General features: G+C 39.2%; 1 protein-coding gene across 2 annotated transcripts; it reads left to right on the top strand.

Annotated features, from left to right (window-relative positions):
* The first annotated feature begins 122,101 nt into the window (after window positions 1–122,101).
* LOC101603782 (cytosolic beta-glucosidase) lies at window positions 122,102–273,916 on the top strand. Of its 2 annotated transcripts, XM_045130097.1 has the most exons (6): window positions 122,102–122,251; window positions 161,572–161,799; window positions 176,326–177,122; window positions 178,350–178,473; window positions 269,707–269,736; window positions 272,617–273,916. In XM_045130097.1, exons 1-6 carry the CDS (start codon window positions 122,173–122,175, stop codon window positions 272,817–272,819), a joined length of 1,461 nt encoding a protein of 486 aa, XP_044986032.1. In that variant the 5' UTR covers window positions 122,102–122,172; the 3' UTR covers window positions 272,820–273,916. The 2 variants fall into 2 exon arrangements, with proteins under 2 accessions (XP_044986032.1, XP_044986033.1); XM_045130098.1 differs by lacking the exon at window positions 269,707–269,736 and having other exon boundaries at window positions 272,617–273,914.
* The last annotated feature ends 14,442 nt before the right edge of the window (window positions 273,917–288,358 follow it).

The following is a 288,358-nucleotide window of genomic DNA, read 5'->3' as shown; positions in this document are numbered from 1 at the left end:
ACCCAAAAGCAACCATCTCAGATTCTTCTTACCTGACTGCATTCCTACACAGACATAATCTGCTTTCTGTCTTTATGCATAAACTATCCCAAACATTTCATATAAATGAAACCAGACAATATGTGGCCTTGTCTGATTAGTTTCTTTCATTTAACTTATGTGTGATGGTTATATTATAATATAGTTGTCAACTTGGTCAGATTAGGACTCAAGTAGAAAACACAACCCTAAGCCGAGCGTGGTGGCGCATGCCTTTAATTCCAGCACTCGGGAGGCAGAGGTAGGAGGATCACCGTGAGTTCAAGGCCACCCTTAGACTCCATAGTGAATTCCAGGTTAGGCGGGGCTAGAGTGATACCCTACCTTGAAAAACAAAACAAAACAAAAAACAGAAAACACATCCCTGGGGAAGATTTATGAGTGTTTCCAGAACAGATGGAGGAGAGAAGGGGGTGGGAGGAGGGTTAATCACAATCAAAGATATTATGAATAAGCCATAAGGAAGCTTACTTCTTTCTTCATTAGCTCCCAAAAATAAAAGTTAATAAATGAAGGAATTTGGGCTAGAAGTACCCTGTGGGGATGGATAATGTTGTACCCCAAAGCCATAGGTTATTATAAGAAAATTTCAGTGCAAAGGGTGGGATATATTCCAATGAGTTACTGGTTACAGATGCGACCAAACAATACAGGCTATTGTCAAAGCAGTTGGTTACCCATAAGATGGTAAGACTTTGTTGCTGAAGACACCACAGGCTTGAGCAGCAGGGTGCCAAGTAATCAAGCTATAGCTCAGTTTCTCCCTCTTGACAAGATATCATGGTGCTGAAAAGAGACTTGTAGCCTATTGTGGGAGAAAAGTCATCAAAAGTGATCCTGCAAGCTATATGGTTGTCCAGCTAGGCAAAATGTGCCAACTGGAACAATGATGGCATGTTTGTTGTGGGAGTAGCCAACTGTTCTCTCATTGGATTTGAGGCCCACTCCATGGAAGGGAATTCATATGAGCTTGATACTGAAAATCTAATCAAAAGCCTACTGTTAAGTCCTTTAGGGGTGGTGGCTACTAATCTTATTTGGCTAAATGGATATGGTATGCCCACTAAATTGCCCTCTACTTTATGTCCATGCACGAATTCTAGTCTCACTTTTGGCTAGAGAAGCTTATCTTTTCAGGTGATGGTGACAGCTGGGAAGATTCAAAACTCATCAAAGTGCTGAGAAGAAGTGAATGGAATGTTCATCACTAGAGTGAGACATCTCTACCACTCCCTCCAAGGTTCAGGGACCATTGCAGAAAATGGCAGAAAGACTGTAAGCACCACAGGAAGGGGAGGAGTATTTTGCAATAATGTCTTTCAGAAACTAAGCAGCTATTGCATTTGTGGCCTTATAATGGCTGATGTTACCTACTTAAAACCACATGACAGGCAGGGAAAATAAATGATTATATCAAAATAGAAGAGAGACTAATTGGAAAGAATAAGGGGTTCAGTTGAGGGACTATAAGAGAGGAAGAATAAAGGAGTGTGATAGGAAGGTATTGGGATGAGGGGACATTGTTGTACATGAATGGAGGTTGTCAATAAAATATTTTAAAAACACAAACAAAATGCATTTAATTTATGCATGAAAATTATCAATTAAAAATGTTTAAAAACTGACCCTCTTAAGAAGAAGAGCAAATTCTGTGCCTCACTGAACAGGGACAATGGTATATTGCTGCCTTTGGACTAGAATCAAAACATCCACTGCTCCTGAGCCTCAAGTCTATGGCTAATTGGTGTATTTCTTTTCTGTTTAAAAGATTTTTATTTTATTTTATTTGACAGAGAGGGAGAGAAAGAAGAGGTGTGAGAGAGACACACACACAGAGAGAGAAGGAAAGAGATAAGGAAAGAAAAACAGAAAGAAAGAAGGAGAGTAAGAATGGGTATATCAGGGCCTGCAGCCACTACAAATGAACTCCAGATGCATGTACCACCTTGTGCATCTGGCTTATGTGGGTACTGTGGAATTGAACCTGGGTCCTTAGACCTCACAGCAAACTCCTTAACTGTTAATCCATCTCTCTAACTAATATATTTTATTTACTTGAGAGAGAAAGAGGGAGAGAGGAGGGAGGGAGGGAGGGAGGGAGGGAGGGAGGGAGAGAGAGAGAGAGAGAGAGAGAGAGAGAGAGAGAGAGAGAGAGAGAGAGAGACAGAGAGAGAGAGAGAGAGAGAGAGAGAGAGAGAGAGCATGCCAGGGCCTCCAGTGACTGCAAATGAACTCCAGGTTCATGGGCCCCCTTATGCATCTGGCTTACATGGGTCCTGGAGAATTGAACTGGGATCCTTTGGCTTTGCAGGCAAACACCTTAACTGCTAAACAATATTTCCAGCCCCACTAACTGATATATTTCTAACTCTAGCTCGCCTCAGTCTCTGGCTTGCTGTCTGCAGATTTTGGAGACTCTACAATCACTATAATTATGTGATCCAGTTTGTTGTAATCAATATCTTTTTCTCTTTCTATATACACCATTGATTTTTTCTCTGGAGAACTCTGATTAATATAGCATAATTTAATTATTTCTTTTATTACTGATGATTTTGGTGTCAGTTCTAAGGAATCTTTGCCTGTCAGGATCATTAACATTTACTCATATTTTCTTCTAAACACTTCATAGTTTCAGCTCTTAAATTTAAGACTATGATCCATGTTGGATTAATTACTGTGTATAGTGTGAAAGCATGGCTCCGATGTCATTCTTATTTGTTGATGGGTATTATGCTAGCATCATTTGTTCATAAGACTGTCTATTCATTACCCATTCAATTACCTTGACACATTTGTTAAAAATCAATTAACTACAAACATAAGAGCTTATTTCTGGACACTATCCTTCTCGAACAACATGTCTGTCTATTGTTACAATGCTATGCTTCCTTGATCATCATAGCCTTGGAGTAAGTTTTGACTTCAGAAGCATGACTGTGAGCATTCAATCTTCCACCATGAATTATGATATTAGCTGTTTATATGCATGACAAAAGTTGTTGAACTTGTGAAGTTTTTCCTCATCTGTGGGTGATAATATTATAGTTTTCCCATTTATTTTGTTTATGTGGTTGGCATATTATGTTAATTGATTTTTGGATATTATGCTAACCTTGCATGTAGAGGCAAGTCTTGTTTTAAAATTTGAGCTCTACTGACATAGTAATGGTAAAAATATCAATAATATTAGATATTGCATTAGAATGTCGTAGGACCACTTCTGTGATACCTGGATTCTTTGGTACTTTTTCCAAGCTGAAATCAGGATATACTTTGATAATCCAACTTTGAATTGAGATTCGTTTTCTTGTTTTTGTCCTGATTCTAACTTTTTGCCACAATATCAACGGATTTTAAACCCAAATGCAAACATGTTCGGAATCACAATCCCTCAAATTAAAAATTGAAATTAAAGCTGAGCAGAATGTGGTACACCTAGCGCACAGAAGGTGGATGGAGAAAGATCAGGAGTTCGAGTATAGCTTTGGTTCCATAGTCTGAGTCCATCCTGGGCTACATGAAACCTTGTATCAAAGCAAAAATTGCAATGACTACATTAGTTTGCTAGGGCTGTTGTAGCAAAGTGGACAAGCTAAGCAGCTTACACAAAACTAGTTTACTGTCTCAGTGTTCTGCAGGCCAGAGTCCCAGCTCGGGAAGTTGGCAATATTGGCTTCTTCCATGGGCTGTAAGAAAGGATTTATGTGATGCTTCTCTTCAAGCTTCTGGGTTTTTTTTTTTTTTTTAAATGGCTATCTTCTGTATTCCTTGGCTTATAAAAGTACCACCTCAACATCTCCCTCTATTTTTACATGCATCCTAGAGAGCATGCCTGCCTCTGTGTCTATGTTTCTACTTTTCTTTTCTTTTCTTTTTTTTTTGAGGTAGGGTTTCACTCTAGCCTAGGATGATCTGGAATTTACTCTGTATTCATTCTCAAGGTGGCCTCAAACTCACCATAGTGATCCTTCTACCTTTGCCTCCCAAGTGCTGGGATTAAAGACATGTGTCACCACACTGGCTCTTTCTACTTTTCAAAAGGACTCCAGTTCACTTGGACTAGAGTTCACAGGAATGACTTGATTTTAGCTTGACTACTTCTGGAAGATTTAACTCGAGGAAAGCTCATATTCTGTGATCCCAGGGCTGGGGCTTAACATGCATCTGATCCCCTGTGACTCACACTATTTTCTAAGGCTCTCAGGCAAAGTCTTCAAGAGGCCTTAAAAATAAACTTGAAAATGGTTCCTTTAGCCTGGTGATAGAGGTTAGTAGCAAGGTAAACTTAACAAAAACTATATTTTTATTTATTTATTAGAGAGAGAGAGAGAGAAAGACTGAGACTGAATGAGAGTATGGGAGCAGCAGGGCCTCTTGCCACCGAAAATAAACTCCAGATGCATGTGCTAGTTTGTGTATCTGGCTTTATGTGGGCACTGGGGAATATAGTCTAGGCTACCAGGCTTTGAAAGCAAGGGCCTTTAGCTGCTGATCAATCTCTCCATCCCAATGTAAACTTCTTTTGTAGTCAGTTAGAGGCCCTGGCCCAAAAGAATATGAATGCCGGCATGCCCTACTGAGACTAGAACTCCAGTCTGATTAAGTTTGAATCAAGGTGGTGATAAAGAGCAGCTTTCTGGGCTGGAGAGATTGCTTAGTGGTTAAGTACTTGCCTGTGAAGCCTAAGGATCCTGGTTCAAGGCTCAATTCCCCAGGACCCACATTAGCCAGATGCACCAGGGGTGCACGCATCTGGAGTTTGCTTGCAGTGGCTAGAGACCCTAATGCGCCCATTCTCTTTCTCTCTACCCCTCTATCTCTCTATCTGCCTCCTTCTCTCTTTATCACTCTCAAAGAAATAAAAAATGAACAAAAATTTTAAAAAAAGAGCAGTTTTCTGGTTCTTCCTGAACTTCCCAGGCTGCTGCTGCTTCTTAAGTAGAAAGTTGTATGGGTACATTGTATGTTAGTACCACCATTTCCCTCTTCCCTGCCCCCATTCTGCTGAGGACCCTCCTCAGTAGGATTACTGATATTCCCCGTAGGTTTGCTGGCTGTGAGAAGTGAGAGCAACAGTCAGTCAGTCATTCTAAGGGGATGGGGTGAGGATTGACTCAGTCTGTGACTCTTACAGTCTTTCCTCCTCCTCTTCTACAAAATTCCCTGAGCCATGGTGGGTATGTTTTAATTTATTTTACTCTTGTGCTCTTAGCAAGTTCTGTTTCTGATTTGGTGCATGTTGAACATGCTCAGTGTCTGTCTCCATGACCTTGGCACTGCATGACTGGCTCACTATTGAAGTGGCACTCTTGCTCATCTGGCCAAGTCCTCTGTGATTTCACATGTGCCCTGGCTGTTTTATGAAGGGTGCTTTATCTCCTTGTTCAAGCTGCCTTCTGAAAAAGAAAAACAGGTTCTCCAAAGGTGACTGAGGTCAGACGAGGTGCAATGGGATAAGCTAAAGGTGAGTGGGAGCTTCTTATTGGAGTTCATGATTTTGGTCTCCATATAATTCTGACTGGGTTCCCAGTTCCAGCTAAGGGTTCCTTTTCACTGAACAGATCTCTTAGACAATCAGAGAGCCATTGATTACCTACCTAGGCTGGGTGCCACTATTGCACAGGCATGTCCATCTTGTCTGGCTGGTTGCTTTTATATAGCAATAACCCCTGTTAGAATTCAAGGTTGTTGGCCATTATCTCCTACCAGTTCATGTAGTGCTTTCCAGCATTATAAAGGCAGACCATCTGGGGACTAGCTTCCTTCCAGATTCCATCCAGATCTTTCAGTATTCTGTTTTGGCAGCATGTGGTGTTTTTAGCCATAAGGTCTTACTTTTCACCCAAGTGCTTTGACAGACACCTGTCTTTTTTGAGGACTTCATTGGCCACTCAGATCAACAACTCAATATGGGTTGTAACTGATTTCTAGTACTGGGAGTTACAAGCCAGAGCCAAGTGTTTTAGGCTTAGGCTTCATCCCACCCTCTCTAGGGCCCTTCTTACTGGAGAGTCCCTGCGTACTCTACTAGAGGGTTGTATAATTTAGTCTGCTATCCAGGAGAAAGATTTCTATGGAATGAATTCATTTTGGATTTAGTTTTGCATTTATTTCCCCTACCCTCCCATCCCTTTTCCCCAACAAATTTCTTTTCCTATTATCTGGCCCTTGAGTTGCCTGTCAGGTCTGCTACAACTCAAGGCATTCCGAGTTTCAGGGTAGTAACCATAGATGAGGGAGACAGATATGGTGCCTCTCTTCTGTACTTGTGTGAGTTTGCTTAGCCAGTTGTTCTAAGCTAGTCTATTTTTCTACAAATTTCATTATTTCATTTTTCTTTATGCTGCTTTTTAAACTTTTCTTATTTCATTCTAGAAAGATTAGATTTTAGAAATAACTTCCAACAGTTCTAATACTCTTTTCATCTTCTACCATAAAGTATATTTTTGTTTCCCTCCTATAACAAGAAGTTGTTAAATTTAAGAAATGCTTACCCTGAGTCTATGGGATATCATCTTATAATTTTGCCATGACCAGGAAAGATAGTTCTATGACAGAAAAGCCAAAGATCCTGCATTTCGAGTATATCAAAAAGAAGCAATTGTAGGTTAATTAAGTAAACCTTGTAACATTGAAAGAGGAAGAACGATATGGAGGAAAGGGTAGTGGGAAGGAAGGAAAGAAAGAGTAACAGCAGTAGACAAAATAGAGAAACCAGAGGAAGCCACAGAATTCTGAGAGATTAATTCTTCACTGGTGATATGACCACCAGAGATAAATGACATAGAATTCCCATGGATTTTGAAGTCAGAGACAAAAAAAAAAAAAAAAAAAACAACTAATAACTTTGTGTTCTATAATGCTTTTAAGATGACAGTGTTTGGGCTGGAAAGATAGCTCAGTGATTAAGGTGTTTGCCTACAAAGCCTAAAGACCCAGGTTCAATTCCCCAGTACCCACATAAAGCCTGATGCACAAGGTGGCACATGCATCTGGAGTTCATTCACATTGGCTGGAAGCTCTGATGTGCCCATTCTTTTACTCTACGTACCTCTTTCTTTCTCTCTCTCTCAAGTAAATAATAAATAAATAAATAAATAAATAAATAAATAAAATGACAGGTCTGGAGAGATATTTAGCAATTAAGATGCTTGCCTGTGAAGCCTAAGGACCCATGTTTGACTCTCCAGGTCCAACATAAGCCAGAGACACAAGGTGATGCAAATGCGCAAGGTCACACATGCACACAAGGTGGCACGCATGTCCAGAGTTAGATTACAGTAGCTGGATGCCCTGGTCTGCTCATTCTCTCTCTCTCACACACATTAAAAAAAAGGCAAGTCTCAGCGCTAGAGGGGTTGCTTTGTGGTAAAAGCATTTGCCTGCAAAGCTAAAGGACCCAGGTTAGATTCCCTAGGACCCATGTGAGCCAGATGCATAAGGGGGTGCACACGTCTGGAGTTCATTTGCAGTGGCTGGAGGCCCTGGTGCACCCATTCCCTCTTTCTCTCTCTCTCTCCTCCTCTCTCTCTGTGTCAAATAAATAAGTAAATGAAATATTTAAAATAAATATTGAAAATGCAAGTTTGTTGTGCTTGTGTCAAAACAAAAACAACAACAACAACCAAAAAAAAAAAAAAAAACAGAGCTGGAGAGATGGCTTAGTGGTTAAGCACTTGCCTGTGAAGCCTAAGGACCCAGTTTGAGGCTTGATTCTCCAGGACCCAGGTTATCCAGATGCACAAGGGGGCACATACATCTGGAGTTTGTTTGCAGTGGCCTGAAGCCCTGGTGTGCCCATTCTCTCTCTCTGTCAGTGGCTTTCAAATAAATAAAGAAAAATTAAAAAAAAACAAAAAAACAATTGACAGTGTTGTTGTTGTTTTCCAGGCAGGGTCTCACTGTAGTCCCAGGCTGTCCTGGGATGTTGTCTCAGTATGGCCTCGAACTCATATTGATCTCCTACCTTGGCCTCTTGAGTGCTTAAATTAAATTAAAGGTGTATGACACTATACCCAGTGACAGTATTTTTTTCTGCTTTAGATTTTAGAACACTGAAAGAATGGATTCAGATCATTTGTTTTTATTTTCAAAATTACATATTTAACTCTGTTGACATTCACTTGCATGCTTTATTTCTTTCCCACTTTGAGCTTTGTAAGTGATGATCCAAGTTTAAAGACTAAAACATAAACTAGATAAATATAAAATAATTATTGAGTAATTGTTTGGAAACTTAAGAAAAACTAGAGCAGTAACTTAATATTCTAATTATGAACAATTACATAACTGAGAGCATTTTATTGTTCCAATCATGTGTATGTAAACTAATTAGATGAACTAATTTTCTAAATAAGATTAATTGTGATTTATGGAACATTAATTTAAGTGACTGTCTAAAGCCTGACATTTTCCAACAAGTCAATGTCTTTATATGACTGTTTTAAGAAATGAAAATGTGTGTTAGATTATATAAAGTTATTTAATACTAGAATTGTAGTTTCATACTAGTTAAAATAAAGTTTTCCCAGGGTTTTCATGTATTGGATAAATTATAAATTGTTCTTTCCATCATTTTTGGGTAATTGGCATTACATCAAGATAAGAAATCAGATATTTATTTAAAGGAAAAAATGCTATTGAAAATGCCTGTTTCAGAGTTTCACAAAGGTCAGACAGCTGAACTCATCCTACAGAGAATTCACATTTGAGGAATACATAAATGACTAATTTTCAAAATCATGATAAATCTAATACATGTAATAATGAAAATTGTTCCTGAGAATATCTCTTACTCCTCAAAGATTTTTCAGAAAAAAAAAAAGTCTGACTGAATAACATAAAGGCTCACAATTTCAGAGGGTTCTATGCTTGTCTCCCTTACACCCTTGGGCAGAACATAGTGGCTGATAGGAGAGTGTGGAGGAGGAAAATATTCTCTTCATGGAAGATATAAAGCAGAGAGAGACAGAGAGAGAGAAGAAGAAGAAAAAGGAGGAGGAAGAGAAGGAGGAAGAAGAGTAAGAGAAGAAGAATTAGAGAGGAGAGGAGAGGAACACAGAACAAATGACAGGTCCCATGGACATGTCTCCAGTGACCTACATCCTTCAGTAGGCTACACCTAGTAAATTTTCTACTACCCCCCAAAATGGCAGCACTAGTTGGAGGAAAAGCATACAACACATGATCCTTTGTGTGTGTGGGGGTGTGCATTTCATATTCAAATATTTATATTGTGATGCTTAATTTCAACTGACAACTTGACTGAATCCAGACCCCCTTGGAGGCAAATATCTAGGCATCTCTATGAAGGAGTTTCTAGATTAGCTTAATGGAGGTGGGAAGACCCACCCTAGTTGTGTGTGGCATCATTATATGTCTGAGCGGTCTCAGATTGAATAAACAGGACAAACCAAGCTATGTAACAGTATTCACTGTTCTCTACTTCCTGACTGGATCGAATGTGATCAGCTGCTTCCTGCTCCTGTCATCATTCCTTCCTTTCCACTGTGTCTTCTCAACTTTAATCTGGAATGAATCCTTCTTGCCCAGCACTTTGTCAAGACAGCAAGAAAAGTAATACACACACACACACTGAAAGTGTCTCAAATGTAAATATAATATTTATACATAACCCAGAAATTTTACCCTTTGGTGTTATTTTGTCAAAAATGAAAAATCTATATCCTTAAATTCATTCATGAATGATCATAGTTGCTTACTTACAGTAGCTAAAACTAGAAAAAACAATCCAAATATGAATATATATAATTGGTCAAAACATTTTCAGTATACCCACAAAATAGAAAACATTCAAAAACATTTATTTTTTCTATTTTTGTCATTTCATACATGTATATCATGTATTTTGATCATATTCCCCTCATTCTGCCCTTTTGTCTCCCTCCCATTAACACTCTTCTTCCTCATTAACACCCACCTTACTTTCATGGTTTTTTTTTTTTTTAATTTATTGAGTTAAATTAGGTGAATGGTTATTTACTGTAGAATGGACAACCTACCAGCTTCCCAGTGGCTACACCCCTGATACGCCTGACTGTTCTGCAGCAACCATTAGCTGCCACTAGTGACTGGGAGGTTGCACGCTCATCACATGTACACAGCTGATTACTAATTTTCAGTTCCTCTTCTCTTCTAGAGCTAAAAGGTCTAGTTTTATCATTACACTTGGTTCTCTCTTGGTCTTCCTTGCCATGTCACCAACGGTTTTCTCTTTAGACCAAAGACATCCTGATCACAAAATTCCCAGAGACGCAGGAGCTCTGTGTCAGGAGCTGGTGTTGAAGACTGAATCTATATATTTTATTTTTTATCATATCACAACATCACCCTAAGATGGTCATTATATTAACATGTATAGTTTTTTATAATGATATATTTTATAAAAGACAAAAATACCCAAGAACAAAATACCATGACACAGTAACAGAGGCTGTCTTAACTCATTTTCTATGGTGTAAAATTCCTTTTAAAAAACATGGCACTGCAGGCTTGCAGCAGGTGGAAATATTGCAGAATTGAAAATTTCCTTATATGTCAGCTGATAGTATGTATACTATAAATAAAGATTTTCAAGTCCTTTAATCCTATTGTTTCCTTTATCTGAAATTAAATTTAAAAACATTAAGAATATTTTTATTGATTATTTATTTGCAAGTAGCTAATACAGAAACACACACACACACACACACACACACACACACACACACACACACAGAGTGTGTGAGGGGAGACTGGAACACCAAGTCCTCCTGCAAACAAACTCCAAACAAATGTGCCACTTTGAGTATCTGCCAGGTTTTGCAAGCAAGTGCCTTTAACCACTGAGCCACGCCTCAAACCCTGATCTTGAATTATTTTCCTATCTAATTCTTATGATATTTTATTTTGATCATGTTTATTTTTTCCTGATCAGATTCTCCCTATATATCCTCACTGTTGTTTTAGCATGCGTATATTATGTTTGCATGTGTGCATGCATGTGGATTCATGTGCACATATGAGTGGACATGTGTGGGGAGGCCAGAGGCCAATTTTGAGTGCCTTCCTCAGTTCCATTCCACCTTATTTTTTGAGATAGGGTCTCTCACTAAAACTTGGAGGTCATAAATTTAGGTAGACTAGCTAGTCAGAAAGCCATAGGGACTCTCCTACCTCCGCCTCTGCAGTGTTGGAATTATAGGAATCTGAGGAGATTGATGAAATATGGGTGCTTGGGATCCAAACTCAAGCCCTCATGCTTGCCTGGCAAGCAGTTCAAGGGCTGAGCCATCTCTCCAGCCCCTCTCATTTTAGATTCCCTCTCAGATAATTCAATCACATGAAGCCTTTAGAGGGCTAACAAGGCTCATTTGACTTTGCTAACTTTTACTTTTTCATTGCTGAAAACTGAATCCAAAGCCTCACAAAAACACTAAGCAAGCATTCTAGCACTGAGCTAACAGCAAGCTATCACGTATGTATTGAAAGAACTTTTGTTCTAAGAGATTGAATCCCATTGAAAAGAGACCAATTTATGGTGTTTCCTGACTTCTGTGGCATAAATGTTCCCATAATAGCCAATTTCAATATGCCAGTTTGACACCAACGTGAAGTTGTAAAGACATGTGGACCATTACTGTCTCCTATAAGCAAGTCTGCACAACCCAGTTCCAGCTCATCTCTATCTTTCCCAATGGGAATCCTACTAGACTCAGATTGAGAGTCCCTCCTTTAGAAGGAGTTTGTCTTGATTGTGCTGAATTCCTGAAACTATTCCCAAGATCAGGCCACTTTTCATTAACTATTTAGTTTTTTGTTTTAGTTTTTTTACATTCAGATAGTGTTGAATTGGAATTTCAAATCCATTTGTGGATGATTTCTTTCTGTTGTTATTGCTGTTTTTATTTTTAAAAATTGACGAATAATACTCACATATACCTATGGAGTGCATTGTGGTGTTTTGATGAAGGTATACATGTGGGAGGTTAGCTTCTGTTAACATTCTCAGAAGAGATCTCCCTTTTATTTTTTCCTTCATTCAAGGTCAAAAATAGTTCCACAGTTCTACTCTTGCACAGGACTGATATTTTTCTAACTGCTCTCTCCTACAGGGAACAACCCTGTGGGATCTTGGCTTTAATAGGCATCTTCATTTCAACTCCTTATTCTGAAAAGGCAGGGTTTCTCTCAGCCATTAAAACTGAAGACTCTTGCGTTTTGGAGGTCAGCCAGTGCCCTTGGGGCAGCTTCCAGCTTTAGTGCCTGTTTACTACTAGTCTAGATTCATTGTGAGATCCTTCTCTTCTAAATACTTTCTTAATCTCTGGCGAGCTTAGCTATGCATTTAAAATAATTTTGAAAGAAATGTTTAACCAGGATGTTACAGAGTTTATTTTTATTTTTATTTTAGTACATGAAAGCTATAATATTGCTGGACAAAGAATTGCTGTTTCAAATACTTATAACTCTAGTTTTTCTGATAATCTGTCTCTCTGTAACAAATACTCAAATCTAAGGCTTATCAACAATCAGTTTAAGCATTTGGACAGGGCTGGGCAGGCGGTTCTTCTGCTCTGTGTAGTATCAACTGGGTTTACTGAGTGTTTTTCAGGCTGACTTGGTTTGGAGAGTGTCAAATGTGTTCATTCAGGTATCTGGTATTTACATGGGGACAGCTGTAAATGTGGACAGAGTTTTTTTTTTTTTTTTTTAATCTCTCTGTATTGTCTCAGCATCTATCTCCATGATTTCTCATCAGAGTGAACAGTCATCTTATAGCTTAGTGCTCCTTGAATGAATATTCCAAAAAATAGGAAATGGGAAGTGCCAATTTCTCTGTCTTGGTTCATTGTCACTTTCATGATGTTCTGATAGTTAAAACAGTTCTGGAGCAAAATTTAAGAGGAGGAGAGAGTTTAGACATCATTCAGGACTACCTTTTTTCCTTGAAAGATGAAGAAACCAGGGTCTTGACTGAGAAAATTACCATTTTTATATTTTTTTAAACCACATAATGGCCTGTATCATGATTTTGGATCCAGTGGGGCCTAGGTCTGTTTCTGAAAATGAAATTTTCCAACTGGATAGGCTCTGAAAATCACTGCTACAGATGTTGGTGGGAAATCTAGAAGATGAAAAAGAAATGGTACCCAGACATTATGACAACAGATAAATAGGTGGTGGTTTTACAAAGCAGTTTGTTGACAAAATGGCGATACTTTGAAGGGCAAGAAGCAATAAAATGAACAGATATTTGTGTTATCCCATATGTCAGGAACTAAGGCACTGGTGAGACCAGGAAAAGCTCAACACAGTTCATGGCCTTATAGAGCTCGAGATCAGGCAGGAAACATTCTTAACCAGAAACCTGTCAACAGGGAGGAAGGTCAGTTACTGTCAAGTTATCCAAAGCAACCAAAGATTTATTCCTGAAAAATCTGAAGTATTGTGATGTTTTTCTAGGTGAAAACTTGAATGTAAGGACCAAGGTTGTGGTCTCATTCTTCATACAACATAATGATGCGTGAATACAAAGCATGAATCCATCATAAGAACGGGATATGTGGGAAAAAAGATGAAGATGCTGAGGGCTACAGTTAGTGGTCAAAGGATTGGAGATGGTTAGTCTCTATTGTCAACTTGACTGGATCTAGAATCATATAGGAGACAAAGAAATCTCTAGGCACATTTGAGAGGGAGTTTCTAGATTAGGTTATTTGAAGTGGGAATGCTGACCTTAACTGTGGGTTCCACCATTCTGTAGGTAACACCCCAGGGTCTAATACTGAACAAAAAAGAGAGAGTGGGCCAGACATGGTGGCACATGCTTTTAATCCCAGCACTTGGGAGGCAAAGGTAGTAGGATTGCCGTGAGTTCAAGGCCACCCTGAGACTCCAAAGTGAATTCCAGGTCAGCTTGAGCTAGAGTGAGACTTTACCTTAAAAAAAAAAAAAAAAAAGTGTGGAACACTGTAGATACTAAGCTAATTGGCAAAAGGCTTATCTTTGCACAGGCTAATCCTGTGGACATGGAAGATTATGCTTTGGGTGAATTGCCTAGAACACAAGGAACTCAAAGCTTCTCCAAAGATTTTTCTGATAAGCATAAACAAACAACTCATGATCTGTCTGATACTTTGACTCTCTGTATCTATGGCTCCCTGAAACTGTATAAAAGCTGTGGGTACAGGCAGTTGGGGAGCACCCCAGTGCATCCTTCTGCCCCTCCTTTAAATCATACTTTCCATGTTGCATGTTCATTTCACATCCTCCCAGGCACAGCTGGACAGTGATGACAAAACACCAACATTCTTCACTCTCTGCTTCCTGACTGCGAGTTAATGTTAACAGCTTCTTTCTGCTGCCATGATTACCCTGCTATGATGAGTTTGTTGAACTATAACCCAGAATAAACTCTTCTTTTAAGTTGCTTTTGTCAGGTATTTTGTTATATCGAGGAAAGTAACTAATACAGGACCTCCATCTTTAAGATAGTTTTCTAGGCACACCTAGGTAGAAATGAAGGGACTGGGAACTTAACAACTAGTTTGTTCTTGGAAAGATAGAAGATAACTAGATGAAAGATACTCATAGGTACTAGTGAGCAACAACAATGGTTGAAGATAGAAATTGACAGACAACGGAATTGAGATGATGTAGCTGGCATTGGTTTCTAAGTTTAATAGTTATAATAACATAAAGAGTGAAATTGCCCTTTGTATTTTGGAGGGTAAACAGTTGGAAGCTCACACAAGGTAAAGAGCTAATGCAAATGAGTGTGTTGAGTGCTATAGACTGAATCACCCTTTATATCCACATGTTGAAGCTCTGGAGTGACTTACATGGAAACAGGATCTATAAGAAGTAATAAGCAGTAAAAGTAGTCATAAAGTGGGGGCTGTTGTGACAGGGATGTTGGCTTTAGAAGAAGAGGAAGATGCTTTCTCTGCACAGACACAGAAAAAAGGGGTCATGTGAGCACACAGTGAGGAGATGGCAGTCCACAAGTCAGGAGCATCCACACTTGTCAGCACCTTCCTCATGGACTTCTACGTAGGCATGGGGGTAGAATGATGTCTGAATTACCTCCTTTTGAAAATCAGCCCCCAAACTATTTTGAGTAATAGAATATTATAGAGGGATGGTGGACCAATTTCCAGATCAAGAAAATGGCAGCTCCCACCTTCCTGTCTCAGAAATAACAAGTGATTGTGAGGCTATAGTGACATTGGAACTTTGATTTCATGTTGGTGGTAATGAAAAATGGTGAAACTTTTATGAAAAACAGTAATTGTGAAACATACAGCAATACAGATGAACCTTGCTAAGTGAAAATGAACTGGTCACAAAAAACACTGTATGATTTATCAAATAGAGTTAAATCTACAAAGATACAAAGTAGAATGGGCCTGTATCTGCATATCTTTTCTGGAAGCTAGTGCAACCATCACATACTGATGAGGGTGGTGGTGACTTGTGGAGAGATCCAAGACTCATCAAGGTGCTGAGAAAGAGTGACAGTTAAGTGCTCTACACTGTACGAGGCATCTCTATTACACCTGCCAAATCTCAGAATCACTATGAAGGAGATGATGGAAAGAACACTAAGTGCTGCTCTCATTGTTGGCTAGTGAATATTCTTTTTGCAGATGACTCTGAATATTGTGAAGACTCAAAACTCATCATAGTGCTGAGAATAAGAGGCTATTGAGAGCTCAGTGCTAAATGAGACATTTCTATCATGGTCTTCAAGGCTTAGAGAGCATAACAGAAGAAGGGATAGAAAGAATGTAAGATCCAGGGAGGAGGGAAGAGTACTTTGGGACATGACATGAAGTACATTCATGACCTCATAAGGAGTTGTCAACTGCCATTATCACCACAAGCTCATCAATATTTTGACACAAGTGATGGAAGAGGGCTACAAGAAAGAGACATCAAAATAGGAGAAGCAATAATTGGAAAGAGGAAAGCATTTAATGGGACAGGGATGGGGAACAAAAGATGGCAATGGGAGGGAATTCTGATCAAATTACAGTACATTCACATATGAACATTATCGGTTAAAAAAATAAAGTAGTGCAGTGGTTTCCAGGATGAGTGATGTGGTGGGGGATGAAGAATTGCTTGATGAGTACAGAATTTCAGTTTTTCAAGATAAGAAGTATTCTGAACATCAATGGTGGGGATGGTTGTACAATATATGAACTTAGTGTCAGGGAACTGGACACTTAGAATGGTGGAAATGATGAATTGCATGCAATGTGCATTTTATTATGATAAAAATATATAAAGGGGATTAACCCACATGACACAAATACTTTATTCAGCTGGAGGACCCCAAGAACTTCCAATTTAAAGCCATAAGTATTTAGTAATAATCTCAATTACCATTTTGGGACCAAATCATAATAAATATATTCAGAACTATGATCTTAGCAGTCATGAATAACTTCAGTACTTTGATTCTGACATTTTTTTTTTTTTTTGCTATTACTCTAGCAGGAAAATAGTTATAATCATTTCCCACTGAGGTTCAGTTTTGCAATTTTATTTGAATTTATATGTAGTAAACTTTCATATAACTACTGAAAGAATGACTTATTAAATTTGTAAAGGAAAGTATACATTATATCATAGAACAAAGAAGAGCTTGTTATTAAGAAAAAGGGAGCAAAATAAATTTTAAACTTTAGGAGCAAGGAGGGAATTTATAGTGTTAGCAAAATTGGATTGAATATGTGAAAATATGTAGGTTTCTATGGTGGTTTGAATAAGATGTCTCCCAAAAACTCTTGTGCTTTGAATGCTTGGTCCTTAGCTGATGGCAATTTGGGAAGTACAGCCTTGATGAAGGAGGTAGTGTTGCTGGGGTGGGTTTAGGGGTGTCCTAGCCAGTTTCCATTTGCCAGAGTTGGGTTCACTCTCTTACTGCTGTTTTCCACCTGCTGTGGCAGAGGTGATACCTTCCCCTGCCATCATCAAGCTTCCCCTCTGGACGGAAAGCCAAAATAAACTCTTTCCTCCTACCAGATGCCTTAGGTCTAGTGTTTTGTCCCAACAACAGGAAGGTAAGTGTAATAGTGCCTGTATCTGAAAACTGAAAATATAGAAGAAATAATTATTTATTCACCTTGTCATTATATATAAATATATTTGTTTATTTGTATTTGTATCTCATTTATATCTTCAACTTACATAGATTATTATAGATTATACCATAGGATATTCCACTTTATAGATTATACCATATGGTTTCTCTTTCTCTCTCTTTTTCCTTTTGGTGTTTTGAGGTAGGGTCTCACTCAAGCTGACCTAAAACTCACTATGTAGTCTCAGGGTGGCCTTGAACTCATGGTGATCCTCCTACCTCTGCCTGCCAAGTGCTGGGGTCAAAGGCATACGTCACCACACCCAGCTGGTCTTTTTCTTTTTAAGTAAAGCACAGGAGATTTATTGAGAAAACAGAATGTTCAGAGTTCTTATGGTCCTTTTTATTCACTATTAATAGAAAACTTTGTGGTGAAATATTATTGTACTGGAGAAGTATGGAGACTGAGTTGAGATCTCATTGTGGACTACCAGAATGGAACAACTCTTTTCTTTTTAGCAGCAATCTCCAAGAAAGGGGGAATACTTAAAAGCCTCTACTTACACAATTTTCCAGTATAGCTATTCAAGTGCCAATGCCCTCAATGTGTCAGTGAAGTAAAATAGCCGCACACAAACTCCATCTGATGAGTATGCACAGAATAGCTGCATAAACTGATGGCCAGGGTAAGATAAGAAAACCCAGAATAAATTAACTTGGCTACAAATGCTTATTAGAATGCATTCTGAAAACAAAAGAAACAGACAACATTTGAACTTCAGTAGCTTTTTAAACTTGTGTTTATTTTGGATTAAATTTGAAATTGCTATTACAGAACTACATTCCTATGTTGTTGGTAAAAAATAAAAACTTCTAATTAATTTATTTCATTCTCAAGTTATGATTTAGAGTGAAAGAACAAACAAGATATAATTCTGGAATTAATAGTTTAGTTAGAAATGCTACAACATTTGAAGTAATCTGGAAAGTCTAACAGAAATTCACAGCATATCATGGGGTTTGGATTGAGGTCTTGGGGCATGAGGGGGATTTCATTTTTAGCCCTGTACACTCTCATGGCCCAGGAATGACGTTATTCTGTGATAAGCTTTAGTGGCTGATTCCGTGTGTGCCCTGCAAGGTCAATGTGAAGCTGGAACATTGAGGGCCAGGGAATATGGAAGCTCTCTGAGATTAATGGTGCTATGTCAAAAGATCACAGGAACCAATTTAAGGGGTGCTTGAGATATTCTGAGCACCAAAAGGAAGATAATAGCTCTGGTAAATGAACAATGTAAATCTGAAAAAACTATTAGTTTATAATGATGTACAAAGAAGAAAAGCTTCACTAACTACTGTTTTGTTTATCATGTGTTATTGACTAATTTATTGTATCGTTAAAGTGTATAGTGATGTATAAAGTACGTAGTGATTCTGCTTTCTCCATTCTCCCCTTCTCTGAAGACCTCTCATTTGATTATCCCCTCTTCTAGGTCTCCTTTGACTGGGATATGTTGGGGTAGGGTGAGGTATATTGAGAAAGAGGTTGGAGTAAAGTTCCAAGAGTGAACTTAACAATGTGTTAGAGTGGGAGGGGGGTTCCCTGCATGGAATACAACACTAAAATTCAGCCTTCAATCATAGCCCCAAAGTTCTCCTGAAACATAGTTCCTTGTCTATTTCTTTAGCAATATTTACAGTAGTGTTAGTGAATTATAGGGACATTGAAATTGTCCCCTCAGCTTTGTTTTATTCTTTATTCATTTCCAAAGGGAGAGAGGAGAGAGAAGGCTTCCAATTGATGCAAACAAGCTCCAGATGCATACACTACTTTGTGCCTCTGGCTTTTACATAGGTACTGGGGAATTGAACCTAGGTCGTAAGGCCTTGCAAGCACATGCATTAACTGCTGAGCCATCTCTCCTCCCTCAGTTTTGCTTTATGTCAATTTCATATTGTCTGGGTTATAATTCACACTTTTAATCCCACTTCTGATGGGTAAAATTGGTTGTTTTGTAAGTATCTTATAAATAGTCAACTATAAATAAACCATTTTGGCCATTAAAAAGTATATAGGAGGAAATGTATCAATTCTTCAGCTTAACATTTTCTGAATCAAGGTGAGCATAAAGGGCTATGGAGACAGCTTGGTGATTAAAAGCACTTTCTTGCAAAGATAGATTCTATGATTCCATTCCTTACCACCCACATAAAGCTGAACACATATGTAAAGTGTCACATGCATCTAGTGTTTGTATGTAGCAACAAAAGACTGCCACGTCCATACATACACCCTAGGAGCAACATTCAGTACCAGGCATGAATTCCTTCCTGTAGAGTGGACCAAAAATATAATCATAAAGCTGCTGGTTACTTCTATACTAGTTATGCCATTATTGTATCACAGAATATGTCTTGCCAGGTGAGGCAGTACTGTAGAACACAGGATTCAACACTGGGTGGCATTGTGGTTGACTTTTCTGTACCAGCAGCCTGTAGAGAATCTTCCAATGTTATGAAAGCTAGCCATCAGGATGGAAATGTCAGCCTCATCTCCAAGTTAATTTCTCAATGTCCTCCATGGGTGTGATACCTTCAACATTACGGTCTTACCTTTTAGTTCTATTGGGTAGCCAAGAGCTGTGACAGTAGTCTTATTTGTTTTAGGGGCTTCTGAGGCTTCACTAATCAATAACTCATTAGAAGGTATTTCACATCTGATACTGATTGTTTGATAAAGTGTAGTTTTTTTTTTTTCCAGTGCTGGAGATTGTACCAGGAGTGTCTTGTATAGTAAGCAAATAATCAACCACTGAGCCACATCTTCAGCCCCAAACATGGCTGTTTAGAAGCAGCATAACCCATCTATGTAGGGGACCACAGTTCATCCAATTATTATTTTTTAATTTTTACTTATTTTTATTTATTTATTAGAGAGTGACAGACAATGAGAACACATCATACCAAAACTTATGGGACACAATGAAGGCAGTCCTTAGGGGAAAACTCATAGCACTAAATGCCTTCATAACAAAGAGAGATACCAAATCAATAACCTAATCATCCATCTAAAGGCATTGGAAAATCAAGAAGAATCCAACCAAAAACTACAGATAGAAAAAAAGAACCAAGATCAGAGCAGAAAATAATGAATTGGAAAGTAAGAAAACTGATGAAACACAGAGCTGGTTCTTGGAAAAAATAACAACCTTGATAAACCCTGGCCAATTTGATCAAGTGAAAAAAAGAGTCACTTCAAATCTAAAACAATCAGAAATGAAAAAGGACATAAGTGAAATTGGAAGAACCATCAGGATGTACTTTCAAAACCTCTATCCCCCATAACTGGATAATCTGAAAGAAATGGATAAATTCCTGGACACATACCAACTGCCAAAGCTAAACTGAGACCAGATTAATCTCCTGAACAGACCTATCACACTCATCAAGATTGAAAAGGAAATCAAAAGCCTCCCACAAAAGAAGAGTCTAGGACCAGGTAGCTTCTCAACCAAATTCTATCAAACCTTCACGGAATAGAAGAACTGAAACTAATTTTTCTCAAAATGTTCCCCATAATTGGAGAGGGTAAGCTCCCCAACTCCTTTTATGAAGCTAGTATCATCCTAATATCAAAACCAGGTAGAGACACAACAAGAAAACTATAGGCCTATATCCCTGATCAACTTAGAAGCAAAAATTCTGAACAAAATCCTCACAGACTGAATTCACCAATACATCAAAAGCACCTTCCAACTTCATCAAGTAGGCTTTATCCCAGGGAGTCAGATTTGGTTCAACATATGGAAATATGTCAATGTATTACACCATATAAATAAGCTTAATCAGTAAACTCATATGATCATTTCAATAGATGCAGAAAAGGCCTTTGACAAAGCACAACATCACTTCATGATCAAAACATTGGAGAGCCTAGACCTGGAAAGTTTATATCTCAACATAATAAATGCTATATATAAAAAACCTAAAATCCAAATAATACTTAATGGGAAAAGACTCAAGGAATTCCCATTGAGATCAGGAACAAGGCAAGGGTGCCCACTCTCACCTCTGCTCTTCAACATAGTACTGGAAGTCCTAGCTCAAGCAATAAGACAGGAGAAAGAAATAAAAGGGGTACAAATTGGAAAAGAAGAAATCAAGTTAGCCCTGTTTGCAGATGACTTGATCCTATACGTAAGTGACCTGAAAGCCTCCATCTCAAAACTCTTAAAGGTGATTAATTCCTTCATCAAATTAGCAGGATACAAAATCAACACACAGAAATCAATAGCCTTTCTGTATGCAAAGGACAAAGATACAGAGAAATAAATTAGTGACACTGTCCCATTTTCAATAGCAATAGCAACAAAAATATAAAATACCTTGGAATAACACTAACAAAGGATGTGAAAGACATATATAAAATGAAAACATAAAAAACACTCAAGAAAGAAAGTGAGGAGGACTTGAGAAGATGGAAACACCTCCCATGCTTCTGCATAGGCAGAATTAACATTGTGAAAATGGTAATCATACCAAAATCCATATACAGATTTAATACAATACCAATAAAAATCCCAGCATCATTCTTCACAGAGATAGAAAGAATGAGCTCAAAATTCATATGGAATGGTAGCAAGCCTCGGATGTCCAAGCATATCCTCAGCAAAAGAAACACCTCTGGAGGCATCTCCATACCTGACCTAAAGCTATACCACAAGCCATAGTAGCAAAAACAGCATGGTAATATTATCAAAACAAGAATATAGACCAATGTAATAGAATTGAGAACACAGACTTTAGGTCAGATAACTACAGCTACTTGATCTTTGACAAAGGCCCTAATAATGTTGACTGGAGAAAAGACAGAATCTTCAGGAAATGGTGCTGGACACACTGGATAACCATATGCAGAAAAATGAAACTAGACCCACACATCTTGCCATGCACAAAAATCAAGTCCAAGTGGATCAAAGACCTCAATATAAAACCTGAAACTCTTCTACATCTGGAAGAAAAAAAATAGGAGGAACTTTCTATGATATAGGAATGGGGAAAGACTTCCTTAACAAAACCCCAGTAGCTCAGGACCTTAAACAGTTATTCAACTATTGAGATCTCATGAAGCTGAAAAGTTTTTTTCACCAACAAACATACCATAAACAGAGCCAAGAGATTACCCAGAGAATGGGAGGAAATTTTTTCCAGCTTTACAACTGACAGAGGCCTAATTTCTAGAATCTACAAATAACTCAAAAAGTTAAGCAATAATAAATAAAAAAAAAAACAATTAAACAACACACTCACAAAGTGGGGCAGAGAACTAAATAGGGAGTTCTCAGAGGAAGAAATACAAATGGCAAACACACACTGAAGAAAATGTTCAACATCCCTAACCATCAGGGAAATACAAATTAAAAGAATCATGAGATTCCACCTTACCCTAGTAAGGATAGAAAACACTAAAAAATCAAATGAAAACAAATGTTGGTGAGAATTGAAGAAATATGAACCTTCATTCACTGTTGGTGGGAATGTAAGTTGGAACAACCACTTTGGAAAGCAGTATGGAGACTTCTAAACTGTTGCAGTCAGGTTCTCATTGCTGGAAGAAATCACCAGACCAAGAGAACTTTTGAGAAAAATAAAAGGAGTTGTTTTGCCTTACAGACTCGAGGGGAAGCTCTATGATGGCAGGAGAAAATGAGGGCATGAGCAGAGGGTGGACATCAACCCCTGGCCCACAAAAAGGTGGACAATAGAAACAGGAAAGTGTATGAAACACTGGCATGGGGAAACTGGCTATAATACCCATAAGCCCACGCTCCAAAATACACCACCTCCAGGAGGCTTTAATTTCCAATTGCCAACAGCTGGGAGACTAGCATTCAGAACACCTAAATTTATGGGAGACAACTGAATCAAACCACCACATTATGCCTCTGGATCCCATAAACTGATATCCACACATGACATATAATACAATGAATTCAGTATGATTTTAAGAGTCCCCATAGATTTTATCAATCTAATGATGTTCAAAGGACATACCTGTAATCCAAAGTCTTTTAACTGAGCCACAGTACAAAAAAAAAAAAAAAAAAATCCCTCCAAACCTATAATGGCAAACAATAAACTCTCACACTGGAAAATATGGCATTAGGCATAGCAAAGAAATATTCAGCCAAGACAAGATTTAAACAAACATCAAACTCTGTATCTCTAAGTCAAACAACTCTAGTCAGTGACAGATCTCCAAGTCTGATAATTCTAACCAGCAACAAGTCTCTGGGGTTCCAATTTCATCCCTTGAGCCAGGCAACTCAGTCTTGGAAAACTTCATCTGGGGCTGACAGCTCTCTTTAGCAGCCATCTTGTGGCCCTGGCATTCAACTGGGTCTCCATTGCAACCCATGGTTCATCCTCACAATTCCATTGGGTCTCCATGCATACAAACCAGCAAACCTGATTCACACTGCCCATGGCCATTTCCAAAACACAAGACTGTGTTGCAAATTTAATGACCTCCCCCTTTGCTGCATTTCTTTTTTTTTTTTAATTTTTTTAAAGATATTTTTTGTTTATTTATTTATTTGAGAGCGACAGACACAGAGAGAAAGACAGATAGAGGGAGAGAGAGAGAATGGGTGCTCCAGGGCTTCCAGCCTCTGCAAACGAACTCCAGACATGTGCGCCCCCTTGTGCATCTGGCTAACGTGGGACCTGGGGAACCGAGCCTCAAACCGGGGTCCTTAGGCTTCACAGGCAAGCGCTTAACCACTAAGCCATCTCTCCAGCCCCCTTTGCTGCATTTCTTATACTCCATAATACCAGGTAGAATGCCAGTTCATTAACCCAGTGGGGAATAAAGCAGGCTTTGAAGAACACGATACTTCTTGAGCACTCAGGCTCCTTCAAAAAACTGAATCTTTCTGTTGTCCCAATGCAGGTCAGCAGGCCCAATCTCAGTGGTTGTAATCTCATAAAATTATAGCTAAAAGGGTAGGGGTTTTGCCCTAAAGATTTCTTTCTGTGCCATATTCCTCTGCACAAACCAGTCCATTTCTACACAATATAACCCTGCACAAGTTCTCAGGAAACAGGCATAACAGCAAGCCTTACACACAAACTGCTTCTATCCCAGTCCAGACAAAGCAGTTTCTCATCTTCACAAGCCAAACCTCACAGTCCATACTTCTTACTGCATTCAGTTCTTTCAATTATGACCACAATAGTCCATCAAGCTGTACTTACAGCACTTCAAGGTGTCTGTCTCTTAGGTCAAAGTTTCAAATCCTTCCACATTCTTCTTGAAAATCGGTCCAAAAGGCCAAAGTCACACAGTCAGTTGTCTAGCAGCAATCCCACTCCTTGCTACCAACATTATTGTTGCAGTCAGGTTCACATTACTTGCAGAAATCACCAGACCAAGACAGCTTTTGGTAAAAAAAGAAAAGGTTTATTTTGCCTTATAGACTTGATGGGAAGCTCTATCATGGTAGGGGAAAATGATAGCATGAGCAGAGGGTGGACATTAACCCCTGACCAACATATGGTAGACAATAGTAACAGGAGAGTATGCCAAACACTGGCATGGGGAAACTGGCTGTAACACCCATAAACCTACCCCTAACAATAAACCACCTTCAGGAGGCTTTAATTTCTAATTGTCATCAGCTGGGGGACTAGCAATCAGAATACCTAAGTTTATGGGGGACACCTGAATCAAACCACCACACCAACAGACCCAGTTATTCATTTACTCTAAAAGCCTTATGCCTCATTTTCTCAACCATGCTTATAGCTGCTCAGTTCATAATAGCTAAGAAGTGGAATTGACGCAGGTGCCCATTACTGGATGAATGGATAAACAAGATGTGTTATATCTACATGATGGAATTCTACTCAGCATTTAGAAAAATGACACAATGAAATTTGTAGAAAAATGGTTGAACTTGTAACAGATCATACATAGCAAACTTACACAATCACAGAAAGACAATCTTTGCATGTTCTCACTCAATTTCAGCTCCTAACCTGTATCCTCCCAAAATTCTGACACACCTAATAAACATCTTGAGGCCTGGGTAATAGGAAGGGTAGGGCTTGAGGGCAGGGTAAGGGTGGGAGGGGCACAAAACTGAGGCAAAGTGGAATTGGTACCATAGAATCCTATATCCTGGCAGACAGACTAAAAGATTGAACCCTCAACAGGACCTTAGAGGAAGCACCTGAATTGAAGGGCTCTGGAGAAGGTGAGATGAAGCCTTACCTTAAATTTCTCCTGTTTCTTTTCTCTATATTCTTTATTTTTCTTCTTTTCTTTTGGCACTGGCCTGTAACTCCCAGTACCAGAATGTGGTTAACACTCACAATGAGCTGTTGATCAGAGAGACATACAAGGCTTCCCAAAACAAGACAGACGTCTGTCAGAGCACTTGGTTATCCACCAGAGGTTAATGGTAAGACCCTACTGCTTAAGACACCATATACTGTTGGTACAGAACATGGAGAGACCTGGATGGAATCTGTAAGAGAGCCAGTCCCCAGACAGTTGAAGTTCATCAAGTGCTAGAAGGTGCTACATGAGCTATTGTAGGTGGCCAATATCTGTCTGAGAAACTCAAGACCTAAGCTACTCAGAAGCAAACAACTGACATGATGCTCACACAACTGCAGTAGTGGCACACAGCCATGGTGGCTAACCAACAGCTCTTGGATTGGCTAACAGATCCACTCAGTGGAAAGGAACCCATATCTGGAATGGGAAACCAGTCAGAATCACATCCAGATAATGAATTTGCTTTCCAGCATCAAGCTTCCACTAATCTTGGGCTACAAGGGAATCTATACCCTTCAAGTTCTCTCTAAAGTAATAATTGATATCTCATTTAACCTGTGATGACTTCACTCTCTATTGGAGAATCTGCTTCTTTTTTTGAGACAGAAGTGGGACCTGAGGAGAGAAATGACCCATCAACTTTCACTAGGGACCCAGCTAAAAACACAGAGGAATTGGGAAATGAGCAAGAGTGCTGCTTTCTCCGTGAAACTGATATAAGCACAAGGGGAAAAGAGATAGACACTGAGGACATTCAGTACCTACCAAAGCAAAGATACAGAGACACCTAAGAACCCATCACTGAAGTACATTTAAAATGAACCCAACATGGCTCAGGGAATTTCACAGAAGAGGGAGTAAAAAGATTGTTAGAGCCACAAGTTGGGACAAATATGCACAGAGACATTGCTTCCTTCCCATAATTGATGGATGCCCCCATAATGCATGACCCACAATACACATGGGTATGACAGGTATCTACAATGAGGAGGGTATCAACATGAGCTGCTTATGTACTGAGTATGTCCATAACTAATTGCTATGGTTTGGTTAAGAAATGTTTGTCAAAGGCTCAGTTATTGGATGCTTGGATCTCAGCTCATATCACAATTTTGGGAGGTGGTGGTAACTTTAGGAGGTGAATTATACCTAGAGAGAGTGGGTCAATTGAGTTAGATCTTTGAAGGTTATATTTGATTCCAGGTCCATCCTCCATGAGAGGAATAGCTCAGAATCAACAGAGACAAGGACTATAGCTTGAATTCCCCGAAACCATAAGCTGAAATACATCTTCTCACCCCTTAGATTCCTTATGTCAGTTTTTTTTTTTTTTGTCACAGTTACACAGAGTATGCCTAAACAAGTAGCCTTTTCTAAAACATTTGGAGGTACAAATATTTTGGTGTGAATGTGCTCCCCCTATCCCTGATGTTCATGTGCTGGAAACAACTATGTATTAGTGGTATCTGAGGGTAGTATCTTTGGGAGGTAAGTAGGATTAGATCAGGCTGTGAATGTGGAGCTCCCATGATAGTATTAGTGGCTTTATAAGTAGAGGAAGAGTGACCCAAGTATATAAGATTGTTTTTTATAGTCATGTGATATCATTCAACATATGAGGATACAACTTTAATGACTCCACAGGAACCAATCAGATATCAACACCAGGCTCTTAGACTTCCCAGCCTCTAGGTAGTTATCTAATAAATAAATCTCTATTTTCTCTAAATTACCCAGTCTATGTTTTGCAAGAGGACCAAGATAATCATCTTTCCTTTTCCTGTTGAACATTAATGTATCTCATCTTCTGTATCTGGTTGACAAGAAGCCCCGGTTCTCTGTGAAGGCCACAAGACAGTCTCAAGGAGGCTTAACACTTATTCAGATCAAAATGAAAACCTTCATTTTAATATGTCAAGCTGCTGATATGTGCTTGATATAGGAACTTTGGGGTATCTTTCAGAGTGACAGAGCCTTTCTCAGCTCTTGGATGGGTACTAAATCAGGAGGTAGGGTGCTTGACACTCATGGTCACACAAAACTTCCAGAATCAGTGGTCTTCAGGTTCTTCTCTTATGAATTATAAGAATTGCATTTGTGGACCATAGAGGGTTAAGTTTATATTTTATTCTAGAGCTTAAGAGAAGGAAAAATACAGAGCTCTGATTATAGATAGAATTTATTATAGAGATTATAGCTATCACTGAATGGAGAAATGAGCCCAGAAAGTATAGTCTTATACATAGAATTTAAGAGACAGAAGGAATGCAGATATCTTGTCTAAGAGGAGGCAAGAAGTAGCTTTGGAAAATGGAAAAGGCCATCTACAGACACAGATTAGGGTCTTTTATGAGCAAGGTAGTGGGTCAGATATTTCTAGGAAAGGGGGAAATCTTTGTAGGAATCTTAATCACAAAGAAATGGAGTTGTTAAAGGAAAGAAGAACTTCTTTATGGAAGATGTGATCTAGGCAGGGACCTGGGTTTAAAGAAAAAGAGGTCTAAGATGGCAATGCCTTTAGGCACAAAGGGATCTCTTACAGGATCAAGGACGTTTCTTACCTTCAGCCACTTTTAATTTACTTCTGGGAGCCTGTCAACTCTAAATTGTGTCATGCTGGTCCTCAGCACCTGTTTAGGAGGGAACTTTTCCTTCTTTCTATGAATACAATTCTTTTTTATTAAAAGTTTAAACCATTAAACAAAACAATGAGGCTTGTTATGGCAGTTTCATATGCAACATTGTACTCTGCTCGTAGTTGCTCACCCCCTTCTCCAGAGTCATGTTGACAGTGATTAGGATGTGTATTTCTACAGTCACTGTGAATAATTTTTTGGCGTAATTCTTATGTGTGTGTGTGTGTGTGTGTGTGTGTGTGAATCTGTTTTCCTATGAAATATTAATGACTTTAAATTGGGGAGACCACTTTGAATTAAAACATTAATGAAAGTAGCTATCACCTCATATCACACCAAAAAGGAGACTTTAATAGTCTCCAAAATGAAGTGTATTTCAGATGTTCACTGGATTCTGTTACTCTCATGAGTAATAGACAAATTTATCTTAATTTTTCCTTTAAATCTTGTGGAAAACCCCAATACCTCTTAGATTTCTTTGAATTCTCAGACAGCTTATACTATCATAGCTTATTTGATTCTGTACTTTCCCAGAAGCCTCAGCAACAGCAACAGCAATTGCTGTTGTAGAAGGTGTGGCAAAGCTGAAAGATGTGACTAGTGTGTAGGATGCAGGAGGAAACAGTGATTAGATGGATGGGAGAGACTTAGAGACCAAAACTTGAGCTAAGCAAGTACTTCCCTGCCTTCTCTCCTTCTTTTCTTTATGTTAGAATCTTCTGTCTTCCTGAACACCTTCTTTTCCCTTATATTTTCCCTCATTTTACTTTGTGTTCCTGTTTTCACTTAAATAATCACAAATTTCTCCTCTTTTATCAAATGTACTTTAACAGTCAGTCAAAGTTTGAGCATGTTCTAATAATACATCCTTCTGGTTTTTATCTTGTCAGTAAACACTACTCTGGGGGCTGGAGGGATTGCTTAATGGTTAAGGCACTTGCCTGCAAAGCCAAAGAACTCAGGTTCCATTCTCCAGGACCCATGTAAGCCAGATGCACAAGGTGGCACGTGTGTTTGGAGTTCATTTGCAGTGGCTGGCATGCCCATTTTCTCTCTCTGACTCTTTCTCTCAAATGAATAAAATAAATTTAAAAAAGAGAAAATATTACCCTGAAAACGGTTGATTTCTTAAGGTGTTCTGAAATGAATGTTTAGGACAGCCACTCCATTTTCTCCTCATTATGGAATAATATCCCCAAGAATGTGATTACTTGGCATTCTGTGTTTAATTTTTGAGGAGCTGCCATCCTGTTTTCTATCCCAGCTGTGCCATTTTACATTTTTGTCAACAGCTCCTATGAGCTCTCCTGTATTCTCACCAACACTTTGGTAGTAGTCACCCCTTTTGTATAAAGTGATACTACCCCATCCATATAAGGTGATATCATGACATCTGTATGAGGTGATGTTTCACTGTATCTCAATTTGCCCACCAACAAGATGCACTTGTATATATTAGCTAGTGGAAAAAATTAAGTTGAAATTATAATTTTTTAAACCTGGAAGATTAGTATAGGTTACCAACAACATATAAAATACCTAACTGAGTTTGAATTTTATAAAAGCAGACATATTTTTAGTAGCTGGGCATGGTGGCGCACACCTTTAATCCCAGCACTTGGGAGGCAGAGGAAAGATCATCATGAGTTCAAGGCTACTCTGAGACTACATAGTTAATTCCAGGTCAAGCTGGACCAGAGTGAGACCCTACCTCATAAAACCAAATATAAAACAGGCGTGGTGGCACATGCCTTTAAACCCAGCACTTGGGAGGCAGAGGCAGGGGGATCACAGTGAGTTCGAGGCCACTCTGAGACTACATTGCAAATTGCAGGTCAGCCTGGGCCAGAGTGAGACCCTACCTCAATATATATAGACATATATATGTATATATATATACACACACACAAACACACACACACACACATACATATACATATACATATACATATGCACACACACACATATATACACACATACATACATACACACACACACACACACACACACACACACATACATATAGTTGGAATGTGGCCACATACTGATAAAATTCCTGTGTGCAAGTTTTGGGACATAGTTAATACTATTCTTTAAAATTTATTAGAGAGAAATAGAAGGGGGAAAGGGAGAGAGGGAGAGAGAGAGACACACAGAGAGGGAATATGGGCAGGCCAGGGCTCCAGCCTTTACATATGAACTCCAGATGCATGTGCTACCTCTCTGGCTTTTGTGGGTACTGGGGAATTGAACTAGGGTCCTTTGGTTTTTCCAGTAAGCACCTTAACAGTTAAGCCAGCTCTCCAGGCCATAAAACTATTTATCTGAAGGCCGAACTGAACTGATTACTTGATTTGCTAAATATGGCAACACTGAGTACAGGGGACCAGGAGCAGATATCCTCACTGCAGTGTACAAGTGGCTTACCATTTGCCACAGGAAAGCTGGATCTGCTGCATCTTTAGCAACAGCATTGTCCTTCAGTTTCTCTAATTCCTGGACTAGGATATTACTGGCTCTGTAATGGAGGGAACATGTTAACACCAAATAAGTCATCCCTATGATAAATGCTCGAGGCTTGGGGATAGTGGAAGACCTATGTGAGTTCCAGAGCATTCTCATGTTTCCTATCAGCCTTATGAATTCCAGGTTACCCTTCATGTCATGTCTGTCTTTCTTCCAGGCTATTAGTTTATCTGGCATTGAGTGGCTATAAAATAGTAGCCTCACAGTGACCTAGTGAATTATTACATCTGTAAAAGATCAAATAACCTGCAATAAATCACACATGCACAAGCACAAATATATCCTTTTCTTCTCTCACTAATAGAGAGATAAATAGATAGATAAATAGAAAGATGCAGGTAGAGAGAGAATGGGTGTGCCACTACTGAAAAAGAACTCTGGATGCATGTTCCACCTTATGCATTGGCTTTTGTGGGTCCTGGAGAACTGAACCTGCATCCCTTGGCATTTCAGGCAAATGTCTTAACCACTACACCATCTCTCCAGCTCTGCAACCATTTTTGTATTGGACACAAAATCTCAATGATGTTCAATAAGGTATCCAAGGTTACATAAAGAACAAGTTACAGAAAGAAGTAATATTTGATCCTTGCCTATCTACTTTCATAAGGTATGGTCAGATTAATCTGTTTCAGGGAATGCAATACAGAAATTATACCTATGTAGAATATTAATTGATTGATGCGTGTCACATTGAAAACAAGCAAGGTAATTAATCTAATTCAGTACTAGCCATTAGGTTTCATTAATGCTATATTTAGTAAGTGAACATCTAATTTCTTTTAAAAGACATAGATAAATTGGAGGAATTTTTAGAAGACCCACTGAGCAGGGAGGGATTTAGGCAAAGGGAATGTTAATGAAATAATGCAAGTAATGAAGCATTTGGGAGAAAACAGGAGCTCCAGTTAGAGTACAAGGAATATAGCAATTTACAAAATTGTAAAGAAGCTGGGTGTGGTGGCACATGCCTTTAATCCTAGCACTAGGGAGGCAGAGGTAGGTAAATCACCATGAGTTTGAGGCCACCCTGAGACTACATAGTGAATTCCAAGTCAGCCTGTTAGAGTGAGACCCTACTTTGGAAGAAAAAAATATATATATTGTGAAGAGAAAAAAAAATTAAACTTAGGTTTCTATAGCAGACAGCTTCAGGTTCACTGAGATGAACTTCCAGACAAGGCACAGTTTTGGAGGAAGGGATATTTATTAAAGCTTCCCAATCTAGGGGAAGGTCCATAATGGCAGAAGAAGCTGGTCTGCTCTTAAAGGACCAGGCAGAGAGAGAGAGAACACAAGCCAAAACACCAAAAACCAAAAGCAACACAGCATAGAACACTTTAGGAATTCCAGCTAGGTCCAGTTCATATACCTTTACAATGGAATCTCAAACCCATCACCACACCTTAGGGCTAGACCCTAAGATCCACCTAGTAACACTGCCTCCAGCCAGGTGGCTGTAGATACAAACTACAAACCAATAAAACTCTGAATATATTGGGGGCTACCTATTCAAACTACCATATTCCCCCCCTGACCCACAATAGATTTATTACCATCACACATTGTAAATTGTGAGAACTGTAAAATCAAACAACTTAAACTTTTAACATGTAAATGCACAGAGTAAACATTTTCAAGTGGTATAAGGCATAGCAAGGAGAGACTAAAACAATGCAAATTCAACCACCACCAAACAAACATCAAACTTTTGCAGTGTAAGTCCAATGTAACCAGAGATGGACAGTCTCCAGATTATTCATTCGCCCCTCCAGCTGAGCAGAGTAGCTAGGGCAAACTTCCATCCTAGGCCAGTAGTGCACTCCATGGTAGCCCTTGCACAGTTGTGGCATATCCAAAACATCTTTGGGTCTCCATGTAAACCATGGTTTATCTTTTAAAGGCTCTTTGGCCTATCAGGGTTATCATGCCCTGCCTCATTCCACATCTCAGCAATGGCTCCTCAAAATGTGTGTGCAGGGATGGAGAGATGGCTTAGTGGTTAAGCTCTTGCCTGTGAAGCCTAAGGACCCCGGTTTGAGGCTCGGTTCCCCAGGTCCCAGGTTAGCCAGATGCACAAGGGGGCGCACACGTCTGGAGTTCGTTTGCAGTGGCTAGAAGCCCTGGCGCGCCCATTCTCTCTCTTTCCCTTTATGTGTCTTTCTCTCTATGTCTGTCGCTCTCAAATAAATAAATAAAAAATGAACCAAAAAAAAATTTTTTAAAAATGTGTATGCACTTTTGACTCATTCCATGCATTTTTAATATTTTCAAAACTAATACTAGGTGTGAAGGACACAGTCATATGCTTCATTAGGCGACAAAATAAATCTTAACCTTGAAAAGCAAGTTCCTTCTCCAGTAAACTCTTTCCAAAAGAGTTTTCATTTCTATCATAATCTTTCTTTTTTTTTATGTTTTTTAAATTTATTTATTTGAGAGCGACAGACACAGAAAGACAGATAGAGGGAGAGAGAGAGAATGGGCGCGCCAGGGCTTCCAGCCTCTGCAAACAAACTCCAGATGCGTGCGCCCCCTTGTGCATCTGGCTAACGTGGGACCTGGGGAACCGACCATCGAACTGGGGTCCTTAGGCTTCACAGGCAAGCGCTTAACTGCTAAGCCATCTCTCCAGCCCACTATCATAATCTTTCTTGAGGCATCATCTCCATTGTTTTATTTTTATTTTTTTAAACATTTTGTTTTACTACCTCAACAACAATTTGTTCTTTTTGTTTGTTTGTTTGTTTTTATTTATTTGAAAGTGACAGAAAGAGAGAGAAATAGGGAGAGAGAGAGAGAGAGAATGGGCACGCCAGGGCCTCCAGCCACTGCAAATGAACTCCAGAAGCCTGCACCCCCTTTTTCATCTGGATAACATGGGTCCTGGGGAATCGAACCTCGAACCAGGGTCCTTAGGCTTCACAGGCAAGCGCTTAACCGCTAAGCCATCTCTCCAGCCCTCCATTCTTTTAATGTAAAGACGTTGGGCCATCTTCCTTAAGATTACTAATGTGTTGACAATAGCAGCTTCAATAGCCTAAAACCAGTCTCAGTATCTATAATTTTAACTTACTTGCAGTTTTCCAACTTAAAATCTTAAATCTTTCAGTACAAAATCTTTAGCCAAGCACACCAGACGATTACAAAATTCAACCTTGATCAAACTCTCTAGGCCTTGGCAGCAGAATGCATCTAGCCCTTATGTCAGTAGCCCAGTTCCAATAAAGTCCTCTGCAGTCTTTCCTTTTAAAGCTCATAAGCCAAGCATTGAAGTTCAATACTGTCTGCACTTAGCACTTGCAAACTCTCATCAGAATAGTCCATAATCCTTGGCTTACTGCTCCAGAAATCATGTTCAACTGTATCAAGTCCATGCCCATTCCTCTAAAACAAAAGTTCCAAAAGACCAAAATCCACATGGTCAGGTTCATCTCAACCCACTCCTGGTACCAACTTCTGTAGCAGAAAGATTCAGGTTCACTGAGATGAACTTCCAGACCAGGCACAGTTATGGAGGAAAGGATGTTTATTGAGGTTACAGTTCCAGGGAAGTTCCATAATGGCATAAGAAACTGGCTTGCTCTTATAGGACCTGGCAGAAAGAGAGTGAAAGAGAGTGAGAGAGGTTTCTAAACTATGTCTTTTAGGAAAAGAAAAACACATATACCATTTTGAAAAAGTATAAAAGGTGCATACAACTCCCAAACTATCAATGAAATATAGATATCAAATGGATTAAAACATAAATATGTTCACTTTTAGAGCTTCCCCCCCCCACATCTCAGGAATCAGGGCAAAAAAGGAAGAAAAGTCCATCCCTGGTTCCCAGGAAACCTAATGCCACCTTGGTCATAGCCTTAGGTCCTATCTAAGAGCAGAGTGGAAGCCTACAGGCCTTCTTCCTTATTTACTCTCTCTTTCATTGCTTCCTCACTTCTTTCACATGGCTTGAGCCCAGACATAACCCCAGAAATTCTTGAAACAGGCCACCTTACTTTGTTATACAGATTTCTGATGCCCCCCCCCCCCGTCTCTTTTCATTTCAGATGCCATAATGCTATCTTGGCACAGTGCTTCAACTCTCCTAATAACAGCTTTACTTCTAAAAGGGCATTGCTTCAGCTCCTATGTCTTGGACCAGGCTGCTTTCCCTCACATTATCAAAATAACTTCAACTAAATGAAAGCACCCAATCCAGTGGCCTAGTCTCTGTTTTAACTCCCACAGTTTATCAACTCTTAAGATGCATTTCTTGTTTATGTTTTAACATCTTCAAAATTAGTATGCATTCTTTTTAAAAATATTTTAATTTATTTATAAGCAGAGAGAGAGACAGATACATATAGAGACAGAGAGAATGTGTGTGCCAAGGCCTACTGTCACTGTAGATAAATTCCAGATGCATGCACTATTTTATGCATTTGGCTTGATCTGGGTCATGGGCACTTGAACTTGGGTTGTTAGGTTTTGCAGAAAAGTGTCTTGACCACTGGAGCCATTTCTTCAGCCCAGGATGTATTCTTGTTTAGGTCTTGCTGATTTTTCATTTTTATGGCATATATAATCATGGTATATATTTATGGTGCTTTGATTCAGGTGTCCTCCATAAACTTAGGTGTTCTAAATGCTAGGTTCCCAGATGATGGAGGCAGTGTATTATTGGGGGCCTCCTTGTGGGTGTTATACCCAATTTCCCCATGCCAGTTTTTGGCACACTCTCCTGTTGCTATTGTCTACCTTATGTTGGCCAGGGGGTGATGTCCACCCTTTTCCAATGCCATTGTTTTCCCTGCCATCATGGACCTTCCCCCAGAAACCTGTAAGCCAACATAAACCTCTTTTTTCCCACAAGCTGCTCTTGGTTGTACGATTTCTACCAGCAGTGCAAACCCAACTGCCACAATATTATAATCACTGGTGTTTTGCCACATGTAAGACATAACTTTGTACTCTTGGACAAGTTTACTAATCTCTCTGTATCTCAGTTTCCTCATCTCTAAAAGGGAATAAACCAGTATATTTCATAAAAGCCTGTTTCAAGTAGTAAATTAGAAAAGTCTGGGGTGTTCTTAGAGGAAGGGGGCAGTCAATAATTGGTAAAATGGTGCTGCAGAACAGATTACATCAGAATGTGTTAACTTAAAGAAAAAAAACAATTTATAGTTTCAGCTCAGCACATCTACGGTAGCAGGCTCACCAGGGCTCATGTCTGCGTTTCTGATCAGCTGCAGGTCAGTGAGGAGGCTATACTTTGGGATGGACTCTTTCACTTGTCCAGAAAAATGTATAGAGAAGCTGTATGCTTCTGGTGTTCTTTATCTTCTAGATGGTAACCTGGACTCATATCCATGGCAATGGCAGGATTCTGAGGGCAAGCTTGGGGGCCCAGGCTCTAAGCTAAGCTGGCATGTGGCTATTCTTATTGCATCCTATTATCTATATAATACCTCAAGGCCAGCCCAGGTGGTAAAGGATATACTCTGTCTCTTAATAGAAAGTGCTTCCGGGGCATGGGGATGATAAAGGGATCAAATTGGGTTAGCACTACTGGGCTGAGAGGAAGGGCCTGGGCTTCCCATGGGATGAGGTGGAGGAATGCAATCAGGGTGTAGTTATCAAAGAGTTTCAGAAATGTTCAGTCTTGGAATGTAAGAGATCAAAAGACATGCATACCCAGCCATTCTCACTTTCTCACCTTGTGACAGAATAAAACGAGTCCAAGGGAGGTGAACTGACTTATTTAATGTCATCTAGCAAAAAAAATGCTTCGGTGCTCAATTCCCTTGGCAATGCTCTCTCTGTGTATGCATACGTGTGCTCATGCACACATGTGCCGCATGCCCGTGGTGGCCAGAGGACAACTTTGGGTATTGTTATTTTGGCACTGTTTACATTTTTTTTTTTTTTTTTTTGAGAGAAGATCTCTCAGTGGCTAGAAACCTCCCAAGTAGGCTAAATTGGCTGCCTCTCTGTTTCCCCACTGCTGGGATTACTGGCACATGCCTGGTTATTTCCCTGCTTACAATTCTCCTTTTGTCTTAAAATTTTGTTTCTTTTCCAAAAATGGCTGGAAGGGGGAAAAATGCACTATTTATTTTAAATAAATAGTACAATAAAACCTCAGATGAATTCAACATAATAAAATAAGTTCTTAACTTACAATCATAAATGTATATTTTTTCATTGTGCCACTTTGTGTTGGAATTTATGAGTTCTTTCAATGTTGTCTAAAAATCGTAGAGTATCAAAAATAGTTCCCTATTTTCATGACAGCCATTTATTTTCTATTTCACATACATGAACCATAAATAGATTTATTAGATTTCAGTAACAATGGACAACATGTGGAATTCAGATATCCTTTTTAAGGAGCAAGCAGGCGTACATTTCTGTTGGTTTAGAATTGGAGACAATGAAAATGAATGACTTAGTACTTAAATATTTAGTAAACCTGATATATTATCTCAAAGCACAGATAATATATGTAGGCTTTGTGGAGTTATTGGAAATCAGATGCTGAAATATTTCTTATTTTAAATGTTTAAAGTTCACAAGTACAATATTTATCACAAAATCAGCATTAAAATGCTTAATAGGGTTCATTTATTATTTTGTGTCCTTATAAGCCCCGTTCATACCATATTTTGAATTTGTATTGGGATGTCTGTTGGTGTGGTATTTGTTCACAAATATTCAGGTGTACATGTATTAAAGAGTTAGGGTAAGACTCTAAAGAACTGAATGGGAATCTGGGAGTGCAATAGCCTTGAGTAGTCACATGTGTTCCTTGAGTTATAGTATCATAGTTTCTGTGAAGGAACCATGTACATAGGAAATAAACAGAAAGTTCTTTATTCTAGTAAGATCTTATGATTTTTAAAAATTTTTTGTTTATTTATGTGCAAGTAGGGAGAAAGAAAGAGAATGGGCATGCCTGGTCCTCTTGCAACTGTGAATGAACTCCATATTCATATGCTACTTTGCGTATCTGGCTTTATGTGGATACTGGGAAATTGAACTTAGATCATCACGCTTTGCCAGTAAGAACCTTCAACCACTGAGAAATCTCTCCAGTCCTGTCATTATTTCTAAAATCATGATATAATGCATATAATTCAATGTATCATTCAACAAATCAATGGACATTCATGTTATTATCAGGGAAAGATAGGTCTCTTCCATCCATACCTTGGTTTCATGTGGGTCCATTGGCTGGATGTGAAGTACAATTAATACAAAAGCCAATTAACAAGAAAGCACACAAGTTTTGCTGATTTTACATGCATATGGGGGCTGGAGAGATAGTTCAGTGGCTAAGGTGTTGGCCTGCAAAGTCTAATGACCTGGGTTCAATTCCCCAATGCCCATGTAAAGCCAGATGCACAAAGAGGTGCATGTATCTGGAGTTTATTTGCAGCAGCTAGAGGCCATGGCACACTCATTCTGTCTGTATATCCTCTCTCTCTCTCTCTCTCTCTCTCTCTCTCTCTGCCTGCAAATAAATAAATATGTAATCACATGCATGTGGAAGTCATAACAAGATGAAGAAATGACGGAAGCATGATCCTCATCTACTTTCAGAGCAGAACAATACATTTGTGAAGAAGTAGTAGGAATAATGGATGTCTGGACTAAGGTGATTCTAGGGATGGATGTTAGTAGAAGATACAGAGTGGGTGTAGAGGATAGTGGAAGGTAAGTGGTACTTCAGAGTTTGTGGTGGTTTGATTCAAGTGTTCCCCATCAACTGAGATGTTCTAAATGCTAGGTTCCCAGCTGATGGAGATTTGGGAATTATTACCTTCTGGGGGAAGTGGATTGTTGGGAGCAGGCTTATGGGTATTATTGCCAGTTTACCCTTGCCAGTATTTCACTCACTTTCCTGCTGATATTGTCCACTTGATATTGGTCAGGAGTTGACGTACACCCTCTGCTCATGCTGTCATTTCCTCCTGCCATCATGGATCTCATTCCTCTCGAGTCTGTAAGACAAAATAAACTTTTATTCACCACAAGCTTCTCTTGGTCAAATGATTTCTGCTAGCAATGTGAACCTGACAGAAATAGGTTCTTTGCTCATCCACAACCAGCCTCTGGTGACCAGGTTACCAAGGCCATTTTCTAGTCTTACATGTAAAGAATACCTGTACAAGAGGAATCTTTGTGGTAGGTGCTGTGGGTCCCTGGTTCCTCAGGGGCTGTTGCACACCAGCTCCACTGAAGCATCCAGACAATTGTAGAGCAGGGTCTTGTGTGGCTTGCTACCTGCTGTGGCACGGAGGTGATGTCCAGCCTCTGCTCCACCATCTTTTCTCAGCATCATGAAGCTGTAAGCAAAAAACGAAAGAAAGAAAGAAAGAAAGAAAGAAAGAAAGAAAGAAAGAAAGAAAGAAAGAAAGAAGGAAAGAAAGAAACTTTCATCTCATGAGCTTCTTTTGGTCAAGTGCTTATGTCAGCAACAAGAAGGTAATGACAACTGAAAATTGGTACCAGAAGAGCGGGTCTATTGTTGCTCAAAACCTGACTGTAGGGCTTTTGGCCTTTTGGGATTGATTTTGGGGGGGATATGCAGAACGAATTGAAACATTGGACTAAAAGAAGCTTTGTAGTGCTGTAAGTGGAGTTTGACATGCGATTCTAGTCAGAGTTGAAAGATTGAAATGCATAAAGAACTATAGGAATGGAAGAAAGAGCATTGTCCAGACTGGGTTAGAGGCATTTTGTGTGAGAGGCTATGTGCTTTCTTCTCATGTCCTGAGACTTGCTATTTAGCTGGAAATGACCATAAACTTCTGGCCCTCCTTCCTCTATGTCTGGAATGTCTGAGTTCTAGGCATGCACCCGGTGCTGGGGTTTATGCTTGCATTCTACTAGCTGAGCTGAATCAAATTTCCACTTAATCAGAATTTCTTTATTAGTACATGGCATTTAACACATAGTATCTAATACATGTACTATTAATAAATAAAACAAAAGATATTTTAAGGATAGGTTTTAATATTGTATTTTCACTTTTTGATTGACAACTTCCACAATTATAGACAATGAACCATGATAATTCCCTCCCCTCCCCCACTTTCCCCTTCACAAATCCACTCTCCACCATATATCCTCCCACTCTCAATCAGTCTCTTTTATTTTGATATCATCATCTTTTCTTCCTATTATGAGGGTCCTGTGGTAGTTAGTACCAGGCATTGTGAAGTCATGGATATCCAGGCCATTTTGTAACTGGAAGAGTGTATTATAGACATTCTTTCCCTTCCTTTGGCTCTTACATTTTTTCTGCCACCTCTTTTGCAATGGACCCTGATTCTTAGAGGGTGTGATAGAGATGTTTCAGTGCTGAACAGTCTTCTGTCACTTCTTCCCAGCACTATGGTACCTTTTGAGTTATCCCACAGGTTATTGCCATCTGAAAAGAGAAGCTTCTGTATTCCAAAAGTGAGAGTAGTATTAATATGTGAGTATGAACATTAAGAGAAATGCTTACTGGGCAGTTGGTGAGCATAATGTATGCATTTTTTTTCAGACATAAGCAGGCATTACACACCTAGAACTCATGAGCTCCCCTGTTGTAGGTTTTCAGTACCAGGCATCTGTTGCCTCCCATGGAGTGGGCTTCCAGGCCCTTTAGTGGATGGTTGGTTTCCTCCCTAACATACATGCCACTATTGCACCTGTTGGCTCATTTGGCCTAGCTGGCCAAACATAAGGCTTGGAGCGTCCACTGCTGTTTATGTCCACTGATGACTTCTCTCTCCCATAGGGCTGCATGCAGCATAGATGTTTCTAAATTTCTGTCAGCTTGTCTACAGGGAGGAGATTTTCAACTCAGCTCCAGCAGGGTTTCTCAGTGAGCATGCAGCCCAAACATGTGGTGTCTTCAGCAACATGGTCTTGCCATCTATTTCTGGTGGGTAACCAAGAGCCTTGACAATGTCCTGTAATGCTTTGGGGGCATTACAGCTGACAACTCACTGGAAGGTATCTCATCCCTGTCACTGAAAATTTTCTAGTAACAATCTATGGCTTCTGGGTGTGCCATTGTCCACAAAAGTAGGTTTCCATAAGGCTTATTCATAGCACCTTAAATTTTGATTAACCTACCTCCACTCTTCCTTTACTCAGTCTCTTTCCCTGACCTCATTTAGGCCATTACACACCTAGTAATCTGTTCATCTATTTACATATATGCAAAACCATCCTCTTAAGTCTTCCCTTTTCCTCCCTCGCTTATAACCCTTTTCTAGTTTACTGGCCTTTGCTACTGATTTTTACTCCAATTCATACACAAGTCTGAACATTTGTAGGAAGAATCCAAATATGAAAGATAACATGTAGCATTTGGCTTTGTGGGCCTGGGTTATTTCACTTAGCATAATGCTTTCCAGATCTGTCCATTTGCCTACAAATTTCATAACTTTGTTTTTCTTTACCACTCAATAGAACTTCATTGTATAAATGTACCACATCTTCATTATTCATTCATCAGTTGAGGGACATTTAGGTTGGTTATGATTCCATTTCATAGCTATTGTGAATAGAGTGGCAATAAATATGGATGTGCAAGTATCTCTAAGGTAATGAGATGAGTCCTTGGATATATGCCTAGGAGTGGTATAGCTGGGTCATATGGTAAATCTATTTTTAGCTGTCTCAGGAACCTCCACACTGACTTCCACAATGGCTGTACCAGTTTAAATTCTCACCAGCAGTACAGAAGGGTTCCTTTTCCCACATACTTGCCAGCATTTACTGTCATTTGATTTCTTGATAATAGTCATTCTGACAAGAATGAAATGGGATCACAAAATAGTTTTAATTTACATTTCCCCAATGGCTAAGGATGTATTTTTAGATGTTTGTAGGCCATCTTCATTTCTTCCTTTGAGAATTCTATTTAGTTCCATACCACATTTTTTTTGATTGGGTTGTTTGATTTCTTATCATTTAGTATTTTTATTATTAGATATGGACGTGTTTTGTATGTAAACATCACATGGTAGCACCATCCTTTCACTCCTTCCTTTCTCTTTTCTTAATAGGCCTTCCTCATTGGGGATACATGTTGACTCCATGGGGATCGTAGGTAATGCATTATGGGAGCAGCAGTCAGTTATGGGAGAGAGACAATGCTTCTGTGCAAAGTGTTCCAACTTGTGGCTCTAACAATCTTTCCACCCCCTCTTCCACAAAATTCCCTGAGCCATGCTGGGAACATGTTACCTCTACTTCAGTGATGGGGACTTAAGAGCATCTAGATGTCTGGTTTGGTAGGTGCTGAGTGTCCTCAGTATCTTTCTCCATAATCCTTGTGCTGATATCAATTTAACTAAGAGAGAAGCATTCTTGCTCATTTTCCCAATTCCTCTATGGTTTCAGCTGGGGCCAGGGTTGAGTGCACTGGGTCGTTTATCTCCTCAAGTCCAGTTCCCATCTGAAAAAGACAAGCAGATTCTCCAAGGGACAGTAAAGTCAGTGACAGTTAAATGGGATAACCATTAGTAATTTAGAGAGAATTACAAGGGTTTAGATACTTTTGTAGCCTAAGGCTAGTGGAAACTTGACAATGGAAAGTAGAATCATTATCTGGATACAATTATGACTTGTATCCCAGTTCCAGATATGGTTTCTTTTCCACTAAGCCAATCCAAGAGCAGTTGGTTACCCATCATGCCTGTGTGCTAATATTGCACTTCAGGTGTTTGCTTCTGAGTCTGTTAGACTTTGAGTTACTTGAACAGATAGTGGCTACTTTCCCCAGGTAGCTTATGTAGCACCTTCCAGCACTAGATGGGCTAATTATCTGAGGAATGGATCTCCTCTGGATTCCAACCAGATCTCTCCATGGCCCATGATGACATTGATTGGTGGCTTCAGCAGTAGGGTCTTATCATTAACCTCTGGTAGGTAATCAAGTGCTCTGACAGAAGTCTGTCTTGTTTGTTTTGGGGATCTACAAGGTCTCTCAAATCAACAGCTTATTGTGGATGTAGTTCACATCCTGGTACGAGGAATTACAGGTCAGCATCAAGGAAAAGAATAAAGAAAAAGCCAGAGAATAAAGAGAAACAGGAGAAATTTCAGGTTAGGTTTCATCTCACTCTCTCCAGGTCCCTTCACTTCAGGTGCTCCCTGTATGGTTTGCTTGAGGGTTCCACCTTTTAGTTGGATTTTCAGGACATAAGGTTCTATAGTACCAGTTCAAATTGGGTTCAAATTTTGTGTCTCCCTGAACTTTTCCCTTCCCCAAGCCCTGCCCTCCCTACTGTCCAATCCTCAAGATGCTATTCAGTTATGTCAGCAACTTGGGCTGATCCAGGTTAAGAACTGTAGATGAGTGAGATCATGAGATGATTGTCTGTATGTGATTGTGTGAATTCACTTAAAGTGATCTATTACAGGTTTGAGCATTTTTCAACAAATTTCACTGTGTCACTTTTTCTGACTGCTGAGTAGAATTCCATTGTGTAGATATACCACATCTTGGTTATCCATTCATTCAATGATGGATACCTGGGTTCATTCCAGTTTTTAGCTATTATGAATTGAGCAGCTCTAAATATAATTGAACAAATATTTCTGAACTAACATGTAGAGCTTTTAGGGTAAATGCCCAGTAAGGGAGTAACAGGGTCTTCTGGTAACTATTCATCCTTTTTATGAGTCTCCAAATTAATTTGCACAACAGTTGTAGCAGCTTACATTCCCACCAACAATGAATGAGTGTTCCTATTTCTCCACATCCTCACCAACATGTGTTTTAACTTGATTTTTTTTTTTTTAAGGTTTGTTATCCTTACTGGGGTAAAGTGGAATCTCATAGTTGTTTTAATTTGTATTTCCTTAATGGTTAGGGATGTTGGACCTTGCTTTAAGTGTGTGTTAGATATTTGTAATTCTTCCTCTGAGAACTCCTTATTTAGTTCCCTGTCCCACTTATGGAGTAGGTTGCTTGATTTTTTTATTGCTTAGTATTTTGAGTTTTTTGCAGATTATAGATATGTCAGTGTTTTAGCTGGCAAAGATTTTCCCCATGCAGTGGGTAATATTGGCTCTGCTTATGGTATATTTGTCTGTGCAAAAGTGTTTTAGCTTCATGAGATCCCATTGGTTGAGTGATTATTTAATTTCCTTGGCTACTGGGATTTTGTTCAGGAAGTCTTTTCCCAGTCCAATATTTTGGAGTGTGGTTCCTATTTTTTCTTCCAGTAGCTAAAGAGTTTCAGGTCTTATATTTAGGTATTTAATCCATTTGGACTTAATTTTTGTGTATGGTGAAGTGAGTGGTTTTAATTTCAGTTTACAACAAATGGTAATCCAATTTTTCCAAAACAATTTGTTGAAGATGCTGTCTTTTCTCTAGTCTACATTATTGGCAACTTTGTCAAAGATCAAGCAGCTATAGTTGCTTGCCCTAAAGTCTGGTTCTTCAATTCTGTTCCATTTGTCTGTTTCTGCTTTTATTCCAGGACCATTCCATTTTTGTCACTATGAATTTGTAATATAGCTTCAGACCAGGCATGGTGATACCACAAGAGGTGTTATTTTTGCTGATGATATGTTTGGATATCCAAGACCTTCTGTCATTCCATATGAATTTTGAGATCATTTTTTTCAGTGAACAATAATGCTGGTTTTTTATTGATATTGTGTTAAATCTGTATATTGCTTTTGGTAGAATTGCCATTTTCACAATATTAATTCAACCTATCAAAAAACATGAAAAGTTCTTCCAAATTCTTAAGTCCTCCTCTATTTCTTTCTTGAGTGTTTTCATTATACAGTTCCTTCACATCATTTGTTAGTGTTATTCCATGGTATTTAATTTTTTTTGTTGCTACTGAAAATGGAACAGCCTCACTGATATCTTTTTCTGTATATTTGTCCTTTGCATATAGAAAAGCTACTAACTTTTGTGCATTGTTTTTGTATCCTGCCACTTTGTTGAAGGAATGTATCACCTTTAGAAGTTTTGGAATGGAGACTTTTGGGTAACTTATATAGAGGATCATGTCATCTGCAAATAGGGCTAACTTGATTTCTTCTTTTCCAATTTGAATCCCTTTTATTTCTTTCTCCTGTCTTATTGCTTGGGTTAGTACAGCTAGTACTATGTTGAAGAACAGTGGTGAGAGGGGGCACCCCTGTCTTGTTCCCATTTACAGTGGGAACTCTTTGAATTTTTTCCCCATTAAGAATTATCTGGCTACGTCACTAGTCATCAGGGAAATGCAGATTAAAACTACATTGAGATTCCATCTCACTCCTGTCAGATTGGCCACCATCATGAAACCAAATGATCATAAATGTTGGTGGGGATGTGGAAAAAGAGGAACCCTTCTACACTGCTGGTGGGAATGCAATCTGGTCCAGCCATTGTGGAAAACAGTGTGGAGGTTCCTAAAACAGCTAAAGATTGACCTACCATATGACCCAGCTATAGCACTCCTAGGCATATATCCTAAGGACTCATCTCACTTCCTTAGAAGTACATGCTCTACCATGTTTATTGCTGCTCAATTTATAATAGCCGGGAAATGGAACCAGCCTAGATGTCCCTCAACTGATGAGTGGATAATGAAGATGTGGCACATTTATACAATGGAGTTCTACTCAGCGGTAAAGAAAAATGAAGTTATGAAATTTGCAGAAAAATGGATGGACCTGGAAAGGATTATACTAAGTGAGGTAACTGAGGCCCAGAAAGCCAAGCGCCACATGTTCTCTCTCATATGTGGATCCTAGCTACAGATGATTGGGCTTCTGCCTGAGAAGGAAAATACTTGGTAGCAGAGGCCAGTAAGTTAAAAAGGAGACATAAAGGAAAGAGAAAGGAAGGGAGGAGGGTACTTAATAGGTTGATATTGTATATATGTAAGTACAATGATTGTAATGGGGAGGTAATATGATGGAGAATGGAATTTCAAAGGGGAAAGTATGGGGGTGGGGAGGGAGGGAATTACCATGGGATATTTTTTTATAATCATGGAAAATGTTAATGAAAATTTAAAAATTCAAAAAAAAGTGAGAGAGAGAATTGACATACCAGGGCCTCCAGCCACTACAGTCGAACTCCAGAGGCATGCACCCCCTTGTACACATGTATGACCTTGTGTGCTTGAGTCACTGTGCGTCTGGCTTATGTGGGACCTGGAGAGTCGAACATGAGTCTTTAGGCTTTGCAGGCAAATGCCTTAACCGCTAAGCCATCTCTCCAGCCCAAGCAAGTATTTTTTAACAGCTGAATCATCTTTTCAGGCAGATTTATTTCTATTTAAAAATCCATGAACAGCTTTTTAAAATTAAAGAGTTATTATTATTTTTAAAGAATTATCTGGGCCTTAGGAGCTTTAATATAGCCTTTATTGTGTTGACATATAAACCCTGCATGCCTATTCTTTCCAGTCTTTTGATCATGAAGTGGCGTTGTATTTTTTCAAAGGCCTTCTCTGCATCAGTTGAGATGATCATGTAGTTCTTATGATTAGTTTATTTATGTTGTGTATTATGTTGACTGATTTCTGTATGTTAAACCACCCCAGCATCCCTGGGATGTAGCCTACTTGATCAAGGTGGATAATGCTTTTGATGTGTTGTTGAATTTGGTTTGTAAGGATTTTGTTCAGAAACTTTGCATTTAAGTTCATTAGGGATATAGGCCTATAATTTTCTTTTCTTGTTGCATCTCTCTCTGGTTTGGGTATTAGGGTGATGCCTCATAAAAGGATTCAGGGAGGATTCCCTGGTCTCTATGTGGAATACTTTGAGAAATATTGGTTTTAGTTCTTCTATGAAGGTTTGATAGAATTCAGCTGAGAAGCCATCGGGTCCTGGGTTTTTCCTTTTGGGGAGGTTTTTGATTACCTTTTAAATCTCCATGGATGTGATGGATTTGTTTAGATTAATCTGATGTGAGTTTAGATTTGGTAGGTGGTATGTGTCTGGGAATTCATCCATTTATTCCAGATTATTTAATTTTGTGGAGTAGAGATTTTGGAAGTATGGCCTGATGATTTTTTTTTTAAGTTATGTACACAGTGTATACAGTCATGTTGGTACCAATATTAGCCTCCTCCTCTGCAGGGACCCTCATCATTAGAGAATATGGGTCATGCATTTTGGGGTTAACCATCACTTATGAGTAAGAGGCAATGTCTTTGTATTATGACCCAATGTGTGGCTATAACCTTCTTTCCACCCCCTCTTCTGCAAATTTCCCTGAGCCATGTTGGGTTCATTTTAGGTCTGTTTGAGTGATGAGGTCTAGGGAGTGTCTGTGTCTCTGGATATCTAATTTGGTAGGAGTTGAGTATTCTCTGTGTCTATATCCTTCACCTTTGTGCTGGTATAAAGTTCACCAAAGAAGCAGCACTCTTGCTTATTTCCCCAAACACTCTGTTTCAGTTGGGGCCCTCTTGAGGTGTGTGGGGCCTCTCCTTAGTGTCTGCATCCTTCTGAAAAAGAGAAGCAAATTCTCCAATGGAGAGTGAAGTTAGTGCCAGATAAATGGAATAACCTAACCTTTTTTTTTTTTTTTTAAGAGAGAATCTAATAGGTTTCAGCCCTCTTGAGCCCATGTTTGGTGGGGGCTTGATTATGGAGAGTGGGCTCATTTTTGGATATGGTTCTGACTTGATTCCCAGCTCCAGCTATGGGATCCATTCCACTGAGCAGATAAGTTAGCTAAATCAAGAGTAGTTGTTTTCCCACCATTGCTGTGCACCACTATTGCACTTGAGTGAACATCACATCAGGTTGTTTGCTGCTGAGTAGCTTAGAGTACGTGTTGCTTGGACAGATGTTGGTCATTTCCTCCCAGTCGCTCATGTAGCACATTCTGGTACTAGATGAGCTAACTGGGGACTGACTCTCTTTCAGATTCCAGCCAGGTCACTCCATGTTCCATACCAATAGCAAAAGCTGTCTTCAGCAGTAGGTTCTTACCACTAACCTTAATGGGTCATCGTGTACTCTGACAGAAATCTGTCTTATTTTGGGAAACCTTGTAGTGCTCTCTGATCAACAGCTTATTGTGGATGTTAGCCACATGCTGGTACTGGGAGATACAGGTCTGCACCCAAGAAGAGAAGGAATAAATAGATAAGTAATGTAAAAGAGATAGAGAGAAGAAGGAGGAGGAGGAGGAGGAGGAGGAGGAGGAGAGGAAGAAGAAAGAGAGAGAGAGAGAGAAAAAACAGGAGATTAAAGTCAATCTTCAGTCAGTCTTTATTATATTCTCTCCAGGGCCTTGTGATTCACATGTTCCCTCTAAGGGCCTAATAAATGTCCATTAATTCTAATTGTTCTATGGTTTTGTTGAGCTTTCTCATTTCCCTGTTGATTTTCTGTTTGGATGATCTATCTATTGCTGATAATGGAGTATTGAAGTCCCCAAGTATGATGGTATTGGTGGTTATTTCTGTTTTATTGTCAAGTAGGTTTTGTTTTATGAACTGTGTTGCCCATGTTTTTGGTGCATAAAGATTTATGATTGTGATATCCTCTTGCTGGATCATTCCCTTGATAAGTAGGAGGTGTTCTTCTTTGTCTTTTTTTTTTATTACATTTGGTTTGAAGTTTATTTTATCTGATATGAGTATACCTATGCCTGCTTGTTTCTTATTTCCATCTGATTGGAATATCATTTTCCACAGATTCTTAGACTTTGTAGTGTTCCATTCTGGCCCTTCTGGCTTTCAAGATTTCCATTGAGAAGTCTGAAGTAATTCTTATGGGGTATCTTTAAATGTAATTTCTTGTTTTACCCTAGCTACTTTTAGGATTTTCTCTTTGGTATCAATATTTAGAGTCTTATTGACAATATGTCTTGGAGATTTTCTCCTTTGGTCCAGTCTGTTTGGAGTTCTGTTAGTTTCTTGTAATTTGATGGGCCTTTCTTTTGAGAGTGGGAAAATTTTCTTTGATAATTTTGTTGGATAAGTTCTCCATGCCTTTGGTGTAATTTTTTTCCCCTTCTGGTATATCCATGATCCAAATCATAGACATTTAAGGGTATCCCACAGTTCCCTCATGTTCTGTTCACAGATATTTTTGAACTTATGAAACTTTTGGACTCTCAAACTGTTTCTTATGTTTTGTCTTCCAGATGTGAGTTTCTATCCTCCACATGGCTGAGTCTATTTTTGAGTACTTCTGTAGAGTTTTGGGCTTGTTAAATTTGATTTGAATTTTCTACTACTATTCTATGTATAGTTTCCATCCCTCTGTCAAGTTCCCCTTTCATGTCATTTTCTGATTTTCTTGATGTGTCTTGAAATTCATCCTTGCATTTATTTATGTCTTCATTGAATATATCCAGCTGACTATTGAGGTCCTCTTATTTTTTTCTCTCCTTCAGATCATTTATCTATTTTTGGACCCCTTCCAGGTTCTTATCTATTAGGTCTAGTCGAGCAATGATAGCATTCAAATGATTATCATCCCTTTGTTGCTTTTCTGCATATTCTGCCATTTTCTTGGTCAGGGTTGTATAGCTTATAACTTAATTTTGGGGTACTGATTTGAATGTCTCTTCTGTGTTTTGATTATATGCATCCATTGTAGGACTAGGCAAGATTATTAGATTTACCTGCATTTGATTTTTCATATTATTCTTTTCTGCTTTATGGTTTGCCCATCACAGTATATGAGCCTTATTTAATTTAGGAGGAAGCTATAGTCTATCCTTGATGTGTGTCCAGTGTTTTATGTTTGCTTCCACTATTTTTCTGGTGGTAACTGGGCCTTTCTGCTCAGAGGCAAGGAGCCTATGAAACTCTATTGGGGTCCCAATGACTTGATGTAGATGCTTATTGTTCTGTGATTTGAGGCATGTGAGTCTGTGGTCAAGTGGCCCAAAGTGGACAGGGAAATGGGAGATGGTGGCCAATGGGTTGGTGTTTTGGATACTCGAAGTGTGGGTGGAACTAATCTGGTTTTGCTAGGTTCCCTAAGGGATGGTGGGCACTGTCATGTGGGATGGCTTTCATGGGATGGAGTTTGTGCAAGGTGGGGGGTGTGGGGCAATAGTCATGGGGGCGCAGAGGGAGTGGGATGGCAGTTTCAGGGGGCATGAGGAGTGGGGCAGCAGTCATGAGAGGCAGGTGTAGTTGGAAAGTGGTGGTGTGGGGCTGTAGGAGTGCGACAGCAGTCAGGTAGGTTCGAGCAGTGGGATGGTTGCCCTTTTACCAGCATGGGTGGAGGTATGCTGGTCTGGGTTCCCTGGACTGCAGTTAGTGCAGGAGGAATTTGTGCCTGGGACTATGGCTAGGAAGGTTGCTTGACAGTATTGAGAACTGGTGTGCTCCCTAAGAGTGAGGGAATTAGCCAATTCCCTTTTTTGCCCCCCCGTGCACTCCCACTGAAGGTCTATTAGAGACTGCTCCCCATAGAAGACCCAATGAACCCTTAATGTATTGCCTTTCCTTGGCCGGGAGGTGAGGCATGGTTAGGCAGAAGCCATCTTGACTGGAACTCCTGATTCTTCAATTTCATTGATGTCTGTAGTGATCTCTCCTTTTTCATTTTTGATTTTGTTAATTTTAGACTTTTTTGTGCTTGATAACTTTGTCCAGGGGGTTGTCAATCTTCTTTATTTGTTCAAAGAACCAGCTCTTCATTTCATCAGTTTTTAAAATTGTTTATCTAGTTTCCAATTCATTAATTTCTGCTGTAATGTTGCTTATTTCTTTCTGTCTGAAGCTCTTTGGGTTGGATACTTCTTGTTTTTCCAGCACCTTTAGGTGGAAAGTCAGGTTATTGATTTGGGATCTCTCTGTCTTTGTAATGAAGGCATTTGGGGCTATGAATTTTCCCCTTATGAGTGCCTTCATTGAGTCCCATAAGTTTTGGTATGTTGTGTTTTCATTATCATTCAATTCTATGAATTTTATAATTTCTTTTTTGATTTCTTCCATGACCCATTCATTGTTTAAAAGTGTGTTGTTTAGTCTTCAGGAGTTGGTGGCATTCTTGATGTGTCTCTTGTTAATTTCTAGCTTTAAAGATTTGTGATCTGACATGGTGCAGGAAGTTACTTCAATTTACCTGACTTTATGAAGGCATGATTTATGGTATAATATATGGTCAATTTTGGAGAAGGTTCCATGGGCTGTTGAGAAGAATCTGTATTCTGCAGTGTTGGGGTAGAACATTCTGTAGTTATGCTTTAGGTCTAGTTGACATAAGATGTTTTGAGCTCTATTATTTCCCTTTTGATTTTCTGATGATCTGTCTATTGATTGTAGTGGAGTGTTGAAGTTTCCAAGTATGATGGTGTTTATTTCTGTTTTATTGTTGCGTAGATTCTGTTTTATAAACTGTAGTACCCCTGTGTTTGGAGCATATATATTTAGGATTGTGATGTGCTCATGTTGGAAATTCCCTTGAGGAGTTTTAAGTGGCTTTCTTTATCCTTTTTGATTACTTTTGGTTTGAAGTTTAGTTTGTCAGATATTAATATAGCAACACCTGCTTCTTTTTTATTTTCATTTGCTTGTAATATCATTTTCCACCTTTTCACCCTGAAGAGGTGTCTATCATTAGTGGTGATGTGTGTTTCTTGAGGACAGAAGATAGGAGGGTCCAGTTATTTTTTTTCTCAATTTTTATTAACATTTTCCATTATAAAAAGTATCCCATGGTAACACCCTCCCTTCCTCCCCCCACTTTTCCCTTTGAAATTCCATTCTCCATCATATCCCCTCCCCATTTCAACCAGTCTCTTTTTTATTTTGATGTCATGGTCTTTTCCTCCTCTTATGATGGTCTTGTGTAGGTAGTGTCAGGCACTATGAGGTCATGGATATCCAGGACATTTTATGTCTGGAGGGAGCACGTTGTAAGGAGTCCTACCCTTCCTTTGGCTCTTAGATTCTTTCTGTCACCTCTTCCGCATTAGACCCTGAGCCTTGGAAGGTGTGATCTAGATGTTACTCAGTACTCCAGTCACTTCTTTCCAGCACTATGATACCTTCTGTGTCATCCCAAAGTCACTGCCATCTGAAAAGAGAAGATCCTCTACCAAAAGTGAGAGTAGCGTTAATATAAGTGTATAAATATTAAGAGAAGTGCCTAGTGGGCAGTTTGATAAGCACAGTATATACATTTTTCCAGACATCAGCAGATGTTACACCCCTAGGGCTCATGACTACCCCTGTTTTAAGTTTTCAGTATCAGGGATGTGTTTCCCCCCATGAAGTAGGCCTCCAGTCCAATTGGAGGGCAGTTGGTTTCCACCGTGACAGATGTGCCACTATTGCACCCATTGGCTCATTGGGCTGGCTGGCCAATTATAAGGATTGCAGTGTCCACTGTTGAGTATCTTCACTGGTGGTATCTCTATCTCCCATTGAACTACATGTAGAATGGCTTCTTCCAGCTTTCTGTCAGCTGGTCTACATGGAGGAGGTTATCAGCTCAGTTCCAGCAGGATTTCTCAGTGGCCTTGTAGCCCAAGTATGTGGAGTCTTCAGCAATAAGGTCTTACCATCAATTCCTGGTGGGAAAACAGGGTCCTCAGCAATGGCCTATAATGTTTTGGGGGCATCGGGGACCTCCCTGGCCAACAACTCACTGGCACTGAAAATTTTCTAAAAATGATCTATGACTCCTGAGTGTTCCATTGTCTGAAACTAGAGGATTCCATATGATTTATTTGTATCCTCTTAGATTTTGATTAGTCCTCCCTCCACCTTTCCTTTACTCAATGTCTTCCCCTGACCTCACTATGGGGGATCCAGTTTTTTGATCCATTTTGAAAAACTGTCTATTGATGAGTGAGTTAAGACCATTAATATTTAAGGTTATTACTGTGAGGTGTGACTTAATTTCTGTCATGATGAGGTGTTTGATGTGGTTTTGTGCTTTCTTGTGTTATTTACTATTTTGAGCCTGGTTTATTTTGGTTATTGTGATCTTTTACCTGTTGGCTCTTAAGATTGGTTGTTTGACTGTTCTGTATAGAGTATTCTCTCAAGTATTCTTTGTAGGTTTGGCTTTGTGGTCATATAATCATAGAGTTGACTTTTTTCATGGGAAGTGTTTCTTTCACCATCTATTATGAGGGATAATTTTGCTAGGTAAAGTAGCTTAGGTTGGAAGCCATATTTTATCAGACTTTGAAGTGTTTCAATCCAGGCCTTTCTGGCTTTCAGGGTTTCCATTGAGAAACGTGATTTTTTTTTTTTTTTTTTTTTTTGGTTTTTTAAGGTAGGGTCTCACTCTGGCTCAGGCTGACCTGGAATTCACTATGTAGTCTCAGGGTGGCCTCGAACTCTCAGCGATCCTCCTACCTCTGCCTCCGAGTGCTGGGATTAAAGGCGTGCACCACCACGCCTGGCAAGAAATGTGATTTTATTCTAATGGGATTTCCTTTTTATATTGTGAATTGCTTATCTCTTGCTGCTTTTAATACTCTCTCTTTGTTTTTATTGTTAAGGGTTTTAACTATGATGTGTCGTAGAGTATTTCTTCTTTAATCCTGTCTGTTTGGTGTTCTGTGGGCTTCTTGTATCTGGATGGGCCTCTGTTTTACAAGATTTGGAAAATTTTCTTCAATAGTTTTGTTGAGTGTTTTCTATGCCTCTCATCTGGATTTCCTCTCCTTCTGGTATACCCATGATCTGGATGTTTGGTTGTTTTAGAGTGTCCCACAGTTTTCTCATATTCTGTTCACTTAATTTTTTTTTGAACTTAACCATGTTTTTGGTCTTCCAGTCAATTTCTTCTGTCCCATTTTCCAGGTTAGAGGTTTTGTCTTCTATATAAGTAACTGTTAGTGAGTGGTTCTAGAGATGTTTTCATAAATTCTATTTGATTTTTGTTTTCTGTTGTGTTGTTTTGTATAATGTCCATCTCTTTTTTTGAGGTGTGATTTCAATTTAAATTCTGCGTTTCTTGATGATTCTTATAAATCATTCTTGCATTTGATCAAGTCTTCATTAAGCTTAATCCATAGGTTGTTGAAGTCTTTCATTTCTTGACTTGCCTTCAGTTTATTCATATCACTTTGGAGGGTTCTAATATTTTCTTCCATCAGGGTAAGCCTACTGTCAAAAGCTGAACACTCTAGGAGATGATTCTGTTCAATATCCTTGATATGATTGTTGGTTATTTGATAGCTTGCTTCAAGTTCAGCGATGTTTTTTTTAGCAGTCTCAGAAGTTGTTTTGTTTTCATTTTGGGAATGAATTTCTATTGATAGCTCTATGATTTCATTGGAGGCTTCTATTATAGAACTAGGCATCCTTGGTGGATGTCTGTCAGTTTTCTGACTTTTGTTGGCTTTTTTGCATTGTTGTCTATCCATTTTAGGAAGACTGTTTATTTTATCGAGGAGGAAGCAAGTTTGTATCTTTTTGCCTGTTCACCCTCTGACTCAAGTGAACAGGGATGTTGGTACTTAGTGGACAGTCAAGATACCAGAGCAAAAGGCTTGGTTCTACAGCTCACACAGGGGCCAGTCCTCCCCAAGCAAGGCACAATGGGACCTACCAGGACCAGGGGACTAGGAGGAGTAAGGGAACAATGATCTGGCCTACTTCATGCTGAGCCCTCCAGGACATAAACTAGTGCAGGCAACCTAGACTGTAGGGGTGGGAGGAACCCAGATACAGGGATCTGGTCTACTCACTCCAGAGGGCCATGGCCTCCCACACACTGACATACAAGAAACTCAGACCCAGGAAGTTGGAGGGGACCAGAAATGCATCTGGCCTACTCACTCCAGATCACTGCCCCCGCCCACACACTGACCATTTAAGGAACTCAGACCTGGGAGGAGGTGGGAGGAGCCCACTCACTTTGTTTTTTGAGTTCCTTGTATGTATTGGATATTAATCCTCTGTCAGATGTATAGCTGGCAATTATTTTCTCCCATTCTGTAGGTTGCCTCTTTGCTCTATTCATAGTGTCCTTTGTTTTCCAAAAGCTTTTTCTTATTCTGAAGTAGGATCTTGCTGTAGCCCAGGCTGACCTGGAGTTCACTCTGTAGACTCAGGCTGGCCTCAAACTCACAGGGATCCTCCTACCTCTGCCTCCTGAGTTCTGGGATTAAAGGTGTACACCACCATGCTTGAATGTACAAAAGCTTTTTAATTTCATGAGGTCCTAGTGGTTGATTAATGGTTTTATTTCCTGAGCAATTGGGGTTATATCCAGAAAGTTGTTGCCTAGGCCCAGATTTGGATGGGTTTCCCATACTTTTTCCTCTAGCAGTTTCAGAGTTTCAACTCTGATATTAAGGTCTTTGAGCCATTTGGACTTGATTGTTGTGCATGGGGAGAGGTAAGGATCTCTTTTCATCCTTCTACATATAATTATCCAGTTTTCCCAGTACCATTTATTAAAGAGGTTGTCTTTTCTCTAATGAATATTGTGGTGGTTTGAATAGAATAGATGGCCCCCAATATATTCAGTTGTTTATTTGTTTGTAGTTTGCATTCTGCAGCCACCTGGCTGGAGGCAATGTCAGTGGTGGATCTTTAGGTGTGGTGGTGGGTTTCATATTTCAATCTAAAGAATGCAAAGTATGCCTAGCTGGAGTTCGTGAAGTGTGTTGTGTGGCTTTTGGCTTTTAGGCTTTTGCTTCTTTCTCTCTGCATGGGCCTGTGAAGGCAGGCCAGCTTCTTTTGCCATTATGGAACTTCCCCTGGATCTGTAAGCTTCAATAAATCCCTTCCTCCATAACTGTGCCTGCTGTGGAAGTTTGTCTCAGCGAACCTGAATCTGATACAAGTATTTTCACATTTTTGTCAAAAAGGCCAATACTCAACACCAAAATACAGCTTATTTGGGATGGCTTCCAATCTCACCAATACTGAGTACTCACCTCAACCCCTCTCTGTTGCACTATGGGCTCAATTAGACTGATCTGGTGTTCTGATCAACTGTACTGGATGCTATGGGGCTGGGGGATATATAAGCTCTCTGTTGATTCCTGACACTGGCAGCTGGGGTATGGGAGGCTGTGCTGGATGCCTGGAGTTGTATCAGAGCTGCTCAGCTGGTCCCATTTGTGATCTTCAGCAGCTGTACAGCTGGTCCCTGCTGTCTTCTCTTTCAGGTTTCTCGACTTTGTGAGGAGGCTGTTGTAGATGGAAAATCCCTTCACCTACTTTCTGCTCCTGCAGCTTTGTGCCATCTGGGCAGAGCTGGATTGGGGCCTCTGGCACCTCAGCAGGATTCTGGCAAGTTTTCTGCTTGCTAGAAGATCTGAGTCTCCCCTGCTTTTCTGCTGTGGTGGATAATTCCTTATACACCTTCACTTTTTTGGTAGACAAGTGTATTTTACTGTTTTTCTGCTTATTTCCATCACTTGGCTGCTTTGGCATGACTACTATGCCACTATCTTACCATAAAGTGAAACAAGAGATCTTATGTAAAGTTAGCAAAGGCACATAGTTTGGTATTAGATGATGTGATCTTTTGTTATAATGGTACAAATGAAACCAAGCCTCATTATCAAAAGCTTAAATAGGCTGAGTTCATCCTGTTGTGACCATCTTAGGGGAAACATTTAGAAATGATCAGTCTATAGCAGAGTTGAGCAGAGCCCAACTTGAATGGAGCAGACAAGATGTCTAGGCTTTTGTTTTTCCACACCAGATAGCTATAGGTCAGGTTATGTGTCTGAGTACACAGAAAAACAGCCTAAAAATTTTGCAGTGAAACCCAAGTAATTGTTTATGTGACTCCCATGTCATTGGTGTTATTTCAAGTGAAACTAGTGAGAAAGTTATACAGTGCCTTACTGTGTGCACTCCAAAACTATTAACTTTTAAGGCAGCAAAGAGAAAGTGTTGTGTGCTTGTGCTGGTGAACATCTGAGCTGATTTTGAGGGCTTACCAAAGACATTTTGGGGGCCAAGATTTTCCTTGACAACAGTTCCCTCCCTCTTTGTCATTTGTGTGGCTGTCTTGAACCCACTAATAATGTTTATTTGGTTTAATTATTAGGGATTCCTAGTCTGCAAACAGTCTGGTCTAATCTGATGTTATTCCGACAAGCTGTTAAATACATATTTTCAACACGTGATGGATTAAGGGCCTGAATTTTTGTTTTTGCCTTTTGTTCTGTTATCATGGCCCCTACCTGTCTCCATTTGATAAGGGACAGTGTAGAGGTTAGGGCATGGACTTTTTAGTTATTTTGTATGGATTTAATTTCTGAACATGCTGTTTACTAGCTGGAGAAACACTTAACTTCTCATTGAACCTGTAAAGGTAACTTAGTTATTCTACATAACATGCTTAGCAATGTGGTTATACATAGCAGGTGCCCAGAAACTGTTATCTATGAATATGCATGCCCTTTACTGGTCTTTTTGGGATATTTTTTAGTACTTTTAATCTCTGTTATATTTTCTAAATAATGCTTATTAAACTCCATTACAGGAAAGGTACTTAACTTTCCCTATACAATGAAAATAAAGGATTAGGGAACAAAAAACAATTAAATGACATTTAGCATTCTAATGTTCATTTCTGTTTATTTAGATTATTACCTTCAATTAAAAGGATTTTAATCACAAGTTTCTCATTCCCAAACTTGTGCTTTTGCACTTGGTAGATGACTACTGTTTCTGGTAGATCTTTTCAGCATGTCATTGTTTTTCCTATCTAATACATTTGTCTTCTTCCTAATGTTACTTAATCCCCAAAAGCATTCTCCAGAGGTTTTCTTTTCTTTTCTTTTCTCTTCTCTTCTCTTCTCTTCTTTCTTTCTTTCTTTTTTTTTTTTTTTTTTGTGGTGTGGGATGTTACTCTAGCTCAGGCTGATCTGGAATTCACTCTGTAGTCTCAGGGTAGCCTCGAATTCATGGCGATCCTCCTATCTCTGCATCCTCGTGCTAGAATTAAAGGTGTGTGCCACCATGCCTGGCTCTGACTGCAGAGTTTTATCAGTTACTCATTTCTTTGTTTTTGGTAGTTGGTCTTTCATCCTTGGAAAAAATTTCCTACACTATTAATGGGAGTCTAAATTGATCTTCTAACCTTCCTAGATGTCTAGCAACAAGCTTTCTGTAGAAGGATAGTGATTATAGAACCATTCCAAATTTTGCCAGTCAGACACCTTGAAGAAATCAATTAGTAGGCAAATTATTAACTAATTGAGCATTTAGAGTGTTCTTACTTTTGAAAAATCAATTAGGCCTTTGCCCTTAGTTTTCTAGCACAAGTTCATTATTAATTGTTTTAAGCAGCAGTTCATCAGCAACTGGTGGAGATCAGCTGACAGGTTTTTTCTTTGTTTATATTTTGTGCTTAATTGATTAATACAATGAGCTGAAAACCTTTAACATCATTGATCATGTCGCAGAATGCTGCATAATTGGCTGGCAAAATGTGAATTTTGAAAAATTAATGATTCAATGGTTCAAAGGTTCAGTTCCCTGGCAGATTGCAGTCAGCATAAAGAGGATTTTCCATATTTTTTTCAACATGGATGAACTTACTGATAGGCCTATCTCATTCTCAGAACCAATTCTATATTTTTTCAGTCTTCATTAGTGATAACTTCTTATTCTATATAAATCACAGACAGTCCCTTTTATTATTTCAATGTCATTGTGTTATTACCACTGAATAAATGTGGATTCCAATTCCAATTTTGAAGAGATTGCTACTGTTGTCAGACTCTTATCAGAGCTGCAAATCAACAGCTTATCGTATGCAGTTGTACACTCTGTAAGATCATTCCATGGATATGGTGGTGGGAGGGGCTGCAGTAAAGGGGCTGGGGGGTCTCAGCTCAGCAACTTGGTTTACCTGAAACAAATCTTTGCAAGCTTTGGGTCTCTTTCCTTCCTGTCTTTCTAAGACATAGATCTGTCCTTGCTGTGATCATGCTGCTGTGTTTATTTGCTTGGCAGCCTAGGCAATGTGATTAAGCTCATAGAGCTAATGGGTGAAATCTAAATGCTCTTTTTCTTTGTAAGTGTGTGTGGGAGGGCATGTGTGTACCATGGTACATATGTGATCAGGAAACAACTTCAGGTTCGTTGCTCACCCTATATTGTGCCTGAAGCAGGCTCTCGTATTGTTCATCATTGCATCTGCCACGCTAGTTGGTTCTTTGAGCTTCTAGGTGATTCTCTTGTCTCAAACTTCCTTCTCATCCTAGTCATGGTGATATTCCAGATGCCTGTACTAATAGCATCTGGCTTTACATGGCTCTGAAGATCTAAACTCAGGTCATCATACTTGTGAGGCAGATGCTTTATCCATTGAGTCACTTCTTCAGCCCCTATAGTGCTTTTATATTTTTAGGATTATAGCTGATTTTAGAATAAAATTTATGCTGAATGAATATTGATTGACCCAGTGAAAAAAATGTACACATGGACACACAGATACTTTCATCAGTCAGGTGATATATATGCATACACATATATATGATTGTTATTATGATAATATCTACATATCAGTATATCTATATATGCTTGTTTGTTATCTATCTGCCTAACATGTCTATTTATCTATCTATTTATCAGCCCATCCATCATCTACCTATCTCCTTCCATCCTCTCTCTTTCTTCTTTCTTCCCATCTTTCTTTCTTTCTCCTTTTCTTTCTTTCTCTCTCTCTCTCATTTATTTAACATTTAAAAATAAAGTTTCTCAGTTTTCAAGATATCTGGTAATTATTAGAAAATATCTTGTTTTTTTTTTTTTTCCCTGTTGGCAAGGCCTTATAAGTTATCCAGGGTCTTAGGCCATCATCTGAAAATTGTTTGAATTCATGTCATTTCTGTATCTTTTTTTTTTTAATTTAATTTATTTATTTGAGAGCGACAGACACAGAGAGAAAGACAGATAGAGGGAGAGAGAGAGAGAATGGGCACACCAGGGCTTCCAGCCTCTGCAAACGAACTCCAGACGTGTGCGCCCCCTTGTGCATCTGGCTAACGTGGGACCTGGGGAACCAAGCCTCAAACCGGGGTCCTTAGGCTTCACAGGCAAGCGCTTAACCGCTAAGCCATCTCTCCAGCCCATCATTTCTGTATCTTAAAACACTTCCTGAGCTAAAAGTTTAAGTGACTGATCTCTAAAATATTTGGATAAAGAAAGAACCCTCTGAAAACATTATTAATAAAAATGGGACTTATGGTCAAATAAATTTGTGAAACAGCAAATTCACACCTTTGGAGAAGGTCAAATGTGTGTTAAAATAGTAAAGACACACATCTTATCACAACCTGTGCAGAGCCATAATTTCTGGATCTGGGAGCTCTTTTATATGGATTTATTTTACTTCTTTTTTAAAAATTTATTTTTGTAGAGAGAGAGAGAGAGCGAGAAAGAAAGAGAAGAGAGACATACAGACAGAATGTGTGCACTGGGGCCTCTAACCACTGCAAATGAACTCCAGATGCATGCACCACTTTGTGCATCTGGCTTTATGTGGGTAGTGAGGAATCAAACCCAGGTCATTAGGCTTTGTGGTCAAGCATCTTAACTGCTGAGCTATCTCTCCATCCCTAAGATAGATTTCTATTTATTTATCAAAATAGAGGAAGAAGGAGAAATAGAGGAAGGGAGAGAGGGAGGGAGAGAGAACAGGCACACCAGGATCTCATGCCACTACAAACAAATTCCAGATGCATACATTGCTTTGTGCATCTGGATTTATGTGGTTACTGGGGAATCAAACCCAGGTAATTAGGCTTTGCAGGTAAGCCCCTTAACTGCTGAGCTAGTTCTCCCTCCCTAAAATAGATTTTTTATTTATTTTCCAACAGGGAAGGAGAGGGAGAGGGAGGGAGAGAGAGGGAGGGAGAGAGAGAGCGAGAGAGAAAGGGGGGGGGGATGGGCACACTTGGGTCTCTTGACACTGAAAATAAATTTCAGATGCATGTGCCACTTTGTGCATCCAGCTTTATGTGGATGTTGGAAAACTAAACTCAGACTGTTAGGCTTTGCAAGCAAGTGCTGCTAACCACTTAACAATCTCTCCAGCCCCTGGAAGCTCTTTTTCATGGATTTTTTTTGCTAATACCACTGGGAACTGGTGGTCTGTAGCACATACTTTGACAAATGCTGCTGCTGTAGTTGATGGAAGTCTGTGGAGTGGGATCCTGAGTGTGCTACATATATGGGACAGAGTGATGTCAAAAAAAGCAGGATCTCATAGACTCCCACAGACAATCCATTAGTGGAATAAATGTGATTGTTTCATTGTCTGGTCATTTGTTGCTTTCTTTTCTAGCAGTAGTGGTTCATTGCATAAAATAAGTACTTTTATAGAGTCTTCATGAATGATTATTAGGGTTCCATTTCTAAATAAATTTGAGGAGTATCATGAAACAGACTCATTCTTCTCACTATATACAATCTGAGTTTGCAGTGGGGTCACAGTAGACAGATTGTCCAGCTATTTACGGACAGATCCCTCTTGTTTTTAAACATTCTGTGGGCTAGCATCTGCTGGAATTTACCAAGGATAATGAGGAAATCTTTGGAAGGCCTCAGAAATTACTGGCCAGCATCCCTCCATGCATGGCCTGGGCACACACCCAGTATTATCAAGGTCTCCTAGGGTTCTAGTCTGAGGCACTTGAAGCCCATTTTTTCCTACAATTTGTCATGGCTGTCTTCCTGCAAGAACTGGGCTATGGTGCAGTAGCACAAGCACCCAAGTGGAGCAGAGCTAAAAATAACAAAAAATTAAAATTAATATGCAATTGGGAAACAATTGCTCAGGCAAGCCAATATACACATAATGGATTCTGTCTTAAGCTTCATTTTCCAAACTGAAGAACAATAATGTGCGTATTAACCCAGGTGACTGTCTAAACAGATTCTTGGCAGCCTGTGATTAGATGAAAGAGCTCATGTGTCCTGAATACAATATACACAGTTAAATGTAAGTGCCATCACAAAAGAACAAAGATGAGATGCATTCAAGTTCAACACATCATCAATTCAACTTTCTTGCTTTTTAAATTCTAAATAATTTTGAAGTTTCAACATGATTTCTTTCCAAAATGATTAAATTTGAGTTTAATTTAATTTAATTTCTAAGTGTTCAGGAGGGTATGGCAGTTGAAGTCATTACTTTTTAGAAATGAAATTCAAGAATCTATAGATCCTTCACATATAGAAATTTAAAGTACTTATAACCTTCTTATGTCCTAATTAATTCATGGTTAAGGAAAAAATGGTAGTTTAATACTGCTCTTGTTTGTAGATACAGTAGCTGATGGTTAAATAATGCAGAGATATTCCTTAAGCAGAAAAAAATTGCAAGACAAGAATATCTCATGTTTAAAGTAGAACAACATGTTTTTAATTTAAAACTACATTTAGTGCATAAAAATTGGAATGAACAATTTCTGAATAATAGGAGTGGTTTTTACCTTTTTTTTTTTTTTTTTTTTTTTTTTTGAGGTAGGGTTTCACTCTACCTCAGGCTGACCTGGAATTCACTAAGCAGTCTCAGGGTAGCCTCGAACTCATGGTGATCCTCCTACCTCTTCCTCCCGAGTGCTGGGATTAAAGGTGTGCGCCATCACACCCGGCTTGCCTTATTTTTATACTTACTATTTGGAGTGTTTTGGGCACTTGCACGTATATACGCCCTTGCTTCATGTGCCCGCCTGTGGCAGGAGGCCCTCGCCTGTATCCACCCGAGCAGAATGCCGGAGCTCCCATTCCATTGCTCCTGTACCTGCTCTGCTCTTATTTGAGCGCGAGGCTCTCGGTGATACCTCAGCTTGTTGTTTTTCAGGAGCAAGGAAAATTCTCTGATCTCTGTTCTGTTTTGCGGGACTGGGGTCACATATGGCCATGTTTAGCTGTTTATGTGGGATCTGAAGATTCAAACTTAGGCAGTTTCGGGGTCCCTCAGGCCCTCATGCCTGCACAGGAAGCATATTTAACCAGTGAGCCATCTCTCCAGCCTGAGGGTATTTTTTATGATTATTAATTTAAAAGAACACAACTAACTAGAGAGCTAGAGTTAAATGAATTATGGAAAAATAATGAAAATATTTTTAATAATATAATATTTTTGGTAGAAGGATTTCTATGAGTTCAAGGCCAACCAGAGACTATATAGTGAATTCCAGGTCAGCCTGGGCTAGAACAAGACCCTACCTCAAAAACAACAAAAAAGTAAAAGATAATGATCTTACTTGTTTAAGGTATACAAGTGTGGTATGTTTTGAAATTTGTATTACTTTTGTTGTAAAAACATAATTGTATATATTTGTGGGTTGCACTGCAATACTCTGGCATATAATATATGTCATATATATGAAATAAGGAATGATTAAATCACACAGATTAACATATCTATCAATTTGCTTATGTTGCTCTAGTGAAATGATTAAAACTTTTCTTAGTTACTTTGAAATGTGCAATATATTGTTTTACTACAGTCATCCTGCTGTGTGATAGATTTCAAAATATTTTATTTATTTAATTATCTGAGACAGAGCGAAAGAAAGAGGGAGAGAGAGAGAGAATGGGTGCAACAGGGCCTCTGGCCACTGCAAACAAACTCCAGGTGCATGCACCACCTGATGCATTTGTGGGACCTGGGAAATGGAACTTGGATTCTTTGGCTTTGCAGGCAAGCACCTGGACCACTAAGCAATCACTCCAGCCCTGTGTGATAGATTACAAAGATATCCAAATTATTCCTCTTTCCATCTAAGTTTCTCCTATTCTTCCTGGCAATCTGAAACTTCGACTCTTTGATCAACTGTTCCTTAGTCCACTAAACTCCAGCTTCTGGTAGTGACATCCTTCTGTCTACTTCTATAAACTCAATTTTTAGACTCCATATTAAGTGAGATTATATTGCATTTTCTTTCTTTGTCTAGCTTGTCTCACTAAAACATGTTATAGTCTCATGTATGTTACTGCAAATGAAAGGACTTTCTTCTTTTTAAAGTCATAACTGTGTTTCATTGTGTATATGTAATCTTCAATCCATTCATCTGTTGACATACATGTATTCATTTCATTTTATTGATTTTATTTATTTACTGTGTGTGTGTGTGCATGCACGTGCATGTGCTATGCATGTGTTATAGTGTGTGTATGGACGTCAGAGAACACCTTGGGTGTTTGTTCTTCCTTCTACTGTGTTTAAGGCAGGATTTCTCATTGTTTACTGCTGCGTTTGTGAGCTTCTGGGAGATTCTTTTATATCTACTGCCCATCTCAACATAGGCACATGGAGGCTATAGATGCTACTGCATTAATCCTTATGTGGTGTTTTAGTAAGCTTCTTATTGCTGGAACAAAATTCCCAACCAGAAACATACTATAAGAGGAGAAAGTTTATTTCAGCCTTACAGTATTTTTGTAAAAAAGATGTTTAATTTAATTTGTTTATTTTCAAGGAGAAAGAGAAGGTGGGCACATCAGGGACTCTAGGATGCCCTCTAGCAATGGGGTGGATGCTGGGGAATTGAACTCCAGTTGTCAGGCTTTGCAGACAAGCACCTTAACTCCTGAGCCATCTCCCAGCCCCTGTCTTATAGTTTTGAGAGGAAGCTTCTTCATGGCAGAGGCAGCTGGCTCACTTCATCACACATCCACAGCAGAGAGAGAATAAGCCCTGGGTGGCCCTGAGCACACACAGTAGGGTAGACTCCTCAACCCCAAGGTCTACCCCAGAAACACCTCCTCCAGCCCTCATTTACTCTACCAGCTAGGGACTGTGTGAGAATCTTAATCAAAATCACCAGAGACTATGGGAATATTTGTATTCAAACCACCACTTATGGGCTGTGGGGATCTGAGCTCAGGTACTCAAGTTTGTGCAGCCATCTTCCCAGCCTGTTGTGAGATGTTTGCACTGATTCCACATCTTGGCTATCATGACTAATAGCAGTGAACATGGTAGTGCAGTTAACCTTTAAAGACCTTTATTTTTCATTATTTTATTTCTGAAAGACAGAGAAAGTGAGAAAGAGGGAGAGAGAGAGAGAATGGGCACACCAGGGCCTTTCAGCTGCTGTGAATGAAATCCAGACACATGGAGCCCCTTCTGGTGCATGTGCAACATTGCATGCTTGTGTCATTGTGCACCTGGCTATGTGGGACATGGAGATTCGAACTTGCATTCTTAGGCTTCACAGGCAAGTGCTTTAACTGCTAAGGCCTCTCTCTAGCCCTGAATACGTTTATTTGAATATCTATGGATATGTAGGGAGAAGTGGGACTGCTAGGTCACACAGTAGTTCTACTTGTAGCTTTGTGAGGAACCTCGATTAAGTTTCCCATACTTCACTAATTTACATTCCCACCAGCATTCTCCCCATCCTTGCTAAGCTTGTTTTTCATCTTTTTGATCTAAACCATCCTAACAGGTCTGAGGTGATACCTCATTATGGTTTTAGTGTCATTTCTCTAAGGTTCCTGATGCTGGGCATTTTTCATGTGCCTACCACTGGAGTTGTGTATGTCTTCTTTTGAGAAATTTCTGTTTAGGTCCTCTGCTTATTTTTTAAATTGTAATATTCATTTTCTTGCTATTGAGTTGAGTTGTTATAGATAAGCTCTTTATATATCTTGGATATCAAGTCCAAGTTAGATATAAATTTTGCAAATATTTTCTCAATTCTGTGAAAAACCTTTGCACTTAGATACTAAGGTGTGAATTTGAAAGAGTATATAGTTTTGTTAAATTTGGTTTTGATATAAACTTCCATTTACTGAGAATCCACTGCACATCAGGCACTAACTAAATATTTTATATAAATTATTTCCTTGAGGTCTGTCATCACCAATAAAGGAGTATATTTTCCTCATTTCACTTTAAATCCAAAACATGAGAGGAAGGCTGCATTGTACAGTAAAGAGATTAAAATATAACACTTAACCACTGGTTCTCATCCGTTTTGTGATAACAAGATCCTGGTACTCTTATATTGCATCGTATTTCCCTTTCTGTCAGTGAAGAGTGAATCAGGATGCTGCATTTGATGCTCTAAATGGAAGAATTTTTCTTGACACTAATGCCATTCAAAAGCTTTATTTTTTACATCTTCTTTAGAAGCTATACTCCATCACTTAGAATCCTTCTCCATCATCAATAAGAGCTGGATAAGCTGAGGGTATTTTATCATGTGAAATTATTGTAATTTGTAATCATAGTGATTCTTTCAATCTCTTACTTCATGCATCCTGGGTAAGTGAAGCTGAAAAGCATTTTGTGTATAAAAGCCCTGCCCAGAATGTGAGCTTCCATGAGCATCAATGGATACTTGGGGTGGGGGGTAGAATGAGCCAGGTGCAGCACCTTCAGCTGAGATGGTGGTGGGCATAGAGGGGAACAGTAGGGATAATTTTATTTCTTTTTTCAATTTTAACCAAGGAAATATTTAAAAAGGAAAATTAGCATGGGGATAAAAGCAAGACTCCTTTCTGTTTGTTAAATATATTATGTACTAAGATTTTTCCAGGGCTTTTTCTTCATAGAAAAGAAACCAAAAGTGTGTGTGTGTGTGTTTGTGTGTGTGTGTGTACAGGTATGAAACTAACTGCATAAGAAATCTAGGATATAATTACAGATGTCCTTCTCTTTAAGAAGTGCATTTTATTTTCATGTTTATTCAAGTGAGGTTTTAAAACACAAGAACATTCAATTCAGAATTATGGTTTTCACAAAAATCACAACATAATTCTATCTCACAATGATTCATATTTTATGAAACATAAAGCCACTTCTAAAACCTCTGGGTTTGATAACATATTTTAAAACACTAGCACAATTACCAGGCTGAAAAAGAGCACTAGGTAGGCATTTTTCCCCAAGAAAACCATTTCATACATCTCCTCAAAATTATATATTAAGCCAGGAATTTAATATTTCAAATATCTAAAAGAATAGGCTATCCTTTCTTTGGGCGCTATAACTTTGGATTCTTATACTTCTGTCTATTTAATATTTCAAACATACCACTGCATTTATGTAATTTTGAGGTGGCTGTTGAATATATAAACTCTGATAATAAACTGGCTTCCCTTCATTTCCTTGAAGCCAACGCAGAATTGCATACCTATTTTAATATGTGTTAGCTTTTCTGCATACGAATGAACCATCACTAAACAATTCCAACTGTGCATTTTAAAAAATCAGCACAGTTCAATGTTTTCCTAACTCTCTGACTATTGGGAACATAAATAATCATTTTAATTCTATGGTAGGCACTGAGTTACATAGTAAATTATATCAAGCTTTGGAATACCCCATTTAAAAAATATGCATTCCTTTTCTATGAAGCATCTGAGTTATGAATTAACTCAAAATTATATTTTAAGTTTGACTAAAATTAAGTGTACCACTTGAAATAATTCTTACTATTTTAAGGAAAAAACTCTTGAGGCCATTTGGGGGAAAAAGGATTATACTGAAGAAAAGAAAGGCAGAGAGATAATTAATAGAATATACAAGAGATGAATAACTAAATGAAAATATACAGATCTGCCAGAGCCCAAAGCAGTCAGAATAATATTAATCAAATCTTACTGACTCTTAATTGGAATAATGAGAAAACATTCTTAGCCTGCTTGATCATGTTGGCATTTTAATTAAACTTTCTTGAATCCCAGAGAAAACAATAGTTTTTTGTTGGAACTCTTTTTTGTTCAACTGTTACCAAAAATACTTTTGAAGGCAGTAACCAAGTAGCATAATTGGGGTCTTTATGTATAGTAACAAGGCAGAACATGTTGCCATAGCTTCAAAACTTTGGCTTTTAAAAAGTTGACTATAAATCTGCAGCTACAAGAAGCTGGAACAATGAAATGTGGATTTAATTAGAACAAACTTCCCACATTTTCAGAGATAATGCTATGGTTATTCTTCTATTACATGTACCTAATAGAACAGTTCTGGTCTAGTGGAATAAAGATTTTCAATAAATAAATAGCTGACAATTTAATATATACTTATATAACATACTAGGTACTAAAGGCAATGTTCTTGGTGCTAGAGAAATATTAGCTCATTTACTCTCTATAAGCACTACCTAATATAAGTATCATTTTGACTCCCGTTTTAATGATTAGGGTGCAGTGGCAAAGAGGTTAAAAATTTGTACCAGATAGTACAGCTAACTAGCCACAAAGCCAAGATTTAAACTAGGTAATCTGATTTCAGTGTATTTGTTCAACCCTACATCAGGACTCATAACACTTCGTATGTGCCTTTTCATGCTCAGCAATCTATATCATGGCATATATCATGTCATTACATTTTTAGAATAATTTTGCATAGTAAATATTATTGTTATTATTATGTTGTTTTTTATTTTCTAGGCAGGGCTTTGCTCTATCCCAGACTGACCTGGAATTTGCTATATAGTCTCAGGGTAGCCTCGAACTCATGGCAGTCCTCCTATGTCTGTCTCCCACATGCTGGGATTAAATGTATGTGCCACCACGCCTGGCTCAAATATTATTTCTTAATTTAAAAAAATTGGGGTGCTGGAGATATGGTTCATGGTTTTAAGGCACTTGCTTGCAAGCCAGCTGGTCTAAATTTGAGTCCCCAGCAAGCACAGAAGAGTGAGAAGCAAAGTGGTGTATGCATCTGTGATCCCAGTGGGCCTAACATCTCCGCATGTGTGCCATGGTGCATGCACTCACATGCGCGCATGCACACACACACACACACACACACACAACACACACACACTTCATGTACATTCACGCACACATGTACATCATTAACTATCCACACATATGTACACACAAAGGCACATATACACACTCATAAAAATATTTTTATTGAGCTGTGCATGGTAGTTTATGCCTTAATTCCAGCACTCAGAAGGCAGAGGTAGGAGGATCACTGTGAGTTTGGCTCTTACATTCTTTGTACCACTGCTTCTGAAATGGGCCCTGAGGCTTGAAGAGTGTGATAGAGGTGTCTCACTTGGTGCTGAACACTCCATTTCACTTCTCAGAGCTATGGCAAGTTTTTTTTTTAAAATTTTATTATTTATTTGAAAGAGAGAGAGAGAGAGAAGCAGATAAATATAGATAGAGAGAGAATGGGTGTGTGAGAGCCTTCATCCACTGCAAACAAACTCTAGAAACACGCACCACCTTATGCATCTGGTTTATGTGGGTACTGGGGAATTGAACCTGGGTCCTTTGGCATTGCAGACAAACACCTTAACCACTAAGCAATCCCTCCAGCCCACTATGGTGAGTTTCGAGTCACTCCATTTGAAAAGAGAAACTTCCCTAATGAAAAGTGATAGTGTCATAAATATGTTGGTATAAAGTCAGGCATTGTGGGGCACATCTTTAATTCTATCACTTGGGAGGCCAAGGTAGGAAGATGGCTGTGAGTTCGAGGGCAGCATGAGACTACATAGTGAATTCTATGTTAGCCTGGTCTAGAGTGAGATCCCATATACATACATACATATATATATATGTATGTGTGTGTGTGTGTGTGTGTGTATGTGTATATATATATATATATATATATATACACATACATATATATATCATACATACATATATATATGTATGAATGTATGTATGTATAAACAAATATTTAAAAGGTATTTTGGTGAGCACATTATACCCATTTAGTCAGAAAACTATAGTCATTACTCCACTAGGGCTTATGTTCTCCCTGGCAATAGGATTTTGACTAGGTTTTCAGTACCAGGTATGAGTTATCTCACTCAAGTGCAATCAGAGAGCATCTATTTCCCCCTCAACAGAAATGTCACTATTGCCTCAGTTGGCACATTTGGCCTTACTGGCCAGTCAGAAGGCTTGCAGGACCCACTCACTGGTTAACACCATTGGTGACTTCTCTTTCCAAAAAGGTTGCATCCTGTATAGCAATTTTCAGTATTCTGACAGCTAGTCAACAGGTGGAGTTTTCTAGCAAGATTGCTTTTTTATAGGCAGTCAGCCATGGACAGAGGACTAAAGAGAATGTGAATGTCACCTTGCCTGTTCTGGCAGGACTAGAACCCACATATAACCCAGTCTCACCCAAGAAGGCTGCAAGTAACACTACCCAGCAACAACTGCCTACTTCTTCCTAAGTTTAGCGCAGCTACGTGGCCTGGTCTCTCCCTAGTCAGTCTCCTGGATCCACTAATCAATCAGGTCTTTCCTTTACACACCTGAGTCTGATGGCAAGGCTTATCCTAACTGGCCTATATAATGGAGCCTAACCACACATGTAAAATGCTCTTGGTGCTCTGCTTTATTCTTCTGAGCTCTGTATCCTGACCCCTGTTTCTTTCACAGCCTGCCTGGGAGGGAGGAGGATTTCCTTTTGCCTGGGTATTTTTCTGCCTGCTTTCAAAGTGTGTTTGTTGTGGATGCTTTCTTCCTTTATGGTGTGTGGGACCTCTCTTTAAGCTCTTTACTTTCTCTTTAGATTTTCTCTGACCTTCAATGACAATTTAAAAGTGATGGGGATCTTCTGGCTTGAGCTCACGTGTTCTGCCTTTTGTGCGTGCATGTATAGACACATGCCCTTGTGTGTGACTGCCTGACTTCTCCTGAGGTATTTCCTCAGAGACTTCTCTGGGAATGCAATTTGCTTTCTACTTGTCTTCCCCCTTTCCAGTGGGGCAAGAGGGAGAATTCCCTTCTAGCTTGAGTCTTTTCTCTTTATTTATTTGTTTATTTGATTTTTCAAGGTAGGGTCTTGATCTAGCCCAGGTTGATGGGGAATTCACTATGTAGTCTCAGGGTGGCCTTGAACTCATGGAAATCCTCCTACCGAGTGTTGGAACTAAAGGCCTTCGCCACCATGCTTGGCTTTGGCTTGAGTCTTTCAGCTAGCCTTCCCCTTGAATCCTAATTCTCCATAAAATAAACCTTATAATTCATAATTTTCCCTTCTTGGAGTCTGTGTTTTTCAATTCTTTATTGATTTGGATAAGAATCCAAAAGTTGGGGTCCATGAGCTTGGGATCTCCTACATCTTTACAGAATTTAATCCGTCCCTAGACCCAAAATCCTACAACAGGAGTCCCTAGACAAATAGCTATTTTCTTTCACTTGTATGATATCCCAGTATGCTAGAAAGGGTAGCTCACCTCCTGTTGCTTCTTCCCTGAGAGCAAAAGACAAGATGCATGGGTAAATTTTCCCACTGGTGGCTTCACATGGCTAGCTTGCATCCTGAGCATCCAGTACAAGACGGATCCTGGTTCAATCAACCCTCTGATCTTTGTTTGAGATGACCAACCAGGACACTGCAATGAAGAGTCCCTCCATCAATAAAGGTTCAGCTCTCACTGAGGTGGGGGATTCCACTTTGGATCCCTTCCTCTCAGGTGGAGTCTGTGTTTCTCTACCTTTTACTTTCACTGTAAATAACTCTGATTTGTTTTATCTTCAGACTTTTCATGCTTATGAGTTCCTCAATAGGCAGAGAAAATGAATCTGATCCACAGACAGTAACACTTTGTCCAACCATTTCTCAGAATTCTAAGGCTAAGTTTTTTGTTTTTTTTTTTTCTTTTAGGATCAGACATTTAATTTATTACTCCACATGCTAGGCAATGTTTCAGTGGATCTTATGTTTTTAATAAGATTATGATTCACTCCTGTGCCTAAAAATATATCTGTGTATTATGAAGCTGAAACCTTACATAAGCTGGGGGCTCATCGTTAGGATAAGCACTATAAACATGTACATAAACTCTGATATATAATTTAACAAACAACAGTTATGACATGTTCATACCTCAATGCAGTCTATAGCTCTGGTCTTTGCATTCTCAGTGTATAGGGTTGTACAAAAGGTGGTTATTCTTTCATTGGAGAGTTAGCCACAGCTCAATTGCACATGGAAGTGATGCATGGCCAGCTGCAAAGGAATGCTAAGATTTTGGCATGGCCCCAGTCAGGTGAGTGGTTGTGAAATCAGCTTCATTAGCTATTCAGCCGGACTTGCAGCCAATCTGTCAGACACTCACTCTCTTAAAGGCAATGCTTGCCCCTCACAAATAGTGAACTTTCCAGCTTGAATGAAACAATCTAAGGCTTACAGTGCATACATGAGGGACAAAACCCCATTTTTCCTACTTAGTCAGATTGTGTCAAGCTGGAAAATCTGAAAAGGACCCTTGATATTTATCTTCAAAGTTAGAGAATAAATCTTGGTGTTTTCTTTTTTTCCTATGGTTAGGAAAAAACAAAGATAGTAGAAATTTGAATTTCATGGAAGACCAAGACAGAAGGAAAAACAAATTTCCAAGGATTTTTTGAGTTTTCTAGAATTATGATGAGCAGTGGTAGATGGAAAATTGTTGTAAAGGACTCAGGTTTCTATGCTTGGAAAAAGCTGGCCCTTGTGCAGGAGAAGGAAGAAATATACAGCAAATGTGTGCAGAATGATGGACAATGTCTCCATTCTAAGCCGGGAAGCCTTCCTAGAGCCACATATTGGTAAATCTTTTTTTTTTAATTTTTTTTTGTTGTTCATTTTTATTTATTGAGAGTGACAGAAAGAGAGAGAAGAGAGAGAGGGAGAGAGGTAGATAGATAGAGAAAGAGAGAGAATGGGCACACCAGGGCTTCTAGCCACTGCAAACGAACTCCAGATGTGTGCTCCCCCTTGTGCATCTGGCTAACGTGGATCCTGGGGAAATTGAGCCTTGAACCGGAGTCCTTAGGCTTCACAGGCAAGCGCTTAACTGCTAAGCCATCTCTCCAGCCCATATTGGTAAATCTTGACCGTAATATGCAATGCTTATTTTTTTCCTGCTTTATGTGATGTAGAAAGTCAAAATGGGGCTGAAGAAATGGCTTAGTAGTTAAGGCACTTGCCTGCAAAGCCAAAGGACCTGGGGTTTGATTCCCCAGGACCCATGTAAGCCAGATGCACCTGGAGGTGCCTGCATCTGAAGTTGGTTTGTAGTGGCTGAAGACCCTGGCACACTCATTCTCTCTTCCTCTTTCTCTCCCAAATAAGGAAATAAAAACAAAATAATTTTTTAAAAAGCAAAGAAAGAAAGTGAAAATGAATAAAAGCATAAAACCATCCTTCTCCCTGGCTTGTTTCTATCTCCTTTCAGCAAGGATCCCACAACCATATGAGGCAGAAAGCCATAGGCAAAATGGAGAGGTTTTCTCTTGCTGCAAGCTGTCTGAAATGCAGACAAGGAAGGCTTGTCCTGACAAAGTGAGCACCAGACTGTTCCACAAGTTCCTCACCAGGAATTCTTACACTGGGAAGTAGGTCTCTGGGTTATAAGCATATGGGAACTCTTTTGTCAACCCCTCTATGTAAAGACCCTGGGGCAGAAGCATAGAGTCCTCAATGCCATTTGTATAATTATTTTCAAGTTATAAGTCAAAGAATTAATCATTAACTAAGATATGTAGTTTCTTCCTACCTTGAAAAAATATACCTTCATAATGACAAAATGGAAAAATATGCATTAAAGCCATAAATTTCACCTGACTGAAAGTTGGCAAAATGTATGAAAGATGATTGATTTTACTATCTTCACAAATGGCTGGATGTTCTGCTGATAGGTCAAAGATTTATGGATAGAAATAAAGACATTAATAATTTATAAATTATATATTTCAGAGTCTTTACTTCCCCTGCATTTCTCAAGAATAAATTCTAATTATTGTAATCAAAGTTTTACATGACTTGTGTTCACCTGACAGTAGTAATCTACAGATTTTTAAGTGTTTCCAGCTATCAGTTCTGTCACAACCACTCAACTTTGCCATTATAGTGTTAAAATAGCCACAAAAATGTAAACAAATGAGTATGACTATGAGCCAATAAAGCTTCATTTACAAATGTCATCATGTGTTGGCCAAAAAATTACAAACAGAATAATTTTTTGAGTATAAATTTCCTACATTTTCATCAGAAATGCAAAATGAAACATATACTAAAAGAAACTTGGTAGGTTTTCTACATAGTTATCTTCTAGAATGTAAAAATAACTAAAAGTTAAAAGGAAAAATAGATTGTATTCATTTAATCATAATCAATGGCTCTTCATTTATAAAAAATGTTAAAATGAAGCTACAGTATTCATTTAATGTTGGAAAGTATGTTTATGCTTATTTGGATACGTGTTTTATTTAAATTCTTCCCAAAGTAAAGAACATGTATGAATGTAACATCTAGGCTTGTCCCTGTATAAATTTAGACGTATCATGCTTGTTTAATATTGCAAAATGATCTGTACTCACTATGTACAAAACTGTTGCAAAAATTGAGTTAGTTCACAAGTACCAGGGAAGTTTTAATGAATCACAGAGGAAACAGGTAAACAATGGAGAATGCTAGAATCTATTACATTCAGACTATGGGAAAGAAAGAATTTTGAAGTTAATTAATTCATAGTTAATCCTGCTCACTTTCTTCTCTTGCTCAAATGATCTGCCTATTCTGGTCTTGCCTTCTGTTGGCAGTGTATGATATTTGAACACAATTGCTTTTTATTTAGCTGTGCAGGTCAAGAAAGAACAAACACGCTCCTCTGAGACCTGGACAGTGTTGGCTGCAAAGGTGATGTTTAGTGACAGAATGCCTAGTTAGTTCTGAGCATTTGTTCCTGAACCAGAGACAGACAGTCATTGTTTTCGGATAGAACAAACACAGCTTGTAATAAAGTAGAATGTAGTTTGGTATAATTTCTCCTTGTAAAACAACACTTCTTTAAATTCTAAAACTAAACTTTTAAGTTTAAAAAAAAAAGTATTGTTGGGCTGGATAGATGGGCTTAGTGATTAAGGCACTTGCATGAGAAGCCTAAGGACCAGGTTCGAGTCCCCAGTACCGACATAAGCCAGAGGCACAAGGTGGTGTGTGCGTGTGGAGTGCATTTGCAGTGGCTGGAGGCCATTCTCTCTATGTGTGTGTCTTTCTCTCTCTCTCTTTCTCAAGTAAACAAATATTGTCTACAAAAAATATGATGAAATATGAGGGATATTTATCTCTTTCAAGTTTGGGGCCATCATCTACAAAATTACTATAGCCATGTTCATGCAGTTCCTTATATAGACACGTGTTTTATTTCCCTTTGATACCAAGCAGGGAAATGATATAAGGTAGGGCTATGTTTGACTCAGTTCAGACAAGTCACACAATTTTACCAAGTGGGTATCCCATTTCTATTGCTCCTGTGTGTGTTAGCTCTTGGAATTTCAATCTTCCTGCTTGGCCTTTCTCTTGAGTACAAAGCATTGTATTTAACTTGGGCTTGAAGGTTCACTTCTATGATTGCAGCTGATATGGAGCACCTTGATGATTCATAGCTCTGCTGTTATTCTTTTATTTTAAAATTGAATTAATTTATTTGAGAGAGAAAGAGAGAGGGAGAGAGGAAGCGGGAGAGAGGGTCCACCAGGGACTATAGCCACTGCACACAAAATCCAGATGCATGTGCTACCTTGTGCATCTGGCTTATGTGGGTACTAGGAAATCAAACCTGAATCATAAGGCTTCCTAGCCAAATGCCTTAACTGCTAAACCAGACTCCCAATTTTGTTTTGTTTTTCATGGTAGGATTTCACTCTAGTCCAGGCTGACATGGAATTTACTATGTAGTCTCAGGGTGGCCTTGAACTCATGGCTATCCTTTATCTCTACCTCCTAAATGCTGAGATTAAAGGCGTGCACCACTACGTCCTGCCACTTTAAACAAACTCCAGACACATGCGCCACCTTGTGCATCTGGCTAGCATGGGCCCCAGGGAATCAAACCGGGACCTTTGGCTTTTCCAGAAAGTACCTTAACTGCTAAGCCATCTCTCCAGCCCATCTCCATCTTCCCTTTCTTTCTTGCCTGCCTGCCTCCTTCCTTCCTTCCTTCCTTCCTTCCTTCCTTCCTTCCTTCCTTCCTTCCTTCCTTCCTTCCTTCCTTCTCTCTCTCTCTCTCTCTCTCTCTCTCTCTCTCTCTCTCTCTCTCTTTCTTTCTTTCTTTCTTTCTTTCTTTCTTTCTTTCTTTCTTTCTGTTGTTGTTGAGTGCTGTGGCCCAAACCTGGAAGCTAGGCAAGCATACTACCACTGAGCTCTACTCCAACCCCAATATATCTTCTTTATGAAGTATTTGTTCATGTATCTGCCCATTTAAAAGCAACTAGATTATTTGTGTATCATAATTGCTTTGTAAGGACATGTTACTTGTTTGTATAGAATACATATTCTTTGTCTGTTCCATGTGTTGTTCATATTCTTTCCCAGTTGGTGATTTGCTTTTTCATTGTCCTGATAGTATATTATGATATAGTGAACTTCTAAATGTTGATGACCTGTATATTCCTTGAAATACTGCTAGATGAGAGTGAACCACTGGGTCCTCTTAGAGATTCTGCTTATGCTAAGCCTGGACTGGCTCCTTTATTGATGGCTCTCAAAAATGACAAACACTCTTGGAGCTTTTCCCTTGCTCCCATTAACATGTGGATGAGAAAGAAGACAGAGGCTCATGCTGGGATGTTACCTGACAGACATCATGCATATGGGTGAGACGGGTTATTTCAGACCTCATGTGAAGAGTATCTTTTCTTCACCGAGAACCTGGATTAGTGTGAGTCCCATAACCATGTGGTTTCTTAGCTTTCTCCAAACTGCTTCTTCACAACACTCAGGTGTAGCTCTGCATGATGTGCCAGAATCATCTGAGCTGGTTATTTTAGGGGCTTCTGCAATGCCATTTATGGTGAGCACATGGGTCAAATCCTCTGCTATGTTCTTAACTCAAAAATGTTGAAGACGGAACCTAGTCCCTTGGAACAGTGGTAAGAGTGTTTCTCTAGCATATGTGAGGCCTTGTGTTTGATCCCAAACATTGTAAAAATATAGCTGATTCCCAGACGCATCACTTTACTCTCTAACCAACAGTGAATCAGGTTCCTCTTTCCTCACATCCTCGCCTGAATTTGCTATTTGTTTTCTTGTTGATGGCCATTCTGACTAGGGTGACATGAAATCTCAAAACGGTTTTATTTGCATTCTTTGGGTGGATGGCAAAGACTCACAAATATTTTTAAAAATACATTCAACATCCTTAGCCATCTGGGAAATGCAAATTAAAGATGTCAATCTGGAAATGCGGTAAAGTGAGATTTTCAGTCTCATCTTTTCTTCTTTTTTCTTTTCTTTCTTTTTTTTTTTTTTTTTTTAAGGTAGGGGCTCACTCTAGCTCAGCCTGACCTGGAATTCACCATGTAGTCTCAGAATGGCCTTGAACTCATAGTGATCCTCCTCCTACCTCTGCCTCTCCAGTGCTGTGATTAAAGGCATGTGCCACCACGCTCAGTTTCACTTTCCTCTTTCTAAGGGTGCTAGAATATTCTATTTTCTTTTTCTTTTTTAAATTAAGAACATACTTTGTATGGATAAATACATCTTTTCCCTCATCCACGCCCTTACTCTCTGGAGGACCTCCTCAGTGGGGTTGCTAGTATTCCCCATGGGGTTGTAGGTTATGCATTGTGGAAGCAGCAGTCAGTTATTGGGGGCATGCAATGCCTCTGGACATGATGTCCCAACCTTTGCCTCTTATAGTCTTTCTTCCCCTTCTTCTGAAAAATTCTTCTGAGCCTTGGTGGGTATATTTTAAGTCTACTTCAGTGATGAGCTCTCTCTGGATTTCTGCTTTGGTAGGTGTTGAGTATCCAGGTCTCCTTCACCTTGGTGCTGCTTGGCAGGCTCACTACAGCATTCTTACTTGTCTTCCCAATTCCTCTATGGTTTCAGCTGGGCCTTGGCTGAAATGTGAGGGGTGGTTTATCTCCCAGGCTCTCAATACCTTCTAAAAAAGAAAAAATAGATTCTCTAACAGAGAGTGAAGCCAGCATAGGTTAAATTGGATAAGCGTTATTAATTTAGGGAGATTTTGATGGATGCAGCTCCTCTTTTAGCCTAAGGCTAGTGGGAGCTTGACAATGGAGAGCATATTTGTCTACATAGGATTCTGACCTGGTTCCCAGTTTCACATGTGGGTTCATTTCCACTAAGCAGATCTCTTAGGCTATCAGAAAGTCATTGGTTACCCACCAGGGGTATGTACCACCATTGCACTGATGTGTGCTTAACTCTGATTCACTGTTGGTGAGAATGTAAAATGATGCATTTGGGAATCAGTGTGAAGGTTTATTTTGTTAAAAAAAGCCAAACAAATTTAAATTATAAAAAGAGGCCTTTATTACAAAGAAATGATCAAGTGTCTACTCCTTATAAATACATGGTGCAGTGGTAACATAGTTAAACTCAGGTCCATTTCTAACAGCACCAGAGCTTTAAAATAGCTGCATATGAAAAATTTTCAGGATAGAGAGGTTTTTATTAGTCATTTTTTTATTTTATAAGTTCCTATTTGTTTTGGATAATGCTGCTAGCATGAACTGAAGAAGACAATAAATTACACAGAAATATATAAAAATATATATCTGAGCCTATTCCTGGTAAGGGCATTTTACCCAGACTTCATCACATTACCCAGTAAAACAAGTCTCTTTCTTTGTCTAGTTCCTCTGAGAAACTCCTTCAGCTCAAATCTGTTTGTTTGCAAATAAACCTTAGTGTGTAGCCCCCATATCCTAAAGCCCTAAAATAAGCTTCTACCATGACGGTGGCACCTGCAGCCAGAAGACCCTGTCCCTGCAGTATGTGATCTCCCTGCTTGGCTGGAGTGTCCACCTTTTCATGTACATTAATACCCAGCATGGGACTGAGGCTCTAAATCAAAACTTCCTTCCTTCTCCCAGAAGGCCTTCAAGTCACATATATATTTTGAATTCTCTAAGGATTTAGGATCCTGTTACTTTGAGGGTGACTAGTTGATAGTTGAACAAGATATTTAAACTGTCCATTTTTAATCTACTGTTGAGAATAGGGCAAGGGACAGTGATATAGAGCCTATAGTACTATCACCACCATCTAGGAGTTTACATAGCTTGAATCATTCATGATAACTGACAGGATATTAAGTTGATGCCAAGGAAGAGAGTACAGTAGTATAAGCAGATGCATTCTGCAGCCAGAAGGTTGGATGGAGTTGGACCTTTTGCCTCCCAACATAAGAGCTGTGTGATCATAAGCCTGTCTGCTAAAAGTCAATCTTTCAGCATCTCATCTACAAATTGTGGGCAACAATTAGTCTTTTTTTGTTGTTACAGATACCACAAGTACTATAGAGTAGCATTTATAATATAGATATATAAATACTATACAGTTTATGGTTTATTAGTAACTGAAATTTATTCCTCACCATTCTGGAAGCTGAGAAGTCCAAGATAAGGCCCAGGTAGATTCAGTATCTTGTCAGGTCGTCCCTTTCTGATTCATAGACAGCACCTTCTCACTGTGTCTTCCATGTGGTAGAAGAGGACAGAGAAGTCCCTTCTCCAGAGTTCTTGAAGATTCTTTATTCCCGATTTCATCACTCTCTTTAATTTTTTTGTTTATTTATTTATTTTTATTTATTTATTTGAGAGCAACAGACAGAGCAAGAAAGAGGCAGAGAGTGACACAGAGAGAATGGGTGCACCAGGGCCTCCAGCCACTGCAAACGAACTCCAGATGCGTGTGCCCCCTTGTGCATCTTGCTAACATGAGTGCTGGGAATTTGAGCCTCGAACTGGGGTCCTTAGGCTTCACAGGCAAGTGCTTAACCACTAAGCTGTCTCTCCAGCCCTCATCCCTTTCTTAAAGTCTCCCACCACTTAATACCTTCACTTTGGGAGTTAGCATTTTGAACCAATGATTGGGGCAGTGAGCCCAAACATCCAGGTTATATCTATAATGTTGTTGGGTGATGTGTGATTTAAAGGGGTGGTGGGTACTAAGAATAGTGCCCGATGCACAGTAACTATTGAGCAAACATTGGCTACTATTACAATAATTGATACTGAAGTTTGTATTCAGTATAAGACCTGTGGATTTTAAGGTTCCAAAACTGAGATGAAAAATGTAAAGGAGAATGGGAAATGTAAGGAACGTTATAGTTGTATATCTCTCATGCTGTCCATATTGTGAGGGTTGAGGGGAGTTGAAGAGGGTGCAGAACAAAGGGGAACTAAAGGTTGAGGAAAGGAAAGGCAGAGTGCATAAAGTATTGCTTCTCTCATTTTCACTTCTTTGACTTCTACTCCCTTTGAAGGAAGTTTATTAGGCAAAGATTCAGAAATCAGTAATCAGGAAGGATGACTCATGTCTATATTTCTGTTCCAAATTCCTGTGCTTTTCCAGCAGACCACTGCCCCATCAGTCTGCACTCTCTTCATCCACCCCACCCCACTTTTCCTCAGGTATGATTATTCTACTAAAAGGTCCCATGCATTGTACTTGAGTCAAGTTAACCCTGTGGAACTACCTAGGCATGCTGCCAGCAGAAAAAAATATACATATTCATTCTTTATGCTTGTTGCTTATGTCCATACATTGCCAGCCAGTTCACATGTATGTAGGGAAGGGAGTATGTCACCCTTCTATATCCTCAGTCTGAAGAGCAGAATTACAACATCATGTCAGAAGGAAAAGGAAACATCTTGTCTCATAGCACAAAACCTGCTAGGTCAGGATGGGCTCCCAAGATGGTGTCATCAAGGTCAGCAGAATGGTGACAGAGGAATAGGAAAGTGTATTATCCACATTCTTCAAGAAACAACCCAGTGATTATCTCCTCCTTGCCTAACTGTGCCCCAGCTCATGGTTTCCTGCCCCCTTATCTCATAAGTTACATGGTCACTGTTCTGGTGCCACACCATAGCTGTTTTAAGTGGTTAATGGAATGATCTCCCCTAAAGGAAGTTCTCTGTTCAACTTAACAGACAAGATTCCCCCCCCCCATGTCCTCACCTTCCCCCATATAAAAAAGGCCTATAAAGCTTACCTGAAAACTCAGGTTGCCTGTGCTCCTCTCTTGAGAGTCAGCCTGGCAACTAGTGCTTTTCCAGAATAAAAGTTTTCATCTTTGCCTCAGAGTGGTTTGCATGGTCTTGGTCACTCCCAAACCTTACAAAACCCAGAAGAGGCAAAGGTTATCATGTGCCTGCTCGCAGCATGTCATTGCTTATCTCAGTATTCTGCGATATTTGGAGGAAATGAGCATGTGTACACAAGCTCCCACATGCATAAAAGGAAATTCCAACCTCCATTAGCTATGTTTTGTAGCTTTAATCTCTCATTGCATTCCAGATTCCTTTTATTCTCATGACTGTACTTTTTACAACCCATTCATATTTCCTCTGATAAATGTTCCTTCTTTAAGGGTAATCTATCTTTGATGCTAAACTCAACATTTTTTCTTATAACTTCTAAGAGAATAGGAGATGCATTAAAGCAAGATACTGATACCTCCCTGCAATCTGAACTACCAGCTCCAGCTAGCAGAGTTATGTACTTGTAATTTCTCTATCTTATTCATAGCAGCACTCTCGTAAAGTCAGTCATGATTTAATGTTTATTCGTAGAGGGTAACACAGAAGTGACAAAATTTGGAATCTACATTCATACGTGGTTTTATCTAGAGAGAGATAAACTTGGAGCTATGCTCAGTTGTTCTCCAAGGATATTTAAATAACAAATACAAAAAGAGATTGGGGAGGACACACAGTGGTCTTGTGTTGTACTGATTAAAATTAGAGCAGTCTGCAGGAAAAACAGTGGGACACAACAGACATGGAATTTCAAATAACTCATGGTTTTGTTAATTTTTGGAGACTGAGCTTGACATTATATTTCAGTTTCTAATTCAGAAATGAATTGTTAAAATAATTTCCAAACCAACTGGGAAATTTTCTTTTCTCTCTGCAAGTATACTCATTGCTTGGTTTGGTTTCCCCTGCAAAGCACAAACTGGTGGCTCTTCCATGGTTGTGTATTGAAGGTGTTGTACAAGATGCAAACTTGCTTCTGTGGGGTTCATTATGAGAATTGTACTGAATTTCATCATTAGAGTCAATAACAATTCTTCCTAGCTTGTGATGTTATAGATAGTAGAACACAGTGGCATTTATTACTTCATTTAATGATATGTTGCTGAAATCATAAGTACTATGTTTGACCTATACTCTTTCTTGCTTTCATTAGTACACTTAGAGAACTGTTTTAGTTTTCATATAGGTCTGGACTTAGAAAAATCATAACATGTCCAGATGAGTTCAGTTCTTCCAGAATACATAGTTTATTAAAAAAAAAATTCTCCTTTACTCTGGATGAGGAGCATTGAACCCAGGCACGATCGCATACATTTTATCAAAGACATCTGATACATACAAGCGTTCTCACAGGACCTAGTATAAAATTCCTACAGTACTGATTTGAGCAATGTGAGTCTTACGTGTGATCTAGCAGCTGTGAGGGCTCTTGCACCCTTTAAAAATTGGGCCTAAGCATATTTATATTTTCAAGCTTAAAAAGGAAACTTCTAGACCACCTTTTCTTTTCTTTTATTCCTCTAACTTTCCATTCTGTGGGCCCAAACAAAATTCTGTTTTTACACCTTTAATGATACAAGCACTCAGGGCACAGTGAGAAATAAAGGCCTTATTACTTCATAATACATTTGGAATTGTACATAATTATGTTTAGTTGATTAGTTGACTGTAGTAATTGCAGGACCATAGAATGACTGAAATTAGAAATGAAAAAGACCCATTGGGTATCATTACCTTTTTCCCTGTCAAGGCAAGAGTATGGAGTATGGTCTGAATTGCTGTGTGTGTGTGTGTGTGTGTGTGTGTGTGTGTGTGTGTGTGTTAGAATTCTCTGTTAGCTACATAACTGTACCATTCAATCAACTGATTTTACATAGTCACAGTGCAGTATTGAGGGAGAAGATGGACAAGCAGCCACAGTAATAATGGCAGAAGTAACAGGTTTTTGTGTGTTCTGTTGTTGTTCTTGTTTTTCAGAGCAGAAAATTGAACATGCCAGGTAAGCATACATGCCAGGTAAGCTCTCCAGTACTGAGCTCAGCCTGCAGCAATAGGTTTTACAGACCCTCAACTCTTTGCCAGGTCTAATACTTACACTATCTCCAATGCAAGCACAGTAATCACGAACTATCATTCTCATTTTGTATACAAGGGAATGGATGGAGTTGATACAAAGAAAAAATGATTGACACAATAGCTTACACATCTAAGTCATGAAGCCCTGCTTCATAATCTGGTCTCCTCACCACCAAGAGTTGTGATTTCTGGCCTAGTGACAGAGGAAAGGAATGGATTGCTCTTGGCTGAGTATTGCACAGTTGCACCCAGAACTGAGGGTGACAAGTGATAGTGAAGCCTTCTGAACAAAGACAGGTACTCTAACTGAACTTGAGCCAATCTTCTGAGTCCTCTTTCTACATTTAGACTTTGGACTGTTCTCAATCCGTTCAGTCTAGTTTTAGCAAGAATCTTGTTGGGTCAGTCGAACAAGAATCTCCTTATTTTACCTTGGTGTTTCCTCTTGGTAATTTTCAGTTCCCTAGTTTGACCTTCACTATAAATATCGCATTGTCCTTGCTGTGTCCAGAGCTGAGCTCAATCTCTCTCTGTAGCTGCTTCTAGCACTGAAATCATACCTCTTGAGTCAAAATCTCCTTATGGTCCAGGTCTGACCAAGTTCTTTAACATATTTGTTATCCCATAGAAGTTGGGGACAGATTCCAAAACTGCACCCAGAAAAACTAATAAAACAGTTTTATGAGAGAAGCAAGTCCAATCTGTAGGAACAGGGTCATAAAAGGAGGTGGTGGAGCACATTTGTGAAACCATCAAGGACTTGGTTCTTCCCTCCTCCCACAAGGTTTGGCATGTTCTAGAGAGGCAGTACCACTGCAGCAGTAGGGGGCGAGGAGCACACTCTACTCACCCACTGGACCCAGCTGTCTCTGGCACCAAGGGAACTGCATGGAAGTATGGTCCAGGCTCACAACCAATTGGTACTGACAGGATTCTCTAGTCAAAGGAAGTGATAGTTTTGAAACTACCACAAAAATCTTGATGGATTCCATAGAATTTCCCTGGAATTTTGTAAAAGCTTAACTATTACTATGGTCTTTATGTTAATCTAGTTTTCACTCTGGTGTCCATCCCTCTGGTCTCATGAAAAACCCAGTCTCCTACTTCAAAAAGACCTAGGGAAGAGCTACTGTTGTGTTCCTGGGTCTTAGAAAGACCCATTTTGATGCCGTGTGTCAGATCTGAATGACAAGGGTCCAAAATATGATTCAGCATGAGGAATCTGGAGGTAGCTTGATGGAGAGCTTTAGGCTGAGGTGGTGTTTCCTCTGAGTCCCATATTTTTGCTTTTTAGACCTTAGAGATATTTGTAGTGCTTCCAGGGCTTAGTAGGTCTCCTGCACCTCACACTCCTTGAGGGAGGGAAGAAGGGCTGTGTGCATGGTGGCAATAGAGACTGACTGTGTGAGAAAAGCCAAAGTGATTCAGTCAGAGCTGTGGCCACAAAGAGGCCAGCCCCTAGCACTTGCCTTTTGGCATAGACTCAAAGGCCAGAGAGGAGCTGGGGAACTGCATAGTAGGAGGCAACTACAGGCAGGCTGACTAGCCAAAAGTGAGGCCTTTCAGGAGAGTGGCTAGGGGTACCGACTTGGCTTTCTCTTATTGGTCCCAAATTGAGATTGAAGACCAAAATGAGAAGCCGTAAGACCTTCTGGGGTGCTTGTTATTGGAGATATTCAGTTTTCTGGGTTGTCTAGAGACAGTGTAGTAGACTGCCTTCTGCATGTCTCATAGAAGATATCTGGGGCCCCTTGTTACGTATTACAGGTAAGGGATTTGGTTTCCTGGGCAGGTTGTGAACAAAACTCTACTGTTATGTATGGGTGCAGCCAGGGTCTGTAGAGTCAGTCTGTCTGTGTTTAATGTACAATGAAGGCTAGAGTCAGCTGGTGGGTGTAGCTGGAATTTACTATCAGTGTGATGTCTGCACATATAAGTATGAGGCCCTTTTGAGGCAGGATGAAGCAAGAGGTAGAAAAGGAAAATGGTAGCATGTCATAGCTAAAGAATCAAGAATAGCCAGGCATGGTGGCGCATGCCTTTAATCCCAGCACTTGGGAGGCAGAGGTAGGAGGATCGCCATGAGTTCGAGGTCACCCTGAGACTACCAAGTGAATTCCAGGTCAGTCTGGACTACAACGAGACCCTACCTTGAAAAACCACACACACACACAAAAAAAAGACTCAAGAATAAGATGATGGCTCCACATTTATAGTTCCTGAAACAGAATCCTGTCTGAGGCTTCTCAATTTGCATCTGTTCTTCCAAATAAAATGTTTCTGGTTGTTACAAAGGAACGTTTTTCTTTTTTTAATATTTTATTTTATTTATTTGAGAGAGTAAGAGACAGACAGAAAGACAGTAAGCATGGGTATTCCAGGGTCTCCTGTCACTGCACATGAACACAGGTGCCATTTTGTGTGTCTGGCTTTATGTGGGTACTAGAGAATCATACTGGAGTCATTGGGCTTTTCGGTTTGTCACATAAGCACCTTCAACAGTTAAGTCATCTCTCCAGTTCAGAACTTTTTTTTTTTTTTGAGGTAGGGTGTCACTCCAGCCCAAGCTGACCTGGAGTTCACTATGTAAGCTTAGGGTAGCCTTGAACTCACAGCAATCCTCCTACCTCTCCCTCCCAAGTTCTGGAATTACAGGCATGTGCCACCATGCCCAGCATGAATATGGTTTTTAAGGTTTATGCATAACATACGTTAAAGTAGTTGTTAATCTCTTTATAGCTTGCAAAATTTAACCACACCCTAGGTTATCCTCTCTGCCCTACTGTGCTGCACTTTGCCAATGTAGGAAACAGATCAGTGAGATGTCCCAGGGTCCTAGGGAAGAACCCTGATAATAGAATGGCTTCTTTATCAATATCTGTTCTAGTCATAATGATTTCTTCAAGTCAGGGTTAGTTACAAACATGGGCTCCATTGCAAAATAAAAACATAAACCTCCACCCCATTTTGAAAGATTTGGGGAAAAGATGTTAAAATATTTAAATATAAGTTTGTTTTTTTTTTCTGTTTTTTTGAGATAGGGTATCACTCTCACCCAGGCTGACCTGGGAATTCACTATGTAGTATCAGGGTGGCCTTGAACTCACAGTGATCCTCCTATCTCTGCCTCCAGAGTGCTAGGATTAAAGGCATGCACCACCATGCCCAGCTTTTTTTTTTTTTTAATTCTACAGGCTTCCTGTTAAAACCTTGTAGTGGTTGTGATTTACCATTTCATGGTATTCTTAGTAAAAATAAAAACAAAATTTAAACCATTAGCATACATTTTCCTATATTTCTTTATACTGCTCAATGTTGATTTGTGATACAAGTATAAGAACACAGACTTCATACGTGGAATCACCAAAATGATACCATTTTTATTTTATAGCTCATGAATTTATTTTCCAGACAAAGTTGGTGAGGGAGAAGAAGAACACAGTTGAGCCCATGAAGTAACTCTGGTGAAAGTTCAGCTTATAAGACCAGTGAAACACCCACATGGGCTTCTAGAATTAACTATGAGAGTTTTCACAGGAAGCTGGAAATCCCACAGGAACAAATCTAAAATTAGGAAATGCAGGCCATCTGTTAGCACGGTATCTGGTATCTTCTTAACCCACAAGATAATGTACATTAACGTAATTTGGAATAAATATAAAATGAAAAAAATGGACAATAATTACTTCCTTCTATTTCATTTTAGATTTATCACCACAATGTGTATGCTAGCTTTCACAGTTTAGTTCTCCTTACTTTGTAAATACGTCTAGTGAAACTTTGTTGAAACAGGTTTATTGAGGTACAATTTACATGTCATAAAATGTGCACATTATAACTGTACAGCTCCATGACTTTTAGCAAAGCCACAGAAATGAGCAACCAGCACCATTGTAGTGTAGCGAGTGAGCATCTCTTTCAACCCAAATAGTTCTCTCGTGTCTATTTACAAGCTGTTATCACTCCAACCCCAGCCCAACCAACTACTGATCTACTATCTATGAGTTTGCTTTTCTGGAAATTCTATGATATAATACAATGTTCCTAGTCATTTGTGAGTGGGTTCTTTCATTAAATACAATGCTTTTCAGGGCTCATGCATGTTGTACTATACAGAAGTAATCTGTTTCTTTTTGTTACTGACTAGTATTCCATTGTGGAAAAGTCACATTTTGCTTATCTGTTCACTGCTTGATAGATGTTTGGGTTGTTTCTAGCTTTTGTTATTTTGAATGAGGCTATTTGTGGTCATTCACCTGTTTAAGCAGACATGGTTTTCATTATTCTCAAGTAAATACTTAGGAATGGAATTGTTGTCTTGTAAGGTTCATTTAAATTTGTTAAAATATTTTATATATTATTTAAGAGGGAGAGAGAGAGAGAGAGGGAGAGAGAGAGAGAGAGAGAGAGAGAGAGAGAGAGAGAGAGAGAGAGAATGGACTTACCAGGGCCTTTAGCCACTGCAAACAAATTCTAGATGCATGTGCCATCTTGTGCATCTGGCTTATGTGGGTACTGGGGAATTGAAGCTGGGTCCTTATGCTTCACAGGCAAGTGCCTTAACCACTAAGCCATCTCTCTAGCCCCCATTTAAAATGTGTTTGAGGAAGGAGTTGAGACAAGGTTTTACTCTGTAGTCCTTGAATTCACTGTGTACTGCACACTGACTTCAAACTCACTGCAATACTCTTGTCTCAGCCTTACAGATGTGAGTTCATGAAATAATTCTGGTTGAGAGCTCAGTTTTTTAAGCTCAGTGGTTTGGTTTAAATTTTAAAGAAATTGCTATATTAGTTTCTCCAAATTCAAACTGTTCTCCCATCAGCAAAGATGAACCCTTTTTCAATATCCCAACTAATAATTGATGTTGTCAGGCTTTTGGTTAGAGTTGCCAATCCAGCAGTTTGTTATGACAAGTGGGAAGCTTTTGTGTCACGGTAGTACAATGTGCTTGCTCAGTTTTTATGAAACTTATTTGCAACAGAGAGCAATGTTTTTCTCAATTTACACATGAAACATGAACTCGAAAGTGGTGAGAGTTCCCAATTGCTACTTCCTACCCAGATCTTTGTAAACATATTCTACTTTTAGAACCCCCAAAGAGTATATATGATTGAAAAATGAGGGGATATACAAGAAACACAGCATGCCTTGGAATTAGACAACAGAATTAGGTTAGATTTTAATATTACCTCTGCCTGTCTCAGTAAATTTCCAAGAATTATGGAAGTATTTGGTCTTGAAACTTTGGGGGTTCTTTTGAATGTGTGGGTATTCAGTGTACAGGTACCTAAGTTTTAATCAATTTAAAGGAATGTATCCTTCTTATAACATAAGAATAATTATTGTAGGTACATTAAGTAGACTAGAGAGGCAAAATTAAGGAAATATGTTTCCCACTCCTAGAGGAAGTTATTTTCACATTTTGGAGAATATTGTCAGTCAGTATGTTATGTTTTCATTTTTTAAAACATTTTGAATAACAACTTTCAAATTCTGCAGGAATTCTAAAACAGATAGGGCTTGTAGAGATCCAGGGATGTGAATCCATCTGCTAGCTCTCTAGGAGGTCCGTCTCTGAGATCCCTCAAAGGGTCTGTGGCTGATCCTGTCATGGCCACACTCCTTAGGCCAAACATCACCCCATCCACTAACAGGACGCACTGAAAGGGCATTTCAAAGGATCTTATGCATATGGTAATATCCTTGGTTGAAGGTACAACATCTCTTACTTAAGTAAGAAATGCTTGGAATGGTGTATTATATAGTTTTCTAGTTGTTGTGACAAAATACCTGACAATAGCAGCCTAACAAGGGCAGGATTTATTTTACTCACAATTGGAGGGAATGCCCAGTGTGGTGGCACAGCGTGAGGAGGCCGCTCATGCTGTGTCTGCAGTGGGCATCCAGAGAGCGATGAATGCTGGGGCTTCACTTGCTCTCCACTTGTTACTTGGTCCAGGACCCCAGGACACCAGTTGCTGTTGCTCCCATTCAGAGGGGGGTATTTCCACGTCAGTTAAATGTGGCTGGAAATGCAGCAGCAGACACACCCAGAAGGTTTGTTTTCTAGATGATTCCTGATCCTGTTAAGTTGACAATCATGATTCACCACCGTAGATGATTACTTTAACCTCAGTAAACTTCTAGGAGACAAAAACCAATTCCCAGAATTCCAAGGGGCAGGACTACTCTACACTTCACGTGTTAAGATTAGAATTAGCCCAGCAAGAGAAGGCATAAAACTTCTGTGATTATGCAGAGGATTCGAGGCTCTGAACTGAAACATGAAGCTTATTAGTATCGTAGTTAACAAAGGTGTGCATGGCCTTGAACAGGCTGACAATATGCACTTGTTGCGATTGCAATCACAAAAAACCTTGTTGATGGAAAGGCTTTGAGCTGCTCCAAGAAGCAGATGTCTGCTGCCATTTTTATATCCGAGGGTCCCTTAACAGCTTCCAATCTTAATCTTTTCATATTTCCTTCAAGCTTCTAATATTTTCTCAAAAGTCAGTCTTTATCGAACTTCTTAATCAGGCTAGCTTCCCTTCTTTGAAATTACCTCGCTTTGACAATATCTTAATAGTAACTAAGGCATCCATGCAGAAAATTAGAAATACACTGTCGCTCACCTTCCTCCTCACCTCCCACTGGGAGCTGGAGCAGTGAGAAGGTGCTTTTGGTTACAACCAAGTTTCCCTGAGAATCTGGGGGTGCCTTTCAGAAAGAAGCCCGATTCCCTCTGTGCCAGTCCCAGAATCCATCTCCATCTTCTCTTTGTTTGCTTGTTCCTTCTTCTCTCTTACCTCTCCTCCCTCCTTCCCTCTTTCTCTTCATTTACTCATTTACAGGGTTGAACGCCTTGTCCCAGATTAAAATGAATGATGGGTAAGGACAGTTGAAGGGAAAGCAAGCCAAGTTTTTTTTTTTATTGAAAGCAAAAAGAAGACTCTTCTTCACTATGATGGAGAAAGGTCCCAGAAAAATTGGTGGCAGGCTAGCATTGTAGAACAGGGATCTTATGTACTGAGAAAGAGTGTAACTGCTCTGTGCTTATATACAAATAAGGCACTGAATTGGCATGAGCTTTATGGGTTAAGTTTAAATGCATCTAGGGATATTGATTGATTTGTGAATCAAGGAAAGAAGTGCGCACTCAGGAAGAGCCCACTGGCCAGGGAAAGACCCACCAAAAATTCGGAGAAGGAGGAAGAATCAGGAAGTGAAGCAAACAGAGGGCTGCCTCTGGTTACCATCTTGTGAGTTACATTTAAGTTCGAAATGGAATTGCTTTCTCATCTTGCCTGGACAGGTTTTGATGTTTACATTCTTTTGGCTTTGTGGCTACCTACAAAAGAAGACTAACTTGCTTTTAATCTCTATCATCCTTCCCTCCTTTCCTCCCTCCCTTTCTTCTTTCCTTTACCAGTTTTGAGAGTGACAAAGCCCTTTGGATCTCTGGACACATGTAGTTTAGGGGTGAGAGCTCCAGACATGCCCTGGGCCAAGCTCTTGAGTGCTTTTCTTGCAACAGCCAAAAACTGGCAAGTATAGACACACAAAAGGGTATGGTATGAAAGACTTGTTTTAGGAAAATAAGCAGAAGGTAAAGTAGAAATCTCCTACACTGGGAGAGGTCCCAAGCAAGAAAGACACATGGCAACTTGGATTGAATTTTCTTACAACCTTGGAGGTGTAAACTAGGCAACCATCTAGAAAGAACTTCCCTGGTTAAATCTAAATGTATGTGGAGAGCCTTGATTGGATTGGTGGGTTAGGGAGAAGAGTGCAGACTCAGAAAGAATCTGTAGGTGGGATAAAAAGCCTGGGGAAAATGCACAGGAGGAAGAACCAAATAGCTGGGTGCCTGCCTGACTGCCATCTTTAGTCTCACTAGGGTAGGTTGATGTCTGTGTTCTTTTGGGTCTGTATTCCTAACTACCTGCAAAAGATTGCCCTGTTCCTAATCTATCTTTCCTCCCTCCCTCCCTTTCTCCCTCCTTCCCTCCCTCCCTCCCTCCCTCTCTCCTCCCCTTCCTCCCTCCCTTCCTTTCTTTTTTCCCTGACTTCTTACTTCTGCCTCCTCTTGAAATATTTAGCAAGAAGCTTCTGGGCAAGAAATTTTGTGCTTAATTTAAAAGGGAGACATACATATTTGAGCAGTACACTGTTTCTATTTGGAAAAACAAAACAAAGCAAAAAAACCCAGCCAAAGTTGATGGGAATGCTGAGATGTAGGAGTCAGGATTTAGTGTTGGAAAAACTGTGTTCTAATCCTGAGTTTCTATTTCTTGGCTGAAAGACCTTGTGCAAAGTATATACTTTGACCAAACTGTTTTCTCATTTGTAAGATGGTTAATAACAGTAATTCATCTCTTCTATGGTTGTTTTTCAAAAATTAAATGACATAGAATAGTGACTGATACCTATTAAGCACTTTAAAATGTTGCCAGTTTTTAGGGGGCAAAAGGATAAGTATACATATTTTTGAATAGATAACATAAAATTAGAATTTTACCAATGATAATTATTAAGAATGTAATGGCTGCAAAGAATCAGGAACTTTTTAAAAAATATATTTATTTTGGGGGGGAGAGAGAGGGAGAGAGAGAATGGACATGACAGGGCCACTAGCCACTGCAAATGAACTCCAGATGTATGTGCCACTGTGTGCCTATGGCTTATATGTGCACTGGAGAATCAAACCTGGGTCTGTAGGCTTTGCAAGCAAGCACTTTAACTGCTAATCCATCTCTCCAGCCCAAGAATCATGAAACTTAAGGAAGGCATGTAGCCGCCTAAGTCATAGGAAATTAATTCATAAAATTCAGCACTAAATGAATCTTGAAAGCTCTTCAAGTGAGTCAAACCTGGTAACATGATGCTTCCTTTCCCTGTCACTGCCATCAACACTCATTGCCATCTTGAATGCTTCCACATTTGCGGTGAGTGCATGGACAAGTATTCAAGACAAAGGAGATGCCGGGAGAGACATGAGAACCTGCAAAAAGTGTAACATCTCACAAAGGAGCTGTGTCTATGCAGTCTGGAACACAGAAGAGATAAGCAAGAAGCAGAATGTTCTTCTCGGAAACTGAGTGTTGAAGCTCTATCCTGGATCTTGGGATGTGATATCCAGAAAACACTGGAAGCAATCAGAAGATTCAGGTCACAGTGAAAAAACAAGAACCAAGGTAAGAATGCCTGAGCAGAGAACTAACAGGCTGACTACTCTTGCTTTTCTTTCTTCCTTATTGATTTCAAAACAACTTCTCTGAGTTGGGTGTGGTGGCACACGCCTTTAATCCCAACACTGAGCAGGCAGAGGTAGGAGGATCATGGTGAGTTTGAGGCAACCCTGAGACCACATAGTGAATTTCAGGTTACCTATCTCAAAAGTGAGTGAAACCCTATCTCAAAAACCAAAACAAAACAAACAAACAAACAACAAAAACAACAAAAAACAACTTCTCTGCATATCATTTGCTCCTGAAGGAAGGAAAAGCACCTTGTACTGTGTTTTCCCTTTGTGGGACCAAGAAAGTACTCAGTACCTCAGAGTCTAAAAGAATATGAGAATCCAAAGCTCTTCGTGCTTTACTAATACCATCATCAAACCCTCAGCTAGTGTCTGTTGGATGATCATAGGAAATGAGATGAAAATTAGGAAAAAGAATCTCAAGAAGAATGACAGCTCCTGCATTCTTTGTTCTTCCCCAGAAGCCTGTTGTATTGATGTAATGGAGTTCCGAGCTGATGATGCCTCTGTGGGCTCTGGATGGGCTGAGAACTCTGCAAGCCAGTGGCTCTCAAGTTGGCAGCTATGATTAATAAAGAATTGGAAAGTGTGGTCACAAAGAAGAGTACATTATGAAAGAGTTTTATTTTACTTGTTTCTATATACTTTTAAAACAGCACATTTTAATTTAATTTATTTATTAGAGAGAGTGAAAGGCAGATAGAGAGAGAATGGGCACACCTGGGCTTCTAGCCATAGCAAATGAACTCAGATGCTTGTACCACTATGTGCATCACCTTATGTGGGCACTGGGGAATTGAGCCTTGGTCCTTTGGCTTTACAGGCAAGTGCCTTAAATGCTAAGCCATCTCTCCAGCCCTACCTAATTGTTTTGTTAAATATTTTATTTATTAATTTGATAGCAGAGAATGAGAATGGGCATGCCAGGGCCTCTAGCCCTTGCAAATGAACTCCAGATGGAGCACCACCATGTGCATCTGGCATTATGTGGGTACTGGGGGATTGAAACCAGATTGTCATGGTTTCAAGCAGCACCTTTAACTCCTGAGCTATCTCTTCAGACCCAGAAATGGCATTTTTAGTACCACAAAATTATTTTTGTGCTTAACTAGAAGCCCACAACAATAGCATGCAAATAGCAATCTTCATGCCCGTCTACACAGCGATCTGTTTGAAAGTAACCATTCAAGCTTTCTGGGTGGTTGTCAAGATGATTTTTGTCACATCTTAATCCTCTCTCTCACGGGCACCCTCCATCCTACCCCGGATTGGACACAGTTAGAGCAAGTAGAAGGCAGTGAATTCCAAGACAGCCTCCCACCGTGTCTTCAGTTCTTCATCTATAACGTCTGGCAAACAGCAGACATCTTTAAGAAATTCTTGTGTGAGAACAGCTGGTGATCTCGCTTTCCTTGGCTTCTCTGCACATGTCATATCCAAGGGAGTTTCTGTCCGCTGATGTGAGACTGACTCTGGCTGTCATATCTAGCTTGCTGAATCACTTTTCTGGAGTGATTATTAATAACAAACAGATCATGAGTCTTGCAGTCTTAGGGTCTGGGCTTGTCCACTTTCTGTCTAAGTACCTTTGAGCCACATGTGATTTACTGTCTATAGAATTACAAGTTTCAAGTGGCGAAGTGAAGCCACACAATGAGAAGCAGCATGACAGAGGCAGTTCACGTAAACAGGCTAGAAAAGTTGGGGCCTCCAGCCAGGGAAAGCTGGGAAAAGTAACAGCTTGTCACACCAAGCCCCCAATCCACATACCCTCTCTCATCTTTCCTCTCTAGGAAGCTAACTGAGAGTCACAGGAATGCAAAATTCGGGTTCTTCGTGGGTTAAGACAGAAGCCAGGCACTCAAGGAGCTTCAAGTTTACCTGTGGAAAGAAACTGCAAGCCTCAGTTATTCAAAGGAAGCAGTCAGCAGGAGGTGACACTTGCTAATTGAAGGTGTCGATAAACCCAGAATTTCAAAGTCAGAGCTGCAGACAAAGGGGACTCCTGCTGCTGTGGGGTTTTAAGAAGAGGCACCTGGGCCTTGGGATTCTATCATCAGTGTGGCTCACTGAAATCTTACTTATTTCTATTTTTCCTTCCACCTACTAACATGCATACATGCACGCACACACACATGTATCCTAGCCACTATTTTTTTTTGAAAGGTTTGGACTTTGTATGAATTAAAAATGATTTTCCTTTATTTTAGGAAACCAGTTTCACTGGAAGCCAGGAAAATCTTATTTGTCCCCTTTTAGAAGAGTGAAGAGTGCAGTCTTTACACATAGAGTTTAGAGGAGTTAGCAGTTTAAGGAAGGGTCATTATTTGGGATAAGTTAATAGTAACTCTGAATTTTGGGTCCAGTGAAGGATTAAATTTCATAAAGATGCCGGAGTTCCCAGGTCTGTGGACCTCAACTTTTGGATTCTTACATGAATTTGCAAAGAAGTGAAAACATGTTCTCTGAAAATGGTAAATTATGAAACTTATTTTAGGGAGAGTTAGGATCCAGAGGAAGGCCTACCAGGAGCCCAAGCCTAAGGGGAGACCGAGAGAGTCTCCCTCACATAGGGGGAAAAGTATAGGCACACACAAACACACACATTTTAAAATGAAACAGGAATTTTGGATTTCTTATACACCGATGCACCAGTAATTTGGGGTGTTCCTGGATCCTTGTCTTCTGAATTCAAAGAATAAAGTCCACAGACCAGAGGATAATGTTCAGAAAGATTTTATTACAGTTTAAAGCTTTAGGAGGACAAAGAGAAGAGGTCTAGAACATAAGAGAATGAAGCAAGGGGCACTCTTGCACAGGAGAGGCAAGAGGGGGGTGAAAAGCCCACCTCGAGACTCAGGTCTGTTTTTTTTTAAATGTTTTTATTTATTTATTTGAGAGAAAAAGGGAGAGAGAGAGAAAGAGAGAGAGAGAGAGAGAGGGAGGAAGGGAGGGAATGGACATGCCTGGGCCTCTAGCCATTGCAACCAAACTCCAAACGCAGATGCTTGTGTCATCTTGTGCATCAGTCTTATGTGGGTCCTGAGGAATTGAACCAAGGTCCTTTGGCTTTGCAGGCAAGTCCCTTAACCGCTAAGCCATCTCTCTAGCCCATTTTTTTTTTTTTTTTAATAAGAGTGGCTACATAAAGAAGGCTAGGTCTAGGTCGACAGGTTACTATAGACAAAGACCAGATTTTATAGCTTTGCCAATAAGGATCAGTTTTTGTCTTCTAGGAAGGGTGCAAGCTTAATCTACATATTTTTCCTGGAGGGTATAACATCTTATTTACTGCATGTTTGGTGACATTTCTTGCTTTCAGTCAAGTAATAAAAACCATTCACTTTTGAGGTTCTGTTACCCTGACTGGCTAGCCAGTTTCTGTCTCTTAGCAAAAAGATACCCCTCACATAAGAAATCAGAGATCATACATGTAGCAAAACAAAAAATCATCCATAAACAAAATAGGTATAGAAAGCAAGCAGGAAAATGCCCAGACAAAAACAAATTCTTTCCCTTCTCAGTCTGATTTTGAAGGGAGAGAGCTTACCAAAGCAAAGACAAGGAGAGTCAGGTGCTAAGAGAAATGTGAGGGTCCATGTGATTTACACACACATAGTGCACCCATTTATGGATTAAGCATCCTGTTAGTGTAAGCCTTGTCATCAGGTTCAGGTGTGTAAGAAAGAGACCTGATTACTTGGTGGACTCAAGAGACTGACTCTGGAGGGGCCAGCCCACAGGTGTGCCAGGCCTGGGAAAACTTAAAGAAGCAGGAAGTCCTGAGGAATTGTTGCTTGTTGCCATCTTGCAAGAGACTGGGTCAGATGAAGGTTTTAGTCGTGCCAGGGCAGGCAAGGTGACATTGATGTTCTCCTTGAGCTTCAGTTCTGGGCTGGCTGCCTATAGGGAAAAAAAAAAAAAAAAAAGAAAAAAAAGAAAAAAGAAAACACTGTCTGGCTCCTGACCTTCTTCAATAGGTTTTATTGCCAAATAAATCCCCATTCTACTCCAGGTTTGGCTTGAGAGAGATGTTTAATCCTGATGTCCCTCCTGATAAAAAGAGACTCAAACTTGTTGTAAGGAGGTTTTATACTACTTTTGCATAAAGGCTTAGGAGAATCTACTACTTGGTTTGCTGCCTCGTGCATACCTAGTTTCTAATGGAGGAGAAAAGCTTCAGATGAACTAAAACTTTTAAGCCTGCTCTGGGCTAAGCATTGTGAACACAAGCCTCATATGTAAAGTCAGTGTTATTTCAAAAAGGGCATAAGGGGGCTGGAAAGATGGCTTAGCAGCTAAGGCATTTGCCTGTGAAACCTAAGGACCCAGGTTCGATTCCCCAGTATTCACTTAAGCCAGATGTACAAAGTGGTGCATGCATCTGGAGTTTGTATGCAGTGGTTGGAGGCCCTGGTTCACCCATTCTCTAACTGTCTGCCTCTCTCTCTCTCTCTCTTTCTTAAATAAATAAATAAATAAATAAATAAATAAATACTATTTTAAAAATAGAAGGGCATGGCTATATGTTTGGTTTTCTGACATTTCTCATTTCATTGAATAAGCCATAGTTTAGTTTATTTACATTATTTTTCAGCTCATGTGTTTATGTGTGTGAGTGTGTCTACATGTGTGCCACAGCATACGTGTACAGGTCAGAGTACAGTTTTCTAGGGTCAGTCTTTGCCTTCTACCTCATTTAAGGGTCTCTTGCAATTCTGCATTCATAGCTGTGTTTGTCCACCAGTCTATGTAGACTTGGAGTTTCTGGGAAATTTTCTCTCTTCCTTCTTCCATGTTGTCATTCTAGGATTATAGATATCTGCCACAGGAATTTAGGCTCTTGTGGCAAGCATTTTATCCACTGAACCACTTCCAGCCCCGCAGCTTATTTATGAACAAGTTGCTTGTGAAGACAGAGAGTGTGCAAATGGTTGTTTGTTGGCTTGTAAACACATCGTCCTCTTACTTAGATGTAACCATGTAGGTCACTGGATGAGGAGATGCCCCAGACTGCAAGTCCAAGCTGAAGTACGAAACTCCAGTGTCACAAGTAATGCAACTTCATTTAGAGAAGCATAACTTTTCCCGCCCTCTTGTGGCTCAAACTCAGTACACCAAAGTATGGCGCTATGGTATGCTATATACTTTGAACTGAAGGGGGTTGGAAGGGTCTTGGAAACAATGTCTTTCTGATCTCTGGATCAGCAGGTGTTGAGTGTCCTCAGTATCTTTCTCCATCATCCTTCTGCTGATATCAGATTCACTGAGAAAGCAGCACTCTCGCTCATTTCCCCAATTTCTCTGTGGTTTCAGCTCGGGCAGAGGTAGAGGGCACATTGTTGTTTATCTCTTCAGGTCCAGCTCCTGAAAAAGAGAAGCAGATTCTCTAGCAGAGAATGAAGTCAGCACCGGTTAAATGGGATAACCCTTATTAGTTTAGAGAGGGTTTAGACCCTCTTCTAGTGTACGATTAGTGGGAGCTTGACAATTGAAAGCAGAATTGTCATCTGGATATGTTTCCCAGTTCCAGATATGTTTTCCTTTCCATTGAGTGTATCTGTTAGCCAATCTAAGAGCAGTTACCCACCATGGCTGAATGCCACTATTGCACTGGTGTGAGCATCATGTCAGGTTGTTTGCTTTGAGTCACTTAGACTTTAAATTGCTTGGACAGATGTTGGCCGTACCTGGGGACTGGCTCTCCTCTGGATTCCAGCCAGGTCTCTCCATGGTCTGTGCCAGCAGCATTTGGTGTCTTCAGCAGTAGGGTCTTACCTCTGGTGGGTAACCAAGTGCTCAGATGGAAGTATGTCTTGTTTGTTTTGGAAGATCTACTAGGTCTCTCTGATCAATAGCTCATTGTGGATGTAAATCACATCCTGGTACTGGAAATTATAGGCCAGTGCCAAAGAGAAAAAGAAAAAAAAAAAACAGAGAAAATAGAGAAACAGGAGAAATTTGAGGTTAGGTTGTGTCTCTCTTTCTCCAAGACCCTTGGATTCAAGTGATCCATCTAAGGTCCACTTGAGGATTCCACCTTATAGTCTGATTTCCAGGATATAGGATTCTATGGAAACAGTTCAATGTGGGTTCAGTTTTGAACCCCCTACCCCACTCTTTTCCTTCCCCGAGCCCTACCCTCCCTACTGGCAAAGCTACTGTTATATCAGCAACTCAGGCTGATCCAGGTTAGGAACAGCAGATGAGTGAGATCATGTGACAGTTGCCTTTCTGTGATTGTGTGAGTTCACTTAGAATGTTGTGTTTCAAGTTTGACCATTTTTCACCAAATTACAATATGTCATATTTTCTTACTGCTGAAGAGAATTCCATCATGTAGATATAACACAACTTGCTTATCCACTCACCCAGTGATGGGTACCTGGGTTGATTCAAGTTTTTATCTATTATGAATTGAGCAGCTATAAACATGATTGAGCAAATATCTCTGAACTGAGATGTGGAGCTTTTAGGGTAAATGCCCAGTAAGGGAATAACAGAGTCTTGGCAACTCTATATTCATCCTTTTCAGGAGTCTCCATAATATTGGTTTCCACAGTGGTTGTACCAGCTTATATTATTACCAACAGTGAATGAGTGTTCCTATTTCTCCACAGCCTCAAAACATTTGTTCTCATTTGAGTTTTCAATGTTTGCTATCCTTACTGGTGTGGAATCTCATAGTTGTTTCAATTTGCATTTCCCAAATGGTTAGGGACATTGAACATTTTCTTAAGTGAATGTTAGCCATTGGTAATTTTTCCTCTGAGAACTCCCTATTTAGTTCTCTGCCCCACTTCTGGAGTGGGTTGTTTGATTTTTTTTTTTTTTTATTGCTTAGTTTTTTTGATTTCTTTGTAGATTCTAGATATTAGGCTCTGTCAGTGGTATAGCTGACAAAGACTTTCTCCCATTCAGTGGGTAATCTACTGCCTCTGCTTAAGATATGTCTGTCTGTGCAGAAGCTTTTCAGCTTCATGAGATTGCATTGGTTGAGTGCCTGTTTAATGTCCTTGGCTACTGGGGTTTTGTTCAGGAATTCTTTTCCCAGTCCTATATTTTGGAGGGTGCCTCCTATTTTCCACCCAGTATTTGAAGTGTCTCAAGGTCTTATGTTGAGATCTTTAATCCATTTGGAATTTATTTTTGTGTATGGTGAAATGAGTGCATCTAATTTCATTTTTGCTTGCCCTAATGTCTGTTTCTTCAATTCTGTTCTATTGATCTATGCTTCTGTTTTCATTCCATTACCATGCTGTTTTAGTCACTATGGCTTTGTAATATAGCTTTAGATCAGGTATGGTGATACCACCAGAGGTGTTTCTTTTGCTGAGGATATGTTTGGATATCTGAAGCCATCAGCCATTCCATATGAATTTCAAGCTCATTTTTTCAATCTTTGTGAAGAATGATGCTTGTATTTTTATTGGCATTGCATTAAATCTGTACATTGCTTTTGGTAGAATTGCCATTTTCACAATATTAATTCTACCTATCCAGGAGCATGGGAGGTCTTTATACCTTCTCAAGTCCTCATCTATTTCTTTCTTGAGTGTTTTTATGTTTTCATTATATGGTTCTTTCACATCTTTTGTTATTGTTATTACAAGCTATCTAATGTTTTTGTTGCTATTGAAAATGGGACAGCCTCACTGATTACTTTCTCTGTATATTTGTCCTTCACATATAGAGATGCTATTGATTTACGTCCATTGATTTTGTATCCTGCCATATTGATGATGGAATTTACCACCTTTAGAAGTTTTGAGATGGAGACTTTTGGGTCACTTATATATAAGATCATTTCATCTGCAAATAGAGCTAACTTGACTTCTTCCTTTCCAATTTGAATCCCTTTTATTTCTTTCTCCTGCCTTATTGCTTGGGCTAGTACTTCTAGTACTATGTTGAAGAGCAGTGGTAAGAGTGGGCACCCCTGTCTTATTCCTGATCTCAGTGGGAACTCCTTGAATTTTTCCCCATTAAGTATTATTTGGGTTTAGAAACTTTATATATAGCCTTTATTGTGTTGAGATATAAACTCTCCATGCCTAGTCTTTCCAGGGTTTTGATCATGAAGTGGTGTTGTATTTTGTCAAAGGCCTTCTCTGCATCAATTGAGATGATCATATGGTTCTTATGGTTAAGTTTATTTATGTGGTATACAACATTGACCAATTTCCATATGTTAAAACATCCTTGAATTTCTGGGATGAAGCCTACTTGATCAAGGTGGATAATGTTTTGATCTGTTGTTGAATATGGTTTGCAAGGAGTTTGTTCAGGATCTTTGCATCTAAGTTCATTTAGGGATATAGGCCTATAATTTTCTTTCCTTGTTGCATTTCTCTCTGGTTTGGGCTTGATAAAAGGATTCAGGGAGGATCCCTGGTCTCCAATTACGCATAATAACTTGAGAAAAATTGGTTTCACTTCTTCTATGAAGGCTGGATAGAATTCAGCTGAAAACCATCTGGTCTTGGACTTTTCTTTTTGAGGAGGTTTTTGATTACTTTTTTATTCTCCATGGATGTGATAGGTTTGTTTAGGAGATTAATCTGCTCTGAGTTTAGTTTTGGTAGGTGGTATATGTCTAGGAATTCATTCATGTCTTCCAGATTATTTAATCTTGTGGAGTAGAGGTTTTGGAAGTATGCCCTGGTGATTCTTCCACTTTTATTGATGTCTGTGGTGTCTCTCCTTTTTAATATCTGATTTCATTAATTTGAGACTTCTCTTTTTTGCTTGATCAGCTTGGCCAGGGGTTTGTCAATCTTATTTATTTTTTCAAAGCACCAGCCCTTTGTTTTCATCAATTTTTTCAAATTGTTTTCTTAATTTCCAATTAATTAAATTCTGCTCTAATCTTGGATATTTCTGTCCTTCTGCAGCTCTCTGTATTGGATTCTTCATGTTTTTCCAGTGCCTTCAGATGGACAGTCAGATTATTGATTTGGGATCTCTCTGTCTTTGTAATGAAGACATTTAGGACTATCAATTTTCCCCTTATGGCTGCCTTCATTGAGTCCCATAAGTTTTGGTAGGTTGTGTTTTCATTATCATTCAATTCTACGAATTTTATAATTTCTCTTTTGACTTCTTTCATGACCATTGTTTGTTTAAAAGTATGTTGTTTAGTCTTGAGGAGTAGTGGAATTCTTGATGTGTCTCTTTTTGTTAATTTCTAACTTTCAAGGATTGTGATCTGATGTGATACAGGAAGCTACTTCAATCAAGTTAAGCCTACTCTCAGAAGATGAACACTCTAGGAGACAATTCTGTTCAATTTCATTGATACAATTGTTGGTTCTTTGATAGTTTGGTTGAAGTTCAGTGATTTTTTTTTTTTTTTAAATCAGGGCCTCATTGGTTGTTGTGTTTTCATTTTGGGAATGAACTTCTGTTGAATTGTCTGTGATTTCATTGGAGGCTTCCATAGCAGGACTAGGCATCCTTGGTGGAGATCTCTCAGTTTTCTGACTTTCATTGGCTTTTTTGCATTGTTGTCTACCCATTTTAGGGAGACTCTATTTTATTGAGGAGGAAGTAAGTTGCTGTCCTTTGACCCATTCACCCTCTGATTTAGGTGAACAGGCATGTTGACACTTGGTGGCCAGTCAGGATACCAGAGCAAAAGGCCTAATTGCACAACTCACAGAGACCAAACCTCCCCAGGCAAGGTACAATAGGACCTTTCAGGACCAGGGGCTGAGAGGAGCAAAGGAACAGGGATCTGGCCTACTTAGTGTTGCACCCTCCAGGACACAGACCAGTGTAGGCAACCCAGACTGGGGAGGTGGAAGGTCTGGTCTACTCACTCCAGACCACTGAGCCTGCCCACACCCTATCCAAGCAAGGAACTCAGACCCAGGAGCTGAGAGGAGCCCAGAAATCGGTGAGGCCTACTCACTCCAGACCACTGTACCCGCTCCTCTTTCTGACTTTTTTTCATCCTCCCATTTTTTTCATCTTCTTCAACCCTCCACCCCCCATCAAAGTGATTCATAAAGACTAGAATCCTATTCCCCAAGGCAGATGATGGAAACTGCAACCCTTTCCCAAACAAAGCCACAAAACCTAGAAGGGACATCCTTTCCTTTTTCCTGTAAAAGTCCTCATTGCAGAGGTATCTGGCCCTATTTATAAGAGGCAGGAAGGCTGAAGCCAAGATGAAGCAGAGCTGACAGGCTTTGCTAGGTTATCTTAGCTGTTAGCACCAGCTCCTACCCATTTTGTTCAATCCCATTTGGCAATCATAAGCATTAAACAGACTATTTAACTTAGGTCTTTGTGTTTTCATTTCTGAAGGTTCTTAATTGTTTTCCCACAAGGATGTGGGGCTGGACTATGAAACTGCATCACCTCCCTCCCCAGTGACCTACTTCTTCCAGAAAGGCTCCACCTCCTAAGATTCCATAATTTCAAATAGTGCTGTCAACTGGGGACCAAGTGTTCAAACACATATGCCTGAGTGTGTATGGCAAGGAATGGGGCATGTTGCACTCAAACCACAACAGAACCCAGGGCCTTATGAATGCACTGTACCACTGAGCTACATTTGTAGCCCCTTCACTTCACAAATTTTAAGCAAAGGTCTTGCTAAATTGTGCACGTGAATCATAAACTTAATATCCTCCTGCCTCAGTCTCCCAAGTAGCTGGCATTATAGGGGTCACCACTGCCTAACTGCTTGGTTGCTATTGTAGCAGATCATGTAAATCATGGGAACATTTTTAATAAATCATTTTGGTAGGTTTTTTCCCCTTAAATATATTGTTGACCCAACAAAATGGAGTGCCAGGATTCTGGTAATATGTTGACCCTGGCAAGAATTTTTGACCCAAATATGCTGATTATTTATAATTTCCCTCTTGGTTTGAGATCTGACTTCTTGCTAATGTGTTCTCAACGCATCATGGGTGTGCCACAATATCATGGGCTTAATTTATCCCAGAGTTTATTAATTCCGGTGCCAAGAACATGTCAGCACAAAGTTCCAGATCTGTTTCTTTCTGTGCCATGTTGCTTCTATATTGGAAAGAGAAGGAAAGAGTAAAGAAACTGATTTTTTTTTAAGCATGTAGAGAAGATTTTGGCCAGGAGTGCAATATTACAGATCATTTTGGTGACTGCTGTATATACAAACATTGAAAGAACTACCAAGTGAAGCTAAGTGTGTCTAGAAAAAGGAAAACAGATCTCTGATGCCCTGGCAAGTTCAGTATCAGAGGAAATTTGGGAAAACTCTTGATATATGGGCTATAAAGAAGAAATGTGTTGCGTCTTCTGGATTAGTAATCAATTCTGTAGAATTGAAAGTAGAATGAAAGTACTGAGAAGAAAGTCGGACTTGCAGTGGAGAGACTTGGGCTTGAGTGCTGGCTTTGCTGACTTGGGACAGTGCTTCTGAAGGCAGTGCCCTGGCTCCCTTCTTCCATTATAAATGTTGCACCTTCCTAAATGACCCAATATCACTTCTCTCTGAAAAGATGCTCTGACCCTAACCAAGGATTCCTCTCAAGGCTCCATGAATATGGCCTTTCAGTTTGATTTATGATTCTCAATGCAGGGCTTGATTCCACTTGACCACTATAGTATGGGGGGGTGAGTTCTGGGAGGGACTGTTAATTGCAATACCGCATGGCACAGAGAACAGCTGTGCCACAAGCATTTCTGCTTCCTCTAGTAAATAAATAAGATATGTTGAAGTGGACAAGGAAAGACTGAAGAGAAGGGCAAGAGGCTCTGGAATGTTGGCTTTATTTAGCTTCCAGTGATTGACAGACAGCTGTGACATTTTTTACTCAATGCACTTATGCTGCCATTCAAAACGGTTGTTGTAAGTGTTCAAGCACGAACAGTAGGCCTGTGTAGCTCTGTTTTTCTCTCTTTTAGCTGGATAGAGAGGCATGCATACACAGTATTAGCGGTAAGAGTCAGGGTCTGCTGGCAGTCCATAGAATTTATATAATCCTCCAGTGGTTTCATTTTAGAGATACTTTTCCCCTTTTGATATATAATGTATTCTTAAGGTGGAACATTTGCAAAAAACAAATATAAATGAGATAAATACCATAACCTCAACACCAAGACATAACCACATCGGGAAATAGATCTTGCAAGAAATATGCCAGTAAGTAAGGAACTGCCACCACATGGCCAAGGAGATATGGAAAAGGACCTCTGGTACCTCTAGATACTTTTATATTGTCTCAGGATTCATTAGGGTCTTGCCGACACATTTCAGAAAAGTGAAAGCATTGTTGTCCAAAGGTTAGGAACACACTTGGGATAAAGCAATTTTGCTCTCTGATACAAGCAAATAATATTAGTGCACACCAGGAAAATAATTTTGGAAACTCAGTTAATTGTGAGGGCAGGGCTGAGCCAGCTTGTGGTTAGAGATACAAAGGAAATATTGTTCACTTCCCATAAATGATTTCCCATATGGAAAGTGGGGCCAACCCCAGCAGGTGACTTCAGAGACATGGAAACATTTAACCACATACGAATAAATCTTGCAAACACATTTGAAAAAATGCAAAGTATAACCTTTAAAAGTAAAATACGTGGCTGTCATATTTAAAGATGGAAAGCTCAAAAAGCAAGGCTTGTTTATACCAACTATGGAGGCTGGGACCTGTGGTTTTATTGGATTTCTCATCCCAAGAAAATATTTACACATGGAGGAGATGATGTATTTTTAAGTATAAAAGCCATTTATAGTGTATTTGTGCAGACTATGGAAAATAATGTTTTCCTCACTTAGCCAGAGAAAATTGACAATTCTGCTTAAGATGTCAAGAAATAGTTGAAGTAAGTAATCATAGTATTTTTTTAAATGTGTGAATCCTTTTGTTCTTAATAGAGATGCATATGGGTGACTATAATGAAAGGGAAAGATCCTTGATGTATAATACTGTTTTCTCCTGCTTCAAAATCTTACCCACTTAAGTTTTGAGAAGGGTAGATCTACATACATTGAGAGAAGGAGGAAAAAAAAAACACAGGGGAAAGTGAAAAAAAAAAAAAAAACTTCATTAGTATGGCCATAGTGCAGTGGACCAGAAGCAAAATGAAATAAATTTACATTGTAGGGAATTAGAAATAATTTGGGGAAACAGTGTTTCTGATATAGATATTGGTAATCTAGTATTATAAAACAATTATTGATTTAGGGATATATTTGTTTGAAAGAAAGATAAAAGCTACCGACCCAAACTAAATATTAGCCATATGTGTTAGTTACTATGCTGAAAAGCAAAGTTCCTGTTTTTAGTTAAACTCTTGAGGCTTCTAAAGAAGAGACAGAAGTAGAAGCAGCTGCAAACAAGCCAGAGAAGGAGATCTGAAAATGGAAGTTCCAACACTGGCTGGTATTTTGTCTTCCCCAAAGGGACATGTGAACACAGTAACATAGAAGGGGCCAAGCAATGTCCTTAACAGTCCTTCTCCCTTCTCTCATCTTTACTGCTTCTGGTTGTGTCAGAAAGCCCCATGAAGAACTCTTCAGGTTGTGATGTGAGCCTGGAATTTCACTGCAAGGGAGGGGAGGCAAAACTGTGATTCAAATGTGTTCCCAGAGTTCACGTTGATGGAACCTCCAACCCTGGTCCCCAGTGCAACAGTGTTGACAGGTGGACCTGTAAGAGGTGGCTGGATCACAAGGGCTCTGTATCATGAATGGTCTGATGCTATTATTCTGAGAGGAGGTGGTTATCTTGGGGTGCATTCTGGTAAAGAGTTAAGTTATGCACCCTATTCATCTTGCTTTGTGCTCACCCTTGCCCTCTCTTACCACGTGCCTGGACTGTACTTGTGGGCTTCCCAAATTCCAGTAACATGAACCAAATACATTTCTTTGGCATATGAACTAGCCAGTTTTAGATGTTCTGTTATACCAGAGAAAATGGACTAAGATACTTATCCTCCTAGAACTCTGAGGGGGATTGAAAATTAAATTGACATAAACTAGAACAACGAGAAAAGAATACAGATTTTTACATGCATATGCAAGACTCTATAGGAAAACAAACACCCAAAGAGGAAAAACTCAAGACTTATATACAGCAGGTTGGACAAGAGTGACAATGAAGGGGAAAACCACTTGAACATGTGGGAGGTCAAGGAAGGTCAGAGTGAATAAGGAGGTTTGTACAGAATTTTCTGAGCTTTTGTGATGAGAAATGTCCTTTTCTTATAGTTTAGGCACCTTCTACACAGACTTCTCCCTATTCATGAGAATGTCTCTTTCCTCCTTGGTACAGGGTGGGTAGAACATCTTTCTATTTATGCTGTTTGTGAAGAAATGCCTTAACAAAATAATCCTTATGCCGAAGTGGACTATTTAACCTGCTTCTGTTCCCTGTACTAGCAAATACTTCATGGAATGTGGAAATGAATGAGTGACTTCAATTCCCTCCCTCCTTTCCTTCCTTCCTTCCTTCCCTCCTTCCTTCCTTCCTTTCTTCATCCCTTTCCTTCTACCTCTCTCTTTTTGTTCATGATGGAGTTCAGGACATACTGCCTTCAAATCTGACACCTTGGCATTACACAAAATATCAGAGGCAAGAAGTTTACTCTCATCTCCTTCCCCAAATCCTTCTCTCCTTATGTAATTCATCAAACCAATATGGTCTTTCTCACCCTCTGCCCTTTTCCTCAAAGTGAGCTACAAAATCCTCATTAGAGTGATACCTTTCCTGAACCTAGGGGGAAAAATGGCCTTATCTTTGAAGCACAGAGAAAAAAAATATTAAAAAAAAATATATGGTAAGTGACCCCTGGTTTCTTACCATCAGATCATATCCTGTTACAAAGTGGCTTATTTTAGATGCTATGTGCTAAAGGAAAGAACCACTGCCTGAACCAGGTTGTACTCTCTGTAGAGTCCTCTACAGAGTGCAGCTTCTGCATTGAATAAACAGCCATGTCTAACCCGGAGTGGTTGCTAATGAATTGCCTACCACCAGCCTGTCATCATTCTCTGTCCTTGGTATGTGTGATGTCACTTAAGCCTCCTCCCAGCCATGGCAACTAGGATAGAGACTGGTCGGTCACTATTTTGTAGATGAACACACTTTCATTGAGTTTGTAAAAAAATAGATGCAAGCTCACATCTTAGGGCAATCAAGCTGAGCCTCATGTCTGGCTAGAGCATTTCAGGATTCCCTTTGGGTTAGGGTTGCTAGGGATATGCCCTCATGGTGTAATTCTTGCCTCCCATGTTCCATGGCCTAAGGTTAAATCCCTAGTTCTGCCAAAACAAAACAAAACAAAACAAAACAAAACAAAACAAAACAAAACAAAACAACAACAACAACAACAACAACAACAACAACAACAACATAAAACCCTTGGACTGCAGAGATTGTTCAGTGGTTAAAGGCACTTGCTAGCAAAAGACTGATGGTCTGGGTTTAATTAATTCCCCAGCACCCATGTAAAGCCAGATGCAGAAAGTGGCACATGCAACTAGAATCTGTCTTTGGTGGCAGGAGGCCCTAGTGGGCCTATACTCATTATCTTGCTATCTCTCTCTCTCTCAATTTTTTTTTTTTTTTTTTTTTTTGGTTTTTCAAGGCAGTGTCTCACTCTGGTCCAGGCTGACCTGGAATTAACTCTGTCATCTCAGGGTGGCCTTGAACTCATGGCAGTCCTCCTACCTCTGCCTCCCGAGTGCTGGGATTAAAGGTGTGCACCACCACGCCGGGCTTACTATCTCTTTTTTCAAATAAATAATCAATAAAACTTAAGGGCTAGAGAGATTGCTTAGTGGTTAAGGCTGTAGCCTGTGAAGCCTAATGACCCAGGCTTGATTCTCCAGAACCCATATAAGACAGATGCACATGGTGGCATATGCATCTGCAGTTTGTTTGCAGTGGCTAGGTTCTCTGGCATGCCTGTTTTCTCTCTCTCTCTAATAAATAAATAAATAAAATATTAAAAGAAAACTGAAAAAGTACCCTCAAAAAACTACTTAGCAATTGGCCTAGGGCTGGCACTAAAATGAATGCCCTTGCCTTCATCCCTTCCAGAAAAGAGTTCCACTTGTAATTTGAAAAGTTATTCAATATTCCAGTTGCCTTCTCAATAAAAATGGCCAAAAACAAACCTTACCAGACACTTTTCATTTTCTGCACATGCATGTGTACCTGTCTAGCAGCTGCATCATGCAAAAGTCCACCTCCACACAGGTAATGACTCATGAAAGCTGTATGTCTGGAGTCACTGCATAGTTTACCTGTGGCTCCACTCTTCTAGTCTCTTCTCTCCAGCAATTGTGTATTGCTTCTATGCTCTGGGGAGGGGACTTGTGACTCCTGTAAGTCTCAGGAGTTTCCAAGACTCCTTGGTTGTTTACTTCCTGAGTGCTCTGAGCCTCCTTCCTTGCTCCAAGAGGGAATGTGTCAATATAGAGGAGCTTGCTCTACAGGAGTTTACAATGGAAGTTATCAAAGGATAGATCTGTCCTCAGAATGCCCCTTTGCCATTATTTAGGCATCTCTCTCTGTCTTTCTGGTCTCTCTGTCTCTCTCTCTTTTTCTGTCCATGCAGTTGTGATCATATATTGTGGTTTTTATTTGTCTGTCTTCAGTCACAGGTAGCAAATGTCATACAACTAAGTTTTCAGGACAATCTCCATTTGTCACATGCTCCCTCCCACTGATTCTGACTGCCATTGCATATTTTATAGCACCGTCTTAATTCCAGTAAGGATACTAACATACTGTTCACACTACATGAATTTGATACTGCATATGAAGACTATAATTCAAGAAATCATTAATCAGCATATAACCTCGTAAAGCTCACATGTCAAATGAAGACATCACAATCTTTCATAATTACTTCAAGTGGACAGGTTATATTGTGGCTGTAAGTGTTATGAATAGGAATTTTAAGTTGGGGGCTGGTGGTGTGCCTTGCGTCATTATGACTTCACCGCTGGGGCTTGCTGATAATGGATGTGAGTCATGCACAGCACTACCTTATGGAAGATGGGGAGGAGGGCTACCTGTGTGACAGGTGGATCCCATCAGTGTGGCATCAGCCTACATAACCGGCTTTTACAGCAGCTATGTAAAGACTGAGAAGCTTCAGTTTTTCTAATGGAGTCTGGTATGGAGCCTGGTTATTGAAACCCATTCTACTTTATCTAGTGACCATAGCTAAGTCCTTTCCCTGTGGATACCCCAGGGGCACCAAGGAGCAAGATGGTGTCCCATACCTTTCGTTTTCTCTCTCTCTCTCTCTCTCTTTTGAGGTAAGGTCTCTCTTTAGCCCAGGCTGACCTGTAATTTACTACGTAGTCTCAGGGTGGCCTCAAACACATGGTGATCCTTCTACCTCTGCCTCCGAGTGCTGGCGTTACAGGTGTGTGTCACATGCCTGGCTCACTCTTCCTCTTTACCCTCTGCTTTCTCTAGTCTGGATTTGTAAGGTGTGGGGAGGAGGAGTGACTACAAAACGTGTAGGAAATCTAGGTAATGCTATATCTACTCTCGCATTCTTCCCTGAGGACTCTAGGGAGTCCATAAAAGTAAAGGTGGTATATTATTCTCTTTTCTGTTGCTATAATGAAATCCCTAAGGCTGAGTAATGTATAAAAGCAGGTTTATTTGGTTCTTTTTTTTCTGAGGATTAAATGCATGATCTGGTGGACCTGTTACAGTTTCAGCCCCATGGTGAATGTCGTTGCAGTGGGATAAGGGTGTGAAGAAGAGATCACACAGAGTAAGATGTGATTCACAGAGATTGAACAGCCAGGCAGGTTCATTGCATAATAGCCTACTCTTGTGGGAATTTACTGGGGTCCCTCAAAGAGTGCACTAATCCCTTCTGAGGTTGGTGTCACTTTCCTTTAGCCTGTACCATTTATTTATTTTCTTTGCAGTTCTGTAACTTGACAGACCCCCTCCCCTAATTTTCAAACTTTCCATTTTTTTTTTTTTTCTCAACTCTGCTGCACAGGAGAACCAAGCATCAAGCACGTGAGCCATTGGAGGACAAATCACCTTGGACTTAGCATTTAGGGCATTGGTTAGTAGATTAGAAACTTTGAACTCAGACTCCATGTTTAGGGACAAAGTGGTTCTGCTTGGCTCACGGTAATGTTTATTTATTTATTAAGTTTAAATATTTATTAATTTGTAAGAGGAAAGAGAGAGAGAATGAGCAAGAAAGGGAGAGAGACAGAGACAGAGATAGAATGGGTATGCCAGAGCCTCTTGACCCATAAGTAAACTACAAATGCATGTACCACTTTGTACATCAGGCATTACATAAGTACTGGGAAATCAAACCCAGGCCATCAGGCTTTCAAGCAAGCACCTTTAACCACTGAGAAACCTCTCCAGCCCTCACTATTATTTTGTCAGCATTTCTCTTGTTACAGTTTCCATATAAATTTGGTGAATGAGCTAATGAATTTAGGGAGGAAAAAGTAAAAGACATCTTACACATGCATACATGCACACATATATACACATTCACTTATGGAAATAAATAATGTCTATAAAAGTAAGATGAGGGCTAGAAATATGGCTTAGTGGTGAAAGGCACTTGCTTGCAAAGCCTGATGGCCTAGGTTGGATTCTTCAGTACCCACATTAAGCCAGATGCACAAAGTGGTGCATACCTCTGGAGTTCATTTGCAGCGGCAAGGAGTCCCTGACATGCCCTTCCACTTCCCTCTCTCTCTCTTTCTGTCTCTCGCTCTCACTCTCTCTTGCAATGAATAAATAAAATATTTAAATATTTAAAATAAGCATATATATATGTGTGTGTGTGTGTGTGTGTGTGTGTGTGTGTGTGTGTGTTATATATGTTGTTGTTGTTGTTTTGAGATAGGGTCTCACTCTAGCTCAGGCTGACATGGAATTCAGTATGTATCCTCAGGGTGGCCTTGAACTTATTGTGATCCTCTTCCCTCTGCCTCCTGAGTGCTGAGAATAAAGGCATGTGCCACCATGCCCAGCTAAATATTTTTTATAAAGCAAGATGAAGCTAGTTAATGGAAGAAAGTAAGCATTAGCCACACTAAGCAAGAAACAAATTCAAGGCAGAGAAATCATCATGAAACTCAGTGCTGAGAAACAGCATGGAGGATGAGAGATTTGAAAGGATTGAAAAAGTATTGGAAGAGCTTATGAGAAGAACTGTGTTGTGGTTGTGAATAGAGAGATTTAGGAACCAGAGCATGCCAGCTTTGCTGATGTCAAGAGGTTTGAACTTCAAGGGTGGGGACCATCAGGGAACAATTTGTGGTTTGGGCACATGGATCAGGCATGTTGGACGGGAACAAATCTGGAAGAAAGGAGTCCATCTGGAGCTTTTCAGGTCTCAATGTGTTTCTATAGAATGTGAGTGGACAAGAGGGCACTGGAATGAAGGTCAACTGACATCTATAAGACATATAAGGAACTACAGTCAGCAGGGTTTAGAGCTGGACTGCGTAGGAGGGAGAAGAGTTTGAATCATGTTTGGTCTTTGGCTCAGCCCTTGATTATGGATCTGAGAGGAAAAAGTCTGAGCTAGTTCTCCTTGATCTTTACATGCTCAAAGCAATAGGTCCTTTTCAATTTAGTTTTTCTAAAATTGCTTTACTGGGCTGTGAGTATAGCTCAGTAGAGTACTTGCCTGGTGTGCATGACACCCTGGGTTCAGTCTTTAGCACTGCATAAAACTGGTGTGCTAACACATGCTTGCAATCTTACCACTGAGGCTGAGGGGCCAGCAGCAGGAAGATCAGAAGTTTAAGGTCATTCTTCGCTATACAGAGAGTTTGAGGCCACCTTGTCACAAAGCAAATAAATCAATACATTAAAAACAATTGCATTCTGAGCTGAAGAGATGGCTTAGTGGTTAAGACACTTGCCTGTGAAGCTTGAGAACCCAGGTTTGATTCTCCAGGTTCTACATAAACCAGATTCACAAGGTGGTACATTATCTAGAGTTCGTTTGCAGTGGCTAGAGGCCCTAGAATGCCCATTCTCTCTCTCTCTCCCTTTCTCTCTGTCTCAAATAAAAATTAATTAATTAATTAATTTAAAAAATTGCATTATCTGTGAAACCTTTGTTTTAAATTTTGGTTTTGTATTGTATCTGTCCCAGTTTTACTCTTTTGTGCTTCCTTACAGGCTAAGATCTTCTACACACCACTTCATTTAATGTGGGAAGAAAAAGCTTTTGAAGTTTTTAACACAAACTCTCTGTGAGATTACTAATCAAAGATACTTGCAATGTGTAAACACGTGTGGGACTTAGACAGATTATCTGCAGTCTAGTCCTGAGGCATATGACACACTTGCTCATCGCCACAAACACTTTGGAAATAAAACCAGTTTGTTTACTGCAATGCCTTTGAACTTGAGCATTCATTCACCTGGTATTCAACACCAGGGTTGGAACCTAGAGCTGTACCTCCTTAAATCTTGCCCCCTAGGCAACTGCTTGCCTCACCCTTATCTCAGCTCACTTTCACACTTCTTCAAAGTCTCTGTGAGAATACTGGAGCTGACCTGTATTGGATGAAGGGTATTCTTACTTGAATTTCCAACACCAAGTTTCTGGGAATTTTGTATCTAATGAATCTGAGTCACATTGATAAGGTGGACCAAGTCCCTGGCAGCTGCATTGCAGACAATGTCATGCAATGTGCTACTGCTGGAACTTGATACCACAGCTGAGGGTGTTGTTGGAAGGGCCCCAGAAGGATTGCAGGGCTCTGCTTCCACTCACCACCTTTTATGATGAGAGTCCTGTGCTCAGCAGCCAGCACTGTGTGGTTCCGGTGATTCCTTCTATGGCATTGTTAGAAGCAGTCTGCCAACGCCTTGAAGAGCTGAGCATTTTTATTTTAATTTTGAAAATCACTCCACAGTAAATATTTAGTCATAGAGCAGTATAGTGTTTTGTTTTTGTCTCTTTGAAATGTTGATGATGTACTGCCATTGTTTTGTATTTCCTCCCTGTTAAATCTTGGGGGATGTATAGCTTCAACAAATAAATGAACACAAAGGGTATAATTGAATTCCACTTGAGCCTGCCATTAATTATCAGACATATATCTTCATTTCCAGCATGATGATCTGGATAAGCATTTACAAAGGCTGTATACATTTTTGAAGTTCCTTTATTTGGAGAAAATTTATGATCTCCTCCCACACAAACCATATGCACATACATATGTATATTCACACTTTACTTTTATGTGTCCATGCTCACTTATCTACTTCTCTATCTGACCTCATGCTTGGGCAGTTATAACACAAACACTTAAGTATGCCACACATGTTCAGGAGACCCTGGCCTAAAGTAAGGGTTAGGGAAGCTGAACCCCTAAGTCCACTTTTCATTTTAGACTCCATGGAACTTGACTGATAGACTAATGTTTACTGGAAGATTTTCTGAGTGAAAATGATCAAACAGTCAGGGCTGGAGAGATGGCTTAGTGGTTAAGGTGCTTGCCTACAAAGCCTAAGAATTCATGTTTGAATCTCCAGGTCCCACGTAATCCACATGCACAGTGATGCAAGCATGCAGTGCCAAACATGCACACAAAGGGGCACATGTGTCTGGTGTTTGTTTGTAGTGGCTGAAGGCGCTGGTGCACCCATCCTCATTCTCTCTCTCTCTCTGCCTTTTTGTCTATCTCTTTCAAATTTAAAAAAATATCAGTCAGTGGACAGATATTTTGCATATGTGTCACACATACTGAAAACAATGCAAAAATTGTGAGAAATCACTTTTTGATGTGATGTACAGATTCTAGGAAGAGGAACAGCTCATAGGGAGATGGTGATTGTCACAGGGTACTTCCAGCAGATACCTGATATTACTGCAGCACCAATAGAAAGTGACTGTGAGGCTATTGCAATATATTTTATCTTAATTTTATGCAGCTAGGATTTAATACAGCATGAATTTACTTTTATTTATATTTCTTTTAATTGTGAACGATGGCATGCAAATATTTCCCTAGGTGAGTTTTGATATTTTAAACTTTGTTTTGTTTGTTTGTTTTGTTTTTCGAGGTAGGGTCTCACTCTGGTCCAGGCTGACCTGGAATTAACTCTGTCATCTCAGGGTGTCCTTGAACTCACGGCGATTCTCCTACCTGTGCCTCCCGAGTGCTGGGATTAAAGGCATGTGCCACCACGCCCGGCTTGATATTTTTAACTTTTTATAATAGTTTGGCATATATTTTATGATAATAAGTTTTTTTTTTTAATTTTTGCTTTTTATTTATTTTTTTTTTGATAATAAGTTTTAAGTAGGCTATCTACATAAACTTGCTGCATTCATGATATTTCTTTTTTTAATATTTTATTTTTATTTGGTTATTTATTTGACAGAGAAAAAGAGGGAGAGAGGAGAGAGAAAAAAAATGGGCACACCAGGGCCTCCAGCTACTGCAAATGACCTCCAGACACGTGCACCCCCTTGTGCATCTGGCTAACGTGGGTCCTGGGAAATCAAACCTGGGTCCTTTAGCTTTGCAGCCAAACGCCTTAACTGCTAAGCCATCCCTCCAGTCCTCATGATACTTCTTTTTCTTAATATTTGTAGTATTTATAGGCTTTGGAGTTCATCTGTGCATTTTTTTCAAATTGCAGGATATCTCCAAAACAAAACAACACTCTCCTCAAACAAAAATATCCATTCTACGTGGAGCTGTGCTACTCAAATCTATGTTGTACAGGACCAACAATATAACTCTATATGTGAACTACATATATGCAAATACACATCCACACACACCACACACAGAGTTACAGAATTTGTATTTTTTTGATTGCAAAAAACAGAAAACCTAACTCAAAAAGGGTCTAAACCAGGCTGGAGAGATGGCTTAGCAGTTAAGCGCTTGCCTGTGAAGCCTAAGGACCCAGGTTCAAGGCCCCATCCCCCAGGATCCATGTTAGTCAGATGCAGAAGGGGGTGTATGCATCTGGAGTTCGTTTGCAGTGGCTGGAAGCCCTGACACACCCATTCTCTCTCTCTCTCTGGCTCTTTCTCTCTGTGTCCGTCTGGTGTTCTCAAATAAATAAATAAACTATTGTTTTTTTAAAAAAGGTCTAAACCATAGAGAGGATTCACAGGGTTTTCATAGCTTTTTCCTGCCATCTGTCCTATATATCCCAATGCTGCACCTCTCTATATTCATGACATGCTTGTCCAGAACTTTCTTACTGAAGCATGACTGGAAGAGAATACCTTTTTAAGTAGCTTCAGTGGAAGAGAAACCTTCCCTTGCAGCAACAAATGGGGTTTCTCTCACATTTCTTTGTTTGAAGTGGTGTCAAGACCATGTCTAATCTAATCTCTGTAACCAATAAGATGAGATATGAATATGGTTTGAAATGAGTCCCTGGAGCCAATGAACTAATGGGCGGGCCCCCATGTCAGCTTTTGTGGAAGCATTTAGGCTTGCAAAGGGCAAAAGAAAATCAGAATCTATTACCATGAGGCAAGCTAACTGAATCCTGGGTATTAATGTCTCTATCCTCTGTTCCTACAGATGAACACACAGACATCATTCAAAACTGTAACCCAAAGTTCCCTCTGCTATTCACTTCTTCCCTGCCCCCTGCATTCAGACAGGTTCTATCTGCTGAGAAACTGAGGACGTTGTGTAACTAATTCAGTTTTGCATTGCTGTGCATTAGAATCTGGTATTAGCACAGGGCATTTATATGTTCCAGCTTAAAGCAGTGAAATTGATGCTTTAGATAGCCTGGAAAACATTTGGGGAAATAATCATAGAATTTCAGTTAGAATTATTGAAAAAAATAAAAATAGCACATGAATTACAGGAGTGAGGTTCCTCTTCAGAAAGCACTTTTGTAAAAATATGTCTTTTTAGATCACATGTTAATCAGATCTCTTCCTGACAAGTGCAGGAAACCAAGCCTGATAATCCTAATCACAAACAACTTTGTGTAGAGTAGCCTTTGGGGTGCCTTACTTCCGGTGGTTCTCCTCTTAAGGACCTTACTTCCGGTGGTCCTCTTTCACCTTTTAGACTTGCTTTCACTCTCCAGAGACTTGACTTCATTACAGAGGCCCCACTACTGGAGGAGAGCACTTTGATTCTATTAAGATGCTTTCCTTGCTTTAAAAAAATCTTATTACTCAAGACATTTATCAACAACCCCCAAGTCACAATGTTTGGCAATGTAATAATTTATGTCCTAGTAGCCAGCATGGAGCCTTGTTCCTTCTGTCTAGGCATTTGACGAGCCTTGCCATTTTCCACTGGGGCTTGTATCTGTCTCCCACTAGAGGACGAAGGAAGAATGGTGAGTGATGGGTGTAGTCAGGCTTTGCTGAACCAGCCTGGAAGCTGCACACTCTGCCCAAATGCTCTGGCTGGGACACATCAAGGGGCCACCCTTGTGTGCTCTCCCAGGGACATGAAAAAGGTTAAGAGTGGGTCCATGTGGAAACAGAAACAAGATTGGCTATGATATTCAGGCACCTTTGCTTCAAACAGAGAAATATTGTCTGAGAAGCTAATGTTCAAGCTACTACAAATACTCAAGAACAGTCAGTTTCTGAAGATCAGCAATTCTGTTAGGAGGTCAAGATAACAGGGGCCACATCCTTATTTTAAAGACAGTTTTTTGTTGTTGTTGTTTTTTTTTTTTGCCAAGACAGATTTCTTCATTTTTTTTAAACCTTAGTGGGTAATTATAGTTTTGTTATGGTCTCAGTGTAAAATATTCCCCCACAGGCTCATATGTTTGAAAACTTGGTGTCCAGTTGGTGGTGCTGTTTTGAGCAGTTGTGGAACCTTTATATGGGACCTAGCTGGCAGACACAGGGCTACAGGGTGTGGAGTTTAGGGGATATCTATCTATCTATCTATCTATCTATCTATCTATCTATCTATCTATCCATCCACCCACCCACCCACCCACCCACCTACCTACGTATCTATCTATCAATCATCCATCTATCCATCCATCCATCCATCCATCCATCCATCCATCCATCCATCCATCTATATTGCCAAAGAAGACCATGTTCCAGCCCAAGCTCTTTATGCTTCCTGTTGTATGCAGAGGCGAGGAAACCTGGTTGAATGCTCCTGCTTCTCAGACCAGGCTTTGTCCCAGCTCTCATTCTTTGGATAAAGGCGTGCTTTGCAGTCCCTTAAGCAATGAGCCAAAACAAATCCTTCCTCCCTTAAGCTGCTGCTGTCAGGTACTTAGTTACAGCAAGGAGAAAGGTAACTTACAAGCTTTTAGCAGTCTAAAGACTTCTACAAAGAGAACAGATTCACAATACAGATGATTTATGTTGCCTTCACCTTAGGAACTAGACAAGGTAGGGGGCCCTGTCAGGAACAACAGGGAAGATAGCAGGTTCTCAGGGGGATGACTGTGAGATAGACCCCATTGGAGAAGGATTCTAGCCCATGGTTAGGGTGGAAGCCCACTGGTAGAACATGTGTCAGGCCCTGGTTTTGATACCACCCACCAATGTGCTACTTATCAGCAGACTTGAAAGAATAATGGTAGGCTCAGAATAGCATCATGACATTAACTAGGGATCAAAAGTGGGAAGTGGGAAATAAGGTGATGAGATATTTTAAAATTTAGTCATCATAAGGTCTAAAATTTCTATTTATTTGAGAGAGAGAGAATGGGCATGCTGGGGCTTCTAGCCACTGCCAATGAACTCCAGATGCATGCACCACCTTGTGGATCTGGCTTACATGGGTACTGGAGAATCAAACCTGGGTCTTTAGGCTTCACAAGCAAGCACCTTAATTGCTAAGCCATCTCTCCACCCCATAAATTTTCTTGTATGGTCCTAAGAGACAGAGGGGACCCAAATTTTTAAAAAAGTTAAATTCAACCAACTTTCTAGTTAAAGCCATGAAGTGAGATGTCTTTTTGGTAAAGAAAGTAGAGGAATAGAGCAAATCTCTGTGGCTGCAAATTCACAGCTTGAAGTTACTGAAGCCTTAAGAATGAGGTAAAGAAGAATGAACCAATATGGTACGTAGCAGTAGATGGTGCTGGCAGCGGGGCAGGGGCAGAGAAAGAGGACTGGAAGCCTGTACTCCTTAAAATGTGCTCCACTGACTTCTTGATCTATTTGGCGAGTCCATACATTAAGATTTTTATAATTATATTATAAATCATATTTGTATGTAGTATGTGGTGTGTGTGTATGTGTGATATATACACATGCATGCAGATGTGCCCCATACGCATGTGAAATACCTTCCTCTTTTGCTTATCTGTCTTATTTCCTCTCATAGAATGTGGAGATCACCATTTTTCCAGTTAGACTGGCTAACCAGTGAATCCCAATGCTCTTTTTGTCTCTACTCCCCTAAGTGCTGGGCTTATGGGCATGTCTGGCTTTTTATGTGAGCACCGAGGTTGAACTCAAGTGCTCATGCTTGCATAGCTTTTACCCACATACTGTTTTTTTTTTTTTTTTTTACCCACAGAGCCATCTCCCCAAGTGCTCTTTGTGCACTCTCACCCCTAATTCTTCTATGAGTGAGCTGTGCTCTTTTCCAGGGCAACACATTGAATAACAAGAAAATAAGAACATCACCTAAATTCTGATACAGGCGCAACAGAAAGTTGGAAAAATAAAATATAGTCTCTTTGCTAAATAGGTGTGTTGTTTTTGAGTATATGATTATTTCTCCTAAAGTATGTTCTTTTATATTTAGCATAATTTTTAATGCTATATTATTTCATTTTTTAAAATTTATTTTTGAGACAGGGGTTAACAATGTAGCCCAGGATGCTCTGGAACCCACTATGTAGCTCACACTATCCTGGAATTCTCTATCTTCCTGCTTCAGCCTCCCAAATGCTTGAATTATGGCCATGTGCCATATACATAGCTTCCATTAGGATTTTAAATGATGTCAACAATAAACATTTTGAGAAACAATTTCAGGTTGAAAAAAATTGTATAAACATATCTATCATATATACCACATTATAAAGTCTTGGGGTTGGGGAAATGGCTTAGCAGTTATGGTGCTTCCTTGCAAAGCCTAAGGACCCATGTTCGATTCCCCAGTACCCATATAAGCCAGATGCACAAGGTGGCACTTGCATTTGGAGTTCATTTGGGGTGGCTGAAGGCCCTGATGAGCCTATTCTCTCTGTCTGCCTTTTTCTATCTCCATCTCAAATAAAAAATAAAATATTTTTTAAAATAGTCTTTAGCAATTTCAATTTTTTAAAAATATATTTTATTTATTTATTTGAGAGATAGAAAGAGAGAGGGAAGGAAGGAAGGAGAGAGAGAGATTGAGATAGAGAGGGGGGTGGAAGGAAGGACACAGAGAGAGATTGAGATAGAGATAGAGAGAGAGAGAGAGAGAGAATATGAATGGGTGCTTCAGGGCCTCCAGCCACTGAAAATGAACTCCAGATGCGTGTGCCTTCTTGTGCATCTGACTTATGTTGGTCCTGGAGAGTTGAACTGGAATACTTTGGCTTTGCAAGCAAATTCCTTAACTGCTAAGCCATCTTTCCAGCCTCAATTTTTTTGAAATTTGACTTAATAAAATTTTAGGTTTTCAAATGTACAATTGGTTCAACTGCTCGTGCACATCCCGATAGGATACTTTGATCAGAGCTGAGAAAGGGACATTCTGCTGTTAGACAAATGGCTTCTGTACATGCAGAGCACCAAGGAGGCAGGTGTTCTCTCTGGAGAAGAGCTTTTGTAAAGGGCTGCTGGAATCAGTGAGGAACTCTGGACATGGTGAGGTGATCATACTAAATCTTAATACCATGCCTATACCCAGTTGTGAGCCTAAAAAATTGCAATACTGCCATCTAGTGCTTCTTAATGAAAATATTTAGTTTTTTTTCAATCCCTTTACGGATTGTCTCAGAATCATACTAGGGGTAAATTGAATAGTTTAACCTGCATTTTTTAATGTTATTGTCACCAAACATGTAATTTTAAATGACTTTGACATCTTTCCTTCTTTCCTTTTACAGTCAAACTCTTCTCTTCGGGTTAGGATGACGGGAGAGTGTAGGGTTTTGACTATGTCTCCTTCCAAATTTTATGTTCCTGTCACTGCAGTGTATGATGACTTAGTCCATACTTGTGAAAAATGAACAGGTAACTTTTCTCACTCCTATTTCCACAAGCTTACTTTTAAAACTTGGTCTTCTATTTTGGAGATTCTTTGGTGGAGAAGGAAGTTGCACCGGGAGTGCAGCACATCCCCATGGACCTTTATCCCCCACCCCCATTCCCTCAGTTTTGAGCATTTCACATCATTATGGAGGACTGCAGTTGAAGAAGAGCCACGTGGATCATTATATGGTCTCAGAAATAGAAGCCTGAGGAGGCATGAAGGAGGGCTGGAGGAACAAACCTGGTTATGAAAACAATTAGGACCTGGTTTGTCATTAAGCATCTCAACAGCCACACGGGAAGCTGGAAAACTGTAAACTAAGCCTTCAGAATTCCAGTGGAAATTATTCCCATTATAAAACCCAGCAGCGGCCAGACGTGGTGGCGTACTCAGAAGGCAGAGGTAGGAGGATCATCATGAGTTCAAGGCTACTCTGAGACTACATAGCAAAATCCAGGTCAGCCTGAGCTAGAGTGAGACATTACCTTGAAAAACAAAAACAAACAAAACAAAACAAGACAAGACAAAAAAAAAAAAACAACCCAGCACCAAACAAGTATGATATGGGACTAAAGATGGTTATAGGATCACAGGGCTTGCAAGTATCCATCTCTTTATACCCCTTTATCAGAAAGTTACCAGAGGAATTGTTTCTTTGAAATGGGGGAAAAAACAAGGAAAGTGAAAGAGAAGGAGTAAGGTGGTGGGACTTGTCTCCTCATGGTTTGTAGCTCTGTGATGGCTTGAACCACAAGCAGGGCAGAAGGGAGCACAGCTCGGAAGTTTATAGTTCTGTCAGAGTGCTTGGGAATGAATTAATGAATGGAAAAGATATAGAGAAAATTAAGGAAAATTCAACAGCACACAGTTGATTAATTCCAGAGAGAACAAAAACTTGCAAGTGAATGTGACAGACCTACGTGGACCACAGTCTTAGTAAGGTAAATATTGACTTTATTTAACTAGAAAAGGTAATTTTTTTTGTTGGATAGATGAGGAAAAGAAGAAGAGGAGAAGGGGAGGGAGAAGAAGAAAGAAGGAGGGAGGGAGAGAGAATATTCTATATCTTTGGCTTCCATAGCCAGAAGTGAAATGGTATTTAATTTAAAGGCGTAATTAAGGGGCCTGGGGAGGTGGCTTAGTCAGTAAAGTGCTTGCTATGTAAGCATGCAGTCGTGAGTTTAGATTCGCAGTAGCCACAACAAAGGCCAGGCATGATGTTGAGCAACTGTAGTTCTAGTGTTTGGGAGGTGGAGATAAGCAGATTCCCAGGGCTTGCTGGCTAGTGAACCTAGTGAAGTCGGTGAGCTCTAGGTTCAGAAAGAGACCCTGTCTCAAAAAATTAATGTGGAGAGTGACTGAGGAAGATACTAGATGTCAGCCTCTGGCCTTCACAAGCATGTGAGCACACACGCACATGCATTTGCACACATACACATAATCCCATCATATACAAAAAAGTCAAAGAAAAAAGAGAACAGATTACGAAGTAACATCAGGGATGAGGGGTAGAAAGAATTGTAAGAGCCACCATTGGACATCATGCCCAGAGGCATTGCCTCTTCCCCACAAAATTGTCTGCTGCTCCCATAACACACAACCCCTTGGGAATATCTGTAACCTCACAGAGGAGGGTCCCCAGTGAAATGGGGACAGAGATGCAGGAAAGAATGGTACCAACTCATGATGTATCCACAGAAAATATGTTGTTAACAACAATAAATAAATGGAAAAGAAGCAGCATCAGTCTATTAATTATACCACCTATGAGTAAATACCATAAGTGGTTGAACGCTGCTATCTTTAGGGTGTGGGGATCGTGAATTAATTGGGAGAAATTGACTAAGGGAAAATTCTTAGATAATTATGTGACTTAAAAACAATGCCCATGCACTATATTCCAAGGGGAAAGATTAACTTGGTCAAAACCTACGCTGATCAAAGTCTGTTAAGGACCAGAGAAAGCCTGGAGAAGAAAGTAAATAACTCATCTTGTACAGAATGACCTGAATTCTTGTCAAGTGTGTGGCCATTGAAGTGGGATCCTTCATTCTGAATCCCTCATTTACATTCTGAGACTCTAGTCTGGGGCAAGAGTTCACAGCACTTTGCACAGTGGCTTGACTCTCCTGGTGGAAGGCTGTGGAACTCCTCCTGTTAGCTGTGGGTGATGCAGACAACTTCTTCGTTCATGGCTTTCCCCGCAGGGTTTGGCTGGGGAGCTGCCACTGCAGCCTACCAAGTCGAAGGTAGGAGAAGCCACCTGTCCTCCCTAAGGCTGAGCAGGGGCTTCTGGTGGGTGTTGCATGCCTAAGGAAGAGGATACACAAGGCAGGCAAAAAGAGAAGGAAGGAGTGGAACAGTCTAGAGTACTAAAAATGAAACCATGTCCTTTTCAGAGAGAAGAGGCCGCATCCTTTTGGCTCTCTCCAGAGGCACAAGGGGCAGTAGAGTGAGGAGTGGTGGGTGAGAGGGGTGGTGGGGTAACAAGGGCAGCTGTGTTTTCCCTCAACCCAAGCTTTTTGGAGATGTCAGTTTACATCAGATCATCTGCTTTTCATGACTGGTTTCTTGAACATATTGACCTAGCCCCCTTAAAAAAAAATAAAAGTTTCTTCCATTGGCTGGAAAAAACACTGTGTCAATGCCTCCCTAAGGACTGTCATTAATTGGGAAGAATGTCCTGTTCTGTTTCAAGGGCTCAAAAGCAAAGTGTCGTCTTGAAGATAACACCTTATTTTCTGGGGTAGCTAACAGGCAAAGGACACAAGGAACTATGTGATGTCTGAATGGACTCGCAATCTGAGCTCCTGTCTCTCTTCCACCAAACATGAGCACGTGAATCTATCACCCTCCCTAATGCTTGATTTGTCTGACTGATAAATAAGAAGATGAGATTTGCCTTTCTAAAACACATACCCCCCATGAAGAATTGTTACCAGTGAAATTATTTATTTGGTTGTAAAAGTGTATAGTGAAACTCTGGGTTAAACACAGGCAAGAGAGTTACTTTTAATAATGTTCTAGGGCTGCTGTAACAAATTTCTACAAACTGTGTGGCTTAAGCAGCCTAAATCTGTTCTCTTCCATTTCTTTAGGCTAGCAGTAGCTATTTGAAGATTCAGTTAGCTGGGGAATACTGGGGAAGGGCAGGGCTGTAATCCATGGTGATGGATGTCCTTACAAGGAGAAGGAAATTTGGACACTGACAGACATACAAGAACACCAGGTGACAACAGAAGCAGAGATTGGAGTGATGTAGCTACAAACTAAGAAACTCCAAGGATCAATGGCCACCACCAGAAACTAAGAACAGGCTCTAGTAAATTCCCAGTAACATGCCTCTGCGGACACCTTCAGTTTGAAATTCAAGTCTTTAAAATGGAGAGGTGAAATTTCTGTTAGTTAAGCCATTTGTTTTGTGAAGCTTTGATACCGAAAACTAAAACATGAATGAAAATGGGTCAATCCATGAAGGTATTACTGCTCTGTAAGGGCTATGGTAACAATGATGTACTGTGGTGGAGGTCATGTGCAAGAGACCGGTGAGGGTTTCTGAGAATCAGTGGCATTTCACCTAAGAGTGAAAAGATTCGAGAAGGGGCCCATTTGAATGGGGCAGGTATCTAGGCAGAGTGACAGAGGACGGGTCCATGTCTGCCCAAGCCATATTGCTTATTATCTCCTGCTTTTATTGCTGCCTTCCACTTTTCTTTTTCTTTTCCTTCTTTTTTTTGGTGGTAGGGTCTTACTTACCTGGAATTCACTATGTAATTTCAGGTTGGCCTCAAATTTAAGGCTATCCTCCTATCTCTGCCTCCAAAGTGCTGGGATTAAAGGCATGTACCACCATGCCTGGCTCTTACCACTGCTTTCCAGGCCTGCAGAAAGGGAATGAGAAACCTCTGCTGCAATTTCCATGACTACTGAGTGCCAAGACATCTCCCAGGGAGAATGCATGCTTTATACATGCCTGCAGCACGATGCGAAGTGCTTTTAAAAGAATGTCTGAAAATTCTGGTTTGCAGGGGTCAGCAGAGATACCACACCACTTTTCTGACTATGTGGAATGTTTTCTTGTCTTCTTCCAGGTAATTTCCATATGTGTGTGGTTAAACCCTGGCTTAAACAAAGCTAAGATGTAGCTTTCTAAGGCTGCTCTAACAAATTTTCCCAATCTATTAGTGGATTCTGTGGCAGGGCAGGTGGGTTATAGAATGGGGTGGCCCACTGGGGAAGAAAGCCAAAGAGGTGTTTCCTTCTAAGAAGGAGGCCAGATGGGTCAGAGAGGAAGTGGCAGAGAATCGAAATGGAGTGAATAGAACGAGGATCTAGAAGCACCTGAACATGGTGTCTGTAAATATGGGCTCCAATGCAAGTCTCCTTAGATGTGGGATCCATGGAGGTTTTACTTGCTTAGTGACTCTCCAAGTTACTTATCTGGGCCTCCTGTTAAAATGAGAAAAAATGAAACACTTTAGACAAATTAAAGTCAGTAGACTTAACCTTAGACAGGAAAGAATTTATGAACTGGGAAGCACCTGGAGCTAGTACAGATTGAGAAAGCTCCACCAGCAATGTGAGCAGGCAGTATTCACAGGTGAGGAGAAAGACAGATAGAAACACCTGATTGCTTACAGCTCAACTCATGTCTTATTTAGACACAATCAGGGAATCTGATTGGCTTGGTTATTTGTTACAAGAATGTTTTAGGTAAAATTAACTAATTTCAGCTCTTCTGTCTTGGCCAGTCTGTCAGTTGTGGGAGATGACTAAAACCTTAGGCATAGATATTGCTTTCTGTTTTCCACATTACGGACTTGGGTCTTAATATAGATTTCAGAACTCAAGCGTCAAATTAGTTGGGTGATACTTCACCCTCTATTCATGTTTTTGCTATTTTGTCGACAATGTGACCCCTTGATAGACAAAGGATCTGATAGCTTTAAGTCTCTTGAGGACATACAGCCTATCAGGGAAAATGTTTTAATGGCTATCCCAAGAATATACCAAGGAACTAAGGTACTCTCCTTAATAGAAGTCTCCATAAAAACACTTTTCAAACTCAAACAACTCAAAATTCAGGCAATAAAGATAGCTCATCAATATTAAAGTCTGTCTGGTCTTGATCTTAGGGCCATGATGGCAATTGTGATGGTCAATTTTGGTTGTCAACTTGATAGATTCAAAGTCGCCATGGAAACAAATCTTTGGGCATGTATGTGATTTTCTCAATTAGGCTAATTAAGGTGGGAGGACTCTTCCCTAATGTGAGTAGACCAGTTCATTGGCTAGGGTCCTGGAATGGATAAAAAAGAATGAACTAGCTGAGTGCCAGCATCCATCATTCTCTACTTCCTGGTTGCAGACACAATGGAACCAGCTCTGCTTCATTTCCCTGTCACCATGACTTCTGTGTCATGATGAACTGACACTTAGAAATGTAAGCTGAAATGCACCCTTCCTTCCTTACATTGCTTCTGGTCACATGTTTTCCCCCAGCAACAAGAAGGTAACTAACACAACAGTCATAGTGAAAGGAACATAGTCACTATAAAACCATATGGTTTGATGAAGCCTCTATTTCTGTATCTTGCCTTGGTCACAGAAGTCAAGCACCTAGAGCCCTCATAACAATGGAATCCTAGATTCCTAGAGTCTCCAGCTTTTAGATATGGAGAAACTGATTCTTCAAAAGTTTTTCAAAATATAGGTGGGGGCTGGAGGGATGGCTTAGCAGTTAAGGTGCTTGCCTGCAAAGCCAAAAGAACCCATGTTGGAATCCCTAGGGCCCACGGAAGCCAGATCCACAAGGTGGCACATGCATCTGGACTGTTGGCAGCAGCTGGAGGCCTTGGCAAGCCCATTCTCTCCCATCCCCCCATCACTGTCTCTCAAATAAATAAAAATAAAAATAAAACAGGTATATACTTGTGGATTCTCACTGGATCCAACTCAGTTGTTTTATCTAGTCTAATCCTAGACTCTGGCTGTCTGTTGGTTAAAAATTCATAAGATGCAGTCAAAGGTCTCAAAACAGAACTCTGTGGTATTCAAATATAATAGAGAACTCACCCATGATCCTACCCTCTTCCAGAGATCAATGAACATAATGGGTTTTGTGGAGTTTTTGCTTGGTCATTTGTGCTCCTAGGGCTTTCTCAATACATACCTCAGATCTCAATATTGATGCTAGTCTGTTGAGTGGAAAACTTTATTTTTCTTCTTTTTCTTTTTTCATTGAAAAATTCCATAATTGTAAACAATATCCCCTGGTAATTCCCTCCCTCCCCCACTTTCTCCTTTGAAACTAAACTCTCCATTATATTCCCTACCCCTCTCAATCAGACTTTCTTTTATTTTGATGTCATGATCTTTTCCTCCTATTATGATGGTCTTGTGTACATAATGTCAGGCACTGTGAGGTCATGGATATCCAGGCAATTTTGTGTCTGGAGCAGCACATTATAAGGAGTCCTATCCTTTGTTTGGCTCTTACATTCTTTCCACCACCTCTTCCACAATGGACCCTGAGCCATGGAGGGTGTGATTGAGATATTTCAGTGGTGAGCACCCCGCTATCACTTCTCAGCACCATAGTGCCTTCTGAGTCATCCCAAAGTCACTGCCATCTAAAAAGAGAAGGTTCTCTAGCCAAAAGTGAGAGTAGCATTAATATATGGGTATGAACATTAAGAGAATTGCTTATTGGGCAGTTTGGTGAGCATAATATATACATTTAGCTGGATAGCAGCAGATGTTACACCCCTAGGGCTGATGACTACCTCTGTTGTAAGTTTTCAGTATCAGGGATGTATTTCCTCCCATGGAGCGGACCTCCAGTCAAATTAGAGGGTGGTTGGTTTTCCCCATGGCAGACATGCCACTGTTGCACCCATTGGCTCATTTGGCCTGGCTGGCCAAATATAAAGCTTTCAGTGTCCATTGTTGAGTATATTCACTGGTGATTTCTCTCTCTCCCATGGAACTGAATGCAGCATGGCTTTTTCCAGCTTTCTGTCAACTGGTCTACATGGAGGAGGTTATCAGCTAAGTTCCAGCAGGATTTCTCAGTGACCTTGTAGCCCAAGTATGTGGAGTCTTCAGTAATAGTGTCTTACTATCTATTCCTGGTGGGAAACCAAGGGCCTTGACAATGGCCTGTAATGTTTTGGGGACATCAAGGACCTCTCCAGAAAATTTTATACAAATAGAATTTAGTAGAGTTTATTTGAGCAAAGAAACAATTAGTGAATTGAGCACGTCCCTGAACCAGTAATGATTCAAAGTGCTGTACCTAGCAATATGTGCAGGCAAGAATTAAACAGCAAAAGGAAGTGACATGCAGAAAAATATCTGCTCACAACCCAACTTGGTCTAGTTTGGACATACCTGAGTAGTTTGCAACCATAATTGACCAAGTTCTTGGCTGCTATGATTGGCCAAGATTCAGTTATTTTCAAAAGTATCTATTTGTAAGTTAAGTTAAATCTTTTTACATATCAAGTTAAGTTACCTTCTTATTTCTGAAACAAAATACCCAGCCAAAGTGGCACATGGAAAGGAAAGGGTTTATTTGGACTTACAGTCTGGAAGGGGAAATATCATCATGGCAGGAAAAGGAAGGGAAGGCAGAGGCTGGGCATCACATGGCATAGCAGCTGGCAGGAAGCTGCAAGAATGAACTAGCTAGCACTGTCAAGCTGGGCTAATAAACCTCATGGTCTGCTACCAGTGACACACCTCTTCCAGCAATGCTCCATCTACCAACCAGATAACTACAAACTGGGAATTGAGTATGTGGCTTATTTACAAACACCTGAGGCTATGGGGGACATTTCACACCTAAGCACTGCAGGTTTCAACTCTCTATGTATGGAAACAGTTTCATATCTCATTTAACATTCTTCCACTGTCAGATGGGGATACTTATGTAGCTGTACAGATGGTGTATGTTAAGTGCCTTGTGCTTAGTATGTACTCAGAGATTGTTACTCATTTAGGAGAATTACAAAAATAAATTACTGAGAATGACTTACTCTACAACTCTGTAGTTAACTTGGCAGGAGCATTCAATTACTTATACAAGACAGAACAATGCATTTCAGCCACCAACTTCCAGTTTTTGCTCATGGAGGATCTAGGTCCACCTTAGTTGGTTGATACTGACCCCTACTGTCTGTCTGGAGGTCGCCTGTCCCATGTTACTCTGCACTGGGCTTGCTTCTGCCTTATGTTAGTCTTTATCATCTGTAACTGGCTTTGAGCAGTTAACTCTCTACCAACAGCTCCTAGGCTCAGTGCACGCTGTCAAGAGTCCTCACCATGCCATCCTTGTTGAGTCAGGGAATAAATTTCCAAGGCCTACTTGTTTTCTACCTTAGGAGTGCTGGGCTGAAATCCCAGTTCAAACATTTAGCAAAACAAGGGTGGATAAGTCATTTAGCCATTTTATTTATTTATTTATTTATTTTTTAGAACAGGAAAGTTTCAGTGTTAGGGCTGGGGTCTAGAGTGTACATGGTAGTACTAAACACTAATGTGGACACTCAGGTTAATACCAATACCACTGTTTCTCTTTCTTTGTGGGGCTATACCCCTCTCTCATCTGTAGTGATAGACACATAGCCTGTTCCCTTTAATGAGAATGCTCTTTCTTGCTTTGACTGTATATTACACTCCTTTCTCACTCTTAACTTGTTCTACTAGCAGCTTCTGGGAGAGTGAGTGTTTAGCCATCTTTTCCACCACTGCCTGGATTATTGACACAGGAAGTCAACATGTAGCCTTGTCAGACTCAATGACCTGAGATTTAAAGCTGAAGTCAGCTGTCTTTTCTTCATTGGGTAATCTTTGAACTCTTATGATCCTGTAGCATATAACATCTTTGGTAGATATGGGCATTCAGAAGAAATAAATGAGGGCTGAGCCTGAATTGTATTTATGCATGCTTTTTCTTTTTTTAAATTCAGAAACTTGCTATGAAACATCACCATCTCTCCATCAATTTTCAAAACATGATTTGTTTGTGTAGATATATTTGTTTCCAGATATTCTCTTTTTTAATTTTTATTTATTTATTTGAGAACAACAGACGCAGAGAGAAAGAGGCAGAGAGAGAGAATGGGCGCACCAGGGCCTCCAGCCACTGCCAACGAACTCCAGACACATGTGCCCCCTTGTGCATCTGGCTAATGTGGGTCCTGGGAAATTGAGCCTGGAACTGGGGTCCTTAGGCTTCATAGGCAAGCGCTTAACTGCTAAGCCATTTCTCCAGCCCTCCAGATATTCTCTTAGGGGTTTTCAGAGATCTATTCACTCTTACACAAAAACTGAGATATTTTGGCTCTTCTATTTAGAATTGAAAGCAGTGCCAGCATCTTTGCAAGTGTGGCTGAGCGAGCAGGACCACATATTCTGGTTACCATCATGCCTGCCTCTCAACATATAGATGACTTGGTTGAACATTTCACTAATCCATGGCCTTTATTTCCTCCTGTGCTCATCCATATTCCTTCCATCTCACCTCTGGACACTCTACTGTTTATAGTTTTGAAGAAGAGTTTCATGTTTATTATATAGCAGTTGGCTATGTGGTACCTTGAGCCTTTTTGAGGAAAGCACATTATAAATCTCTTAAATAAATAATAAATAAGTGTTATAAGCAGGATGAAAATTATGTGTTTTAGATGAATTGTAAAGAGCGCTATAAAACCTATAAAGTGTATTTGTTGGCTAAAGGGGCAGGAAAGAAAATGCAGACAATCATTTTACATATGAGTCTTACAATCAATTTTAACACAGAGAAATCCTCTTGATTTTTAACCCTTTGTGAAGCTGACTGTCTCCTACTTTTGGATATATGGATAGATGTGAAGCTCAAAAATAGGAGGTAGCTCAATGATATTTTGCTCACTGCTTCTGTAGGCCACAGAGGAACTATGAAAATGACATTTAGAGCCCAATTCTATGGCTCTTATGAGCTTATAACTCTCAATGATTTCAGAGAAATCTCAAAGAAGGCTATTAAGGGGTGAATATGTTCTGCCAAACCCCACTTGTCCTATGTTGAGACCTAACTACTTCAGTAATGCTTCCTTGTGGAAGGAGACAAAGGGCTCTGGTTTATGGATGTCATTATGACCCTTTGGTGCTGCACTGGGTATCCATATAGAGTCTGCTCTGGATTTCACTGTGACTTTGGTGTTTTGTTGGCAGAAACTAGAGCTCCCCTTTAGCCAACTGTGGCCTTGATATATCAAAGGTGGAATACTACTGTTAAGAGATTTGAAATTATGTTTATTTTAACAACCAGGGGCAATTGTATAAGCTGATTTTTGGTCAAGTTTACAATGATTCTGTGCTATTTCTTCTCTGGTCCTTGTAACATCTCAATGGGTCTACATAGACTGTAGCTAAAGGCACAGCTCATCTGCCTCTGCAAAGGTCAACACAAGCCCTTTCCCTGCATCTTGCTTCCTGATTGCTTTTTCTTCTCATCCAAATTCAGCTGAGTGTCTTGCTATTGATTTTCTTCTTTTAAATTTATTTGTATCTATTTATTTGAGAAATAGAGTAAGAGAGAAATATGTATATGTATGTATGTATGTATATATATATATATATATATATATATATATATATATATATATGAGAAAGAATGGGCACACTAGAGCTTCCAGCCACTGCAAATGAACTGCAGATACATGTGCCACCATGTGTACTGGGGAACTGAACCCAGGTCCTTAGGCTTCGCAGACAAGTGCCTCAACTGTGAAATCATCTCTACAGCCCTTGTTCCCTATTTTCTACTAAACTCTTTGAATTTAATATCCTATTTGGGAACAGATGGACTGATGGCCCTTGTTATTCTCCTAGAACAAGTCTTACTAGCTATAGCTGTTCCTTTTCTAGATCACCTACAAAAGAGAAAAGAAAAATTGATTTAAAACATAGTCATTTATTTTTTTTGTGTTAGGTACAAGAAGAAAAGCAAGAATTTATTTATGAAATATATCGTAGTTTAAACTTGGTATGATAGAAACAAACTATATTAGTTACTTTCTCTTTACTGTGACAAAATATTTGATAGAAACTTAAAGAGAAAAGCCTTATTTTGGCTAATGCCTTTTTGAGAAGTTTCAGTCCAGCATGGTGGGGAAGGCATAGCAGCAGGAGTGACACCATCCTTGGAGGCCAGAGCATGAAGAACAGGCTTGTTCACATAGCAGCTGACCAGCAAGCAGAGAAAGTGAGACAGGAACCAGGGACAAGTATAGCCTTCAAAGTCCCACCCCTACTGATATACTTCCACCAGCTAGGTCCCACCTCCAAAATACTTCAAATCATCAAAATAGCACCATAAACTGGGGACTAGTTCTGACCAACCCAGAGATTATCCAGCAGAACCCTTTTTTGGTTTCTACCAGCCATCTCCAGAGTTTACATTGGAATGGTTTGTCTTGGTTTCTCAGACATATTGCTCCTATTTTATTTCTACTTTCCTTGAGTACTTGATCTATTGGGACCTTTTTAATGTCTTCAGCTTAGTTGTGGATTTCTTCTTTTATTTACTGTCATTTCAGTGGAGTGTGTGAGGGAAAATAATGAAATATGTATGCTTCATTCCCCATCTAGAATTGGAAGTCTTTATTAACATAAATAAAGACCTTAATATAATATTAATTTATGTATAAGTCTTTGTTAACATGCATTAATATATGGAAGCTCTCATAAACTATGAGATATTATTCAAAGTTAATGAATGAGTCCCTCTTCTTACCATTATCATTCTCCTTGTCAGCACTAAGACACTCAATGTCAGGGAAATGTTCCAGTCTACTGTTAGGAAGGGGATGAGTGCTGGAGACTAAATGGTTTTGTCCCTGAAATTTCTCCACCAAATTTGTGCTTTGATGCCCTCATCCCCAGCATGAGGGTATTTGGAAGATCAGCTTTTGGAATGTGATAATTCATGAGGGTGAGACTTTCATGAATGGGCATCTTTACTTATAAAAGTCATAGAAATCTAACTACCTTCTCCTGCCATGTGAAAGCCTTCTATGAACCAGGAAGAGGCCCTCACCTAAACCAGATCAAGCTGGAACTCAGACACCCAGCTTCAAGAACTGTGAGAAACAAACTTCGATTGCATTTAAGCCACCCAAACTATGGTGTTTTTTGCCTAGTAGTCTGAACTATCTAAGAAAATGAGATAATATGAAATTGGTGGAATTTCAGCCTAATAAGAAAAAAAAATCAGATAATGTGGGAAAACCCAAATGGAAGGAGGCTGCTATGTCCAAGAAAGACCACCTATTTATGCTTTTATTTTCTTCTTGAACAGCTCTTCTAAATCACTTGCATTTTTCCTAATTTCTTATCTCCCTCTATTTCTCAATGCTTAGGGGTCATCATGTTCAACATTTTCTTTTACATTAATTTGTTTCATGGGTGGAGCTAAGACATAACTATTGTTTTCACCACTAGTACAAGTAGACTACTCATTGCTAAGGGTCTGTTTTTGTATATTGACAGGTCCTGACTAGAGTACATACTTATCATATATGTTTAGAGGAAATTAATGTACTTTAAAAGCAATATAATTGCAGATCATTAAAAAAATAGAAAAGGACTAAATAAAATGTTAACTAGACAAGACAGTGTTTTTTAAAGCTTGAGTGTGCATTTTTATTCTTCACAGGCTTACAAACATGCATTTACTTTTTTCATCATGATAGAAATATTTTAAAGATAGAGTGAATTTTCTTAAGACATTTATGAATATCTTGATAAGGCATATCATTGTTGTGGATAACATGCAACGTTTTCTGCATTTCTGCCCTTCCTGTGCCCTTTTTCCCTTGTTTATTTTTCTATAGTTGTGCCATGGATGTTACACAGAAAGCTAATTGTGAGTCAATACATGTAACCTTGAGAAACAAACAAAAAAAATCACACCATTGCAATACTTTATTTGAAGTGTAAGATCTACATATTGGCCCATGTATCTGCTCATGTATTCTTTCTCACCAGTAAAGCTATCAGTTAAAAGTGGATGTTTGCTGTGTTGGATGACTACCTGTTAGTGTTGACTATAATGTCTCCTCCTGAACCTACCCACTGGGCAGAAGTTGCTCTTCAGCTAAGCTCCCTGGGACACATGATGAAGTGATTCCTTAAAAATTATTAAAGCCAGAAATGTGGCCATCATGCCACACCTTTCCTCTTACTTAACTTAAATTTATTTTCATTATATCTCATGTAAATCTCTTGATTAAATTCATTATTTCTAGTTTTTCTTTAGGTCCAGAATGTATCATCTCTCTCTTGACTTCTGTTTTTTTCTTTTTAAAATATATTTTATTTATGTATTTGAGAGAGAAAGAAAGAGAGAGAGAATGTATGAATGGGTACACCAGGACCTTTAGCCACTGCAAACGAACTTCATATGCATGTGCCCCTTTGTGCATCTGGCTTACATGGGTACTGGGAAATTGAACCTGAGTTCTTTGGCTTCTCCAACAAGTGCCTTAATTGCTAAGCCATCTCTCTAGCCCTCTCTTGTCTTCTTAAAGTCTCCTTTCTTCCTCTTTATTCATCTCTAATCTCTTCTGCACAATGCTTCTAGCATGTTCTCTCATAATTATTCCCACTTTATTATTTCTGAAAGGAGATCAGGAGATGTGGAGTCACACATGTTAAATTTCCACCCAGACTTCTCCACTTACCAGTTGCGTGACCATGGGCAATATGTTAAATTTTGTAGGCCTCACTTTCTTTAGCTATAGACTGAGACTAGTAAGAGTGCCATCTCTGAGAATCAGGTGTTGCCATCAGTGCTTGGCAACAGTTCAATACATTTTAATGATTATGACAAAATTTTAATATATTTTTATCTTCTGTAAGATCTTAACTTGCATAGCAGGAAAAAAAAAACACTTTGCCTTGCCTTCCTTTTTCTTAGATTATTCCCCCAGTTTCCTCTCTTGCTTATTCTCTATTAGTATTTTATTCATTAACCAAAATGAAGCATGTGTAACTTTGAAATATGCCATGACCTTCATGCCTCTGTGCCTTCGCACATGCTGTTCTCTTTGCTTGAATGCACAGCTGACTACTGGCATGAATGGATGGGCATGGAAGACAAAGGTACAGGCATCCTCATTTCCAAGCATGAGATGTTCCTACTCTGGCACACTGCCTCTTTCTCTTTTATCTTTTGTGCTACTCTTTCTTTTTTTTTAAAAAAATGATTTTTTTTTTCTGTATTTTTATTTATTTGAGAGTGTCAGAGCGAGAGAAAGAGGCACACAAGGAGAGAGAATGGGCGCGCCAGGGCCTCCAGCCACTGCAAACAAACTCCAGACGCGTGCGCCCCCTTGTGCATCTGGCTAACGTGGGTCCTGGGGAATCGAGCCTCGAACCGGGGTCCTTAGGCTTCACAGGCAAGCGCTTAACTGCTAAGCCATCTCTCCAGCCCTTGTGCTATTCTTTCATGTGAGGACCTTGATGCATGTGCAAAGCAAACCCTGCAAAGAGGTGTCTGTTTGTATTTTTTAAGTACACATGACTTATTTATTCTTAAACTATTTGAGTGAACATGACTACTATGACCATTGTTTGAGCACAACTCTATGCTTCTAAAGACAACTAATTCAATGGTATGTATTCACATGGATGTGGCATAGTTGGTTGTGATGGCTATTCTTTGGTTGTCAATTTGTCAGAATTTAGAATCACCATGGAAACAAAGGATTTTCTGGATTAGACTAATTGTGGGTGGTACTATCCCATGGGATGGGGCCCCTAGACTGTACACAAAGGAGAAAGATAGCTCAGCACCAGCACTCATGGCTCTCTGCTTCCTCTATACTGTTGTGAAGATGTGCCAGCTTCCTGCCCCTGCCACGCTTTCCCTGCCATGATGCACTCTACCCTCCACAACTGTAGGCTGAAAGCAAAGCCTTTCCTTCCATAAGTGACTTCTGGTAGGGCATTTTGTCTCAGCAATGAGAAAGTAATTAATACAGTGGTCGCTGTTGGTTATAACTCATGCCCTCTTGTTTTTGTCCACTGCACATCATGAACCTCTTCTTGTGGTAACTGAAACTAGAAGATCTATCTTTGCTTTGGATCTGTCCCAAGGTATCTGCTCTTCTTTTTATGAGTGTGGATAAACAATTGATTGTAAAGTATGCTTGAGCCAAAGACAAGGGCTTTTAAAATTATCTGCTGCTTTAGATCATCCAGGCCATTGATACTTCTTCCTTAGCATGGGTAATTGATAGTGGACTAAGCTGAAGAAAGTTAAGCAGAACCAAGTGACAAAATAAATGAGACTTAAAATGCATTTTACATTAGTAGTAAAAAAGTTGTTTTGTTATTTGAAAGGATTTATTTTATATTACAAAACTGTAAACATAATTGATTTTAAATTTCTTTGACATTATTTCTTGTGATACACACATATAAATTTAAAATATGCGAATTATAATACACATTTCCAGGTATCATGGGAAGAATTTAAAATAAAACAAGACATCAGACAACTTCAGATTCAATGTCACCTCTTCTTTTTAAAAAGATATTTTATTTATTTAGGAAAGGCAGAGGCAGATACATGATAGATAGATAGATGATAGATAGATAGATAGATAGATAGATAGATAGATAGATAGAAAGAATGGGCACATCAGGGCATTGTAGACTCTGCAAACAAACTGCAGACATATGTGTCTCTGGCTTTATGTGGGTACCAGGGAATCAAATCTGGGACTTTTGGCTTTGCCAGCAATCATCTTAACCACTAAGCCATCTCTCCAGCCCTCACCTCTTCTAATAACCATGCTTATGTTACATCTAGGTAACAGAGTGGGTATGAGCCACTTCAAATTCTGAAAATCTCTCTCAATAGTACAGTTGTTTGTCCTTAATGAGAAATAGTCATTTAGAGAAGGGCATTTCTGTGTGTAGGTTTAGGAATAAAATGATTCTGATTCTTGGGGCCATCTGATTTCATTTGTTTCTCATTCTCATCTTCACATCATGCCTCATGCACTGTTGAATGCAAGTGGGAATGCATTTACATGCCATTTTGCTGGGAATGTAGAGGACAATTTCCCTTAGGAACAATGCTGTAAGAGAGAGTCAGTGTCACAGTGTAACCTTCAGGTGTATGACGAGATAAATAGATTTGGGAGGTTGGCCAGGGAATTAGGAACAAAGAAGCAATGATGAGTTTCTGAGCAGGTGACACATAAACAAGGTTTGTGAAACATTACCCATTTACATTGGGACTTGCAAGCTAAAGCATAAAGCCTCCCATAACACCCATGAATAATCATTTAAATATAGGCTTTGAGACTTGGGGAAAAAGTGTATTATTTACTCTAAAGACAATAATCTTTCTTGGAAATATTGCAGTCCATCACATGGATGTATGCTTGGGGATCTTTGAAAATGTAACATTTTTTCTCTTGATGGTCCATAAGTTTGTGTATCTCATGAATTATTATGCAGGACTAGGGGAAGGCACACTAGCTGCTCAGTAGCAGTGTGGGGCCTAAGAGCTCTCTCACAGGGCAAGATGCTTCAAAGGGGCTTTGCTTATTGCTTATGGAATTAGTGTAAAGAACAGGTATTGGTGTTGGAACTGATGAAAAGTACTATATATCCTTTGGTTCCACGTAGTGTCAAGAACTTAATAAATAAAGACCCAAAGAAACTCTTGTTGTTCAATGGCTTGGCTAAAGGGAGAACTGAGTGGTCATTAGTATAGACACCATATAGTTTAGGTTAAGCATCTTTGCAAGATATTCCTTCTGCATTCTCCATCACTAAAATAAAGACCAGATGTAGCCACACTTAAGATCTGCTATTGTTGCTTTGTTGTTGGGGAATAACTTTTATCTCAGTTGGAAAAAAATACTATAAAATGTTACAAAAAATGTTGTCTCCATGTTTTATTGAGACCTGGTTTCTTTGGAAAGAAATGAATAATTAAATTATGATTATTGGGCTGAAGAGATGGTTTAGCAGTTGGGCACTTGCCTGTGAAGCCCAAGGACCCTGGTTCGAGGCTTGATTCCTCAGGACCCACATAAGCCAGATGCATAAGGTGGCGTATGTATCTGGAGTTCATTTACAGTGGCTGGAGGCCCTGGCACACCCATTCTCTCTCTGTCTATCTATCTGCCTCCTTCTCTCTCTGTTTGTCTGTCACTCTCAAATAAATAAATAAACAAAAATTATGATTATTTAATTGAATTACTGTTACATAGTTATTATATCATCCTAATTGGACATATTCTGTGTGAGTGAGAGCCTGGTTATATAATGGAGGATAAAATGATCATTTGAATGAAAAGTCTAGAGTGGGGAGAGATGCATACAACCATGAGATGATATGACAACTCTAAAAGTTTAACAAAGAGCAAAGATGAGAGGAGTGACAATTCAGGAAAAGAGTATGTGAGAGATTGGTTGTAGAATCTAGGGCTTTAAGGAGAAATGCATTTAGCTTAGTTTTCAGTGACGGACCCAAGGAAGTGAATATTAGTAAATGAAGCATGTTAAGGCAAGGCACAAAAGTCTGAGTACTTGTGCTGCATTTGGGAAATGATGTCGTCATGTAAGTAAGCCAATGATTTTGAAGTTAAATACTTTAGAATGTGTAAAAGTTCCTCTTACCATCTAAAGTATTATGAATTATATAAAAAAGTATGAGGGCTGGAGAGATGGATCCTCAGTTAAGGTGCTTGCCTGTAGAGTCTAACGACCTGAGCTGGATTCCCCAGGACCCATGTAAAAGCAGATGCACAAGGCGGTGCATGTGTCTAGAGTTCATTTTCAGTGGCTAGAGGTCCTGGTGCACTCATATACTTTCTCTCTTGAATATATAAACAACTAAGTAGAAACTGTATGAGAACACTATTTACAAAGGGCCTCCAGGTATTAACATGATTTACAAAGTGACCTATATGGTTTTCTGAGATGACTTTTACTTTGGTAATGTGTAAATGGCAGGACCTGAAACTGAGAAGGTAGATTCATGTGGTGATGGACATAAAGCCCTGGGTGAGTGAGTCAGTGTGAGGCTTGTGTACACTAGGAATTTGGCAGTCATAAAGACTCTTATGTGAAGGAAGTAAAAGGAACAAGTCTATATAGTAGGATGATGCTTGGAAAGAGTTATCAGGATATTACAATAGTTGGGATATATGGTAAAGAAGAAGGCCCAAACTTAGATGGATGGGACAGGAAGGAGAAAAAACAGAATAAAGACACGACATTGATAGAGAAGAGAAGGACATGGTCATGATGCCAGGTAGGGGCATAAAGGAAACAGAAGAAGACTAATACATCTCGTGGGATGAGTGTTAAACATCTGGCTAGCTGACGAGGTTATGTACAGAAGAAAACACACTAGGGCTGTTGCAAGTTTACAGGTTGTATGGTAAAAGTATAACAGGTTGAACTTGGCTTTGAGATTTCCAGGAAATGACTAGGATGAACTGAAGACTCCTATCTCCATTTCAGGTTGGGTTTGATCCCCATCACTGGTGTAATCAGGTGAATGAGGTCATAACTGAGAGACAAGCTTGAAATGAGGTTGTGAAAGGAAGCAGGAAGAGCAAAGCTGAAATGTCTGCATTAAGTTCTGTAGGAAAATTAGAGAAACAGAAAGCCTGAATGAGTGGACATCTTTATGAAATATTAGACTGACTAGAAATAACCTTGGACATATCCAAGGGCTTTTGATGCAGCAGAAACTGATTTCCAAGAATTAAGTCAGAGCTCTCCTATCTGAAGGACTCAGAAGGAGCTTTTCTGGTTCAGGACTGACATGGGAGAACCTGTGCCTATTCACTTTGAAATCTCATGTTGCTGTCTCCTTGTACACATGGTAACTAGTGACTCCTCCTCAGAAAACGGGTTTAAAAATGTTGGGCAAACTTTCATTGTTTTTTAGATACAGGGGTGAATAGTTTGACATCAGTGTTGCACAAGGCACAACACAGTGGTGGCATGAGCTGCATAAGCAACAAAAGTCAACGTGGAGCAAGATTTTCAGTGTAGACAACACAAGTCCTCATGGGACAGAGGAACTCTTGAAATCATACTGTTTAGGACAGGAGTCCCAGACATGATAGGTAGATTTTGAGAAGCTAAGAAAACATGTAGAGATTCAGTTTCTGGCCTATTTAAGGCTTAGAGCTAGAAGCTCATTTGGATACTATAGTGGGATGGGCTGGTGTGTCAGAGTACAGAACAACAGTGGTAGCTTTCTATTCCATGTAGAGTGCTCTGGGATAACAACTTGCTAATGTATCTTTGCTTTGCCGCCTTCATGTGTTGAGTATATGCTTTTTTTTCACACATGTGTACACCTGTGGAGCCAGAGGTTGATGCTAGGTGTCTTGCTTGATCACATTCCACCTTATTTGTTGAGACAGGCTCTCTCACTTGAGCTCAATGCTCATTGATTTGGCTAGTCTAATTAGCCAGCCTGCCCTGAGGATCTTGCTTCAACCTCCCAAGTGCTGGATTTCAGGCAGTAGCCACACCCACCTTGCATTTACATGGGTGCTGTGGGTTAGTGCGCAAGTCCTTACGCATGTACGAGGAATGCTTTAGGATTGAGCCATCTCTCTAGTGCGGGTCATGTGTCTTAAATTCTTCTCTATGGAAGCAAGCATAGATTAGAATGCATACTTACCTAAAAAGAGGTTCTTAAAAGTTCTGATAGAACACCTTTATATGTTGCTAGTTGGCATATAGTAGAAATGATCTATCATTACAACAATCAATGTTGAGTATGTAAAATTCCAGAAAATTCTGCATTCAGGACACTTGTAGAGATCTGCCAAAACTGAGTACTGACCTAGTGATTTCTTGAGACCTTGAGGAAAGTCAATTAGCTTATGAATCAAAGGACTCTCAAATTATTCTAAATGGCACTGCTTCCATCAGGCCATTCTGTTCTTGAATTAGCAAGCTGCTGCAAGTTCCAAGCCAATGTTCTTTCTTAGAAAGATGCTTATGGGATGTAAATCTTTTAAAGTGCATTTTATTGTACCAATTGTTTCATTTAGAAAAAGCCCATTGGTTTGTTATTAAGTGGTCTATTTAATAGTGTCAATAAATTCTAAAATTGAAGACTGAGTATTGTAATTTTGGATGTTTTAATGGTCCCAATTATCTAAGTTACTTGGCCTTGACTCAGTCTCTTGACCTTTGCTTATTTGAATAGCCTAGACCCACCTCCCACCCACATAGAGTTGACCTATTGGCTCTTGACATGTGTGGACCAAATCTGAAAGATAGTTTATTAGAATAAGTTGAACTATATTTGAGTGAATCCTTTAGGATGACACAGCAAAAATGAAGCAAAGTTACAAATTTGGGTGTGGGAACTATTAAGTAAATTTTTAATTTCATAAGAAGGCCTAACATAGTACATTTATTATTTTAAGTTAACCATAACCATATCTAGAAAGAGAATAAAAAGATTATACTGCAAACTATTGATCTGGAGCAAAAATGTAAAGCTGTGGTTACTGGTACTGAGGCTTCTACTTTACTGGCACAGGAAAATAAAAAGTCAAAGTCGATTTCTTACACTTACGAACAGCTAGTCTCCCTTTTGTTATGTGATCTCTTTAGACTTCTCTAAGATAAGTAACTCAAATCTTTGGAAGCCTATTAGAAATGCAGTATACGAAATAATCAAGTAAATTTTTAGTATAATACTTGGAATTAAAAACAATAACCAGGGCTGGAGAGGTAGCTTAGTACTTAAAACACTTGCATGGAAAATCTAAGGACTTATGTTTGAATCTCTAGCTCCCACACAGCCAGATGCACAGTGACCCAAGTGTGCAAATGTAGCACATGTGCACAAGGGGATGCACACATCTAGAGTTCATTCACAGCAGCTGAAGGCCCTGGCATGCCCATTTTCTGTCTTTCCTCATCTGCCTCTTTCTCAAAAATAAGTAGTAAAAATTCTTAAAAACAATAACCCAATAGATGTTAATCTCATCATAATTTTCATTCCCACCATGATCACCATCATTGTCACCCTCCTCACCACATCTGTCACTGACATCGCTAGCCCCATTACCATCTTCACTTTTATCATCACCATCACTCTCATTGCTGCCGTCACCTTCTCTATCACCCCATCCACATCCCATCACCATCATCATGATCATCATTACCATCATCACTGTCTGTATCAACATCTCTCCTACCAGCATTTCCATTAGCTCCATCATCATCATTACTATCTCACCATCATACCATCACCTCTTTCTCCATTACTAACCCCATCATCTCTCTCACCATCATTCTTATCATCACCATCAGCAACCACCATCATTGCTTTGACCAACATCATCATTCTCATCAGGTGGAGTGTTAAATATGAGTTCTCTCAGAAGAAGTTACTAATGTGGTATGTTATAAGAAAGTAGTCCATTAAGAGGCAATGACAGAAAATGAGAAGGGACCTAAGGGAGAATAGTATGCTTCTGTAACAAATGAAGGAGAGAGGGAAGGAAGAAACCAAATGTGAGTAAAGTATTTTGACTACAGGGCCATTCAAATGAAGCTCTTCAAGGTCTCTGGCAATGGTGTGTGGGGGGGATCCTTGACACAAAGCAGCCTGTCACAAGAGTTCTGTATCTTCCAGTAGCAGGCCTACCTTAGTAGATGTCCTGCACTCAGTATTGGCTGCCACCACTGCCACTGCTCAGATGTGTGGCCTCATGTGAGCACTATGACAGACTCCTGTGCTCCTGACTGATACTTTGGTTAACCTTGAGCAAGCAGTTTTGTGAAATACCTTTTTACATATGTTGCAGAAAGAAATATGGAAAAAATTTCAAAAATCTTCCCATTTTTGGTATTTTATTATTATTTTTTTACATTTAACCAATATTACTTAACATTATGATGAATAAATAAAAAATATAGGTTTTGCTGGGATAACACAAACTTATTGAGGCTTGTTTAAGTCTTAGCAGTACTTGCCTCATTTTAACTTTGCTTGAATATTCTGGTATGGCTCAACTACTCCTTCAACTGGACCTTTCCATGAAAAGTTTTATTTTTCTGCTTTGACTTTAATTTCTATTTAGAAACCTGATTTCATTAGAGTGTGAAAGTTTAAGTATTTGTAACAGGATTCAATTAAAGTAGGTCATTCTTGGGGCTCTGAAAATGGTGACTGGCCCTGGGCAAATTGGAACAAAAGTTATAAAATTCAATTGGATGCATCACAACATTTAACATCTTTAGGGAAGACGTTTTGCCTAATAGATTCAATTTAGAAATATTCAGTGTAAGTCATCAGCTTAAGCACCTGAAAAATGTGTGTGTTTGTTTATTTCTCTATTTAGTTATAAATAAGTCAGGACACCTGGGCTTTGATTGACAAAATAAACAATTGTGGTGGGACCTTGAAGAAAGTCAGTTAGTTTCTATGACTTTACTAGTAGGTTAAAAAGGATATTGCAATATTGGTGAATAATGTGCTTAGTGATGTTTGCATAAAAGATGCTTTGTCATTGTAAAGTGTTATTGAATATTTATGGTCTACCAGACTGAGCCAAATGGCCCAGAGGAAAAAACAGTCAGATTTATGTAAACCTTGCTCAGTGTCCTAGATACTTCAGCATGGGTGCTTTCTATATATGAAGGAATAAATAAATGGTATAAACATTATTTTAAAATTTGAAGGTACATCAATATTACCTGGGGTGTTAGCCAATGTGCCTGACCTGTGACACCAAAATGAAATGTCTGTCTCTGGATAACTATTTCAATCTCATAAATATTTTAAAAGCCTGAAGCAGTGATGGAAAGTGATGTTTTTTTAGAGTTTTGTGTCTGCAAATAAAGGAAAATGATATCTTTACCTAAAACCTACAAGAAATGATTGTCTCTCATCCACGGGGCTGCTCTGAGAACTTCCAATCTGAAATTGCATACTGTATACATCTTTGTACTATTTCTTAAAGCAATGTTTTGCTTACTCTCTACATAGTAGTTTTCTACCTTTTTATTGTGAAATATCTGAGCCTCAAATAAATTGTAATAAGAATAAAATAGCCATAAACAGTGCTCAGGGACTTACTGGACCTTATTGAACCATGCAATGGTAATGTCCTGGAATGTAAATAGGTGACAGGAGGTAAGAGGTACAGAAATGATTTGCTTAGATTTATTCTCTGCTTAATCCACATGGGTTCAGTGAAAAATAAAAAAAGAAAAAGAAAATTATGGAACATAAGAGTGGGTCATTAAATACTATGCCATTAAATGGGTATGTGGCTAATATCAAAATATTTTAAGTTTAACAAGGGATTTGAAAATTCTAAAAAATCATAAATACAAAAAACTTGCCATCAATAATAACTCCTTTTAAAAAATACTATTTGCCAGTCATTATTCCAGATATTATATAAATATAGATAGATAGATATTTACAAAAACTTGCAAAGGGAATATAATAACTTATTTGGGCAGAGACTGAAGGAAGTGAAGTTTCCTGGAATGAATTTCTATAGAGTAATTGTAACCCACATCCCAGTTTAGACAAGCCAGGAATTCTCTCCTTAGTTGAGGGTTCAGAATTCTTTAAAGAAGTCTATATGACCATGGACCATACCTTTTCATTTGAAGCTCTTCATGTATACAATGTTTCCCACCCAGACTTTCTTAATTCTGGAAAATGAGAACTGGGATTTAAACACCAGACTTATGTCTTCATACCCAGAGCATTGGAGTGCTCCATAGATATTTATTGAAATGAAAAAGGAAAGATCCAGTCACTTCTGAATGCTGTGATTATCACTAGTGGAAAAAAAAAAAGGACGCCATTAACCCATTTTATGAATGTCACATTTACATAGATTTTCCAGAAAGCATACATCAAAATGCAATTATTAAAAAGAAGGTGTTTGGATTTAACTGAACAATAGAGTTGGTCTACCCTACCCAATTCATAGAATAGGTGCACGAGTCAATCTCTGGGCTTAATTGTGTTGTGCAATGCAGTGAAAATCTCTGATTAGTGACTGATAAGAAATAGTGAAATTGAGTTAGTGCTCAAGAAATTTCTGAGTTGACTGGTTTTGCAACTAGCCTAGGCAAATATACAGGAGTTGAGGTCTTTCAGAATATTTTGTGTGAGGAGGACAGGAAGTTACAGTTCCATAGTACTTCATTACTTTCATGTAGCAGAGGGAAAGAAAGAGTTAAAGGGCTGAGTTAGGCAGTGCAAGCAGTGCTTCTCCTGGGCAGCAGAGGGTTGAATGTAGGGCACCCTTTGCATTTTAAACATTGTTGCTTAATCCATGTCCCATAGTTATGTAAGAAGACATTAAAAAAAAAAGAAACAGAAATAAATGCCACTGAGAAAAATGCTTGCTGCCCTTAGGGACAGCTTTTACAGTGGGTTTTGAGCTGGTCCCATTTTATCTGCCTCAAAGCTGTGAACAGAATGATTGATGCCTTTCAGAAGGATCCAGGAGGATAAAGACATGAGGAATACCAGCCTCAGAGAAATGCAGACATACATGGGCAGCATGCAGTGGGTGTGTCTAACAGGTTTGGGTAACCACTAGGCAGCTGAAACATCAGCTAGAAAAGAAAGAGAAACCAGGAGTGCCATCCTTGAGGAGATCATCTAGGTGAGAGCATGCTCCTTAAAGGGCATGATACTCTTATGTCTGATCCTATGTGATGGGGGGTAGGCCATAAGAATGTGTGATTATTGCAGCAGGCAAAGAATTGTTCACTGATACCAGTAACAATTGTGTACATTCTTCTAAAAGGTCAGTTTAGGTCCAATGATGCATTTAAAAAATTAAATCTGATAAATTAGAAAACAAGGTGTCATGATCACTTTCATTTTATGAATGAGGAAACTGAGGCAAAGGGGGGTGAGTACATTGCTTTTGACTACAGAGGTAGTAGACCATAGAATTGCCATATGGGAAATATTAACTTTGAGGCCACAGAGGAAAAGCCATGCACATAGACTCTGTTCTGCCACACTCATGTCCCATCAGTTGCTAGCTTTATGACCTTCTCCATGTCCTTGAACTCAAGGAAACCTCAGATGCCTCTTATTTAAGTAGGGGAGGGGAATCATAATTAGTTATAAAACATATAAAGCACTTAGCAAAGTGCAAGCCCATTATAAGAGCTCAATAAATGATATATACTATTATTATCCTGGTATTTTTCCCACTCGAACATTCTATCCTTCCAAATGGGGCTCAGATTAGCACGGCAGCCATCAGAAACTGAAGCCAGCATGGATGAATGCAGTCATGGATGAAAGAAGAGTGGAGGGCTCCTTGCAAAGAAAAAAAAAATCTCTCACTAGACAGCATGATTCGATGCATAAATGGCTGAATGCAGAGACTTAATTGAAAGTTAAAAGAGTAATTGCAGTTGAACTGCAGAAGCAAACACAGTTAAGACAAAAGGCTGCACATATTAACCAGGACTGATGCAAATGAAGAAGGATCCTTAGGAGTTTTTGCAGCAGAAGACCTTATAACCATGAGAAAACAAAGAACATGGCAATACAGAAGGTCAATTCCCAGAACAGGAATTGAAATATTCTCTCTTGGGCTGGAGAGATGGCTTAGTGGCTAAGGTGTTTGCCTACAGAGCCAAGGACCTGGGTTCGATTCCCTAGGACCCACATAAGCCAGATGAACAGGGTGAGGCATGCTTCTGGAGTTCATTTACAGCAGCACGCATTTTCTCTCTATCTGCCTCTTTTTTTCTTTCCCTAATAAATAAATAAATAAATTTAAAAAAAAATATTCCCTCTCATTACTTAGTCCCATAAGAATTTATAACTTCCCTGAATTATTAAATTAGTAGTTGTGATGGTTAACCTTGATTTTCAACCTCACAGGATTTAGAATCACCTAGGACACATACCTTTAGGTGTGTCTGAGAGTATTTCCAAAGAGGTCTAACTAAAGTGAGAAGACTTCCGCAGAATATAGATAGCATTATCGCATGGACTGGGATTAGCTAAAAATGGGAAAAACAAGTAAAATGTCATCATTCTTCCCTCTCTGTTTCCTGACTTTGCACACAACATGACCGACCACCTCATGCTCCTGCCCCCATGCTTTCTTTACTACTCGGGGCCTAGACCTTCAACTGAGACTTAAAGCTTTTTTTTCTTTTTTGTCATTGTTGTTGTTTGATTTTTCGAGGTAGGGCCTTGCTTTAGCCCAGGCTGACATGGAATTCACTATGTAGTCTCAGGGTGGCCTTGAACTCACAGTGATCATCCTACCTCTGCTTCCTAAGTGCTGGGATTAAAGGTATACACCACTGTGTCTGGATCCTTAAGTTATTTTTGTTTGGAATTTTCTCACGGCAATGAGAAAAGTAACTAAAAGAGTAATTAAGCTGTCAAAACCTTTTGTTGTGTACTGTAGTGGCACAACCAACAGTTAGGACTCTCATGGCCCAATCATACAGGCAACTTTATATTGTTTCCAATGTCTCTTCAGAGTTGCTCAGTGGGAATAGCTTTTCCTCAGCTATTCCAGTTTCTTAAGTCCTATTGTACCATGAAGAATTAAATATTGCCTACCAAACTGGGGAGACTCAAAACTCATCAAAGTGCTAAAAAGAGGCTTTTGAGAGCTTATCACTACATAAGACACCTCTATGAAACCCTCCAAGGATCAGGAAATATTGTGAAGATGGAGAAATGGATCAGAGGTTAAGATACTTGCCTGCAAAGCCTAATGACCCATGTTTAATTCCCCAGTACCCATGTAAAGTCAGATGCACAAAGTGGTGCATGCATCTGGAGTTCATGTACAGTGGATCAAGGCCCCAGGATATCCATTCTCTCTGCCTGTCTGTCTCCATTCTCTCTATCTATTTCTGCTTGAAAATAAATGAATTAAAGTATTAAAAAAATATATGACCCAGAGGGTGGGAAGTAGTACTTTGAGGCAGTATCCTTTGGACATGAAGTGTCTGGTGCATTGGTGACCTTACAGTACATGTTACTATCTCCATAAGCCTGAACAAAAATTGAGCCCATTGGCATTTTGATGCAGATGATGAAAGGGGGAAAAAAGAAAAATCAAAATAGAAGAGGGACTATCTGGAAATGGAGGTTTAGTGGAGTGGTAATGAGGAATGAAGAACAAAAGAGGTTAATGGGAGATGATTATTATCAAGTTATGATTGCTTTTTTTGTGTGTTTTTTTGAGGTAGGGTTTTGCTCTAGTCCAGGCTGACCTGGAATTCATTATGTCATCTCAGGGTGGCCTCAAACTCATGGCGATCCTCTTACCTCTGCCTCCCGAGTGCTGTGATTAAAGGAGTGCACCACCATTCCTGGTTTGATAATGATCAAATTATGTTTATTGATTAAAAATTTCAATAAAAATAACTACAAAAATTTGCCTATCCAGACTAACTTTCTATTTTCCTTGCTGTGGGTTCTGGACAGTCCACTCATGTGGGTGGGTTTCACTGGTCTCTTCTGCTTGGAATTGGTGAATAGGAAGAACTTAGATTTGAGAGCAAAGTAGGAGGAGAGAGAAATCAAAGGAATCTCCCTCTGGTTTGTGATTGTGGTCCCTCTGGTAAAAGACCTCTTCTGACAGGCAGTGCTTGGAAACTGCTACTCTCTTCAGATATGGAACCAATTTTGCCACTGGCTCCTTCATGGGCAGTCATGGCTTCCTGCTGCTGCAAGCCCTGAGGTATCTCAACATCCCTTGTTGCTTTCCCCAAACACTGCTCTCACAGTTGGAAATAGACATTTTGTTTATACTAAAGTATCTTCAATTACCCAGTTTGAATGCCATCTGCTTCCTGCTGGGACCCTGGCTGATGCATATGGGCACTTTAAATTGCAAAACATGGGTCCATTTTGTATTTAGAATAATCAAGCAATGAAATAGTTAAACATTTTCTTAGCTTTAGAGGAAGAGGGGGAGTTGAGTCCATCTTTCTTTCTCTCCTCTTAGTTTGGCTTCTATGCCATTGTTTCCAACATGGTTAAAGATGAGGTAACAAAAAAGGAAAGTTCTTAATGCATACTCACAGGCTCCATTTTGGCAGCTAGTCAGAGATGATTTCCTTCTTATCAGGATTTTTGTTGGCAGGAGGTGGCATCCTAAGACCTGACCCATGGTTTCCACCTTTTTGCTCCCTCTGTTCTATAGGAATCCAGCCATCTACTATGACTTCTGTCTGTGAGCAGAGAGTCACTTCAAAGGATAACTCTGACTAAACTCCTGTAGCCTACAAATGCCATGTTTTGAAATAAAGCTTTTCAGGTGGTATTGAGCCAATACTCGGGATGAAATCATCCTTAGTTTAGGTTCATCTTCCAAATCCTGTATGGTGTCCTCATAAAAGAAAGGGAAGCTATGCATGATGCCTCATGGCTATAATCTCAGGACTCTGGGAAACTAAGGCATGGGGAATGCCATGAGTTTGAAAACAACATAGGCTACAGAGTGAGTTCAAGACCTTCCTGGTCTACATAGTAAGAATATTAAAAAAAAAAACAAAAAAAAACAAAAAAAAACAAACAAAAAAAAACACAAAACACAACTAAGAGAGAGAGAGAGAGACAGACAGACAGACAGACAGACAGATAGGAGAAGACAGAAGCAGAAATTGAGTGAACACAGGAAATACCAAGAATTGCAGGCAGCCCCCAAACATTATGGTTTGAATCAGATGTCCTCCATTAACTCATGTGTTATGAATGCTTGGTTCCCAGCTAGTGGAAATTTGGGATGTGGAGCCTTGCTAGAGGCAGTGTGTTGCTGGAGGCAGCTTTTGGGTGCTATCACCTGCTCCCCTTGACAGAGTTTGGCTCACTCTACTGCTGCTGTTTTCCTCCTGCCATGGCAGGGTGATGTTCAGCTGCTGCTCATGTTGTGCTTTCCCTACCATCACTGAGCTTCCCCTCAAGACTATAAGCCAAAAATCATAACTTTCCTTCCACCATATGCTTTTGGTTGAAGGGCTTTGTCACCACAACAAGAAGTAATTACACCAACATGGAATACAGTGTCATTTCAGGGATTACAGAAGAAACTAATCCTGTGATGACTCCATCTTGGTCTTCTGACCTTGAGGACCATGGGAAAATAACTTATGATTGTTGCAAGCCACCAACTTCACAATATTAGTTGCATCCTCCCTAGAAAACTAATACAAAACCTCATTTGTGCTTTCAGTCATCTTTGGACAGATGTTATGATGTCACTGTACTTGCTTCGTACCCTGGGTCCATTTCTTCTATATGAGAAAAACCAAACAAATACAAAAACAAACAAACAACAACAAAAAATCCACTCAGCCTTTTCTCATACCTAGTGATTTGTCCTGAAAGGTTCCTAATTCATCCCAATCTCCTTTACTTCTTCCTTCTTGGCATGTCAGAGTCAAGGCTCCAATTCGGTATTTCCCTTTTATTTGAAGGAGCAGCAACCACGGACTCCATGCAGCTCATTTGATATTGATTCTGTGTTTGATTGCTGTCATAGCAAGATTCCACAGACTGGGAGCCTTCAGCAAGAGAAACATACTTTCTTGCAGTTCTGATGACGGAAAGTACAAGTTCACAGTGTTAGCAGGCTCACTTTCTCCTGAGTCCTCTTTTAAGCTGGCAGATGGTCCTCTTCACTTTGAGCTCACCTGGCTTTTCCCCATTCCTTAAAAGCCTTAACTCCAGTGTAGCCATATTTTAAGGTAGGGAAGATTAGGATTTCCACATATTAGTGTTGGAGGAACTGTATATGGTCATCATTTCCAGACTGAGGTGGAAAGCTGGCAACATTGTTCCTGACTTGTCCATGGCATTGGTCTCATATTATGCTAAGAGTTCTCTTCAAGGAAAACAACTTTTGAGAATTCTCTGCAATCTTCACTCTTAACACACTTGTATCTTAGTGAAGGTAAGCAAGTCAGAAGTCAGTTCTGACTTCTGCTTTGGGATAATAAGTGCTTGTAACTGCATCTGGCATGAAAAATAGTACTTTTACATTGGTGCTGTCATGGAAATTCCATGTTGCCTTTTGTTCCATGGGTATGTTGGTCACAACCATGTTTCTGGACTAATTATTCGTTTACTCTAGTGTTGTTTCCTATATCTCAGTCCAGTTTTAAAAGTATACATTTTAGAGTCCCACTTAGGTAATGTCAAGTAGAACAACATGAAAGATTAAAGGAGAGAGAGAGAGAGAGAGAGAGAGAGAGAGAGAGAGAGAGAGAGAGAGAGAGAGAAAGACAGGGATAGCGAAGGGCAGAGAAGACAGTAAATAACCAGGTATATACTTGAAATCAATTCTTTAAATAATCACTGAGTTCAATAAATATCTCAATTTGATCAATTTTTGTAATAAAGTTCATTTTGGGGTTATAGCTCTATCTACAGTGTGTGTGTGTGTGTGTGTGTGTGTGTGTGTGTGTGTGTGTGTCTCCTAGGCATTTAAGGAAATCTGACAGATCTTAGGTTAGGTGATGCAATCATTACTTGCAAAATATTTGAGAAGAGTTTGGGATATTATATCTCATGAAGTAATTATGCAGAATTGTCTTGTTTTTTTTACAGATGGTCCCCTGTCCTTTGAAGAAATAAACTTAGTGACACGCTGGATTGCACCTCCTTCCATCTGTTAAGTTCCACAGTGAGACAAAATGGCAGTGACTAAACTTCAGTCTTTCAGCATGCCAATGTAATTTACAGCCTCAGTCCTAGAGATGTTGGTCTTGAGGAGGCTAGAGAGAGAGCTTTTGTTCTTAGCAGAAAAATCTTGAGGGGATTGTTTGTCTAGGGTGGTTCCTGGTTGTGAGGATTCCGGAAATGCTGGGTCAATTGCACAGCTATCCTGTGTGAGCCCACAACTCTCTCGGCAACAATGTGACATACAGACAAACCTGTCTCTCTCCAAAATAGAAATTTCTCAAAATCTGCACAGTGAACTCCCAATGTAGAAAAGCCCCTTGTTTATTTATTCATGTACTCTTTGAGCAGGTCTTGCTATGTGCCCTGGTACTTGCTATGAACCTCAGGCTGGGCTCCCACTCATGCCCATGCCCTGACTCAGCCTCCCAATTACTTAGATCACAAGTGTGAACCACCATATCACCAAAAGTTCATCTTAAAGCACTTATTTACATTAAGGTTGCTTGTTTTTAAGCTTTTGATATTATCTGAAGACAAAACCATTTTACACTTCCCTGTAAATTAGTTCTGCTTTTATTTTACATTTAACGTTTAGTTAGAACTAAAAGCAGTTCCAAATGTATAGATTAAAGAAGGTGGTTTGTGGGCTTATTGTTACTGTCTGCTTGTGTTCCTTTTTTCTTTATTTCATTTTTGTGTACTTGTCTTAAAATGCATCCTGCATGAATAACATTATTTGTGAATAATATTTGAAAATAGTTTTTGTTCCATACCAGTTTCTGTCTTTCTAGTTCATATGTATGCAAATATGCGCATGCACACATACACACATGCATATGTGTGTGTTCCATATAGAAAAAGATAATCAAATTATCTGTGCAAATTTCTGACAAAAGCTCATGCTGTGTTGGTAGAGTTTTTAGTACATTTCAGAACTCTGTTGTTAGATGCATAAAAGATCATTATCACTATATTGTTTTGGTCGACTTTTAACTTTTATTCATGTGAAACAAAACACTCCTGTGTTCAATGTAATGACCTGTCTGTATCTATTTAAAATAATTTCTGCTAGTATTTTTGTTAGAATTTCTAAATATATTTTTCTTTGACCAAACTGAAATATTTAACGATTTTATAATTTTTAATTACCATTTTTAAAATTTTTCTGGCATGTGACTCATATTTTCAAGTAATATAGTTTCTTTTTCCCATTTTTCATATTTCCCTTTAATATTTTCACATCTAGTCTGGTGTTCCCCTGTGGATGTGCTCTTGGCCTTGCAGTTGGCTGTGTTCATGCTTATGTTGGCTGCCCTATGCCTAGAAGGCCTTATTGTTGGCCCTGCTACTAAACCTCAATAGCATTCTACTGATCTGTAATCTCTCTTTTCTTATTATCTTTCCTTTCTAATTTAATTGGTAGGGGTTCGTGTGTGTGTGTGTGTGTGTGTGTGTGTGTGTGTGTGTGTGTGTGATAGAGAGAGAGAGAGATGTTGTGTGTGATACATGTCTGGGCCTATGTGTAGAGGCCAGAGGACAATCTCAGTTTCATCCTCATGAATGCTGTCCTCCTCCTTTGAGACAGGATCTCTCATTGGCCTGAAGCTCACCAGGCCAGAAAGCCCCAGGGAGCCTCTTGTCTCTGCCCACTCAGAACTGGCATAGAGGAGTGTATAACCATACCTGACATTTTACATGGTTACTAGAAACTGGATTCAGGTCCTCATGCCTGTATGACAAGCTCTATTATGACTGAGCTATCTTACTAACCTTTAATTTATCTTTGTCACCCACTTGTGTAGAACCACAACAGTACTGCGAGAGTTAAGCCACTCCAAAATGGAGAAGAAAGGTCTTTCGCATCATTTCTCTCCACTTTTTATTTGTGGCTCAAGGGCAACAGATTTCCATCTTTCCACCATTTTTATAATATTTATGTCTGTATTCCTAAATGACAAGCATTTAGAGCTAGTGTTTGATTTTCTAGTTGAAAGTATTGCATATTAAATTATTATGTAAGTTGAAATTTTTGTTTGTTTGTATACTTATTACATTATGCTCACAAAGCTGCCATTTCTGTTTTTCTAATTTAGTTAATGAACAGATTTGGTTTAAGTCATTGCTTCATTTTTACATATTTTTAATGTAAGTACTGTGCAAATTGCACCACAAATGTTATGTGATTACAGTTTTAGTAGTCTTTGTTTTGTCTGAGAGTTGATAATTCTCTTTGCTGTTATTATTGGCTTTCTTATTTTGTGATCCTTTCACTAATTCATTTCCATACTGTCTGCCAGTAATGAAAATTGTTCTGCACTATTTCAAGTCATATCTGATAGTTTCTCAGTTCCTTTTTCACCTCTGCATTTGGAGACATCCCATCTAGAACATTTACCCTCTTATGATCATGATACAGATACATACACTATGGGGTATGAGACTCGCTCCTGTGATGTTGAAGACCCTTTGTCCCTTTTGGTTCAGCACAGGCTACAGACCATTGCTTCTAGATCAAGTGATCATTGTCTATTGCCTGCTCAAAGTTTCATTTGCAGTAGTTAGGCCTAATATACTTAATGAATATTATTTGTGAAAATAAACATTTTCTTATAAAACCAAGTAGTTTATATTGGTAATTACTAGTATTTTCTGCTGCATTTTCTCTTTGTGTGTGTATGTGGGGGGTGTGTATATGTGGGGGGTGTGTATGTGGGGTGTGTGTGTGTGTCTGCATTTGTTTGTCTACTTGTGTCTGCAAGTGTGTGGAGGGAAGTGGATGTTGATTGTCTTCTTTTTCAATTGCTCTCCATTTTATTCAGTGAGACACTGTTTCTCACTTGAACCCAGAGCTTGTTGATATGGCTAATCTAGCTAGCTGTCATGTCCTCACACTTGCACGGCAAGGGCTATACCTGTGGAGCCTGGAGGAAAAGGGAAGAACTAACATTTGTAGAGTGCACGTTACCTGCCATGCACACTTTTGTTTTGGTCCCTTTGACCTTTATACTCCCACTATACAAACAGAGATGTCATGTGAATTATATGCTAGAGATAGTACATAAACTTATCTATGCTCAGCTGTGGAGCTTCTTAAATTTCAATAACAATTTTCAACCTTGAACATCATTGATATTTGGGAAAATATCAATATTTTAAATCTTTTATACAATGTCTTTTATATTCTAAGAAGTTGAAAATTTCAGACACCATTTGATTTTCTTTCAAATGCCTAGAAAATAAAATACAGGATCTTTTCATTAAAAAAGTCTTTACTTATAAGAGAGAGAGAGAGAGAGAGAGAGAGAGAGAGAGAAGAGAGAGAGAGAGATGGGAAAAGGCAAGACCTCTTGCTGTGGCAAATGAATTCCAGATGCATCTGTCACCTTGTGTATCTGACCTTACATAGGCACTAGGGAATTGAATATGGGCATTCAGGCTTTGTAAGCAAGGACACTTAACTGCTGAGCCATTTCCCAGATCTTAATATAGGAGTCCCAGATCTTTTTATTTCTGATCCTGAATACTGCAATATTGCTGACTGGTGCTTGGGCCCCTGGTGCCTGAGCACTGTATGGAAATTAGGAATTTGCTTTTCTTATTATCATATCCATTGCAAGAATTGTTACTTTCTTTCAACACCTAATTCAAAAGGAAAGATTTTTTTTTTAAATGACTCACCTATGTTATAGGTAATAGATCCAAGAAGGTCACTCTGTTGGTACTTGTATGGGTAAGATTGCTGTTCCTTAATGTTGGACCCATTGGTATCCACTGTATGATCCTGGAAACGTCAATTTATCTTTGTGTGTCCTAGTTGTCTTTTAACTTATTTGTAATAATGATCTAAAAATTATTCTGTGGAAAAACTATACTGTAATTGAACTTATCTATGGTATAGGATTGATAGCTAATGCTTAAAAATCATCTTTACTGTGAACAATGCAGTGGGTTATAAAATTTGTTTTGTTAGTTATATAATAGATAAAATACTTATAATTTGGGCTGGAGAGATGGCTTAGCAGTTAAGCGTTTGCCTGTGAAACCTAAGGACCCTGGTTTGACGCTCGGTTCCCCAGGACCCATGTTAGCCAGATGCACAAGGGGGAGCAAGTGTCTGGAGTTCATTTGCAGTGGCTAGAGGCCCTGGTGCGCCCATTCTCTCTCTCTCTCTCTCTCTCTCTCTCTCTCTGCCTGTTTCTCTGTCTGTTGCTCTCAAATAATTAAATAAATAAGATACTTATAATTTGATTGTATAAAATAAAAAGTTATTTTTATTCTCATCTCCAGAACCCTACCCATTATTGTCTCCTGCTCAGAACGTCTACTCAAATGAATTTTGCAATGACAAATACTTGATTTCTTTATGGTTTTATCACATGAAACTTGCTGAACAATTTATTATGTACTTCCTGATGTTGACATTGTAAAGATAGAAGCACCTCCTAAATCTAGTCTACCATTTGTCCTTCCCTCTTACCATGTGGGAGCTGTGTGCGTGTGAGTCTGTCCAGATAATGGTTATTTTTGTTCTTTGTATATATTCTCATTCACATATTTCTTCTCTGAACGAGGGAAATATTGATTGCTTCTAGTATTTTCTTTTTCTCTCTCTTTTTACTTTATCATTGAGGCTGCAATCACATTACTCTGATAAATAATCAGAGTAACTGGTGACCGACTGAGTTAAGGTATAGGATGTGTTTCTCCAATTTCACTAGCTTTTTTCATAGTGTTGTCCAGTGGTCACTATGTATGCATTTCTGCTGTGCTACAATCTCTCTAATGCTTGCTGTTACACACCTTTCAAATTTGTGCCAACTATTTGGGTGTAGAATGATATCTCATTTCCACTTACATTTCTTGGATTTTTAATGATCTCCTATATTAAAAATATGCTTACAAAACATGTTCAAATGATTTGTGTATTTTCTATAGTATTTTTGTTTTTAATGCCAATGCCTAAATATAATTATAGACATGAATTTTATGCAGTTCTGTTTTTGCAACATATCTTTTGAAATGTTGGTTCAAATGGTGCATAAACATTTAGCATTGTTATATCTTCTTGATAAATTGTTGCCTCTCATATTAAGAAATGACTTTCTTTATTTGTGGTGACATTTCTTGCCCTGAAATCTACATAGCATAGTGTATTTTTCATCCTGTCACTTTAAATTTTCATGTGTGTTTTTCTTTAAAGTGAATTTCTTACAGGTAATATATAGCTGAGTTTTGAATTTTTAGTTAGTCTGATAATATCTGTCTTTCAGTTAGTTTGTTTAGAATCATTTACAATTAATGATATTCCTTATTTAATTTTGCTGTTTATTTAAGAGATTATATATATATATATATATATATATATATATATATATATATATTGTTTTGCCTATCACCAAATGATATTATAGCATTCCATGTATAATCTAAGTCTCTTAACTACAGTGTATTTCTATTCCTCCTCTCTTGCTCTTTATGTTAATGTACAATTTATATCTATACATGTTAAAACTTCTATACTGTACTATCACTATAAAGGCTGCTTCACTGCTCATTCATGCCTCAAAATTACTCTTTCCACTTTGTTTCCTCAAGTACTTCACTTCTTCTGAAGTTAATGATGCATTTGAAATATATTTTTTTCATTTTATTCAGGAGTGATAGCTATTTAGAATATAGTTAAGAACATCTAGTCTACCTGTAAATGTCTGTCTTACTTATCATAAAGGATAAGCACATTTGTAGTTAGATGAGAAAACTTCTAATAAACAATTGAGTGATTGCTATCATTCATTCAGCAAAGTGTATGCTGAAGTACTCATGAGTAGTGTCTACCTTGCACTCAGCATAATGTTATTATAGTTATTTTTCAGTTCAAAGCTTAGCTTCTCATAAGCATAATATATCTAGATATGCTTTGTCTGAGTAACGTATGTGGAGAATATAGCCAACATAAATATATTTTCCTGCTCTGTGACATTTACCTCTTAGAATTGTCAAAGCTTTTTTTTTTTTTTTTTTTTTTTTTTTGGGTCATGTTATCTAGACTGTGATCCAAATGCATGCCTTAGCCTTCCTGTGCTAAGTGGCGTCGTTAGCACCAGGGCACCTCTGTTCATCACTTTGAGCCACTTTGATGAAGAACAACATGGTCAAATGAGAGGACTTGGCCTTCTAAAACCTGGATATAAATTTTGGTTTTCTAATTAACTGTGATTTTAGGAAAATTATTTGTCACAGATATGAAGTCACATTTTGCTGGTTCATGAAATTTCATTGTTTTGATTTATGAATTGATTGTTCAACAGTCATTATTAAAAGTAAAATTGCATAAATTGATAAGTATATAATCTAGAGGTAAGTCAATAAACACTGGAAGTCATTGCATATTAATTATTTGAATAAATTAAGTTATTACCTATGCATTTGAGATTTTGTTTTCTTTTCATAGTATGGTGAAGTATAAAGGGTTGAAAAGGCTACAGGAGTGGAAAGTATTATGCTACTTCTCATCTTTTCCAAACTTTGCCTTCAAATATACTACAGGTTGCATAAAACTGTCCACAGTGAGAGTATTTACACCATTGATGTTGGTATGTGCTACACTCAATGTTTGATGTATCATTTTTGTCTATGGTCCAGACTAAAGTGAGAGAGAAAATGTTAATAATTCAAGTTAAACTTAAAACTTAAAAGTTTTAAAAACTGAAAACTTAAAAGTAGTCCATATCTGTGGTTGGTATATTGTGAGGAGCACAAAAAAATTGAAGAATTATCACTCTGCTGTTTGCAAAGGTTTATCTGGTTCAGTAGAGAAGTAGCTCATGTTGCTGGTGAATGAGTGAGGCTCTGGAACATCTTTGTTACATTCTTTTCATTTTGTCTGTTTATTTAAGCAAAAATATCACTCACTAGTCATGTGAGAACTACATGTTTTTCAGGTTGCAAGAAACTTGTAGGTTAACTACAAATATAAAAATTTGGCAAAAATTAAAATAAACCTTCTATGAAAATAAATTGGCTACATGAAAATTATTGTAAGAGACAGAATAAATAACTTAATTATTATTTGCAAAGTATGTCTCACATATCCTTTTATGTCACTAGAACTGAAATAGTGCACTACCATTTAATCTCCCTGAGATGAAATTGTGACATTAGTCCAGTCAGTTATTCAAATCATGAGCCCCATACTTGAAAGCTGCACTTTCAAGTTCATATCTATTCCAATCTAAAATGAAACTAGATTTTACTTCCATCCCTCTATGTCTATAGGTCAATACAACTTGGGATCCATTAGCATGTATATTTGCCTCTGTTGTTATGTGGCCCTGAAGTAAAATATTTGTAATATTCCTGACTTCTTTGTATAGATATTTAGTATCCTATCTTGATATAGTTAGTCATTTTTGCTTTTGTCAAAACCCTTCTTTATAGAAGCCTTTCCTGACTCTTCATGGTCCCCTCCTTCAACAATTTCTTTTCTTTTGGTTTTGCAAGGTATGGTTTCACTCTATCACAGGCTGACCTGAAATTTACTATGTAGTCGCAGGATGGCTTTGAACTCTGCAACCCTCCTACCTCTGCCTGCCAAGGGTTGAGCTTAAAGGCATACACCGCCATGCCTGATGTGTCCTTCAACTTCTTATCAGTCATGCTGTCCATTTGTTGGGTAGGAGACTCACTGCTGTGAGAATGCTGCACACATTATGAGTACACAGATGCTCAGAGAGGACTGGAAAGTCCTTCCTATAGTTGCATATGTGATGAAATACTTTAAACTTATCAAAGGGATTGTGGGTGTTATAATAAACAGTCCTGTCCATATATCTTCTATCTAGTTCAAAGAATGAACATAGGTGATGTACACTGAAAGTCCCTTCTGCTCCTCCATGGTTCCATATGCTCCCTTTCCCACAAAGGTCACATATTTCTAGGTATGTTGATATACTTTTATTTTATTTTAATTCTTTTATTAAGTAGAAAAGTTTGCATGGACTTATATGCTGGTATCATTTCCCTCCTCCCTGTCTTCACTCCACTGAGGGCCTTCATTAATGGGATTGCTGGTATTCACCAGGAGTTGTGTGTAATGAATCGTGAGAGAAGCAGTCAGTCATTGTGTGTGGGCAATGTCTCTGAATATTCCCTCCTACCCCATAGCTGTTACATTCTTTCCATCCCCGGTTCCCCAAAATTACCTGTGCCATGGTGGGTGTACTTTAAGTCTACATTAGTGTTGCACTCCCAGAAGCTTCTGGATTTCTGCTTTAGTGCATTTTGGATATCCTTAGTGTCTATCTCCATCACCCTGGCCCAGGTTGTCAGGTTCATCATGGAAGCAGCACTCTTACTCATCTTGCCAATTTGTCTGTGGTTTCACCCAGACCCTAGCTATTGGACAAGGGGCCATTCATCTCCTGACAGGGAGCCAGCTATCTTTGTCTTGTTGATAGATTGTGATTGTCCTTGGTTCTTGCTACTTTCTGAAAAAAAAAAAAAAGAAAGAAACAAACAAACATAAAAAAATTCTCCAATAGAGAGTGAGGTCAGATAGGGTAAAGGGGAAGACATTGTTAAGTTAGAAAGATTTTAATGGATGCAGCCTCATGTTTGGACAAAGATTAGTGGGAACTTCTTACTGGAATCTGTAATCTTGGTCTCCATAGGATTCATACTCAGTTCCCAGTTCCAATCATGGGTTCCTTTCCACTGAGCAGAACTCATAGCCAATCTGAGAGCCACTGGTTACCTACCTAGGCTGTGTGCCACTATTTCACAAGTGTGTACACCTTGTCAGTCTGGTTGCTTCCTATAGCAGTGTCCCCTGCTTGCTCACAACATTGTTGGCCATTTTCCCCCTGGCAGCTCATATAGTACTGTTAAGCACTATCTGGGATATGAGCTAATCATCTGGGATTAGGATTTTTGATATACTTCTAGTCCATACACTATTTGACATATTCTTGAATATACAAAATATGCTAATCATGCTGTATATTTTTGTTTTCTTAATTTATTAGGCTTTATATTTTACCAACTTTAGGAATATAGAGACATTGAGCAGAAAGAGACCTCCTCTGACTTAAGCTTGAAATTGGATGGTCATTTTTCACTTGCCCTTACTTGATTTCTGGAAAGGCCAGGGCCTCTGTATAGGCAGTTCTACAATTGCCTATTGGGGAATTTCTCTAAGGAAATGAAGCACTGTGTATTTCACACTGGTGTCTCCTGCATGAGGCATAGATCTTCATAAAAACAAACAAACAAACAAAACAACAACAAGGCCAAAAAAATCAGTTGTGTACTCTACTATGGAAATACTGACACATATTTTATTTTTTTTATTAATTAGTTTTGTATTCATCAAATATAGTCAGTTTGGTACCATTATTAGGCTCATCTGTGACCTACTCCCTCCCATTGGCCTCTCCTTGTTGATGTATATGGGTCATGCATTGTGGAGTTAGCCCACAGTTATGGGTAAGATAAATGTCTCTGCATATCATGACCCAACATGTGGTTCTAACATTCTTTCTGCCCCCTCTTCAGCAAAATTTCCCTGAGCCATGTTGAGTTCATTTTTGGTCTGCTTCAGTAATGAGGTGTTGGGGGCCTCTGAGACTCTGGTTCTCTGATTTGGTAGGAGTTGATTTTTCTCTGTGTTGGTCTGCTTCCCCCTTGTGCTGGTATCTGGTTCATCAGGAAAACAGCACCCTTGCTTGTTTTGCCAATTTTTCTTAGTTTCAGGTGGGGCCCTTTTGAGGTAGACACATACATTTTTATTGCTACACTTTTTACAATAGCTTAAGAATAGAAATTAGCCTAGATTCCCATTGATAGATGAATGGATAATGAAAATGTGGTACATATACTCAAGGGAATCAAATTAGCAATATGGAAGAGTGAAATTATGAAATTTGAAGGAAAATAAATGGACCTGGAAAGAATTATATCAGGTAAAGTGACCTATACTCAGAAGCAAAACACATGTTCTCTTAGATACGTGGGTCTTAGCGTGTAATAATTATATCCATGCATATCCTGATGGGCAAGAATAAAGTAAAACCTATAAAGGTAGATTGGACCCAAAAGAGAGTAAGAAGAGATGAGCTGGAAGAGGGGTGGGGGAAGGGTAAGACGACACATGTGACATGAAAACAGAAGTCAGGACAATATTAGGAGTGAGATGGGAATTGGGAGGCAGAGGAGAGTTTGGGATAGGAGGAGGAATGAAAATCAACTAAAATAAATTGTACTTGAAATTACCAGAATGAATGATAACTAGCTAAAATCTTACAACAATACATTAAAGACCTAAAATTCATGTGTGGAATTAATGAACACATTTTAAATACCATTATCCTCAGAAATGGGAATCGTGTATTCCTACAAATAACATACTGGACCATCAAAGGCTCCAGATAGATAAAAAAATAGGTTCAAGTATAGTGGGCCAGAGAGAAGGTTTCAAGGATATGTGAAGTTTAAGGATAAGACTTTCAACTCCAGACTAGAGGGATGTTCCCAAGGAGGCGATATTTGAAATTCAGGTATTTATAAGCATGGCCTGCTTCGGTTTATCAGCAGAGAGAGCTTCATACAGTAGACCATGAAAGCCTGATATGCAGTGCACAATGCAATCATTTTTCACTTGCCACTAGTCACTTCAGGGATCAAGGACAGCTAAACACATAACCCACTCATGCATGTTATTTTAAAGACGTTTTAAAGTTATAAATATGGTACACGGAGTTAATGAGAAATGTCCTTTTGGTGACAAATATTTACATTCCACATCAGCTTCTTGATGTCAAGAGTGTAACTGTTTCATTTTCTTCCTTTTCTCAGGAGGCTGGGATGCAGATGGAAGAGGCCCTTGTGTCTGGGACACATTCACCCATCAGGGAGGAGAGCGAGTTTTCAAGAACCAGACTGGTGATGTAGCTTGTGGCAGCTACACTCTGTGGGAGGAAGATTTGAAATGTATCAAACAGCTTGGATTGACTCATTACCGCTTCTCTCTTTCCTGGTCACGTCTGTTACCTGATGGGACGACAGGTTTCATCAACCAGAAAGGCAAGTGTTTCTTAAAAATAGAAGGTTGCAGCTTTAACTCAAGGTTATCACTGCAGTCTGGCATAATTAATCCAGCATGCTGTTCTGCAGGGGAGCTTTGAAATTGCAAGTTTTCAGAGTGATTATAGGATAAAATTCTTGAAATGGGTTTGCATTAGCTTTCTTAGTTATATTTTGGCTTTCCTTGATTCTTGAGCTCTTCCTTGGTGAAAGGAGGGTTATCTGGGTAGGCAAAAGGTTGAAATAAAGGTTTTATTTATATAATGTGTTATCTAAGTGTTAATCTGAAGGTGACTGTCTGAAGGCTAGTGTATTTAATAATTTTTAGTTACTTCACCCTGTGAGAATCTATGCAAAGCACTGAAGAATCTGAGATGGTTCCTAGTCATTCCACAAGGCTAGGTTCATGCTGCTGGTCAGTACCATAGGGTTGGTCCAAGGTCTCTGGAGCTCAGTTACTGGACATACAGTACCAGTTACATGATTGACTAGGCATATAAGCATCTCTCAGTGCCTCAGTGTCTCTGTAGAAAGAATGCCATGAGAGCTGTCTCTATAGAGACATGTTGAAAGAGTAAATGGAATAGCCTGTATGAAGTGCTGAACACAGTGCTTGATGCATCATAAAAATTCATTAAGTATTAGTTGTTATTCTTCTAATGCTCTATAATTACAAAGATCATTCCTTTCCTATTGGATGCTTGTTATCTATCAGATATTTTTACACATATTTCTCTAACCCTTACGTCAGTAAGGAAATATAGTGATCATACTTTACAGAGGTGAATGTTCAAATCCATACATCTGGAAAATGGAAGATCTGTAATATGACGCTAGAGTCTGGCTAGCCTTGGATAGAAACAGCATTGAAAAACTGACCTGAGGCCCAAATTTGGCCCTCCACCTGTTTTTTTTAAATAAAGTTTTATTGGAGCACAGCCATGGCCATTCATTACATAGCAGCTATGGCTACTTTCTTACTATAAGGGCAGAAGTGAGTAGATGGGGCAAAGAGCATATGGCCTGCAAAGCCAAAGTATTTATCTGGTCCTTTGCATTAAAAGTTCACCAACTCCTAAACTATAACATCTGCCTTCTAAATAAATGCTTTTCATTATTACTTTGTCCTGGAAAAGATTTCATACAATTCATAGGACTTGGGCTGGCTGAGGCAACTGAGGGACTCTATAAAAAATAAGGGGAGTCTTCAAAATGTAGGACGAGCACTGGGTGACCTGAGAGTGAGGGCTCATGTTTGTCTCACTAAACTCCAAAAACCTTCATGGTATCAAGAGGCTTCTGAAGTAAACCACATGATTCACTACATAGAGCAGCCCACAATGGTCAGTTTTTGGTGAACTTGCCATGCTTATTTCATGTAAGGTAGAAATCATCTCCTGAAATACATCCCCAACACATGGACTTACATGATGTATGGATTTTTATGACAGCCTGCCCCAGGAAGAGACCGTGATAGTAAGAAGGTCCATTGCTTGATTCTGTGGGTAGTGACCCAAATGGTGGCTGAATGGGTGAAGGCTAACTTTCAGGATCTTACTTGTTAGTTTCATTTTTCACTCTGCACAGGAGGTTATTTGTTCACTTTAAAAATGAACTCATAATTTTCTTCCTTCCTCATACAACCTCTGTGCCCTCCCTTCTCTTTGTTACTCACATGTCAAGCTCTAAAATCTAGAAGTACCCTGAATCCTCTCATCTCCTTGCTTTCAACATCTCATTGTTTGCCAGTTACAATCTGTCTTATGCCTTTGTTCTGTCTGATCTTCTGCCCTCCTGTGTCCTCTCTCCTGGTGCTCTGGTGTAGATGCACATCATTCTTACCAAGGATTTCTTGATACACTCTGACAGGTTTCTATTTTCTCTGTCCTTCAGTCCTTCCTGTAAGTGCTACCACAGCAACTTTCCTAAAGCATAGCTTGTCTCATATTAGTTTGGTTACCACTTGACAAAGCATTGTGAGATTAAAAAAAGAAATGTCTTCTGAAGCCTCAATATAGGGTTTACACTCCTTCTTGTCTCATTTAAAGTTACACTGGACTAACTCTGTGAGTCTTAACTCACCTATGGAGCTTTGAAGCTCTGATTTGCCCTTGTGTATGACTCCTGAAATCCCCCCATGCACACTCCTAAGCACATATGACTACTGTTAATGTGATTTGTACTTTTCAATGTCAATGCTGACATTCCTCTTCATGCTTGGAATGGTCTGCCCTTGCTCTCACACTCCCTCCCTGTTCTTCCTTCCTTCCTTCTTTCCTTCTGTCTTCACTTATTTTTCTTTCTCTATTTCTTCTATTTTTGGGGTGTGTGTGCATGTGTGTGTGATGTGTACATGCATGTATGAGCACTAGTATGTGTATGCTCACACACACATGTGTTTGTGTACATGTAAAGATCAGAGGTTGACACTGGGGGTCTTCTTCAGTAACTCTCCACTCTATTCTTTGAGACAGCACTCCTCATTGAACCCAGAGTTCACTGTTTCATCTAGACTGGCAGGCAGTGTGCCCTAGGATTTTCTGTCTCCGTGTCCCCATCACTAATTATAGGCATGTACTACTATGCCTAGTATTTTATACCTATGCTGGTAATCTGAACTGAGGTCCTTATGCTTGCATGTATTGTTTTAGCCATCTGCCCATGCTGGAATGGCTTTTTCTTAATTCCCATTTATCCCTGCTGAAGGCCTAGTCTCTTGTTCAGGATTAGCACAAATGTCTCCTCTTCTTAAAGTTTTCATCTGTTTCAAATTAGAGGAAATGTTTTTTTTCCTTTTTCCTCATAGCACTTTGAAAAGCCCCTAGTGTATTTCTCACACTTCACTATTGTTTTTGTGGGGTTAGTTGTGTCCAGAAAAGTGTATTGTCTCCTGTGCCCAAAGGACTGTGCTCAGGACTCACAACACCTATATAAAAGAACCCTTGAGTTGCTCACAGGGTGATGGGCAGGTAACTCTTGCTCAGTCCTGGAACCTAGTCCAGTGTCTTCTCGACAGACTCAGTGCATAATTCTTTTATTTACTTATGCCAGTAAAAGTCACAAAAATCCTGAAGTATATGATGTATTTGATGATGATTTTTATTGAGCATATAGTATGTTCAGGTTACTGTGTCAAATACAGCCCCAACTTTTGCAAATTTAATGTTCCTAATAGGTCTCTGAGGGGCCTTCTTAAACACGGCTATAAGGCTGGTGTGAATTTTGTAAATGTTTCAAGATGAAAAATTTTCTTAGTGCTGAGTTTCACTTAGATTTATCTGACACCAGAAGCCAGTTTCGGGTCCATTGGCAACTGTGTCTAACCACCCTTATCTCTTCTAACATTGCCCTCCTGATAAGTAGAGTGGAGATTCTGTGCTACTAATGCTCTTTCTATAGGAGTTTTCACTGAGCTCCCATTTGGATGGAAAAACCACAAAAATAATCCTCTTCAGTACAGTAATCTCCAAGTTGTAAGATGGCTCCACCATCCTTTGTCTGAAGCACTGAAATCCAAAAGCTCCAATGAAGGATGTTTCCTGCAACTATGGTGTCATCTGGTGCTAATCTGAATTTCATAATTGTGGTTTGTTCTGTTTATTGAGAGTATCTGTACATTTTGCTGTAGAAAAAACATAAGTAATTCTGCTCCATACCCACTGGGAATGTTAATATACCATATATACTCCGTGTTTCCTTCCTGAAGCCCCCATTATGAAACTATTGCACTGTCCTCAACATTTTTAGAGAAAGGACCATACCCTGTAATGATATGCCCACCTTTTACAGTCAATTCCTTATGTACAGAAGATGCAGATACAGTGTAGGTCCTCAAGCTAAGGGAGGGAAACAGACCTACAGAAGCATGCCAGTGCCAGAACAGCACCAGGTGCGGAGGGAAGACCCATGCCAATGTCACGTGGCTATCACCTGCTCACAGCACTGAGCTCTTCTGAGCTTGGCTCCACTATTTGTTAAGCCATAGCTGATTAATATTACAGGCATTTTCCTGAGCAAGAGGGCAGCCGAGGTGCTTCTGGGAGGCGGAATTTTAATAAGCAGTTGTGCGTGCTTGTGCAGTGATCTGTTGAAACGATTGGAACTGTTTTAACTCAGAAAGGCCATCACTTTTCCCCCCCTCTGTTTAAACATTTATTTTTCCTCAAAGAACATGTAAAGAATTAAAAATAAAAACTCTGTCACTGTCCTTTCCAAGGAACTCCTTTTTCTATGTTTGATGACCCATTCTAAAGCTTGATCATGTTATGGGACATATGGATCCATGTAAAAGTCTATCTCCCTAAACTGGAAGAATATTTTATGATGTGGAATTGTTACATATCTTTACTTTTACAAATATCAAATTTTCAAGGTTTAACAAGAAGAGAGTTAGCAACTGAAAACACATAGCTCTGTATCTCTTGGTTATTCAAATGCACTTTTTCATACCTGCCTCAGTTTACAAGTTTTGTGTGACTAGTGCTAGACCTAAGTCTTGGAGGAAAGAAAGATACCTGAATTTTCATGCAGAAATTCTTTTTCAGTTTAAAACGTTTGACAGAAGAATTCCTAGGAGTGGTTTATATGAATTGACGACACAACATTCACCCTGTATTCTATGTGAGCATGATAAGCTGGGTCATTTGTCCTAACACACCAAATGTATCCTTGTTTTTAATCTTGTGAGGATTTTGAAGGTACCATCTTATCTGGCAAGAGAGATTTTACAGATGTCATTAAGTTCAGGATCTGGAGATGAGAAGGGGATCTTCGATTATCTGCATGGACCTCTGTAATTACCTGACTCTTATATGGAAGAGGGGGGACAGGTGATCAGAGTCAAGAAACATGAAGACTGAAGCAGAGATTGGAGAGGAGAGGCCAGGTGATGATGGAGGAGGTGGCCACAAGGGAAGGCAGGCAGGATGACACTGCCAGCTGGAACACTCAAGGAGTTGATTCTGCTTGACAGCCTGCAGGAAGAAGGTGATTCTCTATATCTTGATTTTAGCCTCTTGCTACCTGGAATTTTGGCCTCCAGAGTTATAAAGTAATAGATTTATGTTGGCAAGTATAAAGAGTGACAGTGAGCTTTCAGTACTAAATGACATGTCTTTATCACATCCTCTAAGGCTCCAGGGCCCTAGTGGAAGAGATGGTAGAAAGAACATTCTTTTGTTGTCTTCTAGACACAAAATGGTCATTGCATTCACAACCTCCCAGCAGCCATCATTACCAGCACAAGACATTTATACTGAACCCATTAATGTATTATCATGGATGGTGGTAGATACCAAAACAAAGGCATCAAAGTAGAAGAAGGTATAATTAGGAAGAATAGGGGGTTCAGTGGTGTGGCATGATAGGGGGACAAAGGGAAGTTGTGTAAGGGGAATATATAGAGAGGAAGGGATTTATTGAAGCTTACAGATTCAGGGGAAGTTCCATAATGGCAGCAGAAGCTGACCTGTTTTCATAGGACCAGCAGAGAGAGAAAAAGCCCCAAGCCAAAAAAACACAGAAGCCATATGCCACAAGCAAGTACATTTCAGGAACTCCAGGCACTTGCATATCTTTAGAATGGAATTACAAATCCACCACCACACTTTAGGGCTGGACCCTAAGATCTGCCCAGTGATAACTCCGCCAGCCAGGTGGCTGGAAATCCAACAAGTTTTAATAAACTCCTGAATCTATTGGGGGGCATCTATTTAAACTACTATATTCTGCCCCTGGCCCTCACTAGATTCAAAACCATCTCACATTGTAAATTGTACTCAGTCCAATTTCAATGGTTTCCATAGTCTTTACCAAAGTAACCTAGTTCCAAAGTCCCAAGTCTCATCTGATATTTAAGATTGTCTCTTAGCTATGAGTCCTGTAAAATCAAACAAGTTGTATACTTTCAATATATAAAGGCACAGAGTAAGCATCTTTAACTGCTATAAGGCATAGCGAAGAGAGACGAGCACAATGTGAACTCAGCTACCATCAAGCAAACATCAAACTTCTGTACTTCAAGTCCAATATAACCAGTGACTGACACTCTCTGGATTTCCAATTCCACTCCTGCAGCTGGGCTGAGTAACCAGGGAAAAATGCTATTTAATATTAAAATATTAAAGGAATATAATTTTTTGCCTTTGCTTCTTACTTTGTGGTAATTTGTTATAGCAAAATAGGTAATTAGTGCATGCAATATGGCATGAGAACCTAAATAAATTGGTGGCATAAATCTAGAGGTATAAACCAGAGTTATATCTGACACAGGTTAGGCACATGATCAAATTAAATTCTAAATTATAATTTTAAAAAATTTTCTTTTACCTGTTTTAAAACATATTTCTATTTACTTATTTGAAAGAGAGCAAGCAAGAGAGAGAGAGAGAGAGAGAGAGAGAGAGAGAGAGAGAGAGAGAGCGAAAGTTTGTTTTTAAGAGAGAGGTAAAGAGAGAGAGAGAAAATAGAGAATGCACCAGGGCCTCTAGCCACTGCAAACGAACTCCAGATGCATGCTACCATGTGCATCTGGCTCATGTGGGTACTACAGAATTGAAACTGCATCCTCAGGCTTCTCAGGCAAGCAAGCATCTTAACCACTGAGCAAGCTCTCCAGCCCCTAAATTACAGCTTCGTTGTTGGTTAGTTATAGTTCTTCCTCCATCTGTCCCTCTCTCCCTTCTTTCCTTCCTTCTTGAAAGCATGATCTTTGCAAGTTCTAGCCACCTATTGTTCTAAATTTATTCCTATTTCTTTGTTCCATATAATCCTATTCTAGTCCCAGTCACAGCTGGTGGGATGCAGGAAAGCATTCATCCCCTATGATATGTTGCTACTGTGGCCTCAACTAAGATGGGCTGGCCTAGTTGTTTTCCTCTTAAGGGCTTTTGGATTTGAGAAATTGAGAGGCAGAGTTAGTAGGTGGATTATACTAGGGATCTGAGGTAGTTTGGGCAGATGTGATGGTCATTTTGAGGCCATGGTTAATTGGGGATATAAAGAAAACTACTTTTGAAAGGAGGGAAATAATGATAGGTTGAGATAAGGGAGAATGGGAGAGGCCATTTCTCCTGTGATATTAAGATATAAGCTTCAAATTTCAACTTTTGAAGTCTATTTGCAGTAAATTTTTGCCTGCATATCTTATATTTTCCTGTGAGTTTATTTAGGTTGGTTTATTATTTTTCCTATGTCAAAAATACCTATAGTGCAAACATATATTTTATTTGTAAAGACTAAATAAGCAGAAAAGGCTTAATTAAAACACAGAATATGGTATTGACTATGAAAAAAGTTTATAGAAGTTTTAGTTCTTAGAAAGGTCAGTTTTCTCCTAAATATACAGAAGCAAAATAGAATCCAAATGGCCTCTCAAAGTGTCAAGTTCCCTGGATTGATAACAGGTGATCACTTAAGACCACACATTAGTTCAGAAAATTAGTTGTCACTGAACTGTACCAGCTGATCAATGAAGCTAAACACCCTTTGACAATTTGATCTCATTTGATTCTCAGAACAGTCATGAGGTGGCACTATTAACAGTCCCTTTTCACAGATGAGGAAACTCGGGCATGCAGAGGCCAAGTGATTTGTCCAACGTCCTTTGACTGAATTGTTTGAGCATGGTGCTCAGCTCTTCTATATCCCACTACATCTGGGGACACGGCCCAGTAGGAAAGTACTGCCTAGTGTGCAGGAGGCCCTATAGTTGATCTGTAGTACTGCAGGGGGAAAAAAGACCCACTCCACCACTACACAGAAGATAATAGGAAAAGTTTCATTACATCATTAAATAAAATATACAAAGCAGAAGAAAATTGCTCAGTTTTTGGATATTAAATATTAATGACACAACACTGCATTACTTAAAATTTATTTAATTTCAACTCATGATTTTTGTGGTTTAATTTAAATAAAATTGATTGGTCACCATTAAACATTCCTCACATAAGGACATCAAAAATGATGTGATATTATAAACAAGTCTGAGTAGGTAAATGTTAAGGCTGGTGAAGGGGTCATAATATTTTGGGGGGTCAGGAACATCAGTAAAAATGAGAAGTGATATGTTATAGTGGAAAAACACTCAGATTGGGAGTAAATGTTAGTTATGCTATTTGGCAATATTGAGTGTCTCTGGATACTAATTTTCTATATGTTTAATAGAATAATAATTACTCATCTCTTGGGTATAGTGGTTTAGTGCTAGGATTAAGCAAAATGGATGGCATTTAATACATATAATATGAATTCAATAAAAGAAACTATTATTATATTCAAAGACAGTGAAAAGACATGGCTGGGCAAACCCTCACCATACTGATATCTGTTACTTATCATATCAGATTGGAAAATCCCAGTATTGTGTAAACTTATTCTGAGGAGATGTGAGAAAATATCTCCTCACCAAAGAACCATTCCACACAATTGTATCCTGATGAACCAATTTAATTGAAGTTACTTCCAGGAACATATGTAAGGACCATCTACAGGAGCATGGGAAAATTGTGGGCAGCTGTTCCTCTGAAAAAATGTCTTTTTTGCTTCAAGCAGCACTTAACTGTCTCTCTATCCTTGAGGAAGGACAGTGGCCTTGATTGGTCTTCCCTCTTGCAAACATTAATAGTCCCTGAATTCTGGTAAAAGTTGTGGCCTCATAATCCCATTTCCCCTAGTAACCACTGTTTACAAACCCTTAGGGAGGGGTTGTGGTCTTGTGAGCACCCTTCCCTAGCAATTGCTGCTTTTAAGTCACCAGGACAGGGCATGGACTCATGGTCATCTCCCCCTTCCATGATGGAAAGTTAATGGACAAAATCTTGTGCTGGTCTCTTAGTAATTATAGCTGATAACAATTGAAGAGGACCTGTCATATCTGAGGACAGTGTTCCACAGCGCACAGTTAGAACAAGAAAATGTGAGCATTCTTCGACCTATAGATGAGTATGAAATTCTCTTTCACTGAGAGAGACAAAGAAATCAGGTTGAGTCCCTCAAGTTGCTATATTATGTAATGAAAAAGAAGTCCCCACTTCTATATTATTATATCTTTCTGAAATATTTTTCTGCTATAGTCTTCTACTCTGGGTGTGGTGTATGTGTACATGATGGTGTGTGTTTATGCGATATGGGGTATGTGTATTATATGACATGTATAAGTATGTGGTAATGTGAGTATGTGCTTACAGTGTGGTATGTGTATGTGAATTGGTGTGTGTACGTATGGTGTGGTGTGTATATGTATGTGGTGGTTGTGTATGTGTGTATCTGGTGTTGTGTGTGTGTGTATGTGATGTGTGCATGGATGTATGGCATGGTGTGTATGTGGTATGTTTGTATGGTGTGGTGTTTTTATATGTGTGTGGCGGTGTGTGTATTTTTTTATGGTGTGGTGTGTGTATGTGATGTGGTGTGGTATGTATATGTGCTATATGCACATGTACACGTTCCTGTGATGCCCCACATGCTTGCCGGCAATGGGGTGCTTACCTATGGTGAGGTGGCTGGAATGGAGCATTGGGTGTTCAGTTATATCACTCTTCTTCACAGACTTGCTTTGAGTTGGTCTTTTGTACTGATTCTGGAGCTTGTGGGGCTCTGACACCTCTTGGCTCTCCTTCAGCACTAGGTTACAGGCATGCCTGGCCATGCCTGGATATGTACCTGGGTGTCTGGAGGTTTGCACTCTGGCAGTCCCAGGGCCCTCAGGCCCTCATGCTTCCTATAGGAAGCATACCTCTTTCCAGATCCTATTCTACTTTTAGGGACTCATTATGCTGGATCTAACTAGAATAGTATAGAGAATGTTCCCATGTCAAGATCCTACTTTAATTGCATTGTCATAGTCTCTTTATGTACTCATGTGGGAACAGATGAATTTATTCCTTGGATAAGGGCATAGACACCTTTTGGAAGAGAAGGAGTTATTCTGACTATAATAGCATAGGATGTGCTTTACAAACATGTACTTATTATTCATGATTCACATTATTTTCCAGTTTGCAAAATAAATGAGGTTCTGCTAAAAATAGACAGGTCACTAGCAAGCGATTGAGTATGACCTGGTTTCTTCTTACTCCGTTTCTTTCCCCATTCCTACTCCTCATTTTATTTATTTGGTTTTTCTAGGTAAGGTCTCACTCTAGCCCACATTGACCTAGAGTTAACTATGTAGTGTCAGGTTGGCCTTGAACTCACAGCAATCCTCCTACCTTTGCCTACCTAGAGCTAGGGTTAAAGGTGTATGTAACCATTCCTGGCCCTCAGTCTCTTCTGATGGGACATATACTCTCTATGTCCTCTGTACACTGAGACTAGAGCTCCTGAAAGGAGCTCATTTTCTTAAGTAGAGGGGATATATAAACATTGGCCAGACAACTTTTGAAAACAAAGCTCTAACCCTGAAAAAGCCCAGACAGCCAAATCATAAGCACTGTAGTAGTCAACCAGATTAGTGAGGGGCTAGTCAATAACTTCCCATTGCCAAAGCTTTGGTTTCTATCATAGCACTGCTTCCAACTCAGAGCCAGTCACACAAAGCCACATATGGTTCCCCAGTCTTATCATAGAAGATGCCCCACTTCCAGCTAGCAAGTTCCAAATGCCTGTGGCAACAACTCTTTTCAGAGCATGCTTGGAACTTTGGCCTTTTATTTTCTCCTTTTCCCCTATCTTTTATTTCTTGCTATAGCAAACTGAGTAAATCACCCCTTATTTGGATTGTCTTAATTTCTGTATCTCCTTGGGTTTTTGAACATACATTTCTCCCTTTTTGTTTCTGGTTCACTCTTCCTTTCTTACCATATGTTAGTGATTTTTACCCACCTATATTGTACAGTTCAGTTTTCACTGACAACAACAGCAACAACAACAATAATAATTACTATAATAATAGCTAAGCTGTACCTAGCTCTTAACATAGGCTAAGAATTTCTCTAAGCATATCTAACATATCATATCATTAAACTGCCACATAGCAATTCACTAAAGTGGATTTCTTTTGTTATTGACAGTTTGCAGATAGGGAAAGATAGACCAGAGAAATCCAGTAACTTGACAAGGTCACAATGCTAGTCAGTGATGGAGTATGGATGGACGTTAGGTAGGCTTGCACTATAGTTCAATCCTGACACCATTATGGCACATTACTTTCAGAATATGTTTTCAGATGCCTTGAATCTAAGGTGGGCATGCTTTATCATATTTAAAACCGGACTCGGTACTTTATCTTTGCCAAGAGGTACTACCATCTTGTACATGTTTGTGAATGTATCTATGGGGATTCCTAATACACTTCCTGAAGAAAAAGGCAGTGTTTATCTTGCTAGGTTTGTATGTCCAATTGTTTCTCTATCAGTCGGCATTTCAGAAATAAACATGTGAATGACTGAATACATGAAGTGATGCAAATCTGAGTTATTGTCTGAATTATTGTTTTTTCATAGCTAGAAAAGATAGCAGATCCCTCTTTTTGGCAAACTGTTGACACAGCACAAGTCTACACATAATTTTGTAATATCTATCCCAAAACTAACCTGTAAAACCAGGACAGGTTTTTTTTTTTTTGGTGTTGTTGTTGTTGTTTGTTTGTTTGTTTGTTTGTTTTTTGAGGTAGGGTCTCACTGTATCCCAGGCTGACCTGGAGTTCACTATGTAGTCTCAGGGTGGCCTCAAGCTCATTGAGATCCTCCTACCTTTGCCTCCAGAGTGCTGGGATTCAAGGTGTGTGCCACCACCCCCAGTGATAGTTTTTGTCTCTTAAGCCTCAGTTCCCTCCTTTCTTTTAAATGTAAACTCAGGTGCAGTACTTACACTAGCCACTCCTTAGAGAATCTCTTCTAAGGTAAAAGATATCATGAGGCCTTGGAGTCGGAGGCAGAGCCTCTTCAACTTAATAACATTCTTCTGAACTCTACACCAATTCTATAAACACTCATTCTTGGCAGGATCAGCTGAGAGCAAAAGTGTACTGTGTGTTCCCATGCCTCTGTTAGAATTTTTTGTGAATCCCAGCCAGAGATACACACTTTCACAAGCCTCTGTCTATCTGTGCTTGGAACCCTCATTCTGGGATAGATACTGCTTCTTTGTTCTTCTACTTTGAGACAGTCTCACTTTGTTGCCTAGGCTGTCCTCTATCTCTTTGGTTTAAAAACCCATCCCCAGTAGCTGGGGGCACAGGCTTGCACTATTGTGCCTGGCTTTGATTCTAAGCTCTTGTGCATACTTATTCTCTTATATATTATTCTCTTTTCCTAGATTTGGAAGACTAATAGGTTTGGTGAAGTACTAAGACCATCATTTGATTCATTTATTTTATTTTTTTGTTGACAACCTTCATTCTTATACACATTGTACCCTGATCATAATCCCCTCCCACTGCCCTCACTTTCACCTCCTCCTCATCCACCCTCTATGGAACCTGTTTTTGCCAATCAATCACTCTTTTCTTTTATTTTTGGTTTTTGCTCTGATATTATCCAGCTCTTGGGTAGGTAGCATCTCTGCGGTCATGAATGCATTGCACACTAATGTCTGGAAAACAGTATTGCAAAACACACTCATTTCCCCTTTCTGTGGCTCATACGTTTTTTTCCATAACCTCTTCCACAATGGTCCCTGAGTCTACCAGGGTGTGATAGTGATGTTTCACTTAGTGCTGAACACTCTGCTGTCTCTTCATCTCTGCACTTTGATTAGTTTTGAGTCTCTCTTGTAGTCACCATCATATGACAGAGGAACTTCTTTAACAAAACAGAACAGCAGTATTCATAAAGGGCATAAACATAAATAACTTGAGGGCAATTTGGTGGACATACTGTATCCATTTAGCCAAACAGCAGCATTGCTCACCCCCCCCCCCAAGGCTTATGAATCCCCCAGCCACAGGCTTTTTATAAGGTTTTCAGTGTCAGACATAAATTCCCATGGAGTAGACCTCAAATCCAAACAGAGAGAAGTTGGTTTCCCTCTAACAGACATGACACTATTACTCTACTTGGCACATTTTTCCTGACTGGTCATCAGTGTAGCTTGCAGCATCCAATGCAGGTTAAAATCACTGATGAATGTCTTCCTCATCAGGCTGCAGGGAACTTTCCAGAACCATAACAGCTAGTCCACAAGGGATGAGGCTTCCAGCTGAGCTCCACCTTGATTTCCCAGTGTCCTGCAGTCTAAGCATGTGGTGCCTTCAGCAATAAGGTCCTCCATCTAGTTCTGATGGGCAACCAAGAGCCTAGGAAATACCCAGTATTGTTTGGGGGAATGTTAACAAATGGGGTTTCCCCATGGTAGCTGTCTACCATTTTGATTTGCCTCAGACTTTGTTAGAGGCAATACTCACTGTAAGGTATCCCGCTCCTGGCACTGAAATTTTCTTTTAACAATTATGGCTCCTGGGCACAGCATTATGCACCCCTACAGGGTACTTCTTCCCCAAATCTCTTTGTATAAATTAAGTTTTAGTTAGTGAAGAAGTAGGTTTTGGGCTGGGGAGATGGTTCAGCAGTTAAAAGCACTTGCTTACAAAGTCTGCTAATCTGGGTTTGATTCCTCAGTATCCATGTTAATCCAGATGCACAAAGTGGTACATGCAACTGGAGTTCATCTGTATGGCAAAAATACCCTTGTGTGGGCTGGAGAGATGGCTTAGCAGTTAAGCGCTTGCCTGGGAAGCCTAAGGACCTCGGTTCGAGGCTCGGTTCCCCAGGTCCCACGTTAGCCAGATGCACAAGGGGGCGCACGCGTCTGGAGTTCGTTTGCAGAGGCTGGAAGCCCTGGCGTGCCCATTCTCTCTCTCTCCCTCTATCTGTCTTTCTCTCTGTGTCTGTCGCTCTCAAATAAATAAATAAAAAAATTCAAAAAAAATACCCTTGTGTGCCCTCTCCCATCTCTCTCTCTCTATCATAAATAAATATCTTTTAAAATAGGTTTCTATATGGCTTATACATAACATCTTTAATGTTGATTAATCCTTTCCCATCCTTCTCTCTCCAGCCCCTCTACTTACACCATTTACTTCATTCCATCCCCATCCAGTATTTTGCCCCCCCCAATCATGTACCCTTTCTAAAAATTTCAATGCTATTGAAGCTCATTAATTGAGCAGATTTTTATTGTTTACTAAATCTCTGATAGCATTCTGGGATTTGAAAATCCAAAGATGAACCAGACTTCTGTTCTTAAGAGGCTTGTAGTCTGTGGGGGTTAAGACACAAGAATGATCATAAACAACTAAATCAAACAACTTCAGTAACTGTAAACATAGCTTCCTGTTAGGTGACAGTGACTTGCTCAAGTGTACCTGCTTCAGAACAAGTATCCTCCCATCATACCCTCCTCATCTTGTTTTCTCTGGATGTCACCCAGTCTTCTCTGGAGTTCTCCATGCTTCCTTCCAGTTTTCAACTGGTCATATTGATGAAGTAAAAAGCCTGACTTTAAGAGAAATTCACCCCATCAGCTCTCAAAATTACTGCCAGCATACTAAAAACAACTTTTCCCCTTGCATTTTGTCTCCCTTAGGAATTGACTATTACAACAAGATCATCGATGATTTGTTAACAAATGGGGTTACCCCGATGGTAGCAATCTACCACTTTGATTTGCCTCAGGCTTTAGAAGACCAAGGAGGTTGGCTGTCAGAGTCAATTGTGGAAGCCTTTGACAAATACGCTCAGTTTTGCTTCCAGATTTTTGGGGACCGAGTTAAACAGTGGATCACCATAAATGAGCCAAATACTCTTGCTATGTTGGCTTATGACATGGGCATCTTTGCTCCTGGCATACCTCACTGTGGGACTGGAGCTTACCAAGCAGCTCATAATTTGATTAAGGCTCATGCCAGAGCCTGGCATAGCTATGATTCCTTATTCCGAAAGGAACAGAAGGGCATGGTGTCCCTCTCATTATTTTTTTGCTGGCTGGAACCAGCAGATCCCAATTCAGTGCTTGACCAGGAAGCTACTAAGAGGGCCATCAATTTCCAGTTGGATTTTTTTGCTAAACCCATATTTATTGATGGTGATTATCCTGAACTTGTCAAGTCCAAGATTGCCTCCGCGAGTAAAAAGCAAGGCTATTCATCATCAAGACTTCCAAAATTCACAGAAGAAGAGAAGAAAATGATCAAAGGCACAGCTGATTTCTTTGCTGTGCAATATTATACAACACGCTTAGCCAAGCACCAGGAGAGGAAGGAAGGAGAGCTAAGTGTCTTTCAGGACATGGAGACTGAGGTTTTTCCTGACCCCTCTTGGAGAGGCGTGGGTTGGGTTTATGTGGTGCCATGGGGGATGCGCAAACTACTGAAGTATGTTAAGGTAAATTTACAATCTGTTTGTGTTCATGTACACCCACATACCAACATATCTGAAGGTGGCAAGACAGTCATTTGTATATGTGCATAGGGACCACAAAATAGATGCTTTTAAGTCCATGAGTTGGCCTGGAAAGAAGAGATTAGGATTCAAGTTGTTAAGAGTTAATTGGCTGTCTTTTCATCTTTTACAATATTTGTGTGTGTGTGTGTGTGTGTGTGTGTGTGTGAGAGAGAGAGAGAGAGAGAGAGAGAGAGAGAGAGAGAGAGAGAGAGAGACATAGACTCGTAGGCACACATACACAGAATGGGTACATGAGGTTCTCTTGCCATTGCAAACAAACTCCAGATGCATGCAACACTCTGTGCATCAGGTTTTACATGGGTGCTGTGGAATTTAACATGGACCATCTGGCTTTGCAAGCAAGTCCCTTTAACTGCAGATCCATCTCCTTATCCTCCTGGTTGTCTTTTAAGCCATCTGTCTAAAGTAGAATTAGTTGTTAAATTGTGATATGGCTGGGCGTGGTGGCACACGCCTTTAATCTGAGCACTCGGGAGGCAGAGGTAGGAGGATTGCCATGAGTTCGAGGCCACCCTGAGACTCCATAGTGAATTCCAGATCAGCCTGGAGTAGAGTGGTACCCTACCTGGAAAAACAAAAAAACAAACAAACAAACAACAAAACCAAAAAACATGTATTATGGCTAGAGGAATACTTGGTCATAGTATTCAGGCTAGTATCATTGTTACGACTATCAAAGACATTTTAAAGAAAGAGAGTTGGATGCTTTCTGGGTCTCCATTATGCTGGATGACATTCACATAGCTGACATTAAAATTTCAAGGTACCATTTTTCAGAATCCCTTGGGTGTGTGTGATGGGGGAGGTTTGCAGAATGTACCTGCTAGTGGGGACAAAGGGTTGAGGAGCACTGACAACTGGCAGATACCGATGGGAAGAAAGATATTTCTGTCTTCTCATTATAAAAAGAGTCATTTGACTGTCTTCATGGACATTTGCTCAGCTTTGCTTTTCCATTGTTAGTCATAAAAGGTCAGAGTGTGGAAAATTAAGTTAATAGGGTCAGTGCAATTTGATGAAAACTAGTTTTGGGGTTGTAGCTTCAAGAAGATAGAGGGTAATGTGCCTGATTTTATGAGTTTTCTTTTTTTCTAAAAAAAAAAAAAAACATCTGTTTGGAATGTAACTTTTGCTCTCTTGTTCTAGGATACATATAATAACCCTATAATTTACATCACTGAAAATGGGTTTCCCCAGTGTGACCCCCCATCTCTTGATGACACTCAGCGCTGGGACTATTTCAGACAGACATTTCAGGAACTATTCAAAGGTACCGTTTGAAATGATGAAAGATCAATTGTGCAAACTTAATACAATTTTCTCATGCGCTTATTTGCATTCACCAGAGACCACTGATTTTGCAAGCTGAAATTCATGTAAATTAGTGTAAAGCCATGTAATTAGGAAAGGGAAAAAAAGTACTTAGAACAGATGAAGGTGAGGATTCTGGCCTTGGGTCCACCCCCTTGAAGCTGAGGCAGGAGGTAAAGAGTGACTTTTTTCAGCATTTTGTAACTTCTGGGTGAAAGTGACAAGAATAACGGGAATGGTGCTATGGGTGGGGTACAGGGGAGACAACACTAGGTATCTCAAAAAGATTAGCACTGATCAGTGATACCAGGCCTATTTGCATATTTTGATATCTTAACAACCAAGAAAAGAGTTGACAGGATTTTTAAAGGACCTCATTTGTTCACGTGGTTAGTAAATTCCAAAATGGCAATAGCCTTCCATCAGTGGATGTTCCATTTAAGGTGTATCTGGAAAATTCCAGTTAGAAACAGCTTTTCATCATAGATGATATATAAATTTCATTTGTAAACATTACTATTATTGTTTTTTTTGTTGTTGTTATGCTAGCCTTTCCTTGAATGTAACTCCTTTTAACATTTGAAAATAACCTATCAAGGCCTGTTGGCTCAAGCCTTTATTCTTAATACTCAAGAGGTTAAGCAAGAGGATCACCACAAGTTCTGTACCAGTGTTGGCTATCTAAGAGAGAAAGATAAAGGAGAAAGAAAATGAAAAGGCATAAACTTTAATTGATAGCATGTATTTCTAGGACTGGGAAGCCTACTTGCCTTATTTCTTCAGCCATTTATTACAATATTGTTGCTTGGAACATCATTGCTCCTCAGGTTTCAGAATTCTTTCTTTCTCTGAAAGAGTCCCGTAGTACAGAAGCAAGTTCCAATACAAAGTGAGATTGAAATTTATGTTTATTTAATTCTGAGTAAGATGGCTGCATACCAGCCACACCAAAGTAGCCTAGGGAGTAAAATAAACAGAAACACAGCAAAAAATACTCTTTTTCTGAAAAGTGAAGGCATATAAGTTATTATCAACCACAGCAGAGAAGCAGGTGAAAAGAAGATATTCCAGAAAGGAGGAAACTGGCTAGAATACTATCAAAGCACCCGTAGTCCCAGTCCACATCCTGCCCCATTGGCCAGCACAGAGCTGCAGGAAAAGAAACAAGGTTAAGGGATATTTCACTCATGTCAGCCTCCTCTGCAAGTCAAGAAACCTGAAGGGGAAGGCAGCAGGGGACAGCTGAGCAGCTGCTGAAAGAGAACACTAAGAGGATCAGGTGAGAAGATCCAGTACAACTCCAGGTACCCTGCAAAGTCTTCCTTCCCCCAACAATCAGGGCTGTGAATGTCTGTAGAACTCATTCACCCCTGGCCACCTGGCACCAAAAGAGATCAAGGTGGGCATTACGGATTGGTGAAATTGGAGGCCATCCCAAAAGGTAATGGCCTACTTACACAAAGCCAGAGACATAGGCCTGCCCTGAAAGTGCTAATCTCTCTTTTTATGTCAGGAAAGTTATGTATTACATTTGAATGATATATTCTTGGTTGGCTTTACTATTCTCAAATAAGTTATATTTTGGTGTTGACTCCTGTTGCCTTTGGCATTTCCTGATTATTTAGGGCTTTTGCCATTTTATTCTGTCATTATTGTGGGCAGAGTCTGACTGGATCCTGGCTGACTTGGAACACATTTCAAACTATAAATCTCAAGTTCTCAGTTGACAGGATTAAGGGCATAGGGCAGCACATACCCTTAGGGACTTTTGCTTTACTAGATTATCTGTCTGTTTTAATCCCCAGGCTTGTACAAATACTCTGTGCTAGTTTTGATAGAATGTTATGTTGTTCAGTTGAATTTTAGAGTTTTCCAGTAACTTGCTCCACCCAGTCTACTACAATACTTGAGTAGTTGGCAAAATCAACACCTAGTATAACTTATGCTATTTATGTTAGCGTATAAGAGCTACACTTGGCACCTTAAACTCCCACACTGAAGATATACAAAGCTGAATGTGAACAGCTAAGAACACTGCAGAGAATTTGAAAACCCAAGCATCAAATTAACTCAAGATGAAAAAATTTCTACATTATAATACAAGAAACACAAAATATCAAGATAATACAATCCCACCAAAAATTATAAATCCACCAGAAATGACTTCCAGTAAGATGAAATGCCTGACAAAGACTTCAAAAAGTGATTATATCTATGTTCAAAAAAAAAAATCAAAGATGACTCAGGAAAACCAACTCCTGAAGGAGAACACAGGCAACCAACTTAAACAAGGAGGTCAATATAAGACATGAATAAGAAAATAGAAGTAATGAAAAAGTACTGGTCAGAAATACTAGAAATGAAAAACAGAGTGAGTCAAATAGAAAACTCTGTAGATAGTCTCACCAGTAGAATGGATGAAGGAGAGGACAGAATATCTAAACTAGAAGACCACGTATCAGATCTAATAAAGGGCAACAAACAGAAAGGCAAACTAAAAGGAAGGCATTATTGGGAATTTGAAGACATTTGGCACACTATGACGAGCACAAGAATTCACAGTAGAAGAAGAATTTCGCTCCAAAGGTATAACAGGTATTTTCAACAAAATCAAAGAAGAAAACTTTCCCCAGGTAGGGAAAGTGATGCCAGTACAGATACAGGAAGCCTATAGAATGCCAAACAGACAAAATCATGAAATTTATGTTTATTTATTTTTATCATAATAGCAACAATTTATTGCTTATAATTCTATTTCACTGAACGGTCCAGGAATTATTCTAATGTTATTCAGGAAACAGCCAGGATTATTTCTGGACTGTGATGCAAAGAGGTATCTTTCTAAAAGGGAATATATATTGAATGGATCCCTCACTGAAGTCTGGATTTCACTGGCAGAGGACAATTGAGTTCTTCCATTCTAACCAAAGCAAAAGAATTCTTTACATTACACACAAAATTTATTCTTCTTTTGGGTGGAAATTACCTTCTGATGAGAATGGAGAAATATATAGTTTTCTCAGATTCTTTCCCCTTTCTTCCTATGATTCCTGCTTATTTTCACCCACTGGTGCATGCATTCTGAAGGAAGGTAGGTAGGTTTGTTGGTGGTATATTAGTTACTTTCATTTTTCTGTGACGAAAGTCTAACAGAATAACTTTACAAATAGGAGAAGTTGGCTCACAGTTTCAGAATGCTCACTCTGTGCTTGTGTGCTCCCATGTTCTTGGGAAGACTATCATGCCAGCAGGAACATGTGGATGAGAGGAGTTCATTTCATAGCTGAGCCAAAAGCAGAGAAGGGGAGTTGATGGCCATTTCTGACGTTTTCCTTTCTTCTCTTTTATTCTCTCCAACACTTCCCCACCACCCATGAGAAAGTGCCATCCACATTGAGGGGGATCCTTCCCCCTATGTTTATCCTCTGGAAATACCCTCCCAGGCACATCGAGCCTTTGTTTCTGGACGAGTTTATAGCCATCAAGTTGGAGTGAAGATGGAATAACCACAGACAGACACAAGAAACATGAATAAATTATCTGAAATTGGTCTATGCATATTGTGGATAATGGGAAAAACTGAGTGCTTGAGAATGGTCAGTCAAGGATATCTTGCCATTACAAACAAACTCCAGATATGTGTGCCATTTTGTGCATCTGACTTTACTTGGGTACTGGGGAATTGAACTCTGTGGAGACAGGCTTTGCACAAGCACCTTTAACTGCTGAACCATCTCTCCAGCCTGCTGTATTACAGATTTAAAACACATATGCGTTCTCTTCTGCATCTAACAACATGTTATTCACTATAACTAACACCTCTTACCATTTTGTTTTTTTAAAAATTAATGTAGTCTATCTATCTATCTATCTATTATCTATCTATCTATCTATCTATCTATCTATCTATCTATCATCTATCTATTAAGATGTGAATAGGTTTACATGTTGACAAAAATTTGTACAAAAATGTATTTATTCTGGAAAAAATTATCTTTATATCTTTACTTGTGTATTTATTTTGGGATAGGTATAGTGGCTTTTAATAAATGTTTGTAGTGGATGCCAATGGTTTGTTCTATGTGAACTTCTCTTTTTTTGGTATAAAAGTCCCTTTCTTCTGAGAACCTCCCATGTTCCTCTATTCACATGCTTAATACAAGGTCAACCTAGGTATCAAGATAAAATATGGTACCTGTGAACATATAATTAGTCCATATGTAGTTATATGAAGTGAACTGAGCCAATCTTAGCTCTTTCCTGTCGTTTAGAATTTATAACAACTGATTTGTCTCTTACACTTGGGTGGGGATGAATGAGAGATTCTGTGGGCATTGGTGGCCTTCCTTCAGGCTAAGGAACAGTGAGGAGGGAGATATGTGTGCACAAAGGGAGGTGGAGGTGGAGGTGAGACTCGGGAGAGAATTCTCTAATGCTGCTGGAGCTTCTCTTCCCAGTTTTCATGACACCTAGCTGTTTGCATAAGATTCTTGAGAGATGTTGATTTTACTTACCACAAAAGTTTTTAATAAGCACTTTCTCTTTAGTTTCATTCTAACTGGGCTTCTATCACTTGGATCAATAAAGTTTTATTATCTAATTTCATTCTCAAGACAGTCATATGAGTTCACTGCTACATCCTTAGAGATGGGGAAACTGACTTGAAAAGCCTAAGCCACTTAAATCATATTAAATTATATTTTCTGTGACAGAACAGAAAGTGTTATTCATATTATTATTGATTGTTATTTTTGGCATTAGATATGACCTGTGAGTTGAGGGCTTTATGAGATACAGGGCCTTTAGTTCCTCCCCCCACAGGGCCATTTCCTTAAGCCTCCGTGCTCTGAGCTTGGTCTTTTGGAAGTAGTTTACTCTGTCTCTGAAAGGGCCAACAGGCTCTGTGACCTTGGAAGTAGCTCAGCCCTATATCTGACTTCTCATCAAAAGAGCCACGCTGAATATAGTGATCGATTTTCTGAGGCTCCTTTGAGGTAGTGATGATGATATTGGTTGGCAAGAACTTTACTAGTAAGACACATCCTGTAAGCAATTAAAAATAATAACAGGCCAAGAAAGACATTCATGAGACGTTCTTGTGCAGGTGAAAGCCCACCAAAACCCAAGGTTTCAGATGAATTATGGCTTTGTGATTCCCATGAACAAAGCTTTCCTTCTGACATCACACATATGGACAGGCATGTAATAACACTATAGTTGAATTCATGGTATCTGCCTAGATGGCTTACTGAGACCCTCAGTTAAAATCCCACAGCAATTAATTGAGCAGTTAAAATGTCAGCTAATGTTTCTGTTTCCATTTGGTAAGGAGAAAAAAAGAGGGAGGAAGAATGCTGAGGAGAGAGAGAAAGAAAGAGATAGGAGTTGGTGCTTTTTATTGATGCATTGTTTAATCCTAATTACATATCTTTCAGTCATATTTTAATTAACGTAGATACAGGTAAGAGTAAAGCTTGGCCAAGAACTTGACATCACTAGGTCTGTATTCCAGCTCTGCAAATTACTCAGAGAGAGGCCTCTGGCAAATGGCTTAATCTCTCTAACTCTGGTTTGCTTATGGATAAGTGTGGGGATAATGCTTTCCTAGGCAGACTGTAAGAAAGACACATCTAATGATTTAGTGTACAAAAGTCACCAAAAATTGGATGGCACAAAGTAGTACTTTAGCCAATGGAAATAATTATGATAAACTGTTACCTATCACCTCCAAGTTATTTTCTTTGCTTTTAAAAAAGGCTATTCTAATGCTTGCTATTTTTCTATTGTTTTTCCTCTTCCAAGTTATAGCAGAATATCCCTCCATATCTGCATATTTTTAAATCTCTGTTTAAAAGAACTTCCAAATTTGTTGTAACATTGACCTTTGGGCTCTTTCCATTCTGAAATAGGGGAAGAGAAAGCAGCAACTCTATTCATTATTTCCATCTGGAGGAGTAGAAGATTTGGTGAAAATAAAATTGTTGGCAGAAAACACAGCTTTCCAGCAGTAGGAATTATTCTTCCACATGAATTTTTTTTTTTTTTGTTTTTACATTTAGGATTCAGTGATCTACAAGTAGTTATGTGTTTCTTCTATCATGTGAATCTTCATTCTATTCATAAACTTGATTCCGTTGCTGTATATTCATGACCAGTGGGCAGCCTTGCATTCCCATGAATTTTAGCTCCATACTGCTAAGAAGAACCTCCAAACTAGACACAGTTTATGAAGGAAATGGGATTTATTTCAGGGTTACAGATCCAGAGGAAGTTCCATAATGGCAGAAGCAGTTGTCCCCTTTACTAAATCCATGCAGAGAGAAAGATCACAACCAGTGATCTCTTATTAGCACAGACAAGCACACTCCAGGAACTCCAGGCAGAGCTTAAACACTCTGTATCTTTAGGCTGAAAACAGGTCCTTCCCCAGTAATAATTTGGACTGGTCCCCAGGATCCACCCACAGTGACACTTCTAGCCAGGTGGCTGGAAATCCAAGTTACAAACTTTAATAAAATATGTGAGTCTGATGGGGGAGATACACCCAAACTATCACACCATGTAAGCACACAGCAGATGGGCACTACCTGAATTTATGTGTGAGAGAGAGAGGAGCCTGGAAGGCAGCTCCCTGACAAGACTGGATCCACTACTGAAATCTCACTGACAAGGTCCCTCCCAGCTGTGCTCAAGCTTTGCTTCATGCATCCTGGCTTTGCCTGCTTCCAGCAGTATATGAAATGCAAGAAAAAAATACGTTAAATAATTTTTTTTTATCTGTAAGTTGACAAATAACATTTTGTACCTTGTGCTGCTTTTTCTTATGAGAGAAAGAGAGCAAGAGAGCGAGAGAGAAGGAGAGACAGGGAATTGGCATGCCAGGGCTTCCAGCCACTGCAATCGAACTCCAGATGCCTGTGCTATGTTGTGCGCATGTGCAGCCTGACCTGACCTGTGTACTGGGATTATGGAAGTGTGTCACCATGCCTTTCTCATTATCGTATTCTCATATATTGCATTTTGTCTAACGACCCCACATTCTCTCTTCTGCTTCCCTTCTTCTTCCAAAATAGTCCCTTCTTTTCTTCCATGTCATAAATATGCCATCCCTCTCCCTTGTTTTTCTTCCCTTTGGGCCTCTTCCTCCTCTCTTACAGTCACATTTCTACTTTCATATCACACACACACACACACACACAGAGTATATAAACTGTATATGAAAGGAAAGTGGTATTTTATTTCTCAATCTGTCTTATTTCACTTAATGATCTCTATTTCCATCTAGTTTTTCATGTGGATATAATTTTATTCTTGTTTACAGCTAAACAAAATTCCATTGTGTATATGTACCACATTTCTTCATTCACATATGGTCTCTTAAGCAAGCAAAACTCCAGTCACCTAATCAGGAAGACGTGGCTTCTAAAAAGCATATGTTTTTGAAAGGACAGGGACAAATGAATAGTATAATGCTTATAATGCCTACAGTTTCTTCTGCCATATTACTGAAGTCTCTGTAACTGATGCCTAATTTTTCTTTGAAGAGGAGGCCATGAATTCTCTGAAGATCTGAGCTGTGCTTTTCCTAATTATATCTTTAGCCCCAAGCAGTGTGCCTATTATATAGTCGTGCTCTACACATGTTTGTTGAATTTGATCATGTCTATGAGGAAAGAACTAGACTATAGATAATGAGAAATAAATGATGAAATGATTGGGAACTATATTTTCTTCCCCTAAAGAAATATACCCTGCACAATAAGAATGCATTCTTCTGGAAAGTTTCTGAGCCAGCCCAACTTTCTAGTCAGATCCATGCCCGAGTGAGCACAGCGGTGGATGATTACAGAGAAGGTTTGTTAATGACCAGCTTTAGGCTTTTAATGACAAAACCCCTCAGCAAGATGTCATCGAAGTTATTGAAGACTTCACGAAAGTGTTGAGGCTGATACATTGTAACAAGAAGGTTATAAATCTTGCAGTTGGATATACCACCAAGACAAGATGCCGAGCACAGAGTGCCCCTGCTGTTGTCTGTCAGCGTCCTTTCCCCCTGTTCTGCTTCCCCTTCCCACGGAGCCGGCAGAGGAGAAGCACATCCATTTCCCAAAGTAGCACAGACCTGGCAGCCACCTGCCTATGCCAATTTCAGATCACAGAGGCCCATTTAACTGGACAAAAATGTGTTAAGCACCTGTGTTTTTCTAAATGTGCACCAACGTCCTCAGGATTAAGGAGAGATCTCCAAAGTTAATACATTGACCTTTCAGAAACACTAACCAATTAAAAATCCATTGTAAGCCCAGAGTAGAAAAGCAAACACCTGAGCAGAGATCCCCTGCCATGCACATTGTTTCATTGCTTCTCAAAGAGAGCTCTGTCCCTTTGGTCCCTATGAAGCAATTCATCTCATAGTGCTCAGAAGGACCATATGAAATATGCTCACGTGGCTGTTGGGACATGTCAGTAACATGCTGGATTGACCAGATAATGCTGCTAAGTCTGCTCTTGTCTCTCGGCAAAAAGGAGCTTGGTCAGAACAGAGGAGAAAGAAGGAACTCTATGGAAGTTTTGTCAGTGGGCACTGATGCAGAAACTGGAATTTTGTCAGTTTTTTTAAAATTAACAAATAAAAATTGAACACATTTATTGACCACACAATTATTTTGAAATTCTTATTTTTTTGTAATGAGAACCCTTACAATCTCATCAGTTTTACAAATGCAGTGCATTGCTGTGAACTGCAGTCACCCTGTTGAAGTGTAGATCCCTTATCTAAACTGAAATTCCTACCTTTGGCAGACATCTGCACAAGCTCTCCCACGGCCTACCTTCCACTACCAATTAATCTTCTCTCTATTTCTATGTGGTCAACTTTTAAGTTTACACATGTGAGATCATACACAATCTGTCTTTCTGTGCCCCATTTATATGCACATCCTCTGAGGGACATGCAATCTGGTGCACCTACTTTCTGGGGACACATGTCATGGAGCTGCTCATGAGAGGAGCAACTAAATCACGTGTCAGATTTTCCCTGAGCCAATTTGGACCATATCTATGCTGTGTTACAACTGATGGGCAACGCCTTGTGAATAAAATTGAACTTTAAATGAAACTGAACTTCAATTTCAATGGCTCTATGGTGACAATTATTGTCATTTATCAGAACTTGTACCAGAACCAGTAATTTTTTTTAATTTTAAAATTCGCAATCCTACCTTTTCTTTATGTGTATGCATGTGTGTGTATTCATATGCATGTACATGCACTTGCATGTGTAAATGCATGTGCAAGCCAAAGGACAACCTCAGGTGTTGTTCATCAGGATACTGTCCCCTTGTTTTGAGTCAGAGCCTGTCATTGGCCTGGAACACACCAATCATGTTAGACCAGTTTGTCTATGAGCTCCAGGGATTAACCTGTCTCTACCTCCCCAGATCTGGAGTGTGTGCCAACATTTTGTACATTGTTTTCACTTTAAAAAATATATATAATTTATTTATTTATTTGAGAGAAAGAGAGAGAGGGAGGACAAGGGAGGTGCCAGGATCTCCACCCGCTGCAAACAAACTCCAGACATAGGTACCACCTTGTATACCTTGTGAATCAGGCTTTACATGGGTACTGGGCAATCAAATCTGGGCCCTTTGGCTTAACCACTAAGACATCTTTTCAGCCCTTTTTTCATTTTTAAAATTATATGTATATATAGATACATATATAATAACATGATATACTCTTATATCCCTTCACACAGGCTGTCATTATCCTGGGGCTGTCCTCAGTGGGGTTATGATATTTAGAGTGGGTTCATGAAAGCCTTAGTCAGTCCCTATGGGGTAGTGAGAAGATGGTGCCTCAGGATATTCCTACCCAGTCTATGGCTCTTACAATGTGTCTGCCTCCTCTTCTGCAATATTCTCTGAGCCATGGCATGCTGGTTGGCAGTATGATTTAGTGTGGAGTTCTCTGTACCCTCTTGATTTCTGCTTTGGTGTGTTTTTTATTTTATTTGAGGGAGAGAGAGAATTGGTGCATCATGGCCTCAGCCATTGAAATTGAATTCCAGATGCGTGTATCACCTGGTGGGCATGTGCGAATTTGCGCTTGACTCACCTTTGTGAGTCTGTCTTATGTGTGATCTAGAGAGTTGAACATGGGTCCGTAGGCTTCACTGGCAAGTGCCTTAACTGCTAAGCCATCTCTCTAGCCCTCTGATGTGTTTTGATTGAATGCTATATCTGCCACCATCACCCTGGAGCTGGATGTCAGACTAGTAGTAAGAAGTAAGAGCGATATTCATGTCACTTCTTCCTGTGCAATTTCTCCTGGGCCCTGGAAGATGTGGCCATAGTGGCCAGTCTTGCAGAGGGTACTCAGCTACCTTCTTGTCTTATTGATGAATCTTGGTTCGCCTCTGTTTTCTCTGGCATCTATAAAATAAAGCAGATTTTCCAACCAAGTATGATAGGAACTTCACTCCAGACATTTTTATGTGTGTTCTTGGAATGGAACTCAGGTCCTCTTACTAGAGAAGTAAACACTGCCAGCAGAGCCATCTCCTGAGCTTCACTCTTTTAAAGAAAAGAAATTGCCCATTTTTAAATGAAATTTGCACATTGATTTACTTTTTTTTCTTCTAACAATCTGTCCTGTAGATTCTGTGTGATATAGCAGCCAACAGAGCTCAGTTTTCTTGTGAGAGGCCTCCACAACTCATAACAATAGAAGCTTAATTTATCTGAAGAAAACCTAGCTGTGTAACATGAAGAGCAGACTAGATACAAGCTGTCAAAAAGGGAAGAATTCCATAATGATTTTTAAGATCTGCTTCAGCAGAGTGCCACACTGGCATACTCAGGTGACTAACGGGCACTAGATTTGAGGGCAGGGGGATCTTCCAGGTGTGTAGATTAGGGTCTCATAAGAACCTATTTATACTATCTCTGACTTCTAATCTCCATAATCACCCAATGACTAGCTGGCTCCCAGACTCCATGGGAAGGAGAAAGCACTGTTTTGGAGTGAGGCAATGGATGTCTCCTAGTGTGGTTAGCAATGGGAACTGCATTGATAAGGCTTCTGTTGGCTCATGGTGAATAGTGATTGGCCAGGTAGTAACTATCATGCTCAGGGAATTTAATACAAGTTTCCATTGCCCAGAAAGAGCCATTCCCCATTATAAATGAATTGACTGATACCATGTCATAAGTGAAGATCTCGTGACTTCCTCAATGGGGATTAGCTTCTGGATTCCCAGTGCATGCTGGTTATCAGACCCTATGCAGTGCAGCACTCACTAGCTTTAGGCCTTCATCACTTTAGCCTTCTTATCTTTTGATCATGTCAGGATTTCTCTTGCTGGTCTATCACTGTCCATATTTCACAAACTTGCTGGTCAACTATATGCCATATATATATATATTTAAATGGTGAGCCTGACACTATGTAGGAAAAATTGAGCAATATTCTAAGTTGAAGCATCACCAGTTGGTGGCTCCACAGTCTCTTTGCTTATCTGTAACTCTGTCAAAATTAAATACTCATTGAATAAGACAAAGAGGATAGATGGAACTTGAGACACCTTAACATCTGAAGATCATATCACCATACACCATACACCATAAATGGAAGGAAATCATTTTCTGAAGAAAGGTCAAAGTTTCTAAAATGAATAAGCACTCACAGGCAGAAGTGTATATAAATATTCTATTTACCATTTTGAAAGATAAAACTTGTCACCAGAAAAAAGTTTATGGAGTTTTGAGTTATATATGTATTATTTAGAAACTGCTAAGGGTTTTATTTATTTATTTGAGAGAGTAAGAGAAAGTGGGAAAGAGAAAGGGAGAGAGAGGGAAAATGAATGGGTGTGCTAGGGCCTCCATCCACTGTAAACAAACTCCAGATGCAGATGCATGTGCCCCCTTGTACATCTGGCTTATGTGGGTCCTAGGAAGTTGAACAGGGGTCCTTTGGTTTTACAGGCAAGTGCCTTAACCATTAAGCCATCTCTCCAGCCCTGAGTAAGTGTATAATGAATAGAAGGATGTTGGGTCTAGACTAGTAAGAAAACTGGATTACTCCTGGGAATATTTCAGTAAATTATTAATTATATCATCATGTGCTTCTCCTTTTAATTTTAGGGAAGTAGATTAATTTTTTCTGTAAAATACTTTTCAGGTACTGATATTATGCATGGAGTTTAATATCACCCCACTTTGTAGTACTGGGGATTGAACCTTGAGTCTTGTGCATTCTATTGAGCTATATCCTCAGTCCTCTTCTACATTTTATTTTTGAGGCGGGATCCAGGCTGGCCTTAACTAACTCTACCTCAGAAAGGTTTTGACTTTGCAATTCTTTTCCTTTAGCATCCAGAGTAGCCAGGATTCTCTAATGGTAGTAAACCTGGTGCACCCTTTTGATATTTATTTCCTTAATTATATGCTGTTGCAGGCAGCTTCTGGTTCACTGAGATGAACTTCCAGACCAGGCACAGTTATGGAGGAGGGACATTTATTGAAGTTTACAGATCCAGGGGGAGTTCCATATGGCAGAAGAAGCTGGCCTGCCTTCACAGGTCCAAGCAGAGAGAGAGAAGCACAAGCCAAAAAGACACACAGCGCAGCACATTCAGGAACTCCAGCCAGTCACTCTTTTTTTAATCTTTAGATTGAAATCTCAAACCCACCACTGCACTTTAAGATCCACCCAGTAACACCACCTCGAGCCAGGTGGTTGAAGATGCAAACAATAAACTAATAACACTGAATAATTTGGGGGCCATCTATTCAAACTACCACATATGCTAAGCACTTAAATGTACTCTATAAATGTTCTTAACTGCTCTGTGCCTCAGTATCTTCATTGGGAACATAAAAAGAATATTGAATTAGGAAATCTGTTCAGGTCCTGCCAGCTTAAGAATTATGTAATCCTTAAATATTCTTTCTGGAAAGACATGCCATTGATGACATTTTATTAGAACTCTTGATAATTTCTTAAGCTATAAAATTAAGTCTAGGGAATTGTAATTAATGCATTTTTTTAAATCCTTGGCTGGAGAGATGACTTAGTGGTTAAGCACTTGCCTGTGAAGCCTAAGGACCCTGGTTTGAGACTCAATTCACCGGTACTCACATAAGCCAGATGCACAAGGTGGCACATGCCTCTGGAGGCTCTGGTGTACACATTCTCTCCTCCCCCATTTATCTGACTCTTTCTCTCTAATAAATAAAATATTTAAAAATCCTTACTTCTTTATTTGTATCCAGTGATTTAATTTGAACTTTAGCACCTGTCTTCATAATAATAAAACATAAACAAAAAACTAGAGCTGGCTCTTCAATGCTGTTTCTTTTGATACTGATTTAGGTTCCAGCTAATGTTTCCTTGACCTTCCTATTCTATGAACTCACATTGAAAATGAGCCAACCTTTCCTCCCTTGAGAAAGTTTTCCTTCTGAGTTCATAAAGGCAGAATGTCACCTCTGTCAAGTCCTACAAAGTTCCTGTGCACATTAGTGTCTCAGGAAGGAAATTTGATGAACAAATTGGTGCCTGATACCTGCCTGACATCCACAGCTGAGCAACTCCCCAGCAGTCTCTAGCAGTTATGTTGCCTTGCAAACATGGTCATAACCAGTACCATCTAATCTATCAAGTTTCAAGACAGTCAAATTTGAGTTCTCCAACTTTGATGTAAATTCATGATTAAATTCAGTTAGTCAGTGGAGTAATTTTTATTTTCCTTAAATTTCATGTGAGCAGGAAACTTTTGTCCCTGGGTGAGATCTTGGATTTGAAGGAAGCATCACGCTTCAGCATTTGCAGGATTATTGTCCTGCCGTGACTGCACTGAGGACTTGGCATAGGGCAAGTCTAGTTTTCTGTTCTGACTTTTGAGCACAGCTTATTCCAATAAGCATTGCTTTGACCATAGGTTACTTTCTGGAAAACATTTTCTTCAATACATTGAACATATCAACCTTGTACTAGAGATGAAAATAATGTCTTTCAGAACACTTAAGCCTTGTCTAAAAATGTTATGCGCACAGGTGGGGAAAGTACATCCATTTCTGTGGTCATCTCCTTACCAGTAGAATCTCCCAAGTATGAATAAGATTAGCTAATGAAACAGTCTCATAGCCTAGATTATTTGTGTCATTCTAAAGTTCAACTACATTTTTCTTCTTGTTTGGAAAAGTCCATTTTAGGAGTCATTGGATGTTTAGAGATGAATTAAACCATTATGGGCAGAGGAAGAAAAGGCATTTGAACCCTGAAGGGTTTTAATTGGTACTAGTGAGTGAAGGTGAGCCAGGAGCCATAGGATTTCAGGTAAGCACATTAATGAGTAAAGGATTAGAAACGAGGTAATGGGATTGGGATGGAACAAGGGGGTGCATCACAACTGCAGATAAATTGACCTTTCCTCTATCCTGATAATAAATGGAAAGTAGATTTAAAACCAACCCTAAGTGTTAAGTAAATATAAGATGACCATGTTCTTTTATGAGTAATGGTCCAGGCAATTGTGCTTCATTGTTTCAAATGAGCAGTAATACAAGAATTAGATCATGTCACAATCATAAGTGAGTGAGTACATTTTATGGTACACATTCATTAGCTGACCAGTTTCAAGTGGGTATGCTGGGTTCAGGTTCTGAAAACATTTTTCTCCAAAGATGTTTAGGACATGATCATTTGTACTGGCATCTGGCCTTTGTGTCTAGAAATACCCTCAAAAATAGTTCATGGCTCACCCTTGCTAACTTCCTAAATATGTGGCAGCAATGTAGGGAATGGCTCAAAAACATTCTTTAGCACTTCCATGGTGATAGACATCATGAACTATTAACTCTGTGTACATTTTTATAGACAGGCAGACCATTTCATGAATGTTTTTGTAGAACAAAGATTTTGGTCTTTGATGTAATACAACAACCTATTCTTTAAAGAAGATCTGTGTTTCAAACCTGGCTTTGGGGTTGGAGAAATGGCTTAGTGGTTAAGGTGCTTGCCTACGAAGCCTAAGGACCCAGGTTCAATTCCCCAGAACAGCATACACTAGATGCACAAGGTGTACATGCATCTGGAGTTAGTTTGCAGTGGCTAGAGATTCTGGCATGCCCATTCTCTCTCTCTCTCTCAAATAAATAAAATCAAAATAAAATATTTTCAAGCAAAACAACCTGTCTTTGATACCTTTCCATGCTGTATGTCTTGAACAAGTTACTGTTTTTCTGTGGATGGCAGTGCATTATATCTGAAAATTTGTATTTGGTGATGATTAATGGTATGCTGCGTCTCCTTGAAAATATCTAGCATATAAATCCTCCAAATGAGAACTTTTTCAGTGAAGTCTTTGTTGCTGAGCATCTATTAACCAAGATTTTAGAAAAACTGTGGGTTCCTGCATAGTCATCAAGCACTGATAATTTATGCTCCTCTTGATGACCCTGAAATTCATTCTGAATAATTAGAGAAAGATTAAATTATAATCAGTTTAGTTGCAGTGTTAAGTGTATTTTAATTTATTCTCATTCTTTAAAATTTTGTAATCCTTCTGCATGTGGTAACAATTAACAAAAAATATTTGATTAGCTGGAACACTACATTTCCTGACTATCTGATGAATACAGACTTACTGTTGGAACCCAAACTCTGCCCTGTAGATAAATTAGGCATTTTCTGGGTGGATTCATTTCATACTGATCTTCTATTTATTTTCAAAACTAACAGATTGACTTATTTCCTGTTGAAAATCGAGAATCATCTTTGGATATTCTTGAATAAAAGTCTTGGCGTGTGTGTATAAAAGGTCTTCCTGGCATCTCACTTTGATCACAACCCCTAATGTTGGCCATCCCTTCCAGCTTGGATCAGATGAGCAGCTAAGCTTTCAAGTGTGGACATTGTTAGTTTCCTGTGAATTTATATGAATGGACACCTCAGCTGACACTCATCAACATTCCTGGTGTTTCATTAACCTTTGCTTTTATCCAGTCTTGATTTAGGCTTGTTTTCATTGGGACTTTGAGACTATTTTACCTTTTTGATAAAAACTTTGCCCTGCATTGGTCATTTTTGTGATTCTTCTTTGACCTTTCTATCTTCTATCGATCTCTATCTATCATCTATCTATCTATCTATCTATCTATCTATCTATCTATCTATCTATCTATCTATCATCTATCAGTAATGCTATACTCCCCCTCACATGCCATATGCTGCTTTAAAAATGGCTAAGCACCTGACAGGGTAAAAAACAGTCTCTCCAAAACTTTATCATTAATATTGTGCCTCTATTATTTCAATTATTTTTAGGCAAGCAGATCAATTTTTGAAGTTCAACTCATTAGCACGGGGGATAGCAATCATAAATCCCTTTCACTCCTGCTCATGTTTCTTCTCCTTAAATCTCTACTCTCTGCTGAGATCTTACTTTGCAACCTGACAGTCTTCCATTGTGTCCTTGAAACCTAAGATGCTATCCCAGACTCTCGTCCAGTAAAGTCTGGAAGAGTTTCATTGTTTCCCTTAACTGTATGTGTGTGTGTGGGGGGGGTGGGGGTATGTGGGAGGGATGGGGAAGGCCAAAGGAAAAACTACTGATGAAGAGTTAATTCTGCTTTCTGAACCCAGGGGACTCTTGAGTATGGTGTGAAGGGTATAACTGGCTAAGGTGCTCCTTTCACACTGTTGAAGCTTCCTGGTGAGTTCTGTATGGACAGTGAGAGCAAAGAGCCCAGGGGTGCAGCAAGAAAGCAAAAATCAGCATTGTGCTCTCAATTTTTTATGTCTCTGAGACTGAACTCATGGGCAGCTGTGCATCAGTTCTTCATGCAAGTTTCCTGTCACTGAGACTGTGTGTAATTTCTGTCCTTATTGACTTTTCTGATTCTGTAGACATATTTTTAAAAATATATATTTTTATTTATTTGAGAGAAAGAGGGAAAAAGGAGAGAGAGAGAGAGAGAGAGAGAGAGAGAGAGAGAGAGAGAGAGAGAGAGGGAGTAAATGGGTGCACCAGCGCCTCCAGCCATTGCAAACGAACTCCAGATGTATGTGTCCCCTTGTACATCTGGTTTACATGGGTCCTGGAGAGTCGAACCAAGATCCTTTGGCTTTGCAGGCAAATGTCTTAACTGCTAAGCCACCTCTCCAGCCCCTCTGTAGACATATGTTAAAAGCAACTCAATGGTATGGTTCCCACTGTAGCTATAGCAACCTATATCTGTTTTGTTATTGCAAGTGTGTTTTCCTATTTGACAAAGTGCATTGTAGAGCTATTCTGAATTTTCTGGGAACCATGATTTTGAAATTGTGTGTTTGTTCAGTTGTAGTTCCTTGTTAAGTATGTTTCTTTAACAAAATGTGATATTTTATGAAGGGTAGCATAAGATTATGGGGTAGAACAAATTAATTTTTATTAAAATAAAATGTTTAAATTTAAGGCCATTCACTAGATTTCTGTACTGATACATGCTTAGTCACCGAAATGCTATATTTAACATGGGCTGGACAGTAGTCCAAGGTTGGACTTAAGTCATCACCTATTTCCCTGTTATCTAAGGAAGATTTACTGCAAAAACTCTGTAGTTTGCATGTCAATTCAACACTTTATTTTTTTGGTCAATACAAGTACTAATAAGTCTTTGATATTTAGAATAATAGTATGGAGAACAGTAAAGAAATGCCAGTTTAAATTAGCTGACAAATCAATAATTAAAGATAAGCCATTTTATTATATTTAATTTCTGTTAAAATGTTTTTTAAAAATGTATTTGTGTGTGCACGGGTACGTGTGTGCCTGCATGCAATGCATGCGCTGTCATGTCAGCTTCTCTTGCAAGGGCACAGTGATTGCCAGATGCTTGTGTCACTTTTTGAGTTTGCCTTTACATGAGTGGTTGAGAGAATTGAACCCCTGACAGGATTTGAAAGCAAGTGCCTTTAAACACTGAGCTCTCTCCCCTGCCCCTATATTCAGATTCTTGGTAAAAAGGAAACACAAACTAGCACACATGGACCGGGAGGGGCAAAATGCAGATCTCCAAACCATAGTTGTTGAGGCAGGCTTAGAGAGGTAAATCATAAGTCACATTATGGATCATTTTCAAACTGTTATCTACCGAGTCTCGCTTACCATTGTATCTGTGAGGACTCTGTTAAATTTCATAGAGAGGATGTTAGAGAGAGGGAGAGTTGGACTCCAAAGCACCTCTACTTTTATTGGTTGCCGATATTAAGAATCCATAGAAATTTTTATTTTATAGGAAAACTCTTGCTAAAATGGGAGAAAACCCACTGAATAATTGTGGTCTCATTACCAGAGGAAAAGCAAAGTAGCTTCTTTGGGTAAATAAAGCTTAACTTTCCTCATTTACTTAAAAAAAAAAAAAAAGTTGTTTTCAAATATACAGAGAAATACAGGTACCCATATAACTGTGGCCCAGAAATAACTAATGCTAATATTTTGCCACAGATAATTTATCTTAAAAAGAGAGTATTTTTGGTCCAACTGGAAGCCCTTCCTTGTACTCTTCCTCAGATCTCTTTGCATATTCTAGGGTAACCTTGCTCTGGGAATGGTATCCTTTCACACCCCTGTTTTCAACATCCTATCCTTTGAGATTTATCCTTGCCAGTACTTACAGCAGGAACAGACTTCGTTGATTTATCCATCCTCCTGCTGATGGATATTTGTGGCCTTTCAGTTTCTTTTCTTCACTCATATGCATAGTACCGTATTTAATATCCTTCAGTAGTCTATATGCTTGGAAAAGCATGCCTTATGTGGAGGTTTATGAGTCAGCTGTACTGACAGCTCCCATGGTGTCTTTATGCTATGGAAAACAAAACAAAGCTCTCATTCTTCAAAACACTACATTTTCCAGAAAATGATTACAAAGTCTATACAGATCTACAAAGAATTTATATCAAATGTGCCTTTGATAGTTGTGCAAAGTTAAACCTCTAAAATCCCTAAGCAGAAATTCTGTATATAGGAGGGTCTACATTTACAAGCTTGCAGGAGAGTTGGATGAGTTAGTGTACTCCACGAGTTATAGGCTAAACTAAAGATTTGTGCTGGGACTGGTAGAGAGCATATTTGCCTAGTGTGTATGAGGCCTTGGTTCAGTGCCAAAGACTGCATAAAATTGGGATGGTGGCTCTTGCTTGTAATTCCACCATCCAGGAAGTAGAGGCAGGAGAAACGTAAGTTCAAGGCCAACTTCAACTACATAATAAGTTTCAGGCCACCCCCAAATCCATGAGAACTGTCTCAAAAAATTGTACTTATCTCTTTATATGGAGACTTTCAAGTTAAAACAAAGACTGGAGAAATCATGTATTCTTCAGAAGTTGTGTTACAATTGAGTGACACAAAGAGACTATATAAGGTTTTAGATTTATTTCCAGGTCTCATTGGATCATGGTCAGGGGCCATATGAGTGTGTGAGGGACATTATCCATCAGCTTCTTTCTTTTCCAGAATAGTACCATCAAGTCCCTTCTAGGTATACATGCAAATTGCTGACTTCTGTCCAGCCTCACCTGCTCAAAGAAGGCATATAGGCCTTCACTCTGAGAGAGCACTGTGAATGATATCTGGCTTAAGTAGCAAGCTGTGATCCTCCCCCAGGGATAATGTTTCAAGTCCCTCCCTACTGACATGCAGGTCTAAGCCCCTTGCTCCTCACTAGGCAGCTTTTTTGTGGGAGGAAAACATCCCCACAGCAGCCAAAGCAATGACTACTCTATTGTTTAAGGGAGGTCAGCAGGGGCAGATTCTAACCTGACTTGGAAATCTTGACATCATTATTATGTTTGGTAAAATCCTTGTGATTAGACGTTGCATAAAAGGGTGTAGTGAGCAATTGCTAGACGCCTGAAATTTCCTTCTTCTTGACCCTATGCCATATAAGACTAGAAACAAGATGTGGGTGAAGAGTTGAGAAGATGCATTTCAAATCTTCAGATGACAATGTATGCAGATATCTAATTGCTCATTAAGATAGAAAGATAAAACATGGTTGCCATAGCTTTTGCTGTGGTTCAATTTATTTATTTATTTTAAAAAATTTGTTTATTTTTATTTATTTGAGAGTGACAGACAGAAAGAGAAAGAGGCAGATAGAGAGAGAGAGAGAATGGGTGTGCAAGGGCCTCCAGCCACTGCAAACCAACTCCAAATATGTGTACCCCTTTTCCATCTGGCTAACGTGCGTCCTGGGGAATTGAGCCTCAAACCTGGGTCCTTAGGCTTCACAGGCAAGTATTTAACTGCTAAGCCATCTCTCCAGCCTTATGGTTCATTTTTATTCAACAGATCTTAACTTAAATTTCCCCTTGTGATGGATAATCTATAGGTAGTCTTAATTTCCAATAAATTTCTAACCATTTTTTTGGGGGGGGGTAAGGTCTCCTGGGTCTAAGTATGATCTCCATCTCCCTGTAAAAAAGGATGACCTTGAATTTGTGATCCTCCTGTCTCCACCTTATGACTGATAAGATTGTAGATGTATACCACTATGCAGTTTGGAAATTGAACCGAGGGCTTTGTGCATGCTAGTCAGGAACTCTGCCAATTGAGCTACATCGTCAAGATCTATCTGTTTTATTTATCTGAATTTATATTCCTCACGTGTTTACCGTTGGTTCTCCTACATACCTCCATGGATTATAAACTCAGTAAGAAACAGAAACTTGCTAACCTGTTCATTTCTGCCACCACACAACATAGAATATTTTTAGGCACATAACAGAAACTTGATACAGTTTTGTTGATTTGATGAAAATAGTGAGAATCACTGAAGGATATGAAGTAAGGAAGTAGCTTGATGAGATCCCTGCTTTAGAAATAGAATATGGAAAGATTCAAGACTAGAAGCATTGGTAGAATTGTGGCATAGAGTATATGGCATAGAGGCAAAGATATGTGCTTTTATTGAAAAAATTTCCTAAGTTAGGAAGTAATTTTTTTCATGTGTCATATATGGTGTGGCATATGCATATATGTATGCTGTATGCATGTGTTTGTGCAGATGCACGTACCCTGTGCACATGTGTGAAGAGGCCAGAGACCACTGAGTGGCTTTCTCCATTGCTTTTCTGCTTTCTTTCCTTGAGGTAGTATCTCTCCCTGAATCTGAGCTGTTACTTTTATGGTCAGATTGGCTTATCAGTGAGTCCCAGCAATTCTGGGGTTGCTGCCCCTCATAGGACTGGGATTTCACTTGTGAATGGTCATGTCCAATGTTTTACTTGGGCATTTGGGGTTGGATTCAGGCCCTCTTAGGTCCTCATGCTTAAACTGCATACACTTTCCTGCTGAATCACCCCAACTTTCACACAATTCCTTATGTCTGGAATCTTCTCGTTTTATTCTGGGCTTGAATGAGCATTAATGTCAATATTAATATTCAAAACTGTAGCCAAGAGACAGTGTGTAGGATGTCATGTTGAGAATTCTAGAATTTTTTTATTAAATTCTTTAAGAACTAATGGGTAGAAGACTAAAAAGACTCATTTTGTGTTTCTTATTGGGCAGAACTCGGGCCAGTAGGGGCCCATTACATGAAGGCAGGTTTAACATAAGACAAAGCTTTCTGACAATTAAAAGGGATGAATAAGGGAATGAGTGTCCTCAGGAGGTCATTAGATACCTGTCAATAGATGGCATGGAAGCAGATGTCAGACTCCCATCTGTCAAAGATGCTGTTGCCAGGATGCCTGGGCCATGAGGGAGGGTCATTCCACAAGTGTGTGCAATCACTTAATATTTATTGAGTGTCACAGTATGCTTGCTACTGTGGGAGATTCAGAAATATATAAAGCACAGATGCTGTCTGGATGTGATCACCTCTGGAATCTAATTTCTGTGACTATCTGGGCATTTCAGCCAAGGTCTTGATGAAATTCTTACAAATCCCACAGTAGAGCAGTTTGGAGCAATGGGGGCTCACCCTCCTGCCAACTAACTAGTAATACATAAGCTGAGGTTCTGTTGGAAAAAAAAAAATATGGTAGAGAGTACTACATAGTTACATCCTACTTTTGTCCCCTGCTCTAATCTCCTGAGTGGACTTTGGAACATGAGAGATCACAGTAAATATAGAGTCAGTTTCTTTCTTTATTTTTGGTTAACTTTTCTTCTGGTTTTGCAAATTAATATGGTTTCTGAGCTCAAGATGATGTGTGTTAGCTTGATTTAGTGAAACTCTGTTAAGGTAACTATTTTTGCCTTAGCATTGAACTTCTGTAATTCTCCTTGTTGAAAGAAGCATGTATTATAACAAAGAGACTTTATGAAATTTGGGGTATGTATACTTAATTCTTAAACTCAAGCCTGTACTAATCAGTCATAAAGTGACTTGGAATCCTGCTTGGCTACAATAAATAGATTAGTAAATAAGCATATCATTGGGACAGTTTGGTTGGTGGGTAGAACTGGATATAAGCCTTTTTTTATTTGCTGAGAACTTTCCTGTATGAACATATTGCATCTTGCTCACATTCCCATCATTATATATACTCTTATGTTCCCTCTTTCCATCCCTATTCCACTGAGGACCCTCCTGGGTGAGGTTATCAGTATTCACTGTGGGGACCTGAGTACAATAGTCACTCTCTGTGGGGACAGTGCCTCAGAGTGCACCTTCCCACCTGGTGTATGAGCATACATTTGATCTATCTTCTATGGCCTATGTAAAAGGCATGGCCTTAGCTGCTGCATGGACAAGGATGCTCTGTATTTCACATGCTCCAGTGACCAGTGTGTCAGGATCCCATTAATCACGCAGTGATTACCTCCTGTCTCTGACTGGACCAAGTATAATCACAGTGACCCGAAAGCCTAAAAGAATAACATATGTCCTGAGGCTACTTGATAGAACAATGGAAGCCACTTTGATTGTAAGTAGACTCCATTCCTTGAAATTTAATGTTTTCAGTCATTAATATAATGATAAAAATATACAATGCTTGAGTAGTCTTTAAAGATCTCTCTTTACTTTGTAGTCTGAAGATCTAGTCATTTCCTCTACTGGCAAACTTGTCTTTGTGTGAGTCAAACTTTCATTTACAGACCTTGAAATTCATCTGATTGAAGAGCATGCCTTTCAAGTGGAGTCCAGGCTCTCCTGCCCTGAGGAAGGAATGTAGTAATGAAGGAGTCTTTGGTGGAGACAATGTTGCGAAGCCATTGCTTTGCAGTTCCAAGTGTGATCAGCCAGTGAAGCCCCAAATGCCCTCTTAGTATGGCATGCAAACCTCTTCACAGAATATTGGCTAGGAAAGCAATAAATTAGGCAAATTAAAAATGCTAAAATGGAAACTTGCATCATCTGCCTGGGGAGAAAATATTATCCCCTCAATTGCTCCTTTACATTTTCTATTTTTTGCCCTCTGTAGAGAAAAGTTTTGGGGCTCTGCTTCTTGATTCTTTTATTTTTTCTTTTCTTGCTGCACACAGAAATCACCTGGGAGTTTTAAGCCCTACATCCACAGGGATGTTAATTTATATGTTGGATGCATTGCCTGGGCATCGGGGATTTTACAAGTTCTCAGGGGATTCTAATGTGTAGATACTGCTGAGGATCACTGATCTAAGGACTTTGATCTCCTCATATAAAAGGGAAACCTAAAATCTTGCATGCTGTTATTTGTGGAGGACTATTGGCCTGGAACATACACTGCTTGTGGATCTGAAAGTTGAGAAAAACCTCAGTGTATAAGAGATTCTTTATTCCAGTATTCTCATTTCTGTTGAGTGATTGTGAAATGGCAGATAGCCTTCCTGAAAAAGACTTGATTTTTTTTTCCCCCAAGTTGGTTCAATTGCATGGCATAGGAAGAACAGTTTGTTGGTTTTTAAATTCTTCTCAGTAATCTTCTTTTCCTCACAGAATGGCCAAAAATATATAAGAAAAAAAAAGATTGAGATGAGGTTCACTTCCTCCTGGATACCTGTATACAATATAGAACTTCCAACTAAGAAAGGTAGATGGTCCAGACCCAAGTGTCCAGTAGAAGATGGAGAAAGGTTAATTCTAAAGCCATTGGCTCTGGCTGGTGACTCCCAGGATCAGAAATGGATTACTCCTGTCAGCAAGCAGTTGGTCAGGGAGATCCATGAGTTCCCCAAAACAATGCAGGCCATTGTCAAGCACTTGGTTACACACCAGAGCTACAAAGACCCCACTGCTGAACACATCATAGGCTGCTGTCTCACAACACCGAGAGACCATGTGAGAAGTGAAGGGAAAACCTATCCTTTTCTGGCAAATCCTTTGGCACTGGACAGTGCTATGGAAGCTACTGGGTGATAATGGTCACCAACAATGTGAGTAAGCAGGGGATTCTGCAAACTTTCCAATCAACCAGCCAGACAGGAAGTACACACTTGTGCAATAGTAGCACACAGTCTTTGTGAGTAATCAGCTGCCTCTGAGTGGACATGAGGCCCCTTCAGTGGAAAAGAACTCATAACTGGTACTGGGAACCACATCAGAAGCCCTGTTGCTCTCTGGGTAAGTAGAATGGACATACACATCAAAATGTCTCTCAACTTTCTACAAACATTTCCTTTAGTCAAACCTGCTCTCAGTCTTGGTTGGAGACCCTGTTTATTTTACAGATGGCAGAGAATGCTAGAGAGACCCAAGATCCATCAATACAGTAAGAAAAGATAGCTTATTGTTCACCATGAGATGTGCTACCTCTACCACATTTACCAGGTCCAGGAGAAACTGCAGAGAAAACAGTGACATGAGTAATGCTTCTAATGTTCCAGGGCAATGGCAGCAAACACTGTGATGAATCAAATCACACTGAAGAAGATATACAGAGGCTACAGAGAACTCAACACTAAACCAAACTGTACCAGACCTGCTAAGGCTTAGGGACTACTATGGAAGAGGAGGCAGGTGGATTGTAATTGCCACAAGGTAGGTAGAAATATCCTGAGGTACATCACCCCCCACCAAAGACTGACTTAGTCTCTAATTACCACACAGTGTATACCAGTAACCTTACTGAGGAGGGTCTTAAGGGACATGGGGATGGGGTGGCAGGGAGGGGATATAAGATTATAACCTACATAAAAACTAATTTCTTTGAAAAGAACAGACTCAAAAAAATTTATTGTTCTATATGTAAAAGTATAAATTTTTTGTTGTTTTTTTTTTTTTATTTCCAGTACTAGGGATTGTACCTAGGGACTCGTGCATACTAGGTACATGATCTACCACTGAGATAAATGTCCAGTCTTCTATGTAAAAATATATTCCTCTTCTACGCTGCCCCTTTCTCCTTCTTCTTCCTATTAAGGGTTGCTTTTGTTTTTGTTTGGACATTGGTATTAAAATAGAGAGATCTGTAGTAAGAATGTTTTCTTCTGTTGGTAACCAAGCAGCAACATGGGTGGTTATAGGAATACTCGTTTGCCCTTGAAATATACATGGATGAGTCTTTTCTTGTTAATGTCAGTGAGCCAATTGTCTCAGGTTTTTCATAAGCTTAGAAAAAATTCATGCTATTTTATCTTTAATAATAAGATCTGCCTCTGAGGTACCATTATTTTCAACTGAGAGTCTAATTTTTACATATAGGATATTAGATTTTTCTGAATCTTAGCTAGAAATGCAATAAATTTGGCAAATTAAAATATTAAAATAGAAATAAAGAGTTCTTTATGCCTTTTATTTTTTCTCCTTATATTTATATCTTTTGGCACTTTTGTGAGGTCTGGATAGATTTCCAACTACATTTGTAACTTTTCTGATTTGATGTTAAGCTATGCCCAATTTTTTAATCTTTACCATCATGGTAATTTTTTTATAGTCAATGTTTAATGCTCCTTTTGTTTGAATGCCAGAAAAAAAATACCAAAAATTATAAAGAAAATGGTAGAAATTTTCTTGAGATCCAAATATTTACATCTAATTTGTTTCTGAATACATTGGTATATTTGTGTCATCCAGGATTATTTAAATTTAAACTTACCTCTGGTCCATTCTGATATCCCATTTTTCCTTTATATTAGCAAAAGCATATTAGAAACATGCAGACACACATATTTTTCTTTCCTGTAAGAAATAAGCATTAAATAACTTAGTCTTTTACTTCAGGGGGAGGTAGGTTGAAGATAATGTCATTTAAAAATTTATTTTAAAACACCCAAATAAAAATTATTATTTAGAAACTTTGTTGTATGGACAAATTATGAGTTCATCCTACTTCTCTCATATTATCTTATTATATCCCCTTCTTTCTGCCCACCCCCATTCCACTGAGGGGCCTTCTCAATGGGGTAACTGGTAGTAACCATGGGGTTATGAATTCAGAAGTTGGGGGGCAATGTCTTTGTAGACTTCTGCCTATCTTGTGATTCTTATAATCTTTCTGCCACCTCTTCTACCATGTCCCCTGACTGTTAGCAGGTCTGTTAAAAGTCTACTTTGGGGCTGGAGAGATGGCTTAGTGGTTAAGGAGCTTGCCTGAGAAGCCTAAGGACCCATATTCTACTCTCCAGATCCCATATTAGCCAGATGCACAAAGGTGAAGCAAGCACAAGGTTGCACATGCCCACTAGGTGGTAAAACTGTCTGGAGTTCGATTTCAGTAGCTGAGGCCCTGGCATACCAATTCTCTCTCTCTCCTCTCTCTAAAAGAACTTTTTAAGAAATGTCTACTTTATTGTTGAGCTCTCAGCAACTTCTGGATTTCTGCTTTGGTACATTTTGAGTGTCCTAAGTGTCTATCGCCATCTCTGTGGCACAGACTGTCAGGCTCACAGTGAAAGCAGCACTCATGTTTAAGTTGTCATTTCCTCTGTGGTTTCACCTGGGCTCTGCCTGATGTGCAAGATGTGATTTGTCTATGAGACGAAGTTGTCTATCTTTTCTTGTCATGCTGATAGATTTTGGTTCTCTCTAGCTTGTAATTCCCAGTGCCAGAAATGGGTTCTACACCACAGTGAGCTGTTGGTCTGAGAGATCTATGAGATCCCCAAACAAGGCAGGCTTCTGCCAAAGCACTTGATTACCCAGCAGAGCTAAAAGGTAAGACTCTATTGCTGAAGACAACACAAGCTGCCAACATAGGACATTGGGAGATCACACTGAAATTTAGAAGGAAGCCCCTTTCCAGTGGCTAGGCCTCACAGTGATAGAAAGTGCTACATGAGCTACTGGGGAAAAGTGGCCACCAATGTGAAAAAGCAGAGTATCCTGCTTGACATGAAATCAACCAGCCTGACAAGATGTACACACCTGTGCAACAGTGGCACTCAGTCTATGCAGGTAACTAATGACTCTCTGATTGGATAAGAGGCCTGCTCAGTGGGAAAGAACTCATAGCCAGCCTGGGAACCAAGTCAGCATCCTGTGCAGATGATGGTCATAGACTCCAGAGAGAAGCTCCCACTAGTCAAAATGAGGGGCTAGATACATCAAAATCTCTCTTAATTAACTATTCTTATCCCCTTGAATCCCTTGTGCTCACACTCAACACTGGAGAATCTGTTTTCTTTTGTTAAGTATTTTACCAAGTAGAAGCTTTGTATAGACACATAATGTGTTGGTACCGTCATTTCCCTCATCCTTGCCCCCATTCCAGTAAGGGCCATCCTCAATGGGATTATTGCTATTCAACATGGGGTTGTGGGTTATGAGTTATGAGAGCAGCAGTCAGTCATTTTGGGGGGGGGGGCAAATCCCTGTATATTCCATCTCACCCTATGGCTTGTAAAATTTTGCTGCCCCCTTTTCTGTAAAAATCCCTGAGCCCTGGTGGATGTGCTTTAATTCTACCTTAACGGTAAGCTTTCAGCAGCTTCTGCATTTCTGCTTTGGTATGTTTTGAGTATCCTAAGTGTCGGTCTCCATCTCCCTAGCACAGATTGTCAGTCTTTCTGTGGAAGTAGCACTCTTGCTCATCTCGCCAATTCCTCTGTGGTTTCACTGGGACCCTGGCTATTGTGCTAGGGTTGGTTCATCTTCTCTCAAGGAATCAGCTATCTATTCTTGTCTTATCAATATGTTTGTTGTCCTCAGTCCTTGCTGCTTTCTGAAGAAGAAAAACAGATTCTCCGACAGAGAGCAAATCAGGATAGGTTAAAGGGGATCTGCATAGTTCATTTAGAGACATTCTGATGGATGTAGCCTCTCTTTTGGCCAAAGACCAAAGAGTGGGATATTCTAGTTAGAGTCTATCTCCATATAGAAGGCTGTGAAAACTATAGTGGGTTTAGGAATTTATTTTCTCCATGAATTGATCCTTCCTGTGCTAGTTCCATAAGTACAGTCCATGTTCACCTATTTTTCAACTGAAAATACAAAAGGTTTCTAAACATTCACACGTCTCCTTCAGTAAATCTTTTCTTCAGTGAAGCATTTTCTGAGCAGAATCCCACCTGAGGGCTTCTGGCTGGTGGTACACACCATCCAAATTGATGATCTCTGCTTCTTGTTCACACTCCTTTATCTTTTTTTCCTCCTTCTCTCTACCCTATTTTTGCCCTCTTTTTAGCTCACAAATCAGAAATCTTTAATTTTTTTGGCAAATGTTCTAAATAGCTGGCTAGAAATTAAAGACTTAAAGGTCATGGAGGATGGACCTCTCTCACAATCAACCTTTCATGTTTCTAGTAACATACTAAGTTCAAGGGAGAAGAATACTACAATTCCCTATCCTTAGGATTTAAATATAATATAAAGGAAAGAAGTGGAGGTTGCCAGGCTTTGTTGAATCCCATTAAGAAAATTCTATTTCTCCTTGGTAAAGATAACTTTTAAGTTTTATTTCTTCAACCCTTATTAATTTCATTTGTATCTCTCAATGAAGGTAGAGACATGCTAAGAACAAAAGTGTACTGTTTTCCCTCCACTAAGAGTTAATCTAAATGCATCTGATATGGAAAATGTCCATAGGAAGCTGTCTATTCTGCAAACTTTAAAACAAATAAACAAACAAAAAAAAGACCAACATAAGACTATATTTGAAAGTGAGTCAATTTCTAGAAATTATTGATTTCTGTTTTAACATGTGCTAGGTTATCTATTTTTCCATCTTTTCATCAATATTGAGCGCTCTCTTTAAAACCACAGATACATGAAGCATACCTTTGACTAATTTTTATATGATACATTTATTTGCACATATATTTTTTGTAATTTACATTTATATTTAATTCCAGAGCCTAAATATTTAATTTGAATTTCTTCTATGAGCTGTCTGTTCACATCTTTGACCATGTAACTGTGCTTTTGTGTTTAGTGTTTATTGTAAGAAAATGGTAGCCAAGAAAATACATGAATGTCACTTCTCCCAGCAATCCTCAAGTCTTAAGGTGTTATTTAAGAAACAAGAAGTTCTATATATAGAACAATTTTTTATTTGATATATATATATATATATATATATATATATATATATATATATATATGTATATATATATATATATTCCCTTAGGATTTGCAGGCAAGCACCTTAACTGCTAAGATATCTCTCCAGCTCTGATTTATATTTTTAAATATTGAATCCACTCACTTATTTTATTATGAGTGCAGTTTTTACATGCTTTTTTTAAAAAATATTTTATTTATTCACTAGAAAGAGAGAGAGAGAGAGAGGCAGATAAAGAAAGAGAAAATGGGTGCACCAGGACCTCTAGCCACTGTAAATAAACTCCAGGCACATGTGCCACCTTGTGTATCTGGCTTATGTGGATAGTAGAGAATCAAACCTGGGCCCTTAGTTTTCATAGGAAAATACCTTAAGTGTTCAAACATCACTCTAGCCAAAGTTTCTACATGCTTTTTAAAAGTGTAAAATAAGATTGTAAGATGTCATGCTCTAAATGACATCCACAGAATAAGATGGAGAGGCGTTCTGGGCTCTGCCCTCTGAAATGTCATGCTCTGAGGCCTGATGTAAAAACTTGAATCCAAATATTTCCTTGCTTTAACACTTTGGTATAATTCCATGGCCACTTCATTTGCCGTTGACATCAACAAATCAAAAGACATTTATTTGCCCCTGCTGCCTATCACTGCACAGAGAGATATGTCATGGATACTCATTGTCAATTTAGATAATGAGGAAAGGAAACACAAAGCTTATTACATCCTAACCAAATGCAAAGTTGCTTTTATATTTCCTTAAACCTAGGTCAAATCTTACTTTAATTTTATAGCCACATCCCAAATAGAAGCACACAATACTGTCTTTTTCTGGTTGTGTGTGATTCATGTTGTCTTGGGATGAAAATATGTTTACATGATGTTACAGTAGTGTTATTTTGAATATGTGCTATTATAGTCTAAGATATTGAGCAAGAAAGACTGAAAATTAACATTTAATTAGCATTTAATTTAGGTTTTATTGAACTTTTTAGTCATCCATCAATATATTTCAGCTTTAAAAGTTGTAAAAGTTCGGATCTGGAGAAATGGCTTAGTGGTTAAGGCAGTTGCCTGTAAAGTGTGAGGATCCATATTCAACTCTCCAGATCCCATGTCAGCCAGACACACAAAGGTGACACAAGTCAACAATGCTGCACATGCACCGATTACTGTGGCTGGAGGCCTTGGTGTGCCAATTCTCTCTCCCCTCTCTCTCTTTCTCTTTTGTTCTCTCATAAAATTTGTAGTTTTCAGGAAAAAAAGACAATTTCCTAAACCCCAATTCTATCCCCATTGTGTATTTTATGACAACGACTCTATTTCCTCTTGATATGACCCTTCCTTTTCCTCATTTACCTTTCTGAATTCACTGCTATTCATTTACTCTTAATGTTCTTCCTACTTCCAAATGGGAAAACTATAAGGCTGGAAGCACAATTCAGCTTGGCTTGGAATAGCTTTGTATAAAGAGGAGAATTCTGTTATATGCTATTCAATCTTGAGAAATAAAAACAATCCTCATTTTAGTGAGAAGCCTCACCATATTTTAAAATTATAGGCTTTTAGGATTGGAAGGAACTATGGAAATTATTGCATCCATCCTTCTTGTTTTATGGATTAAAAGGGATCACACAATCATTCTGTCACAGGCAAACTTCTCTGCACCCAAGAACCTGCTTCCTACATACTGCCTACCATATTTCCTCCATTGAACTTAGCCACAGATAGACTAAAGCACAATAAAGGCCACAAGTTCTAGGAAAGGCAGTAAGGGGTTTAAACCAATCCCATTTTTCTATTTTTAGATTGTCAACAACTCATTGAACTTTGTCCAACTTCAGGACTTCATGTAAAATAAGACTAACACTATCGGCCATTAGAAGCCATTTGGAGGAGGACTGAATTTGGTCACCTTTGCAGAATATATAGCTCAGCATATTATACAAAGTGTCCAAGAATTGGAACTAGTTTTTTTTCTCAATTTTTACTAACATTTTCCATGATTATAAAATATATCTTATGGTAATGCCCTCCCTCCCAATCACCCAATTTCCACTTTGAAATTCCATTCTCCATCATATCCCCTTCCCATCTCAATCAGTTTCTCTTTTATTTTGATGTCATGATCTTTTCCTCCTCTTATGATGGTCTTGTGTAGGTAGTGTCAGGAACTATAAGGTCATGTATATACAGGCCATTTTATGTCTGGAGGGAGCACGTTGTAAGGAGTCCTATCCTTCCTTTGGCTCTTACATTCTTTCTGCCACCTATTCCACATTAGACCCTGAGCCTTGGAAGGTGTGATCATGATGTTACTCAGTACTCCAGTCACTTCTTTCCAGCACTATGATACCTTCTGAGTCATCCCAAGGTCACTGCCATCTGAAAAGAGAAGATTCTCTACTCAAAGTGAGAGTAGCATTAATATAAAGGTATAAATATTAAGAGAAGTGCTTACTGGGCAGTTTGATAAGCATAGTATATACATTTTTCCAGACATCAGCAGATGTTACACTCCTAGGGCTCATGACTACCCCTGTTTTAAGTTTTCAGTATCAGGGATGTGTCCCCCCTCCCATGGAGCAGGCCTCCAGTCCAACTGGAGGGCAGTTGGTTTCCACCAGGACAGATGTGCCACTATTGCACCTGTTGGCTCATTTGGCCTGTCTGGCCAATTATAAGGATTGCAGTGTCTGCTGTTGAGTATCTTCACTGGTGGTATCTCTTTCTCCCATTGAACTGCATGAGAATGACTTCTGCCAGCTTTCTGTAGCTGGTCTACATGGAGGAGGTTATCAGCTCAGTTCCAACAGGATTTCTCAGTGGCCTTACAGCCCAAGTATGTGGAGTCTTCAGCAATAGGGTCTTACCATCTATTCCTGGTGGGAAACCAAGGGCCTAGGCAATGGCCTATAATGTTTTGGGGGCATCAGGGACCTCCCTGGCCAACAACTCACTGGAAGGAATCCCATCCCTGGCACTGAAAGTTTTCTAGCAATGATCTGTGGGTCCTGAGTGTTCCATTGTCTGTAGCCAGAGGATTCTATATGATTTACTTATATCCTCTTAGATTTTGATTAGCCCTCCCTCCACCTTTCCTTTACTCAATCTCTTCCACTGACCTCACTTTGGGCCTTTTCACCCCCATTAATCTATTCTTCTACTTACATATACATAATACCAACCTATTAAGTACCCTCCTCCCTTTCTTTCTCTTCCCTTTATATCTCCTTTTGAACTTACTGGCCTTTGTTACTGAGCTTTCTTCCTACTCACACAAAAGCCCAGTCATCTGTAGCTAGGATCCACATATGAGTGAGAATATGTGGCATTTGGCTTTCTGGGCTTGGGTTACCCCACTTAGTATCCAGTATTCCTTATGAGGCCTTATAGCCCATAGATCTTGTTTATCGCTGTAGCTTCAATATCTTACCTCAAAATTTCATTCACTGGTAGTTTAAGCTTCCAATTGCTCCTGGAGTCATTTTTGGCTCTTGTTTATCTTTTGTGCCTGCTGAAACAAATAATCTGTAAATACCTAGGTTCAGGTCACCACCATCATTTCTTGTAGTCATGATCCTTTAGAGAAAACAGGGTTATCCTCTTACAATATAATTCATGTCCTATAAATATTCTCCTTGAAAATTTTCAAAAACTGCCCATGCCAACCTTCAAGTGACTGGCAAGGCTCAATATGGTGCCCTTAATTCAAATCCATCTCCATTCATCTTTCTCCCTCCCTCTACTGTAGCTATACCCCTCTTTCTGCTCTTTTGGCACACTCAAAGCACTGGAGGCTTTGAGGGAGGCTTACAATTCGGGATTATTAGCTCCTCTATCTGTCATCTATCTATCTATCTATCTATCTATCTATCTATCTATCTACCCATCTATCTATCTACTATCTGTCATCTGTGCATTGCAAGTTGGCTGCTGAAAACCATCACATTTTCTAATGAGTATTTTAGCTCCTGTGTACTTGTTTCATGTAGGAGTGGTTGCAATTGAAAAGTAATATATACAGCAAAACAGATTCACAATGGCAGTACAAAATTCAAGGGATCTTTTTAGGCTTTAACCTGGTCTGGAAAAGTACCTTATTCACAAGGAAGATGGCAGAATACAGTATTGAGTTCCTAAGAATACTGTTTTATCTAAGCTCTCTTCTCTCTTTTTATCATTTCAAGCCAACATGTTCTTTACTCATATTTTGGTACCAAGAGTTTTCTCGAGTATGAGGGCTTTCCTAGCTTATCTATTTTCAAGTACATTAGTTAACTCATCCCAGATACAGTTTAGATGAGGCAGACTCTCTGCTCCATACAACCTTTATGTGGCTTTTTCTTGGGTAACTCTGCCTAAATGTGGCTTCACCTCCTCATGGCTAGCTGACAGAGGAGGGTATGCAGAAAACACAGCTCCAGGGCATTGTGTTTGTGTTGAATCACCCATCCTCCAGGGTGACAGGAAAAGACTATGGGCTATATAATTATTTTCATCCCTTAAAGGGGTGAAGTCCAGTTATCAAAAAGGCAACAACAGTAAAACATACAAACATGTGCGCGCGCACACACACACACACACACACACACACACACACACACACACAAACTAAAATGTCATTTTACTAATGTATGATTTGAAATACAACTGCCAAGGACATAAAATATTTATGTCCTTTAAGTGGCATATTCTTTTTGAAGAAATTAAGAAATGAATCACAAGGAAAGCTTAGCATGTAGCCACAGGGCTCTAGCAGGGCAGGGGGTAATAGTATTGTGGTAGCATAGCCTGCTGCATCGAGCTCCTGCAGAAGACTCATTCCTGCTTGTGGACACAAAGTGTGCACTAGTTGCCCAGGGGCCTTCTCCCTCTGTGTGTGCTAGGTACACATTACACATGGACAAACTGTTTTACTTTGTTCCTGGTGGTCTCTGTCTGGGGGTTTCTAGGTTCTTATTCAAAGTGAAGAGATGCACACAGACAGTAATGCAGGAGGAAATTTTATTAGAGCAAAGTAAAAGTACAAACTTGAGAAATAGTGCAAGAAGGTAGTTTGCTTCTTGGGCCAGATTGTGCGAAAGCATCAGGTACTGTTTGGGGTTTCTTCTTCTCATGGGGTTTAGGAGGAGGAGCTGGCTACTAGAGGGTGTAGTATGATGGAGAAGCTCTGGTTAAGTAAGTTTCTCTCTCCCCATATCCTTTCCCTTGATGCATCTGATTTGAATTAAATGTACACTCAATTATACACAAGCACAGGGTGGAAAATAGAGGTTTCTTTTTCTAAATTCACTCGGAGGACACAGTCTGCCTTACTTATTGATGCACCTAAAGCAGCTCAGGCCAGATGGACCCCTGATCTTCTGGTCCTGGATATACCTCAGAACATATTTGAATAGAAATGGGGTGTTTCTAAGAATTTGCTAAGGGGTGTAATTTACCCCCACGGTTTAAAGCAGGTGTGTTTGCAGTTTGCTGTAGGTGGGTACATTGTTAAGAAAGGAATGTATTTACTACCCAGGCCAAATGGCATTCCATGTTGCCAAGTATTTCCCTAGGCTTGCCAGCCTCAACCTTTCCCTCACTATATCCTTAGATGTAGACATACCTTCATTTTGCCTTTGGTAAGTTGTATACTGAAACTTCTGAAGTGGAGCCTTTCAGTTATCTACTCTCACCACAAATACATGAGGGATGCTTCCTCTCTTAAGGACTTCTTCCATGCCCTTTATTCTCTCTGTTCTGCCCACATTACCCTTTGTGATTCTGTCTTTTGTGTATGTTGGCAACAACAGAAGCATTCTCATGGCACAAGCTATTGCCAGGCCTGGATGTTGGGAGAGGGCACAAGGCAATTAGATGGAAAGGGAAGAAAGGAAGCTTGGGAGAAGAGTGATGGCTACTTCCAAAGACAGATAATGTCTTTGCTTTGCCCTTGCTGGGCTCAGCCTCAGAGGATAGATGTTGGGTATTTAGCAGCATATACACAAGTCTTGGACTCTCTTTTTGCAGACTTTGAATATTTTTACCCCTCAGGGAAAACTGGATTTCTCCAGAGTAAAATGAATGATCTATTTGGCTAATTAGCTGGGACATAAAAATTCTCAGGAGGATCATCCCATCTGAGGATTGCTCTAATATATGCTTATTTTTGCATACTTGATCACTGCTCATTTTGTATCCTGCCAATCCTATAGCTGAAGCCTCACAAAGAAAGCAAAATTGTCAAGTAGGCAAACCTTTCTGCCCTCTTCCCCTTACCTGCACTTTTCTGGCTTCCTCTGCTGGCTGTGTCTCCTAACTTCTGGTTGCTCAAGGGACTCAGTCTTCCCATCTTCCAGGTCTATCAATGGCCCACTTGGCAGGAGATGAAGTGTACCCATCCCCAACACTCAGTCACAGGTATCGCTCCTGAACACTCTTTTTTTAAAAAAAAATTATTTATTTATTTATTTATTTGATAGCGACAGACACAGAAAGAAAGACAGATAGAGGAATAGAGAGAATGGGCGCGCTAGGGCTACCAGCCTCTGCCAACGAACTCCAGACGCATGCGCCCCCTTGTGCATTTGGCTAACGTGGGACCTGGGGAACCGAGCCTCGAACCGGGGTCCTTAGGTTTCACAGGCAAGCGTTTAACCGCTAAGCCATCTCTCCAGCCCTCCTGAACACTCTTAACAGGTGCCGCCACTAGCCTGATGAAGTAGTCAAAGCCTTAGTGGTTTGCTGTTCTGGTGGACCTCAGTCACCTCTTTTGACATCATTATCTGTTTCCTTCTGAGTAATTCATCTGTCTCCATTTTTTTATAGTTACTTTGGAAATGACTCCACCCTCTGTTCAGAGGAGACACATTATCAACTCCAGTCAAGCAAAGAATCTCATTTCTAGACACTTACTGGTGCATAGATGGGATTGTCAGCAACTAAGAGAGAAAAAAAGATGCAGGACAACATTTGTTGGTGCTCACCCAACGACATTTTTTTCTGAGAGCTTTTCTATGGGGTGTGAAAAAGAGAAGTCTAAAATACTTAGTGTACACACAAGGAGAGAACAAGGACTTTGGGGGTGCACTAAAGGAATCCTGAAATGTAAGTAGACCCTGTAGAAAAAAAATATATGGAAAGAGATTGGATCCATGAAGTGATTATCTGAGGTACAATCTGTTATTGCAATCTGTTAGTCACTTTTCACCACCAGGGCAGATACCTGAGGAAAACAATTGAAGGAAGGATGCATTTTGGCTCATGGTTTCAGGCTTTAGTCCATGGTCAGTTGGCACTGTTAATTGCTCTCATGTCTGTGATAAGGCAGAAGCATCATGGGAGAAGGAGAGAAGAGAGCAGTCAGGAAGGACAGAGAGAGAGTAGACAAGAAAAGAAAGAGAAGATTTGTGGCGAGGCAAGGTGAAGAGAAGAGAGAAAGAAAAAGGAGGAGGAGGAGAAGAGGGAGGGAAAGAAGAGAGAGGAAAGTACTTACTTAGAAACTCCTTTCCTCCAACCAGATTCTATCTCCTGATAGCTTATTCAGCTGTGAACTCAATAGTGGACTTTTCTGTTATAGCATTCTGTTATTGTACTATGCATGTTATATTAACTTAGGTTTCTCATATCTGCTATATAAGGTGGTTTATAATCTATAAAATGAATTAAGAGGCTGGAGATGGCTTAGCAGTTAAGTGCTTGACTGTGAAGCCTAAGGATCCTAGTTTGAGGCTCGATTCTCCAGGACCTCCATAAGCCAGATGCACAAGTTGGCACATGCATCTGGACATCGTTTGCAGTGGCTGGAGGCCCTGTGCACCCATTCTCTTTCTCTCTCTGTGTGTCTGTCGCTCTCAAATTAAATAAAAATAAACAAAAAATTAAAAAGAGTTAGGATCACACATGAGATACAAATTGCTCCATTTTTCTCAACATGACATAAATAGGCTTATGTTTTCTTTTGAAATTGTGCAAAGTTTTAATAGCATAAAATATTCAGAACAATATGCTTATAATTGAGTAAGAACCACACAACAGGCTCACTCTAGAAACTTTAAGTACATTGCATAAATATGTAGATGGCGTATGAGTCATCTTCCTGTTACTATTAAGAAATAACTGAGGTAATTAACCTAAAAATTAAAAAAAAGTTTATTTGTGCTTTTGGCTTAGGATGTTACAGTGAAAGACCTAGTGGTGCCTTTGCTCTGGGCCTCTGAAATGTTGGCGCAACATGCTGAGAGAGTATTGTGAAATAACTGCTTATCTCATGAGCCAGGCATCCAAGAGAAAGATGCTAGGATATCAAGATCCCATCTCTCAGTGACTTAAGGACCTTCCATTAGGCTCTACTTCCCAATGGGCTGCAACACCTACATATACTGCCAAGTTGAGAACCAAGCCTTTACACATAGGCCTTTTTTAGGATGTTCAGCATCTAAACTGAAGATAAATGCTGGTTAGCAGCTCAAAAGTGTCCTAGGAATAATGAGACTCTAGTGAAGTTAAGTTAAGTTTACTTAGATGACTGCATGTTGTGGAGAATATGGACAACTTTATAGTTATTAGATTCCAAAAGTATATCATTCATGCTTTTTGCAACTCTTATATTCATGGTAAAGCTTTTGTAATTGTGTTTCAAAAGTTCCATAGCTTGAGCTGGAGAGATGGCTTAGTGGTTAAGGCACTTTCCTGTGAAGCCTAAGGGCACATGCATCTGGAGTTTGTTTGCAGTCATTCAAGGCCCTAGTGTGCCCATTCTCTCTCTCTCTCTCTCTTTCTATTTCCCTCTCTCTTGATCTACCTCTCTCTCTCTCTCAAATAAATAAATTTTTAAAAGTTCCATAGCTTAATTGTGTTGAAGAAGGAGACAGAACACATGTACCATGATTTTTGGATAAGTAGCATAACTCCTTTAGGACTGTATTTTCTTGCTTTAATATTGGACTACTTAAAAAAAAAGAGTATAGAGAGTGGCTAGGACTGGAAGAGAATAGGAAATAATTGCTTAAAAGGTGTGGAATTTCTTTTGGTGATGATTGTATAGCACTGTCAATGTACTAGATGCCTGTTATATTTAAAATGGTTAATTTTATGGCATGCTAATATCATGCTAAGAGAAAAGTGATAGCAGTACATCCCTGTTACCATGAATTTGTGGTTATTGACTACTTACTACACTATATAATATTTATATGCATGGTCACCAACCAAAAACTATTAGTACTATAAGGACTATTAGTCCTCCTTTCTCCTTCTCTGTCAACATTATTCTCACCATTGGTGTAGCTATTCTAGAACCACTTTCTTCTCTGCTTAACAAGGTGACTGGATCCAGTATTACTAGAAGGGGGTGGAGCTATCAAGCTGACCTGGGTGATCTAGGATGGATGCTAGAAACCTTAGGAAGCAAAGGGAATTGGGCTGGGCTTTGATTCAGCTAGTCCAGAAGGAAAGCCTGTGTATGGTGGTTTGAAGGGGAAAGATTGAAAGCGAGGGACACACTTAACCAGATATTCTCAATGGTGTCCTCTGGTTTAACTTTCTTATTCCCTCCTCAATCACTTTGGATTTGGCTGGCTACATAGCAAACACTTAATAAATACTTGTAGATTAGTTATTTTACACTTGTTTAATGCCTTCCTTTGAAGTACTTCCAGTTGAGATTACTTCTGCAAATCACATAATGTGAGATAAAATACCCTATATATCTGTCACTTTCCCCTAAGACTGTTTTCTAAGTATTATATGAGCTTGGCTCATGGACTGGGCGTTCAGTTGCTGGAAAAATAGAAATCACCCCATTAGTCATGCCTCTGAAAATTTCACATTTTATATTCTGAGTTTTGTGGTGGATGATATTTAAAGCTTTATTTTTTTTTTGCCAGCTATTGTATCACTATGACTATATATTGCTTATGGACATTTTGCGATCTCACATCTAAGGAAAATAAGAATGTTCCATTTGTTATCACTTAGAAGGAATCCAAAAGACCTGAAAGTGAGAAACACAGCTTCCTTAGCACATGTATCTTACCCTTTGTGAAATCCTCACTGATACAAAGCAAAGGACATCTTTAGGATTTCCCACATGCTTTGGTCTTCCCTCAGGACCCACTGCTTTATTCCCATGTCTTTAATTTGCAAATCCCGAAAGGTAAGGCTATTGTCTCAAAGTAATTATAGTCCATAATAGCTGTTAAAGACACACAGGTCCACCTTGATTAATCTCTGAGTACACATGTCCCTTGTCCCATTTTATGCACAGAGTTATACTTTGATGTATGTAATGCAGAAGCTCTGATATGCAGCGTTAGAGCTTGTAGAAGCCACTGAAACTTTCTAATTTTATCTTTACTATATATTGGTTGAAAAGTCCTAATAAAAATCATTTAGAAAACTTGGAGTGACTTATATTTTATCTAACACACTATCTACAAATATTATAAATACTTGAACATCCCAGTATCTTCTTAAATTTTTATTCAGTCTACAGGACAAGAGTGCCAAATACATCTGTTTTAGTTACAAACATATTGCCAGGAATGGGTTAAGAAACAAGGGAACCTCTTTGATCAATTAGCTGAAAGATCTATGAACTAAAGTTCCTGAACAGCAGCTACACCAATTTCACCATCGTACAAAGCTGATTGGCCACAGAGAGGGCAGAGTTGGAATGTTGCAGGATCAGAGACAAAAATATATTGGACTTTCTTTATGTCCTTTAATATCCATTAATTTCCCACCTCTGTTCACAACATCCCTATGAGCATTAGAAAATCAGGCGAAAACTTTCTGGAAATGTACCAACAAACAACCAGCTTCCACCAACTCAAAGGCTAAGAATATCATTAGATAGTATCTGAAGCCTGGAGCAGAGGTGTCTCCATTTTCTTATAATCTGCCTCGCTGATGTTTTACTCACATACTTTTAATGTGTCTTGGCTTATGATCTTCTTTTGTTCTGTAAGTATTCAGGAAATTGTTAACACATTGGAACATGGAATTAGGGGCAAAATACATCTGGCCCATGGTCACTCACATATATATGGTTCCAGAAAATACTATCTTTATTTCCCTTTAAGGTGAGAGCTATATGTTTTGTGTCAACAGGTCCAGGGATGTTCTTCACATTAACAGAAATGAAGTGCTATATTGCCTCTACTTCTCTGCACATTTTCTTAAAACCCCCAGCTTCTAATCTTGTGGTTATGAGCAAAATCCTGTTTACATCCTTTAAGTTGACCAGAGAAAATAAAACAACTTCTTTCTACTTTAGTTAATGCTTGGCATAACTCTGATCAGACAACTCAAGTCAGGAGTACATTTTTGAACCAATCGTTATTACTATAATTAATTTTGTGAACTAGTGATTGATCAGAAAGAGGCTTGTTTTGTGAGCACATCTGGACCCCGAGGAGAAGCCAGTCTCCTAGAGACTCTCATTTGCATCCCACGTGGAGAACGGCTTCTCCACAAAAACTGAAGTGTTAAAATAAAACAACAACAAAAAATCTTGGCTGAATTATTTTGTATTTATTGCTGTAATTGGAGAATATATTTTAACTTATTTAATGAGAGACTCTCATAGTGGCATGTACTGCTGCAGAAAATTTCATGGGGGCATTTTCACAATTTAAGCTATATGCAAGGAAAATCAGGTACCCAACTCCTCAGTCAGCTCTCACTAGATTATATTATCACTATACAAAGATCCACCAGTATTTGAGGAATGTGCTTCTTGCAGGCTTTCTCAAAGTCAGTCTTTCTGTCACTGCATAGCTGGCATATTTCTATGTAACAGGTTCCCATAAATTCACTGCTGTTATGGGTGCTAATGGGAGAGCTTTCTTCACACTTATTCTACACTGTCTCCTAGTCCAAGATACCTGGATTATTCTTGATATCTGCTTACCAGCTTTAGTCCACAGGACAGGCAGGCGTCCGTCTTTATGATACTGCTTTGGGGATCCTTACTAATTGAGTAGCACTTTGGGGAGTGTTTAAGTCCAACTGGAATCTGCTTAGTTTCTATATCCTTATCATTGTGAATTATGGTAGTGGAGCTGGCCACACACCTTTCTGGTCTTTCTTTTTTTTTAATATTTACTTATTTATTGGCATGTGTATATACATTGCAGGACAGGGAGCACCTCTTGCCATTCATATCATCACCAAATGCTCGTCACTTCTTGCATCAGGCTCACTTAGGTGGTTTGGGATTGAACCCAGGCTAGCTGGCTTTGAAACAAGCACCTTTAACCAATGAGCCACTTTCCTAGCCCCATGCATATCTTCTTTCTTACATCTGCCATTTGCCTTTTGTCTATGTCTCCAAAGCACTGAGGAATATTAATTACCATGGTCACTAGGTTCCTGATAAAGGGCTAGGTGAAGGAGGACATTTGGATCTCATCAATATTATAGAAGGGTTGAAATGTCCAAAGACTGGGATGTTTACCACTATATAGTCTGAAGTAATATGGCCTCTATTAAAGGAAGTTCTATTAGGGTGGGCATATATGGTGTAATGAACATGGTGGGTTATGAACTGTGATGTTGACTGAAGCAACCTTTGTGCATAATTTGCTACCTTTGATCACTAGCAGTTCTCTGAATTTAGACAGTGGGTTACTCAGTATCTTGCTACAATAATAGTATCTGTCTTGCATTTTACCCTATCCTCCCACATAAGCCCTACATAAGAAGATATGAGAAGCTCTAAAAACTCTTATGATGAACAATTTTGTCAAATAACCTTTTAAAAGCATAACCTAGTCTTCTGATTTAGTGCATTATTAAATTCTGTCCATAATGTGTGTGCCAAGTGCTGGGATGATTTCTTCAGAATAAAATAATCACAGCAATAGGGGCCAAATACTGGTCTTTCGAACATGCCCTTGATCATATGTAATTTCCTGCTAGACTTAGTGTATAACATTGTAAGAAGAGTGTGATTTTTCTTGTATCAAAATGGAAGCTTAAAGAGGTTTAATAACTTCCTGAAGGGTTTATATCTAACAAGTTGGGGGGCAGACCCATGTTGTTTCACTATATTTACTACAACATTAAAGGAAGAGGTAAGAGCACAGCTCTTACCTACAAGGAGCTCTCCATCTAGTGAGTTTGTTAGCATTCAATGACAACAACACAGGCTTGGTTATGATACTGTAATCATAGACATGGGCTAGAGAGGGAAGTAAAGGCTCAGAGATTCCAGTTCAGTTGTCAAGACTAATTTCTTAAAGTAAATATCAAATAGGAATGTCTGTCCTACTTTTAGGGTGCTAGACGCAGAGCTTGAGAAAAGGATTCAGTACATGTGACAGCTAGCTGGCTGTCGGGTTGCAAGCTGAAAATGACTGATGCTTCACTACAGCTCCATTCTGGAGTAGTGGTAAAAGATGGCTTGTGGAAATGGGACAATCCTTCTAACTGCAAGAACTCAGGGTGGTGCATGTGTATTCTTACTAGGGTAGCCAGAAGTAAGAATAAATGCAGGTTCAGAAGTGAGCAGCAGATACAGTTCTTGTCTCCTTTTCAGCCACTTGGCAGGAGGAAGTTTGGTTTCTGCCAACAGGTGAGGGGCTTTGTTTTCCTTTAAGTATCTTCTCTTCAAAGAATTTGTCTCAAGGTGTAGTCTTGCATCAACTTATCTTTCTTGTTACCATTTCAGGGATAAAGAGGAAACTTGAACATTCGAATCTGAATATTATAACTTTGGTGTACCAGGGATGGCCTCCTACCAGTTTTTCCTTGTTTTCCCAATACCGACTGTTTATTTCATTGGTCTTAGCTAGTGTACTTTGGGCTCAGGCTCTGGGTACTCTGGCCCATATCCTGAGAACTCTCACTTGGGCCACTGCAGTTCACATGACATCTGTGTGTGTCAGTGCAGGAGTGAGTTTGTGCGGGAGTGAGTTGTGCAGGGGTGAGCGAGTGTGTGCAGGAGTAAGCATGTACTGGGGTGAGGGTGTGCAGGAGTGAGCATGTGTAAGAGTGAATGTGTGTGGGGATGAGTGTGTGAGGGAGTGAGCGTGTGCAGGGGTGAGTGATGAGTGCATTAGTGACCATGTGCAGGGGTGTGTGCACCGGTGAGTGTGTTCAGGGGTGAGTATGTGGGTGCAGGAGTGAATGAGTGTGTTCAAGGGTGCGTGTGAGTATCTTCTTGGATCTCCTTTGGTACTAGTGCTGCAATGTGTGTTCAAGACTTCATCATCCAGATTCAAATGTGATGACATGAGAATGTTCCCAAAAGCACCTACCCTGCCCTCTTTTCTCATGAGTCTGTCTATCATGGCATTTGCTCTCACTTCTGAAATGAAGCAGCTTTTGCAAGGATGCCCACTGATGACCTCTTATTTCCTGATCGAATAGCAATTCTGGAATCCTCGTACTTTACTTTGGCTGCAAGTTAACAGTTACACCTTTTCTTTCTTCTTCCTCCCTCCCTCCCTCCTTTCTTTCTTTCTGTCTGTCTGTTTTCTTTTTCCCTCCCTCCCTCCTTCCATTTCCTTGCCTTCCTTCTTTCTACTATGTCCTTCCTTTGGCTTCCAAGACATGATGTTATCTCTTCCTTGTCTTTTTATCTCACTGGTAGTTTCTTCCGAGCTTCTTGGTAGCACTTCCTTCGGCTTCTTAACCTGCAACCTCTAACCAAACCGGGACTCAAGTCTCTAGAGATGCTTTTCATTCACAATCACTCCCTGGATGACTTCATCCAGTCTCATTTACCTAATTCCCTCCATGCAGACAAGTCCCAATTGTTTCATGCCATTGTAAACTCTTTCCTCAACCCCAGGCTTGTATGTTTATCAAACATTTCCCCCTTAGGCTTCTTTTTAGTAATCTTCAGATTAAACACATGCTTGAGGGGTTGTGAGAGTTGCCTCAGTCTTCTCTGTCCCAGTAAGTGATAATTCTCATTCTTCAGGTTAGAACCAGGGAGTCATCAGTGATTATCTTTACTTTCTGCTAAACTTCTTATCCATTCCCTGCAAACACACCACGAATCTTCATGCTCTCCATTCTAGTAGACTTACCAAGCCATCATCGCACTGATGGCTTCCTAAACAATTTGTCTGCTTTCCACTTGCTTTCAAGCATTTCACTCTTCACATCAGCCCAGCCAGGGCCTGTTATTTCTCTCCTTACAATATGCAAATGTATTGCCATCCCACTCAGATTAGATCCTTTAAGGACCCTTACTGAATCTAGTCTGACACTCTACCTACAGTTCTGCCAGCTTCCTTTGCTCCTTCCATCTAGTCTGGCTTCCTTTGTTTGAAATGCTAATATTCATTGTTCTCTCTGCCTGGAAGGTTCTTTAACCATTTAGTTTCATCTTTTGTAACTCTTATCTCAAGTAACTTTGTCAGGGAACCCTTCCTCAGCCATTAAAGATATAAACTAGCATCTTCTGACAGTTTCTAATGTGACCTGGTTTACTTTTCATTCTGTCACTGTTCGCTGTCTGATATAAACGTGTTTGTATCTGGTTTTGTTTACTCACAGTTCCCTCCCAGAGGCTCTCTGCTTGCTTTACTCTCAGACTCCTGCAGCCAGGGCACTGCTTGGCATTTGGAGGCCCTTTGTAAATACTTGTTGAATTAGTGGGTGAATGATGAATGAATTAATTAAGGATGTTTATGGTAAAATTGATTTAAAAAAGAAACTTATTTCCAAGTTTCAGTTGAATGGTTTTAACTGAATGCAAATTTCATATCCCCAACAGAAAAGCCAGCTCTTCACTTAATTTTGACATAATAGCTTTGACTGTTTTCATTTTTGTGAGGAATAACCGAGTAACTGCATTAATGCAAAGAAGCCCTTTGGGCATTTGGCATGGTGATACATTTATTTTTTCTTTGCCAGTGGGGCTGCTGTTGCATCCCACATTCCAATTTTCCTCCCACATACTCATGGGATGGAAGCTACAAGACCAGACTAGGTAACTGGAAGCTTCCTTGGCTCTAAAGTGCGTACTTTATTCATTTCCTCCTCTCTCTACTCTGTGTGCACTTTAGCACAGACTTATTCCTTTTTGCTTCATCTGTATTGTTCACCTGCCAATGACTTGCAGATGAAGCTATTGTGGTCCATGATTTGGAAGACTGATCTTGACTATGCCTCTCATATATGACTTAATGGTGGCTGTGGAGGCTGCTAATTTAGAAATATAATTCAGGTGGTGTGGGTGATGTGTGTATTGTTCAGACTAAGGCTTTACCCAAGGCTCAGTTTTTATCTTCAGAGTTATATGGAGTTTAGGGCGCTGAAGGCCATTAAAAATGGCTGCTCTCCTGTTAGTCAAGGAGATTTGCTGAGGTGATTTTTGCAATTAGTCTCTGAAGCTCTTGACAGAAAATAAGGGGACTGAACTTTTTCTATCAGCATTTCTCACCATACTTGTCAAAGTCTCATTCTTGGCATAGTATTTTGGCCCTACTTTTGATTAAAATCAATATAGTTAAGCTTATCTGAACCTAGTTAATGTGTGTGTGTGTGTGTGTGTGTGTGTGTGTTTGTATGTTTATATTCTGGGTTTTCCCCTTTTAATTAATGCAGAGTTGGGCTCTTATGGCAAGATTGACAGAATGTTTGTATTGTACACATTCCCAGAAAAGTAACATGAAGCAAAACAAAAGAAAAAAAAAAAACTGTACTTGGAAGAGAAAAGTTTATTTAGACCTGGAATAAACTTACTGCGAACATGATAAATACTACACTTTTCAAAGTTCTGTTACAGAATTGATTTCTTTCCATATGTTTGTGGTGGTTTAATTTGATTGGCACAGCAAAATACAAAATTCTTAATGTGGGAGAACTTATTTTCAATGCACAGAACTATGGGTATAAATTTTATTTGTGTTAATAATGTTGAATAAAGTGCATTTAGGTATTGGGTTTATTTCTGGCTACTGTGCTACTACATAATTTGATTGTCCCGTTTTCAGACACGGATTTCAATTTGTATGCAGCTGGGAATTAGCCAGTCACATTGCATTTGCTTCTGTTTCCAGAATCAAGAAAGTAACCATACTATGGAAGAGAAGCTATTTCAACGATTTCTTCCATTTTTAAAATACAAAATTAATTTCATAGAAATTTGGCAATGAAAAGTAGTTTAACTCCTTTCCCAAATCTTTTGGAGTGACAAATTGGAAGGTATACACTTCTGACCTTTTTCATTCAACCACTGCATAAGCTAAAGAAATGCTATAATGTGTTGTCCATTTTTACCTTTCAACCAATCTATCTGTTTTTAATCCCTTTCAAGAAGGTTAACAAAGTTGGTTATTATAACATAAATTCATTATTTTCAATATTAATTCTGACAACTGTATTTTTATCTTTACTTTTTAGAAATTTATTTTATGTTTTCATATTTACTGAGAATTTTAATATATGAACACATTGATAATTGATTATAATTTTTTTAGAGAGATAGAGAGAGCCACACACAGAGAATTGGCATGCCAGGACCTCAGCCACTACAATCAAACTCCAAATACTTGCACCACCTAGTGGGCATGTGTGACCTTGCCTCACCTTTGTGCATCTGACTAATGTGATATCTGGAGAGTTGAACATGGGTCCTTAGGTTTCACAGACAAGGACCTTAACTGCTAAGCCATCTCTCCAGCCCTGGTTGTAATTTTTATTTATTTATTTTTTGTTTTGGGTTTTTTTTTCAACTTAAATTGTAATTTTATTTTTTTTTTTCTTTTCACAATTTTTATTAACATTTTCCATGATTATAAAAAATATCCTATGGTAATACCCTCCCTGCCCCCCCCCCCGGCACTTTCCCCTTTGAAATTCCATTTTCCATCATATTACCTCCCCTTCACAATCACTGTACTTACATATATACAATACCAACCTATTAAGTACCCTCCTCCCTTCCTTTCTCTTCCCTTTATATCTCCATTTTAACTTACTGGCCTCTGCTACTAAGTATTTTCCTTCTCACGCAGAAGCCCAATCATCTGTAGCTAGGATCCACATATGAGGGAGAACATGTGGTGCTTGGCTTTCTGGGCCTGGGCTACCTCACTTAGTATAATCCTTTCCAGATCTATCCATTTTTCTGCAAATTTCAAAACTTCATTTTACTTTACTGTGGAGTAGAACCCTATTGTATAAATGTGCCACATCTTCATTATCCACTCATCAGATGAGGGACGTCTAGGCTGGTTCCATTTCCCAGCTATTATAAATTGAGCAGCAATAAACATGGTTGAGCATGTACTTCTAAGGAAATGAGATGAGTCCTTAGGATATATGCCTAGGAGTGCTATAGCTGGGTCATATGGTAGATCAATCTTTAGCTGTTTTAGGAACCTCCACACTGATTTCCACAATGGCTGGATCAGATTGCATTCTCACCAGCAGTGTAGGAGGATTCCTCTTTTTCCACATCCCTGCCAACGTTTATGATCATTTCTTTTCATGATGGTAGTCAATCTTACAGGAGTGAGATGGAATCTCAATGTACTATTAATCTGCATTTCCCTGATAACCAGTGACGCAGAACATTTTTTTTAGATGCTTATATGCCATTTGTATTTCTTCCTTTGAGAACTCTCTATTTAGCTCCATGGCCCATTTTTTTGATTGGCTTGTTTGATTCCTTTTTATTTAACTTTTCGAGTTCTTTGTATATCCTAGATATTAATCCTCTGTCAGATATATAGCTGGTGAAGATTTTTTCCCATTCTGTAGGATGCGTCTTTGCTTTTTTCACTGTGTCATTTGCAGTGCAAATTCTTTGTAAGTTCATGAGGTCCCAGTGATTAATCTGTAGTTTTACTGCCTGAGCAATTGCAGTTGTATTCAGAAAGTCTTTGCCAAGACCAATATGTTGAAGGGTTTCCCCTACTTTTTCCTCTAGCAGTTTCAGAGTTTCAGGTCTGATGTTAAGGTCTTTAATCCACTTGGACTTAATTCTTGAGAATGGAGAAAGAGAAGACTCCATTTTCATCCTTCTACAAATATGTATCCAGTTTTCCCAACACCACTTGCTGAAGAGGCTGTCTCTTCTCCAATGAGTATTTTGGGCATTTTTATCAAATATCAGGTGGCTATAGCTACCTGGACTTACATCTGGGTGCTCTATTCTGTTCCACTGATCTACATGTCTGTTTTTGTGCCAGTACCATGCTGTTTTTGTTACTATGGCTCTATAGTATGTTAAAATCAGGTATGGTGATACCACCAGCCTTATTTTTGTTGCTCAGTATTATTTTAGATATTTGAGGTTTTTTGTGATTCCAAATGAATTTTTGGATTGTTTTTTCTATTTCCATGAAGATTGCCTTTGGAATTTTGATGGGGATTGCACTAAATGTGTAGATTGCTTTTGGTAAGATTGCCATTTTCACAATATTGATTCTTCCAATCTAGGAACAAGGGATGTTTTTCCACTTTCTAGTGTCTTCTGCAATTTCTCGCTTGAGTGTTTTAAAGTTCTCATTGTAGAGATTTTTTACTTCCTTGGTTAGGTTTATTCCAAGATATATATATATTTTTTGATGCAATTGTGAATGGAAGTGATTTTCTGATTTCATCCTCTGTGTGTTTGTTGTTAGCATATATGGAGGCTACTGATTTCTGTGTATTTATTTTGTATCCTGCTACATGGCTATAGGTTTTGATCAGCTCTAAACAGTTTGCTAGTAGAGTCTTTAGGGTCCTTTATGTATAGAATCATGTCATCTGCAAATAATGATAACTTGATCTCTTCCTTTCCAATTTGTATCCCTTTTATGTGTGTCTCTTGCCTTATTGCTATGGCTAAGACTTCCAGAACTACATTGAATAAAAGTGGGGACAGTGGACACCCTTGTCTCGTTCCTGATTTTAGTGGAAAAGCTTCCAGTTTTTCTCCATTTAGTAATATGTTGGCTGTAGGCTTGTCATAAACAGCTTTAATTATATTTAATTATATTTAATTATATCCTTCTATTCCCTGTCTCTGTAGGACTTTTATCATGAAGGGATGTTGGAGTTTGTCAAATGCTTTCTCTGTGTCTAATGAGATGTTCACATGTGATTTTTGTCCTTCAACCCATTTATACAATGTATTATATTTATAGATTTGTGTATATTGAACCATCCCTGCATCTCGGAGATAAAGCCTACTTGGTCAGGGTGAATGATCTTTTTGATATATTCTTGTATTCTGTTTACCAATATTTTGTTGAGAATTTTTGCATCTATATTCATGGGGGAGATTGGTCTGTAATTTTCTTTTTTTGTTCTATCTTTGCCTGGTTTTGGTATCAGGGTGATGCTGGCTTCATAGAAGGACTTTGGTAGAATTCCTTCTTTTTCTATTTTCTGGAAAAGCTTAAGAGGCAATGGTGTTAGGTCTTCCTTGAAGGTCTGGTAAAATTCAGCAGTGAATCCATCTGGGCCTGAGCTTTTTTTAGTTGGGAGATTATTGATAACTGTTTGGATCTCCATGCTTGTTATAGGTTTATTTAAATGATTAACCTCATCTTAATTTAATTTAGGTAGGTCATATAAATTGAGGAACTCATCCATTTCTTTCAGGTTTTCATACTTTGTGAAGTATATGCTTTTATAGTATGTCCCTATGATTTTTTGAATTTCTCTGGAATCTGTTGTGATGTTACCTTTTTCATCTCTGATTTTATTAATTTCTCTCTTTCTTTTGGTCAGATTAGCAAAGGGTTTATCAATCTTGTTTATCCTTTCAAAGAACCAACTCTTTGTTTCATTAATTCTTTGGATTGGTTTTTTGTTTCTATTTCATTAATTTCTGCCCTAATCTTTATTATTTCTTCCCATCTACTGATTTTTGGTTTGCCTTGCTCTTCTTTCTCCAAAGCTTTAAGGTGAAGCATTAGGTCGTTTACTTGTGACCTTTCTAATTTCTTAATATAGGCACTTTAGGATATGACTTTACCTCTTAGTACTGCCTTCATTGTGTCCCAGAGATTTTGATATGTTGTGTTCTCATTATCATTTGACTCTATAATTTTTTTGATTTCCTTCTTGATTTCTTCATTGACCCATTCTTCATTTAGTAGTGTATTGTTTAGTTTCCATGATTTTGTGTATGCTCTATAGCCTTTCTTGCTACTGATTTGTAGTTTAATTCCATTGTGGTCAGACACAATGCAAGGAATTATTTCAGTTTTCTGAATTTGTTAAGATTTGCTTTGTGTCCTAATATATTGTCTATTTTAGAGAATTTCCATGTGCTGCTGAAAAGAATGTATATTCTACAGCCTTTGGATGAAATGTCCTGTATATATCTGTTAGGTCCATTCCTTCTATGACCTCATTTAGTTCAGATGCCTCTCTGTTTATTTTTTCCCAGGATGACCTATGAATTGCTGAGAGTGGCGTGTTAAAGTCACCCACCACCACTGTGTTTGGAGTTTTCTGTGACCTTAGTTCTAATAGTGTTTGTTTGATGAAGTTGGGGGCCCCCATGTTAGGTGCATATATGTTTAGGATTATAATGTTCTCCCATTGGAGTGTGTCTTTCATCAATATAAAGTGACCTTCCTCTTCTTTCTTAACTAGTGTTGGACTGAAGTCTACCTTGTCAGATATTGGGATAGCACCTCCTGCTTGTTTTCTAGGCCCATTTGCTTGAAACACTGTCTTCCAACCTTTCACCCTAAGATAATGTCTATCCTTTGTAGAAAGGTGAGTTTCTTGGAGACAACAAATTGTAGTATCCTGCTTTTTAACCCAGTCTGCAAACCTATGTCTTTTTGTTGGGGTATTGAGGCCGTTGATATTAAGAGATATTATTGAAAGGTGTGTATTTATGGTTGCCATTTTTTTTTTTTTTTTTTGTGGTTCCGGTTCTACCTTTGCTCTCTTGTCTTAACTAGTATTTGAGTATTGCTTTTATTTTCCAGGTTCCTTTTATGTGTGCTTTTCCTTTTCTTCAGCATGGAGGATTCTATCAAGTATTTTCTGTACAGCTGGTTTTGTCTTCAAATACTCCTTTAACCTGCTTTTGTCATGGAATGTCCTTATTTCTCCATCTACTTGAATGGATAGCTTTGCAGGATAAAGTAACCTTGGTTGACAGTTGTTATCTTTCAGAACTTGGAATACATCACTCCAAGCCCTTCTGGCTTTTAAAGTTTGTGTTGAGTAATCTGCTGTAATCCTGATGGGCTTGCCTTTGTAGGTAACTTGATTTTTGTCTCTAACTGCTTTCAATATTTTTATTTGGATTGTGTGTTTGGTAGTTTGATTACAATATGGCAAGCAGAGGTTCTTTCCAGGCTTTGTCTGGCTAGGGTTCTAAAGGCTTCCTGTATCTGCTTTGGTACCTCTTTCCAAATTTGGGGGAAGTTTTCTTCTATGATTTTGTTGAAGATGCCTATTATGCCTTTGGAGTGGAATTTTTCTCCTTCTACTATGCCCTGAATTCTTATGTTTGATTTTTTCATAGTGTCCCAAATATCTTGAAATTCCCATTCATACTCTTCTATAAGTTTGTCTTTCTCTTTTTTGGACTGTATTAGATCTGCCACCTGGTCTTCTAGCTTTGATATTCTGTCCTCTCCTTCATCCATTCTACTGGTGAGATTTTCTATAGAGTTTTTTATTTCATTAACTGTGTTTTTCATTGCTAGTCATTCTGACTGGTTTTTCGGTATTATTTCTGTTTCCTTATTTATATCTTGTATTGCCTTCTTTATTTCATTAATTTGGTGTCCTGCTTCTTCTTTGATTTACTCTTTGATTTCTTCTTTGATTCCTTTGATTTGTTCTTTGACTTCTTTGAACATATTTACAATCATTCTTTTGAAATCTTCCTCAGGCATTTCCTCTAACTCATTCTCACTTGAGGTCATTTCTGATGCATTAATACTTTTAGGTGGATTTATATTGTCTTGATTTTTAGTGTTTCTTGTGTTATAATGTATACATTTTTGCATCTTAGATTAAGTTAATGCTTGGATTTTCTAGCTAGCTGGGTATTCTTAGCTGTATCGATTGATTTGATGTTATATATCTTCAGGGTAGGAGCTTAAGTTGTTAGGTGTGGCTCTTAAGACTCTCAGAGTATCTACAAAAGTGTTCCTAGGGGTTGAGTTTCCTTGCTATGGGAGTATTCAAGTAGGCTGAGTGGAGTAAAATACAGGTAGATTCTAAAATTTAACTAAACACTGTACACATTCAATCACAAACAGCACCGAGTATTTATGCAAATGATCGACTTGTAAAGTGTCTCCAGGGCCCATGTTTCAATAGTGCAAAAAGTATAGTCTCCTGTTTCATTAAGAAACTCACATTTTTGAAGAATATATTATTTTATCAAGTTTTTCAGCTTCGATGACAATCACAATTAACACAGGCAATATTTCTGTTCACTTTTGAAGGTATATTTCTGAGGCTAACTATTGCCTAATTCCATAGGTGTTAGTATCAGGAAGGCTTGGAATTCAACATTTGTGAATGCTGTTATGAAGTGCTCATAACAGAAACTATCTATGGATCCTTAGCACTGTAAACTTTTGGTGCGACTTAATTCATTTCTATGTTATTTATAGGTCTTTTATGCTGGAATGCATCCTCCCAAATTTCTATGTTGGATCTTAAGGCCTAATGTGGTGGTATTAAGAAATGGGCCTTTTACAGGGGGGACTATGAGCCTTCCTTAAACTATACAGGCTTCTCCCAATGCTCTTAATTACTTGCTAGAACTAGTTGGTAAGACTGTATTGCTGAGGACACTTCGTACCCCAGTCATAGGGCATAGACGTCAAGCTGGGATTGAGCTGTAAATGTCCTTCCAGTGGGGTAACTGTCATAGTGCTAGAAAATGCTATGCAGCCTGCTGGGACAGAAGTTATCAGCATTCTTAACCAGCACTGAACACTGAAAGCTATACAACTGACCAGTCTAGTGCCATAGTGGAATGACTGTTTTGGTGGTAGCTAACTGGTTTCTGATTAGATTAGGTCTGTTCCATGGAAGAGATTTATGCCTGGTGCAGAAAACTGTGTTGGAAGTCTGTGGCTGGGAAGGTCATAGGCCCTAGAAAGAAAGCTACTACTGTTTGGTTAATTGATATGTTATACACATCAAATTGTCCTCTAAGTGATCATGTTCACAAATTTTGGTTAGAGAAGCTTCTTTTTGAAGATGGTAGTGGCCATCAGGAGAGCCAAGACTCATTAAGGTAATGAGAAGTGACAGTCTAATGCTCAGTACCAGATGAGACATGTCTATCACACTGGGCAGTGATCAGGGAACATTGTGGATGAGGTAACAGAAAAAAATATTATTAGTCCCAGTCTTATTGCTGGCCAATGAATCTTCTCTTTGGAGATGGCTGTGATATGGAAGAGACTTAAAACTCAGCTCAAAATCTCTTAAATAAAAGTTTATTGGCTTTCCAAATTAAAAAAAAAAAAAACTCAGCTCAAGGCTAAATAAGGCATCTCTATCATGCCCTTTAAGGCTCAGGGGACATTGTAGTAGAGGGGGTGGAAAGAATGTAAGAGCCACAGGGTGGGGATGAAGACTTTCAGGTGCTGACTTCTGGACATGAACTACCTGATGAATTCATGACCTCACAGTGGATGTACAATATTGTATAAGACCTGCATAATATTGACTGCATTAATATTTTGACATAGAGGATGGAGAAACTCCAAAATAATGAGACATCTGTGTGTAGGTGAAGGAGAATTCTTACTTGGAAAGAGGAGGGGTTCAGTGGAGGAATAGTGTCATATTTTGGAAGAGTCATATTTTGGAATTCTCAAATGTAATAATATATCACAAGGAAGTGGGACCTTTATCAGATAATTAAGTCTCAATGCAAAGCCTTCATGGGTGGTATTAGTGACTTCTTTGGAAAATCTTGGAGGAAACTTACTTGGCACTATTTTGTTCTGTGAGGACATATAAGACCGATCATATTCATCCTTGTTCTTAGACTTCCCAGTGTCCAAAACTGTAAGAATTTAGTATTCCTGGGTACTAATCCCGACTCACCAACACACAGTCCCATTAACTTTCATCAGGAATGACATATTTACAAATTTACTCATATGTTTTTCAAATGTCTATGGAGGTTTTCAATGGCATTAATGCATGAAGAGATCTAGAGCCTGTTTTTAGGAGTATGGAGTCAAATGATGATGTAATTATGCCTTGTACTTATTAAATGCTTAGGTAGAGAAAAACTTGCTAAGCTAAAAAGTAGTGAAAACTAATAATAAAGTATAACTCTTTGCTAATTGAAGGATGTAGCAGGGCCTTGCAGTTACACTGAATAAATCTATTTATTCAGACCTGTATAATCAAATGTAAGTAGATTTATTCTCCTTCCCCCACTTTTTTATTTATACCACCTCCCCTCAATTAAGGTTATTCGTTGCACACACAATAAACCTGGATTACATAATCTAACTGTGTGGGATAAGTGTTTTATCACCATTTTTGAGACTCTCAATCCCCTGAATATTTTCTATGAAACCTACTTCACAGTTACAACGATGAGTCAGGAATAAAGTGCTGAGTCATTGCAGCTCCTACAGGCTAGCATGCACAATATTTGTCCCAGTGGACCCAGCATATGCTTTGCACCTCTTTGTACTTCATTTGTTGCTGCTATAAAATGGGGTTGCCAACATACTTACCACATGAGATTGTTGTGAGTGCTAAATGATTGATAAGTTGTAGCTGGACCACAGTGATCATCTCACATATTAGCTATTGTCATTATTTTGCTACTCTTATTTGCATCAGACCATATGGTTGAAATAAAAGGGCTTGGAAGGCTTGAAGTCTGGTTCCTCCCTCTCTGATATTTGGGGTGTTTGAGCAAACTACTTTACTTTTTTTTTGTAATAAGTATTTCTATCTCAGAAGAGATGGAGACTACAAACCTAATAACACTATTTAAAGTCATAGCAAAATACTTCCTTGACAGTTTCATTGAAAAGTTATAAGGTCTCATCTTTCTTAAAATCATCAGAAATTCACCAAATCTAGCTTTTTTTTTTTTTTTTTTTTTACAGTTGTATCAACTGGTTTAGTAAAAGAAGAAATGTTTTACTAAACCAGGTGACGTGACTGTAAAACTGGTTGTTACTTTAAGTTCATTTTGCCAACTACTTGGTCCATAAATGTGGTGGTATCACTAGTACCTGGCCCCTTCCTCGTCTCCCCTTGAAATTTCCCTAATGGAAAGCTTTAGCTGACTTTTAACTGGATTCCTGACATCCAATCTCCAGTCTGCTTGCAGATGGATTGTTTTCAAATACAATACTTCAAACCTCCCCAGTGCTTCATTTTTTAGCCATAAACTTCCAACTTCTTAGCATGATGTGACTTTTCTCTACTTCCCCAGGGTCACTCTTTCCTTGTGCCTTAATCAGTGCTTTGTGTCACAACAAACTAAATATATGTCAGTCCCAGACTGTGTCTGCAGTGGTCACTTGTACAAATCAATTTCATGAGGCTATGGGGTACCCAGGTGTGTGGACAAACACTGTAGGTGTGTTGGCAAGGGGGTTTCTGGAAAACTTCTTTAGTGGAATTGTGGACTGCAGAAAGCATATTGGCTGCCCAATCTTCTAACACAATTTGGAAAAATGGGTAAAAGAAATGCTAAGGAAAGGAGAATTCGCTGTCTGTCTTTCTGTATGTATGTGAACAGGGGTTCATCTTTTCCTACACTCAGACTTGCTCTGGATCTGTGTTAATTGTTTGTGTACCAGAGTTCTTGGAATTTCCAGCCTCCGTAATCAAATTACAGTCACTCAGTCATTTTCTTAAATCAGTCTTTCTCTCTGTCTCTCTCTTCCTGCATTTTAGGCTTACTCCAGCATCACCTACTCGAAAGGAGTGTTCTCTGGGTCTCCCTCTCCCCACACCTCATTGGGTTAGGAGTTTCTTTACCTGAAGGTAAATAGCAAGTTTTTTTTTTTTAGTTTTTTTGATCTCATATGGTGGTTTTATTACTTGTATCAAGGTGGTGCCTTTATGTCTCTTCCTTCTTAGAGCACCTGTTTTATTTTGCTTATAAAAGATTTATTTACAATTTTCATACATGCACATAATGCATTTTGGTCATTGGCCCATCCTGTTAGTTCTCTTATCTCCCCATCTGCCTTCCACTGAATCCCTTCTTTCCAAGCACTCCCTTTTCTGGCATTTTTTCCCTTTTTTACTCTTTCCATTGCTCCTGACAGAATAGGCCCAACTTTGAGAAGGTTTATGCAAGTCACTGCAGCTGTGAATTCATGAATGCAGTGACTACTGCATGTCTGAGGGTGCGTTCCACATAGCTTCTCTCCACCCTCCAGCTTGGACATACTTCCTGCCTCCTCCCCTGTAATATGCTCTGGTACTTGGAGGACACGATAAGTATTTCTCATTTAGCACTGAGCACACAGCAGTCATTTATTTTCAGCCCTTTAAAAGTTTTAAGTCTCCCCACCTGCAAAAAGAAGCTTCTCTGTCCAAAGGTGAGGACAGCACTGATCTATAAGCACAGACAGAAATATCTAGAGGGTAATTTGATGAGTACCACAGATTCACCTAGCCAAACAAAAGGAGTAGCTTTCTTTCTAGGGCCTAGGACCTTCCTAGCCACAGGCTTTTAATTCCGTTTTGAGCACCTGGCATGATTTCTCTCCCATAGAGCAGGCCTCAAATCCAATCAGAGAGCAGTTGATTATTCCCATAACAATCATTCCACTACTGCACCACTGGGCACATCTTTCCTGGCTGGTCAGTTTCAAAGTTCTCAGGGTCCACTGCTGATTAAGAATGTTGATGAATTTTATTCCCCTAGCAGGCTGCTTATCATCTTCCAGACTATGGCAGCCAACCAAGTAAGGAGGAGGCTTCCAGCTCAGTCCCAGCTTGACCTCAGTGTCCTGTGACTGAAGCATATGATGTCTCCAGCATCTATTCCTGGTGGGTGACCAAGGTATTGACAATGGCCTGTGTTTTAAAGGCCTCATTTGCTTCTCTGACCAATAACTCACCTGAAATGTATCCCACCTCTGCTTTTGAGATTTTCCTGTAACAACCTATCACTTCTGGGTGCAGCATTGTCCTTCCATGCAGGGAACTTCTGCCCAAATCCTTTCTTCTTTTAAATTATATTTTTAAGTAGCTAACAAAAGGTAGTTTTCCATAAGCCTTATTCATAACATCTTTAATTTCTGTTAACCCTCTCCATACTCTATTATCTCTTCTGTCCTCTCCCCTAATCTTACTTGAAACTTTCACTGCCCCTTTACTTACATATTTCTCCCCAGTAAGCCCTTAAGCCCTCAAGGAAGAACTCTTGAGAACAGAGACATCATCGTATTTATTCCTATATTCCCAGTAGCTTGGAAGGAAATAATACATGTTGCTGAATAAAAGAATAACTACTGTACTTCATGAAAATAAGGTGAAGTAGTCATCCTTCAAATGGCTAACTGCCTCTGCTGTACAGGAGGAGACTATACTAGAGATGTTTTACCCAATTCATGGCCTTGGAAAAGGAAAATGGTCTCCATGCCTCAGTTTTCTCATCTAGTACAATGGGAACTATCTTCATGCCCACCTTACAGGGAGCAAACAAATGCATTCTGCATGTGAAATTCTTGAAACAGTACTTGGCTTATTGTACGTGCCCAGTAAGTATGAATCTCACTATTTTATTAGCTTCATAGTGGGAGCTAATGAATCTATCTTATTTATTTATTTGTATATTTATGGGGGGGAAGAAGCAGAGAGAGAGAGAGAAAGAGAGAGAGAGAGAGAGAAGAGAGAATAGGCATGTCAGGGCCTACAGCCACTGCAAACAAACTCCAGATGCATGAACCACCTTGTGCATGTGGCTTTACATGGGTACTGGGGAATCCAACCTGGGTCCTTTGGCTTCACATTCAAGTACTATAACCACTAAGTAATCTCTCCAGCCCTGCCCCAGTTTTCTTATTCAAGAAAATTATTCTTGAAGTAGTCAATGAAAGGCTGTGGGGGGGGGGTGGTATTCTGTGGGTTTTTCTTTTGTCTATAACTAATTAGCTCACCAAAGAGTATATTCATTTCAATCTAAACAAAGTTGATACTCATACAGTAAACTATTGAAGGTTAAAGAATTACGGGTCCTAGCATGAGCTAGACGAAACCAATACTCTGCTGACTGTCCCACCCACCCTTGGCCCAGTGGTTTTCTCTGCCCCTCATTTCAGTGAGATTCAAGGATCTCTATTCTTTTGCACATTCTCTATCCTTTCTCCTTTTCCTCTGATTTCTGTTGGAAATATTTGTGAGATTTTCATGCAAAAATGCAAAAATAATAGCTGATATATGAAAAAGAGTAGGTTGAACAGAAATAGATACTGCCTGGCCATACCCCTGCCCATCATGTATTCCATATGTGGTACAATTCAGAGATCCTGTGTCACCACATTTGTGATGGACACCTGTAGCACCATGGTCAAGAGTCACTCAAAGTTTAAGTAAAATGGAGAGAATAATGGCAATTGTATCTCCTTAGCAGGGTGGTGAACCCTCCTGAGGACTCATGAAGAAAAGGCAAGGTGAAGTTTAAGAAACGCTGTGAGCTTAAGAAGAAGATGGCTGCATTTTACCTTTTATCTGACCCCTGTTTTTATAATCACCTAGAAATTCACATTTATTTTCTCTGACTTCTTTTTTGGTGACCTTATATTGCATCTATCTTTTTTTTTTTTTTTTTTTTTGGTTTTTTGAGGTAGGGTCTCACTCTAGCCCAGGCTGACCTGGAATTCACTATGGAGCCTCAGAGTGGCCTCGAACTCACAGCGATTCTCCTACCTCTGCCTCCCAAGTGCTGGGATTAAAGGCATGTGCCACCATGCCTGGCTAATTGCATCAATCTTTAAGTGCTGTTATAAAAAATATGGTTTTAAGTAATGAACAATGGTTGTTCTTTTTTTTTTTAATTTGCAAGGGAATTAACAATAAGGTGCCATATTTTGTAATCCTTTGCTATTCTTGAATCTGAAAAAGCTTGAGAGATAATGTCCTGCCTTCATGTTTGGTAAAATCTTGGAGATTATGGTGATTATATAAATAGATATCCCTTACTACTGCCCTCTATTCTTTTTCCTCCCACTCTCTCTTTACTTTTTTTCTTCCTTCCTTCTTTATGCCCTTCCTCCTTTCTTCTCTTCTTATAACTCAGTGCAATTGCCAAAGCCATGGTTGAAGAAACTTATCTTCTTACATGTTATATAGGATAATATGAGTTCATCTAGGAAGCAAAGATTATGACTTCTTTTGTGTGTCTCCAGGTCTGCCATGTGCTTTCATAGTTAAAATCTTTACTTCATCTGTTACTGTTGGTCCAACATTATTTATTTTGAAGACCAAGTGTGATATAATAATTCTGTATTTTTCAAGTCCCTTTGAACACTGGACCATAGAATAAGAATATTAGCTGTGAAGACATATACTGTGTCATTCTACATAATAATGTGGCTAAACTCTCTTACAAAAAATCCATCTCTAAAATCCCCAGTGGTATCTCTGAGCACTGTATGCATATGAAGCCTTTAAAGGTTCCAAATATCACCCAGATCATCAGTTTGAAAAGAACCCTAAAGAGAGAGAGAGAGGAAGAGAGAGAGAGAGAGAGAGAGTCTAGTGTGGTAGACATTCAATGATTATCCATTTCAAACCAGCCACTTAGTTATGAGAACAGTTTTATATAAACTAGCCTTGACCATCATCAACATCTTTGGGCCTCAAGGTACATCACAATGCTAATATGCACTCTCTGGGAGATTCCAATGAAGACATAAGAACATAGTTCCAACCTTCATTTGGTATATCTGAGTCTTCACTTACATGATCAGTTGATGAATTCTTATTTATTTTCAAATGTATCTTTTAAAATATTTTATTTGTTTATTATATATGTAATATATGTTATATATAGTGTATATATATTATATATATAATGTATATATATATATAGAGAGAGAGAGAGAAAGAGAGAGAGAGAGAGAGAGAGAGAAAGAGAGAGAGAGAGTGAGAGAGAGAGTTAGAGAGACAGAATGGGTGCAACAAGACTTCTAAGCACTGTAAATGAACTCCAGATGCATGCACCACCCTGTGAATCAAATTTCTGTTTAATTGCCTGTTTTTCTGGAGACTTGTCCCTGACTTCCCCAGGATGGATAAGCTTTTATTGGTCCAGTGTCTTTTCTAGGCCATATCGGTCTGCATTCCCCAACCAGTTCTTGTTGGATCTGTCTTCCCATTGGGAACGCTGACTCCCCATGTCACATACAACCTATTATTTATTTCTCAGTCATCATACTCAGCCTGAAGTCTTGTATGTAGTATCTGCTCAGTGGATATTTGTTGAGTGAATAATGAACAGACTGTGTTTTTCAAAAAGTTGGGCCAGATACACAGTCCCAGGACTCACTTGTAAAGAAAAGCTATTCTTCAACTCTAATACTGTTGATGAATGAAGTCCAGCCTCAATTCATGCCAAATGTTCTCCTGTCTTTGCAGGGCTGCACAATTGAATTGCTTCTTTTCCTTTTTGGGGGAACAGACTGCAGAGTTTTGCATGCAATAATGTTGGCATCCCCAAAGTTTAAGTGGAGAAATATTTTATGGCTCTCACTCTGAAGTCCATAAGGAGTTTTATTTTCTGAATAAGTATTGATCACGGCTTACAAAATACTGCAAGCCCACATAATTAAAAAGAATGAGACCAGTCATCAGTGGGCCATGCACGTCTAAGCATAAGAGAAGACAAATTCTTCAGGTGCCTGTGACTTTATAATTGTACTTTGCTTAGGAAGCTTATTAAAGCCTTGCAGGTGCAATGTTTCATCACAGAGTGGTGAACTCTTGAAAGATATGCATAATAAACAGAGTTTGAAATATGTTTTTATTCCAGGCCATATGGTCCTGTCTGGAGCTTTCCTGGATCTTCGGGTCAGTTCATTGTTGAAAGATGGGCTTGCAAGGACCCACCTCTCAGAGCAGCTGTCAGAGCCCTATCAGAACGAATCTGCTTTTGCATGACTATTTTATGTGACTTGGAAATAAAGCCAGCCTTGCTCCACAGCTGAAATGTGCTGAGCAAAGTCTCTCCCCTGAACAGCTTGTGGCCAGATCACCAAGCAGTGTCCTTCCTTGTCCTTAAAAAGCAGACTACATTTGGTCAGGACAGACAGTCTGGGTGAGGTGTGCCCACATGGGCTTGAACTTGGTGCCAGCAATTGAAAACACATGGCTGCATTTTAAAGAAGTGTCATTGTTCTTTCTTTCCAACTCTCTGTTGCTTACTTGTCTATGCTTCTCAACTCTGAGCAATTACAGTGACTGCTGTACACGGACACCTGAAGCATTTTTGTGGTGATCCTGTGTCTGTCATTAACAGAAGGTGGCATTGACTGCTCTGACAATTGCTTCTTAAAAGGTATTGAATATATTTCATTTACTATTCATTTATTCATTTAGTATTTATTGTACACATATACTAGCAACTGACAAGAGACTGTATTCAGCAGTTATGTGATCACAGCAAAATATTCTACTTACCAGCATACAAAACAAGTTGCTCAGACTGGAACAGGATTCCATATCTTTCCTGTCTATTTGGAAAGGCTGAAATTGGAGTTGAATTCTGTCATCATAGTTTAAAAAGTTATTTCTTACAAACCTATGTTTTTTCAGCTATATTACTGACAACATATCTGACATTATACCTGTTTGTGGTCACAGTCATTTATTTAAGCAATATACATTGAGAACCTGCCCTTGCACAGTTCCTGTGTCAATACTGGGGCAGACAGGAACCATATGCATCCCACCCTCTTGGAGCAGTGAGTCTCAGGTAGAAGGCAGGATTTGATTAAATGGTTGCATATCTTACATTATGGGAAGATGCTGAATTGTGCTAAGAGTATGAGGATGCTGGGAAGCCTTTGTGTGCTCTCTGCTCTTCTGGTCTATTTGAAGTAAAGTCTGTAGCAGACACTTAATTTTTTTTTTTTCCTGTGTGAGCATTCCTTCACCAAAAACACTAACATAAGTGTTTAACACAATATTTGTGGTACTAAGGGAAGAATGGAAGAAAGAGTTAAACAAAAAGTATTACTAGTTGCCCATTCATTCAGGGTCTAATTTGACAAAATATAGTTTGAAATCACTTTTAGCATAAAACTACCTTTCTTTTTTTATCCCACATTAAGTATCTTTTTTTTTTTAAATTTGCCATTATTTCTAGAACCACATAATCTACAATTTAGCCTTTCATGTGAATGTCAAAATACCTGGCTTTGAGATTCATTTTTTGGACACCAGATGTTATCTTGAAGGACTATTTAAGTAGCTATAGTTGATGGAGAGGGGCTACTGCTATAGATAAGTATATCAATATTGTTTTTAATTTTTTTTTAATTAGTTATGTACACAGTGTGTATACAGTCATGTTGTTACCATCATTAGCCTCCTCCTTCCACAGGGACCCTCCTCATTGGGGAATATGAGTCTTTTACTGTGAGGTTAACCACCACTTATGGTTAAGAGACAATGTCTCTGTGCATAATGACCCAACTTGTGGCTCTAACAATCTTTCCGCCCCCTCTTCCACAAATTTCCCTGAGCCATATTGGGTTCATTTTAGGTCTGCTTCACTGATGAGTTTTTGGGAGCCTCTGTGTCTCTGGATATCTGGTTTGGTAGGAATTGAGTGTTCTCTGTGTCTATTTCCTTCACCTTTGTGCTGATACCAGGTTCACCAAGAAAGCAGCACTCTTGCTCATTTCCCCAGTTACTCTTGGGAAGCCCTGTTGAAGTGCAATGGGTGGATTCTCTTGTCAGGAACTCTGGCCATCTAAAAAAAGAGAAGCAAATTCTCCAAAGGAGAGTGAGTCAGCACCAAGTAAAAGGGATAACCATTATTCTTTTAGAGAGAATTTAATAGGTGTAGGCCCTCTTATAGCCAACAATTGGTGGGAGCTTGATAGTGTAGATCAATATTTTTATGGAATAAAATGTGACAGCTTGTGTAAAGTATATATTTTAGGCCAGATATAAGAGAATATGATAAAAGATGCTTTCTTGAGCAGGTATAATTTGGGAACCCAAGGGACAAAAAGTCACCACTCAAGGTTAATGCCATGCCAAGGTAAGGTCTGTGGCACTGTTCCTGAGCATCTAGATGCAGACATGACTAACCTGAGGCATAGCACACATGTATTCCAGAAAGCTAGGAATGCAGCCCAGTACATTTATAGAGAACAATTTAATTTTGCAATGTCAAAAGGTTGGACACCCCTGACTGGAGTTGCCAGAGTTAACACAGGGAACTACTCATGAACACTTAGTAGAACTGTAGCTAAAGGCCACCTGGGGTTCTTTGAGATTCATGGGGAATCAGAATTGGAAGCATGGCAGCCAACACTGAGGCACAAGGAAACTTTTGGGAAACACCACAACATAAGAGGCCACTGAAAATTGTAAGAACTTTCTAGACAGAAAGTGTTGAGAGTTGGAATAGGAAGCTTGGCCCTGGAATCAGAGGCTGGTTTCCATGGGAGATAGGGACAACCAACAATGTTGAGACAGATGCAAGTACAGGGTGGAGCCTTGCATCAACGGCCAGTGAAATCTGGATTGTTCAACCTACAGATACTGTGATTTTAAGATCTAGATAGGAGTGGTAAGGTTAGGGTTTTAAGATCATGTTAAGATAGTATTTTCCCTTTTCCTCCCTCCGTCTCTCCCTGAAGCAAGACATTTTCATCTATTGGTAGTTGTCACAAAAAAGTAGCACAGAAGAATATGATGAGAATGAGTTGCTTTGAATAACAATTTGGGGCATCAAGAAAGACCAGTTTGGGGGATGAATCTCAATGAAGACCCAAATGACAACAGGGTCACAGGGCCAAGATCTAGCAGAACAAAGGGGGGATGGAAAAGCCAGTATAATGACCACGAGGCAGACATGAGCTCAGCATGTTCTAGGAAGAACAAAATGCTATTGTTACTGGGGAATGGGAAGGGCAGAGCGATGGAGGAGGTAGAGTGAGATCAAGTAGAGTCTCTAAGGTAAGAGAGATGGACTTTTGTTCTTAGGGATCTGCAGATGCGAGGTGTTTCTCTGACCTCCATCTTCTTTATGCTCTTGACATGGTCTGGCAATGTCTGGCCAGTGATAGCTTTGAATTTTGCATGTGTCTCATAGGCCTTACATTCTAGATTTCCAGCTTTGCATGTCACAATGATGGAAAGATCATAGGCTTTGGAGTCAGGCATCCGTAGGCTCCATTCCCAAATTGTTCCTTTCTAGTTGCAGAATTTTTATAAAATTGCATCCACATAAAGTGTCATCTGTGATATTATTAGGGCCAGCATCTTTCTCATTTTTCCTTCCTAGTTTATATTCAATTGTTAGCATTATTTAAGCCTTGTTCTTGCCATTTTCCATGGTTTCAATCCCCATCTCCAGGTGAGGATTCCAATTTACATCCTCATCTCAGTCTCTGCCTTCACCTCACCTGTCTATTCAATGTTCAACTGATCAACTCTATTTGGATGTCCAAAGAGGCATCTTACTGTCAATACAAGTAAGTTTTACTAATTATCGTCACTGTTCCTGTTATAAAACTTGTCTATATCCAGTATTCCCTCATTCAGAGATTATAATCATTATCAATCAAATAATGCTCACTTCGTTTTCATTACTCCATCACCACAGATTTTCCAATGAATTGTTAAATCTTTTTTTCTTGTTGTTGTTTCATCTGAGTATACATGAAACCTAACTGGGACAAATATTGGACCAGAAGTAGCTTATGGGAGAAAAGAAATAATTTCAAGCTTACCAATTCCAGGGAAGCCTCATCATGGCAGAAGAAGCTGGCTTACTTCTTCATACATCTACAGCAAAGAAGGAACCAACAGCCAGAGCTCAAGCTGGTTGTGAACGCACTTTAGGGCAGGGCTCCACACCCTAAGGCCTGCCCCTGGTGACACACTGCCTACAACAAGGCTCCATCTCCCAAGAACTCCACCAGCTGGCAACTAAGTAGGAAGCATAATCAAAAATATCTGAGGGGCTGGAGAGATGGGTTAGCGGTTCCCCAGGTCCCACGTTAGCCAGATGCACGAGGGGGGGCATGCGTCTGGAGTTTGTTTGCAGTGGCTGGAAGCCCTGGTGGGCCCATTCTATCTCTCTCCCTCTATCTGTCTTTCTCCCTGAGTCTGTCGCTCTCAAATAAATAAATTAAAAAAAATTAAAAAAAAATATCTGAGGGGCCGGAGAGATGGCTTAGCGGTTAAGCGCTTGCCTGTGAAGCCTAAGGACCCCGGTTCAAGGCTCGGTTCCCCAGGTCCCACGTTAGCCAGATGCACAAGGGGGCGCACGCGTCTGGGGCTTGTTTGCAGTGGCTGGAAGCCCTGGCGCCCCGATTCTATCTCTCTCCCTCTATCTGTCTTTCTCCCTGAGTCTGTTGCTCTCAAATAAATAAATAAAAAATGAACAACAACAACAAAAATATTAAAAAAAAAATCTGAGGCTATGGGGGACATTTGAAATCAAACCACCACATTGAGCTTTTCATTTTCACTTATGTCACTCTAGAATATCCTCTTATCATCGCCTCCTGCTTCACTGAAATTACTCCTGCAGGCTCACTCCTATTCCATTCTTACTAAGTCATATCTGTTCTTAACAAGGTCACAATAATCTCTTAAAATGCAAATTAGCTTAAGATTTTCCCCTCAAAATCCTTCAATGATTTTTTTTATTGCTGTTGGAGTATGCAAATCAAAATCCTTAAATTTTTTTTTAAAATTTTTATTTTTTATTTATTTGAGAGCGACAGACACAGAGAGAAGGACAGAGAGAGGGAGAGAATGGGCGCGCCAGGGCTTCCAGCCTCTGCAAACGAACTCCAGACGCGTGCGCCCCCTTGTGCATCTGGCTAACGTGGGACCTGGGGAACCGAGCCTCGAACCGGGGTCCTTAGGCTTCACAGGCAAGTGCTTAACTGCTAAGCCATCTCTCCAGCCCAAAATCCTTAAATTTTGATGATGATCTTCATCTTAGGTACTTCCTTGTGACTTTTACCCATCATTCTCCAAGATCCTGTTGCATTGTCTCTTAAAATTCCTTCCATGGTCTTTTCCATATCTGAGCTTTTATACATACTGTTGTTGCCTTTCTTCATGGAGTACATCTGTAATATTGTCTGGCTGCTCAGCATTCATAGACTCATTTGAGTGATGTTCAGATGTGTGCATTTTGTCTTGTCAATGTGCAGAATGAGGCACTTTCAGATATCTTGGGGAAAAAAATGTGAAATCTACCAGTGAGAATCATGTATGTGAGAATTTAATTCAAAAACAAACAGCTGGACAAAGGCAAAACTTAGTATGTTGGTGACAATGGCAGCTGGGCCACTCAGCAAATTATAGTATTTGTAAGTGCTAATTTCTGGTACACAGGTAGCAAGCTGAGATACTGGTAGTTACTGGGGTTGTAAGAAAGTTGGATTTTGGCAAACACGAGCCCTAATGCTTAGTTCTCATTGGGCCATCTCAAGTGGACGCAGTTTCTTCATCCAGTGAGTCTGGTGGTAGAACACGTTTGATCAAGGTTCTTGAAAGCTCCATTGTATCCATTGCTTTAGCCCAATCCCCTTCATGGTCTATCAGTGTCTTAGCTTTCCTGAGGTTGTGATCCAATAGCTGACAAGAGGGAAGCTGACTTAAAGGAAGAAAGATTTATTTTGGCTCACAGTTTGAGGGAATATAAGTTCATCATGGTTGTGAGAAGCTCCGTGGCTGTGAAAGACACCCTTATGTCTGTCACTCAGGAAAGTCGTAAAGAGTAAGGCTGCAAAGTGTCAAGGCCCAGCCAGAGTGAAAGACTCACTTCCTCTAGCTAAGCCCCACCTCCTAAAGGTTCCACAACCTCCATGAGGAAACACCATCTAACATTTCACACTGAAACTATGACAATGAGCCAAGCTTAGACTCTGTTATGACTAAGGAATAACCCTGGTTTAGAGCACTAGGTAACTCCAACTTATCCTTGTGTCCCTCTAAACTCTTGGCCTCTAGTTTCTTACCAAAAAATGTTCTGTTAGCCATTTGATAATTTCTGTTTAAAGTTGCTTTAAGAACTTGTTTTTAGGAGCCAGGCATGGTGGTGCATGCCTTTAATCCCAGCACTTGGGAGGCAGAGGTAGGAGGATTGCCGTGAGTTCAAGGCCACCCTGAGACTACAGAATTAATTCCAGGTCAGCCTGGACCAGAGTGAGACACTGCCTCAAAAAACCAAAAACAAAACAAAAAAAAAACTCCACAAAAACTTGTTTTTAAGATAAGATTTTCTACCATAGTGTACAGACAAGACTCACAGTAGTGTCTGGGTTTCACATGCAGCTTGTTGTTACCCTGCTTAGTTCCCATCTCAGCCCACTCATTTCCTGTGTGAGCCTTGTCATTATTAATGAACCGTTCTGGGCATCAATGCCCTTATCTGTAAAATATGGACAATGATATCCATCTGATAGGTTTATTGGAAATATGATGTAATGAATACAAGAACCATTCTAAATGCTTGATAAATATTATGGGTGTTTCTCACAGGTCCCTCTCTTTGTTCTACTTTTCTTAGAATGTGTAATTAAATGCTTACAGGGTAATAGTTTAATGAAGATGTGCCTTCCACATAAGCTGTAATTATAGAAAAAGAGGAGGACACTTTTTAAAATTGCCCCATATAATATTCCTGATTTTTTTATAGCATGCATTTATATACTAAACGTAGGATCGGTGTTGCCTATATGTCAGAAGAATATGAACTTAGGCTCTCCCCGGCTCCGAACACTCAACCAGGGGAACTGCAGCTGTACCCCATATTCTTGGAAACATTATCCCAAGTTCCACATTTCACTATTGCTACTGACCCATAGCTGAACCATTCCCACAGATCATGCCTTCCCTCGACATCCTGATTTTTCTGGTTCTCAGCACAGAGAACTTTGTGCTGACTCTACATTTCTGAAAGCTGTTTGAAGCCAGATGGGAGGAAGAGATGGAACAGATTTTATTCATCACCCTCCCAGATTTGAGGGCAATAAAAACACAATTGCAACCATGAAGTAAGTGTATGTTGAGGGTTTAGTATGGGCTCAGCATTATTTATGGGACCTTAATGTATTAATTTATTTAATGCTCACCTTAATTTTATGAACATATACTATTATCATTTCACAAAAGAGCAAATTAAGTCACAGAGGAAAAGGAAGAAAAGAAGGTAAAGAAAATGGGGAGAGTAACAGAAGGGGAAGCCTTTCTGATGGAGGAAAATGCCCATGGCTAGAAAGAACTTTGGTTCCTATAATAACTTCCTGGCTGGAGCAGACATAACTGTACAAGTAATATAGATGGAGAAATTATAATAAATGACACAGACACATAGGTAGTCTCAGATCAGTTTTATAATTTAGACCTTTTATATAACTTCTTGCTATTTGCAGCTTTCCCTCCCCCAAAGTGTAATAGAAAGAGTAGGAATAATGTAGTTAATTAGGAGGTATGTGGAGCTCACTTCTGTTTAATTGGCATTTTCCTATAAAATATTTAAAAATTAGCTTTGGTATTTAAAGACTCTTTTTTAGAGAGTCATAGCTTCTCACCCTAAGATTTTCCACCTGCGGGTGGGGGCTTCTATGTTGAGATGATTTAGGCATTTTCAGAGATGTCATCCAGCTACATGTATTCAACTGGAAGTGTGTGCGTGCTTGTGCATGTGTGTGTTTTATTGTGCATTTTATATGTTTGGATCACCCTGATTTTTTTTTCCCAAAGACAGGAGAAAACAGTGAGTAAGCCAGGTCTCTTGCAGGAACATTACCCAGATAAAGATGTTCTCCAACTGCAATGCACTTGTGCATTTCAATTGAACTCAGAGAAACACATTTTCAAAGCCAGTGTGGGAGCAATTGCCAGAAAATCAGTTTCAAACTGTGTCCCCAGAAGGCTTTCTTTCTTTGGCTTTCACAGACATTGAGAGAGGTCTGAATAAACCTCCAGCAAGACCAGGTGGGTAGTTTGGGACTTGGAGCCCCATTGGCAGCCACTCTGAGAGAGCTTGGTACATTAGTTTCCTGCGGCTGCTGTAACAAATTACTCTAATCCAGGTGACTTGAAGACAACATAAATATATTCTCTCACAGCTGTGTAGGCCACAAGTCCAAAATTAAGGTGACAGAAGGATTGGTTGTTTTCTAGAAATTATGGAGAGGGTTTTCTCCATGATTCAGTCAACTCCTGGTGTCCACTGGCAATTCTGGGCAGCTTTTGTCTTGCAAACATACCACTATAGTCCCCACCTTTGCCTTCATGTCAATATCTTCCTGGTCTGTTTTTTCCCTTTCTCCTCTATGACACTCAGAGCAAACCATTAATCAAGATGATCAGTGTAAGAACCTTAACTAAATTCTGCTTGTGAAGACCTTTTCCCAAATAGGATCACATTTATAGCATTTGGATATTGATTTCTTAGGGGACCATGGTTTAATGCACCTGCATGGTGAATTGGAAGATCTCTCTCTCTCTCTTTCTCGCTCTCTTTGTTTTTTTGAGGTTGAACTGACATTCACTATGTAGTGTCAGGGTGGCCTTAAAATCACAGTGATCCTTCTACCTCAGCCTCCTGAGTGCTTGGATTAAAAGCATGCGCCACCATGTCTGGATTCCTCTTAACCAAAAGGGAATGGAGCTGCACTAGTCTAAGCACTGTGCAGAAGTGCACTCTGTCCTTTCCAAATGTTCTGCATTTCACTGGTCTCTCAGTTGTGATCCACTTCCAGAAGGTGGTATGACCCAGCTTGGACACAGTCTTGTCTCTTAGCAGAGCTTCCCTACTTAGAACAATAAGGGAGAGGGGTAGTGGGAGAGTCTATCACATTTACAAACCTCAAGAGATATGCCTCTCAGGTGGTTAACTATTCTAAACAAACCCTTGTGACCTTCCAGTGCATATCATGGACTTATAAGTCTCACACATGATTAGATGATAAAATTCATTCAGGGATTTTGTTGGCTAATCTTTATTATCAACTTGACTGTATTTAGAATCACATTGCAAACATACCATTGGGTATGCCTGTAAGAATGTTTCTAGAAAGGTTTGGCTGGGTGTGGTGGTGTATGCTTTTAATCCCAGCACTGGGAGGCAGAGATAGGAGGATGGCCATGAGTTCGAGGCCACCCTTAGAGACTACATAGTGAATTCCAGGTCAGCCTGAGCTAAAGTGAAGCCCTACCTCAAAAATAAATAAATAAATAAATAAATAAATAAATAAATAAAATAAAAAGAAAGAAAGGTTTAACTGAGATGAGAAGACTCACCATAAAGGTGGATGATATCATCCCCTGGGTAGAGGGTCCAGACTGAATAAAAGGATAAAGCTAGTCAAGCCCCAGCATCTGTCTCTGGTTCCTGACTGCAGTGCATTATTGCCAGGTACTTCACTAAAATTCTTCTCCCTAAAATTGCTTCTTGTAGGGTATTTGTTCATAGTGATGAAAAAAGTAACCAATACAGGGATTTTATTAAAACAGAAGCTCCTCTGTTCCAGTTTGAATTTGTGTGCTAGAGTTACCATACCAAAATACCAGAGGCTGGGTCTTTCAAATGGAAGAAATTTATTTTTCCATAGTTCTCATAGCTCTGAGGGTTACAAATGCAAGATCAGAATGTCAAGATGCTCAGATTCTCCTGAGGCCTGTCTCTTTAGTTTGCAGAAAGCCACTTTTAGCTGTGTTCTTCCATGGTCTCTCTTCTGTTAATATGTAATCCTCATGTTTGTTTCTCCTAAGTTTTTGTTTTTAATTATTTATTTATTTATGGGGGGTGGAGGTCAAAGTGCAACTATGAGTTATCTGTGCTCTACCTTCTTGGATTCAAAGTCTCTTGATGCTCCAAATGAACTTCTATACTACAAAGGAGTATCAGAGTCTTGGTTGCTTTGGGATCACAGCTGCATGTGTCACTTTGCATCTAGCTTTACATTGGGTACTAGGGAGTTGAACTGGAATTGCTTCCAGGAAGGATTAACTGAAAGAAGAAGTCCTTCCCCCAGAGTGAGTCCTTCCCCCAGAGTGGGTGGCCCCTCTCAGAGAGGGACTTTGTAAAAGGAAGGTCAGGGTGAAAAGAGCCCCTCCCTTCTTCTTGCTTGCTGCCTTCCTGCATGGACTGAAGACTAATATGGATGGAAGATCAGCATGGATTGAAGACCAGCAGCTCCTCAGGAAGCCTGCAGGCCTTCAGTGCTGGATTAGGACTGCTGAGATGTCTAGCCATATGGACTGAAGAGCTACTGGGTTCCTGGATTCTTGGGCCTACAGCTGCTGTTGGATGGCTGGAAGCTAATCCAATAAATTTCCTTTGTAATATAATTCATTTTATCAGTTCTGTTCCTCTAGAGAATCCTGACTAATACAGATTGTGGTACTAGGAGTGGTTCTAGAGAAACAGAATTATAAGTATGAAACCCGTCTGAGGTTGGATCTCCAACTTCAGTGTCACTAAAGGCCCTTATGGTAATAAGGTAATAAAGAAGTTGTTTTGCATGAGAATGTGGCCTCCCCTTTCTTAGCAGCCTTTGTATCTCCATCCCCACACCTTAAAATATTACCCTCTCCACCTTTGCCTGAGGGAATTAACCCTTTTTTGTCTGAGGAATCAGCAGGGGGTGCTGATACTCCCATCTTTCCCTCTAGGCCTATAATCAGGCATGAGGCTAGGAAGGCCCCTAAAGGTGAGATAGAAAGCCTGATACAAGAGGAGGTGAGGTACACCCCTAAAGAACTTCAGGAGTTTTCTAACTTGGACAAGAATAAGCATGGGTGATATGTGTGGGAATGGATTTTAAGGGTGTGAGATGATAGAGGAAGAAACATAAGATTAGATTGGGTTGAGTTTATTGAAATGGGCCCATTGAGCAGAGATTTTAGATTTAACACTGCAGCTCATGCAGTTGGAAGAGATGCCAAGAGTTTTTTTTTGACTTATTGCCTGAAATATAGAACCAAAGATGGCCTATTGTGAATAAGCTCCTGCTGCCTGATACCCCCTGGCTTATTGTTGATGAAGGGATTAAAACACTCAGAGAACTTGAATTCTTGAGAAGATTTACCATATAAGCTCATCTTTGCCCCCACAATGGGAGTTTCCAGAAGATGTGTCCAATAGGGGCTATAAGATATAGATTTGTGAGGGGAGTACCATACTTAAAGATACTTAAAGAGCCCAATCATTGGTCTTCTATCATTGGTCTTTTATGTAAAGAAGACAGGCTGGAGAGATGGCTTAGCAGTTAAGGTGCTTGCTTTCAAAGCCAAAGGACCCAGGTTCAACTCCCTAGGACCCACATAAGCCAGATGCACTAGGTCGTGCACAAATCTGCAGTTCATTTGCAGTAGCTGGGGACCACAGTTGCTGCATTAGCTGACTTAGATGAAATGGGTCTAATTGGATCTCAGAGCATCAAAGGCCACGTGGCAGCACTGAATTGCCAAAGGTGAAGTAAGCATGTTCACTGTAATGGACAGCATAGCCAAAACAATGCTTGTAATGGTATGGCTGGTGTAGACCTTTGGTACTGGCTGATTAATTAATCATAGCGTTCCCAGAAGTCAAATAGATAAGTTCCTGCTTGGTCTGTATAAACAGAAAAGTTCCAAAACAAAAGAACACTTTGCATTATAGCAAAAGAGAATTGGGGCCTTTTAATCAATTTCCAGACATGAGGCAGTTTACAGATCCTGAGTCCCTTGACTGAAAGGGTGGCCACTTCCCCTTGAGGAAGGACCCTCCTACAACCCCCCAAAATTTTCAATATTAAGCTTAGTCCTATCCTTCCTCAGAGGGACATACAGCCTTTTGCTAGGGTAACTGTACACAGGGGAAAAGGAAATAATCAGACTTTTCAGGGCCTACTGGGCACTGGCTCTGAATTGACATTAGCCCCAAATAGTATCATGGCCCTCCAGTTGAAGTAGGTGCTTTCAGAGATCAGTAGAGCTTTGGCAAATGTTAGACTGGCAGTGGGTCCAGTGGGTCCCCAATCTCACCTTGTGGTTATTTCTCCAGTCCCAGAATGCATAATTGGGATAGATATACTTACAAGTTGGCAGAACCCCAACACTGGTTCCCTGACTTGTGGAGTGAGGGCTATAATGGTTGGACAGGCCAAATGGAAGCCATTGAGGCTCCCATCATCAGGGAAAATAGTGAATAAAAAACAGTATCGCATCTCTGGAGGGACTGCAGAAATTAATTAAAGAACTTGAAGGATGGAGGAACCACCACATCTTCCTTTTACTCTCCTATGTGGCCTGTCCAGAAGACAGATGGATTTTGGAGAATAACAGTGGACTATTGGATACTTAATCAGGTTGTGATTCCAATTGCAGTTGCCATATCAGATGTTGTTTCTTTATTTGAGTAAATTAACACATCTCCTGGTACCTGATATGCAGCTATTGATCTTGCAAATGCCTTCTTCTTCATACCCATCCATAAGGACCACCAGAAGCAATTTGCCTTCAGCTGGCAAGGTCAGAAGTACACCTTTACTGTTTTACCTCAAGATTATATTAACTCTCCAGCCCTGTGTCATGCTTAGTTCCCAGGGATCTTGATTGCCTGTCCCTTTCACAAAGTGTCACGTTGGCCCAATAAATAGATGACATGTTGATTGGATCAAGTGAGGAGGAGGTGGCAACCACTCTGGAGTTACATGTGCAGCATATGCACATCATGGGATGGGAAATAAATCCATCCAAATTTCAAGGACCTTCCACCTCAGTGAAATTTCTAGGAGTTCAGTGGTGTGGGGTGTGCAGGGACATTTCTTCTAAGGTGAAGGATACATTGTTGCATCTTGCCCCTCCTATTACTAAGAAAGAAGCACAAAGTCTGGTGGGCCTATTTGGATTTTGGAGACAGCACATTACTTATTTGGGTGTCTTTCTTCATCCTACATACCAAGTGACTTGGAAAGCTACTAGTTTTCAGTGGGGCCCAAAACAAGAGAAGGCTCTTTAAGAGGTCCAGGCTGCTCTGCCCCTTGTACCATATGATCCAGCAGATCTGATGTTACTTTAGGTGTCAGTTGGAGACTTTGGCAGGCTCCCATAGGTGAATCACAGTGGAGACTCCTGGGATTTTGGATCAGGGCCCTGCCATTACTCTCCTTTTGAGAGATAGTTCTTGGCCTGCTATTGGGCCTCAGTGAAAACTGAACATTTGAGAATGGGCCAACAAGTTACTATGTGACCTAAGCTTCCCATTATGAGCTGGGTTATCTGACCTACTAGGCTATAAAGTTGGATGTGCATAGCAGCAGTCCATCATCAAGTGGAAGTGGTATACATGTGATCAGGCTTGAGCAAGCCCTGAAGGCACAAGTACGTTACATGAGGAAGTTTCCCAAATGCATGTGGTTTCTACTCCTGTTGCAATGCCTTCTGTCCCGAAGCATGTACCTATGGCATCATGGGATGTACCTTGTGATCAATTGAATGAGGAGGAGTGGACTAGGGCATGGTTTACAGATGGCTCAGCAAGTTATGCAGGCACCTCCTAGATGTGGACAGCTGCAGCATTACAGCCCCTTTCTGGGACAACTCTGAAGGACTGTAGTGAAGGGAAGTCTTAATGGGCAGAACTTCAGGCAGTGCACATGGTTGTGCATTCTTCTTGGAAGGAAAAATGGGGTATGCATTTGCTTTTCTTGCACATAGTTCTGCAAAAACTACCATCTGTGGGCTTACAGAATGCCTTATCCACTGTCATGGTATTCCACACAGCATTGCTTCTGTCCAAAGAACTCACTTCACAGCCTTGGAAGTACAGCAGTGAGCTCATAATCAGGGAATTCACTGGTCTTACCATGTGCCCTACCACCCTGAAGCAGCTTGCTTGATAGAATGGTGGAGTGGCCTTTTAAAGAAACAACTACAGTGACAACTAGGTGGCAATAGGTTGTATGGCTGGGGGAATGTCCTCCAGCAGGCTGTATATGCTCTGAATCAGCATCCTATATATCGTGTTTCTCCTATAGCCTAGATTCACGGGGCCAGGAATCAAAGGATGGAAATGGGACTGGTCCCACTTATCATCACCCTAAGTGACCCATTAACCAAACTTTGTTTCCTGTTCATGCAACCTTAAACTTTTTTGGCCTACAGGTCTTCATTCCAGAGGGGGATGTCTGAGGAATGCTTAGTCTCTAATATAATAGTCAAGTATAATTTCAACAGTTTGCTAGTGATATTATATTAGAGACTAAGCATTCCTCAAGGAACCTTGCTTTTTGTTGGGGGGGGAAGATTATGCATTTCTGGTGATACATGGGATAGTTATAACATGTTAGGTGGAATTATGAACTTCTTACTGTTTCCATTTGGAAATTAAGTATGATGTAAGGTGACATGGTTTGGTGTCAAGTTGACAAAGGGTGTACTTGTTTGTTAAGGTGTTGCCAACTTGATCTGTTTAGTAATCCACAGACATCCCTTTTGGGTGGGTCCCCAAGATTGCTACCTGGAAGGATTAACTGAAGGAGGAAATCCTCTTTCAAGTTGAGCACTTCCCCCAGAGTGGGTGGCCCCTCTCAGAGGAGGACTTTATATGAGGAAGCTGGGTGAAAAGAGTCCCCCTCCTTCCATGGCTGCTAGAGCTGTTTGCTGCCTTCCAGTGTGGACTGAAGACAAGCAGCAGACTGAAGACAAGTGTCAACTGAAGACCAACATGATTGAGGACCAGTACCTTCTCAAGAAGCCTTCAGGCCTTCAGTACTAAATTGGGATTGCTAAGGCTTCTGGCCACATGGACTGAGAGAATCATGGAACCTGGTAGCTGCTCAGTCCATATGGCTAGATACCTTCAAGCCATACTGGTCTTTATTAGAAAGATACAACAATGTGTATATTCATTCTTCTTAGTTAGCAGTGGAGTTTCTATCTTGAACTTAGTGGTTTCCTCTAGTATTTCTGGCATGGTTCCCAGAGCCAGATATGAGTTAATCCCCTCTGAGTGTGTTTTATGTCTAATCTGTGAGCAGTTGGTTACCTACATAGGCTGTTTGCCACTAAAGTACAAGTGCATTCTTCCTGTTTGGTTGATTGTGTAACTGCAGGATCTCCTGCTCAATCAATCAGTTGGCAACTGTTATTTTCAAGCCACTCTGAAAGCACTTTCTAGCACTCTGAAGGCTAGCTGGGAGCAAACTGGGTTCCTACTCAGCTACATCACAGTCACTTAATGCTCTGTGACGGCAGGCTATAGTGTCTTCAGCAATAGGAACTTACCTTTTAGCTCTTGCAGGTAACCAAGTGTTTTGGCAATGGGTTTATTATTTTGGGAACTTCATATCTCCCTGACCAACAACTTACTGTGGTGGTGGGTGGAGACCCAATTCTTGTCCTGGGAATTACCAACCAGTACCTATTGTTTTTAGGTTAGTGCTTTCTCCAATTTTTATGGAGTTCTTCTGTTTGGGTCTCCCTCCCCCTTTTTGAGGGTAATGATTTATGGATGGTATCCTGAAGAAGGTTTCTATGGGATTCATTCATGATGCCATTATTTTTGTGTATCCCCTAAACCCCTCTTCCCCATCCCCTAAGTCTTTCCAGATAATTGTTCATTCATTCATTCTTTCTTTCTATATTTATCTATCATTGACTTATTGTCCATTAGTCCTTTCTCCCTTCCCTCACTATTTCCCCTTTTCCCTATATTCATTCTAATGGCATGTCCATATTACAGATATTTATTATGGCTTACAATTAACTGATGCTGGACCAGGTTAGTAACTACATAGGAGAGAGGTCATGTGTCATATGTCTTCCTGAGCCTGTGTGACCTCACTCAGCATGATTTTTTTTTCCAATTCATTGGGTACATTTTTATCCTAGCATGTGGTGTACCTGTCCAAAGACCTACTGTTTTGCATTGATGTTGCCTCCAACTTTGGTTAAAGAAAAAAAGTGTACTCACAGAAATGCTTTTCCCCTGCCAAGATCTTGGACCTCATAAATCATGGTGACAAGAAATGTGATGATGATCTCTTTCTGTTGCTGAGGAGATTGGAAGAGGAGAGGCGTGCAGGTTCCGGTATGGTTTTGCAATTTTTCCCAGTGATGGCATGGGAGAAGGATTCCTGCAGGCTGGCTCCTGAGCCTAACTAGGTAATTCTCCACTTGAATGTTCCTGCAGTGAAAGAGCAGAGCCATCCACCAGTGCCACTCAGGGACTTTAGTGCCTGCTGCTGAACTCCTAGCAGTTAACAATGAAATTGTCAAGACTACCTTTTTGTTCTCTTCCAAACAGGCAGGGCCTCGTTTTTTTATCCCTGGGTTTAGCGCATGAATCAATCCTTTTATATATGATCAGTGGGACTGTGTGTGTTTTCACAGACTGCCTGGCTTTATACCTGACAGGCTTTCTTGTTGGACAGTAGTTCTGCAAATGGGACAGAAAATATTCAGATTTTCATATACCTCCACATTGAATTACAAAGCAAAGGAGATTATTGTTTTTTAGCCTGGCATTTGACTTTATTCATATTGATTTGCCCATTCTCTATTTAAATTGGGTTTCTCAAAAGGAATTATTAAAAGCAAGGACATTTTTTCAGATTATAGTTGATGGGAGTGGGAGCAATACATGCAAATAAGAATAGTTTGGATAAGGAATATCTTATAAATATTTTTATTCTTCTAAAGCTTAATGTATCAAATGCTATATTTTGTAGCTTCCTAAAAATTTTTATTTTTAAAAGAAGATAATCCAGCTTGACATAATTCTTGCCTTATCCCATTTGTAAGGCACTGTATTTTTTTCTCAATTTTAATAACATTTTCCATGATTATAAAAAATATCCCTTTGAAATTACATTCTCCATCATATTACCTCCCCATCTCAATCATTGTACTTACATATATACAATATCAACCTATTAAGAATTTCAAAGGGGAAAGTGTGGGGGGGGGGGAGAGAGGGAATTACCATGGGATTTTTTTTATAATCATGGAAAATGCTAATAAAAATTTAAAAAAAAAAAAAGAAATGGGAAGAGAGGGGCTAGAGAGATGGTTTAGTGGTTAAGGCATTTGCCTACAAAGCCAAAGATACCCGTTTGATTCTCCAGGACCCACGTAAGTCAGATGCACAAGGGGGTACACGTGTCTGGAGTTGTTTCAAGTAGCTGGAGGCCCTGGCACATCTATTCTCATTCTCTCTCTCTTTCTTGCTGTCAAATAAATAAATTAAATACATTTTAAAAAAAAACAAACAGAAAAATATCCCATGGTAATACCCTCCCTCCCTTTATTTTCCCCTTTGAAATTCCATTCTCCATCATATCCCCTCCCCATCTCAGTCTCTCTTTTATTTTGATGTCATCATTTTTTCCTCCTCTTATGATGGTCTTGTGTATGTAGTGTCAGGCACTATGAGGTCATGGATATCCAGGCCATTTTACATCTGGAGGGAGCACATTGTAAGGAGTCCTACCCTTCCTTTGGCTCTTACATTATTTCTGCCACCTCTTCCACATTAGACCCTGAGCCTTGGAAGGTGTGATCACGATGTTATTCAGTACTCTAGTCACTTCTTTCCAGCACTATGATACCTCTGAGTCATCTGAGGTCACTGCCATCTGAAAAGAGAAGCTTCTCTACCCAAAGTGAGAGTAGCATTAATAAAAGGGTATGAATATTAAGAGAAGTGATTTCTGGGCAGTTTGATAAGCATAATATATACATTTCTCCAGACATCAGCAGATGTTACACCCCTAGGGCTCATGACTACCCCTGTTTTAAGTTTTCAGTATCAGGGGTGTATTCCCTTCCATGGAGCGGGCCTCCAGTCCAACTGGAGGGCAGGTGGTTTCCACCATGATAGACGTGCCACTATTGCACCTGTTGGCTCATTTGGCCTAGTTGGCCAATTATAAGGATTGCAGTGTCCACTGTTTAGTATTTTCACTGGTGGTATCTCTTTCTCCCATTTACTGCATGTAGAATGGCTTCTTCCAGCTTTTTGTCAGCTGGTCTACATGGAGGAGGTTATCAGCTCAGTTCCAACAGGATTTCTCAGTGGCCTTACAGCCCAAGTATGTGGAGTCTTCAGCAATAGGGTTTTACCATCTATTCCTGGTGGGAAACCAAGGGCCTAGGCAATGGCCTATAATGTTTTGGGGGCATCAGGGACCTCCCTGGCCAACAACTCACTGGAAGGAATCCCATCCCTGGCACTGAAAATTTTCTAGCAATGATCTATGGCTCCTGAGTGTTCTGTTGTCCAAAACTGGAGTATTCCATATGATTTACTTATATCCTCTTAGATTTTGATTAGCCCTTCCTCCACCTTTCCTTTACTCAATCTCTTCCCCTAACTTCACTTTGGGCCTTTTCACCCCCGTTAGTCTATTCTTCTAGTTACATATATACAATACCAACCTATTAAGTACTCTTTTCCCTTCCTTTCTCTTCCCTTTGTACCTCTTTTTTAGCTTACTGGCCTCTGCTACTGAGTTATTTTCCTTCTCATACAGAAGCCCAATCATATGTAGCTAAGATCCACATATGAGAGAGAACATGTGGCGCTTGGTTTTCTGGGCCTGGGTTACCTCACTTAGTATAATCTTTTCCAGATCCATCCATTTTCCTGGAAATTTCATAACTTAATTTTTATTTACTGCTGAGTAGAACTTCATTGTATAAATGTGCCATATCTTCATTATCCCTGTGAGGGACATCTACGCTGGTACCATTTGCCAGCTATTATGAATTGAGCAGCAATAAACATGGTTGAGCACGTACTTCTAAGGAAATGAGATGAGTCCTTAGGATATATGCCTAGGACTGCTATAGCTGGGTCATATGGTAGATCAATCTTTAGCTCTTTACACTTATTTCTACAATGGCTGGACCAGATTGCATTCCCACCAACATTGTAGAAAGGTTCCTCTTTTTCCACATCTCTGCCAGTTTTTATGATCATTTGTTTTCATGATGGTAGCTAATGTGACAGGAGTGAGATGAAATCTCAATGTAGTTTTAATCTGCATTTCCCTGATGACTAAGGATGTAGAACAGTTTTTAGATGCTTGTATGCCATCCGTATTTCTTCTTTTGAGAACTCTCTATTTAGCTCCATAGCCCATTTTTTAATTGGCTTGTTTGATTTCTTATTGTTTAACTTTTTGAGTTCTTTGTATATCCTAGATATTAATCCTCTATCAGATATACAGCTGGTAAAGATTTTTTCCCATTCTTTAGGTTGCTGTAAAGCACTCTTTTAATCAAAGCACTTTGCATGTCTCTTTTCACAAACATAGTAAGGCTGTGTACCAATGAGCTTGTAAGGCATCTTTAAGTATGGACTTTAAAATAAAATTTAAAAAGCCCAAGAAGATGTGCAAATATATAGATGATGTAGGATGGAATATAGGTTCAGTCTTTTTTTTTTTTTTTTTGGTGTGTGTACAGTATGCGTGGTCTTTCTCTGTGTGTGTGGGCGGGGGAGCATATACACATGTGAATGCACATGTATGTGCAGATGTCCGTTCCAGTATACAGTTTATGGAGGCCAGAGGAGGATGTTAAGTGTCCTTCTCTATTACTCTTTCATCTTATTTTTCATTTTATTATTTTTATTTATTTACTTGAGAGAGAGAAAGAGGGGAGAGAGAGAGAGAGAATGAGAATTGATACTGCAGTACCTCCAGCTACTGCAAAGGAACCCCAGACACATGTAGCACCTTGTGCATCTGGTTTACATCGCTCCTGAGGAATTAAACCTGAGTCCTTTGGCTTTGCAGGCAAGTATCGTAAGCACTAAGCCATCTTCCCAGGCCTCATCTTATTTTTATTTATTTATTTTTTTTGAGACAGACTCTCTCACTGAACCCAATGTTCTCTATTTTTTCACCTAGACTGGCTGTTTAGCTAGCTCCAGAGTTCTTTCTGTCTCACTGCCCACCTCCCAATCAGTGCCAAGGTTACAGGCATGTATACCCATGTCCAGCTTTTGTACATGGGTCCTGGGGGATTAAATTCAGGCCCTCATGCTTGTGCAGCAATTGCTTTTACCTGTGAGACATCTCCCAGCCCTCAGGTACAGTTTTTCTGGGATATGAAAAGCACAGATTAACACCAAAGAAAAAACTTATGGTAGAACTTGCTCTGCTGTATATTTAGCTACAGGACTAACTCAGTTTGATTGAAAAAAATTCCAGTAAAATTAAAATATGATTTATCACTTGAATGTTCATTCTTCTACAGCTTATTTAGAAATAAGACTATCGTATAAAACAAAACAGCCTTTTAATTTGATTCCTGAATGGGGAAATCGATATTAGCATATCACAAAATTAGGTTTACTTATTCTGGTTTTCAAAAAGAAAATACTTGATTTATACAACCTGAGAGTTTTCATGAACTTCAAATACTACTAAAATAAGCACAATTCACTGAATGAAGCAATGAAAATCATTGTAAAGTTATTCAGAGAATTCTCTACATGTTGGTGTCTTAGCATGGGGTACACAAATGAACTTAAGGGTACCCACAAAAGAAATTATAGAGTGTTATGTTTGTGCATATGTGCAACTTTGGGCCAAGTGATCCATTTCATTGGTTCTTAAAATGATTAAGGACTCTGAGTTTAGATGGGGGCATGGGAGATGTGATATAGAATAAATGCTGGATATCTCAGAAATTTATTTTGATACCTTAGCTTCCAAAGTGATGGTGCTAGGAGATGGGGGCTTTGGGCGATGATAAGGTCCTGAGAACAGATTCTTGTGAATAGGATAGTGATCACATGTGAAGAGACATGCTGAAGAAGCTCTCTTTTCCCTCTGCCAAGTGAAGATATGGCAAGAAGAGGTCTTTATCAAACCAGAATGTGGTCCCTCAAAAGACACTGAAGCTACCAATGCCTTCATGTATGACTTCCTAGCCCCTGGACTATGAGAATAAATTTCTGAAACTACTCAGTTCACACATAGTATTGTGTTGTAACAACACATTAAAGCAAAGCAGGATGCTGTGACCTTTCTGTACCTTTTGGGCCTCAGATATTGGCACAGCCAGAGCTGTGTGGTCACCCTTTTCATTTTGGAGTTTCTGTTATCAGATCTATAAGACGTGTGTCAGGCATGCTATGAGAGGTATGTTGCCTCTTCCAACACATTAGTGGACTTTCTGAGGAATTAAATTCTGTACAAAGATTCCAGATATGGTTTATTGAATTTACTTCTAGTTATGAGGGAGGGAGGGAGGGAGGGAGGGAGGGAGGGAGGGAGGGAGGGAGGGGAGGAGGGAGGGAGTGAGCAAACGAGCGTGCGCGTGCTTGAGAGAGAACACGCACATGGTAGAAAAGGCATTGAAGGAATGTGCATTAAGTGATAATGGAATGAAACCAGTTTGAAAATTAATAACCAGGGATGGAGAGATGGCTTAGTGGTTAAGCGCTTGCCTGTGAAGCCCAAGGACCCCTGTTTGAGGCTCAATTCCCTAGGACCCACCTTAGCCAGATGCACAAGGGGGCACACACGTCTGGAGTTCATTTGCAGTGGCTGGAAGCCCTGGTGTGCTCATTCTCTCCCTCTCCCCACCCCTCTCTGTCACTCTCAAATAAATAAATAAAAATAAACAAAAAAATTAAAAGAGAAAATGATTCATCACTATATTAGAACAATATGTAATTTCTTATTTATTTATTTGAGAGAAGGGGTGGGAGGAGAGAGAGAAAGAGAGTGAGGAGTATGGGCTATGGGCACTCCATGATACCTGCCATTGCAAATGGCCTCCACACATATCTCACTTAGTGTATGCGGCTGTACATTGGTACTGGGGAATCAAACCTGGGCCACCAGACTTTGCAAGCAAGTGTCTTTAATTGCGGAGCCATCTCCCCAGCCCCAGCTTCCTTTAAAATGTTTTTTGATTCTTTGTTTTTTTGAGATAGCATCCCTTTTTGTAGCCCAGGTGGGCCTCAAATTTGCAACAGTCCTCCTGCAGCTGATTTCCAAATGCTCTGATTATATGTGCACTGCTTAACTTAAATATTTGGGAAAAACATAAAACCTGAAAGGTTTTCTTTTTTCTCTTTTCTTTTTCTTTTGAAACAGTCTCACTCTGACCTCACAGTGGTGCTTTTATTTTTATCTCCTGATTTCTGGGCTTCCAGGTATGTGCCACCACACACAGCTACAAAGATATTTTTTAACCTAATTTTTGAGGATTTTATTACATCAACATGCTGTAATTGGTCATATTTTGATATTATCCTCTTTTGTCCAGATTCCCTTCCCCATTCCACTGAGAACCTCCTCTTGCCAAGCAGTCCTTCTGTTTTGGTGTCTTATTATTATTAGTCTTTTGTTGTCTTCTATGTCATCGTTTGTCATGGGTTCAATGTCATGCAGGTCTTGTAGGGGTAATGACATCTACTGTCATGAATACAGTTGGTTATGAATATGGTTGGTTCATGTCCAGAAGAAAAGTACTCTTTCCCAACCTATGGTTCCTACATCCTTTCTGACCCACTTTTCAAGGTGTTACCAGAGCAGTCATAGGTCCCCATGCAACTACATGGAGTAGGCTTCAAATTCCATTGGAGAGCAATTGCTTACCCCCATAACTGATATGTCACTATTGCAGAAGTTGCATTAGGGATAGTGAGTACCCCTTATCTTCTTCAAATGTTAGTGGAAATGCTTCAAATTTTTTTCCATTGTGTGGATATTGGCTTTAGTTTTGTCATACACAGCCTTTATTATGCTGAAATATATCCCTCCATCCATAGTTTCCCCAAAGTTTTTATATTTTTTATCATGAATTGATGCAGTATTTTATTAACATTATTATTAACAACATATTTTGTATGGATACATCATGTGTTTGTACCCTCTTTTCCCTCATCCCTGCCTCCATTCCATTGGGGACCCTCCTCAGTGGGGTTTTAGGTATTCCCCATGGGGTTTTGGTTTATGCATTGTGGGAGCAGCAGTTAGTTTTTTGGAGGGAAGAGAATGCCTCTGGGCATGATGTCTCAACCTGTGGCTATTACAACCTTTCTGCTCCATGTTCCACAAAATTCCATGAGCCATGGTGGGTGTGTTTTAAGTCTACTTTAGTGATGATCCCTTAGCAGGTTCTAGGTCTCTGCTTTGGTATGTGTTTAATACCATCAGGATCTGTCTCCTTCACCCTGGTGGTGCCAATTGTCAGATTCACCATGGAAGTAGTACTCATGCTCATCTCCCCAATTACTTTGTGGTTTCAGCTGGGCTTGGCTGAAGTGCAAGGGGTACTTTATCTCCTTGAGTCTTGCTACCTTCTGAAAAAGAACAGATTCTCCAAAGAGAGTAAAGTCAGCATAGTTTAAATGGGATAAACATTTTTAAGTTAGGGGGAATTTCATATATGTAACCCATTAATCTGTGGAGGGACATCTAGTCTGGTTCCATTTCTTGGCTATTGTGAATAGAGCAGCAATAAACATGGTTGTGCTAGTATCTCTAAGGTAGTGAGAAGAGTCATTAGCCTAGGAATGCTATAGCTGGATCATATGATAAATCTATTTTTAGCTTTCTCAAGAACCTCCACAATGGCTGTACCAGATTACATTTGCACTACCAGTGTAGAAGGGTTCCTCTTTTTCTGTATCCTCACCAACATTTATTGTCATTTGTATTCTTGATGGTAGCCATTCTGACAAGAGATGGAATCTCAAAGTAGTTTGCATTTTTCCCTGGTGGCTAAGGATGTAGAATACTTTTTAAGATGTTTATATGCCATCTGTATTCCTTCCAGTGAAAACTCTCTATTTAGTTCCATAGCCCATTTTTTAATTGAGTTGTTTGATTTCTTATTGTTCTCTTTTTTACTTCTTCAGATATTCTGCATATTAATCCTCTGTCATATGTATAGCTGGAAAAGATTTTCTAGCATTCTGTAGGTTGTCTCTTTTCTCTATTCACAATGCCCTTTACTGTATGAAAGCTTTGTAATTTCATGAGATCCCAGTGCTTGATAGTGGTTTCATTTCCTGAGTAATTTGGTTATATTCAGAAACTCATTGCTTAAGCCAATATGTTGAATTTTTGCCCTACCTTTTTCTGTAGCAATTTCAGTTTCAGGTCTGATATCAAGGTTCCTGATCCACTTGGATTTGATTCTTGTTCATGGAGAAAGATAAGGATCTATTTTCACCTTTCTACATACAGATATCCAGTTCTCCCAGCACCACTTGTTGAAGAGGCTGTCTTTTCTCCAATGAATTTTTTTTTTTTTTGCATTTTTGCCAAAAAAAAATCAGATGGCTGTAGCTGCCTGGATTAACATCTGGGTCCTCTATTCTGTTTTATTGATCTACATGTCTGTCTTTGTGCAAATACCATGCTGTTTTTGTTACTATGGCTTTGTAATATAGCTTAAAATCAGGTATGGTGATACCACCAGCCTTATATTTGTTGCTCAACAGTATTTTGACTATTTGAGGTTTTCTGTGTTTACAAATGAATTTTAGGATTGTTTTTTCTATTTCTGTGAAAAATGCCATTGCAATTTTAATGGGGATTGCATTAGATGTGGAGATTGCTTTTGGTACGATTGAATTTTCACAATATTGTTTCTTCCAAACCAAGAGCATGGGATGTGTTTCCCTCTCCTTGTGACTTCTGCAATTTCTTGTTTGAGTATTTTAAAGTTCTCATTATAGAGATCCTTCACTTCCTTAGTTAAGTTTATTCCTAGGTGCTTTATTTATTTATTTATTTTTTAGGCAATTGTGAATGGGAGAGATTCCCTGATTTCATCCTCCACATGTATGTTGTTAGTGTATAGGAAAGCTCCTGATTTCTGTGTGTTTATTTTGTATCCTGCTACATTGCTAAAAGTACTTATCAGTGTTAACAGTTTGCTGGTAGAGTCTTTGGAATCCTTTATGTATAGAATCATATCATCTGAAAATAATGATAATTTGATCTCTTCCTTTCCAATTTGTATCTCTTATATGAGTGTCTCTTCCCTCATTGCTATAGCTAAGACTTCTAGTACTATATTAAATATTAGTGGGGATAGAAGACACCCTTGTCTTGCTCCTGAATATAGTGGAAAAGCTTTCATTTTTCTACATTTAGTATTATGTTGGCTGTAAGTTTATTATAAATAGCTTTTATTCTGTTGAGATATGTTCCTTCTATTCCCAATTTCTGTAATTCTTTTGCCATGAAGGGATGTTGGTTTTGTAAAATGCCTTTTCTGCATCTATTGAGATGATCATGTGATTTTTGTCCTTCAGAACATTTATATGATGTGTTAATTTAGCGATTTTCATATGTTGAACCATTCCTCCATACCTGGGATAACGCCAACTTGGTCAAGGTGAATAATACTTCTGACATATTCTTGTACTCTGTTTGCCAATATTTTGTTGAGAATTTTTCCATCTATGTTCATGAGGTAGATTGGTCTGTAATTTTCTTTTTTTGTTCTGTCTTTGTCTGGTTTGGGTATCAGGGTGATGCTGGCTTCATAGAAGGAATTTAGTAGAATTCCTTACTTTCTTATTTTATGGAAAAGTTTGAGAAGCAGTGGTGTCAGTTCTTCCATGAAGGTCTGGTAAAATTCAACAGTGAATCCATTTGGGCCTGGACATTTTTTAGTTGGAAAAATTTTTGTAACTGCTTGCTTCACCATACTTCTTAGAGGTCAATTTAAATGGTTTATCTTATCTTATCTTGCTTTAATTTTGGTAGGTCAAATGAATCAAGGAAAACTCTATTTCTTTCATATTTTCAAACTTAGAGGTTTATATATTCTTAAAGTATATCCTTATGATTTTCTGAATTTTTTGGTATCTGCTATAATGGTGCCTTTTTGTCTCAAATTTTATTAAATTTTGTCTCTTTTCTCTTTCTTCTTGTCATATTTTCTAAATGTTTATCAATCTTGTTTATCTTTTCAAAAAACCAACTCTTTGTTCATTGACTATTTGGATTGTTTTTTGGTCTCTATTTTATTAATTTCTGCCCTAATCTTTATTATTTCTTCCTATCTACTGATTTTTGGCTTGTCTTATTCTTTTTCCAAGGCCTTAACAGGTAAAGCATTAAATTGTTTACTTGTGAACTCTTTATTTTCTTAATATAGGCACCTGGAGTTCTAAATTTCCCTCTTAAAACTGCCTTCATTGTGTTCCAAAGGTTTTGGTATGTTATATTCTCATCATCATTTGGTTCTATTAATTGATTGATTTCCTTTTTGATTTCTACAGTGACTCATTCATCATTCAGTAGTGTGCTCTTTAGTCTCCATGAATTTCTGTATGCTCTGTAGTTTTTCTTGTTGCTGATTTGCAGTTTAATCCCACTGTGGTCAGATAGAGTGCAAGAGATTATTTCAGTGTTCCTATATTTGTTGAGATTTGTTTAGTGTCCTAATGGTCTATTTTATGGTCTATTTTAGAGTATGTTCCATGTGCTGCTAGAAAAATGTATATTCTGTAGCATTTGGATGGAATGTTCTGTAGATATCTTGTAGGTCCATTTGTTTCATGACATCATTTAATCAATATATCTCTCTGTTTGTTTTTTCCCCAGATGACCTGTCAGTTGATGAGATTGGGGTATTAAAGTTACCCACTACAATTGTATTTGGTGTTATCTGTGACATAAAGTCTAATAGTGTTTGTTTGATGAAAGTGGGAGCCCCCATGTTAGGTGTTTAGGATTTGTAATGTTTAGGATTGTAATGTCCTCCTATTGGAGTGTTTCTTTAATCAGTGTAAAATGACCTTCTTTATCTTTTCTCACTAATGTTACTTTGAAGTCTATCCTATCAGATATTAGGATAGCAACCCTTGCTTTTCTCTTAGGCCCATTTGTTTGAAATATCATTTTCCAACCTTTCACCCTCAGTTGGTGTCTCTCTTTTACTGAGAGATGAGTTTCCTGGAAGCAACAAATGGCAGGATCCTGGCTTTTAATCCAGTCTGAAAGCCTGTGTTTTTTGGTTGGGACCTTGAGGCCATTGACATTAAGTGTTATTATTGACATGTATGTACTTATTTTTTAAATTCTTCTTATTTTGTAATGCTTCTTTTTTTTCCCTTTACTTGTTTGTTTTAACTGTTATTTGAGTATGGTTTATGAAGGATTCCTTCAAGCATTTTCTGTTGAGCTGGTTTAGTTGTCATAAATTCCTTTAGCCTGTTTTGTTGTGGAAATGTCCTTATTTCTCCATCAATTTGGTTGACAGTTATTATCTTTCAGAACTTGGAATACATCATTCCAAGCCCTTCTGGCTTTTAAAGTTTGTGTTCAGTAATCAGCTGTTATTCTGATAGACTTGTATTTGTAGGTGACTTGATTTTTCTCTTTAACTTCTCTCAATACATTTTTTTGGTTTGCATATTTAGTAGTTTAGTTGTAACATGGTGAGGAGGGGTTCTTTCCAAGTTTTGTCTGGTGCTCTAAAAGCTTCTTGTATCTGCATTGTCATTTCTTTCCCAAGTTGGGGAAAGTTTTCTTCTATGATTTTATTGTAAACATTTACTAAGCTGCTGGATTGAAATGCTTTTCCTTCTGCTATACCCCATATTCTTATGTTTGATCTTTTTTTGTTGTTGTTGTGTTGTTTGGAGGTAGGGTCTCACTCTAGTCCAGGCTGACCTGGAACTCACTATGCAGTCTCAGGGTGGCCTTGAACTCACAGCATTCCACCTATCTCTGTCTCCCAAGTGCTGGTATTAAAGGCATGTACCACCATGCCAAGCTCTATGTTTGATCTTTTCATAGTGTCCCAGATATCTTGAAATTCCCATTCATACCTTCCTATTAGCTTGCCTTTCTCTTTGTGGGACTGTGTTAAGTCTTCCACCTGCTCTTCTAGTTTAGATAGTCTGTTCTACTAGTGAGACTTTCCATAGAGATTTTTATTTGACTATGTTCTTCAGAGCTAGAATTCCAGTCTGTTTTTTCTTCAGTACTTTTATTTCTTTACTCATGTCTTGTAATGACTTCCTTATTCCATTAAGCTACTTTCCTGTGTTTTCTTTCAAGAGTTTGTTTTCTTCTTTAATTTCTTTGTTTTCTTTTTGATTGTTTTCATTTCTTCTTTGATTTCTTTGAGTATAGATACAATTTTTTTTGAAATCTTTGTCAGGTATTTCATCTAAAACGGTCTCAGTTGTGATAATTTCTGATGCATTTATAATTTTTTGGTAGGATTGTATTGTCTTGATTCTTTGTGTTTCTTGTATTATAATGCAGTGAATTTTGCATAGTGAATTGATTTGAGGCTTGGGTTTTCTACTTATCTGCAGTGTTCTTAGATGTGATAATCCATTTTTACATACTTTCAGGATATGAGTTTAAAGTGCCAATTGTAGCTCTTGTACCCCAATACAACCACAGAAGTAATTATAGGTGTTGCATTTGCTTGCTAAGCAAATATTCTAGTGGACTGAACAGAACAATTTACTGGAAAATTCTAAACTTCATTTGAGTAATATACACATTCAATAAAAAACCAGCAGAGAATATGCAATTGTGGGGATTAAACAAATAGTCTTACAAGGCCAAAATTCCTAAGGTTGTGTGTTGCTCTGTACACTTAATTTTGTTAGCTTGGAGGTAGAGATTTCTGTTCTGAATTGGGTTCCAGGTCAGCTTGGATCTTATTCAGACCCTGCCCCCAATACTGACAGAAACAAAAGACAAAGGCTCTATAAATCTGAAAGCATGAAAGGCAATAATATTCAACCCCCAAATCCAGTTTATTTGAAAATGGTAAAGACTGTAACCCATAATCTGCCCTGATGTGGAAAGAGAGACCAGCTCTTTCAATGCAGGACTATGTACCTGCTATCTTTCCTTCAAATTTCTTGAGTTTTCCAGGAGGCTGATGAGGTTGGAAAATCCCTTTGTTTAGTCTCTGTTGCTACCACCAGTTGGTGTGACTGGTGGAACAGTGATAGGCGGGTGCACAGATTGTGCAGATTGGCAGGCCGCAAGCCCCTCAGTTGGATTCTGACCCTTTTCCTCCTTTCTGGTGGATCTTGGTCTCTCCTGCTTTTCCTCTCTGTCTAAGAATAACCTATACTTCTTCACTTTTCAGAAGAAGAGTGTATTTTGCTGTGATTTTGCTTAAATCCCTCCCTAGGCTCATTTGGCATGGCTCCTATGCTGCCATCTTACCTGGAACTTGATACTATGTTAATCTCAGTGGATGTGATAGGTTTGGTTAGGCTACTAATCTTATCTGAGTTTAGTTTTGGTAGGAGGTTTGTGTCTAGGAGTTCATCCATTTCTTCCAGATTATCCAATTTTGTGGAGTAGAAGTTTTGGAAGCATGCCCTAATAATTCTTCCAATTTTATGGATATCTCTTGTGATCTCTTCTTTTTCCTTTCTGATTTTGTTCATTTGAGATTTGTCTCTTTTTTTTTTTTTTTGTCTTGATAAAATTGGCCAAGCTTCATTATTTTTTCAAAGAAACAGCTTTTCATTTTATCAAATTTAAAAATTGTTTTCTTAGTCTCCAATTCATCAATTTCTCCTCTGATTACTATTATTTCTGTCTGGAGCTCTAAGGGCTGAATTGTTCTTGTTTTTCCAATGCTTTTAGGTGGACAGTTAGGTTATTAACTTGGGATATCTCTGTCTTTGTTGTGAAGACATTTATCACTATGAATTTTCCTCTTAGGTCTGCCTTCATTGTGTCCCATAAGTTTTGGTAAGTTGTGTTTTCATTATCATTCAATTCTGGGAAATTTTCAGTTTCTTTTTTGATTTCCTCCACAACCCATTCAATGTTTAAAAATGTGTTGTTCAATCTCTAGGAGATGGTGAAGTAACTGATGTGACTCTTGTGAATTCCTATCTTTAAAGCATTGTGATCTGATAAGACACAGAGAGTTACTTCAGTTTTTCCAAAATTTTTCAGGCAGACTTTATGGCCTAATATATGTTATATTATGGAGAAGGTTCTGTGGGCTGCTAAGAAGAATGTATATTCTGCAGATTTGGGGTGGGAGTTCTGTAGATGTCCATTAGGTCTAGTTGATCCATGTTGTTGTTGAGCTCTATTATTTCCCTGTTGATTTTCTCCTTAGATGATCTGTCTATTCTTGATATTGCAGTATTGAATTCCCCACCTATTATGGTGTTGGCATTTATTTTTGATTTGTTTTCAAGTAGTATTTTTTATAAGTTGTGGTGCACCTGTATTTGGCACATATAGATTTATGATTGTGATTTTCTCATGTTGGTTTGTTGCCTTGATGTGTATGAAGTGTCCTTTTCTATCTCTTTTGGTTACTTTTGGTTTGAAGTCTATGTCAGAACCACTACTTGTTTTTTTTTTTTCCATTTGTTTGGAATATTGTTTTCCATCCTTTATCCCTGGGGAGGTGTATGTCTGTAGTGATGAGGTGAGTATCTTGAAGACAGGAGATAGAAGGGTCCATTTTTTTCTGATTTACCCTGTTAATAAGTGTCTTTTGATGGATGAGTTAAGATCATTAATATTTAAGGTTATAACTGTGAGATTCAATTTAATCCCTGACATGATGGGGTGCTTCGTGGTGTTAGGTGCCTTATTGTGTTTTGTACTATTTTGAGTCTGTTCTAGATTTGGTTATTGTGATCTTTTTCTCGTGGATTCTATGATTTGTTGTTTGACTCTTTGTGTGGAATATTCCATGAAGTATTCTCTGTAGGCTTGGCTTTCTATTCATACAATAATAGAACTAACTTTTTTCATGGTACGTTTTCCTCTCACCATCTATTATGAGAGATACTTTTGTCAGGTACAGTAGCTTGGATTTGAGCCCATAGTTTTTAGACATTGAACTGTTCCATTTCAGGCCCTTCTAGCTTTTAGGGTTTCCACTATAAAATCTGAGGCAATTCTTATGAAATTACCTTTGTATGTAGTGAGCTGTTTCTATCTTGTTGCTTTTAACACTCTCTTTGTTTTCGTGGTTTAGAGTTTTAACTGTGATATGCATTGGAGTTTCTTCTTTGGTCCTATCTGGTGTTCTGTGAGCTTCTTGTATCTGTATAGGCCTGTCTTTTGAGTGATTGGGAAAATTTTCTTCAATAATTTTGTTGAATATATTCTGTATGCTTCTGGCCTGGATTTTCTTTCCTTCTGGTATACTCATGATCTGGATATTTAGTTGTTCTCAGATTTTCTACATTTCCCTTGTATTCGGCTCACATGAGTTTTTGAACTTAGCAAGGTTTTTGGACTCTCAATCAATTACTTCTGTTTCGTCTTTCAGCTTAGAGGTTCTGTCTTCCACATGAGTGACTCTTTTTGTGAGGGGTTCTAGAGTGGTTTTTAGAAGCTCTACTTTATTTTTGTTTTCTGTTATGTTATTTTGTATCATGTTCATCTCTTTTTGAGACACAAATTCAGTCCAAGTTCTGAGTTTCTTGATTCTTCCTTGAATTCATTCTTTTAGTTGATCAAATTTTCAGTAAGCTTAGTCAGGTAGTTTTTGAGATCTTCCATTTGTTCACTCACCTTCAACTCATTTATATCTTTACTGAGGCTTATCTGGTGTTCTTCAATTATGTTAAGCCCAGTGACAACTGCTGAATGCTCTAAGAGATGATTCTGCTCAGTTTCATTTATGTGATTGTTGGTTGTTTGAAGATTTGCTTCCAGATCAGCAATTCTTTTGATCAGGCTCATGATACTTGTTGTATTTTCATTTCAGGATTCAATTTCTATTGATTCGTCTATGATTTTATTGGTGACTTCCATTGTGGGGATAGGTATCCTTGGTGGAGATCTCTCAGTTTGCTCACTTTCATTTATTTTTCACATTCTTGTCTACCCATCTTGAGGAAACCTTTTATTGAGTGGGAGCAAGTATTAGTCCTTGCCAGACCTTCAGAGGGTGTTCTGTTTTAAATGTGAACCAGATTGGTGTTATAACTGCAGATACACAGATTGTGGAGATTGCAAATACATCAAAGGTACCTGGATAACCACAAGCTCTGGCCTACTAACTCCATTTGCATGCACTTTTCAACAAAGGATGATCAGAGATTGGAGAACCAGGATCCCAGAAACTAGAGAGTCAAGGGAAAGAGGCCAGTTCCTACAGTGGACTGTATATCTTCTGGCTCAGGGGAATAGGGATTTGTGTACTCAGGGGCCAGTCAATATAGAAACCAGAGCAAAAGGTCTGCTTACACAGTGCACACTCAGAGACAAAGCCACCCCAAGCCAGCAATAGGGTTACTAGGACCAGTGATAGGGGATAGCTGTGAACTCACTGGGCTGGGACTCCTCCTGCAACAGACAATTGATTTCTTTTATTTGACAAAATTCTATATGTTTCTGGTGTGTGACATGACACTTTGATATATGTGTGCATTGTGGAATAACTAAATCCAGCTAATTAGCATATGCATTACTTTCCATACCAATTTATTTAGTTTATTTATGTGTGTGTGTCTAAAAGGAGACAGAGAACATTTGTATCTGTTCCCACTGAGGTCTCTTCAGAGCAAGACCCCAAGTGCTCATTGGTGGTCTTGTCTGCTTTTATAAACTTTCCTAGAGATAATAATTTCTTTTTTAAAAAATCCCTTGCAGCTATCCACATTGATAAAGTCAACCTTCAAGTGTACTGCGCATGGTCTCTTCTGGATAACTTTGAATGGAACAATGGGTACAGCAGACGATTTGGCCTGTTTCATGTTGATTTTGAAGATCCTGCAAGACCACGTGTCCCTTACAGATCAGCAAAGGAATATGCAAAGGTCATCAGGAATAATGGCCTGGAAGGCCCTCAGTAGAGAAGGCATCTTAGAAGCTCACTTGGACGAGCCTGTTTCAGGAGAGGAAGTCTGCTCTGGTGATGAGCTCTCAGCCACACTCAAATTGCTTCCATACCAATCTCTGATTATGATGTCTAAGTATATAAAGCCTGGGAATGTATTTAACTTAGCCTCCACATTGTATTTTGATCAACGAGTTTTCTTAGAAAGTGCAACAGAGAGCCACTGAAATTAATTTTCATATTAAGAAACTAGATTTACTGTGGAAGAAAGGAAGGAAAGAATGTAAAAACCAAAGGATAGGGAGTTGTGCTGTGTTATGGTCTCTTTAAAACATGGCATGACTGTTGTGCTTTTAAATTCAAAGTCATCATAGTTACCTGCACAACCCCTGTGCAAGAGACTGGGCCCGTCAATATTCAGTCAGGGGTGAGGGAGGGGATCATGAGACTTCACTCTTTCCTGAGGAACTATTGGCAATCAGTGGTTGCTTGGGTAGAAGGAGTCATCTTTTAACTGGTCTAGCCACAGGTAAGTCATTCATGCTCCAGTAAATAACCCCAAGCCATGCTCATGGAGCCAATCCTAATTAAACTCAACAATCATAAAAAATAACAAGGCATAAAAGTTTGAAGAAGAGTAAAGTTGGAAAGAAGAAAGGGCTTTAGTGGGAGTGGATTAATATCTGGTAATAAGGAGTGAACATGATCAAAATACAATATATACATATATATGTTTGTGTGAAGTTGTGAAAAATATAAATATTTTCAAAATTTTAAAAATAAATTAGATGATAAAACTTTAATTGATATATTCAAAAAGGTTCTACAAAAAATAAAAAGTTTGTGTAGATAATATGCTGTGTATTTTCATCTCTTGAATAGAAGCAGACCTCTTACTACTAGGACATGTATTTGTGAACTTATTGAGCCTGGTTACACAGCTGTTTTTGCTTAGTAGGCCCATTAGTGATTAATCTATGTACTTTCCATAATTTAATCAAGCATGAAAAAACTCTAAGTTAAATATCACATTATACATTCTATTCATCACAGGAGTTAGTGATCTATTCAATAAAATGTATTTGTTAATCTATATGGCATATATTTCATTAATGCTTGGAAAAAATATATCTTTTACCTAATGAACTTTTGGAAAATAATAATAAAATAAAGCAGATTTTGAATTGCAGAAAAGTAGCCTGTGTTTTGTTTTTAGAGTGCAAAAATATAGCTCAGTACTTTTTGTATGCTAAGCAAGGGTTCTATCATTGAGCTTCTCACCAAACCCAAAAATGACTATTTGAGTTATGTGTAGAAAAAAAAGCAGACTCCAGTTGTACAATAATATCAAATTAAAAGCCAGTAAAAGCAAAGCATAGCCTCTACCTTTGGGTAATTCTTGAAACCTTATAAAATAAATATGTAGATCACATAAGTTGAATGAACAACATAAACATAAACAAAGGCAAGGCAGGAGTTCATTACATTGGATGATGAGATGTCTGAGATGAATGTCTGGAGTTGGCAGTTTAAATGAGCTCTGGATAACATTCCCCCCCCCCCCAACACACCTTCCCTGTGTGTGAAGTTCTTACCTTCACATCTACATTTCGGTATACATAGTAAATAGTATTTATGCATCAGGCTCAAAACTTATGAAGTAATATATATATATATATATATATATATATATATACATGTATATATATATGTATATATATATATATACACATATATATATATATGAATTATGAGTAAGTTAGTCCCCATTTTGTATGTAATTAGTCAGGGTTATAGGCCTGCAGCAAATAACACTAATTACAAGTCCAGAGAACAGGACTCTGATTCCAAATCCTTGACTCACCATGACTGAACAAGATGTCAGCTGGCTGCCCTTGGGCCCTAGATTCTTCTTCATTTCATCAAAAGCCCCCTATCTCCATACATTCAAAACAACCAATCTAGTCCATCCTGACATGATGCCTAATTTACATTCCTGAGAGTATAAGAATCCCTGGTTCCAGTCACCAGGTGGGCTACTCACTAGAGACCCCTGCTAGATTGGGAGCTTTCTGCTTTATTTTTGCAGAATAAAGCTTTGCTTAACTTGCCCTTCTACATTGTCTCCACCTGTCAACATTTTTGTGGTTTGAAAGACAATGGAATTAAGAATCACTGGCTTGAGGAGTTTTAGGGAATGCTAAGGATTTGCACTTTAACCCCTCAACTAAGCCCAAGCAGAACTGAGGAAGGCTCTGTTGCTCTCAAAACCTACAACATTATTGTTCGCACTTTGCAGACTGAGAACCATGCTGAACACACCTAGTCTTTCTCATCACATTGTTACTTGATGTGGACCTGGCACTTGCTTATATCAGTTCTCAGTTCAGCAACCATGAGTTGGGGTATCCTGGGAGTCTCCCTTGTCTTTTCTGACAACAAGAAAAGAAACAAAATAGTGGAGTTGAGAACACAATGGACACAGGAAGGGACTTTCCTGCTTTCTTCCTCTGCTTCCCTGAGGAAACTGCAGGCATGCTTTGCATTCTTGTAAGGCTTTCTCCTGAGCAGCCACAATGTCATTTTTCCTTTTATAAACTGTGGTCAATTTCTAGATCATTTTCCTGTTCATTATAAGGGAATTACTTACAGCAAAGTGCACACCCTCAGTAGCGGTTGGACAGAGTGAGAAAGAAATGGTCATGGTCGTTCAATAAACATGGATGCACTGGGGAAAATTATATTAAGATTAAAATGGTATACAGAGGAAATTCTATTACATCTTTGCCACTGGTTTGTTATTTTTATTGTTCAATGAGACATTATCTCACAATTTGTGTTCATTTAAGAAGCACATTTTCAAATCTTATTTCATTCCTCTCCTATCTGGCCTGTCTTTTTCATTTTTACTATGTATCTTATTTACAATTTATATGCCCTCTTCTATTATCTTGCAAGACAACTGAGTTTCCCTTTTAATTAGAGCACCGTTTTGAGTATTACTTATCCTATGGGGCATATTTACAAGTTTTACAATACAAATGAGCACTGTGTTTTTGTTACTAAAACTAGAGAATTAATATTCCATTGTAAATAAAACAATCTGTTACATTTGGTCTACCAGGTGAAATAAACCTCCTCCTGGCTTGTGCCTGGGACTGCTCACAGGGCTTTGGCCTGGTGTAGGTCTCTGGTGGGCTTTGCAGGCCAACTCTTCATCCCAGAGGTGGGTCTTACCAAGGGTGCTTCCTAATTAAGCTCATAAATTAGCCCTGCCCTGGGATTAAAGTGAAGAAAACAAATAAACAAGAATAACAGTATGAAAACACACAAAAAAAAACCCTTACCTACCCCCAAACCAAGAGCCCCTGCAGTATTTCAATTAATGTTTTTTTAATGGCTTGTATTAGCATTTGAGAACAAGATTGATTAGATTTTGCCTACCAAGGAAACAGAAGTTGAATTCTTTAAATGGAAAAACGAGACTTGTTAATTATACTTCAAAATCCATGGATACTGTACTTAGATGTCTGGAAGGTCACCCGAGGCTTGTAAAGCTTGTTCTATGTCTGTTTTATCTAAAGGGAAACTTGGAAATCACAATGATGGATTGGAACTACTTGAATTTTGTTTTATTCCTTCTTTGCTTCTTAACCTTTTTGTGCAATGTGAACACAAGCTATTTACATCCATCAAATCTCTTATAATAAAACTTCATGGGTTTTAAAGATAAATTATATTTTAGGGGAGTGATGTCTGAGTTGCTAAAATCTGTATAATTTTACTGTAGGATGTTTCATTTTTGATACTTAGAGCTTTAGTGTTCTTTTTATAATGATTATTTTTTTTCTTATAAATGTCACAAAATGAACATATTGCATATTGGTCATATTTTCATCCAGTTATACCCTTATATCCTCTCTTTCCTGGCTCTATTTCCTCCAAAGGCCCTCCTAAGTAGGATTGCTGGTATTCACTATGGGGTCATGAATACACCAATCAGGAGTTTGGCTTTCTAATTCCCAAGAACTCTAGGAAGAATTCTACCAGATCCCACTTTTTGAAAGCAAAGGTACAAGTTCTCATTAAATTCTAAAATCAAAAAGCTGGCAACCTTGGTGTTTGGCAGTGGACTGCGAGTCAGATTTTTATGTCCTGGGAATTTGTGTTTGGCCATTAGCTTTTAATTATTTTTATGAACTAGAGATTATGAATACATTCGTAATATACTGAAAAAATTCCCCCACACTGACTTGACTTAAAAATAGATTTACACATTAATCCTTCAACACCAATTCTATTAGTCAGTGTTGTTCAGAAAGAAAATACAATGCTGAGCTGTATTACTAAGACTGCAGATAGCAAATCAAAGTTGATGGAATTAATACTGTTTAATTATTAGCAATACACCTCACCAGGAGAACACATATTCATCACTCACCACAATATTTTAGGCTGGTGTTGTCCAGGGATGGACAGGATGCAAAGCCCAAAGCAGGGTGAACTTTAAATAATGAAGTTACAGGAAATCTTCACACTCTATGGTGGCCGTTCAAAATGTGGGTGGTGGTAGTATAAAGCTACTTTTAGACTATCTTGTAGACTGAGATGGTAGGTGGGAGGGTGAGGGGAAGTCAAAGTGCTGGTTTATGGTTATGACAAAGGAAAATTCCCAATTGTGAGAGGTGAGGGGTGTTTTAAGTAAAATAAAAAATAATTATTAGCATATATTAGTTATACAAAATAATGGGTTTTATTGTGACATTTTCATACAGGAATGTAAAGCACACTGTGATCATATCATTTTAGTTACCTTCTTTTGTTCCCCTTCTTACTCCCCGACGTCCTCTTGTGAAGAGTGATTCTTGAAGAGAATAGATGAGCTCTCTCAGCATCTATGTATGACCCACCAGAGATTGCTGCCTATGATCCTGCCAGCATGGCTAATGAGAGCTGGTAACAGGCAAATACGGGACAATTATTAAGAGTGTGAGCTCTCAGACTAGAGAGATGGCTTAGCAGTTAGGGCACCAGCCCGTGAAGTCTAAGAACCCAGGTTCAACTCCCCAATACACATGTCAGCCAGATGCACAAGGCGACATATGCTTCTGGAGTTTGCAGTGGCTAGAGGCAGTGGCATGCCCACTTTCTCTCTCTCCATCTCTCTGTCCTGTAAATAAATAAACAAATAAACAAATAAGATATTTTTAGAAAGTGTGAGCTCTGGATAAACTCCCTGGAAGCCTAATGTTACTGGTTTTGAAAACAATGAAGCCTCTCTTGCCCTGGAATACTGGGTACCAATTCCCCGATCCAGTGACTCTCAGAAGCTCATGTCTTGAGTAGCAAAGAACTTACAAGCATACACATGCAGAAGAAGACATTGTGAAAGAACCCAGGAAGCTGTTCCTGAACTGCATCTGGAATCAGGCTGGAGTTCCAGTCTTTCCAGGGCTCAGTGGCTTCTATGTTTTTTGGAGCCTGTGTTGCTAACTAACCACCTATTAAAGAAGACCACCTTCCTTCTAATCTCCGTCACCAACTTTATTCCAAAATTTGAAGTTGAAATGTATTATCCAAGTGACATGAAATAATTCACTAACATTCTTGTGCCTCAGTTTCTCCCATGTATAAAAATACAAAAAGGCTATTGTGAGCATTCAATTAGCAGGCACATGTACAGAAAATGTCTGCAGTTGTTCTGAGAACACAGCAAGAGGGTGGATAGCATTAGGTGTCATTTTTACCTCTAAGCTTCGTCCATGGCAAGCCTCTGGCAATCCATCCCATATGGTTTAAGTTTCCTCCTGTGGAACTAGGTCTGGTTTTCTCACAGAAGTTCTTGTTTATAGCTTTCTGCTCTTTTGAGCTGGGATTCAGCTTGCCCATTTATCTCTCTGATTTCAGTGACAGCTTTATTATTTTTTTTCTCTGACCTCAGTTCTTTGATGGATGGAAGAAGATGCTAATTTTCATTTGTTTGGTTGCATTGCTTGCTGTTAGGGTGAGTGGTGCTTCCAAGTTCTTTCAGTGCTGGACTTGACATCGGAAGGTTTCATTATGCTTATGATTATTGTGGTTCAAGAAGTTCAGCTAGATGAGTGCATGTTTCTCCAACTCACCTGTTCAGCATGATGAAGAGATGCAAAGAGCACACAAGACAGTTCTTCGAAGAATCACATGAACACGTTGGGTGATGTGGATAATTTTGTAATTACTGTCTTGCTGCCGGAGCAAAACACCCAAAATAGCTTTTGGGAGGAAATGGGTTTATTTTGGGCTCTAGTCTTGAGGGAAAGCTTCATAATGGTGAGAACATCAACTTGGTGTGCAGTGGCTGGGCATCACATCTTACCACAGCAGCTGGCATGAAGCTGCAAGACACTGAGTTCACTAGCACTTGAGACACTGGATTAATAAACCTCAAGGTCTGCTCCAGTGAAACATCTCCTCTAGCAAGATCACACCTTCCAAATTGCCACTAGCTGGGGATAGAGTATGAGGCCATGGGCACACTTCACATTCACACCATCCCAGATAGAGAGCTGAAGTAATAACAATGACAAGTGAACTTGAAAAAGTGTAAGCTCTGTCCATGTGCACAGAATGAGGCCTCTTGGCTATCTGAGATGGTCAGTGGTGGCTTCCTGGACAAAGGAAAATAATATATATGATGTTAAATATTCATTGCCAACTTGATGGAATTTATAATCACCATGGAAATACACATCTGGGTGTGTCTATGACAGTGTTTCTAGAATGGGTTCACTGAGTAGGGAGCACTCACCCTAAAAATGGGTATCATCCCATGGACTAAGGTCCCTGAGCAAATGAAGAGGAGAAAGTGAGCAGAGCACCAGCATTCATCTCTCTTTCCTTTGCTTCCTTACTGTGGATCCAATGTGACCAGCTGCCTCACATTCCTGGCACCATACCTGCAATACTATATGGACTATACTAATTAAAAATATAAACCAAAACACATCATTCTATCTTATGCTGTTCTATTTGGTTCATCCTTCTATAGATACATATCCAGTTTTCCCATCACCATTTGCTGAAAAGGCTGTCTTTTCTTCAATGAGTAATTGGCATTTTTGTCAAAGATCAGGTTGCTATAGCTGACTTTTTCCTCTGTGTGTTTGTTGTTAGCATTCAGGAAGACTACTGATTTCTTTGTGTGTTTTTTGTCCTGTTACATGGCTATAGGTGTTTATCAGCTCTAGCAGTTTGTTGGCAGAGTCTTTAGGGTTCTTTGGTCTTTTAGTTTATGTGTAGAATCATGTCACATGTAAATAATGATAACTTGATCTCTTCCTTTCCAATTTGTATCTCTTTTATGTGTGTCTCTTGCCTTATTGCTATGGCTAAGACTTACAGTACTATATTAAATAAAAATGGGGACAGTGGACACTCTTGTCTTGTTCCTAATTTTAGTGGAAAAGCTTCCAGCTTTTCTCCATTTAGTATTAGGTGGGATGTAGGCTTGTCATAAATAGCCTTTATTATATTGAGATAGGTTCCTTCTATTCCTAGTCTCTGCATGACTTTCATAATGAAGGGATGTTGGATTGTGTCAAATTCTTTCTCTGCATCTAATGAGATGATCATGTGAAGTTGTCCTTCAGTCCACTTATATAATGTATTACATTTATCAATTTGCATATGTCGAACCATCCCTGCATCTGTGGGATAAAGCCTACTTGGTTGGGGTGAATTATCTTTCTGATATATTCTTGTATTCTGTTTGCCAATATTTTGTTGAGGATTTTTCCATCTATGTTCATGAGGGAGATTGGTCTGTAATTTCCCTTTTTTGTTCTGTCTTTGTCTAGTTTTGGTATCAGTGTGATGCTGGCCTTGTAGAAGGAGTTTGGTAGGAGTCGTTTTTCTAGTTTATGGAAAAGTTTAAGAAACATTAGTGTTAGTTCTTCCAGGAATGTCTGGTTAAATTCGCCAGTGAAACCATCTGGGCCTGGACATTTTTTAGTTGGGAGATTTTTGATAATTGCTTGTATTTCTATACATGTTGTAGGTCTATTTAAGTGGTTAATCCCATCTTGATTCAATTGAGGTAGGTCTTATGAATCAAGGACCTCATCCACATGTCCCGATGATTTTTTGAATTTCTCTGTTATCTGTTGTGATGGTGCCTTTTCATCTCTAATTTTATTATTTTTTGTCTCTTCTCTCTTTCTTTTGATCAGATTTGCTAAAGCTTTATCAATCTTGTTTATCCTTTCAAAGAGCCATCTCTTTGTTTCATTGATTCTTTGGATTCACTTTTTGGTTTCTATTTCATTAATTTCTGCCCTAATCTTTATTATCTTCCTATCTTCTGATTTTCACTTTGTCTTGTTTTTCTTTTTCCAAGGCTTTAAGGTGAAGCATTAAATTGTTTACTTGTGACCTTTCTAATTTCTTAATATAGGCACTTAAAGCTATAACTTTACGTCTTAGGACTGTGTTCATTGTGTCCCAAAGGTTCTGGTATATTGTGTTCTCATAATCATTTGATTCTATGAATTTTTTGATTTCCTTCTTGGTTTTTTCATTGACCCATTCATGACTTAGTAATATATTGTTTAGTTTCCATGATTTTGGGTATGCTCTATAGCTTTTCTTGCTGTTTATTTATAGTTTGATCCCATTTTGATCTCATAGAGTGCAAGGAATTATTTCAATTTTGCTGTATTTGCTAAGATTTGTTTTGAGTCATAATATGTGGTCTATATTAGAGAATGTTCCATGTGCTACTGAAAAGAATGTGTATTCTACAGCATTTGGATGAAATGTCCCATATATATCTGTTAGGTCCATTTGTTCTATGACCTCATTTAATCCAGATGCATCTCTGTTTATTTTTTTCTGGGATGATCTGTCAATTGATGAGAGTGGGGTATTGAATTCACCCACTATAACTGTGTTTGGTGTTATCTGTGACCTTAGTTGTAATAGCGTTTGTTTGATGAAGTTGGGAACTCCCTTGTTAGGTGCATATATGTTTAAGATTGAATGTCCTCCTGTTGAAGTATTCCTTTAATAAGTATAAAGTGACCTTCCTTATCTTTCCTAACTAATGTCGAACTGAAGTCTACCTTGTCAGGTATTATGATAGCAACCCCTGCTTGTTTTCAAGGCCCATTTACTTGAAATACCATATTACAGCCTTCCACTCTAAGAAAATGCCCATCCTTTGTCAAAAGGTGAGTTTCTTTGAGGCAACAAGTTGAAGGACCCTTCTGTTTAACCCAGTCTGTAAATCTATGTTTTTTGGTTGGGCATTGAGGGCGTTGATATTAAGAGTTTTTATTGAAAGGTGTGCATGTATTTTTGCCATTTTTCTAGTTTTGTAGTTCTAGTTTTGCTTTTTCTCTCTTGTATTAACTAGTATTTGTGTATGGTTTATTGTTTCCAGTTTCCTTATTTGTGTGGTTTTCTTTATCTTCAGCATGGAGGATTCTGACGAGTATTTTCTGTAGAGCTTGTTTTGCCTTCAAATATTCCTTTAGACTGCTTTTGTTGTGGAATGTCCTTATTTCTTAATGTATTTGAATGGATAGTTGCAGGATAAAGCAATTTTGGTTGGAAGTTATCTTTCAGAGCTTGGAATACATCATCTCAGGCCCTTCTGGATTTTAAAGTTTTTTTGAGTTATTTGCTGTGATCTTGATGGGCTTATCTTTGTATGTGACTTGATTTTTCTCACTAACTGCTTTCAATATATTTTCTTTGTTTTGTAAGTTTGGTAGTTTAGTTATAATATGGTAAGGAGAAGTTTTTTCCAGGTTTTGTCAGTTTGATCTTCTAAAGGCTTCCTGTATGTGCATTGGCATCTCTTTCCCAATTTGGGGGAAGTTTTCTTCTATGATTTTGTTAAAAACACCTACTATGCCTTCAGAGTGAAATTCTTGTTCTTCTATTACCTGAATTCTTATGTTTGATCTTTTCATAGTGTCTCAAATATCTTGAAATTCCCATTTATACTTTCCTATTAGTTTGTCTTTCTCTTTGTTGGACTGTATTAGATCTGCCACCTGGTCTTCTAGTTTAGATATTCTGTCCTCTCCTTCACCCATTCTACTGGTGAGATTTTCCTCAGAGATTTTTATTGCATTGACTCTGTTCTTCATTGCTAGTAATTCTGACTGGCTTTTCTTAATTATTTCTATTTCCTTATTTATGTCTTGTATTGATCTCTTCATTTCATTAAATTAATTTCCCGTGTCTTCTTTACTTCATTTGTTTTTCTCTTTCATTCCTTTTATTTCCTCTTTGACTTCTTTGAATATAGTTATAATCATTATTTGGAAATCTTTCTCAGGCATTTCCCTTAAGTCCATCTCACTGGGGGTCATTTCTGATGCTTTAATACTTTTTGGTAGATTTATATTGTCTTGATTTTTTTTGTGTTATTATGTATCTATTTTTGCATCGTGGATTAATTTAATGCTTGGATTTATTATCTGCAGTATTATTAGATGTATCAATCAATCTCATGTTATATATGTTCAGGGTAGGAGCTTAAGGTGCTACATGTGGCTCTTAAGACTCTCAGAGTATCTACCAAAGTGACCCTAGATATTGGGTTTGCCTATTATGAGAATATTCAAGTAGGCTGAGTGGAACAAACTACAGATGGATTCTAAAATTTAACTAAACAATGTACACATTCAATGAAAAACAGCAGAGTGTTTATGCAAGAGTAGGTATTATGACAGCCAGATCCTCTAACAAAGTCACAGCCACTTAGGGTGTATATTGCCTCACACCCTTAATCCTGTCAACTAGGAGGCTAAGATTTCTGGTCTGTTGACGGTCCCGAGTCAGCTTGTGACCATGTGAGACCCTTCCCTAATGGATGACAAAAGAGGAAACAAAGGTACTATATATCAGTAAGCAACAAATGACAAGCCCAAAATATAGCTTATTTAAGAATGGCAAATTCATCATACCTCAAAAGGGCCCCAGCTGAAACTAAGAACAGCTTGTGAAACAAGCAAGGGTGCTGTTTTCTTGGTGAACCAGGTACCAGCACAAGGGTGAAGGAGATCAATACAGAGAACAATCAACTCCTACCAAATCAGATATCCAGAGACCCAGAGGCCCCTAACACCTCATCACTGCAGCAGACCAAAAATGAACCCAACATGGCTCAGGGAAATTTTGCCAAAGAGGGGACAGAAAGAATGTCAGAGCCACTCGTTGGGTCATGATATGCAGAGACATTTATCCTACCCATAACTGTGGGCTAACTCCACAATGTATATGACCCATATCCCTCAACAAGGAGGGGCTAGGGGGAGGGGGTAGGACATGGATGAGCCTAACAATGGTACCAACTTGACTGTGTTCACTGAGTACAAAACTAATTAATTATAGTAAAAATAGAATGGCAAATCCAACTATCCATCAGATTTAACATACAAGATATCCTGAGATGGAAGGTGAAATTAGAACTTCCAACTCAAGCCTATATACCAGGCCTTATTAGACCTGGTCTAATCCAAGTTATCTTTTGGGATGGTTTTGGTCTCAATTATGCTGTGCTCCTGCTTGGGTCCCCCTTTGTTGCACCCTGGGTTCAGGTAGGCTGGTTGGGTTGCTGAATCACTGCTCTGATCACCTGCTGGGTGCTGCGTAAGTGAGCTCCCTTTCCCAGGTCTCTGGTTCTTGCTGGTGCTTGCACTGGCAGTGGGGGATAGGAGGCTGTGGATGGTGGTTGATGTTTTCCCACTGATCCTCAGGATCCTTTTCCTCATGAGCTGCTCCTTCACTCTTCCCTGCTGTCCTCCTTTCACATTTCTTTTTGTTTTTGTTTTTTGAGGTAGGGTCTCACTCTGGCCCAGGCTGACCTGAAATTCACTATGTAGTCTCAGGGTGGCCTCAAACTCATGGCGATCCTCCTACCTCTGCCTCCTGAGTGCTGGGATTAAAGGTGTGCGCCGCCACTCCAGGCTCCTTTCACGTTTCTTGCATTTGTAAGCAGACTGGTATGAGTGGAAAGTCTCCTCAGCTGGCTTTTCCTGTGGCTCAGGCCAACTTGTGCAGCTGTGGCCATGCAGACCTGGTTCCACCTCTGGTGGAGCCACTTATGCCTGCTTCTATGGGCTCTAGACACTCTAGATCTCTCCTACTTCTCTGCTGTAGTTCATAATGTCTTATACACCTCACTTTTTAGTAGAAGAGTGTATTTTTTTTTTTTTTGGCTTTTTATCCCCTAGGCTGCTTTGGCATCATCCCTACACTGCCATCTTAACTGGAAGTTTGAGGTATGGTATTCTTGTGGAGCAAGGTTGAAGGTTTCAAAGTGATATAGGAAATTTCAGTGTCTCTGAGAGTGACATAGCTTATTCTCAGCTCTTGGTTTGGCTATAACCCAGGAGTTAAGGCACCAGATGGTCAGGGTTACACAAAATTCCTACCAAGTCAGTTGCCTCCAGGTTCTTGTCTTATGAATTTTGACAAATGAAATCCACACACCATTGAGGGCAAAGGTAGGAAAGATTTTATTATAGAGCCTTAGCTTTTGCTGTAAGGAAGTGGAAAAGCCTTCCAGGTGACCCTGATTTGCTCTTTTATGGAAATTTACTAGATGTGGGCTGAGATGGTCAGTCCAATTCCCATGCCAAGTGTCCAGACACATTGTAATCTTCATATCTTTCTGTTAGGTTTTAATGAAAAAAGAGATAAGAAACAAACCAGATTTACACTTATAGGCTCATTTCGCTTGACATAATGTCTTCCAGGGTCCTTCATTTTGAGTCAAGTGACAGAAACATGTCAGAAATCCATGTGTTCCAATGGTATGTGTCAACCAAGGCTATTCCTTATTCTTTCTTAGCCTTGCACATAATGCAATATTATTTTTACTCATTCATATATTTATGTAGGTTGATTAAAGAACTTGATTATTGTGAAATGATGCAGTGAACATGGGAGGTTGTATATCATTTGGAACTACTAATCTCATTTCCTTTGGATAAATTCCCAGTAGTGGGATGGCTAGATCAGTTTTATTAATTTTTATATTTCCTTTACAGAGGATGATCTTTGCCATATGTATTTTATAAATATGTATTAAAATCATTGATGCAATACATGCTAAATAGTCTGATGTTTATTTGCTGCTGAAGCTTAAGATGTGGATTGACTTACTGAATTTTGACAAGATCCTGTAAGATCAATTCTACAGTTATTTCCCATATTTTTCAGATGAGCAAATTGAGGCAGAAAGGAGATAAATAACTTGTGTCAACCACAGAGCTATTAACAGTGGATCTGGTACTGTAACTCAGACAATCTTAGTGCAGGCATCAAAATGCATTTCTTTTCTCCCCTGACAATGCTGTGGCAGAAGCAGGGCTGGTGTGCAGCTTCTGGTTCCTAGCCCTTTCAAAGGACTGCCTGGAACACAATTTAACCACAGGGCAACCTTGTGTGTAAGATCTTCTGTGTCTCAGACACTTTAGGCAATTTTCTGTACCTTGCAGCTAGTCATTTCACAGACCAGTGGATGAGCCATTTATTTCCTTTTGAAGACAACCATTATCCACATCACGCATTCTCTTTGCTTCCTAACTCACCCAGATCATCTTGTTTTAGAATATTGTCTTCTAAAAGCTTGGTACTCTTCTCCGCATGGACATTAACCTGATCAAAGCTTTCTCCATGATTCAAGCTTTGCATTTCCACTTCCAGTTAAACAAACCAGACAATTAAACATATGCTTAGTGTCAAATAATCCTGAGTTTGGCTGCAACTTCTTATTATACAGAAAATAACAATCTCAAGAAATTTATTTATGACTTTATTTTTCAAGTTTTCCAATTAATAAAGTGAGAATTAAAATAAAATAATTATTTTACAGCTATAGTGAAAATAAAATATGATACATGTAAAATAACAGCCTGTTGACCACTACATGATGACAATATAATTTAGCTTGTAAAAACTTATTATTATCTCCTACTTTGTTGGTATAGAGAAGATAACATTACAGAAATCATTGTTGGTAACCAACTCTAGATTCCTTTATATTTTTAGATCCCTATCCATTACATCTGAACAAAAATAGCTAGTTTTGACAACAGGACATACAATGATGGGACTAAGAAGCCAGTGCATCCTTCTTGAGGTACAAACTTATTCTTTCCTAGATATGTGCTCAGTGCAATGCTCAATTGCTCTAGTACATGTCCAGACTATCCTTCCCAGGGGCTGTTTGCTAGAAGAGTAACCATATTTCAAAGCTACTGCCTACCATGTAATGATATAAGAGTGGTCTTGCATCCAACATAATTCTAGGGTGGGCTTTCTGTACCTTGTGTGGGTTCAGTTTCCATGTTGTACAAATTTGGAAACATTTATCTATCACTTATATAAATAACTAAGAAGAGTGGTTAAAATTATGTTGCATGCATTATACTACAAATGTCTTCCTGTCTTTTTTTGTCTTACTGTAGACTACAATACACTGTTCTTATTGTATAAGTAGATTTCGATTTGATTTGGGTGCAAAATGAACTATGGAAGGTCTGGCAGCAAATAAACATATTTTTTGCCCTCTATGTTTCATTTTTATACAATAGAATGCATCCCTGAAAACTTTCCAGATTTGCTACCCTCTGATCAGACTTGTCTATTATAATTCTGCCCGATGGCAAACTTCTTATTGACTGTAAATTACACTTAATCCTGTTAGGATCACATTTTATTGAAAGGCATGTGTTGTGATGGCATTGACGGGAATCCAGCCACCAAGATGCCCAGCCAGAGGAAAATAAACTCTTGGAGCTTTCTCATGCCTGTCATTTTCACGCTGGGCCCAGCTGTGTAGCCTCTTGAAGGATGGAGAGGATTGGGGTGCTCAATACAGATAATGGTGAGCTCCTGGGTGGTGTGGAGAGCTCTCTACCACAAGAAAATAATCTTTTGAGCCCAGTGGACTAAGAACCAAAGCCATTTTGAGCTAAGACAGTATAATTCTATTAGTGAAAAGCCCTTGCAGGGGGAAATTGCCTGTGTTAAAATCTGTGCACAAATTAAAATAACAGGGCTAAAGGGTAAAATATCTCTATAAAAGGCTTTATGGTTCTAGTGGATAATAATATCCTTGTCACATTTGGATCTGGGGGCCAAAGATGTAGGATTTTTTTCCTAGAGCATGTTGGTCTCCTTTCCTCAACTTTTGCCTGTGCCATATATCTGTTCTTGAGCACTTATTTAATGCATTTGAATGCTGCACCAATGCATACAATTGGTGCTTGTCACGGAAATGTCAGAAAAAGGGTTTGAACATCATTCCTGTGTGTTGATGCTTCCTGAAGTTGATGTCACCTAAAATCTCCATTTGGGCAAAAATGTATTGATATCTAAATCCCCTGTAATTTGCACAAGATTTTGTGGCGACAAGTTCTGTTAATATTGTTGTCTTGATATGGCATGTAAAATCTATTAAAATGCACACCTCAACTCAGAATAGATTCATTAGAAAGAGGTGAGCAGTTAAAAAGAAAAGCTGTCAGCACAAATGCTGTGCATTTTCTAGGGTGA

Source organism: Jaculus jaculus, chromosome 11 (assembly GCF_020740685.1).
Source record: "Jaculus jaculus isolate mJacJac1 chromosome 11, mJacJac1.mat.Y.cur, whole genome shotgun sequence".
Lineage (NCBI taxonomy): Eukaryota > Metazoa > Chordata > Mammalia > Rodentia > Dipodidae > Jaculus > Jaculus jaculus.
The sequence above is the reverse complement of the archived record's forward strand: the minus strand, read 5'-3'. Positions and strand labels throughout refer to the sequence as shown.

Coding starts and splice junctions, on each gene's coding strand:
- LOC101603782 (XM_045130097.1), top strand. CDS start 122,173: ATGCAGACAACTTCTTCGTTCATGGCTTTCCCCGCAGGGTTTGGCTGG. Junction 122,252..161,571: donor TGCAGCCTACCAAGTCGAAG/GTAGGAGAAGCC, acceptor TCCTTTTCTCAG/GAGGCTGGGATGCAGATGGA. Junction 178,474..269,706: donor ATTTCAGGAACTATTCAAAG/GTACCGTTTGAA, acceptor TTTTCCTCTTAG/GTCTGCCTTCATTGTGTCCC.